Source organism: Oncorhynchus mykiss, chromosome 6, assembly GCF_057628025.1.
Source record: "Oncorhynchus mykiss isolate SJ-2025 chromosome 6, ASM5762802v1, whole genome shotgun sequence".
NCBI lineage: Eukaryota > Metazoa > Chordata > Actinopteri > Salmoniformes > Salmonidae > Oncorhynchus > Oncorhynchus mykiss.
Window position 1 is genome coordinate 76,474,642 of NC_143027.1, and position 288,358 is coordinate 76,762,999.

At 44.2% G+C, this 288,358-nt stretch overlaps 4 protein-coding genes across 26 annotated transcripts in view; 1 reads left to right on the forward strand and 3 right to left on the reverse strand.

The window, feature by feature from the left end:
* Positions 1–6,090: 6,090 nt before the first annotated feature.
* On the reverse strand, positions 6,091–27,292 carry LOC110526606 (retinoblastoma-like protein 2). Of its 4 annotated transcripts, none has more exons than XM_021607712.3 (15): positions 27,055–27,292; positions 16,295–16,421; positions 15,863–15,975; positions 15,686–15,789; positions 15,235–15,372; positions 14,798–14,968; positions 14,296–14,593; positions 13,977–14,131; positions 13,689–13,865; positions 13,437–13,508; positions 13,259–13,337; positions 12,964–13,154; positions 12,545–12,709; positions 10,138–12,351; positions 6,091–9,823 (listed from the first exon to the last, which is right to left on the reverse strand). In XM_021607712.3, the coding sequence occupies exons 2-14, from the start codon at positions 16,342–16,344 to the stop codon at positions 12,097–12,099; spliced, it is 1,968 nt and encodes a 655-aa protein (XP_021463387.3). In that variant the 5' UTR covers positions 16,345–16,421; positions 27,055–27,292; the 3' UTR covers positions 6,091–9,823; positions 10,138–12,096. The 4 variants fall into 4 exon arrangements, with proteins under 4 accessions (XP_021463387.3, XP_021463388.3, XP_090095030.1 ...); XM_021607713.3 differs by having other exon boundaries at positions 12,964–13,094; positions 27,055–27,265; XM_090238904.1 differs by having other exon boundaries at positions 14,319–14,593; positions 27,055–27,211.
* A 335-nt stretch (positions 27,293–27,627) lies between these two features.
* chd9 (chromodomain helicase DNA binding protein 9) lies at positions 27,628–168,258 on the reverse strand. Of its 14 annotated transcripts, none has more exons than XM_090238895.1 (40): positions 168,144–168,258; positions 149,972–151,749; positions 119,734–120,182; positions 82,465–82,576; positions 79,689–79,838; positions 79,144–79,212; positions 78,411–78,466; positions 77,855–77,972; positions 77,477–77,563; positions 73,810–73,944; positions 73,587–73,708; positions 70,500–70,743; positions 69,178–69,354; positions 68,704–68,847; positions 67,494–67,592; positions 67,207–67,363; positions 64,737–64,947; positions 63,116–63,311; positions 62,592–62,765; positions 60,284–60,469; positions 59,936–60,046; positions 59,597–59,793; positions 58,496–58,695; positions 58,143–58,302; positions 48,984–49,073; positions 45,953–46,056; positions 45,478–45,595; positions 45,060–45,117; positions 44,830–44,878; positions 42,066–42,324; positions 41,688–41,893; positions 40,495–41,403; positions 40,167–40,333; positions 39,734–39,952; positions 38,633–38,816; positions 38,031–38,179; positions 37,480–37,713; positions 37,061–37,210; positions 36,865–36,969; positions 27,628–33,367 (listed from the first exon to the last, which is right to left on the reverse strand). In XM_090238895.1, the coding sequence occupies exons 2-40, from the start codon at positions 151,610–151,612 to the stop codon at positions 32,366–32,368; spliced, it is 9,198 nt and encodes a 3,065-aa protein (XP_090095021.1). In that variant the 5' UTR covers positions 151,613–151,749; positions 168,144–168,258; the 3' UTR covers positions 27,628–32,365. The 14 variants fall into 14 exon arrangements, with proteins under 14 accessions (XP_090095021.1, XP_090095018.1, XP_090095016.1 ...); XM_090238892.1 differs by having other exon boundaries at positions 38,633–38,819; XM_090238890.1 differs by having other exon boundaries at positions 38,633–38,819; positions 39,683–39,952.
* Positions 168,259–169,628: 1,370 nt separating this feature from the next.
* Positions 169,629–178,174, reverse strand: aktip (akt interacting protein). 4 transcript variants are annotated; one of them, XM_021607717.3, is made up of 11 exons: positions 177,935–178,149; positions 176,935–177,032; positions 175,364–175,575; positions 174,973–175,037; positions 174,553–174,653; positions 172,889–172,977; positions 172,501–172,548; positions 172,071–172,169; positions 171,260–171,367; positions 171,016–171,076; positions 169,629–170,781 (listed from the first exon to the last, which is right to left on the reverse strand). In XM_021607717.3, the coding sequence occupies exons 2-11, from the start codon at positions 176,980–176,982 to the stop codon at positions 170,674–170,676; spliced, it is 939 nt and encodes a 312-aa protein (XP_021463392.1). In that variant the 5' UTR covers positions 176,983–177,032; positions 177,935–178,149; the 3' UTR covers positions 169,629–170,673. The 4 variants fall into 4 exon arrangements, with proteins under 4 accessions (XP_021463392.1, XP_021463389.1, XP_021463393.1 ...); XM_021607714.3 differs by having other exon boundaries at positions 176,806–177,032; XM_021607718.3 differs by lacking the exon at positions 172,501–172,548 and having other exon boundaries at positions 177,935–178,174.
* Positions 178,175–268,465: 90,291 nt separating this feature from the next.
* Positions 268,466–288,358, forward strand: part of LOC110526968 (alpha-ketoglutarate-dependent dioxygenase FTO) — a 203,666-nt gene continuing 183,773 nt past the window's right edge. For 2 of the 4 annotated variants that reach the window (XM_090238906.1, XM_090238907.1), the window contains exon 1: positions 268,466–268,643. In XM_090238906.1, the coding sequence (XP_090095032.1) occupies positions 268,557–268,643 (87 nt within the window). In that variant the 5' untranslated portion in view covers positions 268,466–268,556. The remainder of the gene's footprint in view (positions 268,644–288,358) is intronic. The other 2 variants (XM_036980992.2, XM_036980993.2) reach the window with 2 other exon arrangements.

Here is a 288,358-nt window from a genome sequence, read left to right on the forward strand (position 1 = left end):
CTAAAGGCTGGGCAGCACCTCCTACTGGATGATTGATCTATATATCCCTTTGGTCTCCCATCCAGAGTTTCAACCAAGCCCAGCCCTGATTAGCTCTGATATTTGTCTCGGACTATTACCCCGTCCCATCGTGAGGATGTGTGTTGAGAGATCTCCACTAAATAGATTCACTGTTGCTGTAAAGTCATTCCAAAGGGAAGGTTTAATTAATAGAGCAACTGAAATGCGACCATACTTTACCACTCATACATGTATATCATCAATGATGCTTATAGGACTATATAGCATTTTCAAAATAATCAACAGCTATTGTTTCAATTCAAGGATTCATCAACAAAAATGTACAATTAACAAAATAAACAAGGCCTAGGGTTTCAAGCTTTGTTTGAGGGCAAATTGAATGTAGAATTTAAGAATGTATATGTTAGATTCACGTCTCAACCAAAAATCTAAGTTAAAGAAGATCAACTTAAACGTTATTTAAAGTGGATTTAAGTTTGATTTATTCTTTAACTTAGATTTTAGGTTGAGATGGAGACATCAATCTAACATATCAATTATGAATTATTATAGACAAATTGGAATTACAGCCCGACTAAGTTGGAACTGTCCAAGCAGAAGATACATCTCCTTCAAATGTTGATATTTGGTTGCGTTGGCAACCAACCACGATTCAATATCGCTTTTACAATATAGTAAATAGCCTATTAACTTTGACAAGTTAACAAATGATATGTTGGATACAGAGGTAAAAATAAAGATTCAAAATAAAAAATAGAAATAATGACATGAATAATAAATACACAGTGAATAACAATAACGAGTCAAAAATAACATGGCTACAAATGCCTTCAGAGAGTATTCACACCCCTTGACTTTCTCCCCAAAATAGTTTTTTACAAATTGGAATAAAATAAAAATGTGTCTACACAAAACACTCTGTAATGTCAAAATACAAGAAAAATTCTAAAAAGTTTTAAAAGAGAAATGCAATATAAAACACTAATGTGACGTCATTAGATAAGTATTCAACCGCCTGAGTCAGTGCATGTTAGAATCACCTTTGGCAGCGATTACAGCTGTGAGTCTTTTTCAAATTTCTCCAAGCTCTGTCAGATTGGTTGTTGATCATTGATAGACAACCATTTTCATGTCTTGCCATAGATTTTCAAGAAGATTTATGTCAAAACTGTAACTCAGCCACTCTGCAACATTCACTGTCTTCTTACAGTGTAGATTTGGCCTTGAGTTTTAGGTTATTGTCCTGCTGAAAAGGGAATTTGTCTCCCAGTGTCTTTTGGAAAGCAGGTTTGCTCAAAGGGATATTCAGTGTCTTTTTTATTTTATTTTTACCCATCTACCAATAGGTGCTCTTCTTTGCGAGGCATTGGAAAACCTCCCTGGTCTTTGTGGCTGAAACTGTGCTTGAAATTCACTACTCGACTGAGGGACCTTAAAGATAATTGTATGTGTGGGGTACAAAGATGGGGTAATCATGCGCATGTTATGTGTGTATATGTATGTGTTGGGTTGTCAGTGTAAGTATGTGTGAGTGTGTGGGTGAGTCCAGTGTTTGTGCATAGAGTCAGTGCAAGAGAGTCAGTGCAAAAACGGGTCAATGTACCCGCCCACAAGAGCGGAGATTCAAATGAAAGACGATGCCTCTAGCTTACCGATGATGTTGCACAACAATTTAAAGGGCATCTCCACCATATTTTCATTATCTCCAGCACAAAAACGGCACATTTCTACGTTTTGTAGAAAAATATATATTTAAAAGTTTTACCCTATGACATCATCTAATGTTTAAACATTTTAAAAACTGTGATTTACTAATTATATGAGATTCGTGGGGATGTGGGGGGCAAGAAAATACCCTCCTTGGGGCTAGAAAGTCATTGCAGGTTTTGATAATCACAGTTTTTTTTACTTTTAATCCAACCCTGTGATGTCACAGGGAAGCATTTTTTTTAGGACGTTTCTTTTTATCTTTTGAACCACAGATAGAATTAGAAATGCACTGTTTTACATGTAGACACTGGTTTGGTGCTGGAGATGATGAATAGAAGGTTGAACAGTAGTGGTTGAAAAGTGGATCATTTGTAAAGTCTCACTTATTTCAGAGCTAGTTTGTATTTAGAAATATATACAGTACCCGTCAAATGTTTGGACACAACTACTCATTCAAGGGTTTTCTTTATTTTTACTATTTTCTACATCGTAGAATAATAGTGAGGACATCAAAACTATGAAATAACACATATGGAATCATGTAGTAGCCAAATATAGTGCACTACTTTTGACAAGAGCCCTATGGGCCCTGTATTGACCTATGAAGGGAATAGGGTGCCATTTGGGACGTGAACCACGCCCCCTAAGGAACCTACAGCTTGTAGAAAATCTCTCAGGCCCTTCACATGCGATCAGATCCATGCCCCTCTTATGAATAATCTCACTGTATTTGTAGTTATCGGTTGACGGGCCACAGGCTTGGTTTGTATTTAGCGCTCCCATTAATATTATTTTCCTGAAGAGGAGACATACATATTGAGGAGGACTAATAGTTGTAGAACAGTGGCTTCTCTGTGTTTAGGGTTTCAGCTGGGAGTGGGGCATTCAGAACACACACACACACACACACACACACACACACACACACACACACACACACACACACACACACACACACACACACACACAGAAGCAGCTCTAATTATTTTCACTGAGATGAGGTCAGACCCAGCAGCCAGCGCCCAGTCATGAAGAGAAGCCCAGGCTTGTTATCTTGAATCTGCAGACAAACAAACAAACATGCACTCTAATATACAGCCAGCTCCCTTCAGCCTTCCAGCTCTAGTCATAATTCTATCAAACTAAACACAAATCTAAACATGTTAATATACAAGCACAAAGACCTAACCATGAATAGGAGTTATACAAACACGATGATGACTGCAATCCTATTGCAGTGTATTAAGGCATCGTAGTTTATTTTCCTTCCACAGACCATGCGGTGCTGTTTCTATGGCATGATGACACATGAAGCAGTAAAGCTGTTATTAGGTTGTTTTCCCTCCTCTTGGATGTCTACAAGGAAACCATTATCTAAATGCCTCAGTAATGTTCCCTGATGGTTGGCCCAGTTGTCATGGTGAAAGCTATGAATGTTGACTCCGTGATATGGATGGTTACATATGGGTAGGTTGTTTTTCAGTGAATAGACAAAATACATGGCATATTCTAATACAAATCAATGTATGTACATGTAGATCCTTCAAGGACTGGCTTCATAATGTGATAAAAGGAAGTCCAAATCATCGTATCACATAATCAAACTCTATCATAACTAATATTGCAGGGCATACAGTGAGATGACAGCACTCTCTCAAGGCACATCGAACACAACAACCCTTTGACATACGTAGTCATTTATGATGTAGGGTGATATGCAGTATGCTCCTGTAGCAGTAATGTATGTCCTAACACTTGGGGAAACAATGTTCGCCTTTTTTCTGCCTCCTGTTGTTTTGTAAATGTGTACAAATTGTCCTTCTAGTTGTGCAAATAAACATAGTAAAACATTCAGATGGTCATGACCAGAGAACAGAACAGACTGTTCAACCATAGAGAGGGTCCAGAACCAGTTCACCTCCCCATATCAGCCATATTCTGCTCACCATCACAAGGCTCCATCACGTGGACTCCCTTTCTTATCAAATTTGATATTTTGCAGAATCCACTTGTCCGCATTTACAAAAGGGAGAGATGATTCTCTTTAAGGTCACCTCAGCACTGGTGCTGAATGAATGACATTTAGACTACATTTTCCTATTTTTCTCCATTTGCTTTGAAAGGACTTTCTCTCTCTCTCTACCCCTGCACACTGCACCAATCAAAACAAATGTGGAAAGATGAATAGCTACACCTGCCACTGTAGCTTTTGTATTGTACTTCACTGGGTCTCCCATAATTACACAGCAGCTGCCTGCCTCGGCCTCAGCCCCTCACTCACAATCCAACCCTCACCTTAAAGAACGTCAGGCTCAACAACATGCTTCTTAGAAACAGAAACAGCTAGAACACAACACAACGTGATTCACAATGCCCACTCTGTTCTCATAATATAGTAAACAACTGTGTAAAGAGTGTAAGTAGGGCCTAGTAAATGTAAACCTCAAATGAGCCCACAGACGCCTTGCTATAATCATGAGCCAATGGGTAAAACAAATGGATTAGAATTATCCCAGTGAACACAATACTGCTTTTCACATCATGTACTCATAGGGGTGTATGTGTTGTGCAAAAATGGATGCTATGTAGGTAGAATTTCTATAGCACATACTAGTCTTTACCACAGACAACATTGATAACAGCGTACCTACAGTGAACCATATCAACATGGTACCTTGAAATACTGATTTGCCCTGTAACAAAAACAACATATCTTCTTGTGTTTCCTATCCAGAATAATCCAGTTATCTTAGTCCATATGTCCAAGCCTTCCTCCAGCTACCTGACCTTTTTCTCAGGCTAAATCTTATCCGCCTTCAGGATTTCTACTCACTCATAATCTATTTGCGATGTCCTACAGATGTTTCATTGGCATGACATTTAACGAAAACCTAATGGTAAGATCAGCAATATGATTCATTTTAAGGTTGACTTTGACTGGATACTGTAGGATATAGTAGGTTATACCTCTGACGATATACATGTGAAGTGAATAAGTTCACTCACTCAGGGTCTCAGGCCCCATTTCTCTGTGGGCTAAAGAAATGACCTTCTGGACACAAGCTCCATTAAACAGCACTGACTGACTATGGCTTCTTCTCAAAAAAACATAAATATGTTCTGTGCAAAATAAACTTAGTTTAGTTCCCCATTGTTCATTGTCCACTAAAAGCCGTGTCTAATGGACTGCATTAAAGCTGATGAATCACCAGCTAGCTTCAAGTGTTGTCTCTAGCAGGGATTTTCTTTGTCATCTCCATGGTGACCTTTCCTTTTCTACCATTACTTGACAGAGAGAGAGAGAGAGAGAGAGAGAGAGAGAGAGAGAGAGAAGGAAAATTAAGTGCTGTGGATTCAAAGGGGCTAAACACCATTATCAGGTAGAGCATGCACTGCAGTATGTGAGGGATTCATAGTATGACACAACCACTTAGAAGCATTAGCTTCTGTTAACAGTTGTTTACTTATTCGTTGGTAGAAATTCCACGTACAATGAGTCAGAGTTTGTTCTGAATACCATCCTTACACCGTGCAGACCAAATAAAGATCAGACTCAGAAAAACAAAAATATATCTGTAAGGCAGAAACCTAACGCTTACATCTGTCTCCAACTCCTAGATAATACACGACAGCATTTGGGGTGTATACATACGCTTCCAGAATCACAAATAAGGGGGAAAACGCTGTATCTGACTTTACTTCAAATGAAAGTTGACCTCTCTTGACACACATCTGTTTTTTTTTGCGTTCAATCAACTGGCGATGTGAACAGGCCACTCCAAAGGAACCACTGTGACACTTCAGAACAGATGGCTTTGACAAGCAATTATGAATATCTGGGTGATTTCATAGTGAAATAAAGTCCCCATAAACAATCAGTAGATGTGATCCACACACACACACACACACACACACAGACACACAGACACACACACACACACACACACACACACACACACACACACACACACACACACACACACACACACACAGACACACAGACACACAGACACACACACACACACACACACACACACACACACACACACACACACACACACACACAGACACACAGACACACACACACACACAGACACACACACACACACACACACACACACACAATGTGGATTTGATCAGCCCTGCTCCCTGCAGTTACAAGGAGATCAGTGACATTCTTCAAGGCCAGAGAAAGATTAAAGATGCTCTCTGTCTGTCAGGGTTCTGATCATATATTCACAAACGAGGCCTGTGAAGAACACATCTTTAAAGAGTGGCTTGCAGGAAATAACATGAATACTTATTCTAATGACAGACCATTATACTAATCATAAACTCAGTAAAAAAAAGTATTCTCACTGTCAACTGTGTTTATTTTCAGCAAATTTAACATATAAATATAAACATTTATATTTATTTGTAAATATTTGTATGAACATAAGATTCAACAACTGAGACATAAACTGAACAAGTTCCACAGACATGTAACTAACATAAATAGAATAATGTGTCCCTGAACAAAGTGGGGGTCAAAATCAAAAGTACCAGTCAGTATCTGGTGTGGCCACCAGCTGCATTAAGTACTGCAATGCATCTCCTCCTCATGGACTGCACCAGATTTGCCTGTTCTTGCTGTGAGATGTTACCCCACTCTTCCACCAAGGTACCCGGACATTTCTGGGGGGAATGGCCCTAGCCCTCACCCTCCGATCCAACAAGTCCCAGACGTGCTCAATGGGATTGAGATCCGGGCTTTTCGCTGGCCATGGCAGAACGCTGACATTCCTGTCTTGCAGGAAATCACACACAGAACGAGCAATATGGCTGGTGGCATTGTCATGCTGGAGGGTCATGTCAGGATGAGCCTGCAGGATGGGTACCACATGAGGGAGGAGGATGTCTTCTCTGTAACTCACAGCGTTGAGATTGCTTGCAATGACAACAAGCTCAGTCCGATGATGCTGTGACACACCGCCCCAGACCATGAGAGACCCTCCCTCTCCAAATCAATCCCGCTCCAGAGTACAGGCCACGGTGTAACACTAATTCCTTCGACGATAAACGCGAATCCGACCATCACCCCTGGTGAGAAACAACTGCGACTCGTCAGTGAAGAGCACTTTTTGCCAGTCCTGTCTGGTCCAGCGACGGTGGGTTTGTGCCCATAGGCGACATTGTTGCCGGTGATGTCTGGTGAGGACCTGCCTTACAACAGGCCTAGAAGCCCTCAGTCCAGCCTCTCTCAGCCGATTGCAGACAGTCTGAGCACTGATGGAGGGATTGTGCGTTCCTGGTGAAACTCGGGTAGTTGTTGTTGCCATCCTGTACCTGTCCCGCGGGTGTGATCCTGTGCAGGTGTTGTTACACATGGTCTGCCACTGCGAGGATGATCAGCTGTCCGTCCTGTCTCCCTGTAGCTCTGTCTTAGGCGTCTCACAGTACGGACATTCCAATTTATTGCCCTGGCCACATCTGCAGTCCTCATGCCTTCTTGCAGCTTGCCTAAGGCACGTTCATGCAGATGAGCAGGGACATCTTTCCTTTGGTGTTTTTCAGAATCAGTAGCAAGGCCTCTTCAGTGTCCTAAGTTTTCATAACTGTGACCTCAATTGCCTACCGTCTGTAAGCTGTTCGTATCTTAACGACCCTTCCACAGGTGCATGTTCATTAATTGTTTATGGTTCATTGAACAAGCATGGGAAACAGTGTTTAAACCCTTTACAATGAAGATCTGTGAAGTTATTTGGATTTTTCCGAATTATCTTTGAAAGACAGGGTCCTGAAAAAGGGACGTTTCTTTTTTTGCTGAGTTTATAAATGGCCAATTACAAGAGGAGCAGATTACACCCAAGAGTAGTGTTCAAATGCCCTTTTTTTTTCATTTTAGACTGCCGGGCTAGCCTTTATTGGATGGCACATCTGTTTGAAAATGATGTTTGTAAACCTAATATTCACAATATTCCCTTATCAACAGCTAGACTTCTGAACCACTATGGTTTAGTGACATAATCATCCTCTATAATGTCTGTTTTAGTCATGAAGCATGTAGTATCTCTTTCTAATATACTACAATCATACGATCAACCATAACAACATCCACTGCTATGTGAAATTTGGCTCAAACCATAAAGATAAAAAAGCTAATGACATTGTGCAATGTGCATAATACAGAACACATGCCGAGGGCCATTTGTGCACAACTGCAAAGATATCCAGTCAGACTAGTTTCTATAGGACTTCATATTTCACTGGAAATACAATATGCACTTATGGCAGTGGAACATTGAAGATCAGGACATAAATTAATTTGACTTTCACCCAGGTTTTGCTTCAACGGGTGAGGCCTTGGATTCTCTAATAGCCAAACCCTGGCAGAGTGAGGAATTTAATATCTTATTCCCTTATGTATGTCTTTCAAGTAAAACATTTCCCTATCACTCTTCAATACATCTCTTTCTTAGGTATACACAGTGCACCATATCGCTTGTTTTGTAAAGCTACAGTACCATAGAATAGCTGCTAACTTAAAAACAGCCAATCAAATAAGAGTTGCTGTGTTTATAGATACACCTCCCAGAGGGGAATGGTGATGTCATATTGAATATGATGTAAAGAATTTGTTTTTCCTTTTTATTTTATTTTCATTTAATTTTCTTTTACAACAATTAAAGACAATGTCAGTCATGTGTCTTATTTCTCCTTAAAGCAACAGAGAGAGAAGTCATCCAAGGCCATTACAACATCAATGTCTCAATTCTGCTAAATGGCAGAGGAAAGATAATAGACATGTGTGCATGCATATTAATTAACTGATAATGAGAAGATAAGAACCCTTCTCTCTGCAGGTGTGGAACCACTAATCAATTGCCAGTGAAAATGGAGTAGAAATGTGTTTTGTTTTATCCCACATCTGAAATTAAAAAGCTATTTAGCACCACATTTTCTAACAAAGTGCTTTCCATTTATCTTCTCAAACACATTATTCAATCACAATTTCCATTTGTATAATGGTAATATTTTCATGTAATTTCCCGCTTCCTCTGTGATGGGTATTTGTGATATGGGCTTTGTGAAAAGGCTATTCCCTTCCAGCTCTATTCACTCGCTGGTAATACATTTACAACATATATTTCAGATTAAATGTCTTGAGTAAATGGACCAGGGCCTTGGATAGCCCACCAAATACGGATGGATCGCTTCTGCACCCTGGTGGTGACAAAACGAACTGCAGCTGCGTTTACATGCCACCTGGTGGCAAAAAAAGGCATTGCAGTATATAGTATTTGTATCTATGGGAACCATTTCCTTTATGGGTAATAACAAGCAGGCTGCTGTCTACCCAAACACAGAGCTGTAACAGCTTCCTGATGCAGTGTTATGTAGTGACGGAGCCTAGGACTGCTGGAGTGATCAGTAATATGCTGTACAGCTGCAACAAAAACTGCCTTCAAAGCCAACTGATTTGGCTGCTGTTTGGTTTAGCCTGTGGCAGGGCTGGAAGCTTTTAACTGCCACCTTAGAACAGACGTGTGTGATAGAGAGTGAGATAGAGATGGAGGTAAGAACAATAAATGACATTAAAAACAATAAAGGACATTAGTCAGATTGAATCTATACATTTACTACCATGTCTCATTGTTGTTACAATGACCATACTGGCACATTAACATGATATAAACATGGCACTGTGGACACTGAAGGTCCAGTTGAGAGATTGAGAGAGAGAGAGTGTTCTGGACCAGCAACAGTAGACAGAGTAAGGAACCTGTGGCTGGTAGGTCTACATCACAGAGCAGAGTGTTTGGCTCTACATCACAGAATGGAGCGGGGCGTGTGGCTGGTAGGTTACATCACAGAGTGGAGCGGAGCGTGTGGCTGGTAGGTTACATCACAGAGTGGAGCGGGATGTGTGGCTGGTCTGGTCCCAGATGACACAGGGGTTGATGGACAGTTGTGCAGCATTGCCTTCCTCTGCAGGCAGGTCCTCCACCTGCAGACAGGCCAATCTGTACACACACACACACACACGCACACACACAGAGAGAGAGAGAGACAGAGAGAGACCATCTCCTTCACCTGCAGACAGGCCAATCTGTACATACACACACACGCATGCAGAGATAGAGAGAGAGAGCGAGACCATCTCACTAGCTATACATCACATCTGGTCATGTCAAATAGCCACAGACAGACAGAGAAGTAATAGAGGTGATTGTATAATAGTGCTACCCAATGGGATAGTCATCATTTGTTCAACTTGTTTATAGCTTAATCATTAGAATAGCTAACTTCCATTTGATAGAATAAAGAAAGTAACCCAAAACATAATACAGATAATTGTATTTGCCCATATTTGGGTGATGAGATAGCATAAAAGTGTAACTGGCAGAATTACAGATATCTTACTTTGAGGAGTTTGGGTTAAGAAAGATGGAGGTCAGTCGCAGCTTGATATGCCTTCTGTTTCATCTTTCTCTTTCTCTGTAGTTTCTTTAGTCTCCTCAGCGGTGGCCTTACTGGTCGAGCTGGCCGACGCTGGTCTGGTCTCTGGCTTTTTAGAAGGGTCTACCACGACAGCATCCCTGCTGGTGTTACACCCCATGGTTCAGTCCAGTGGGAGACTGATTAAAACAGACGTCCTGTTGAGGTTGTTGGTTGTTGATGAAGTCTGAAAAGCATCTGAAGTTATTACCAAGCTGACCTTTACCTTAAAACCTCCAGGACTGTTGTGGAAGCAGGTCCCCCTGGTTTCCTGTGTAACCATAGAAATATAATCCCTAGAATGAACATTCCGATTCAAGTTAATGGGTCTGAGGGCCTTCCCCATTCTAGGGATTCTATTTTCTATAATGGCCTCTCAGGGGTTTAGTTGACAGGCCTTTGCTGATTGGTTCTTAGAGGATTATTGTGATTTGCTTGCCAAGCAACATCAGTTAAGAATGAACTTCCCATAGCGTGTCAGGACATAGTTACTGATAAACAGTATGGGTATTGTTACTCAATCACTAGGCCGTCATGGAAACCAATTTTCCCCACTATGAAAGTTAATGGCCATTTGTTCAGGTGTTTTTCAAAATATGCCAGTATGAAAATTAACAAAATAACAATTTTACAATATCAACATGAGACTAATATACCAAGACTGATATGTCACATGCTGTTTATGACCTTGTTTCTCTGAGTGCAAAAATATCCAACATGGAGCTATATTTATTTTCCACAGTGGCACTCACTATGTTGTGGTAATGTTGATGGTTGGGTAAGGAGATGTTTGAGTTTATTTTATTTTTACGGGGGCAGTACACATTCATCTATGTTTCAGTAAAAGTGACGGTTTTAGCCAGCCGGCTAATTTTCAACCGCAGTCCCTGGGCAGGTTATTAAAAACAATTACAATACAGACAATCAATGAGCAGTGAGCACACACAGAGCAACATAGGACAAGCAAGACATAGCCTACAGACAGAGCAACATAGGACAAGCAAGACATAGCCTACAGACAGAGCAACATATGACAAGCAAGACATAGCCTACAGACAGAGCAACATAGAACAAGCAAGACATAGCCTACAGACAGAGCAACATAGAACAAAAAGCAACAAGACAAATGTAAAAACAGAGTTGTGTTTATCCAACATCACAATACAAATAAGTAAATTATTGGTACCACAGATCAGTACAAATTCAACACTGGTAGAGAAAAAAACGTGCCAATTAAACAGAATATTATCTAACATATGGTCCTAACAGATACATTACGCTGTGTAATAATTAAAAATGATTATCTAACATACGGTCCTAACAGATACATGTATAATAATTTTAAAAGGCTCACCTATATGTCATATCTGTGTTTAATTTGTTTTAAATTAGTTATGATTTTTTTATTTTGAATACTGCACTGTTGGGTAGGGCTTGCAATTTAAGCATTTCACTGTACTTGTGAGGTGACAAATTAAACTTGAAAATTGAAACTAATAACATACAGTATGTTCCAGAGAACATTGTCTCCTCCCTCTCACCAAACACAAACTGTACACAATGCTCAGTACCAACACAAATCCTTTACTGCTTCCTTTGGATGAATATATGCTGTATACGATATGATATTTGATACAGAGCACTAGTTACCCTCAGATTATTACATTACCCTCATTATTATTATAACAAATCAGCTTTTCTAATCATGAACATTGCTTGCTAAGAGAACTTCGCTGAGTGATAATGATGCCAATTCTTTCGAACATTGTAGATCCACAGCATCCATTCTCCCATCATCAGTGCCTGTTGTCCATGTTCTTCCAATGAGTGTAGACCTGCAAGAAGTATGAAGCATGACGGTAAGTCAAAAAAAGTGAGATGTCATCAATGCGTCCCATTGTGTGCTGTTGCTTGGTGCTGTGCCTTGGCCCCGGTCTGGGCTTGTTGCTGGTTCTGGGCCCTCATCAGTGCCTGGTCGAAGTCCCTGAGCTTTCTCTGCAAGTTTGACGGTCTATCCTGACAGGGTCTCTTCGCAAGCGGCCCACTCTCCTCCTCACCGTCCTCCTGCAGCTGGGCTGCACAGCACTTCCTGGTGCGTGACTGAAATGTCTTCATCATGTCGCTGATCTCTCTCAGACTCTGTGGGATACAACGATTAGCAACACACATGACTAGATGTGTACGGTGTATTTACGATGACCAGGCCTTTTGCTTTTCACAGTTACTGAAGTTAAAATATGTGTAATGTTAGTTAGGCTTCAGACAGGAAGTATAGAAGAGGGTTAGTTAGGTAACCGTTAGCAGGGTTAGAGAGGTATGTCCAACCTCTGACCTTTGAGGGGCTTCTGCTGAAGATGTAGAGGACCCCAGTGCGGGGGGAGGGGTGTGTGCTGGGCTTGAGGGGGGAGATGTAGAGGGAATGGTGGTTGGAGGGGCGGAGTCTGCGCAAGGATCCAATACGCTGGCAGGGGTATGGCGAAAGGGGAGGGGTTTCAACCTGTGCATGGAAAAATAATCCGAATATGGTCAGAATCTCTGTTGGACAGTGATGATAGCGCTGGGCCTAGGAACAATGCACTGCATCTGTTCTAGGACTTCTCTTACTTATATTACAGGATCAGATGACCTGTAAGTACCCATGATGTTATATACCAGTTTGGACATATCTGAGACCCCTGGTAAAGTGTTTCCTATGTATTGTGTATGACGACTACTGACTCCATTAGGTAGTATATGAAAATGTCCCCTCACCCCGTCTATGGTCAGAGAGCTGGAGGTGTAGCGCAGGGCAAAGTCCTTCATCTGTTTGACATAGACGGTGTTGTAGAAATAGATGAGGTGTCCTCTCTCCTCCTGGTCCTGTCTACAGGGAGCTCTGCGTCCTGTACGATGGGTGGGAGGGCTCTGGTAAGTAAGCAAGCTACTGCTGGGGTCTACATCAACTGGAAAACAGAGCAGCATCAACATCAAAAATTATTTGTTAATTCATGCATATTATGATGCAAACATATCCATGTGAATGTATATATTTTTCTATTTGTCTAACTGTTTTCTCTGTTGGATCCTCCAGGAGAGTTTTGTGAGGTCTTGGTGTTTCTCCCTGAGATCAGAACACTTCTGAATACCTGACAGAAGGACAATACAGACTTCATGAACTACACAATAACAAACGAGTTGGATTTAACTCACACACACAAAAGCAAGCAAAACATTGATCTCCTTACACAGTTGCTTGCTTGAGGCTGAGTCTTGTAGCACTGCATGATGAGCTTGAAGGGCATATCCACTTTGGTTACCTGCATGAGCAACACACAGCATAAACATGGAAATGAGGTAATATATCACATTATAATCATCAATACACAGCTGAAGAGGTATAGAAGGCTGAATGCCTTGCTGTCGATCACCCAAGTCATAAAACCATCTGCGTTAAGGAAGTATAGCAAAAAGTTTAGAGGAAAAGCAAATAGTGCTACCTTGGCCATGACATAGATGGCACACATGAGTATTTGGTCCAGGTGTCGGTCTAGAATGAGGTCAGTGCAGTGGACCAAGGAGTGTTCAACGCAGGTCCAGATCTTCAGCCGCAGCGCCTCACAGATGTCCAGTTTAACACAGATGTCCCTCAGACGCATGCTCACCAGGTGGTAGACCTGAGACAGAGGGAAGGAGTATGGCCTTTGTCTTGTGGATCTTGTAACTAAATATCTAGGCTCATAGCATTCAGGCCAGCTCAGGTATGTAGAAATCTGAGTAAAGCCTACCTTGCGGAGGAACAGTGAGATGGAGCCCTTACTCTGGGTAGAGGGTAGAGGGTTCTGGGGCTGCTGGGTAGAGGTGCTGGAGACTTGCTGTGGAGGAATGGGCTGACCTACAACACTGAGGGTAAATGTGATGGCTCCCCGGTCGTTGGCAATTCCTGGGTGTGGAAGAGGTTTAATTGAACAAATAGCACTGGTTGTTGTGATATGTAAACAAGGTATATAACATGTTTATTATAAGAAGTATTACATTATGTCAGTATTCTATTAGGGTTGTCATTTCTATGGCCATATTGGGTTTCATCTGAGGGATAGTCTTTACTTCGAACTGGTATGGTGACTGACTGGCCATTGTTGGTGGTGACAGTGGCTGATGCCATGGTGACTGCAGTCTGTCCAGTAACAATGACAGAGGAGGACTGGGATGGGCTGACTGGTGTGGTAGGGCAAGCAGCCGTCTTTGAGCCAGCAGGGGGTGAGCTGTAGTGTTCATGGTGGGTAATTGGGGAGTTCAGGTCATTTCCATGGATCCCATTCACAAGGCTTGGGGTCAAGTGTGAAGGGTTGGGAGGGATCTTGGCCATCTTGTCTGTGTCCTCTGAGTATTGGGGGAGCATCACCTTGAACACACATAGAACCATCTGTTACCTTAAGTTTGGGATCATTTTGTTTCCTCTATTGAATAGAACGACAGCCGCCATGCTGCCATATTAGACCAACTTGTTTTGAGTGCGCCAGCGGTGTTGCTCTATATATTTTGAGAGGGTACACTGTATATTTTGCCCAGTTCACAAATAGGTGAATTTGAATCTTTGCTCACTGACCTGATGGTATGCAGGCAGCTGTCCCTGACCCTTAGCAGCTCTGATCTGGTCCCAGAGTGGTGAGTCTCTCCTCCAGGCCAGACTCTCCAGGACCTGCTCCTCTATATGGGTCAGATGCCTGACCACACCCAGCAGCAAGCCCTCCTCAGCCCGCAGCACCAGCTCTATCACCTGGCACACACCACACACAGTAGAGGGTTAAACAGCACCTAAATAGATCACTAAGATTACAGTACACGTGTTTGAACCCAGGACGTCTGTATGAACCAAAACTGTGTAAGCCCTCTGAGCCCAAGCCTAGGCATTAGCTTGAGGAGCTAACACAATGCTTCAGTTTTCAGGTAAGGTTACTTATCACGTGAAACCTCTTCCTTTACACAAAACCTATGCTACATTACAGTATGACATGTACTGCGGGTGTTTTGTGTAGATGTTACCTTGTAGAAGTCGTATGGCGCCAGGCTAAAGATGTCAATGACCAGGGGGAAGCTGCCTGGTGGCTGATGGGAGAAGATTACCATCTCCAGACAACAGGCCACTAGAGAGCGCTGGAACAGATCATGCTCCAGAATGCCCTGCCAAGAAACAAGTCATCAAGGACAACCTCTATACTATACATGTCTGTATAACATTTTGTCCTATATTTATATTGTATTTATTTATTTTAATCCCAGGCCTCTGTCCCAGCAGGAGGCCTTTTGCCTTTTGGTAGGCTGTCATTGTAAATAAGAATTTGTTCTTAACTGACTTGCTTAGGTTAAATAAAGGTTAAATAAATAATACATAAATAAAATACAACAGTGCCCCCAGAGGGAATGATAAAGTGAATGCTTAATGACACTAAACAGTGCAGTTCCATTCGTCCAGAGCAGAGGGCAGAGGACTCACTAAAATGTCTTTGGCTCCCAGCCTCTTCCTCTCCTGATTGATGACAGCCTCTAGAACCCTGTAGTACAAAGCCTCTGTCTGGCTGGAGAACTTCACTCCTCGCTCTACAAACAACAGGAAGTTACTGAAATGTCAATATATCAACACATGCATATACACAGACACAAACACACACACCTCTGTCTAGGCTGCAGTTCTCTTCCCATGGTTCCTGGTAGTGCTGGATGAAGGTGTGGTTCATGTCTCTCAGTCTAGTGGAGATGACCTCACTAGGGTTTCTGGCACAGGACCTAAACAAAATACACCTTAAAGAACCATACAGGCACTTTCCCACCCCCATAGACTACTGATAGATATTGCCCACCCATAGGTATAGATCTAGGATAAGTTTATCTTCCTCCAAATCATAACCAACTCCATAATGGGAAGAATGTGTAACATAGTAAAACAGCATGTGTTTTCTTACTCTTCTACAAACTCAACACTGACCATAGATCACAGTGTATTCTACCATAGGCTACAGGCCCAAATACATTTCCCCTGCGGCACATTACAGTCTACTACAGTTACGTATGAGGCCCACACAGACACATGCCCACCAGAGCTGACCTGAATGTTCTAGCCAGACTGTCACTGGGTACATGTCTCTGGGTTGCCATGACGACCTCCCGCCGCTCACAGCACCTCCGCTGGTAGAGTATAGCTCTGTGTCAGTCAGTGGAGTAGCAGTGGACACCTGTACATAATGCATACACCAGGCAGAGGTTTGAAAACCCTTTAGCGCGGTACATGAGACCGTATAAATAGGATCATCATTATACTTCCTTGCATGAGAAACATGTGAAACAATGGTTTAAATTTACAACACAAACCACACAGTAATGATATTAAGTCATCTCAGGGATAATTGGGCCCTAGTTAATGTGTGTGTGGGGAGGGAGCTAGTTATGAGATGACAACGATGATGAACTGCCAAAATACAAATATTTCCTGTTGAAGAGAAATATTCCGATTTATGAATCTGTTTCTCTGTTTGTCAAGCAGTTCTACAGTTCTACTGTGGAAGGATTCAGAGAGAGAGAGAGAGAGACCATATCCCATCCTGGAATATACAAGGTCTGAAGTCATCTGCCTTTGGGCTATAGAGCAGGAACCCAGACTTCACCACTATTAAATAAATCAAAACAGGAACATTTTACATCTGGTTAGAAATAAATAAAGAAATAACCTCAACAGATAAAAATGTTGTCCTATGTGCTACATACACTCTTAGAAAAAAATGTGCTATAGAACCTTAAAGGGTTTTTCGGCTGTCCCCATATGAGAACCCTTTTTGGTCCAGGTAAAACCTTTTTGGTTCAAGGTAGAAACATTTTAGATTCCATGTAGGACCCTTTCCAGAGAGGGCTCTACATAGAACCCAAAAGGGTTCTATGTGGAACCAAAAAGGGTTCCCCTACGGGAACAGCCGAAGAACCGTTTTGGAATGTACAGTACTGTATATCCCCGCACTAGAATCCCCCATACTTTAATAAAGACAGCTTCTCCATTCTAAAGGGGGAGCTCAATCATTTCCAGACCAAGGGACTTGTCCTAGTCTGTGGAAGCCTAAACACCAGAACTGGTCAAAACCTGACACACTCAGAACACAGAGGACAAAAACCTACCTGGAGGTGGCAGCATTCCCTCCCTAATATGCCCAACAACTACGACAAAACAACCAACAAAAACGGGTCCCACAATTCCTGCAGTTCTGTCGCACGCTGGGTCTGTACATAGTCAATGGTAGGCTTCGAGGGGACTCCTACGGTAGGTACACCTACAGCTCATGTCTTGGCAGCAGTACTGTAAACTACTTTATCACCGACCTCAACCCAGAGTCTCTCAGAGCGTTCACAGTCAGCCCACTGACACCCCTATCAGATCACAGCAAAATCACAGCCTACTTGAACAGAACAAAATTAAATAATGAGGCATCAAAGCCAAGTAAACTGCATACTATTAAAAGGAAAGTAGTGCAGAAACCTACCAGAAAACAATTAGCCAACAACAAATTCAATTCCTTTTAGACAATTTCCTGGACACAACGTTTCACTGCAAAGGGGAAGTTGTAAACGTAGCAGTAGAAAGCCTAAACACTAAACAAACAACAACATGAAGAGCTATCTATCCAAAATGGACATGCATGGATAAATTATTTCTCCAATCTGTTCTGGCACTATTACAAACAGCAAAAACAAATAATACAGTGCCTTCGGAAAGTATTCAGAACCCTTGACTTTTTCCACATTTCGTTAAGTTACAAAAATTAATCTAAAATTGATTTTTTTTAAAAGTATTATCCTCAGCAATCTACACACAATACCCCATAAGGACAAGGCAAAAACAGGTTTTTAGAAATGTTGGCAAATTTAGAAAATAAAAAAAAACAGAAATACCTTATTTAAATAAGTATTCAGACCCTTTGCAATGAGACTTGAAATTGAACTCAGGTGCATCCCGTTTCCATTGATCATCCTTGAGATGTTTCTATAACTTGATTGGAGTCCACCTTTGGGAAATTCAATTGATTGGACATGATTTGGAAAGGCACGCACCTGTCTATATAAGGTCCCACAGTTGACAGTGCATGTCAGAGCAAAAACCAAGCCATGAGGTCGAAGGAATTGCCCGTAGAGCTCCGAAACAGGATTGTGTCGAGGCACAGATCTGGGGAAGGGTACCAAAACATTTCAGCAGCATTGAAGGTCCCCAAGAACACAGTGGCCTCCATCATTCTCAAACGGAAAAAGTTTGTAACCACCAAGACTCTCCCTACAGCTGAGTCTAAGCACACAGCCAAGACAACGCAGAAGTGGCTTCGGGGAAAGTCTCTGAATGTCCTTGAGTGGCCCTGCCAGAGCCCGTACTTGAACCCGATCGAACATCTCTGGAGAGACCTGAAAACAGCTGTACAGCGACGCTCCCCATCCAACCTAATAGAGCTTGAGAGGATCTGCGGAGAAAAATAACCTCCCAAATACAGGTACATTTGATATTTAATTTGTATATAAAACAGTTTTTGCTTTGTTATTATGTGGTATTGTGTGTAGATTAATGGGGGGTGTAAAAAGTAATTGGGTCAGAATACTTTCCGAAGGCACTGTACATGATCATTAAAAAATCTTAGAGTGAGCTATTAAAGAGAACCAGAACCCACTGGATTCTCCAATTACACCGAATGAACAAAATACAAACCTCTCAACCTAAAAAGGCTTGTGGTGTTGATGGTATCCTAAATAAAATAATAAAATATACAGACCACAAATTCCAATTGTCTATATTTAATCTCTTTAACATCCTCCTCAGCTCTGGCGTTTTCCCTAATATTTGGAACCAATGACTAATCACCCAAATCCACAGAAGTGGAGACAAATTTGACACCAAGAACTACATTTTCTCAGTGAAAACAGTCCTGAGCAAATGTCAAATTAGCTTTTTACCAAATTACCGTACGACAGACCACGTATTCACCCTGCACACCCATTGGGACAAACAAACAAACAAAACAAAAGCAAAGTCTTCTCATGCTTTGTTGATTGCTTTTGACTCAATTTGGCATGAGGGTCTGCTATACAAATTGATCTAAAGCGGTGTTGGGGGGAAAAACATTAAATCCATGTGCACAAACAATGTGTACAAGTACAGTGGAAGTCGGAAGTTTCCAAACACTTAGGTTGGAGTCATTAAAACTTGTTTTTCCAACCACTCCACAAATGTCTTGTTAACAAACTATAGTTTTGGCAAGTCGGTTAGCACATCTACTTTGTGCATGACACAAGTAATTTTTCCAACAGTTGTTTACAGACAGATTATTTCACTTATAATTCACTGTATCACAACTCCAGTGGGTCAGAAGTTTACATACACAAAGTTGACTGTGCCTTTAAACAGCTTGGAAAATTCCAGAAAAGGATGTAATGGCTTTAGAAGCTTCTGATAGGCTAATTGACATCATTTGATGTATTTCAAGGCATACCTTCAAACTCAGTGCCTCTTTGCTTGACATCATGGGAAAATCAAAAGAAATCAGCCAAGACCTCAGAAAACAAATTGTAGACCTCCACAAGTCTGGTTCATTCTTGGGAGCAATTTCCAAATGCCTGAAGGTACCACGTTCATCTATACAAACAACGGTACGCAAGTATAAACACCATAGGACCACGCAGCTGTCATTCCGCTCAGGAAGGAGATGCATTCTGTCTCCTAGATATGAACGTACTTTGGTGCGAAAAGTGCAAATCAATCCCAGAACAACAACAAAGGACCTTGTGAAGATGCTGGAAACAGGAAACGGGTACAAAAGTATCTCTATCTACAGTAAAACGAGTCCTATATCAAGATAACCTTAAAGGCTGCACAGCAAGGAAGAAGCCACTGCTCCAAAACCACCATAAACAAGCCAGACTATGGTTTGCAACTGCACATGGGGACAAAGATCGTACTTTTTGGAGAAATGTCCTCTGGTCTGATGAAACAAAAATATAACTTTTTGGCCATAATGACCATAGTTATGTTTGGAGAAATAAGGGGGGTGCTTGCAAGCTGAAGAACACCATCCCAACCGTGTAGCACTGGGGTGGCAGCATCATGTTGTGGGGGTGCTTTGCTGCAGGAGGGACTGGTGTACTTCACAAAATAGATGGCATCATGAGAAAGGAAAATGATGTGGCTATATTGAAGCAACATCTCAAGACATCAGTTAAAGCTTGGTTGCAAGTGGGTCTTCCAAATGAACAATGACCCCAAGCATACTTCCAAAGTTGTGGCAAAATGGCTTAAGAACAACAAAGTCAAGGTATTGGAGTGGCCATCACAAAGCCCTGACCTCAATCCCATAGAAAATTTGTGGGCAGAACAGAAAAAGCGTGTGCGAGCAAAGAGGCCTACAAACCTGACTCAGTTACACCAGCTCTGTCTGGAGGAATGGGCCAAAATTCACCCAACTTATTATTATTCTGACATTTTACATTCTTAAAATAAAGTGGTGATCCTAACTGACCTTAGACAGGGAATATTTACCAGGATTAAATGTCAGGACTTGTGAGAAACTAAGGTTAAGGTGTATGTAAACTTCTGACTTCAACTGTATGCATCTAAAATTGGTAACAATTTGTTTTTGCCCCACCCTCTTCAACATTTATACCAACAAATTGGTGAGGGCTCAGTCGGCAGGTAGCCTAGTGGTTATTGCATTGGACTAGTAACCGAAAGGTAAGATAATTATAATAATTAAGCAGCACCTAGATCTTCTGCAGATTCTGTCAGACTTGGGCCCTGATAGTTCATCTCAGTAAGGCAAAAATAATGGTGTTCCAAAAAAGGTCCAGTTTCCAGCACTACAAATACAAATTCCACCTAGACACTGTTGCCCTAGATCACACAAAACAATATACCTACCTTGGCCTACACACCAGCACCACAGAAGCCCTCTATGGTTGTGAGGTCTTGGGTCCTCTCACAAACAAATAATTCACTAACCCCAAATTGAGAATCCAAGCAGAATTATGAAAAAATGTGTACAATGTAAAACTGCAAATAATGCATTCAGAGCAGAATTGGGACCATTCCTGCTAATTAGAGCAATTAACTTCCACAAACAACCACCTAAAAGGAAGTGATTCTCAAACCTTCCATTACAATGCCCTCACCTACAGAGAGATGAACCTGGAGAAGAGTCCCTTCAGCCAGCTGGTACTGGGACTCTGTTCACAACAGGACAGCAACACAATTAGACCCAACCAAATCATGAGAAAACGAAAATATAATTACTTGACACATTGGAAAGAATCAACAAAAAACTGAGCAAACAGTAGCAGAATACCTGACCACTGTGACTGACCCAACATTAAGAAAAGCTCTGACTATGTACAGACTCAGTGAGCATGGCTTTGCTATCGAGAGGTCACCATCGGCACACATGGCTCTCAAGAAAAGACAGGCTATGTGCACTGTCATTACGTTGGCCTGGGGGTAGGTTTATGAAAGTCATAAATACCTCTACCCCCCTTTTTCCTCTCTCTACCCTACTGATGTTACATTTGCAAAACCCTTGGTTAACATAGAGATTCTGGGAACATCAGAAGGTGGGGGGAAATGAACTATATTCTGGTAATCCGACCAATTGAACATATGCGGTGGTACTTAATGAATATGATGTCAGTTCGGTTATCATCTGAGACATTCTCATCAATGATAAGATGACATAAACTCTACAGTGGAAAGTCTACACATCAGAGTTATCGGATTCACATGGAATTGTTGTTCAATTTAAATGTTTGAATATGAAATTATTCGTGATGGGATGAAATGTGATTTTAGCTTCTAAAATGTGAGATTTGGGTTTGCTCAATCAGTGGCCCGCCCCTGTGAAGGGACATGGGCTATAAAACTTTTCAAACACGCCCTCCTCTCCCTTCCTATATAAAGCCTTGACGACAATATAACCTCCTGTTCCGAGGACGTGAGGACGACGGTCCGATGTCAGAATGGTTCAGATAATAACTACAGAACGAAGCCAACATCAGCGTGAGCTTTGGTTGCGAATGGTATGAACTTTGAACTCTTATTCACTACAGAAGTGATACCTCCTAGCCGTTGAGTTAGCAACAGCCGCTGCAAACAAGGGTTAGGAAGGAACAGACAGAGTATCCCTTCTGTCACACAACAACGTCACTACAAGGTATCCAGTTGACATTCTTCAAAGGACAAAGGACTCGGTTGGGCAACACGGCCTTCCATCTACCACCACCCTACCGAAGCGCAGCTCAGAGTAAATATTTATTGCATTTTCCTTTTCCAAATGGGCGGTCATTTAGAATGCATAAAATACTGTATTTACGATAGCACAGCTTCGCCCTTTGTTCCTCAGTCTTCCCGCTCTTTCACTCAAACCCAGCCCTTTTCTTGTGTGTAACAAGCTGTCATATCTGTTCCGCCCGCTAGGGACGTTGTCCTTTATGACGTAATTTTTCATCAAGTTATGATTTAATTATGTGTATGTGTAATTCTGTGTGATTAGTTAGGTATTTAGTAAATAAATAATTAAACCCAATTTTGTATTGCTGATTCAACTTGTTAGCCGGGGGTTCGTGCAGATAAACAAGAATTTACAACTTTCAGATGAGACTGAATTAAGATGACGATTACTATTGATTGCTATTGATGTAAAATATTACTAGGTCTTTAAGAGTTTATTCGGAAGATAACAGCTCTATAAATATTATTTTGTGATGCCCTGACTCTCTAGTTAATTACATTTACATGATTAGCTAATCAGGTAATATTAATTACGGAGAAATGATTTTATAGAATAGCATGTCATATCACTTAATCCGGCATAGCCAAAGACACGACAGCACACTGCCCACAAAATGAGATGGAAACCAAGCTGCACTTCCTAACCTCCTGCCAAATGTATGACCATATTGGAGATACATACAGAGCATTCAGAAAGTATTCATACCCCTTGACCTATTCCACATGATGTGTTACAACCGGAAATGTTTGATGTGTTGCAACCTGAATTCATGGATTAAATTGATTTACACACAATACCCCATAATGAAAACATGTTTTTAGAAACGTTTGCTAATTTATTGAAAATTAAATACAAAAATATCTCAATTACATAAGTATTCACACACCTGAGTCAATGCATGTTAGAATCACCTTTGGCAGCGATTACGAGCTGTGAGTCTTTCTGGGAAATTTTCCACATGTGGATTGTACAATATTTGCACATTATTATAAAAAAAAATATTCAAGCTCTGTCAAGTTGGTTGATCATGGCTAGACCGCCATCTTCAAGTCTTGCCATAGATCTTCACAGGCCACATTTAATGTTGTCTTGGTAAGCAACTCCAGTGTATATTTGGCCTTGTGTTTTAGGTTATTTTCCTGCTGAGAGGTGAATTTGTCTCCCTTTGTCTGGTGGAAAGTAGACTGAACCAGGTTTTCCTCTAGGATTTTGCCTGTGCTTAACTTTATTCCATTCCATTTTACTCTACAAAACTCCCCAGTCCTTGCCGATGACAAGCATACCCATAACATGATGCACCCACCACCATGCTTGAAAATATGAAGGTGGTACTCAGTGATGTGTTGTGCTGGATTTGCCCCAAACATAATATTCAGAACATAAAGTGAATTTCTTTGCCACGTTTTGCAGTTTTACTTTAGTGCCTTGCTGCAAACTGGATGTATGTTTTGGAATATTTTTTTTTCTATACAGGCTTCCTTCTTATCACTCTGTCCTTTAGGTTAATATTATAAAGTAACTACAATGTTGTTGATCCATCCTCAGTTTTCTCCTATCACAGCCATTAAACTCTAACGGTTTTAAAGTCACCATTGGCCTCATGGTTAAATCCCTGAGCGGTGTCCTTCCTCTCCTGCAACTGAGCTAGGAGGGATGCCTGTATCTTTGTCGTGACTGGGTGTATTGATAAAAAGTGTAATTAATAACCATGCTCAAAGAGATATTTAATTTCTGCTTTTTTTATTTGACCCATTTACCAATAGGTGCCCTTCTTTGCATTGGAAAACCTCCCTGTTCTTTGTGGTTCAATCAGTGTTTGAAATTCACTGCTTGACTGAGGGACCTTACAGATAATTGTACAGTATGGTTCGGTTACAGAGATGAGGTAGTCATTCAGAAGGTAGTCGTTCATGTTAAACACTATTATTGCACACGGAGTCTGTGTAACTTATTATGTGACTTGTTAAGCACATGTTTGCTCCTGAACTTATTTAGGCTTGCCATAACAAAGGGGTTGAACACTTACTGACTAAAGACATTTCAGCTTTTCATTTTTAATTAATTTGCAAACATTTCTAAAAACATAATTCCACTTTGACATTATAGGGTATTGTGCGTTGGCCAGTGAAACAAAATCTAAATTTATTCCAAATACAAATGCAGGCTGTCACGCAACAAAGTGCGGAAAGGTCAAGGGGTGTGAATATTTTCTGAAGGCACTATATTTCCCTCAGATTACAGCCCCACAAGGGGTGTGAATATTTTCTGAAGGCACTATATTTCCCTCAGATTACAGCCCCACAAGGGGTGTGAATATTTTCTGAAGGCACTATATTTCCCTCAGATTACAGCCCCACAAGGGGTGTGAATATTTTCTGAAGGCACTATATTTCCCTCAGATTGCAGCCCCACAAGGGGTGTGAATATTTTCTGAAGGCACTATATTTCCCTCAGATTACAGCCCCACAAAGATTTTGAAAACCAATCCAATCTCCCATATCCATTAGGTGAAATACAACAGTATGCCAACACAACAGCAAGATTTGTGATCTGGAGCACAAACACCATTGTAAATACAACTGATATTTATCTGCTTATTTATATTACCTTTCATACCTCAACTATTTGCATTGTTACATAGCACTGTACATAGCCAGCAATATAACATTTGAAATGTCTATATTCTTTTAAAACTTTTGTGGGCATAATGTTTATTATTAATTTCTGATTGTTTATTTCCCTTTCCATTTTGTTTGTCTATTTCACTTGCTTAGGCAATGTAAACATATTTCCCATGCCAATAATCACCTTTGAATTTATTTTAAATTGAGGGAGTAAAATAGAGATTGTGCTGATTCAATGGTAACTCAGTCTCCTCTCCACAGCGATAATCATTTGCACGTGTTCTCCATTTCTTTACAATGCCAAGTTACTATCACAGACTGTGTGAGTGTGTGGTGCACAGATGCTGCCTGGGGTAGAGGATCTGTCTCTCTGAGTGTGTGAAAATGAAGAAGTTAAACTGTGGTTTTGAATATAAACCAGATAAGTCAGTGAGTGGGGAGGTGGATGCTGATTCCAAACATGTTGTGTACTATATCTGAGGAATCATTCAAGTTATAAGTCCACGCTGGGTGTGGTTATCAGGAAGGTATTTGAGGATGATGCTAGCAATGACTGTCGTTATGGGTTGCAGGTGATAATCAGTTTTACTTTGTCCACACTAAGGAGTATCACTTTGGGTAGAGACCAACACAGGGAGAGAGACAGAGAGGGAGCGAGGGAGAGCAACAGAGAGGTAGAGAGAGAAAGAGCAACACAGAGAGAAATAGAGGGCTACAATATAAGATGTAAGGTTATACCAGGTGAAGTTCTCGATATTCTGACGTGATTCATAACTGTACACCTGTAAATTACAGCCAGAGCCAGGCTGAGGCTGGACAGGCCAATGTTGAACCACATCAATTCCTGTGTTCTGTCAGAGTCAAACCTGTACACTGTGTTCCTGGGCACTGTCACACAGTACACCGCTGTCACACAGTACACCGCTGTCATTGAATCTAATAATACCTTCCATTCATTCCCTACGAGCAACCGTACTGTTCCAACCCCAGACACTGGCCAACAGGCCTGGGTTCAAATACTATTTGAAATCTTTCAAACACTTTAGCTGGGCTTGATTGAGCTTGCTTTGCGCAACTGAACCAATAGAATAGTCGTATAAGTGCAAACCCTGCTCACATGGCATTACAGGCTTCTTCTAAAGCAAACGCTAAAAGTATTTGAAAGATTTCAGATAGCATTTGAATCCAGATTTGCTGGCCAACCTATCCCTCTCTCACTCTGCAGTATTGGGACGAAGCCTTGGTTGGCTTGGCTCTACTCCATCCACTACCAGGAAAATGGATTTAGCTCACCTCCCACTGAGTCAATTCAACCTTCCTATCTGTTCTGTGGAAGTTGATGGTTATAGTAAGGCTTTAACTCTGTCACTGTAACATCCCTCCTGAGAGCAAGCTACAGTCATACGGGAGAGGTAGCTACTATGAGCCATGTGCTGGGTACTAATATTACTATGCATATGCTCTCACCCATGTGGGCTACACACCGGATGTGGGCTAGTGGCCCACCAACTGACAACATGCGTCACCAGCTGCCAACTCCTTCAGAATCAGTTTGTCATCTTACCCACCACCACCACGCCTCTCTCTGTTCCCATGTTGGCTCTCTGTCACACTGCAATATCTTTAGAACTGACTAACTGCAGCGTCAGTGACAACCTCCAGAATACTTTTACTTTCTACAGGGGAACACACATCGTTCAAAATACATATACAACTAAAGTGCTTTGCATCCATTTCAGAGAAATGGAACAGAACAATGTTGCATTTTATCTTGGCAATCTAACAACCCCTACCAGCCACAAATCATACATGATCATCATCCATCATAACATCAGTTAGACACACATCAACCCAGGACAAACAACATCCTGTGACATGTTATTTCTTGTAGTGTTACAGAGACAAAGAGAGACAAAAGAGCTGCAGTGATGCAACAAGCTACTTACAGAGGCTCGTGAGAAGGATCTGATTCTGTTTTGTAGAGGCTTGGAGACACACTGCCTCTCTGCTTCTCTTTCTGTGGGACTAGCCAGGCTGAACAGCTGTGGGTGTGTGGGTGAGCATCAGAGCAGCACAGAGCAGCGAGCGCTACTATAAGTCTACAGGCAGGCAGCAGCAGGCTGCAGTGCACTGAGACAGAGAGGAAGCTGAAGCTCTGGCTCAGCCCATTGGCTCACAGCTCACAACAGACAAGCCCCAACTTGTCATCTGCAATGGGTTGCTATGATTAGAGGCCTGAGGGCTGAGACTCACAGAACAACAAGCGCCCCCTGGGGTGGAGTAGGAACATAATAGGGCATAAAGGAAGCAGAAGAAAAGCAGTATATTAATCAGTAATGCTTTACAACAATATATACTATATCAGTTTTGAAAATGACTTTTTAGCCACACTATTAACTGAGACATTATCATCCTATATTTATATCACCAGTGAACAATAAACAACATTGTAATTCTGGATACCTTGAAGTGCCTGTAACTGGGTCAATGTGAAAGAATACAGAAAGACAGGCTTCATGGATAGTCAGAATATGTTTAATAAAAATAATTAAACTTCAATTTCCTCTATATAACTTCATAGAAAGTAATCCAATAAATTACACATGACTTTTTAAGATGCTTGTCCTCCCCACTACACAACACATTATTCCACTACACAGACCACAACTTGTCCTCCCCACTTCATAACGTATTATTCCACTACACAGACCACAACTTGCAAATATTGCAACTGTCCAAAAAACAACCAAACAAAAACAAGAAGAGACTTGATGACTTTAGGATATTATCAAGCTTGAAACAAAAAATACAATGCCAATAATCTATTTGTCATTTCAGCAACTACTTTACCCAAAATGAAAATTCTAATTAACGTGTAGTAGTGTGTGCTTTATTCGTCTCTGTCTGTTGCATATTGGTAATTTCATTGTGCCAGTGAGGCGAGTCTATGACTGATCTAATCAGTCAGTTCAGCACTGTAGATGTATGTGACATAGGGAGACCTATAACAAACTACAAGAAAAATCTAATCAAAATACATAATAAAAGCAAATATATTGTTCCATCTTTAGTCAAATCCAGCTCTCCCCTCAGTGCTAACATTTCAACTTAAACAGAGCTATGGGTCTGTCTATAGCAAATTAAGCAGGCTTCTTGTCACACTAGTAGGAATGAATCCATGCCTGTTGTCTGCATGTTGGGTCTGAAAATAAAGCCTGCTAAAACAATCATATTTGGGTGAATATTATAACCTGGAAGCAGCAACGGCTGGGATTCTGCCTAAGGGCACTGGTACATTTAGGGATAGACTAGGTATGAAGTGGAACAAAATGACAGTTGAAGCTTGTTCTATTGAATTCACTAGGAGACCTAGTGGTCGGAACCAGCCCAAACTAAAGTGGCAAACTGACAATGTTAAATCTATTTAGGTTGACTTTCAGGAAGAGTAACAACCTGGCTGCCTCTCAGTTTACACACAGAAACCATGGTAAAGGACATCATAGGTGAATGGGGTAAACAAAACATCTTTAAAGTAAATGTTATTTCAGAGAGTGGAGGTTCTTCATCAGTCTTGGTTTAGACAACAGGGCAGGGCTATCTGTCTGGTGGGCTTGTATACGTTGATGAATGGGTTCAATATAGGCTCAGTGAACAGCTAAATGAAGGCTGAAAGAGACTAAATGAATGTCTCTACCACAGATGTAACCTGTTGTGACGTTTCATTGTCACCATGTAAAATAAAACGTCCCATTCCTCTTCAAGATCATTTCCAAATGTGTGCCTGCCTAGCAGTCCAAGGTGTACCGACAGTTCTCCTACACGGTGCTGTATCAATCCGGAAAGCACTGTTCCACTAAACATAATTACAACAGGTACTTAGGGTATACTGAATTCCAGTCTCAGTGTCTCCCTTGGTTACCACGAGGATGAGCACAGATGAGCCATGTCATATGGTAATGAAACAATACACCACCATTGAGCCGTAGAAAATAAGGAACATAAAACATCTTATCTGTTAAATCACATCAGATACTGACTGGAAGTTGAGTGAGAAAGTGAGGGTGTGAAATACATAGAGGTACAGCGAGCGTAAGGACACTTCTACATCTATCAGTCTGTCTGCAGATCCAGTCATCAGTGGATTGATCAGTAAGACATATGGAGAAATGACCTAGCCTGGTGAAATCAGACTGAACAATGTGTTTAGTGATGAAACAGCATATCAGTTTGGATTCCAGGCTAGAAATTAACACTTAAAAGCCTCCAATTCCCATGAATCAGAGAGATCATAGTCAGCAAAGCAGCTCAGTTCGAAGGAAGGTCTGGATATTCAGTCTTACTCAAGCCTAAACTTAACCTACCATAGCCAACCCAATACTATTCAGAATCACTGCAGTCATTGTATAAACTATGCTTTTAAACAGTCAATTATGAAAATAATTTTGATGACTCAATAATCTAGTTATATCAGAGACAATACAAACCCCTCTGGTCCCTCAATACACATACGGTGTAGCTACTTCATTACTAGTTTATGATAGCAAGGTAATTCAACACAACAGGGACACACTGTGTTCAGAATGGAAGACTACAGACATCACCCACAGTCAGAGCTCATTGGAGATTCTTCAGCTCACTCGATAGCAGAAGGCGGCACTACGAGTGGAACACAGATACTGATGGGCTTTTAAAGTATTAAAGATGACTCAGGGGGTGTTGAGTATACTATGTCGACTATACCAGCAGTCACTGGTTATGTGACTTCACTTTTGGTTGTAGAACCCAATGCTCTAGCCTCCCCAATACACACCACCATACACAATGGCCCGGTTGATGCTGCACCGCATGGGACACAATCAGTACATGGCCTGAAGAACACACTGACTCAGCCAAAATGGAAAGAAATGCCCACGCAAACAAACACACACAGCCAGAACACAGTGAGTGGTAGTCTCGCAGACTCAAGGCACTGGAAGAGACTAAGTGAGTGGAAGCTCTCAAGAGTATGACATGAAGAACACAGATCCCAGCGGGGACGAGTGAGCCAGCCTTGCCAATACACACACAACAGGATGTATTTGCAGTGAACTCAATCCCTTCTATACTCTGCTGAGGTAACGATGCAGTCAAAAACACTGGGGTGGAATTGTCTTTTCTGTCCCAGCGAGAGCAGCATTTGGGGAGTAGACCCAACTGGTTATGTGCTAGCGAGTGTAATATGGGAAACTAAAGTGCACCTCAGTGTCAAAAGAACCATGTGTGTTGGTTGTGCGAGACAGGCAGGGGAGACTACATTCCAAAATGCACACTAGCATACTACTTAGAATGAATGTCCAATACATTTCTTAATTTGAATAACTGTCTTAGTGTGGACATTGGAACAGAGACTGAACACCTCTCCCTTGTGTGAGAAGCATGGCTGATGAAGGATCTACAGCTTCAGTCACATTCATTAGCTGCCCGAGTTATTGCTGACTTTTCCAAACGTATGATCCGCAAAGTATACTGTGAGTGTCAAGAAGAAAACCTGTAAAAGTATTTACAAAGGAAAGCTAAATATTCAAGGTCTTTTCCTCCCACTACAAAATATATGAACAGTACAGCTCAGCAGAGAGCACATATTTATTTCCTCTTTTTTAATAAAATTAAATCCCAACATGATAATTACAATAATGCCATTTTGATTTCTTTTTCCCATATTGTTGCAATTGTACATCAATGTGTGTAGGCCTAATACAAGTTCACAAAGTTCAGAAATCTACTAAAGTTTGACATGCAAAATGTCTCTCAAAACAAGATTGTACCTTTTTGAACAAACACTGAAAGTTCATTTCAGTTTCTCCTAGGTCATGGTTCTTCTTTTCTCACTTTTGTAGTCTTTATTACACAACATTTTAGTTAGTTTTCTGTATTTACATGAAAAGAAATCACAATGTAAGTGCAGGGAAATCCATATATATGTGTAATATTTACAGTACCAGTCAACATTTTGGACACACCTATTCCTTCCAGGGTTTTCTTTATTTTTACTATTTTCTACATTGCAGAATAATAGTGAAGACATCAAAACTATGAAATAACACATATGGAATCATGTAGTAACCAAAAAAATGGTTAAACAAATCAAAATATATGAAGGTCAGTCAATCCGGAAATTTTCAAGAACTTTGAAAGTTTCTTTAAGTGCAGTCGCAAAAACCATCAAGCGCTATGATGAAGCTGGCTCTCATGAGGACCGCCACAGGAATGGAAGACGCAGAGTTACCTCAGCTGCAGAGGATAAGTTCATTAGAGTTACCAGCCTCAGAAAGAGTTCAAGTAACAGACACATCTCAACATCAACTGTTCAGAGGAGACTGCATCAGGCCTTCATGGTCGAATTGCTGAAAAAAACAACACTTCTAAAGTACACCAATAATAAGAAGAGACTTGCTTGGGCCAAGAAACACGAGCAATGGACATTAGACCGGTGGAAATCTGTCCTTTGGTCTGATGAGTTCAAATGTAAGATTTTTGGTTCTAACCGACATGTCTTTGTGAGACGCAGAGTAGGTGAACGGATAATCTCTACATGTGTGGTTCCCACAGTGAAGCATGGAGGAGGAGGTGTGATGGTAAACTTTCAAAGTTCTTGCTTTGATGGTGACACTGTTTGTGATTTATATAGAATTCAAGGCACACTTAACCAGCATGGCTACCACAGCATTCTGCAGCGATACGCCATCCCATCTGGTTTGCATTTGGTAGACCTATTAGGACCATGACCCAAAATACACCTCCTGGCTGTGTAAGGCCTATTTGACCAAGGAGAGTCACGGAATGCTGCATCAGATGACCTGGCCTCCACAATCACCCCACCTCAACCCAATTGATATGGTTTGGGATGAGTTGGACCGCTGAGTGAAGGAAGAGCAGCCAACAAGTGATCAGCATATGTGGGAACTCCTTCAAGACTATTGGAAAAGCATTCCAGGAGAAGCTGGTTGAGAGAGTGTGCAAAGCTGTCATCAAGGCAAAGTGTAGCTACTTTGAAGAATATAAAATATATTTTAATATGTTGAACAATTGTTTGTTTACGACATGATTCCATATGTGTTATTTCATAGTTTTGATGTCTTCACTATTATTCTACAATGCAGAAAATAGTCAAAATAAAGAAAAACCCTTGAATGAGTAGGTGTGTCCAAACTTTTGACTGGTACTGTATGTGTGTACATTTCTAATAGATCCATAAATAGATTTATATTTTCATTAGGCTCAGTCTTCATCGCTGGAGTCTGATGACCCATCAGATGATGAAGAAGAGCTCCCAGACTCTGATGAAGAAGATGACTCCGCCTTCCCCGAGCCTTCTGGACCACTGTTCTCCTCCTTGTGTTCCCCTGACTCCTCCCTCTTGTCACCAAGACCCTCCTCTTCCTGACACTCTGGTGTTCTCCTTGGCGACAGAGGTTTTGAGGGGGCGGTCTTAAAGGTCTTAGTGGGCTTGTGGGGTTTGTGGTCACTGTTTGAGTCACTGTGTGGTGGCTGTGTGGTGGACACAGGAAGGTTAAGGCCTGGAGTGAGAAGCATCCCTGGGTAAAGCATACTGGAGATTAACAAGGGGTTAAGAGACAGAGGGTGACTGGAGGCTGCCTGGGCAGCAGAAGCACTTAGTGGGGTGGTTGTGGAGGTGGTGGCAGAGGAACTAGAGGGGGAATGGACACTGGGGATGCGGCCATCTCCGTCCCTGCTTTGACCTTCTGTCCTTTCACCTTTGGTGTCCGAGGTGTGGGAGGGGCCGTGGGAGTGGGAGGAGGGGGCTTTGGAGGAGGCAGACGAGGGCTCCCCTACTCCTCCTTCTCTGCTTCCCTTCTTCCTCTTCCTCTGCTCAGCTCCCCCCGTGGCATCATGTGGGGGCTTCCCCAGCAGACCCCCCATGCTCAGGAGGTTGGGAAGCCCAGCCATGCCAGAGAGCATCATGGGAAACATGGCGGCCAGGTTGTTAGCATCGGTGGGCAGGCCCATGAGGCCGGCAGTGAGCTGCAGTGACTGGAGACTTTGGAGGTTCTGCTGGAAGGCCTGTAGACTAGATAGATCTATGCCAGAGAGGAGGCCGTTGGCCAGCAGGGGGTTGAGGCCCAGGGATGGGGCCCCCTGGTTGGCTGTAGCTGCAGCCTTGGCCAGGGCGCTCTTGGGCCTCCGTCCACGCCGACTCACCTCCTCTGGTACGATGGGTCCTGTCAGGATCCGGTCAAACATGCTCTCTGGAAGGTAGCCCTGAAGCACAGACAGAGAAACACAGGGTTAGCACTCTAATCAACAACCATTACATAACTACAGTTAGAAACTGGGTAGTTCCAGCCCTGAATGCTGATTGGCAGATATCCGTGGTATATCAGACCGTATACCACGGGTATGACAAAACATGTATTTTTACTGCTCTAATTACGTTGGTATCCAGTTTATAATAGCAATAAGGCACCTCAGGGGTTTGTGGTATATGGCAAACCATATTGCGTTGTGCATAAGAACAGCCCTTAGCCCTGGGTAAAGCGTTCTTTGCTTCACGGAAACATGGCTCACTTGAGAGACGCTTAACAAAGTCGGTACAGCCAGCTGGTTTCTTCAAGCATCGCGCCGACAGAAACAAGTGTCTTTCTGGTAAGAAGAGGGGCGGGGGGGTATGCCTTATAATTGACGAGATGTGGTGTGATCATAACAACATACAGGAACTCAAGTCCTTCTGTTCACCTGACTTAGAATTCCTAACAATCAAATGTCGACAGCATTATCTACCAAGGGAATTGTCTTCGATTATAATCACGCCGTATATATTCCCCCCCAAGCAGACACATCGATGGCCCTGAACGAACTTTATTTGACTCTATGTAAACTGGAAACCACATATCCTAAGGCTGCATTCATTGTAGCTGGGTATTTTAACAAGGCTAATCTGAAAACAAGACTCCCTAAATTCTATCAGCATATCGATTGCGCAACCAGGGCTGGTAAAACTCTGGATCATTGTTATTCTAACTTCCGCAACGCATATAAGGCCCTCCCCCACCCTCCTTTCAGAAAAGCTGACCACGACTCCATTTTGATGCTTCCAGCCTACGGACAGAAACTAAAACAAGAAGCTCCCGCGCTCAGATCTGTTCAACGCTGGTCCGACCAATCTGATTCCATTCTTCAAGACTGCTTCGATCACGTGGATTGGGATATGTTCTGCATTGCGTCACACAACAACAATGACGAATACGCTGATTTGGTGAGCGAGTTCATTAGAAAGTGCATCGGCGATGTTATACCCACAGCAACGATTACAACATTCCCAAACCAGCAGCATTCGCGCGAAACTGAAAGCGCAAACCACTGCTTTTAACCAGGGCAAGGTGACCGGAAACATGACCGAATACAAACAGTGTAGCTATTCCCTCCGCGAGGCAATCAAACAAGCTAAGCATCAATATAGAGACAAAGTAGAGTTGCAATTCAACGGCTCAGACACAAGAGGTATGTGGCAGGGTCTACAGTAAATCAAAGATTACAAAAAGAAAACCAACCCCGTCACGGACCAGGATGTCTTGCTCCCAGACAGACTAAATAACTTATTTGCTCGCTTTGAGGACAATACAGTGTCACTGACACGGCCTGCTACCAAAACCTGCGGACTCTCCTTCACTGCAGCCGACGTGAGTAAAACATTTAAACGTGTTAACCCTCGCAAGGCTGCAGGCCCAGATGGCATCCCCAGCCGCGTCCTCAGAGAATGTGCAGACCAGCAGGCTGGTGTGTTTACGGACATATTCAATCAATCCTTATCCCAGTCTGCTGTTCCCACACGCTTCAAGAGGGCCACTTGACTCTATGTAAACTGGAAACCACATATCCTGAGTCCTGTTCCCAAGAAAGCTAAGGTAACTAAGCTAAATGACTACCGCCCCGTAGCACTAACTTCCATCATCATGAAGTGCTTTGAGAGACTAGTCAAGGACCATATCACCTCCACCCTACCTAACACCCTAGACCCACTTCAATTTGCTTACCGCCCCAATAGGTCCACAGACGACGCAACCACACTGCACACTGCACTAACACATCTGGACAAGAGGAATACCTATGTGAGAATGCTGTTCATCGACTACAGCTCAGCATTTAACACCATAGTACCAGCCAAACTCGTCATCAAGCTTGAGACCCTGGGTTCTAGACTTCCTGACAGGCCGCCCCCAGGTGGTGAGGGTAGGTAACAAAATCTCCACCCCGCTGATCCTCAACACTGGGGCCCCACAAGGGTGCGTTCTGAGCCCTCTCCTGTACTCCCTGTTCACCCATGACTGTGTGGCCATGCACGCCTCCAACTCAATCATCAACTTTGTGGACGACACTACAGTGGTAGGCTTGATTTCCAACAACAACGAGACGGCCTACAGGGAGGAGGTGAGGGCCCTCGGGGTGTGATGTCAGGAAAATAACCTCACACTCAACGTCAACAAAACAAAGGAGATGATTGTGGACTTCAGGAAACAGCAGAGGGAGCAGCCCCCTATCCACATCGACGGGACAGTAGTGGAGAGGTTAGTAAGTTAAGTTCCTCGGCGTACACATCACGGACAAACTGAAATGGTCCACCCACACAGACAGCATTGTAAAGAAGGCGCAGCAGCGCCTCTTCAACCTCAGGAGGCTGAAGAAATTCGGCTTGTCACCAAAAGCACTCACAAACTTCTACAGATGCACAATCGAGAGCATCCTGTCGGGCTGTATCACCGCCTGGTACGGCAACTGCTCTGCCCACAACCGTAAGGCTCTCCAGAGGGTAGTGAGGTCTGCACAATGCATCACCAGGGGCAAACTACCTGCCCTCCAGGACACCTACACCACCCGATGTCACAGGAAGGCCAAAAAGATCATCAAGGACAACAACCACCCGAGCCACTGCCTGTTCACCCCGCTATCATCCAGAAGGCGAAGTCAGTACAGGTGCATCAAAGTAGGGACCAAGACTGAAAAACAGCTTCTATCACAAGGCCATCAGACTGTTAAACAGCCACCACTAACATTGAGTGGCTGCTGCCAACATACTGACTCAACTCCAGCCACTCCAGCCACATAAATGGGAATTGATGGAAATTGATGTAAAAAAAAAGTATCACTAGCCACTTTAAACAATGCCACTTGATATAATGTTTACATACCCTACATTACTCATCTCATATGTATATACTGTACTCTATATCATCTACTGCATCTTTATGTAATACATGTATCTCTAGCCACTTTAAACTATGCCACTTTTATGTTTACATACCCTACATTACTCATCTCATATGTATATACTGTACTCGATACCATCTACTGCATCTTGCCTATGCCGTTCTGTACCATCACTCATTCATATATTTGTATGTACATATTCTTTATCCCTTTACACTTGTGTGTATAAGGTAGTAGTTGTGGAATTGTTAGGTTAGATTACTTGTTGGTTATTACTGCATTGTCGGAACTAGAAGCACAAGCATTTTGCTACACTCGCATTAACATCTGCTAACCATGTGTATGTGACAAATAAGATTTGATTTGATTAGCCGTGGTATATCGGCCATATACCACAGCCCCTCGGGGCTTATTGCTTAACTATACCACAGTCACTGCACTGACAACTAGTCAAGCTAGATACATGTAGTTCTATTATTCCTCTTGTATACACGTGAAGTAGACCTGTGGGGTGTTCTACAGCATATGAAGGAGGTAAAGGCTGTCAGACTTACCGACTGCTTGACGACGTCGGCCCACTCTGGTGGAACCCCGTACTCTGGGTTCTCCTGAAGGAACCGACACAGGTCCTTTAGAGGGGGGGCGAAGGCCCCACCAACCTGGGGAGAGGACGGGAGGACAACATGAGACAAAGTAGAAGTTGTACAGCACGCACGCACGCACACACACACACACCTACTGCTGCCTCACCTTGCGTGCATTTCTCCTGTTGATGATCTGGACCCTCTCCTCTCCTGTCAGACTGTTGACATCGATCTTGTTGGGGTTCCTGCAGCGATGCCTCTTCTGCTTGGGTCTACCATCCTGCTGGAACTGCTCCAGCTGCCTCTTATTCACTCCCTGAGGTGGAGAAGAGAGGGTCAGGGATACAGAGGTTCAACTACAGGACTACATCCAAAACAATATCTTCTGTCAATGAAAATTTGATTCACATTGCAAATGGAATTTCTGTTTATGTGATGAATTGACTGAATGGAAATGGAATTGACCATAACCCTGACGGATGTCTATTGTAGTTGTACAGTATATTCACAGCCCTTAATAAACCCTGGGTTAGGGATAGAGGAATGGAGAATCAGAGGGTGAGGAAGAGGAAGGGAGGGACTCACAGGGATGAAGGCCCCTGTGTCAGCCACAAAGCCTGGGTGTTCTTTGAGCCACAGTTCCAGCTCCCTCCTCCTGGGGGCATCGTCTCCGGCCAGACGGGTCCCATCTTTCAGGTTGATGACAGAGACTCTGCTCTCTGTGTCCATAGGGCCCTGGGCCCCTAGGGGGTTAACCTGCCCTGAGGCAATAGACAGCCCAGTGCCAGCCTGACTCATACCACCCCACGCCGGGGGCACCTGGAGATGCAGGGTAGACATCATCCCATCAGTGAATATCTAGTGGCTAGTATTTGTATAGGCATGCTAGCACAGCCCTCATACGGCCTCCTATACTTCAGTATACACAATAAATCCTATATTATATTTTCAATTGCTAGGTAAACACATTTAAGCATACTCTTCAAACTTTAAATATCTCTTACAACCATGCAATCACATGTAGCTTTCCAGTAGCCAGTGTTGAAGGACCTAAGATAGCAAGATCTGAGTGAGAGGATTGACATGGAAGACGTAGAGCCCCAAAGAGAAGAGAGAAAAGTAAATTAAGATCTTACGCTTTCAGGCACGGCTGGTCCTCTTTTCCTGTTCATAAAGAGCAGGTCCATCCCCTCCACATTCTTCCTCCTTCCTCTCCTCCTCTTCACCACCGGCTGGCCATCCATACCTCCGTTCAGCTTCATCTGACCTGCCAGACCTGTAGATGCTGGAAACAACATGTCCCAGATTAAAACAGAAGACTAAAGCAGTACACACCATCACCATCATGAATGTACAACATATGGGAAAATGTATCTTTGCTGTCATCTAGTGGTAGCAAATAAAAAACACAGTTTAGCTTTGAGATTTCTCATGAAGGGTATTCTTTACCAGACAGGTATTTAAATTGTTTTTACCTTTATTTAACTAGGCAAGTCAGTTAAGAACAAATTCTCATTTTCAATGACGGCCTAGGAACAGTGGGTTAACTGCCTTGTTCAGGAGCAGAACGACAGACTTTTACCTTGTCAGCTCGGGGATTAGATCTTGCAACCTTCCGGTTACTAGTCCAACGATCTAACCACTAGGCTACCTGCCTAGTATGTACTATCAATTGTATAAACTAACAATACATTTCTGTAAAAACAGGACTTTGTGGTCAGCCCTAGTCTGTATGTACCCTGTGGGAAGCTGGCAGCCTGGGGCTTGGTGAAGTCAGCCAGACTGGTGTCTGAGGCACTCTGGAGCTCATGGAGCCTTGTAAGGTACTGCTGCTGGCTCAGGGGCCCCTCCTCAGGCTCCAGGGGCCTCTTCAGGGGCTGGCCGGGCCCCTGCTTCTGGAAGGTCAGCTTCAGACCCCCCTCCTGCTGCAGAGAGGGGCAGTCAGTCAATTACACAGAAACACAAGGTCACACTGTCTGATGGCATTGGAGCCCCTTCTACAGAACCCCCCCCAAAAAAAGAACAGAAAAAGGGAGGGGGTCTAAGTGCTTGTTTTCACTGCATTGGCACAATACTTTGTTGGCTTGTCATACAGAGCATTCTGTATGCTTGGAAGTTGGGATAGTTATGGGTAGGGAAACAGCATATACTGTAGCATATAGGGTAAGTTGACTATGCAATGTCAGGAGTTTACTGAAGGACTATGTCACAGGGAAAGCTGCAGCTTTCAGCATTTTCCTTATTAAGGTCAAAATTCCAGCCAAATTGGTCAGGAAAGCCCCAGCAACACTGTAGCAGCAAGTCAGTGGCCATTTTATAGAATATTTGACACAAATGCTCCTCCCTCTGTTGATATGGCAATGTAGGCTCATAGCTAGCTACTGTAGTATCAAAGCAAGCAGGAAGCAGGCCTGCATGGTTAATAGCCCAGCTGCTATCAGCCCCATTAGAGACAGAACACCCACAGTACTAGAGCCCCATCACAATCCCCCACAATAGCGAGCCAGCCCCATCTCAATCAGATGAACCCTCTCAAACCCCAGTGTCTCCCCACACTAAGCTTCTCATTAGCTTCCCATCCATGAACGACTGTAATTACAGCCCCAGATCCCAATCCACATGGAGTGGGTAGAAATTAAAGAGGATATTACTATTAAACAAATCAGTGTTGTAGGCAGCAGCCAAAACAACAAAATCAAAATCCCCAACAAAACATGCTGAAACACCAGAATTAGGCTTTGGAGTAGTGTGGGGTCCTACGAGAGGGGAGTAACGGAAATCAACATACTTCATTCATTTTCACTGAGAACTCCTTTTCTCCTGCAACATGCTTCTTCACCTTTGAACCCTGAGGGGAGGCAGAGGGGTCCTCTGAGGCCAAGGCGGAAGCTGAGCAGAGGTTGCTGCTGTTGTTGGCCGCAGCTGCATTGTCCAGCAGCTTGGTGGTGTAGAAGGAGGCTACAGCCCCTCCTGCCTCGTACGACCGCCGGGCCCCCGGCCACTTCCCCTTCAGCACTGCTTGGCAGATACTGTCCAGACGGTTGATCATCACACGGTCCTACAGGGGGACAGGGGACATTATAAAACAAGTTGTTTGGATCCTGGATGCTGATTGGCTTTTGCCCGGACTATATCGTCTGGTGGAAGGATGAAATAAAACTGGATTAACGTGAACAGCACTCTCCTAAGGGCTGTTTCAACATGGTTGGGATTCTCAGGAAACTAACTCAGGCTAGAACTGAAACACTAAGAGGTTTGGTGTGTGTGTTTACCTTGGGCCAGTAGGATGCAGCCAGCATGTATCCTCCCTGGAAGGGGTGGTGGTGTGAGTTGTTGCTGCCGTTCTCTGTCACGTGACTGTCCTGCATCTCATCCTGAGTGGTGCTGAGAGACGCCACACTGTCTTCGTCAAATCCCTTCACGATGGCCACTGTCGGAACTGGAAGAACATGCAATATAACTCTACTTCAGAAAACCTCAAAATATACAACACAACTTCAGACAGCCTAACAACTTTGTCAAAATCACAACATTAATTGCCTCAATGGCACTGTAAAAGTCTTTCACTGCAAGAACCAAAATAATAATAACAGCACTCACCCTTGATCTTTCCTTCCTCTCCCTCACTCTCACTGCCAACAGAGGAAGATGAAGATGAGGAAGAGGAAGATGAGGAGCCTGATGAGCAGGATGAAGACGAAGAGGAGCTGGATCCGGAGCGTGAGGAGGAAGAGGACGACGATGACGATGATGAAGAAGATCGTGATGAAGAGCTGGAGGAGGAGTCGTCCGAGTCGGAGTCTGATGCTGCGGAGGCGGCTCGTCTGGCCTCTCTTCGACTTCTTTTATTGGCTTTCTTCTCTTTCCTGGCGGCTGAGTTGGGTGTGAGTGGCTTGGTCCGTGCCGCCACCATGTGGCTCTCGTTCTCTCCTTTCACCACCCCCAGGTCAGGCTTCTCCTCTATCCCTGTAGGGGTGAGAGGGGCAGGCTGGGGACTCCACCTCTCCCCCTCCACCTGGCCCCCTCTCTCCATGCGCTCCTCCCCCTCCGAGAGAGGTTCTTCTTTGGGCACTGCCCCCGGGATGTCCTCCCTTTCCATCTGGGCTGGGGTTGGCACTGGGGACTCTGCCAAGGCTGGGTCTCTACTAGCCTGGTACTGGGGATTCAAGAGCGGAGTAGGGGTCTGGGATGGCTGTTGGACTCCTTTATTCTGGCTGTAGTTGCGCTGGGCAGCCATGAAGCAGAGCTCTGGATCTCGGAGGATGTGGTAGTCTGTGCGGCTGACGCCGTGCTTGGTGGCCCCGATTAGGAGGTCTCGGTCGTGGGTACCGGTCTCCCACCACACGGGCAGGTCCGAGCCCAGCTGGCACAGGGGCAGGCGCTCATAGAGCAAGGGGTGGCGCAGGACCTGTTCCCTGACCTGGCGCAGCAGCTCTACTCTGTAGAGGGTACGAGATGCACGCTCCTCTGTGATGGGCTGAATGGACAGAGAGGGGTCCACTGCTGTGTCTAGAGAGAGGGAGAGAGAGAATAAGGCTGTCCTGCATAATTCATACATCTGTGTTTGCATTTTGTGTGGACTCATTCCACTCGCTGTTTAACTTTCCATTGATCGTTAACCTTATCACTTGCTTGTTTCCCCAGCATTTCCTGAAATCATTAACCTTGACATACTGTAGCACATTATAATCAGGTATTGGTAAGCACACAACACAGTATTCAGCTTATAAGTATATTGACTTCCACACCCTTTCTACAGGTGGCACAGCACAGATGAACAGTATCTCTCTCACCTCCTTCTCTGGGTGGCAGGCGACACACTCTCCTGCACATGGCAGTGAAGGCCCACAGGTACTTCTGCAGACTCTCGTCTGTCTTCTTGTGCAGCCGAGCCATGGCTCTGAACTTGGTCCAGTCGAAACGGCCCAGGTCTGGGTCAAACACCACACCAAAGGTAGACACCACACGGTAAAAATCAGCTTCCTCTCGCCTCGTCCATCTGGGGAGAGAGGGAGGGAGAGAGAAACAGAGAGAAAGAAAAACAGGGGTAGAGATAGAGATATACACAGAGAGAGGGAGGACAGAAAGAGGAAGAGAGAATGAGACAGTGGTATAAGTTATAGACCGTGGCTAACTTTACGTTTCTGTCTAGGCCTTGCAGCTTCACTCACCTCTGCTGGCGTTCTATCTTGGCGGCCATCTTGGGGTTGATAGTGTCGTTGAGGGTGGGTGGCAGGGGACACAGTGAGGGCGTGACCTGGGTGGTGTGCTGGGTCTGGTGGATGTGGAGGATCTGTCTGGACTTGGTGTAGCGCTGAGAGGCTGTGATCAGACGTCTCAGTCTGGCTGTTAGCACTGAGGAGGAGGGCCAGTAGGCTGCGTCTCCTCCTCCTCCACCACCTAACCCCTCCATCATCACTGGAGCACCCTCTGGAGAGCACACATACACAACACACACATTGTTTAACCAGGGAGAACAGCTTTTAAGTTGTTTTATAGTAGTGGAAGAAGTTGTAGTTCCAGCAGTAGAAGCACTACTAGTAGTGACTGTTTGTAATAGAAGTGACTGTTGGTAATAAAATATATAGTACTTGTTGTTGTTGTAATAGTAGTGACTGGTAGTAGTAGTAGTAGTGACTGATAGTTGTAGTAGTGGTGGTGACTGGTAGTAGTAGCAGTAGTATTAACTAGCTGTAGTAGTAGTAGTAGTAGTAGTAGTAGTATTAGTCGTGACTGGTAGTAGTAGTAGTAGTGGTGGTGACTGGTAGTAGTAGTAGTATTAACTGGTAGTAGTAGTAGTATTAACTAGTTGTAGTAGTAGCGAGTAGTAATAGTAGTATTAGTGGTGACTGGTAGTAGTAGTAGTAGCTGGTAGTAGTAGTAGTAAACTCAGCAACAACAAAAAACGTCCTCTCACTGTCAACTGTTTATTTTCAGCAAGCCTAACATGTGTATATATTTGTATGTGTACATATTTGTATGAACATATCAAGATTCAACAACTGAGACATAAACTGAACAAGACATGTGACTAACAGAAATTGAATAATGTGTCCCTAAACAAAGGGGGGTCAAAATCAAAAGTAACAGTCAGTATCTGGTGTGGCCACCAGCTGCATTAAGTATTGCAGTGCATCTCCTCCTCATGGACTGCACCAGATTTGCCAGTTCTTGCTGTGAGATGTTACCCCATTCTTCCACCAAGGCATCTGCAAGTTCCCGGACATTTCTGGGGGGAATGGCCCTAGCCCTCACCCTCCGATCCAACAAGTCCCAGATGTGCTCAATGGGATTGCAAGCCGTGCTCTTTGCTGGCCATGGCAGAACACTGACATTCCTGTCTTGCAGGAAATCACGCACAGAACGAGCAGTATGGCTGGTGGCATTGTCATGCTGGAGGGTCATGTCAGGATGAGCCTGCAGGAAGCGTACCACATGAGGGAGGAGGATGTCTTCCCTGTAACACACAGCGTTGAGATTTCCTTGCAATGACAACAAGCTCAGTCCGATGATGCTGTGACACACCGCCCCAGACCATGACGAACCCTCCACCTCCAAATTGATGCCGCTCCAGAGTACAGGCCTCAGTGTAACGCTCATTCCTTCGACGATAAACGCGAATCCGACCATCACCCCTGGTGAGACAAAACCGCGACTCGTCAGTGAAGAGTACTTTTTGCCAGTCCTGTCTGATCCAGTGACGGTGTGTTTGTGCCCATAGGCAACGTTGTTGCTGGTGATGTCTGGTGAGGACCAGCCTTTACAACAGGCCTACAAGCCCTCAGTCCAGCCTCTCTCAGCTGATTGCGGACAGTCTGAGCACTGATGGAGGGATTGTGTGTTCCTGGTGTAACTCGGGCAGTTGTTGTTGCCATCCTGTACCTGTCCCGCAGGTGTGATGTTCGGATGTACCGATCCTGTGCAGGTGTTGTTACACGTGGTCTGCCACTGCGAGGACGACCAGCTGTCCGTCCTGTCTCCCTGTAGCTCTGTCTTAGGCGTCTCGCAGTACGGGCATTGCAATTTATTGCCCTGGCCACATCTGCAGTCCTCATGCCTCCTTGCAGCTTGCCTAAGGCATGTTTACGCAGATGAGCAGGGACCTTGGGTATCTTTCTTTTGGTGTTTTTGAGAGTCAGTAGAAAGGCCTCTTTAGTGTCCTAAGTTTTCATAACTGTGACCTTAATTGCCTACCGTCTGTAAGCTGTTGTTTCTTAACGACAGTTCCACAGGTGCATGTTCATTAATTATTGATGGTTCATTGAACAAGCATGGGAAAAAGTGTTAAAGTAAACCCTTTACAATGAAGATTTGTGAAGTTATTTGGATTTTTACAAATTATCTTTGAAAGACAGGGTCCTGAAAATAGGACGTTTCTTTTTTTGCTGAGTTTAGTAGTAGTAGTAGTGACTGGTAGTAGTAGTGACTGGCAGTATTAGTAGTGACTGGTAGCAGTAGTAGTAGTAGTGACTGGTAGTATTAGTAGTGACTTGTATTAGTAGTAGTAGTAGTTACGGGTAGTAATAGTGACTGGTAGTATTAGTAGTGACTTGTAGTAGTAGTATTAGTGACTGGTAGTAGTAGAATTAGTGACTTGTAGTAGCAGTATTAGTAGTAGTAGTAGTGACTGGTAGTAGTAGTAGTGACTTGTAGTAGCAGTATTAGTAGTAGTGACTGGTAGTAGTAGTGACTGGTAGTAGTGGTAGTGACTTGTAGTAGCAGTATTAGTAGTAGTAGTAGTAGTAGTAGTAATAGTAGTAGTAGTAGTGACTGGTAGTAGCAGTATTAGTAGTAGTGACTAGTAGTAGTAGTGACTGGTAGTAGTAGTGACTGGTAGTAGTAGTGACTGGTAGTAGATATTGTGATATGATGTGTATTGGTTGTGATAGTACAAAAGCTGAGTAGAAAGAGACTGAATAGAAAGATGTAACTGACCTCCAGGGTTGTCTGAGACAACCAGATCGCCAGGAGAGGAGGCGTCATCCTATGGAGGAGAGAAGTGTGTGTTAAAACACTGGACACAGAACTGGACACAATAACACTCAAAACAACCTGTATTATCTAGTCTCTACAGGGGCAGAGAATACACATGCCAGTCAGTGTGTACAGCAGCCTTATCTGTTGCTGTGCTGGCTCTGTTCTGCCCCCGTTCACTGTGGCCTCACCTCCATATCGTCCTTCAGCAAGGCTGGGGCAGGCTTGTATTCTGGGTCATCCACGTCCCTGCAAACACAGATAACAACCGTCAGCCAGCCAGCCAGCCAGCCAGTAAGTCAGCCAGTTATTCAGTCAGTCAGCAAGGGCCACACAAGGTAACAGACAGGGGAACTTGCAGGCAGCTCCTAACAGCTCTGAACTAAACACGGACTCAGATTCACTTCAGAAAAGGTTTTTACAATAATATCAGTTTCTGGTTTCTTCCTTTTCTATCATAGTTTAATGACTGGTTATAAAAAGTGTTACAACAACTGAAACGTTTTAAGTGTGTCATTGTGTGTTTAAGCCCTGTCTGAGTCAGTGGAGGAGACCGACAAGCTAACTACCTGACTCAGTCAGTCAGTCATGATGTGTAATGTTACCTACCCATCCATGAAGTCATTGGCTCTCTGTTCAGCAGCGATGGCCTTCTCGTCTGGCCGGCCCACCCGCTCTAGGAAGCAGAGGGCAGGGTCTGCACGCACTGTGTTATACTTCTCATAACCTGTATAGTGGACCACAGTGGAGAGGTAAGCAAACAGAGGTTAGAACTTGGAAACATGAAGAGATAAAAAACAAGCATACAGCTGACCACTTTCCCCTAAAGGTGAGTGTGACAGCTGTCATCCAGTGTTAACTACATCCCTGTGGAAGAACATGAAACACCTACAGTACATTTTCCACATGACACTAACTCAGAATTGTACATACTACACCGTATCTGATGAATTCCCCCTGATCCTTTTTCAATCTCTACATTTGTCTAGGCTCAGTTCCTATATCCATTCTAGTAAACCCACAATCGTAGCCCTAGTATCACACATTCTAGATGTCTCAGGCCTGGTCCCTGTTGTTGACTCACCGTGCTTGTAGACCCCCAACAGCAGACACTTGTCAGAGATGTTGTCCCACCACAGGGCTGGTAGCTCAGAGCTGTCGGGCTCAGGAACCCAGATCTTGATCTCACTGATGAGAAGGAGGGGGTGTGGACAGAAAACATCATGACAGGAGGAACAGGGACTTATGGGTACAACAGCATGGGAGACTCATGGGTACTATGACAGCTGGGTTTCCATCCCAACATTGATTCTCAGATAAGCAACAGCATGGTACACCCAAAACCATGAGCTTTCAGCATCAAGGCTGAAAATGTGTCTGGAGGCTAGAAATAGTCAACGTTTTTCCTCACCCACTTCTGAATACCCTCCTTAATAGTATTGGTTCTGAGAAGCTGCTGATCCATCTTTAACCAGCAGGTGGAGTGACTACTGACTTTCCTCTGAGTCTGACCAGCTGTGCCCTCTGTTATACATGGACCTTCCTTCCCTGAGTCTGACTAGCTGTGCCCTCCTTCAAACATGGACCTTCCTTCCCCGAGTCTGACTAGCTGTGCCCTCCTTCAGACATGGACCTTCCTTCCCTGAGTCTGACTAGCTGTGCCCTCCGTTATACATGGACCTTCCTTCCCTGAGTCTGACTAGCTGTGCCCTCTGTTATACATGGACCTTCCTTCCCTGAGTCTGACCAGCTGTGCCCTCTGTTATGCATGGACCCTCCTTCCCTGAGTCTGACCAGCTGTGCCCTCTGTTATACATGGACCTTCCTTCCCTGAGTCTGACTAGCTGTGCCCTCCTTCAGACATGGACCTTCCTTCCCTGAGTCTGACTAGCTGTGCCCTCCGTTATACATGGACCTTCCTTCCCTGAGTCTGACCAGCTGTGCCCTCCTTCAAACATGGACCTTCCTTCCCTGAGTCTGACTAGCTGTGCCCTCCGTTATACATGGACCTTCCTTCCCTGAGTCTGACTAGCTGTGCCCTCTGTTATACATGGACCTTCCTTCCCTGAGTCTGACCAGCTGTGCCCTCTGTTATACATGGACCTTACTTCCCTGAGTCTGACTAGCTGTGCCCTCTGTTATACATGGACCTTCCTTCCCTGAGTCTGACTAGCTGTGCCCTCTGTTATACATGGACCTTCCTTCCCTGAGTCTGACTAGCTGTGCCCTCTGTTATACATGGACCTTCCTTCCCTGAGTCTGACCAGCTGTGCCCTCTGTTATACATGGACCTTCCTTCCCTGAGTCTGACTAACTGTGCCCTCCTTCAGACATGGACCTTCCTTCCCTGAGTCTGACTAGCTGTGCCCTCTGTTATACATGGACCTTCCTTCCCTGAGTCTGACTAGCTGTGCCCTCTGTTATACATGGACTTTCCTTCCCTGAGTCTGACTAGCTGTGCCCTCCGTTATACATGGACCTTCCTTCCCTGAGTCTGACTAGCTGTGCCCTCCGTTATACATGGACCTTCCTTGCCTGAGTCTGAATAGCTGTGCCCTCCGTTATACATGGACCTTCCTTGCCTGAGTCTGAATAGCTGTGTCCTCCGTTATACATGGACCTTCCTTCCCTGAGTCTGACTAGCTGTGCCCTCCGTTATACATGGACCTTCCTTCCCTGAGTCTGAATAGCTGTGTCCTCCGTTATACATGGACCTTCCTTCCCTGAGTCTGACTAGCTGTGTCCTCCGTTATACATGGACCTTCCTTCCCTGAGTCTGACTAGCTGTGCCCTCCTTCATACATGGACCTTCCTTCCCTGAGTCTGACTAGCTGTGCCCTCCGTTATACATGGACCTTCCTTCCCTGAGTCTGACTAGCTGTGCCCTCCTTCATACATGGACCTTCCTTCCCTGAGTCTGACTAGCTGTGCCCTCCGTTATACATGGACCTTCCTTCCCTGAGTCTGACTAGCTGTGCCCTCCGTTATACATGGACCTTCCTTCCCTGAGTCTGACTAGCTGTGCCCTCCTTCAGACATGGACCTTCCTTCCCTGAGTCTGACTAGCTGTGCCCTCTGTTATACATGGACCTTCCTTCCCTGAGTCTGACTAGCTGTGCCCTCCGTTATACATGGACCTTCCTTCCCTGAGTCTGACTAGCTGTGCCCTCCGTTATACATGGACCTTCCTTCCCTGAGTCTGACTAGCTGTGCCCTCCGTTATACATGGACCTTCCTTCCCTGAGTCTGACTAGCTGTGCCCTCCGTTATACATGGACCTTCCTTCCCTGAGTCTGACTAGCTGTGCCCTCCGTTATACATGGACCTTCCTTCCCTGAGTCTGACTAGCTGTGCCCTCCGTTATACATGGACCTTCCTTCCCCGAGTCTGACTAGCTGTGCCCTCCTTCAGACATGGACCTTCCTTCCCTGAGTCTGACCAGCTGTGCCCTCCTTCAGACATGGACCTTCCTTCCCTGAGTCTGACTAGCTGTGCCCTCCGTTATACATGGACCTTCCTTCCCTGAGTCTGACTAGCTGTGCCCTCCGTTATACATGGACCTTCCTTCCCTGAGTCTGACTAGCTGTGCCCTCCGTTATACATGGACCTTCCTTCCCTGAGTCTGACTAGCTGTGCCCTCCTTCAGACATGGTGATAGATAGAGACAGCTACAGTATGTATGGGAACAACCTGTCATGTATGGTCTATGTCCTTACCATGGAAAACATGAACAACATGGGCCTATGAATGAACAGGTTTTTATATAAAAAGTGAATGTAAACGGAACCTTCTAAAACGATGTGTCAGCTGAATTTGCATGCCAGCAGCTTACCAGAAATCCCAAACTTAAACAAATACTGGCATAGTGCTGGCAGCCTGGCTGAACTGTTTGGCATAACATTCAGTCTAGCCTGAATAGCCCCCGATCAATCCGACCATCTCAAAATAATGGAGTAAATAGTGTAATCCTCTTCAAATAATCTAATAACTGAAATGACCAATTAGAGGATAGACAGAGAGAGTGTCTGTGAGCTTCGGAAATGTTGTGTGCTCTACTCTAAGGGTATCGATGTTCAGAGCTGTTTGGTTGTAAAACAGGTGAAAGTTCAGCTCACCTGGAGTCCACGCCGTCCAGTATCTTCTGTGACTGGCTTCCCATCACCTCTTGTTTCAGGTAGTAGAGCATTCTAACCCGCAGCAACACCCTGCACACAGACACAGCCCCGCCCACGGTCACCACAAAGCCTCAGCACGCACAAACGCTGAGAGAGCAGAACAGCTTTCACACGCACTCACGTCCGTAAACACACACACACACACAAACTCATGCATATACACAATAAAAATATCACACTCTCTCTCACACACATTCTCAATTTCCTCCTGGATGACTGAAATGCTGTGCCTTGCTCGTCACGGTAGATGACTGAAATGCTGTGCCTAGCTCGTCACGGCGGATGACTGAAATGCTGTGCCTAGCTCGTCACGGCAGATGACTGAAATGCTGTGCCTAGCTCGTCACGGTAGATGACTGAAATGCTGTGCCTAGCTCGTCACGGTAGATGACTGAAATGCTGTCCCTGGCTCGTCACGGCGGATGACTGAAATGCTGTGCCTGGCTCGTCACGGCGGATGACTGAAATGCTGTGCCTTGCTCGTCACGGCGGATGACTGAAATGCTGTGCCTTGCTCGTCACGGCAGATGACTGAAATACTGTGCCTAGCTTGTCACGGCAGATGACTGAAATACTGTGCCTAGCTCGTCACGGCAGATGACTGAAATACTGTGCCTAGCTCGTCACGGCGGATGACTAAAACGCTGTGCCTAGCTCGTCACGGTAGATGACTGAAACGCTGTGCCTAGCTCGTCACTGTCTGTGCCATAGAGAGCGAGACAGTGTCTGTGCCATAGAGAGCGAGACAGTGTCTGTGCCATAGAGAGCGAGACAGTGTCTGTGCCATAGAGAGCGAGACAGTGTCTGTGCCATAGAGAGCGAGACAGTGTCTGTGCCATAGAGAGCGAGACAGTGTCTGTGCCATAGAGAGCGAGACAGTGTCTGTGCCATAGAGAGCGAGACAGTGTCTGTGCCATAGAGAGCGAGACAGTGTCTGTGCCATAGAGCGCGAGACAGTGTCTGTGCCATAGAGAGCGAGACAGTGTCTGTGCCATAGAGAGCGAGACAGTGTCTGTGCCATAGAGAGCGAGACAGTGTCTGTGCCATAGAGAGCGAGACAGTGTCTGTGCCATAGAGAGCGAGACAGTGTCTGTGCCATAAAGAGCGAGACAGTGTCTGTGCCATGAAGAGCGAGACAGTGTCTGTGCCATAAAGAGCGAGACAGTGTCTGTGCCATAAAGAGCGAGACAGTGTCTGTGCCATAGAGAGCGAGACAGTGTCCGTGCCATAGAGAGCGAGACAGTGTCCGTGCCATAGAGAGCGAGACAGTGTCCGTGCCATAGAGAGCGAGACAGTGTCCGTGCCATAGAGAGCGAGACAGTGTCCGTGCCATAGAGAGCGAGACAGTGTCCGTGCCATAGAGCGCGAGACAGTGTCCGTGCCATAGAGAGCGAGACAGTGTCCGTGCCATAGAGCGCGAGACAGTGTCTGTGCCATAGAGAGCGAGACAGTGTCTGTGCCATAGAGAGCGAGACAGTGTCTGTGCCATAGAGAGTGAGACAGTGTCTGTGCCATAGAGAGCGAGACAGTGTCTGTGCCATAGAGAGCGAGACAGTGTCTGTGCCATAGAGAGCGAGACAGTGTCTGTGCCATAGAGAGCGAGACAGTGTCTGTGCCATAGAGAGCGAGACAGTGTCTGTGCCATAGAGAGCGAGACAGTGTCTGTGCCATAGAGAGCGAGACAGTGTCTGTGCCATAGAGAGCGAGACAGTGTCTGTGCCACATAGAGCGAGACAGTGTCTGTGCCATAGAGAGCGAGACAGTGTCCGTGCCATAGAGAGCGAGACAGTGTCCGTGCCATAGAGAGCGAGACAGTGTCCGTGCCATAGAGAGCGAGACAGTGTCCGTGCCATAGAGAGCGAGACAGTGTCCGTGCCATAGAGAGCGAGACAGTGTCCGTGCCATAGAGAGCGAGACAGTGTCTGTGCCATAGAGAGCGAGACAGTGTCCGTGCCATAGAGCGCGAGACAGTGTCTGTGCCATAGAGAGCGAGACAGTGTCTGTGCCATAGAGAGCGAGACAGTGTCTGTGCCATAGAGAGTGAGACAGTGTCTGTGCCATAGAGAGTGAGACAGTGTCTGTGCCATAGAGAGCGAGACAGTGTCTGTGCCATAGAGAGCGAGACAGTGTCTGTGCCATAGAGAGCGAGACAGTGTCTGTGCCATAGAGAGCGAGACAGTGTCTGTGCCATAGAGAGCGAGACAGTGTCTGTGCCATAGAGAGCGAGACAGTGTCTGTGCCATAGAGAGCGAGACAGTGTCTGTGCCATAGAGAGCGAGACAGTGTCTGTGCCACATAGAGCGAGACAGTGTCTGTGCCATAGAGAGCGAGACAGTGTCTGTGGCATAGAGACTGAGACAGTGTCTATGCCACAGAGACTGAGCCAGTGTCTGTGCCATAGAGAGCGAGACAGTGTCTGTGCCACAGAGAGCGAGACAGTGTCTGTGCCACAGAGAGCGAGACAGTGTCTGTGCCACAGAGAGCGAGACAGTGTCTGTGCCATAGAGACTGAGACAGTGTCTGTGCCATAGAGACTGAGACAGTGTCTGTGCCATAGAGACTGAGACAGTGTCTGTGCCATAGAGGTCCAGGCCTCTCCCCTCCCTCCCTGCCTCTGAGGGGCTGTGCCCTGGGTCTCCCTGCAGCAGCTGCTGTTTCCTGTGGCTGTCAGCAAGGCCCTACATCACGCATTCCCTCTCTCTCTTACACTCAGACAGACAGCCTGGAGTGTGGGAGGTATCTGTCGGAGAAGGGAACCTCTCTGCCCCAGACATACATGCACATGAGTGTGAGTACTCACACACACACACACACTACAAACAGTCCACATGATACAAACAGTCAGATACATAAAGGTAAACACACACCCACAATCATATGCAGATCATATATATGACATGTACTAGCACAAGTCATACTGAGAATGTTACACATATCCCAACAGAACACAGGCCTCGTCAGTCTTAACCTTACATTCCTAACAGGCCAGTACTAGTAGCTACACAGTATTGAACACACATCTTCTAAATGTCATAGGACAGGGTGCTGGATCTCTGTGTGGGACAGGGACAGTAGGGGACCATGCTTGTGCATGCCCCATCCCCACGCCAGTCCACATTCCTCCCTGAGGGGAAAACGCGGAGGTCAGCAAAGCCACAGAGTGTGTCCCCGTTTGACCAGAGAGCCTCCCATCATACGATCCCTGGCTTCAGCACTACTGCTCTGGGAACAATGGGGAACTTTCTGTGGAAGCCCTGCATGACTCTGTTTAAAGCAGGATGGCAGGAGACAAACCCCCAAACAACCCCCTTTAGAAAGACCGCAACCTAAATCTATTTACTGTAGTTTAACACATTTCACCACCATCTAGTTGGATAAGTTTTATATCTCAACAACCACCATCTAGTTGGATAAGTTTTATATCTCAACAACCAGGATCTAGTTGGATAAGTTTTATATCTCAACAACCACCATCTAGTTGGATAAGTTTTATATCTCAACAACCAGGATCTAGTTGGATAAGTTTTATATCTCAACAACCAGGATCTAGTTGGATAAGTTTTATATCTCAACAACCATCATCTAGTTGGATAAGTTTTATATCTCAACAACCATCATCTAGTTGGATAAGTTTTATATCTCAACAACCATCATCTAGTTGGCTGTTTTATATCTCAACAACCATCATCTAGTTGGATAAGTTTTATATCTCAACAACCATCATCTATTTGGCTGTTTTATATCTCAACAACCATCATCTATTTGGATAAGTTTTATATATCAACAACCATCATCTAGTTGGATAAGTTTTATATCTCAACAACCATCATCTATTTGGCTGTTTTATATCTCAACAACCATCATCTATTTGGCTGTTTTATATCTCAACAACCATCATCTAGTTGGATAAGTTTTATATCTCAACAACCATCATCTATTTGGCTGTTTTATATCTCAACAACCATCATCTAGTTGGATAAGTTTTATATATCAACAACCAGGATCTAGTTGGATACGTTTTATATCTCAACAACCATCATCTATTTGGCTGTTTTATATCTCAACAACCATCATCTAGTTGGATAAGTTTTATATATCAACAACCATCATCTATTTGGCTGTTTTATATCTCAACAACCATCATCTATTTGGCTGTTTTATATCTCAACAACCATCATCTAGTTGGATAAGTTTTATATCTCAACAACCATCATCTAGTTGGATAAGTTTTATATCTCAACAACCATCATCTATTTGGCTGTTTTATATCTCAACAACCATCATCTATTTGGATAAGTTTTATATCTCAACAACCAGGATCTAGTTGGATAAGTTTTATATCTCAACAACCATCATCTAGTTGGATAAGTTTTATATCTCAACAACCATCATCTAGTTGGATAAGTTTTATATCTCAACAACCAGGATCTAGTTGGATAAGTTTTATATCTCAACAACCAGGATCTAGTTGGATAAGTTTTATATCTCAACAACCATCATCTAGTTGGATAAGTTTTATATCTCAACAACCATCATCTAGTTGGATAAGTTTTATATCTCAACAACCAGGATCTAGTTGGATAAGTTTTATATCTCAACAACCAGGATCCAGTTGGATAAGTTTTATATCTCAACAACCATCATCTATTTGGATAAGTTTTATATATCAACAACCATCATCTAGTTGGATAAGTTTTATATCTCAACAACCATCATCTAGTTGGATAAGTTTTATATCTCAACAACCATCATCTAGTTGGATAAGTTTTATATCTCAACAACCATCATCTATTTGGATAAGTTTTATATCTCAACAACCAGGATCTAGTTGGATAAGTTTTATATCTCAACAACCATCATCTAGTTGGATAAGTTTTATATATCAACAACCATCATCTAGTTGGATAAGTTTTATATCTCAACAACCATCATCTAGTTGGATAAGTTTTATATCTCAACAACCAGGATCTAGTTGGATAAGTTTTATATCTCAACAACCATCATCTAGTTGGATAAGTTTTATATCTCAACAACCATCATCTAGTTAGATAAGTTTTATATCTCAACAACCAGGATCTAGTTGGATAAGTTTTATATCTCAACAACCATCATCTAGTTGGATAAGTTTTATATATCAACAACCATCATCTAGTTGGATAAGTTTTATATATCAACAACCATCATCTAGTTGGATAAGTTTTATATATCAACAACCATCATCTAGTTGGATAAGTTTTATATCTCAACAACCATCATCTATTTGGCTGTTTTATATCTCAACAACCATCATCTAGTTGGATAAGTTTTATATCTCAACAACCATCATCTAGTTGGATAAGTTTTATATATCAACAACCATCATCTAGTTGGATAAGTTTTATATCTCAACAACCATCATCTAGTTGGATAAGTTTTATATATCAACAACCATCATCTAGTTGGATAAGTTTTATATCTCAACAACCATCATCTAGTTGGATAAGTTTTATATCTCAACAACCATCATCTAGTTGGATAAGTTTTATATCTCAACAACCATCATCTAGTTGGATAAGTTTTATATCTCAACAACCATCATCTAGTTGGATAAGTTTTATATCTCAACAACCAGGATCTAGTTGGATAAGTTTTATATCTCAACAACCATCATCTAGTTGGATAAGTTTTATATCTCAACAACCAGGATCTAGTTGGATAAGTTTTATATATCAACAACCATCATCTAGTTGGATACGTTTTATATCTCAACAACCATCATCTAGTTGGATAAGTTTTATATATCAACAACCATCATCTAGTTGGATAAGTTTTATATATCAACAACCATCATCTAGTTGGATAAGTTTTATATCTCAACAACCATCATCTAGTTGGATAAGTTTTATATCTCAACAACCATCATCTATTTGGATAAGTTTTATATATCAACAGCCATCATCTAGTTGGATAAGTTTTATATCTCAACAACCATCATCTATTTGGCTGTTTTATATCTCAACAACCATCATCTAGTTGGATAAGTTTTATATCTCAACAACCATCATCTAGTTGGATAAGTTTTATATATCAACAACCATCATCTAGTTGGATAAGTTTTATATCTCAACAATCATCATCTAGTTGGATAAGTTTTATATCTCAACAACCATTATCTAGTTGGATAAGTTTTATATCTCAACAACCATCATCTAGTTGGATAAGTTTTATATATCAACAACCAGGATCTAGTTGGATAAGTTTTATATCTCAACAACCATCATCTATTTGGCTGTTTTATATCTCAACAACCATCATCTAGTTGGATAAGTTTTATATCTCAACAACCATCATCTAGTTGGATAAGTTTTATATATCAACAACCATCATCTAGTTGGATAAGTTTTATATCTCAACAATCATCATCTAGTTGGATAAGTTTTATATCTCAACAACCATTATCTAGTTGGATAAGTTTTATATCTCAACAACCATCATCTAGTTGGATAAGTTTTATATATCAACAACCAGGATCTAGTTGGATAAGTTTTATATCTCAACAACCATCATCTAGTTGGATAAGTTTTATATCTCAACAACCATCATCTAGTTGGATAAGTTTTATATATCAACAACCAGGATCTAGTTGGATACGTTTTATATCTCAACAACCATCATCTATTTGGCTGTTTTATATCTCAACAACCATCATCTAGTTGGATAAGTTTTATATATCAACAACCATCATCTATTTGGCTGTTTTATATCTCAACAACCATCATCTATTTGGCTGTTTTATATCTCAACAACCATCATCTAGTTGGATAAGTTTTATATATCAACAACCAGGATCTAGTTGGATAAGTTTTATATCTCAACAACCATCATCTAGTTGGATAAGTTTTATATATCAACAACCATCATCTAGTTGGATAAGTTTTATATATCAACAACCATCATCTAGTTGGATAAGTTTTATATCTCAACAACCATCATCTATTTGGCTGTTTTATATCTCAACAACCATCATCTAGTTGGATAAGTTTTATATCTCAACAACCATCATGTAGTTGGATAAGTTTTATATCTCAACAACCATCATCTAGTTGGATAAGTTTTATATATCAACAACCATCATCTAGTTGGATAAGTTTTATATCTCAACAACCATCATCTAGTTGGATAAGTTTTATATCTCAACAACCATCATCTAGTTGGATAAGTTTTATATCTCAACAACCATCATCTATTTGGATAAGTTTTATATCTCAACAACCATCATCTAGTTGGATAAGTTTTATATCTCAACAACCATCATCTATTTGGATAAGTTTTATATCTCAACAACCATCATCTAGTTGGATAAGTTTTATATCTCAACAACCATCATCTAGTTGGATAAGTTTTATATCTCAACAACCATCATCTAGTTGGATAAGTTTTATATCTCAACAACCATCATCTAGTTGGATAAGTTTTATATCTCAACAACCATCATCTATTTGGATAAGTTTTATATCTCAACAACCATCATCTAGTTGGATAAGTTTTATATCTCAACAACCATCATCTATTTGGATAAGTTTTATATCTCAACAACCATCATCTAGTTGGATAAGTTTTATATCTCAACAACCATCATCTAGTTGGATAAGTTTTATATCTCAACAACCATCATCTAGTTGGATAAGTTTTATATCTCAACAACCATCATCTAGTTGGATAAGTTTTATATCTCAACAACCATCATCTAGTTGGATAAGTTTTATATCTCAACAACCATCATCTAGTTGGATAAGTTTTATATCTCAACAACCATCATCTAGTTGGCTGTTTTATATCTCAACAACCATCATCTATTTGGATAAGTTTTATATCTCAACAACCAGGATCTAGTTGGATAAGTTTTATATCTCAACAACCATCATCTAGTTGGCTGTTTTATATCTCAACAACCATCATCTATTTGGATAAGTTTTATATCTCAACAACCATCATCTAGTTGGATAAGTTTTATATCTCAACAACCATCATCTATTTGGATAAGTTTTATATCTCAACAACCATCATCTAGTTGGATAAGTTTTATATCTCAACAACCATCATCTAGTTGGATAAGTTTTATATCTCAACAACCATCATCTAGTTGGATAAGTTTTATATCTCAACAACCATCATCTAGTTGGATAAGTTTTATATCTCAACAACCATCATCTAGTTGGATAAGTTTTATATCTCAACAACCATCATCTAGTTGGATAAGTTTTATATCTCAACAACCATCATCTAGTTGGCTGTTTTATATCTCAACAACCATCATCTATTTGGATAAGTTTTATATCTCAACAACCAGGATCTAGTTGGATAAGTTTTATATCTCAACAACCATCATCTAGTTGGCTGTTTTATATCTCAACAACCATCATCTATTTGGATAAGTTTTATATCTCAACAACCATCATCTAGTTGGATAAGTTTTATATCTCAACAACCATTATCTGCTAACTTATAGGTTCATATTTCAAACCATTTCATTGGAAGTAAGAGTTGTTTTCTTCTCCCCATCATCATCATCATCATCTATGTATACAGTATAACATATAATAAATCCCTGGCTGTAGTGTAATCAGTTTATTCTATCTGTCAATAAAAGATCAATGACAGCTATTAGTTTGTGTTAAAATCCCATTCAGATGATTATCATTCAGCAGTGTAATCTATAATCTGATTCACGGTCATTAATAGAGGAAAGCCACAGATGGAGAAGATGGCTGCTTCAATTTGTCTTAATTACAGACAGTGGTGTTGATGTGCAGGAGTCAAAACCCTGCTATTGACAAAAACATAATTATGTTTTCACACAGGCTAGCTTCAACACACTGAAGCAAACTGAGGGAAATACAAAATATGAGACGTTTCAAAAATGTTCTCAACTCTATATACGTCAGAGACAATAACCTATGTTTATTTCCAACATCAATAAAAACCAAGCCTAGACACATTGGAACAAACAACTTGTCTTTGTTAATGTAACTATTAGACAACAATACCATAAAAAAAATCTAAAAGTGTACTGAATATATTTAATACTATAGGCCTATAGTACCAAGAGTAGCTTCTTACTTGTTGCAGTGGTGTTTGAGGTGCTTCTTGTATCCCTCGTCCTGCAGCATGTGTTCTGGGTTGTGCTTCCTGATCCACTCAGCCTTCTGGATGTCAAATGTGCTGGATTGAGTCTTCATCTTCTTCCCTTTCCTGCCTCTGGGGACTGGGGTCGACAGACCTGAGGGAGTAACACAGATACAATTTGTGGTTATGGACACCGGTTTATAAACCCACATTAAAAACATTAACAGTAAACCAATAGCACAGTGGTAAGGGGAAATGCCCTTTAAAGGAAGAATTCCTTGAGAGGAACCAGATTCTAATTTGTGGTTGGACCCCTGGGCTTTGGTCATTGTGAGGTTGTAACGTACCCAGGTGGTTCTGTAGTTCCTTGGTCTGTCCGTCCTCGGAGGGGGCGATCAGGTCCCACATGAAGCTCTTGATCTTGTCGTCACCGCGGTAGTGAACCAGACAGTAGGCCAGAAGGGCTCTGCAGATAGACTCTACATCACGCTCTGTCAGCTGCTTCTTAAAACGACCATGGAGCAGGATATCCTTCCAACGACCCCACCTGGACGACACAGGAGAGGAGAGAGTCAATACTGGAGACAAATACTGTACATTATAGATGGACAACACAGGAGAGCCTCAGTACAGACACAATACTGTACAATATAGATGGCCAACACAGGAGAGCCTCAATACAGACAACACTGTACAATATAGAAGGACAACACAGGAGAGCCTCAGTACAGACAACACTGTACAATATAGATGGACAACACAGGAGAGCCTCAGTACAGACACAATACTGTACAATATAGATGGACAACACAGGAGAGCCTCAGTACAGACACAATACTGTACAATATAGAAGGACAACACAGGAGAGCCTCAGTACAGACACAATACTGTACAATATAGAAGGACAACACAGGAGAGCCTCAGCACAGACACAATACTGTACAATATAGATGGACAACACAGGAGAGCCTCAGTACAGACACAATACTGTACAATATAGATGGACAACACAGGAGAGCCTCAGTACAGACACAATACTGTACAATATAGAAGGACAACACAGGAGAGCCTCAGCACAGACACAATACTGTACAATATAGATGGACAACACAGGAGAGCCTCAGTACAGACACAATACTGTACAATATAGATGGACAACACAGGAGAGCCTCAGTACAGACACAATACTGTACAATATAGACGGACAACACAGGAGAGCCTCAATACAGACAACACTGTACAATATAGATGGATAACACAGGAGAGCCACAGTACAGACACAATACTGTACAGCAGTACAGTAAGAACAAGATGTGGTTGGTCTGGGCTGAAACTCAAGTCTGCACATCCTGTGGGTCCCCAAGATAAGTATTAAAGAACATTGTTATTTAGTATCAATGTTGGTTTGTATATTATCTAGCATAAGTGGTCCAGTCACTGTCACTGACCCGTATACTAGTAGGTTCTTCTCCACTCTGAAGCACTCTGTCCTGCCGTAGCTGTTGAGGCGGTCGTGGGGCCGGCGGAGCTTGGGCTTGTCCTCATTGTCACTCTCCCCCTCTGACAGCTCTGCCAGCTCGTCCTTAGTGGCACTGAAGGGTCGGGTCTGCTTCCTCACCCTCGGAGTGTCAATTACCAGGCTGTTCTGTTGTGGAATAGGAACACACACAGATACTCAGATACTATTGTAGCAAATTCACACATGGCATTGATCTTATCTCCTATATAACATATCTCATCATGGCCAGAAAGAGCAGGTTCAGTGTTTAAACTAAAGCATTACTTACTCTGCCATTGGCAGTGTCCATGTCAATCTCAGCCTTCTTGGCCCACTTGTCCCAGAAGTTGGGGTCGTCCAGAGAAATATCTGTGCGGTTTCCGGATGCCACAAAACTGGCCTGAGAGAGAAGGAGACATTATATCACATTAAACCTTGATAATGAGATTCACTGTTCCTTCCTGAGTCTCCTTCAATGATAAGTCTGAGTCTCCTAACAGAGCTGAGAGTCTGTGATGAAGAGTGACATGAGAGTAGACAGGAGACACTGGTTACTACTGCTAGTCATGCAGAAAGGAAAAAGATAGCAACATTCAAACAATGACCACTGTGTGGTGCTCTTTCAGTCACTGGGTACCTTGGCAAAGGTCGATCCCCGTCCCTCAGACTCGATGGTGATGGTCTTGGTCCTGCGTTGAAGGATCTGGTCGATGTCCTCCTCACAGAACTTGGCCCCCTCATCCTCATCGTCCATCAGAGCTCCATACGCCCCTTTCCTCAGCAGGTCCTCGATCTCCTTTTTAGACAGCTGCTGCTGGGTCGGCTGGAGAGAGGGGAGGGGGAGAAGGAGAAACAGAGAGGGTGTTAGGGGAACTGATGATGGACTACAGTAGATCACAGACTGGACTATTTACACATTACATCCTTGTACACACAAACATGTGCACAACACATGCACACGCATTAACACCACACAAAAACAGACAGACACTCTAGTGTGAGAAACGCAGAGGAGCGAGACAGTTAGTTGAACTGAAGCTGAACTGGATCACATGCCAGACCTTTTTAAATCTTTAAGAGTAGCAGCAACCCCCAGCTGACCCATGGTGTGTTAGTATGCAGCTGGTGGTGATAATGTCTGCTCAACACTTTCTTCCTGATAGTCCAGCTAATCCAGAGAGAGAAACAGCTAAGCTCCTTCTACACACTGATGATGCACTAAGAGGATATCTCAAAGCTGTGTTTATTATATTGACCAGTCCACTTTCTACACTCTCATTTTGTAGAATGGACTTAACATTTTGTGCCTTCGGAATATATTCTGTCCCCTTGACTTTTTACACATTTTGTTACATTACAGCCTTATTCTAAAATGGATGAAATCATTTTTTCCCCTCATCAATCTACACACAATACCCCATAATGACAAAGCAAAAATCATATATATATATATTTTGCTTTGCAAATGTATATATTTTTTAAAAAATAAGAAAAATGACATTTACATAAGTATTCAGGCCCTTTACTCAGTACTTTGTTGAAGCACCTTTGGCAGCGATTACATAATTTACTCTTCTTGGGTATGACGCTACAAGCTTGGCACACCTGTATTTAGGGAGTTTCTCCCATTCTTCTCTGCAGATCCTCTCAAGCTCTGTCAGGTTGGATGGGGAGTGTCGCTGCACAGCTACTTTCAGGTCTCTCCAGAGAAGTTTGATCGGGTTCAAGTCCGGGCTCTGGCTGGGCCACTCAAGGACATTCAGAGACTTGTCCCGAAGCCACTCCTGTGTTGTCTTGGCTGTGTGCATAGCGTTGTTGTCCTGTTGGAAGGTGAACCTCTGCCCCAGTCTGAGGTCCTGAGCACTCTGGAGCAGGTTTTAATCAAGGATCTCTCTGTACCTTGCTCCATTCATCTTTGCATCAATCTTGACTGGTCTCCCAGTCCCTGCCACTGAAAAACATTACCACAGCATGATGCTGCCACCACCATGCTACACCGTAGGGATGGTGCCAGGTTGTCTCCAGATGTGACGCTTGGCATTCAGACCAAAGAGTTCAAACTTGGTTTCATTAGACCAGATAATCTTGTTTCTCATGATCTGAGAGTTTTAGGTGCCTTTTGGCAAACTCCAAGCGTGCTGTCATGTGGCTTTCACTCTACCATAAAGGCCTGATTGGTGGAGTGCTGTAGAGATGGTTGTCATTCTGGAAGGTTCTCCCATCTCCACAGAGGAACTCTAGAGCTCTGTCAGTGACCATCGGGTTCTTGGTCACCTCTTTGACGATTGCTCAGTTTGGCCGGGCGGCCAGCTCTAGGGAGAGTCTTGGTGGTTCCAAACTTCTTTCATTTAAGAATGATGGAGGCCACTGTGTTCTTGCGGACCTTCAATGCTGTAGAAATGTTTTGGTACCCTTCCCCAGATCTGTGCCTCGACACAATTCTGTCTCGGAGCTCTACGGGCAATTCCTTCGACATCATTGCTTGATTTTTGCTCTGATACGCACTGTCAACTGTGGGACCTTATATAGACAGGTGTGTGCTTTTCCAAATCATGTCCAATCAATTGAATTTACCACAGGTGGACTCCAATTAGGTTGTAGAAACATCTCAAGGATGATCAATGGAAACAGGATGCACCTGAGCTCAATTTCGAGTCTCATAGCAAATGGTCTGAATACTTATGTAAATAAGGTATCTGTTTTTTATTTGTAATACATTTGCAAAAAACTCTGAAAACCTGTTTTTGCTTTGTTATTATGGGTTATTGTGTGTAGATTGCTGAGAAAAAAAAAATATTTAATCAATTTTAGAATAAGGCTGTAACATAACAAAATGTGGAAAAAGTCAAGGGGTCAGAATACTTTCCGAATGCATAGAGCATGATACAGGTGCTGCAGTGTGTGTGTGTGTGTGTGTATGTGTATGACGAACACAGCAGACTCACCCCTCCTCCCGGCACGCTGTTCTCTCTGCCACTCATGCTCTGCAGCACAGCCTTGTCCAGGCCCAGTTTGAGGCTGGCCCGGTCAAACATCTCCCGCTCGTAAGAGTTCCTGGTGATCAGACGGTACACCTTCACCGCCTTGTTCTGACCAATCCTATGGCAGCGAGCCTGGGCCTGAGAATAATAGAAAATAACTTGGTTATGACCAGCCCAATACATTTTATATTTGTCCAATAAAAATTACTTCAGGATCAAGATCGTTGCTCTGCTATAATAATATAATATAATATATGCCATTTAGCAGACGCTTTTATCCAAAACGACTTAGTCATAAATACATACATTTCACTATCCAAGCTGTGTCAATGAAAAAGTTAAACTATTATAATAGGATATAAAAGACACTTCTCAATTCAAGGACTTCCTGAATTGACTGAATTGAAATAGAAAGTGACCACACCTTCGTTGCTAATTGTATTACAGTGGAGGCTGAAGTCACTTTTAATGTCTGTGTGTGTCTTTACCTGCAGGTCGTTCTGTGGGTTCCAGTCTGAGTCAAAGATAATACAGGTGTCAGCAGCAGTCAAGTTGATGCCCAGACCTCCAGCCCGGGTACACAGCAGGAACACAAAGCGGTCCGAGTCGGGTTTGCTGAAACGGTCTATAGCTGCCTGACGCAGGTTACCTCTCACTCTGCCATCGATACGCTCATACAGGTACCTGAGGAACACAGGACCATGCAGGGTTGGAGTAGGATCTTCTAGTACACATAATTACACATGTTCTTGCGTCACATCCAAGTATCATGAAGGGCAACATTTACATACAGTACGACACTGAGCTTTACAGTAGCTGATTCAACACCAACCATCACACACTAAGAGGCCTCCAATTGCCACACAATATTTCCAGGAATTTGTTTTTGTCACCCACTGTAAAACAACATTCACTAGTTCTCTCCTTCTTTCCTCCATTCCTGTCTCTCTTTTCCCCTCTCTCTCTATTCTGCTCTCGCTCCCTACTTTCATCCTTCCTCCCCCTTTCTCTGGCAGAGAACAAGGTGGTTTAGCACGCTGATCAAGAGCAGCCTCTTTCCCAGGAGCCCTGGCTTCGCCTCACCCCACATCCTACCCCTCATCTTCTTCACCTTACACACCTCACCTCTACAGTGACCCACTTCTCTCCACCCACCCACATACTCCTCTCTCCCTCTGTCTGATGTGGGAGTTCCCCGAGGGAGTCTGTGACCTGCCGCTGATCCCCTGCTAAGCCTTGCATTGCCACTGAGCGGAGCACCTCGCCTTGTGTGTTTACACTGGTTTGGTTCGGGGTTTGAGTGCCAGAAAGAAGCAGGGAGGGGAGAAGAACACAGGGCCAGGCACAGGATAGTGAGAGAGACAAGAGGAGAGGATAGAGAGAGGGAGAAGAAGAGAGAGGACAGAGATATCAGGAGGGAAAGGGAGGAAGATATAGAGAGACCACACAGACCAGGCCAGTCGCCCGCTTTCCTCAGCTTAGACGGGCTGCAGGGATAATATCCTTTTCATTTAGCGTGCAAACAGGAAGCTCATTAAGCCAGGAGATTAAGACCTTGAATGAAAGGGTCTTGGTACATTTTTCTGCTTCTGTTACGCAGTCTTTATCATCTCCCTGCTCTGGGTAGCATTATGGAGTGATGAGCACTGGGGGCTTTAAAAGGCTCTTTCTCAGACAGTCACTGAAGAGCGAGGCTAATGCTTAGTTATTCAACATTTCTCTTCAACTACATTCAATTTAATAAGGGAAAGTACTGGAGTGATTCAGCTTTTGTTGCACTGCAAACTGCTAGCTAGCTAACACCAGATAATAAACCATAAATACTTCACTTTGAAAATGGAGCTGAAAAATGGAAATGACAAAGTCTATTACCCTTTCAAGCATGATTCCTGTCTTTTTCCGCATCAGCCTAGCTGAAACTGCAGAGGGCATTTAAAATTCTACATGCACTGACACAAAGTAATAAACATTATATATCTCATCTCAAACTACCTCATCTCACAATATGAAATATCTGAGGAAAGAGAACCTTGATTTCCAGGCTTCTATTGGAGTGGAGTACTTGGGAGCATAGTAATACAAGGCGAGAAGAGAGGCAGGCAGCAGTACCTTCTCTGGATGAGGTAGTCCTCCAGGATATCCAGACAGCGGACCATCTGGGAGAAGATGAGGACCTTGTGTCCCCCGGCCTTCATCTTGGGCAGCAGCTTGTCTATGAGGACCAGTTTACCAGCCGACTGCACCATGGCCTGCAAGTGGAAATCAAAGGCAACAGGGCTGTACACCTCTCGGAAGTCCTCCAAGATCTTCTCCTCAGCACCTGGGAGAAATGGAAAGACAAATAAAGTCAGTGATGGTATCAGTGTTGCTGCTACAATTGTACAAGCAGGGCGGGCCCCCGTCTAACGCTGTTGCCAATAGAGTTTGGCTTCTATTGGGAAAAGACTGGATGAAACTTAATCTGGTACCAAGCTACCATTTTGACCTAATCTGTATGCAGTTCATATACAGTACCTACTTTAAGACAGACAGGAATAGCAACTCTGTCATGGAATCGATTTTGTACAATATGGTACTGGAAAAAATAGGGTGGACCTGAGTGAGGTGGCGGTACAAGGAACTCTCTCTCTGGTCACTGGCTAGAAGGATAATGACCAAGCAACTGAATGACCAAAGAGACAACTCACACACACAGCTCACTGCCTTGAACTCACAAACCAGCATTGATGAAGAAAGGTACCATAACTACACTAATCTGTATGCAGGTCAAAGACAGTATGAGAATTAGGACTTCTATAATGCTTAACAAGTCTAACAACCCATATTTTGATTTGACATACTAAAAACTACTGGGTGGTTTGAGTCCTGAATGCTGATTGGCTGACAGCCGTGGTATATCAGACCGTATAACACGGGTATGACAAAACATTTATTTTTACTGCTCTAATTACTTGGTAATGTCACGACTCCCGCCGAAGTTGGCTCCCCTGCCTGTTCGGGCGGTGCTCGGCGGTCGTCGTCACCGGCCTACTAGCCGCTACCGATCCCTTTTCCCTTTTCTGTTAGTTTAGTCTTATGAGTTGCACCTGTTCCTATTTGTGTTTTCTTGATTTGCTTACCTATTTAAGCTTGTGAAGCCCACCCTTGTTTGTGCGGGATTATATTTTGTTCACGTGTATTGTATCGGAGGTGTTATTGTGCATTTAAAGTGCATTTCTCCGCGAACCCTCTGCGCCTGATTCCCACCTTCCCCTCCTAGTCATCCGTGACAGGTAACCAGTTTATAATAGCAATAAGGCATCTCGGGTTTGTGGTATATGTCCAATATACCATGGCTAAGGTCGTGCCTAAGAACAGCCCTTAGCCGTGGTATATTGTCCATATACCACAAACCCCTGAAGTGCCTTATTGCTATTATAAACTGGTTACCAACGTTTTATTTTATTTATTTAACCTTTATTTAACTAGGTAAGTCAATTAAGAACAAATTCTTACTTACAATGACGGCCTACACTGGTCAAACCCGGACGACGCTGGGCCAATTGTGTGCTGCCCTATGGGATTCCCAATCACAGCCGGTTGTGATACAGCCTGGATACGAACCAGGGTGTCTGTAGTGATGCCTCTAGCATTGAGATGCAGTGTCCCAATCAGGCAGTGTCCCAATCAGGAGCCCATATACCAAGTTTATCAACTCTAAAGCTGATCCTTTAGTTGTCCTAGCCCTCATTAAAACTGACACACACACACACACACACACACACACACACACACACACACACACACGTACAAACAGAAGCAGCTGTCAAACCACAGGCCAAAGGTTCACTAGGCTGGCCTTGTATGAGAGCACTGTGTCAAACCAGATTAACCAGAGCAAAAGTACACCAGTGACATAAATATATTACAGCTAGGAGGGCAGGGAAGAGGGAGAGGAAGAGGAATGGACCAACACGGCAGCTTTTGGATGTGGGATGAATGGAGGGAGATGTGAAGTTAGTCCATTATCTGTTCCAGAGCCTCAATCTCCTGGCCTGCTTTCTCTGTTCTAGGAGTTCTGACACAGCTAGGAGAAAGATGGAGGGAGGAGGGTGGGTGAGAGAAACAGACAGCGCCATAGGGAAAGATAGTGAGGAATGAGGAAGTCTCTGACTCAGAGGTTTTCATTCTGCCCCGGGGCTGCTATAGAGCTCTTTACTAAAGGTATGGGCGGGAATTACCCAAATCAGCCTACCCCACACGGCATACAATGTCCTTCCATATATCAAGAGGCTACATACAGCGTTCCACAACCTGGATTGTAGCAATATCACTGTTAGTACCTTTGATGAGGTAATGCTGGTTACAGCAGCTTCTCAGCTCCATCATGGTGTTGACCAGGTTGAGTTTACAGTCAGGCTTGGGGCAATTCCAGTCAATTAAGGAAGTAAACTGAAATTCCAATTCCAATTCTCTTCAATGGGGAATTGGAATTTGGTTTACCTTCTGAATTGACTGGAATTTCAATGGAATTGACCCCAACCCTGGTTACAGTTAGGGTTAGGTAGGGATTAGGGTCAGGTAGTGGTGTGTTCAGTACCTTTGATGAGGTAGGGGTGGTTACAACACTTCCTCAGCTCCATCATGGTGTTGACCAGGTTGGGGACGTTGGCCTGGCCGACTCCTTTAGACAGGAAGGAGAAGTTCTTCTCTAGGATGGCTCTGTAGTACTTCTTCTGGATGTTGGTCAGCTCCACCTGACCACATTATATAGAAACATTCAATTATATAGGACAATACACAGAAACCACATCAGTCAGCAAAACTAAGACAAAAAAACACAAAAACTCAATCTCAAGCACACATTGCAAACAAGCACATACCCACCTCAATGATGGTTTCCTCCTTAGGAGCCAGCTTCTTCTCCACGTCCTCCTTGAGACGACGCAACATCATGGGCTTCAGGATGGCCTGCAACTTCTGGACCTGAGAGAGACAGAGATATGCATGTTCAGATATGGACGCATGCATACGCACACATACACACAGACACAGTTTACAGTAATATGTGAAGCTTTTTGACCTGAGACACATAGAGACAGAGACAGAGAGATGGAAGATACAGGTTAACATGTGGAGAGTCTGGAACGGGAACGCACGCACACACGCACATACACACACATGATTTTAACAAGAGGTGCTGAAAGATTAGCAGGATTAAGAGGGGTTGACCATGGGGCGGTCAGTGGTATGATTGTCAAACCAGTACAATACACTGAGTGTACAAAACATTAGGTACACCTTAGAAATCCTTCTTTAACATGTCTCCTCTCCTTCATCTACACCTGCTTTCTATGACATAGACTGACCAGGTGAATCCAGGTGAAACCTATGATCCCTTATTAAATCCACTTCAATCAGTGTAGATGAAAGGGAGGAGACAGGTTAAAGAAGGATTTTTAAGACTTGAGACAATTGAGACATTGTGTATGTGCCATTCAGAGGGTGAATGGGCAAGACAAAATATTTAAGTGCCTTTGAACAGGGTATGGTTGTAGGTACCAGGAACACCGGTTTGAGTGTGTCAATAACTGCAACGCTGCTGGGTTTTTCACACTTAATAGACTGATGAAGTCCATGAGGTTGATAATAGGGGTTCTAATAACTGTAATTACATCAGCATAATGCTAAAAGGCCTTTAACATAACATAACTTTCCAAAACAGCTCTGTCTGTCTGTCTGTCTGTCTGAGCTCTATTCTCCTTCAGAGTTCCATCTGTACCAACAGGATCATTATCTCCACACACTGACACACTGTTCAAACACCAGGTGGGGTGAGTGGGGAAAACACACTCATGTCCCTTGATACCATATGAAAACAAATTAGCTTCTGTATTAATAATCATATTCATTATGATCAGTGATGGTAAAGGACACACTCACACACAGGCAAACAGGCAGAGACTAAACTATAACACACAGTATTTCTCACATACACACTTTGTTGATAGGAACCCAACAACATAATACTCACACACTCACAGCGACACACTTGATACGAACCCAACAACCACATGATAGAATCACACAGCCTCACCTGCTCCTCAGTCTTGAGGTCTCCAAACTCCAGCATGAAGGTATTCTCTGAGGGGAAGCTTTGAGGCTCAAGGAAGTGCAGCAGACTGAACAGCTCCTCTACTGTGTTCTGGAGGGGGGTCCCTGTCAGGAGAGCTTTGTGTTCCTGGAGAGAGAGGAGAGGGAAGAGAGAGATGTGAGTTAGAAACAATACAAGACACACAGCATAGGAACTCCAACCTACAAGCTGTGCCTCCACTGAACACAACTACAGAGAGAGGGGAGACCTCAATCACAAACTATCTTAAGATCCAACCAGATTGGTGTACAGTGATGGTTACCATTAGGGCACGTTTCACTGCTTCTCTCCACACACCAACAAGGTACTGATTGGAGACACACTAGGCCTAGGATCTCAAATATTCAAGCTGTAATGGCTGCATTTCTGCCCTTTGCTCAGTTCTGCCCTACATTATGCTCAGTGACTTGGACATACCAGATTCATGAGCTTGAAGCCCTCTAGCAGCTTGCAGTTCTTGTTCTTGAGGCGGTGGGCCTCGTCTATGATGACGCAGCGCCACTCGATGGCGTTGAGCTCTGGACAGCCGCCCAGGATCATCTCAAAGGTGGTGATGAGGGCGTGGAACTTGTAGGCTCCACGCACCACACGACCCTGGAGGGAAACCAGGAAGAAACACACAGGGAGTCAATACAACTCTTCCATTCATTCAGCTTTTCTCATTCTCAATGGTTGAGTGTATAATGCCTTGTAAAGAAATATCAGTGATATCAATCATTGGAGAAAGATGGTCCTACCATTCTCATATCTAGTGAGACATCCTGCGGAGTGTGTGATTCCCTGTGTGTTAAGGTGATTTCCTGTGTGTTAAGGGGTGAGCCGTGCTGTAAGAATAAGCTCTTTGGCGCCACAGTGACAGAGTCTTCCAGTGAGACAGCCTGGTGGCAGCTCCTCTTTCCTCTCCTCCCTCATCCGTTCTTCCCCTCCTCCCTTGTTATATTTGCATGCTAAGATCTCCTAACCACTGTCTGTCATTCCACATTACTCTGCCAACAACTGCAGGGCTACTGCCTGACATGTGCCACCCTTCAAACCCTTCTCATATGCCTTTAAATTGAGTCCTGCTTTCAAGTTTTAATGTCACATGCTCAAGTACAGTGACATGTCTTTTCTTCCAAGCTCTGACTCCAACAATGCTTTAATCAATAACAATGTAATAGTAAAAATAACAAGGTAGAACAAAGACACACGAGATATGAAATAAGAAGAACAGGATAAAGTCAGTAAGCATACTATATACAGGGTCGGTTCCAGTAGCATATTTACAATGTGAAGGGACACTGGATCATTAGGGGTAGATATGTATAGGGGTAAGGTGACTAGGCATGCTGGAACATGACAGTCATGCTACTCAATCTCAGTATCTCTCTCATTATGTGGCCTGCAAGCTCTCCTTTTACAAATCTCATTGTCCGACTGAGTATCTCTGATATCATGTCACTATTCCCTGATATAAATACTGTCATTACTTGAATGGAACAGAGAGACACCTGAGATTCACTTCATCTTTCACAGCTAATGATGTGCATCACATTATCTCCTGTTCTTAGTCCCCATTATGAGATGCTGGCTGCCAGCGGGTTTCAAGGCCCTTTTGCTGTTGTTTTTGACAACCACCACCTCCCCTCATCAGAGAACAACTTTTTGAAACGTCAAGGACCCATCTGTTGTTGACATTGTTGTTCATCTGTGGGACCCTAACTGTACATCTTGTGTTGTTTATTTATGTTGTTGTTTACCTGTGTGTCTCTGGAGTACATCTCGTACTGCTGCAGCATCTGCCTGCTGACCATGGAGCCGTGGTAGACAATAACGTTGAGGTGGGTCCACGTTCTGAACTCCCTCTCCCAGTTGGCGATGGTGGAGAGGGGGGCGATGATGAGGAAGGGGCCCCTGATGCCCACACGCCAGATCTCCTCCAGAAACGTGATGGACTGGATGGTCTTCCCCAGACCCATCTCATCTGCCAGGATACAGTTCCGTCTGTCAGGGAGGAAGAGAGGGAGAGAGAGGGGTGGGGGGCAGGGAGGGAGTAAGAAAGGAGTGAGAGGAAGCGAGAGGGGGGTTGGAGGAAGAAAGAGAGAGAGAGACATTACAGTCACAAAAAATTTATAGAGTAGTTGTGGTCCTGTCTGATATTGATATTAAGTGATGAGACTGGGCTGAACAGAATCCTTCCTCTAGTATTCAGGCAGAACATTAATCTGGTTGTCCAGAGGGTGGGGGTGTTACAGTGAATCTTGACATTAATTGCAAAGAGCAGATACTCCCACTTGCTTCCTATACTTTTTTCCCTTAATCTTAAAGGCTTGGTGCAGTCAAAAACAGGATTTTCCTGTGTTTTATAAATATTTCCACAATATGATGGAATAATACTCTGAAATTGTGAAAATTATGATAATGCCCTTTTAGTGTAAGAGCTGATTGAAAATACCAGCTGAAATTTCAGCCTGTTTTGGTGGGATGTTGTTTTGGCCTGCCTGGTGACATCACAGTAAATTAGTTGATAGATCAATAAAGAGAGTTCTGAACCTTTCTGCCAATAACAGTTAGTTTTCAGTTTTCCCCTCCCCACTCAGACCACTCCCAGGCAGTCCTAGCAAAATTCTTGCTTGAGAAATTGCTCTTTGCTAAGAAGCTATTTTTGTTTCTTTCTGACCGTTTTAATTGACAACAATCACAATCAAGGTACTTGATTGTTACCGAGAAATAATTTGATAGAGATTTTTTTTTAAAAAAGTGCTGCATTGGACCTTTAAGAACTTCACAGCACTCTGAAACACAGTCCCAGTAGCAACACTACAGCCTGGCTACAAACAGATGATTTGGGATGTGTTCCACACTCACTCGCTTTCTCCCTTGATCTCTCTCCATCTTTCTCTCTCCCTTGATCTGTCTCTCCATATCTCTGTCTCCCTTGATCTGTCTCTCCATATCTCTGTCTCCCTTTGTCACTATCCATCTTTCTCTCTCCCTTGATCTCTCTCCATATCTCTGTCTCCCTCTGTCGCTCTCCATCTTTCTCTCTCTGTCTTCCTCCTCTTCCCTTTCCCCACCAGCAGCAAGGGAAGGGAAGAGGAGGAAGACAGAGAGAGAAAGATGGAGAGCGACACCCTCTCCCCACCAGCAGCAAGGGAAAGGAAGAGGAGGAAAACAGAGAGAGAATGATGGAGAACGACACCCTCTCCCCACCAGCAGCAAGGGAAGGGAAGAGGAGGAAGACAGAGAGAGAAAGATGGAGAGCGACACCCTCTCCCCACCAGCAGCAAGGGAAGGGAAGAGGAGGAAGACAGAGAGAGAAAGATGGAGAGCGACATCCTCTCCCCACCAGCAGCAAGGGAAGGGAAGAGGAGGAAGACAAGAGAGAGAAAGATGGAGAGCGACACCCTCTCCCCACCAGCAGCAAGAGGCACACAGGCTAATAATGTTAACTCAGCCAAATCACAGCATGCTCTAAACACAACACAGGAAAACCATTTAGAATGTAACATCCACACTACCTCTGTGCAGTGACAAAGTCTCTAAACCAAACAAGCTAAACTGAAAGATAAGTGAATGAAAATATCCTCATGAAAAACATTTTTAAGATTAAGACACAAATCAAAACAGACAACCAAGAAAACCTTCAGTCAATGAAAGCATCCTCTTTTCAAAGATACTGTAAAATGCAAGACAGACAACCTTTCGATCTTTTCATATAGCCTATGTGGCGTAGTGCAGTGTTTTCCTGTACTGTTTTGCATGTTTATGCTGTTGTGTTCTTTCCTTTAAAGAAATATTATTAACCACTAGGGTTGGGCAATATTTTCATACCTTCATACCGTTCCTGTACCATACCAGGGTATATGGTATTACTGGCAGTGCACAAAATGGGCGCAATTTATTTCCAAAAGTAAAATATATATATATACATACATACATACATACACACATGGTGCCACGCTGAAAGTCACTGAGCTCTTCAGTACGGGCTATTCTACTGCCAATGTATACTCAATTTTATAAACCTGTCACCAACGGGTGTGGTTGAAATAGCCGAATCCACTCATTTGAAGGGGTGTCCACATAATTTTGGTCATGTAGTGTGCGTGTGTGTATATATATATATATATATATATATTATTATTTATTTTTTATTATTACACACAAAGAAAGTTCAAGCAGAAGGGATCTTGATCCAGGAGGGGATTGATTGTCTCTGCTGTAACCAAGGAGCGTGATCTTGCAAGCTAGCCACATTGCGAGCAAGTTAGCAAACCAAATGCAAAGCTGGCGCCCTGAGCAGGAGATAATTTATTTGGCACATCTTAGATAGTTAACTGATAGTTATAAGCAGTGGTGTAGCACGCACCCCTCTGAGCTTTAGGGCGCCCCAAACCCCACCAAAAAAAAAATCTAAACTAAAATCATACTGTTGGTATTTCAAAATACCCCGGTGTATGGTATATACGACATACCGTCCAAACCTATTAACCACATTCTTCACAGGTTTTGCATACTAAACCAAGCTAGAAGTCAGCAGGCTCTGAGCAAGTGTCTCCCTGTCTCGGTACAGACATGCTGTCAGCTCACTGCTTCACTGGCTTCTCTTCTGCACTACTTAGCAATCTGACAGTCCAGCCCTTGTCTCTCTGGCTGGATGCAGTATGCTACAACCACAGAGCTGAAACCTAGGATTTGAAGTCTGGAACAAACCTGTGATTCTGACTGTCAGAATCTGTTCAGGGCAGTAGAACACTGTGCGTTGCTGTTTGTTTGCACAAGCATACAGATGTGTGTGTGTGTGTGTGTGTGTGTGTGTGTAGCCTTAGGGGGGCCCTACTGACCTGTTGTACCAGTTGAAGAGGAGCCAGTTAACTCCCTCCAGCTGGTAGTCCCTGAGGACGTTACTGTTCCTGTACTCCCTCGACTGATCCCTCTTCTTCCACAGGCTGGCTGGGGGACGCTCCTGTGGGGTAGAGAATGTTAGTGGATGAGAAGATGAAAAGAGAGATGAGAAAAGAAGAGAGAGGAAGAGAAGAGAAAGGAGGTTGAATAAAGGGGGCTTACCATCCTGCGGGAGTCTGGCCTTGCTGCCTGCAGCAGCTCAAACTCCTCTATTTTACTCTGGTCCACATCCCCCTTCAGTTCCCATGTACTGTCTTCATAGGGCAGAGAGCACCACTTCACCAGGTAGTACACCACCTGCTGGGGGAAGAGGGACGGAGAGAGGGGGAGGAGGGAGGGGGAAAGAGAGAGAGATGTTGTGAGTTAACACAAAAAAAACATAGAAACTTCACCTTTTAGTAGCTACTAGTGTTGTCACTAGCGTCCTGTTCGCCCAGCCCCCCGTTTTCTAAACCTCCTGCGCATGAGCTACGCAAAAACCTGCCACTGAAATTCACACTTTTACTCAATACGACACATAATGAATTTAACTTCACACTGTTCAGTTTTTAATAGAATACTGCATAGAATGGCTGATTTCCTCATATTTGCAAAGGCCTAGCTGTGATTTGGCTGGAGGAATGGGGGGAAGGAACACACATGCATAATGATCTGCATGTCATTGTGTCAGTAAGGAGAAAACACTGCATGAAACCTTCTTTACTCTTCAGTTAAAATAGACACACAAACTCTCCATCCCTTCCTCACATTCAATCTCGCTCCCTCTCGTAAAAACACACACAAACACACACTGCTCTCAACTTTTGAAACGCTGGACACCAAACAGAATTTAAGGAGCACCAGAAAGAAATGGATTTCTGAACCGTTCAGTCTAGGGACAAGTAGGGCCGTGGTGGTCATGAAATTTCCTCAGCAGGTGATTGTCAAGCAAATAACTGCCGGTCTCACGGTAATTGACCGTTAATTAATATAATCACATGTAGCATCTCCTGGCTTCCACACATAGCCTACAAGCCACTGATGCTGACCTTTGGAAAATATACATTTGAAAAAGTCTAATAAATCCATGTAATACAGCCTACACCTTCACAATAAATCCATTATTTATTTTAGACAGGTCTAAAGAAACATGATATTTAGAAAATGTAGTCTATTTCAGAAGAACAGAATAGCATACTCTGAGTTGTCCTTATGTTAGGTGCTGATCTGGCTATGCCATGTGGCTGTGGGCTACATTAGTTCATTTAGCAGACAAGATTTGCTTAGAATTCTGTATGAAGAATACAATTGAACATAGCTGAATAAAATAGGAAGGATATTTTCTCTATTCTGTGTTGAGCGGTTACAAAGAAAAAAGGTACTCCTATATGCTTAATTTAGAGTTATTAATGTAACTTTAGTTGTGATACAAATGTTGGGCTATATGTTATGATTTTAATACATTGTAAGGCTGCATGATGCGATTTGAAAAAAGTCACATGAAAGGCATGATCTCTGCTTTGTTTTTTTGCGCAGGCTGAACACACTTCATCAGTCTCTCACTCAAGTAGTTAATAATGCCTCAAATTTCCCGGCTGCATCCCCTTTGTGTGGCCGTAATGCCCCCTAAAAAAATCCATGCCGTTTGCATGGATTAATTATAAATCCCTTCTCCCGGCTGTGTGCTGAAGCACCTCTCACTCACATGGCTCTCCGTCATATGATCGGGTCTTTCTCACAGGCTTCAAGTGAAGACAGACACATCAAGTGAAGACAGACACATCAAGTGAAGACAGACACGCAACTGCGTGCATCCTTATCCAATACCAAGGCGCATATTGAAGATATTGGAAGAACTGTCCACATTTACTTTCGTCAGCCAACAAGATGAGTAGGCCTAGCGAACAGCAAAAGCATTAGCATATGTCAATCTACTATTCCCCATAGTACAGATTTCGACCTACTCTATTCTGTGCGAGAAATAAATATTCCAAACATAGTCTTGGACAGTTGTGGGATGCGATAGATCCCAAAATAATATAACCACTAGCATCAAAAAATCTGTTTTAAGCAATAAGCCTGACGCAACAGATGAGAATGTTTAGCTTAAAATGTTGATAAACTATTAGGCTATTTCTTCACATTATAAGCGCAGCAATACGCACACTAGGCTATAAGTGTGAATGTTCCATTAGCAGGGAAACACAAAAGTAATCCAAATGCAATTATGCATGTATTGCTTTTATTATAAAGGTGCATTTTTATGGTGAAAATGATCTTCCCCAAACTTGATCTCACGCGCTGCGTATGTATGTCATTTAGAAGTGGATGAATGTGCTTCATTTTAAGAAGTTATTTGGCCACTTTAATTATGATACAAATGTTATCAAAACATATAGGTCTATGGGCTAGGCTATATGAGGTGTGCGAATATGATTTGAAAAAGTCGCAAAAAAAACAATGCGCTGTTTGCCTGAAGCTGGGAATCATTCACAAGTGATAGGCTAGTATTGTCTCCCAGCAGACTATTCTTGATTTAATCTTGTCTTTACATATACTAAATAATATATGTTTGAAATTTGTCTTGATTTAGAATGGACCATTATCATGCACCTGTATCAAAACAGGGGCAGCTATGCACTTAAATAGAGAATGGAGGACGCTTTTCCCGTGGTTCATTTTCATGCCAGCCAGATAGGCTATACTCCTGTTGTAAAGAGAAGCAATGTGCTTGATATTAGGAACGTTGAGAAATAAATATAGTAGGCCTAGCCTATAGAAAGCTGATGGGATCTTCCTCTTTTTAATACAGGCCATCACTCTGTTCTCACGCAATTGCATAGCTTATTGAAATGTTGTGCAACATGAGCTCCTCTCATGAAGTGTTTGATTAGATTTTCAACTACATTTGTATTGATGTCAGAGTGATTCGAGGGAAAATAGAGTGCGGAGTACCAGGCAGTTAGCAAGTTTGGTAGGCAATTAATGACCATCAGCAGTATCAGAGCTTGGAGAAGCATAATTACCGTGATTAAACGGTCATGTGGAATTTGACTGTCGTCATGTCTCGCGACTGCAGCAGGTGTGGCGGTAATATGGTCAACGTAACATCCCTAGGGACAAGCCATTTTCTTTGCTGTAAAGTTGTAGGCATGCCTGTCGTGAAGCACTGCTCTATTTTCCCTCTCTGACACTCAGAGGCTGCATGACAGTGAACTTGCAAAGTCAGATCAAACTGGCCTGTGCTCTTGGTTATAACAGGTGATGGAATTATATAATGTACAAACTTTTCTGCTCGCTCTGCGTGCTGCTCCAATGTAACAAACGTAACAACAGAGGACTCATCAGGATCGACATCACGAGCTGATATGGAGGAATAGATGAGCATGAAGAGGGGCCGGAGAGAAGCAGGACAGTGGGGGCTGGTAGGGGGTGAGGCTGGCTGATTACAGCTGCCACGTGATATGTTGATGAAAGTGAAGTGGACAGCAGGTTCTATAGATCAAACGGTACTATGGTATTGTAAAATGTTGGTATCATAAGTATCATGAGGTTTTGGTACCGTGGTTTTACTGTGGCGTTACCGTGGTACCGGTACACCAAGCAACACTAGTAGCTACACAGCTAAAGTAGCTGAGACAACAACCATAATACACATGTATGGAATGACCCCATGCTTTACAATAGTATCTTCTACAAATGAGAAGATGAGACACACTCAAGGACATACACACACACACAATGTACAGACATACACACTCTGTCTCTCTCTCTTTCCAACAAAAGGCAGGCTAATCATCTCTCCATTGGAGGTCATTTGTTGTGAATGAAAGAGCCCCCCCACTCGTACCTCTCCTGTGTCCTTGTCTTCACAATAGGACACCTCCAGTACTCTGTCTACCTCCACATAGTCAGGGTTAAAGGGATCCTCCTCCATCTAAAACACACAGGAAGACATAGTCAGGGTTAAAGGGATCCTCCTCCATCTAAAACACACAGGAAGACATAGTCAGGGTTAAAGGGATCCTCCTCCATCTAAAACACACAGGAAGACAGTAAACCACCATCTGGAGTCTGGGGGGAAAAACACACTGTATGACTGTATGGGTGGGTGGGATGAACATAAAGCACACTACAGAGATGCATGCAAACATGCCTGCGCAAAACAGGCAAACACACACACACTGACGCGCACACACACACACACACTGGTGTGAAAAGGTCTTACATCTGCAAAGAAGTGGGCTCTCTGTGCCTGTTTAATCTTGAAACGTTTGATCTTCTGCTGAATCCTCTTGTCTTTCTCCAGCTGCTGCTCTACGGCCCACTCACAGTGGAGGTAGGAGCTGAGAGAGACCGAGGGACAACACACAGAGTCAGGAACGCACGAGAACACACACGTATAGTACAAACTTCAAATAAAACTTTAATGTCTTTTATGACGTCGTACATCTTTCAAATGGATATATGTTAACTTTATGTTTAAATGTGCCATTTGTGTGCCATTTTGTACATTTTACATTTGTATAGGATTTACAATCTACTACACACCAAATTAGTCTTCATTTCAGACTGGCCTGGATTTTGTTCTACTGAAACTACAATGAGGTCACATGTGAGTTCAGTCAAAAGCATCTCAAAGTGGTAGTGCAAGAACTAGTAATGACAAGCTGTGTCTTACATCGCTCTGTTTAACATACTGTATTTGGCTTTTTCGGTTGAATACAAAACATTTAAAAATGTGAATGCAATTATCTTAGCTGGAATGAAAAAGAATGCCTTACTAGTTTTTGTATTTTACAAAGAACTCCTCCACTTCTACGATAACTCCTGGAGCGACCTAGAAGAGGAACCAATATTATAGAACAGGATACAGACTAAAAGCTCTTCATACACTGAGTGTACAAAACATTAAGAACACCTGCTCTTTCCATGACATAGACTGACCAGGTGAATCCAGGTGAAAGATATGATCCCTTATTGATGCCACTTGTTAAATCCACTCCAATCAGTGTAGATGAAGGGGAGGAGACAGGTTAATTAAGTAAGAATTTTTAAGCCTTGAGACATGGATTGTCTACGTGTGCCATTCAGAGAGTGAATGGGCAGACAAAATATTGAATTTCCTTTGAACGGGGTGTGGTAATACGTGCCAGGAGCACCGGTTTGTGTCAAGAACTGCAACGCTGCTGGGTTTTTCATGCTCAACAGCCAACTGTGGGAAGCATTGGAGTCAACATGGGCCAGCATTCCTGTGGAATGCTTTTGACACCTTGTAGAGTCCATGCTCCAATGAATTGAGGCTGTTCTGAGGGCAAAAGGGGGATGCAATATTAGGAAGGTGTTCTTAATGTTTTGTACACTCGGTGTATGGTAGGAAAAGACAGAGGGTTGAATTCAATCAAACCCACATTGCAGATGGTAAGCAGATGTACGACTAACTAAACTAAAATACTATAGTACTACAAAGAGTGGTATGAGTGAGTGTGGCATTAAAGATAATGATTGTAATCCTACCTCGTTCTTGACTATTCGAGATGACATGATCTTGTCAACAACCGCAGCATCCTCCTCACTGGGGTTTTCCTGCAGCATTGACAAGATGGAAACAAACCACTTTAACAGCTCCATGTACAACCTTCATACTCCACACACCAGTTGCATGTATGTTCAATGTATATCAGAATGAAGTATGGCCTTGAGATGCATTGTACTCTTATAACACACATATTAGACTAGATAGGGCTATGCTAGAGCAATGAAGAATGTAATCTTGAGATGTTTTGAAACTGTAGAACCTATCAGTCTTACAGTGTTTCCCAACTCCAGTCCTCCAGTACCCCCAACAGTACACATTGTTGTTGTGGCCCCAGACAAACTCACTCATTGAGGGATTGATGATTAGCTTACAAATTGAAATAGATGTTTTTGTCCGGGGCTACAGCAAAAATTTGTACTTTTGGGGGTACTGGAGGACTGGAGTTGGAAACAACTGGTCTAGAACAACTGAATGTTATTGAGAGTTATTGATTGCTGCCTGGGCGAGGCCAGTATCTCCTCACCACAAACAGCTGCTGTGCTGGCTCTTTGCGTGCTGCAGCAGTGCTGGTCTTCTTGGTTTTAACCATGACCTTCACCTCCTCATCAGACACCCTGGCCTCTCCCTCCTCTGCATACTTCTTCCTCTTCACCTGGCGGTTCGACCGACGCGTCTACGGGGGGGGGGGGGGTAAGGGAAAGACGTTTAGTATTACGGAGGTTCTGTATTGTACAAATCAGCACAGCCAAAATATCAGTATAACTCTTTTCCTATGTTTTACTGGGTTAATATGTAGGCAGCCATCGAAGGCAGTCCTGTCTATTCTTAATAGTGTGTGTCTGTGTGTTGTATGCACTCCGCAGCAATATGTGTGACATTCAAGAATGCCTAGTGCTTATCATTAGGAAAACACATCAGAGAGACCCTGCTAATGACAGCCACAGTTTAATGAGATACTAAATACCATTCAGTTGAAACTAATAACGTGTCTGTGGATGAGAATAACCCAGGCTGACCATAAAAGACTCAGGCCTGCTAGGCTGAGTGGTCCCTCCTTCCCTGCCTGTCAGGCTGCCTCCCAGGCTGAGTGGTCCCTCCTTCCCTGCCTGTCAGGCTGCCTCCCAGGCTGAGTGGTCCCTCCTTCCCTGCCTGTCAGGCTGCCTCCCAGGCTGAGTGGTCCCTCCTTCCCTGCCTGTCAGGTTACCTCCCAGGCTGAGTGGTCCCTCCTTCCCTGCCTGTCAGGCTGCCTCCCAGGCTGAGTGGTCCCTCCTTCCCTGCCTGTCAGGCTGCCTCCCAGGCTGAGTGGTCCCTCCTTCCCTGCCTGTCAGGTTACCTCCCAGGCTGAGTGGTCCCTCCTTCCCTGCCTGTCAGGTTACCTCCCAGGCTGAGTGGTCCCTCCTTCCCTGTCTGTCAGGCTGCCTCCCAGGCTGAGTGGTCCCTCCTTCCCTGCCTGTCAGGTTACCTCCCAGGCTGAGGGGTCCCCTGTGGTGATGATGCTGTAGCTGTTCTCAGAGCTGTCTGTCTACTAACTCCACCACTTATAGTGCAACAGACAGGACTGGAGGATCACTCTAAATGACATCTTCAAACAGCTCTAATTAAGACTGGGTGGGGGGGATAATGAGGATAATTATACATACACATGGGCGGGGGGGGTAAATCCCCAGTCGCTCCATACTATGACACAGTCAGGGGGAGAGTAGTCATTCATCCCCACACACTGAATACTCCGTCAACTGGAACAGAGCAGATCGTCCCTCTCACTCAACACCAGTGTCTATGGATAAGGACTGTCCTCAAGGTATAGAATAGGCCTACCCCTACAGAATCCTCAGCTCTACCAACAACAGTAAATTACACTGGAGCTATTCATTCTTGAGTTGGTTAGGCCCTGAACTAACTCTGAACCACCCGGTGTACTTTGACTCCATACCACAGCTGTGACTCCTGTATTCCACTCAGCATCAGCATGGCCAACAAGAGAGCCCAAGGACAGGGACTCTCCATGGCTTTAACTATCACAACAACACTGTCATAAGAACCAGTCTATATGACATGAATCTTTAAACATAAAGGCCTGCGTTCTGCAGACTGAGGAAATGGCCTCTCCATGTCTTTTAATAATAATACTACAATAGATAAATAAATATATTTGCCTACCCCTGCCTTAAACATCACAAAAACACTATCATAAGAACTGGTCTATATGACATGAATCTTTAAACACAAAGGCCTGCGTTCTGCAGACTGAGGAAATGCATACTGTAGCCTTGGAGACACGGGGAGGGACTCCATGCCTTTAATAATCACAATAACACCGTCATAAGAGTTCTGCAGCCATAAAGAGCCTGCATACTGTAGCCTTGGAGACACGGGGAGGGACTCCATGCCTTTAATAATCACAATAACACCGTCATAAGAGTTCTGCAGCCATAAAGAGCCTGCATACTGTAGCCTTGGAGACACAGGGAGGGACTCCATGCCTTTAATAATCACAATAACACCGTCATAAGAGTTCTCCAGCCATAAAGAGCCTGCATACTGTAGCCTTGGAGACACGGGGAGGGACTCCATGCCTTTAATAATCACAATAACACCGTCATAAGAGTTCTGCAGCCATAAAGAGCCTGCATACTGTAGCCTTGGAGACACGGGGAGGGACTCCATGCCTTTAATAATCACAATAACACCGTCATAAGAGTTCTGCAGCCATAAAGAGCCTGCATACTGTAGCCTTGGAGACACGGGGAGGGACTCCATGCCTTTAATAATCACAATAACACCGTCATAAGAGTTCTGCAGCCATAAAGAGCCTGCATACTGTAGCCTTGGAGACACGGGGAGGGACTCCATGCCTTTAATAATCACAATAACACCGTCATAAGAGTTCTGCAGCCATAAAGAGCCTGCATACTGTAGCCTTGGAGACACGGGGAGGGACTCCATGCCTTTAATAATCACAATAACACCGTCATAAGAGTTCTCCAGCCATAAAGAGCCTGCATACTGTAGCCTTGGAGACACGGGGAGGGACTCCATGCCTTTAATAATCACAATAACACCGTCATAAGAGTTCTGCAGCCATAAAGAGCCTGCATACTGTAGCCTTGGAGACACGGGGAGGGACTCCATGCCTTTAATAATCACAATAACACCGTCATAAGAGTTCTGCAGCCATAAAGAGCCTGCATACTGTAGCCTTGGAGACACGGGGAGGGACTCCATGCCTTTAATAATCACAATAACACCGTCATAAGGCTTTTGTGTGCTGCAGCTTGGAGACTGGGGGAGGGACTCACCGAATCATCGTCTTTAAAGGATCTTCGAGGCGGACGTTCTTCATCAGACCCCTCCTCTGAAGACTCTGTCTCCCTCTTCTTCTTCATCCCTCCAAATTTAATGACGATTTTCCTGAAATAAAGATAACAGGACAAACATTAAGGATCAACGTCTATTAAACGAGAGACAAAATAGGAAAACTGGACTCTATGTTCTCCTCTTTCCCTCTGCTATGTTTCATGGAAACTGTCTCTGAATAATTGATGAACGATAATATAAAGATTGTCCTCGCTGTGCTAAATAAATGACCTCAGGAGTGTGTGCACTGCCGTGTGGTGTGGTGTGGTGCAGTATATGCCGTGTTCCTAACTGCATCTTTTAAAGGCATCATTTAGTAAGAATAGTTATTTTGTTTCACTGTTATTACCAGTCCAGCTCTGTTTATTTTACTTAAAATGATTTAATTGTTTCCATGGTTGCTTAATGCCTTATTAAATGCACTTTCATAACCTAGAGACAAATAGTGACTGAATCAAGTAGGCTGCACTACATTTAAATTATAGTAGATCAATACATACATTTTCATGGGAAGTAACCATGCAGTTAGCTACAGTATTAACACATTTTAAATACTTTAGCATGACCTAATGGCCTCAAAAGGGATTATCACATTTAACAAATCTCCATTAATATAATCATGTCCCTCTTGGTTATTGTGTGAGAAATAGAGGTTGACCGATTAATAGGAATAGCTGATTAATTTGGGCCGATTTCAAGTTTTCATAACAATCGGAAATTGGTATTTTTGGGCGCCGATTTTGCCAATTTTTTTTTTTACACCTTTATGTAACTAGGCAAGTCAGTTAAGAACACATTCTTATTTTCAATGACGGCCTAGGAACGTTCTGCCTCGTTCAGGGACAGATTTTTACCTTGTCAGCTCGGGGGATCTAATCTTGCAACCTTACAGTTAACTAGTTCAACTCTCTAACTACCCGATTACATTGCACTCCACGAGGAGACTGCCTGTTAGGCGAATACAGTAAGCCAAGCTAAGTTACTAGCTAGCATTAAACTTATCTTAGAAAAAACAATCAATCAACAACTGTCATTGCTCCAATGTGTACTTAACCATAAACATCAATGCCTTTCTTAAAATCAATACACACAAGTATATATTTTTAAACCTGCATATTTAGCTAAATGAAATCCAGGTTAGCAGGCAATATTAACCAGGTGAAATTGTGTCACCTCTTGCGTTCATTGCGCACAGAGTCCGTGTATATGCAACAGCTTGGGCTGCCTGGCTCTTTGTGAACTAATTTGTCAGAATTTTACATAATTATGACACAACATTGAAGGTTGTGCAATGTAACAGGCATATTTAGACTCATGGATGCCACCCGTTAGATAAAATACAGAACTGAATAAAGGCTCGTATTTCTGTGTGTTTATTATAGTTAAGTCTATGATTTGATAGAGCAGTCTGACTGAGGGGTGGTAGGCAGCAGCAGGCTCATAATAGTCAAAGGTATATGGTTCAGAGAGAAATAGTTGACACGTTATAATTCCTGTAATAACTTGCGGCTGAACTTGAAAGGGGTTCCTTCGTTATTTTACAGTTCATGTCTTCCATAGAGAATGTCTTGATCTACTTTAGGTTTAAACCACCTCTGTTCATGTCTTCCATAGAGAATGTCTTGATCTACCTCAAATAAGGTCTGTGTTTCGTGCAGGCTTAAACTGCCTCTGTTCATGTCTTCCATACAGAATGTCTTGATCTACCTCAAATAAGGTCTGTGTTTCGTGCAGGCTTAAACTGCCTCTGTTCATGTCTTCCATAGAGAATGTCTTGATCTACCTCAAATAAGGTCTGTGTTTTGTGCCGGTTAGGGTTCAGGCTTAAACTGCCTCTGCGTTTTGATACTCGTGTAAATCTCACTAGGATAAGGTAACGTGTGTCAACATATTTTCATAAATCCATTCTACAAAAAAAAATGATCTTCGCTTATATTTAGCCAATATTGATCATATATTAATATAATAATAATTAATAATATTGACCTTGTCCTATGGATATCTACACCGTTATAAAATTGTCAAGGTGGTGTAAGCCTACACGAAACAGACCTTATTTTAAGTTAATCTAAACATATCCTATGGAATAAATGAATGAAGGAACCGCTTTTCAGATTTTGCTAGAAGGTGTCATGGGAATTATGACTCGCACTTTGGTAGTTAATTCTTACCATGTCCATTATTAAAATAGGATTTCCTGCATATAGAAATGACAGTTTTTGTTTTCAACATTCATCACAGGCAACTTAAACTCTATTTTTATTCAAACAGTTGAGAGTATTTGTCTCCTAAGCAGACTCTTCAGTATCATTGTCACTTCAGAGCTGTGTGTTTTACAGATGGCAGAGAAAAGCAGAGCACCAGTGTGGGACTATTACATGGAATTGGCACCAGGGAAAGCAAGGTGTCTTATTTGTGATAAAGATGTAAGCATGGAGTCAGCAACGGCTAAATCAAAAAATACAACCAACCTGTGGAATCACCTTAAGAACACCCATCCAAAAGCCCATAATATGTATTATATTAAGTTAAAATAAAAGTGTTCATTGTTCATTCAGTATTGTTGCAATTGTCATTATTACAAAAATGTGTATATGTGTGTGTATATATATATATATATATATATATATATATATATATATATATATACACACAGTGCCTTGCGAAAGTATTCGGCCCCCTTGAACTTTGCGACCTTTTGCCACATTTCAGGCTTCAAACATAAAGATATAAAACTGTATTTTTTTGTGAAAAACCCCTCTCCCACCTCAGCTGTAGATCTCTGCAGTTCATCCAGAGTGATCATGGGCCTCTTGGCTGCATCTCTGATCAGTCTTCTCCTTGTATGAGCTGAAAGTTTAGAGGGACGGCCAGGTCTTGGTAGATTTGCAGTGGTCTGATACTCATTCCATTTCAATATTATCGCTTGCATAGTGCTCCTTGGGATGTTTAAAGCTTGGGAAATCTTTTTGTATCCAAATCCGGCTTTAAACTTCTTCACAACAGTATCTCGGACCTGCCTGGTGTGTTCCTTGTTCTTCATGATGCTCTCTGCGCTTTTAACGGACCTCTGAGACTATCACAGTGCAGGTGCATTTATACGGAGACTTGATTACACACAGGTGGATTGTATTTATCATCATTAGTCATTTAGGTCAACATTGGATCATTCAGAGATCCTCACTGAACTTCTGGAGAGAGTTTGCTGCACTGAAAGTAAAGGGGCTGAATAATTTTGCACGCCCAATTTTTCAGTTTTTGATTTGTTAAAAAAGTTTGAAATATCCAATAAATGTCATTCCACTTCATGATTGTGTCCCACTTGTTGTTGGTTCTTCACAAAAAAATACAGTTTTATATCTTTATGTTTGAAGCCTGAAATGTGGCAAAAGGTCGCAAAGTTCAAGGGGGCCGAATACATTCGCAAGGCACTGTATATATATATATATATATATATATAAATACTTTTCTTTCTTTTTTCTTTCTTTCTTTTTTTCTTTTCTTTTTAAATTCGGCCGATTAATCGGAATCTGCTTTTTTTGTCCTCCAATAATCGGTATCGGCGTTGAAAAATCATAATCGGTTGACCTCTAGTGAGAATCAGCTTCTAATATGTCCATGACTGTGGTGACTCAATATCTCATCACGTGCAGAATGCAGAGATATTTTTCAGGGAGAAAATATGTAGTGTGTGTGTGTGCGTGTGTGTCAGAGTGTCTGCAGACAGGGAAGATATGAACCAGTAGACTGATACAATAGATCTCTGCTATGTACAGTTTGAGAGAGAGACACAAATATAGTCTCTCTCTCGCTCTCTCTCTTGTGTCCGCCTGCCTGCCTATCTGTCTGTCCGCCCCAGCCTGCTGTGTTCTTATCAACATGTAAGTGTCACGCCCTGACCTTGGAGCTCCTTATTATTCTCTATGTTTGGTTAGGTCAGGGTAGGAAAATCTGTTTTCTATTTCTTTGTGTTTTTGGCTGAGTATGGTTCCCAATATGAGGCAGCTGTCTATCGTTGTCTCTGATTGGGGATCATATATAAGTTGTCATTTTCCTTTTGGGTTTTGTGGGATCTTGTTTTCTGTATAGTTTATTTTGCCAGACAGAACTGTGCGCTTTCGTTTTTGTCATTGTTATTTTGCTTTTGGTGTCATCAATAAAAATAACGACGTACGCCTACCACGCTGCTCATTCCACAAACGAGAGCCGTAACAGTAAGACTGGACTTCCACAGCTCCATTTGTCAAGCTCTTTATTGGATCAAAACAGAGAGATATAGTGACTGAGCCTCCTCCCTTTTCCGTCTCTAGCTCTCTGTCTTGCAATAGATTATCCATTATATTGACCAGATACTCAAGTGGTCGATCTAACAATGAAAATAAATGTCTTCAAAAATGGAAGGCAGTCGGGAGGAGGCAAGATCAGGTGGGACCATTCAAGCCAATGTTGTGTGAACAACAGACAAAACTCAGATAAAGTGTTTTTCCTCAAAGATGCCGAGATGTCACATGTTCTACTAATATCATTAAACTGGTAAGAACCTAAGCATTACCAAACTTATATCAGATCAAATATGCCACATCTAATACATTTTTATTTAACTTTGATTGAACTAGGCAAGTCAGTTAAAAACAAATTCTTATTTACAATAACAGAAAGTAAATAAGCCATTACATTTTTAGTTAACTAAATTCGACACTCATTGACCTCCATACAATTTTTTTTTTTTAAATGTACAGAAATACCTTCTATACATAAGTATTCAGACCCTTTACTATGAGACTCGTAATTGAGCTCAGGTGCATCCTGTTTCCATTGATTATCCTTGAGATGTTTCTATAACTTGATTGGAGTCCACCTGTGGTCAATTCAATTGATTGGACATGCTTTGGAAAGGCACACACGTCTATATAAGGTCCCACAGTTGACAGTGCATGTCAGAGCAAAAATCAAGCCATGAGGTCGAAGGAATTGTCCATAAAGCTTAGAGACAGGATTGTGTCGAGGCACAGATCTGGGGAAGGGTACCAAAACATTTCGACAGCATTGAAGGTCCGCAAGAACACAGTAGCCTCCATCATTCTTAAATGGAAGACATTTGGAACCACAAAGACTCTTCTTAAAGCTGTCCGCCCGGACAAACTAAACAATCGAGGAATAAGGGCCTTGGTCAGGGAGGTGACCAAGAACCCGATGGTCATCGACAAAGCTCTAGAGTTCCTCTGTGGAGATGGGAGAACCTTCCAGAAGCACTCCACCAATCAGGCCTTTATAGTAGAGTGGCCAGACAGAACCCATGCCTCAGTAAAAGGCACATGGCAGAACGCTTTGATTTTGCCAAAAGGCACCTAAAAACTCTCAGGCCATGAGAAACAAGATTCTCTGGTCTGAAGAAACCAAGATTGAACTCTTTGGCCTGAATGCCAAGCGTCACGTCTGGAGGAAACCTGGCACCATCCCTACAGTGAAGCTTGGTGATGGCAGCATCATGCTGTGGGGATGTTTTCCAGCAGCAGGGACTGTGAGACCAGTCAAGATTGATGCAAAGATGAATGGAGCAAAGTACAGAGAGATCCTTGATGAAAATCTGCTCCAGAGCGTTCAGGACCTCAGACTGGGACGAAGGTTCACCTTCCAACAGGACAACAACCCTAAGCACACAGCCAAGACAACACAGAAGTGGCTTTGGGACAAGTCTCTGAATGTCCTTGAGTGGCCCAGCCAGAGCCCGGACTTGAACCCGATCGAACATCTCTGGATAGACATGATGCTCCCCATCCAACTTGGCAGAGCTTGAGAGGATCTGCAGAGAGGAATGGGAGAAACTCCCCAAATATAGGTGTGCCAAGTTTGTAGCGTCATACCCAGGAGGACTCAAGGCTGTAGCTGCTACCAAAGGTGCTTCAACAAAGTACTGAGTAAAGTACTGAGTAAAGGTGATATCATTTTTTTATACATTTTCAAAAACGTGTTTTTGCTTTGTCATTATGAGGTATTGTGTGTTGATTGAAATATTGAATACATTTTAGAATAAAGCTGTAACGTAACAAAATATGGAAAAAGTCAAGGGGTCTGAGAACTTTCCGAATGCACTGTATAAGTCAAATCAAATCAAATGTAATTATATAGTCCTTCTTACATCAGCTGATATCTCAAAGTGCTGTACAGAAACCCAGCCTAAAACCCCAAACAGCAAGCAATGCAGGTGTAGAAGCACGGTGGCTAGGAAAAACTCCCTAGAAAGGCCAAAACCTAGGAAGAAACCTAGCGAGGAACCAGGCTATGAGGGGTGGCCAGTCCTCATCTGGTTGTGCCGGGTGGAGATTATAACAGAATATGGCCAACATGTTCAAATGTTCATAAATGACCAGCATGGTCAAATAACAATAATCACAGTAGTTGTCAAGGGTGCAACAGGTCAGGAGTAAATGTCAGTTGGCTTTTCATAGCCGATCATTGAGAGTATCTCTACCGCTCCTGCTGTCTCTAGAGAGTTGAAAACAGCAGGTGAACGGGTCAGGGTTCCATAGCCGCAGGCAGAACCGTTGAAACTGGAATAGCAGCACGGCCAGATGGACTGGGGACAGCAAGGAGTCATCATGCCAGGTAGTCCTGAGGCATGGTCCTAGGGATATAAGTCTATGCTAATACTCCTGTGTCTCTTCCCTCGTCCGAACTTCGTTACTTAACTATAAAAAAGGAAAACACAGTGGCACATCCATCTAATTGAACTGTGAAATAGAGTCCTTCACGATATGCATAAATACATTTTTTATATAGAGACCCCTTCCAAAGGGACCTGAGGACAACTAGACCCGTTCCATATAGACCCGGTCAGACCCAGCCATGGTCCTATTCGATCCAAGTGAAGGAAGCAGCAGAAAAGTATATTTTTAAGCTACTTTACTGGAGCTGATAAAGCGCGAGGGAGAGGATGTAAAGAGAGGTGAAGCTCGAGCAGGGGCTGTGCTGTGTGTGTAGGCTACTGAGAGTGTGAGCGAGTGACACAGGAACAGGGAGGTGGGAGGAAGAGACAGCAACCAACCAAGCAGACTCGCGCTATAGTAGACTAATAGCTGCCATAGATAGGTTATTTATCATCCAATATGATTATGTAGCCTGTCTTGACTGCATCAAACTGCTAGGCTAAATGAGAATGCATGTGCTTTCTCATCTTGCACAGTTAAACAACAACAACTCCATTCAGAATATAAAGTGGCAGCTTACCTGTTGGCGCTTGGTCGTTGTAGCCTATCATTCTCCTTTCATTTTTAATTCCATAATTCCATCTTCCATTGATTAAATATCTCCTAACACGGAGGCTCTATGGCTGTAGCCTATTGCCGCTTTGATGACTTCTGATTGGCCAACAACAACAGCAAGCTATACGTGCCACTCTCATTAAAAGTCCTCAGCCGAGACATACCGACATACGTACTGTATATGTTTTATTTATTTATTTAACCAGGTAGGCTAGTTGAGAAAAAGTTCTCATTTACAACTGCGACCTGGCCAAGATGAAGCAAACAACAACACAGAGTGACACATAGAATAAACAAACGTACAGTCAATAACACAATAGAACAATAGAAATGTATATATACAGTGTGTGCAAACGAGGTAAGATTAGGGAGGTAAGGCAATAGTAAATACAAATACATATACAAAGTAAAAACAATTTCGTGGGGCGGCAGGGTAGCCTAGTGGTTAGAGCGTTGGACTAGTAACCGGAAGGTTGCAAGTTCAAACCCCCGAGTTGACAAGGTACAAAATCTGTCGTTCTGCCCCTGAACAGGCACTTTACTGCCACTGAAAATAAGAATGCTGCTCTGACAGCTGATGCTTAAAAGTTAGTGAGTGGGATTTTTGCAATTGGCAGCAGAAAAGGCAGCCAAAGGAGGAATTGGCTTTGGGGGTGACCAGTGAAATATACCTGCTGGAGCGCGTGCAATGGGTGGGTGCTGCTATGGTGAGCTGAGATAAGGCGGGGCTTTACCTAGCAAAGAGCTAGATGACCTGGAGCCAGTGGGTTTGGCAATGAATATGAAGCGAGGGCCATGTCTGTACTGTATGTCTGTTCTCTTGTATCTGAAGAGGGAGATAGAGGAGACAGAGGAATCCTCCATCAGATCAAGTTCAGAGGTTTGGTGTAAAGTGCTCTAAATACCATACATAGCCTGAGGTTTTCTCTCTGTGTGTGCTCCTGATCAGTCCTCCCTCATTCCCTCTGTCATACACATTATCTCTCACCTTGTCTTCCTCCACCCCTCTCCCCTCCCTGTACTCCCTCACACAGCAACAGGAACAGAAGCTCTCTAGCTCTATCTTATTCGCTCCAAAACACGGCAACGCTCACACGAGCAGACACGCAGTAAGTCGATTCCTTCTCACACAACACCAACTACTCTGAAAGAGGTACTCACACATACACACGCACACAGAGCTAACTATAGTGCCCTCCGTAATTATTGGGACAGGGAAGAATTTTTTACAATTTTGGTTCTATACTGCAACAGTTTGGATTTGTAATCAAACAATGACTATGAGGTGAAAGCGCAGACTGTCAGCTTTAATTTAAGGGTATTTTCATCCATATCAGGCAAACAGTTTAGAAATTACAACAACAAAAAATGTTTACCCCCTTTTCTCCCCAATTTCGTGGTATCCAATTGTTAGTAGTTACTATCTTGTCTCATCGCTACAACTCCCGTACGGACTCAGGAGAGACGAAGGTCGAAAGCCATGCGTCCTCCGAAACACAACCCAACCAAGCCGCACTGCTTCTTAACACAGTGCGCATCCAACCCGGAAGCCAGCCACACCAATGTGTCGGAGGAAACACTGTGCACCTGGCGACCTGGTTAGCGCGCACTGCGCACGCCCCGCCACAGAAGTCACTAGTGCGCGATGAGACAGGGATATCCCTCCCGGCCAAACCCTCCCTAACCCGGACGACGCTAGGCCAATTGTGCGTCGCCCCATGGACCTCCCGGTCGCGGCCGGCTGCAACAGAGCCTGGGCTCAAACCCAGAGTCTCTGGTGGCACAGCTAGCACTGCAGACCACCCGGGAGGCCCCAGAAATGACAGCATTTTTGTACATAGTCCCCCCATTTTAGGGGACTTAAAGTATTGGTAAAAATTAACATATGTGTATTAAAGTTAAGTATTTGGTCCCCTATTCATAGCACGCAATAACTACATCAAGCTTGTGACTCTAGACACTTGTTGGATGCATTTGGTGTTTGTTTTGGTTGTGTTTCTGATTATCTTGTGCCCATTAGAAATTAATGGTAAATAAGGTATTGTGTCATTTTGGAGTCACTTTAATTGTAATTAAGAATAGAATATGTTTCTAAATACTTCTAAATTAATGTGGCTGCTACCATGATTATGGATAATCCTGAATGAATCGTGAATAATGACGAGTGGGGAAGTTACAGAAAAATGCTAACCTCCCGTTATTATAATGGTGAGAGGTTCTTATGTTGGGGGTATGATATTCGTGCGTCTAACTTTCTCACTTTAATACACATAAGTGAATTTGTCTCAATACTTTTGGTCCTCTAAAATGGGGGGACTATGTACAAAAAGTGCTGTAATTTCTAAACGTTCCACCTGATATGGATGAAAATACCCTCAAATTAAAGCTGACAGTCTGCACTTCAACCTCGTTGTCATTGTTCGATTTCAAATCCAAACTGGAGTATAGAGCCAAAGAAGAAATGCTTCACTGTCCTAATAATTACAGAGGGTACTGTATGTGCTGTGACAGTGCTAGCCTGTCTCTAGTTAAGCGATTGAAGACTCCTTCTGGGCCCATGCTCCAATACAGTATAGTGGAACCAGGAAAACCAGCCAGCAAGTCAGTCCTCGAGCCAGTCATTCAACCAGCCAGGCAGGCATTCATCCTGCCTAGTGCTTACAGCCATTACCACAGCCTAGCCTGTCTCAGTCACACTAAGCTGGCCTCGGCCTCACACTGGTTCTCGGCCACACGTCAGGCTAGGTCTAGGATAGGACACACACTATGCTAGGTCTAGGATAGGACACACTATGCTAGGTCTAGGATAGGACACACACTATGCTAGGTCTAGGATACACTATCCCCTCTGGACATTTCCCACTAAATCAGGACTGATATTGGCTGTGATGGTTTAGATGGAGACAAAGGGAGAGAGAGGGTGCTAGAGAGAAGGCACGAAACATACACACAACCACACAGCACACACAGTTATCTATACAAATAACCATGCATTTATGTGTACACACACACACACACACACACACACACACACACACACACACACACACACACACACACACACACACACACACACAGGTTTGTAGGAGGCTGAACGTTTCTCCCACTGTCTGCCAATACTAGAGCTTTCATGGTCTCCTTGAACATGTTGTGTTGTTGTAGGGACTAAAGCTATCTTTCTCACTTTACTCCTCCGGATGATATTACACTTCCATAATCCTATCCACAATGACACTTTGGGGTTGCCTGGCAACGTGCCCCAGGGAGTATAGTTGGCAGCGTGGGCGGTTGATGTGACATCACTTCCTATGAGTGGCAATGGAGCAAATGCTCTACTCTGCTACGCAATGAGCAGCTGAGGAGAACATGAAACGGCAACAAGACCGCTCTAATATTAACCAGTCCATGAAATATGGAAACAACAGAATGTTCTCCCACACACAGGCAGGACTGAAATAGAGAAATCCAGCAGTTTCATCTCCTATCATCAAACAGTAGTCCATACTATATTCTCTCCTATAGACATGTTGGTTGTTTAGCAACAAAACCAACGCGTGCGCGACTATGGGGCAAAACAGACAGGGTTGGCTTAGATTGTTGACAACACGTAACTACATTTCATTTCCAATGTTTATTGAAAACATAAATAAATTTGCACAAAGAGCACGTGTTGTCTCTCAAATACATTGTTACTGATGTGAGTTAGCTAGCTAGCTAGCTAATTTTAGCAGCGATATAAAATCAGTCCAAACAAGACATGGTATCAAGAACAAGATGAAACTAGCTGAAACGAGTCATCAACGATTCCCCACATGGCAGTTTCTTTTCATTGTTGCTAGCTATCTAGCCTAGAGGTCGACCGATTAATCGGAATGGATTAATCGATTAATTCGGGCCGACTTCAAGTTTACATAACAATCGGAAATCGGTATTTTTGGACACCAATTAGGCCGATTTTTTATTTAATTATTCCCCCCCCCCTTATTTAATCTTTATTTAACTAGGCAAGTCAATTAAGAACCCATTCTTATTTTCAATGATGGCCTAGGAATGGTGGGTTAACTGCCTTGTCAGCTCGGGGGTCAGCTCGGGGAGATTTTTACCTTGTCAGCTCGGAGAGTCAATCTTGCAACCTTAGAGTTAACTCGTCCAACGCTCTAACCACCTGATTACATTGCCTGCCTGTTACGCGAATGCAGTAAGCCAAGGTAAGTTACTAGCTAGCATTAAACTTATCTTATAAAAAACAATCAATCAATCAATTATAGTCACTAGTTAACTACATTTGGTTGATGATATTACTAGTTTATCTAGCGTGCCCTAGTTGCATACAATCGATGCGGTGCGTATTCGCGAAAAAGGACTGTCGTTGCTCCAATGTGTACCTAACCATAAACATCAATGCCTTTCTTAAAATCAATACACAGAAGTATATATTTTTAAACATGCATATTTTGCTAAAAGAAATCCAGGTTAGCAGGCAATATTAACCAGGTGAAATTGTGTCACTTCTCTTGCGTTCATTGCACACAGAGTCCGTGTATATGCAACAGTTTGGGCCGCCTAATTTGCCAGAATTTTATGTAATTATGACATAACATTGAAGGTTGTGCAATGTAAAAGGAATATTTAGACTTATGGATGCCACCCGTTAGATAAAATACGGAACGGTTCCGTATTTCACTGAAAGAATAAACGTCTTGTTTTCGAGATGATAGTTTCCGTATTCGACCATATTAATGACCTAAGACTCGTATTTCTGTGTGTTATTATGTCATAACTAAGTCTATGATTTGATAGCAGTCTGACTGAGCGGTGGTAGGCACCAGCAGGCTCGTAAGCATTCATTCAAACAGCACTTTCGTGCGTTTGACAGCAGCTCTTCCCTGTGCTTCAAGCATTGCGCTGTTTATGACTTGTGTGAAAGTTAGCGGGGTGCGCGCTAATAGCGTTTCAAACGTCACTCGCTCTGAGACTTGGAGTGGTTGTTCCCCTTGATCTGCATGGGTAACGTTGCTTCGAGGGTGGCTGTTGTCGATGTGTTCCTGGTTCGAGCCCAGGTAGGAGCGAGGAGAGGGACGGAAGCTATACTGTTACACTGGCAATACTAAAGTGCCTATAAGAACATCCAATAGTCAAAGGTATATGAAATACAAATGGTATAGAGAGAAATAGTCCTATAATTCCTATAATAACTACAACCTAAAACTTCTTATCTGGGAATTTTGAAGACTCATGTTAAAAGGAACCACCAGCTTTCATATGTTCTCATGTTCTGAGCAAGGAACTTAAACGTTAGCTTTCTTACATGGCACATATGGCACTTTTACTTTCTTCTCCATCACTTTGTTTTTGCATTATTTAACTTCTTGACGCACCCATCCCGTTAGCGGGATCATTTTCATCAACACCCGCTGAATTGCAGCCGCCAAATTCAAATTAAATTACTAAAAATATTTAATTTTCATGAAATCACAAGTGCAATATAGCAAAACAAAGCTTAGCTTGTTGTTAATCCACCTGGCGTGTCAGATTTCAATACAGCTTTTCGGCGAAAGCATAACAAGCGTTTATGTAAGAACACCTCTCTCAGTAGACAAAATATTACAAACACCTAGCAGCCAAGTAGATTGGTCACGAAAGTCAGAAAAGCAATAGATTAAATCGCTTACCTTTGATGATCTTCGGATGTTTGCACTCACGAGACTCCCAGTTACACAATAAATGTTCCTTTTATTCCAAAAATATTATTTTTATATCCAAAATACCTCCATTTGTTTGGCGCTAACGTAACGTTCAGAAATCCACAGGCTCGAGCAGTCACGACATTGCAGAAGAAAATTCCAAATAGTATCCGTAATGTCCACAGAAACATGTCAAACGTTTTTTTTTATAATCAATCCTCAGGTTGTTTTTAAAATATATAATCGATAATATATCAACCGGGACTGTCGCTTTTTCAATAGGAGAGGGAGAGACAATGGCTGCCCCACTCTGTTGCGCAAGCAAAACTCTGCGAACGCCCAGCTATCCACTGACGCAATGTTATCTTTCTCGCTCATTTTTCAAAATCAAAGCCTGAAACTATGTCTAAAGACTGTTGACACCTTCAGGAAGCCATATGCAAAGGAATCAGGTTGATATCCCTTTAAATGGAGGCAAGGCATCCAATGGAACAGAGAGCTTTCAGGAAAAACAGCACTTCCTGGTTTGATTTTCCTCCGGTTTTCGCCTGCAATATCAGTTCTGTTTTACTCACAGACAATATTTTGACAGTTTTGGAAACGTTAGAGTGTTTTCTATCCTAATCTGACAATTATATGCATATTCTAGTTTCTGGGCCTGAGAAATAGGCAGTTTCAAATGGGTAATTTTTGTTTTGCCAAAATGAAAATCCAAATTGAACGTTTCATTATTTATTTGAGGCTAAATTGATTTTACTAATGTATTATATTAAGTTAAAATAAGTGTTCATTCAGTATTGTTGTAATTGTCATATTACAAATAAATAAAATGAATAAAAAAAATGTGGGCAGATTAATCGGTATCAGCTTTTTTTTGGTCTTCCAATAATTGGTATCGGCGTTGAAAAATCATAAAATCGGTCGACCTCTAATCTGGCCATCCAGAATCACAACACAAGGCCTTCTGCCCCATTGAAGCGTGCACATGGTTTTCGTGATGTTGTGAGCTAACCCATCCTTAGCAAGACGCACTTGCTTTATCTTAACCTAACGAGGCTATTACATACTGGTGACTGTCAAGAGCGTACTGGACTATAGCAAAACAACAGGATTACTAAACTGTGAAATTAGTGACACTTCTTCAGTTTACTTTACTGTGAAATCGTTGATTTGAGAGAGGGGGAGGAAGTAGGGCTGGAAACGATTTGGCCAAAATATTATTTCACGGTATTTAAAACAAATTGGACGGTATGACAGTATTTTTTGTTTTTTAATAATAAAAGTTGCTTTATGAGTAGTGAGTGAGCCTAGGGTGGCAACACACATTCTATGTGATTTCAATGAGTCTTTCTCCATTCTGATTGTTTTATACTGTTCAATTCAACTTCAACCAAAACAAATTTCAGCACTTTTATCATTTCTGCATTTCCTGCACTCAATTGCAGTGGTGGAAAAAGTACACAATTGTCATACTTGAGTAAAAGTAAAGATACGTTAATAGAAAATGTAAGTAAAAGCGAAAGTCACCCAGTAAAATACTACTTGAGTAAAAGTCTAAAAGTATTTGGTTTTAAATGTACTCAAGTATCAATAGTAAATGTTACTGATAAAATGTACTTAAGTATCAAAAGTAAAAGTGAATAATTTCATAAAGCTTAAATTAAGCAAACCAGATGCCACCATTTTCTTTTTTCTTTATGGATAGCAAGGGGCACACTCCACACATAATTTACAAACAAAGCATTTGTGTTTAGTGAGTCCTCCAGATCAGAGGCAATAGATGACCAGGGATGTTCTCTTGACAAGTGCGTGAATTGGACCATTTTACTGTCCTGCTAAGCATTCATAATGAAACGAGTACTTTTAGCTGTCAGCGAAAATGTTTAGAGTAAAAAGTACAGTATTTTCTTTAGGAATGTAGTGAAGTAAAAGTAAAAGTAGTCAAAAATAAAAAAAATAAGTACAGATACCAAAACAAAACTACTTAAGTAAAAATACTTTTAGTACTACTTAAGTACTTTACACCACTGCTCAATTAAGATAATTCCCGCAAATAATCTAGGACTTCTTTTTAACCAAATGTTGCAATTGCGATTTGATTCATGGGAATATAATGACTATTCTAATTCTATAGTTAGAATAAAATAGTGGGAACTTTGAATACAGTGTTGTTTGATATGACAACAAATTAAAATGCCAGGGAGGAGTTACTGTGACAGAGTAGGAACTAAAGTGTTGATATGTGTTTCCTAGGGGACCCTATAAGCTTTGGCTACATTGCGTGTTCTCTCTTACGCTACTTCATGTAGCTAACATATTCTTGCATTGCATATCCCTCTGATTTAATGACTTCCGGCGCCAAAAGAGATGGCCGCCTCGCGTCGCGTTCCAAGGAAACTATGCAGTATTCTGTTTTTTTACGTGTTATTTCTTACATTGGTACCCCCGGTAATCTTAGGTTTTATTACATACGGTCGGGAGGAACTATTGGAAATAAGAGCAACGTAAACTCACCATCATTACGACGAGGAATATGACTTTTCCGAAGTGGATACTCTGTTTTGCCCACCACTCAGGACAATGGATCGGATCCCAAAACAACGACGTCGTAAAAGAGGGAGACGAAGCGGTCTTCTGGTCATGCTCCAGAGACGGGCACATTGTACTTGGCTCACCAGCATACTACTCACCAATGTCCAGTCTCTTGACAACAAGGTAGATGAAATCCGAGCAAGGGTAGCATTCCAGAGAGACATAAGAGACTAACGATTTTTTGCTTCAGGGAAACATGTCTAACTCGAGACACGCTATCGGAGTCAGTACAGCCAGCTGTATTCTTCACGCATCGCACCGACAGAAACAAGCATCTTTCTGGTAAGAAGAAGGGCAGGGGGTATGCCTTATGATTAACGAGACGTGGTGTGATCATAACAACATACAGGAACTCAAGTCCTTTGGTTCACCTGACTGAATTCCTCACAATCAAATGTCGACCCCATTATCTACCAAGAGAATTCTCTTTGATTATAATCACAGCCACATATGGAGAGACACATCGTTGGCCCTGAACGAACTTCATTTGACTCTATGTAAACTGGAAACCACATATCCTGAGGCTGCATTCATTGTACCTGGGGATTTTTACAAAGCCAATCTGAAAACAACACTCCCTAAATTCTATCAGCATATCGATTGTGCAACCAGGGCTGGTAAAACCCTGGATCATTGTTATTCTAACTTCCGCAATGGATATAAGGTCCTCCCCCGCCCTCCCTTCAGAAAAGCTGATCACGACTCAATTTTGTTGCCTATAGACAGAGACTAAAACAGGAAACTCCCGCGCTCAGGTCTGTTCAACGCTGGTCCGACCAATCTGATTCCACCCTTCAAGATTGCTTCGATCACGTGGACTGGGATATGTTAAGCATTGTGTCAAACAACAACATTGACGAATACGCTGATTCGGTGAGCGAGTTTATTAGCAAGTGCATCGGCGATGTCGTACCCACAGTAACTATTAAAACATTCCCAAACCAGAAACCGTGGATTGATGGCAGCATTCACGCGACAGCGCAAACCACTGCTTTTAATCAGGGCAAGGTGACCGGAAACATAACCGTATACAAACAGTGTAGCTATTCCCTCCGCAAGGCAATCAAACAAGCTAAGCGTCAGTATAGAGACAAAGTAGAGTCGCAATTCAACGGCTCAGACACAAGAGGTATGTGGCAGGATCTACAGTCAATCACGGAATACAAAAAGAAAACCAGCCCCGACACGGACCAGGATGTCTTGCTCCCAGACAGACTAAACAACTTCTTTGCCCGCTTTGAGGACAATACAGTGCCACTGACACGGCCCACTACGAAAACCTGCGGACTCTCCTTCACTGCGGCCAACGTGAGTAAAACATTTAAACGTGTTAACCCTCACAAGGCTGCAGGCTCAGACGGTATCCCCAGCCGCGTCCTCAGAGCATGCGCAGACCAGCCTCCTGGTGTGTTTACGGACATATTCAATCAATCCTTATCCCAGTCTGCTGTCCCCACATGCTTCAAGAGGGCCACCATTGTTCCTGTTCCCAAGAAAGCTAAGGTAACTGAGCTAAACGACTACCGCCCCGTAGCACTCACTTCCGTCATCATGAAGTGCTTTGAGAGACTAGTCAAGGACCATATCACCTCCACCCTACCTGACACCCTAGACCCACTACAATTTGCTTACCGCCCCAATAGGTCCACAGACGACACAATCACAACCACACTGCACACTGCCCTAACCCATCTGGACAAGAGGAATACCTATGTGAGAATGCTGTTCATCTCATATGTATATACTGTACTCGATACCATCTACTGCATCTTGCCTATGCCGTTCTGTACCATCACTCATTCATATATTTTTATGTACATATTCTTCATTCCTTGACACTTGTGTGTATAATGTAGTTGTTGTGAAATTGTTAGGTTAGATTACTCGTTGGTTATTACTGCATTGTCGGAACTAGAAGCACAAGCAATTCGCTACACTCACATTAACATCTGCTAACCATGTGTATGTGACAAATAAAATTTGATTTGATTTAGAAGACACTGTTGCACAAAAAACATGCTGATTTAGCTCTACACCATCACTGGTATTATTAGGCTGTATTAGCTAGCTACGTTTGCGCTTACTCAGTACGTTTATTAGCTAGCTAGCTATTAGCATTAATGTCTAACAATTAGCATCTCACAAGATTTAGGGCAACTTGCTAAGAAAAGACAAACTAGCTGTTTGCTTATGTAAGAAACACAAACTAATAGTGTCATTATAGATCGCTGGTGGATTTATATTAAGAAGCAAAGTGAAACATCATTGTTGTCATCAACATTGTTGCATGTGCTGCATTGACCATGCCGAAGGAACGCAAGTGTCTCGTAGTTGAGGAACATCAAATGCGCTCCTTGAGTGACAGGGGGCGTGGCTAGGTCTGTGTGGAAAGTGCCACAGTGAGAAAGAGCGGAGAGAGATGACTCAAGTAGCAAAGTAAACTATAAAAATTGACATTACACATGGCGTATCACATTTAACAAACCAACTATTCAAATAGCGGTAAAAAGGTCAAGTAAAAACCCAAACCGGTCCCTGCATCAATACCGGTATATCATAAAATACGGTATTCCGCCCAGCCCTAGGAGGAAGCATCCTACGGGTTGGCAGCTGTGATGTGCGTCATTGTTGTTGGAATGTGTAACGGAGGTTTAGCAAGCCCTTAGAGGGAAAAACAGAGAGCATGATGGGAGGACGAGGAGGAACGGAGGAGGCGTGACGCAGATACACATGTGGAGCACATCCAACATCACACAGGCTTTACAGCCTCAGAACCCAACCAAGACCACAGACTGGCTTTATACATTCCCACCCACAGTTTACTACTAATACCACCACTACAGACGTTTCATAGGTATTGCAGTTGATACATACACAGGGACGCACCAACACATGCACATAGAGTAAATAACAGACCAATAGCACTATTACTGAAACCACACAAGCACCAATCAGGCACCCAATACTTAACTACAGCGGTGCCATCTCTCATCTTCTTTCTCTCTACATGTCCTTCTCCTTTCAAGTCCAGCTGTCCCCTCTATGGTAGGTGAGTTTGGCCTTCACTCCAGCAGATAGGCTAGATAGTCTGATGGAGTGTTACAGTGATTCCCAGAGAGAGCTGTACTTCTAGTTCTGGCAGTGGCCCCGTTTGGCTCCCATGAGCAGATCCTCATCCTGCCTGATGCCTAATAACCCAGCATTCTCCTCTCCATGCTCAGCCCCCCAGCACTGCCCTGTCCTAGTTGGCACACCACCCACCATTCTGTGTGTTTGGAGGGAGAACAGTGTGACAGTATTTTGTAGGCCGAGGGCACACTGACGTGTTCCAGGGTCCCCCATGAGGAATGAGAACTTGGGACAGACCAGCCTACACAAGGTGCCAGTGTTACCCCCAAGTTCACTGTAGCCAGGGCAGTACCTACATAACAAGACACAGAGGTCCTCAACATGTAAAGTGTTGGTCCCATGTATCATTGAGCTGAAATAAAAGATCACAGAAAAGGTTCCATACGCACAAAAAGCTTATTTCTCTCAAATGTTTACATCCCTGTTAGTGAGCATTTCTCTTTGCCAAGATAATCCATCCACCTGACAGGTGTGGCATATCAAGAAGCTGATTAAAAGGCACGATCATTATACAGGTGCACCTTGTGCTGGTGACAATAAAAGGCCACTCTAAAATGTGCAGTTTTGTCACACAACACAATGCCATCTAGTAGGAATGTCCACGAGAGCTATTGTCAGAGAATTTAATGTTAATTTCTCTACCATAAATCGCCTTCAACATTGTTTTAGAGAAGTTGGCGGTACGTCCAACCAGCCTCACAACCGCAGACCACGTGTAACCCCACCACCCCAGGACCTCCACATCCAGCTTCTTCACCTGCAGGATCGTCTTGAGGCCCATTGTTGTGCCATTCATCTGCTGCCATCACCTCAAAGATCACAATGATTATATTCTTGATCTGACTGAGTTCTAATCGCGCCTGCCTCTTTGCGAACGAGTGGAATCATGAACAGTGGTTTGTTTGTTATGTTCCCCTCCTCCTGATTTTCCTCCCTGGTTTGCCTTTTGAACAGCATTATTCACCACTTTCTCAAACGGCTAACTCCACCCTCTCTCGGCACAGGCCCGACGGCGTGAGATGTGAAACAAACTACCCCAGCTCAGAGTCGGCTCAAATGGGCAACGAGAGACACTGCTGACAGTGTGTTTGCGAGATGCAAAAACAGACTCTGGGAGAATGAGTGCCCGACTGATAAATAGTCGCTCAGTCAGTCAGGTGGCTAGATGCCAGCAGAGACTTCTATTGCAGTAACGTTGAAGGGCTCTGGATAGTGTTACTTACCCAGCTAGAAGGATGAAGTAAGAAGCGAACGTTAAAAGGAGCCTACCTAAATAGGCTACTAAGTTCTCATATTAACTTTGCTGTACAGAGAGTAGGCTACTTAGACAGACAGTGATGTGGTACTCAGAGGAGAGGCTGAGGCAGCCTGAAATGCATGCAGGAGGAAGCAGATGAGAGAGAGAGAGAGAGGAAGCAAGCAGAGCGAGAGATTACTATGGTGGTTCCCAAACTTGGGGTCGGGGCCCCACTTGGGGTCGGGGCCCCACGTAGGGTACCCTGAGAAAATCTATACTCATTAGGGGTGTAACGATTCATCGATACACATCGTACTTGATTCAAATGTTTAAGATAGGACATCATTGGTCGGTGTAGCCCAAACCGATCCACATATAACACGCATCAGTCAGAAAATCAATTCAAACATTACGAATCACCGATTCACTTACATTTTTTGCTCATATTACTTCCTTTCTACCTTGCAAAAACACCTAATATTTTGTGACAACTGATGCGTCGTCTCCTTCAGTGTGGAACTAAGCATGCAACTGTGGTGACAGTTATTAATCTACAAGTCATTTTGCATTCCAAACAACCCTAGGGAATGTCAGTAGCCTAGTCAAACTGCGCACTGCAAGTTAGGCGGCATGTTCCTGTTCTTGCACATCTGCCCGGCACCTTCAGTATTCAAATGCTAAAATGTCTTGCGTGATATTAGGCTTTATTAGTTGAGTGACAACCTATGTAATTTGCTACCTATGCGCTGTTGAAAACTGTGTTTTACTGGAATAAAAGTAAGCTACTGGAAACAACACTCATCTGGCTATACCGGCTGACAATTGATTTTATTTGTATTGTTCAGGTTCACCATCAGCAATAGTTTTGGTAGTTTTGCTTTAAACAGTCAGTGTATTTTATATACAGAATAAAGTTGACAATTTCATAACGAGGAATCACTTTTGTGAGGCGCACTGCATGCCAAAGCGGGAGGAGAAAAGAAGCAAACTAAAAACTTTCAAATGGTCCAAAACATTCAAATTTGAGATGGGGTGAAATCCAAAGTTGTGCTATATATTCATTAGCAATGTCATTGCTAATTTGTAAACAATGAATATTGATAGATTACTAGCTCAAACACTTAATCTGCATAAATTACAAGTTAATTAGTGGGTTATGGTGATTTCAGAACCAAAGGGTGGACAAAAAACATAGGCTCCATTTCTCCTCTAATCTGATAGTGGGGTGGTAGATGCCTAGTCTCCATTATGGCTCAGATCAGGTCCCTTCATATACAGCCCTCAAACTCAACTCTGGATGTCGAAGCCAGTTCCACTGCATTTTTTTCATTGTTCCCTTCTAAACAGGGACTGATGTAGACCTGGGACACCAAGTGTGTGCAATTCATTATCAGGTAGAACAGAAAACCATCAGGCTCCGGACTTCGTAGGGTAAGAGTTGAGTACCCCTGGTATACACCATAAACATACATTATTCACACACACACACACACACTTTCATATGTTCTCATGTTCTGAGCAAGGAACTGAAACATTAGCTTTCTTACATAGCACATATTGCACTTTTACTTTCTTCTCCAACACTTTGTTTTTGCATTATTTCAACCAAATTGAACATGTTTCATTATTTACTTAAGGCTAAATTGATTTTATTGATGTCTTATATTAAGTTAAAATAAGTGTTCATTCAGGGGCGGCAGTGTAGCCTAGTGGTTAGTGTTGGACTAGTAACCGAAAGGTTGCAAGTTCAAATCCCCGAGCTGACAAGGTACAAATCTGTCGTTCTGCCCCTGAACAGGCAGTTAACCGTCATTGAAAATAAGAATTTGTTCTTAACTGACTTGCCTGGTTAAATAAAGGTAAAAAAAAATTGTTGTAATTGTCATTATAACAAATAGAATAAATAAAAATTGGACGATTAATCGGTATCGGCTTTTTTAGTCTTCCAATAATCGGTATCGGTGTTGAAAAATCATAATCGGTCGACCTCTAGTAAAGAGTTGATGATTTTATGTCATTGGTCATTAGAACTGACTGAACAGTCACTGATGCTACGTGTCAGTGTGAATCAGTTCTCATATTCCCCCTTTCAGGGTACAACATTACAACTGTATAGCTAAAAGGCTACGTGTTTGTAGATGGACTGAGATGAATGAACCTCCGGCAGCGGATGGAGTGTGTAGAATGTGTGTTGTGTGTGTGTGTGTGCGTGTAACACAGTGGAACCTATCCTGAGGGGATTACAGTGACAGTGGTGCTGCAGGCCCTGTGCTGCCTGGGCTCCGTGAGAAAATCCCCCTCCTTATGAATGGCCGTGTAATCTTCCCCCTCTCCAACACTCACACACACACACAGCTTGGTGATGGAAAATATCAGCAGAGTGCAGGAACCTGCACAACGGATTTATGCTTTGTTCTGCATGCAGTCGACATATGAGCTCACACACACACTAACATATTGACAAAACACGCACACACATACACACGCACGCATACACACAAGAAAAAGCATTCACACACACACACAACATTAGCATGCCCACACACACACGCACGCACACACGCATGCACACACACAAAGGATTATAAAAAACACTTAATTAAGAAAACAGCTTTGGGATTTTTTAATCAGAGTGTGAGTGAAGAGGATTAGATAGGAAGACTATGCTGCGTGGCAGGCAGGCATGGAGATATGAACCCAACCCGCTCTACACTGACTCTACTGTAGTCTATAGGCCTACTCTAAACCCCCATTTTATATTGTAATTGATCTCACTTGCACCATTTTGTTAGATGTTTCACAGTAGACAACAGTGTAGTATCAGCACATTCAGATCACGCCTGCTGCCCTGCACACATGCACACACACACACACACACACACGGAGGAAGCTTTCTGCTAACAGCCCCCAGCATGTTAGGAAGAAACCAAAACTGGGGAGGAATATTTAGAAAAATGTACTAGGGAGAGAGGGAGGGAGGAGGAGAGGAGAATAGGAATAAAGAGGAAGGTGCTTTACAATAATGGTTTCATCTCCTGATGAGCTTGTTTTTCACCAGGTAGGTAGCTATAAAAACACCATGCAATTTCAGAAACTAGTGTGTGATCAGGCAACCCTGACTTCTAGCTGTAACCCACTCAGGACATTTGATTTGAGGCTTTCCCCTCCATCCCCTCCCTACCCTCCATCCCCTCCCTATCCCTCCATCCCCTCCCTATCCCTCCATCCCCTCTAGCCTCCTTCCTATCCCCTCCCTATCACTCCATCACCTTACTACCCTCCATCCCCTAACTACCCTCCATCACCTACCTACCTACCCTCCCTACCATCCATCCCCTCCCTACCTACCCTCCATATCCTCCCTACCCTCCATCCCTTCCCTACCTACCCTCCATCCCCTTCGTACCCTCCATCCCCTCCCTACCTACCTACCTACCCACCCTCCATCCCCTCCCTACCTACCCTCCATCCCCTCCCTGCACCCCCCTCCCCACCCCCACCCCCATTTTACTGACCCTTGTGTAACACTGCACATGGAGACTGACTGGGGGGGGGGGGGGGGTTCAGTCAGTCCCCTCCCTCACCGTGTCCTCTAGTCCCATACCCCTCCCTCACCCTGTCCTCTAGTCCCATACCCCTCCCCACCCTGTCCTCTGGTCCCATACCCCTCCCTCACCTTGTTCTCTGGTCCCATACCCCTCCCTCACCCTGTCCTTTGGTCCCATACCCCTCCCCACCCTGTCCTCTGGTCCCATACCCCTCCCTCACCTTGTCCTCTGGTCCCATACCCCTCCCTCACCCTGTCCTCTGGTCCCATACCCCTCCCTCACCTTGTTCTCTGGTCCCATACCCCTCCCTCACCCTGTCCTTTGGTCCCATACCCCTCCCCTGTCCTCTGGTCCCATACCCCTCCCTCACCTTGTCCTCTGGTCCCATACCCCTCCCTCACCTTGTCCTCTAGTCCTATCCCCCTCCCTCACCTTGTTCTCTGGTCCCATACCCCTCCCTCACCCTGTCCTCTGGTTCCATAACCCTCCCTCACCCTGTCCTTGGGTCCCATACCCCTCGCTCACCCTGTCCTCTGGTCCCATACCCCTCCCTCACCCTGTCCTCGGGTCCCATACCGCTCCCTCACCCTGTCCTTTGGTCCCATACCCCTCCCTCACCTTGTCCTCTAGTTCCATACCCCTCCCTTACCCTGTCCTCTAGGGGGGGGGGGGGGGGGGGGGTTCAGTCAGTCCCCTCCCTCACCGTGTCCTCTAGTCCCATACCCCTCCCTCACCCTGTCCTCTAGTCCCATACCCCTCCCCACCCTGTCCTCTGGTCCCATACCCCTCCCTCACCTTGTTCTCTGGTCCCATACCCCTCCCTCACCCTGTCCTTTGGTCCCATACCCCTCCCCACCCTGTCCTCTGGTCCCATACCCCTCCCTCACCTTGTCCTCTGGTCCCATACCCCTCCCTCACCCTGTCCTCTGGTCCCATACCCCTCCCTCACCTTGTTCTCTGGTCCCATACCCCTCCCTCACCCTGTCCTTTGGTCCCATACCCCTCCCCTGTCCTCTGGTCCCATACCCCTCCCTCACCTTGTCCTCTGGTCCCATACCCCTCCCTCACCTTGTCCTCTAGTCCTATCCCCCTCCCTCACCTTGTTCTCTGGTCCCATACCCCTCCCTCACCCTGTCCTCTGGTTCCATAACCCTCCCTCACCCTGTCCTTGGGTCCCATACCCCTCGCTCACCCTGTCCTCTGGTCCCATACCCCTCCCCACCCTGTCCTCTGGTCCCATACCCCTCCCTCACCTTGTCCTCTGGTCCCATACCCCTCCCTCACCCTGTCCTCTGGTCCCATACCCCTCCCTCACCTTGTTCTCTGGTCCCATACCCCTCCCTCACCCTGTCCTTTGGTCCCATACCCCTCCCCACCCTGTCCTCTGGTCCCATACCCCTCCCTCACCTTGTCCTCTGGTCCCATACCCCTCCCTCACCCTGTCCTCTGGTCCCATACCCCTCCCTCACCTTGTTCTCTGGTCCCATACCCCTCCCTCACCCTGTCCTTTGGTCCCATACCCCTCCCCTGTCCTCTGGTCCCATACCCCTCCCTCACCTTGTCCTCTGGTCCCATACCCCTCCCTCACCTTGTCCTCTAGTCCTATCCCCCTCCCTCACCTTGTTCTCTGGTCCCATACCCCTCCCTCACCCTGTCCTCTGGTTCCATAACCCTCCCTCACCCTGTCCTTGGGTCCCATACCCCTCGCTCACCCTGTCCTCTGGTCCCATACCCCTCCCTCACCCTGTCCTCGGGTCCCATACCGCTCCCTCACCCTGTCCTTTGGTCCCATACCCCTCCCTCACCTTGTCCTCTAGTTCCATACCCCTCCCTTACCCTGTCCTCTGGTCCCATACCCCTCCCCCACCTTGTTCTCTGGTCCCATACCCCTCCCTCACCCTGTCCTCGGGTCCCATACCCCTCCCCCACCTTGTCCTCTGGTCCCAAACCCCTCCTTCACCTTGTCCTCTGGTCCCAAACCCATGTCTAAAGGCGTCCGCATGCTTCCCATCCGAAACAGTTCGGAACAGTTTGTGCATATATTACGACAACATTTTGTGATGTTTATGTTTGTTTTTCAAATCAAATCACATTTTATTTGTCACATACACATGGTTAGCAGATGTTAATGCGAGTGTAGCGAAATGCTTGTGCTTCTAGTTCCGACAATGCAGTAATAACCAACAAGTAATCTAACTAACAATTCCAAAACTACTGTCTTATACACAGTGTAAGGGGATAAAGAATATGTACATAAGGATATATGAATGAATGATGGTACAGAGCAGCATAGGCAGGATACAGTAGATGGTATCGAGTACAGTATATACATGAAGTGAGTATGTAAACAAAGTGGCATAGTTAAAGTGGCTAGTGATACATGTATTACATAAGGATGCAGTCGATGATATAGAGTACAGTATATACAGTGCCTTGCGAAAGTATTCGGCCCCCTTGAACTTTGCGACCTTTTGCCACATTTCAGGCTTCAAACATAAAGATATAAAACTGTATTTTTTTGTGAAGAATCAACAACAAGTGGGACACAATCATGAAGTGGAACGACATTTATTGGATATTTCAAACTTTTTTAACAAATCAAAAACTGAAAAATTGGGTGTGCAAAATTATTCAGCCCCTTTACTTTCAGTGCAGCAAACTCTCTCCAGAAGTTCAGTGAGGATCTCTGAATGATCCAATGTTGACCTAAATGACTAATGATGATAAATACAATCCACCTGTGAGTAATCAAGTCTCCGTAAAAATGCACCTGCACTGTGATAGTCTCAGAGGTCCGTCAAAAGTGCAGAGAGCATCATGAAGAACAAGGAACACACCAGGCAGGTCCGAGATACTGTTGTGAAGAAGTTTAAAGCCGGATTTGGATCAAAAAGATTTCCCAAGCTTTAAACATCCCAAGGAGCACTGTGCAAGCGATAATATTGAAATGGAAGGAGTATCAGACCACTGCAAATCTACCAAGACCTGGCCGTCCCTCTAAACGTTCAGCTCATACAAGGAGAAGACTGATCAGAGATGCAGCCAAGAGGCCCATGATCACTCTGGATGAACTGCAGAGATCTACAGCTGAGGTGGGAGACTCTGTCCATAGGACAACAATCAGTCGTATATTGCACAAATCTGGCCTTTATGGAAGAGTGGCAAGAAGAAAGCCATTTCTTAAAGATATCCATAAAAAGTGTCGTTTAAAGTTTGCCACAAGCCACCTGGGAGACACACCAAACATGTGGAAGAAGGTGCTCTGGTCAGATGAAACCAAAATTGAACTTTTTGGCAACAATGCAAAACGTTATGTTTGGCGTAAAAGCAACACAGCTGACCACACCATCCCCACTGTCAAACATGGTGGTGGCAGCATCATGGTTTGGGCCTGCTTTTCTTCAACAGGGACAGGGAAGATGGTTAAAATTGATGGGAAGATGGGTGGAGCCAAATACAGGACCATTCTGGAAGAAAACCTGATGGAGTCTGCAAAAGACCTGAGACTGGGACGGAGATTTGTCTTCCAACAAGACAATGATCCAAAACATAAAGCAAAATCTACAATGGAATGGTTCAAAAATAAACATATCCAGGTGTTAGAATGGCCAAGTCAAAGTCCAGACCTGAATCCAATCGAGAATCTGTGGAAAGAACTGAAAACTGCTGTTCACAAATGCTCTCCATCCAACCTCACTGAGCTCGAGCTGTTTTGCAAGGAGGAATGGGAAAACATTTCAGTCTCTCGATGTGCAAAACTGATAGAGACATACCCCAAGCGACTTACAGCTGTAATCGCAGCAAAAGGTGGCGCTACAAAGTATTAACTTAAAGGGGCTGAATAATTTTGCACACCCAATTTTTCAGATTTTGATTTGTTAAAAAAGTTTGAAATATCCAATAAATGTCGTTCCACTTCATGATTGTGTCCCACTTGTTGATTCTTCACAAAAAAATACAGTTTTATATGTTTATGTTTGAAACCTGAAATGTGGCAAAAGGTCGCAAAGTTCAAGGGGGCCGAATATTTTCGCAAGGCACTGTACGTATGCATATGAGATGAATAATGTAGGGTAAGTAACATTATATAAGGTAGCATTGTTTAAAGTGGCTAGTGATATATTTACATCATTTCCCATCAATTCCCATTATTAAAGTGGCTGGGGTTGAGTCAGTGTCAGTGTCAGTGTGTTGGCAGCAGCCACTCAATGTTAGTGGTGGCTGTTTAACAGTCTGATGGCCTTGAGATAGAAGCTGTTTTTCAGTCTCTCGGTCCCAGCTTTGATGCACCTGTACTGACCTCGCCTTCTGGATGATAGCGGGGTGAACAGGCAGTGGCTCGGGTGGTTGATGTCCTTGATGATCTTTATGGCCTTCCTGTAACATCGGGTGGTGTAGGTGTCCTGGAGGGCAGGTAGTTTTCCCCCGGTGATGCGTTGTGCAGACCTCACTACCCTCTGGAGAGCCTTACGGTTGTGGGCGGAGCAGTTGCCGTACCAGGCGATGATACAGCCCGCCAGGATGCTCTCGATTGTGCATCTGTAGAAGTTTGTGAGTGCTTTTGGTGACAAGCCGAATTTCTTCAGCCTCCTGAGGTTGAAGAGGCGCTGCTGCGCCTTCTTCACGATGCTGTCTGTGTGAGTGGACCAATTCAGTTTGTCTGTGATGTGTATGCCGAGGAACTTAAAACTTGCTACCCTCTCCACTACTGTTCCATCGATGTGGATAGGGGGGTGTTCCCTCTGCTGTTTCCTGAAGTCCACAATCATCTCCTTAGTTTTGTTGACGTTGAGTGTGAGGTTATTTTCCTGATTTTCCTGTTGGTAATCAAGCCTACCACTGTTGTGTCGTCCGCAAACTTGATGATTGAGTTGGAGGCGTGCGTGGCCACGCAGTCGTGGGTGAACAGGGAGTACAGGAGAGGGCTCAGAACGCACCCTTGTGGGGCCCCAGTGTTGAGGATCAGCGGGGTGGAGATGTTGTTGCCTACCCTCACCACCTGGGGGCGGCCCGTGAGCAAGTCCAGTACCCAGTTGCACAGGGCGGGGTCGAGACCCAGGGTCTCGAGCTTGATGACGAGCTTGGAGGGTACTATGGTGTTTGGTGTTGAATGCCGAGCTGTAGTCGATGAACAGCATTCTCACATAGGTATTCCTCTTGTCCAGATGGGTTAGGGCAGTGTGCAGTGTGGTTGAGATTGCATCGTCTGTGGACCTATTTGGGCGGTAAGCAAATTGGAGTGGGTCTAGGGTGTCGGGTAGGGTGGAGGTGATATGGTCCTTGACTAGTCTCTCAAAGCACTTCATGATGACGGAAGTGAGTGCTACGGGGCGGTAGTCGTTTAGCTCAGTTACCTTAGCTTTCTTGGGAACAGGAACAATGGTGGCCCTCTTGAAGCATGTGGGAACAGCAGACTTGTATAGGGATTTATCGAATATGTCTGTAAACACACCGGCCAGCTGGTCTGCGCATGCTCTGAGGGCGCGGCTGGGGATGCCGTCTGGGCCTGCAGCCTTGCGAGGGTTAACACGTTTAAATGTCCTACTCACCTCGGCTGCAGTGAAGGAGAGTCCGCATGTTTTCATTGCAGGCCGTGTCAGTGGCACTGTATTGTCCTCAAAGCGGGCAAAAAAGTTATTTAGTCTGCCTGGGAGCAGGACATCCTGGTCCGTGACTGGGCTGGATTTCTTCTTGTAGTCCGTGATTGACTGTAGACCCTGCCACATGCCTCTTGTGTCTGAGCCGTTGAATTGAGATTCTACTTTGTCTCTGTACTGACGCTTAGCTTGTTTGATAGCCTTGCGGAGGGAATAGCTGCACTGTTTGTATTCGGTCATGTTACCAGTCACCTTGCCCTGATTAAAAGCAGTGGTTCGCGCTTTCAGTTTCACGCGAATGCTGCCATCAATCCACGGTTTCTGGTTAGGGAATGTTTTAATCGTTGCTATGGGAACGACATCTTCAACGCACGTTCTAATGAACTCGCACACCGAATCAGCGTATTCGTCAATATTGTTATCTGACACAATACGAAACATGTCCCAGTCCACGTGATGGAAGCAGTCTTGGAGTGTGGAGTCAGCTTGGTCGGACCAGCGTTGGACAGACCTCAGCGTGGGAGCCTCTTGTTTTAGTTTCTGTCTGTAGGCAGGGATCAACAAAATGGAGTCGTGGTCAGCTTTTCCGAAAGGAGGGCGGGGCAGGGCCTTATATGCGTCGCGGAAGTTAGAGTAACAATGATCCAAGGTTTTTCTACCCCTGGTTGCGCAATCGATATGCTGATAAAATTTAGGGAGTCTTGTTTTCAGATTAGCTTTGTTAAAATCCCCAGCTACAATGAATGCAGCCTCCGGATAAATGGATTCCAGTTTGCAAAGAGTCAAATAAAGTTCGTTCAGAGCCATCGATGTGTCTGCTTGGGGGGGGATATATACGGCTGTGATTATAATCAAAGAGAATTCTCTTGGTAGATAATGCGGTCTACATTTGATTGTGAGGAATTCTAAATCAGGTGAACAGAAGGATTTGAGTTCCTGTATGTTTCTTTCATCACACCATGTCTCGTTAGCCATAAGGCATACGCCCCCGCCCCTCTTCTTACCAGAAAGATGTTTGTTTCTGTCGGCGCGATGCGTGGAGAAACCCGCTGGCAGCACCGCCTCCGATAGCGTCTCTCCAGTGAGCCATGTTTCCGTGAAGCAAAGAACGTTACAGTCTCTGATGTCCCTCTGGAATGCTACCCTTGCTCGGATTTCATCAACCTTGTTGTCAAGAGACTGGACATTGGCGAGAAGAATGCTAGGGAGTGGTGCACGATGTGCCCGTCTCCGGAGTCTGACCAGAAGACCGCCTCGTTTCCCTCTTTTTCGGAGTCGTTTTTTTGGGTCGCTGCATGGGATTCATTCCGTTGTCCTGGGTGAAAGGCAGAACACAGGATCCGCGTCGCGAAAAACATATTATTGGTCGTACTGATGGTGAGTTGACGCTGATCTTATATTCAGTAGTTCTTCTCGACTGTATGTAATGAAACCTAAGATGACCTGGTGTACTAATGTAAGAAATAACACGTAAAAAAACAAAACACTGCATAGTTTCCTAGGAACGCGAAGCGAGGCGGCCATCTCTGTCGGCGCCGGAAGTCTTCGGCAAGGGTTTTTCGGCTGTTTATGCACATTACATTTTTTCTTGAGGCAAGCTGAAGTCGGTGGCTGAAATCTATGCCCCTTCGTCAATGATTGGTCAACAGTAGACTCTTCAATTAAGAGACAACTTGTTTACATACCAAAAAAAATACTGGAGAAATACTGCACCAAGCATCTTAGTTAGATGTCAAATTACTGGAGAAATACTGCACCAAACATCTTAGTTAGATGTCAAATTACTGGAGAAATACTGCACCAAACATATTAGTTAGATGTCAAATTACTGGAGAAATACTGCACCAAACATCTTAGTTGGATGTCAAATTACTGGAGAAATACTGCACCAAACATCTTAGTTAGATGTCAAATTACTGGAGAAATACTGCACCAAACATCGTAGTTAGATGTCAAATTACTGGAGAAATACTGCACCAAACATCTTAGTTAGATGTAAAATTACTGGAGAATTACTGCACCAAACATCTTAGTTAGATGTCAAATTACTGGAGAAATACTGCAACAAACATCTTAGTTAGATGTAAAATTACTGGAGAAATACTGCACCAAACATCTTAGTTAGACTGTGTGACTAAGATCTATCTCCTCTGCAAAAACGTCTAAATTAATGACAGATGTCATGAGTTATCTTAGTTTAATACTATTTTCAGGAAGTGTATACTGGCTACGGCATCTCAAAATGGACAAACAGTACTATTGCGTTTTTTTCTTGTTTTTCAACCGAAGGTCTTTTAAGGGAGTATGTGAGCACACTCGTTCTGTTCAGCTAGCCGAGTTCAGCTAGAAGCCAGCCTTGCTGAAGCATGCTGACACCTTAACAATCATTGTGCTGGGGTGGTCTTACAGACACAGGCTACTCCCCCCTGCAGGCTCCTACAGCCAGCCAGATAATACTATTAGCTCAGTCCCAACCCCCCACTCAGACAAGCATGCTATTCACATGGCAGAGAAACATGTAGCCACATATGCATGCACACAGACACACACACGCATATGTTGTGGATTATACTCACACACACACACGGTCCCACACAATCACGTACATACACCCTTATATTATACTGTATAACTACCATTTAAACACACACATTCAAGAACACATCTAGAAACAATTACGCGCACACACACACACACATCACACACACCACACACACACACACACACACACACACACACACACAGCAGAGGCACTGTTGTGGAAGGTAAGTGCCTCTGCAGCGGTGCGGGTGCTGACAGGGAGAAGGCTGAGCGTTAATATTACATGAGAAGACCCTGGGAGGGCAGAACACACACACTGTGGTTCCTCTGTCTGCATGAAACCTCCCCAGAGCACCATGTACTCCTGCTGTCTTCATTACCCTGCACGAAGATGATCCCTCACACTGTACTGCACCGCACCTCACACACACACACTGCACTGGCACACACATGTACACTAGCCACATTGGCATACAGCGACAACAGAAAGCACAAACACAAACTCACCACATAACATATAGGCCTACAGGTACGTAGCAACGACGACAGAACAGAGGACACAAACATACAAACACATGCTATGCTACTGTGCCAACCCACTCAAAGCAACGAAAACATCCTTTCATATAGACCACACTGTAGAACAACAGTCTTCAACACACACACACACACACACACACATATAAACAAAGGCAAAAGCCTTGCGAGAGGGGTCGGTCATAGTAAAACATCCTCTTCACACCTCTGCATTGAGACAACATCCCTACAGTGACCATCCCTCCCGATAGCGGACAGAGTCCATGCCTGGTTTTCTAGTGTATGGCCTGGCACTGGGGTGTCAGCCCCTCTCTGCTCTCCCTGCTCTGGACAGATCTCCACAGACACTACTGTAAATCAGACACTTGGGGAGGAAGGCTTTGGGACTGTCTGATAGCATCACTAGCACAATCCTACAAGTCAGAGTGGAGACTGAGGAACTCTGGGATGGATCAACCTGTACTGAAGGAAGTTCATTCTTTAGATGCAGGACAGGACTAAATGTGTTTTTCATTTAGCAACATTATGTACAGGCCAAAACACTTAACTATAATGAATTTAGACTAAGGTATGTAAGAGATGACGCTACATGTTAAAAGAAAGAGTAAGGAGCTTTGATATACTTGGATATTTCAAAATGGTTGGAATGTATGACGTAACAAGCTTCATGAAAGAAGCATTGAAACAATAGTGGAAAGGCTAGGTTTAATTCTGTGTTTAGCCTAGTTTCACAAATCAGACCTTTGCTTTACAAGTTCTACATTGTGTAAAAATAGGTTAGGTTATATCATATAAAATAAGGCTAGGGCATATTACTAACTTAGTGATGTTAGTAATAATCTCAAACATGACAAATAAATAACACCTTTCAATATGAGAATAGGGAAAAGTTCAAATAAATAGGCCTAAGTCAGCTTCCAGCGATACAACAAATATTGTGGGTTTAAATGCTAATACTGTAGCTTCACTTCCTTGGTACATTTTGAAAATGTATGCTCAGTTTGTCGGGGTACAGCTAGCAAGCAGCATTTTAGCCAGACTGTTATACTAGCTGTCTAGTCTGTGTTTTATATATGTGCAATAAGCATAAAACACAATTATATATAGCACTGTCAACTCAATCTCATTCTGAGAATTAAGGTAGACCACTTGATTTCAACATCTGAATAAAGTGGACAGCCTAACATGCTGTTTAAACAGTTGGAGACAGAAGGGTGTGCTCATAACAATTCACTAACAATTCACTAACACGTGGACTTGAGAGATTGTTGATGAGACCTGTGTTAATTATCTATAGCCTAAAGCCTGCTACAAGAAGTTAGTCGTTATTAGTGAATGTGCATTAGTCATGGTTAAACTTGTAACAAAAAAATTGCCTTTTCATAGACGGACTTGAAAGCCAGATCATTGATTATTGCAACAAAAAAAAGCAGGTTAAACTATTTTGATAAAATAATTAAATTATTATTGGGTCTTATGGTTGTGGAAGGCTTACATTTAGCCTAAGTATAACTTCACAATCCCTGAATTAGATTATTGCTGACTGTTTGAAATGCAGTGTCAAATTGTACAACAACGCTTATTCAGAGAAAGCATGAGGGTAGGCAACAACACATCCGCCATGCTGACCCTCAACACGGGGACCCTCAGGGGTGCGTGCTTAGTTCCCTTCTGTTCACACGACTGTGTGGCCACACACGACTCCAACACCATCATTAAATTTGCCGATGACACAACTGCTGGCCTGATCACCAATGACGATGAGACAGCCTATATTTAGGAGGTCAGAGACCTGGCAGTGTGGTGCCAGGACAACAACCTCTCCCTCAATGCGGGTAAGACAAAGGAGCTTATTGTGGACTACAGAAAACTGAAGGCCGAACACTCCCATTCACATCAACGGGGCTGTAGTGGAGTGGGTCGAGAGCTTGAAGTTCCTTTGTGTCAACATCTCTAAGGACCCACACCAACACTGTCATGAAGAAGGCAAGACAACGCCTCTTCCCTCAGGACGCTGAAAAGAGTTGGCATGGGCCATCAGATCCTCAAAACGTTCTACAGCTGTACAATTGAGAGCATCTCGACAAGCTGCATCACCTCTTGCTATGGCAACTGCTTGGCATACGACCGCAAAGCACTACATAGGGTAGTGCTAACGGCCCAGTACATCACTAGGGTCGAACTCCCTGCCACCCAGGACCTCTATACCAGGTGGTGTCAGAGGAAGGCCCAAGAAATTGTCAAAGACCCAGCCACCCCAGTTCTGTTCCCTCTGCTACCGCACGGCAAACGGTAGTGGAGTGCTAAGTCTGGGACCAAAACATTCCTGAACAGCTTCTACCCCCAAGCCATTAGAGTGCTAAATAGTTACCCAGACTATCTACATTGACCCTCTTTGCACTAACTCTTTTTGACTCTGTACACACACACTGGACTCTACCCACACATTCACACTGACACTCCAACACATACACATGAACACACACACTTACTCACACAACACGTATACATACACAGGCACATTGTCGCCACACAAACACTTACACACTCATCACAGTCCCTGCTGCTACTGTCTGTTATCTATCCTGTTGCATAGTCACTTTAACCCTACCTATATGTACATATTTACCTCAATTTCCTCATACACCTGCACAGACTCGGTACTGGTACCCCATGTATATAGCCAAGCTATAATTGGTCATTGTGTATTTATTAAATATTATATTTATTTTTTTATCCTGCATTGTTAGGAAGAGCCCGTAAGTAAGCATTTCACTGTTAGTCTACACCTGTTGTTTAAAATGTGATTTCATTTTGATTTGATTTGTTGTTTATGTTGGCCAATCAAAGCGGCATATAGGCTCAATGTGTAGCAAGTGGAGTGAGTTCACTAATGCAATGCAAGATGGAATACAAATGACAGAATTAAAATTTAGCAAATGGGAAGTAGTAGGCTACAAGGAGCAACCAACAGATATGTAGGCTGTTGTTTGATCTGAATGGGGTTGGAGAGAAAGCACAGCATGTGGCCTCAATTAGCCCAGCTAGCTAGCTTCTCTAGGCTACTCCAGTCAAGACCGGCACTGTTATATGGGATGATAAATATCATTGTGGCTGCTACAAGTTAGCTAGTCTTGGCTGTAACTTAGTTGGCGCCTTGACGTCTCTTTCTTTCAGTCCGTCTGCTCACTCCCATTTCACAAACACCGCCCCCTCTGCAGCTGCAGCTATAGAGCACCAGCCTCTCTCCCTCGCGCAGCAGTACTCAGGTTAAAAACTTTAAAAAATATATATATATAATAATAATAATGAATATCTGACAAACATTCATGATACTATTCTAATAGTGAAATTATTTCAAACCTCCATCTCTAGTGTTCAACATCAGGCCCATTGGGTTTCCTGAGTATGAATCATACAGACCCGGTTCAGCCCAACCCTCCTGACAGATGTCTATTCTCCCTCATTAACATCTGCAACACGCTATCTCTCACAAACAGAGCAAAATCCATTATCTGTTACTGCCATTTCCACATGCAGCAACCGAGCTCATATAATCATTAATCATGAAGCAAGGAAGCAGGCAGGGAGACAATATAGTCGGCCATTATGTTGTTCTCAGCCCTGCTCGCTTAATGAGAATATGAAACTAGTGTCTCTCTCTATCCCTGGTTGGTTCATTTCACAGCTTCCATAACCGCCCTGGTGATGACCTGAGTGACAATATACACATTCCTCCTCCCTGCCTCCCAGCTTGCCTGCATGTCTCCCTGCCTCCCAGCTTGCCTGCATGTCTCCCTGCCTCCCAGCTTGCCTGCATGTCTCCCTGCCTCCCAGCTTGCCTGCATGTCTCCCTGCCTCCCAACTTGCCTGCATGTCTCCCTGCCTCCCAGCTTGCCTGCATGTCTCCCTGCCTCCCAGCTTGCCTGCATGTCTTCCTGCCTCCCAGCTTGCCTTCCTGCCTCCCAGCTTGCCTGTATGTCTTCCTGCCTCCCAGCTTGCCTGCATGTCTTCCTGCCTCCCAGCTTGCCTGCATGTCTCCCTGCCTCCCAGCTTGCCTGCATGTCTCCCTGCCTCCCAGCTTGCCTGCATGTCTTCCTGCCTCCCAGCCTCCCAGCTTGCCTGCATGTCTTCCTGCCTCCCAGCTTGCCTGTATGTCTTTCTGCCTCCCAGCTTGCCTGCATGTCTTCCTGCCTCCCAGCTTGCCTGCATGTCTTTCTGCCTCCCAGCCAGTCAGCTTGCCAGTCTTCCTGACTCCCACCCTGCCTGCACGTCTTCCTGTCTCCAAGCCTGGCTGCACGTCTCCCTGCCTCCCAGCTTGCCTGCACGTCTCCCTGCCTCCCAGCTTGCCTGCACGTCTCCCTGCCTCCCAGCTTGCCTGCATGTCTCCCTGCCTCCCAGCTTGCCTGCATGTCTTCCTGCCTCTCAGCTTGCCTGTACGTCTTTCTGCCTCTCAGCTTGCCAGTCTTCCTGACTCCCAGCCTGCCTGCACGTCTTCCTGTCTCCAAGCCTGGCTGCCTGTCTTTCTCCGCCTCAGATATTACATGACCTCACACTGGGTGTGGCTTACAGTATAACAACACAGTTTCATTGTACAGGGGGAAGGGAACTGCATACAGTATATACTAAATCCCTATACCCACAAGTATCTGTCATAACCTAGCTGTCCTATTTTCAACAAGCTAGCCGAAATGCTAACAGGAGCAGTTGTTGCTCCTTCCTGTCTGTATGTGTCATGAATTTTAAAATGAACTTTGAGCTGCCATCTTGGCAGCTACTATTTTACGAGCAGCTATATCTGTCAAGCTGGCAGCTGCTAGCAGATAGTCAACTAGCTATTCTATTGTGCTCCAGAAATGAATGGGCACTAAGGAAGCCAAGCCGTAAAGGAGAATTGACAGTGTGACACAACTTACTTTAGACAGGATGCAGAGCAAAAACAAAATGGTAGATTTAATGTGGAAGGCCACTGAAACTACTTTTCAAAACAAATACAACACCGTGGTCCTATGTCATGCCATACAGGTAGTGGTGTTATAAAGGCATAGTGAGGCATATGAGAACAAGGTCAGTGAGACACCTACCCGATCTTGGCCTTTTGTTTGGGCTTGGACGAGGGCACAATGCGGGCTTTCTTGGAGGCCTTGGTCCTGGTCTTGTTGCCACGGTCCCTCTCCCTGTCTCTGTCTCTGTCCCTCTCCCTCTCTCTCCTGTGGGCCGAGGAGCTCCCAGAGGGGAAGCTCTCTGGACTCATAACCCTGGGGATGTTCTTCTCTCCTCTCTCCCGGGCCTTAGCAATGGCCTCATGGATGATCCTGTTAGCCTTCTGCTGCTTGTCCTCCCCAGCCTCCTCCATCAGTTGCTGCTGCTGCTGCTCCCTCTGCTCCTTCACCAGCCTCCGCTGGGCCCGCTTCTCCAACGACGAGCTGTAGGAGGACGAAGACGAGGAGGATGAGCTGCTCTTCATCGGGGGGCTGAGGACCCGCGCTGCTGTGTGGCTGTTGGGACCATTAGCATTCTTGTTCTTGGGAGGCTGGAGAGAAGAGGAGAGAGAGGAGGGGGGATATTAATCAGACTGAGGGAACATATATACCAACAGGATGATGTCATTATAACATACATACATCTGCATTAATAGCAAGACTGGAAAGAGCTGTGTATTACAAAGGACTGTCGCCCTGATCTTAATGTAATTTCCTGCGAAGTGGATGATCTTGTGGTCGTTAACACACACACACACACACTAATCCCCCCCACTATGCTCATGTTCTCATGTTGCCAAACCAAACCTACATTCCTGAATCTCAGACTGAATAGTTAGATCATTTAGCTCCTAGTTCTCACATTCCCCTTCAGTTAACCCCCCACAGCCTCTCTCACACATCATCTTCCCCTTCAGTTAACCCTCCACAGCCTCTCTCACACATCATCTTCCCCTTCAGTTAACCCTCCACCGCCTCTCTCACACATCATCTTCCCCTTCAGTTAACCCTCCACAGCCTCTCTCACACATCATCTTCCCCCTCAGTTAACCCTCCACGGCCTCTCTCACACATCATCTTCCCCCTGAGTTAACCCTCCACAGCCTCTCTCACACATCATCTTCCCCCTCAGGAACAGAAGTGTGAAATGTACCATATCAGCTTTGCTGCCTGGAATGAGAGTCAAGTCACCCAGTCAGGCTCAATAAGGAAATGTTGTAAACACAAAGGAATGGGATTACAAAAGTGAATCAGTGAAGCTCTGAAAAACCCCATGTGCATAACAATCAAGCTGTATACTTACACTGCTGCTTAGTGACGTGGGGAGAGAGAGAGACATTGACAGAGAAAGACTAGAAATGATGAAGCAACATGCTATGAGCTATGTGTAGTTTGTAGTCGTAGCCTTTAGCAGTAGCTGACAGAGGAGAGACATACTCAGAAATCAGCCTTCTCAGGAAGTTTAACTCATAATTTCCAAGAAATGGCAGATGAGGAAAAGTACACATTTTCATTGCACTCTAAAGGCCGTATGATATCAATGTGATTGTTGAAAGGGAAGTTACACTGATCGATCTAGAAAACAGAACACTGAAAACAACAGCCAGCTGGTCTAGAAAACACACACAGCAGAAGTCACAACAACACTGTTAGCTAGTTGTCTGTACCTCTCTTATTAGACCCTCTAAGCCTTGATAATGATATAGCCTTGACATATGCTTGATAATGATATAGCCTTGACATAGGCATGATAATGATATAGCCTTGACATAGGCTTGATAATGATATAGCCTTGACATAGGCTTGATAATGATATAGCCTTGCCATAGGCTTGATACTGATATATCCTTGACATAGGGCTTGATAATGATATAGCCTTGACATAGGCTTGATAATGATATAGTCTTGACATAGGCTTGATAATGATATAGCCTTAACATAGGCTTGATAATGGTATAGCCTTGACATAGGCTTGATAATGATATAGTCTTGACATAGGCTTGATAATGATATAGTCTTGACATAGGCTTGATAATGATATAGCCTTGACATAGGCTTGATAATGATATAGCCTTGACATAGGATTGATAATGATATAGCCTTGACATAGGATTGATAGCCTTTTAAAGACAAACAACCAGTCACCAGAATATCCCATTCTGCTGCTGTGTCTCTACCCCACTACCTCACAGACATACTGAAAGTGTTGCTCTCTGAACTTTCTGCTAGCCACACATTTCCCCCCCTAGTCACATAGATTGCAGCAGCACAAACTTTCATTAAGACAGGAAGAAAGAAACAAGAGACAGGCAGGACCGGCACATGGGCTGAGGTTTATTCCCTTCGGGTGGGCCCAGAGCCTATAAATGGAGGAGCTAATCTCAACGTGTTGCAGTCAGAGTGGATGGCTACATGACCCGAGGCCGAGCCACAGCACGGCACAGCCAGTTGCTTTCCTGACTGCTAAATAAAGAGAATTATCTTGAACTGCCACAAACAAAGCAGGGGGAGGGGAGATATAAATGACAGTTCATTTGGAAGATAAACAAGAGCTGTAGCTACAGAATTATATGTTTAACGTGTGCTGTGATGCCCAGGCTATTATTGGAAATCATTGCCCAGAACTGAAATATTCTCATTATTCAAGTTCAAGGTAAAAAAAAAGAGGGTGAGGAAAGAGAAAGTCATGGTAAAGAACAGGGAAAAGAGGGAAGGAGCAAAGGCAGAGGGCGGGAATGAGAGCAGGAATGAGAGTTTGTATAAAAAGTGAGTGAGAAAGGGAGAGAGAAGAAAAATGCACCAAAACCAAGTGCTCTGCAGCTGTGTAATACGACTATAAATAACTGAAATTACAGGCTGCCAGCACTGCAGTGACTTCAATCTCTCTCTCTGCCACCACAAGCTCCCATGAAAACACTCTGCACTGTTACAGTAAGGAAAGACTACAGAGAGATAGAGCTAGCCAGGACATTTGGGACAGTTAGTCCGCTCACTCACTCACTAACCCCTTACTTCCCTCAGTTCCTCATGCAGAACGCTGTGTGACTGATGTACTCATCTTATGTGACACACACACACACACACACACACAAACACATCGCCTTTTGCATCGAACCAGAGATGGGGAGGAATCTATGGAGATGAGAAAACGAGGGATAAAGTGAAAGGAGGGGGATAGTGAAGGGAGAGCGTAGCTAGCACAGCTAAGCAAATTAGTATGGGAAAGAGCAGCAACAAGGAGTTCAAGATGGCGACAGTGGAGCTGCATCTGGCAGGCAGCATGAGCCAGTAGCAGAGGAGGTTGTTCAGTTCCTGTCGTCCGGCCCCTCCTCTCTCTCTGTGCAGCTCACTTACCCTTCCTCTTGGCCTCTTCACTGTAGACATGTTTTTTTCTATTTTTTTGTTCTTCCTCCCCCTCTCTCTCCAACCACCTAACAAAAGCCTTGCCCTTTTGCCGGGTTTTTTCTCTCTCTTTCTCGCTCGCTCACTCTCTCTTTCGTTCGATGGTCTGTCTTGCTTGAGCTGCGTGTCCACCCCCTCCCCCCTCCACAGGCAGCGTACAGGCGGGCGGTGGAGCCTCCTCTCCTTCACCTCCTCTCCACTCCTCTCCTCCCCTAGCGGGCAGGACTCAGGCTCAGTAGGAGTGCATGGGGCTGGGCTGTTAGATCACTGGGAGAACTGGGAGCAGGGCTGGTTGCGCCAGAAGAGGTGCGAGGCAGTGGCAGTCCAGGAAGCTCGTCTCATTCTGCTGCTACTGCGTGCGGTTTGTGGTGTGAGTGTCTCTCGCTCTACCCTCCTCTCTTCCCTCCCTTCTCATTGATTCCCCTCCGCCAGCAATCCCGTGCTCTCTCCGTCCGCTCGCTCTACTCGTTCCTTTTTCTTTCCCTTCGTTCGTGCCTCTTTCTCTTACATCCCAGGGTAAGGTAGGCTACTCCTTTGTACACAAAAAGGGTTTTGAGCTAGCTAGCGGGCTTGGTTGTTTTCCTTTTTCCACTAGTTTTCCTCTCCTCTTCCCTCTCTGCCCTCCCTCTCCCGTGTTGGGGTGTGTATGGCGAGGAGCTGGAGTCTCCAGCAGCAGAGCGGTGGAAAATGAAAGCAGCACAAAGCAGCAAAATGCATCAGCATGAATATTAGAGATGTCGTTAAAATCCAGACTCGTTCTCTCTCTCTCTCTCTCTCACTCTCTCTCTCTTTGTGAGGAAGTAGGCCAGCAGATGGTGCTAGCAGTTATTACATTAACTTTCACAACTTAACCCCAAAAGCACTGAATTTCTACACAAGCACAGAGATTAACATAAATGGATTAACATAAATGGAATGCAGGCTCGCATGTGTTGCAAATTGCTCTATACATAAAAAACAGTATACACAAGAAACTGAATGACATCATTTTATGTTGTACAGAATCATAACATGAAAATCCACTATGAGATAAAACTAAACAATACAATATTAAAAGTCCAAACAGCAAACAACCAACGTGTGCAAAACCCTGAAAACATGAGGCTAAAAAGCCAGAGCACTGTCCCTAGTACAGCACACTAACACTCCCAGAGACGGTCAGTAAAGCAGTGATCTCAGACACACTCTGGTGGGGAAAGAGAGACGCAGATAGATGCTGGCCACCCAGCCACACAGGAAGAGAATCGCTCTCGAAAGAGGTGACAGGATAGCCCCCCACACACACAAATGTATGCGAGATGTGAAAGGATAGGCCGTGACGAGCCTTCTCTCCCTTCCATGACTGACAGTCACTGGAGGGGCAATGGAAGAGAGGGAGGGGGCTCCCTGGAACATGATGCAAGGGCCATGTGCTCCAGCAGGCACATGGTGCTGGGAGGGGAACACACGGACATGCCTGGCTGGCCTGGAGCCTGCCTGGCACAGGGTTAGGTCCCAGAGTGGAGACACACACATCACCAGACAGACACGCACGCATGCACGCGCTCACACACACACAAACTTAAAGAGCCATTCACCTTGCTCTAAAGCACATGACTGTGTTTTCACAGTGAACTCTCGTTTGAAACCTTGTGCACAACATATAAGCCCCTTCTCAGGTTACACAAAGGGCTACATAGCCTGGGGGTTGACTGTTAGCTCCCTGCTAGTCAGAAGTAACCCGGAACAGGTTGGTAAGCTACAGGCTATGGCTAGCCTCAATGGCTATGTGGCTAGGGGGAGGCCAAGTACCTGGAGATGGATAGTTAGCTCCCTGCTAGTTAGAAATAACAGTAACAGGTCTGAAGCTACAGACTAGTAAGCTACAGGCTAAAGGCTACATGGCTATGTGGCTAGGGGGAGGCCAAGTACCTGGAGATGGATAGTTAGCTCCCTGCTAGTTAGAAATAACAGTAACAGGTCTGAAGCTACAGACTAGTAAGCTACAGGCTAAAGGCTACATGGCTATGTGGCTAGGGGGAGGCCAAGTACCTGGAGATGGATAGTTAGCTCCCTGCTAGTTAGAAATAACAGTAACAGGTCTGAAGCTACAGACTAGTAAGCCACAGGCTAAAGGCTACATGGCTATGTGGCTAGGGGGAGGCCAAGTACCTGGAGATGGATAGTTAGCTCCCTGCTAGTTAGAAATAACAGTAACAGGTCTGAAGCTACAGACTAGTAAGCTACAGGCTAAAGGCTACATGGCTATGTGGCTAGGGGGAGGCCAAGTACCTGGAGATGGATAGTTAGCTCCCTGCTAGTTAGAAATAACAGTAACAGGTCTGAAGCTACAGACTAGTAAGCTACAGGCTAAAGGCTACATGGCTATGTGGCTAGGGGGAGGCCAAGTACCTGGAGATGGATAGTTAGCTCCCTGCTAGTTAGAAATAACAGTAACAGGTCTGAAGCTACAGACTAGTAAGCTACAGGCTAAAGGCTACATGGCTATGTGGCTATGTGACATTTGCAGCAGAGCCTCAGCTCTCTCCCTGGCTGAAATGTAACACTGTTTAATGATATTAGAGCAGAATTATCTCACATGGATAATAGCTGAAATAATAGCTGAAAGGGGCACTGAGCTCTTAAGGACAAAGGCCTAGTTCACTTAGCTGATCTGTGTTGCTTTATCGGTTTAATAAGTAGACTAGTATGATTAGTAGGCCTTAAGTAAGTCAGAATCTATGTCAATATTCCTAGCTTTCCGTTAGGCGTTGGGGAAATTACAGAGAAAGAGAAGGGGAGAGAGAGGTAGGAAATAAAGAGAGACTGACTGATGTATTTAACCTCTCATCAGTCGTGGCAAACAAAGGTGAAAGATAAAAGGAAAGCCCTCCTTCCTGACTGGTTAAATATACAACAGCTTAGCTGCAATATCATTTGGCTCTGCTATCTCCAGCCGATGTCTGAGCACAACTCTCTTAAAAAAACCTGCCAGACACCTAACTCTGTGGAAGAACATTGGAACTACAAACACGACAAAACATTGAACTGTACAACTGTAGGAATAACATAAGACTGGTTAAAGTCCAACGTAGAGTATGTGTGGGAGGTCACAATGTACACAGTCGGTTGTGTTAACTCATGTGTTTGTCCCCATGCCCATCTCTAGATAAATAAGCCTGTGCTGTGCCGCGCGTGTGTGTGCGTGCGCGCGCGTGTGTGTGTGCGCATTCATGTGTCCGTGTATGCCTCGGGAGTTTGGACTGCTGTTCTAGGAGAGACGGAACGAAGGGAATTAAATGACACAACATGTCAATTACCGTCCCTGCAGTGGAGCAAGAACATGTCACATGCCAGAGGGGAGCATCCCATACAACAGGAATAAACTTTAGCATAGTGGCAGTGGGCCTCACTCTCACAGAAACAGAGCCTCACTCTCACAGAGACAGAACCTCACTCTCACAGAGACAGAGCCTCACTCACAGAGACAGAGCCTCACTCTCACAGAGACAGAGCCTCATTCTCACAGAGACAGAGCCTCACTCTCACAGAGACAGAGCCTCACTCTCACAGAGACAGAGCCTCACTCTCACAGAAACAGAGCCCCACTCTCACAGAGACAGAGCCTCACTCTCACAGAGACAGAGCCTCACTCTCACAGAGACAGAACCTCACTCTCACAGAGACAGAGCCTCATTCTCACAGAGACAGAGCCTCATTCTCACAGAGACAGAGCCTCACTCTCACAGAGACAGAGCCTCACTCTCACAGAGACAGAGCCTCACTCTCACAGAAACAGAGCCCCACTCTCACAGAGACAGAGCCTCACTCTCACAGAGACAGAGCCTCACTCTCACAGAGACAGAGCCTCACTCTCACAGAGACAGAGCCTCACTCTCACAGAGACAGAACTTCACTCTCACAGAGACAGAACCTCACTCTCACAGAGACAGAGCCTCACTCTCACAGAGACAGAGCCTCACTCTCACAGAGACAGAGACTCACTCTCACAGAGACAGAGCCTCACTCTCACAGAGACAGAGCCTCACTCTCACAGAGACAGAGCCTCACCCTCACAGAGACAGAGCCTCACTCTCACAGAGACAGAGCCTCACTCTCACAGAAACAGAGCCTCACTCTCACAGAGACAGAGCCTCACTCTCACAGAGACAGAGCCTCACTCTCACAGAGACAGAGCCTCACTCTCACAGAGCCCCTGAAAACGATCAATGCACAGCTGTAGAACACTGTCAAGAACACAGGTAAAAAAAATACTGTATGTATAGTGTAATTCAGGGAGCTATTTTAACAACAGTTCTTTCAGAGACTTGGCCTAAACAGTATGCAGCGATGTTATGTACTGCATGTTGAGCATGAACATTTGAACACCTGATCACCTGATATGGAGTACAGTGCGCTGATGTATAGTACACTGAGGGGTTCACTGGGACGGACAGACAGTATCCTTTAAGTCTGGGACGACATCATAATGCAAAAGACTACATAACAGGCTGTTCAATGAGAGAGAGAGAGAGAGAGAGAGAGAGAGAGAGAGAGAGAGAGAGATAACACCCATGTATACGTAGATTCATACACAGGAAGGCTTTTAGCTGCCAGCGACTGGCTCTGCACAGGGTGTATTGTCTCTCTAGGCTGAGGATGTGTTGGTGAAAACAAGGAAGAAATAGGAGGCAGCCAGGCACACATGCTTAAATGGTCACATGGCTTGGTGGAGCTGTGGCGCTTTGGCAACCCAACGGTTAACATGCAAATAGGCCTCCCGGCAGAGAAATTAGTGTGCTGGGGGGGCTTCCCTCTAAAGTGTGTGTGAGTGAGTGAGTGAGTGAGTGAGTGAGTGAGTGAGTGAGAGAGAGAAAGAGATACTGAGGGAGTCAGAGGCACAGGTGTGAGTCTAAACAGTCCATTATAACATCATCACAGACTCAGAGCCTGTATTAGTGTGCCTGCCACTCTTACTTCTGCCTCCCCCTGAGGGCCTTTGAGTAGGACTCCACTAAAACGCTGTTAGAGAAATTGACATTTATCATCCTAGGACAGGATGGAACCCGCACTATAACTGTGCACACACATAGCCAATCATAGAGCCCACAAAACTAACCATATCAACAGTTAGCCTATATTTTCACCCACTAGGTAGTGCTGTAATGCTGGATGTATAAGCTAGTAGGAGAGTGCATCTGTTGTAACAGAGAGAGCTGAGCAAGTGAACAGTGTTCCTTCAGAGCAAATATAGGAGACAGTGTGTGGTACTGGTCCCTAGAACTTTAATCAATGACAGCCTACTTTTCTTTTGATGACTAATAAAGTGCATAGTACAGGAATAATAGAGATGATCCACTGCTTCTCTCTCACTTCAGCCTTTGCCTAAACGTTTTCCTTTTAAAAATATCTGAAGTCTACCTAGAAGTCAACCTTTGACGTCGACTCTTCCTTAAAATCACTCCTCACAGCAAAGTGTGTCGTATCTTTGTGCGTAACGTCCCTAAAAACTGTTATTGGCCTTGTGTTGTGAGAGGGATAATACCAGCAGTATACAACACTACTCACCTTCCCAGTTCCCAACCATAGCCTAACCAGAGACCAAACCTACTGCCGGGTTAATGGAATATAGATTAGTCTGTCAGGAGGTGGGGAAGAGATTAGGCCTGTTAATTAGGCCTATGGCTGTGGACCAATTTAAAGTCATGCATGGAGAGTGAGGAAAGAGACAGAGAGGAGAGAGAGGAGAGAGATGGAGTGTGTGTATGAGAGAAAGAGATAGAGAGGGGGAGGTAGAGAGGTGTAGTTGATAAATGAAAGGGGGCACACTGCACGGTGATGCTTCCTGAACCAATTAAAAAGAGCATCAGGCCTTAATGATCCTTCACAGGGTAGGAGAGGGAAGGTAAGGTGTGCTGGCGCCAACCTCTTGTCCCGGGGAGAGGCTAATAACAGAAGTGACACTCAGTGGGCTAACAGGGCTTACAGGTCCTCCTTCCTCACTCTCAGACCTGGTCCACTTTGACCTGTGCTGTCACAGCCTGGCTGGCACACAGCTCTAGCAGGTCACATGGCAGCAGGGCCTTAGGCAGAGCTGCAGTAGTACAATATGTGGCATTTAACTGGGCTGTATTCACATAGGGTTGACCCAAACCATACTGTCTGGCTCTGATAGAATAAGAAAATAGTGGTATGTTGGATGTGTAACCAGGCAAATGGCCAGCCCAGTACAGCTCAGATTAGTTTGGCTCAGTGTGAAAAGGGTACTGCTTGCCTGTATCTGGATGGAGGAGCGGAGGTGGAGAAATGTGGGTGGCAGAAGGACGGACATATTACAGAGTTAAGTCTAATACCATAGCCTAATTAGGCTAATGTTCTGCAGCCCATGTGTGGTAGGCTAGGCCTACAGATTAGGAAGGGGGAAACTACAGGGAATTATCCATTCTGTATAGAAACACTATCAATAAAGTTGTATTGAATTAAAAAAATCTAGTGTTCTTATTCCTTATGTGAGGGATAATCGAGGGGCTATGCGTTCTATGGAAAATAATGGATGACGTGGAAGGTGTGTTCCAAAATGCGCTAGCGAAGTGAAACTGACCTTCAAAAGAGTTGCATTATTTTCCTGAGAACGCATAGCCCCTCTTCGATTATCTCTTTTATACCACGGCTATAATTTAACACATTTGCCGCTCAAAGAAACTTGTTAGTTTAGCTAACCAAACCATCAGTCCTAGCTTGCCATTATGAAAATCTGATTCAACAATGCCAGTAAAGTTTTCAATTCAAGTTTTGATTTAAAAAGCAGCTCAAACATAGAACATGTAAGAATGAACTATAGCCATTGAGTTCTACCGCGCTAATATAAGGAATTATACAACGGGTGGGTCTAATCCTGAATGCTGATTGGTTAAAACCGCATTCCATTTGGTGTCTATTCCACAAGTTACCACCGGTTAAATCTATGAAGTTAAAATGCCTAATTACTCTGTTCCATCTGACTGCGCAATTCACTGTCTCGTCAACCCAGCCAAGCAATTTATAAACTTAATCTCCACTATGAAAAGCATCTAGACATTCTCACATTTATTTTAGACTAACATTTAGTTTTCAACAGTGGAGATTTGTATAAACCTTGCTGTCTGTCTCTCCGACATTTGCAACATTGCTTCAATATTCAAATTCAATCTCCAGCTGTCCCATAGTAATGAACGTGTCGGGAGTCGGGACGAGACAGACAGACAGGCAGCGTTTTTCAGCCAGTCGAAATCATGAGGAAGCTGGCATAATTTTATGGATATATACAAAGAAAAGTAAATTGAAAAAATGTAAAAAGTGAAGCTAGTTTGCAGTCTTTCCAGATTCAATTTGAGGTGATTGTGTTAGCTGTGTTGTTGGCTTGCTCCTCTGAACAACAGTGTCCTGACGAGTGAGCACATTTTCTATGCCAGGAAAAATCCCGCCTCATTAGCTCATTGTTATGGATGTGTTCAAATAAATGTCACTAGAAAACTGTGTAAACAAATGCAAATGCAGCTACTTTGCTGTTATTCTGGCTGCACTTTTTGACGTGACTGTAAGTTAGCCGTAGTTGGCTAACTAGCAAGCAAGAGATAAGAACTTTACCAGCCATTATGGCAATGGAACATTTAGAACGAACGACTGGGTCGCGTCCATACTGTAGATACAGAACAAAAAGACAGAACGACTGAGTCGCGTCTCTGGCAACCGAACCGATAGAACAAACGACCAGCCGGCATGGGTAGCAACCCTAGATTTGTGTCGGGACTATATCTTGTGGAAGGATGAAATAGTATGAATAAATTCATGAAAATGTTTTTAATGAAAATTTGTCAATCATTATTTGAATATGTTGGTAACTGGTTGTATAAAAGTGATAATGCCCAAGAAGCCGGTGTTTAGAGGATATATTGGCTTGGTCTCGGGCCTGACAACACCAGCGCCAATTTTTCCTCCAAACACCGGCTTCTCGGCATTATCACTAAAATAACTCACACTCTAGAATGCCCTTCAAGCCAATCAGAAACAAGTATTCAACAATGCCATGGTATAAACATGAATAACATTATGTTCCCAGTCCAAAGTTACATATTATACTGTATAAGTCTAGGCCTCATTTCCTAAGAAATGCACTTACACTACTAGGTGGTATAATGGTATTAAACACTGTAGATCTATACACAGGAGAACTATAGCTTCAACCAAGTACACACTCCTAGTACGCTAGGCTGTGTGTGTGGGCCTCCCTCTCTGTTCTGTTGGAGATATTTATAGTTATTACCCAGAAAGCTCTAAGGCCCAGGCCAAGACACACACACACGCAGGCACTTGCACACACACACACAGGCACACACACACAGCTTGGCATGTAATTCCTTGCAAATGCAGCGATTAGCAATTCACATAGGTTATGATATCATTAGCCGTACCTGCCATGGCAGAGAGAGAGGGCTGCACCATCACACCCATTACACATCCTCAAATAGCTCCCAATGAAGAAGCTTTACTAACAGCCACCTATTAGCTTGCCATTAGTCATTCAGTTAACTGACTCCTTCATTTCATTAAGAGAGGGATGCGATGGCCATTTGCATCTCTGATAGGAGTAGTTCATGGATGGACTGGGACTGGGCAGGGTAAGGTAAGGTAGTTTGGGCCTGGTCGTTAGGGATTCTATAGGATAGCAGAGGGGTGACAGAGGGAAGAGGGCAGTCTGGGGTCATTGAAGATGATGCTGTATCTCTCATTAGCACAGTATGAGCAGCCTACTTACCGGGGAGGGGATTCTAACAACAGTGATTCCCTTAGGGCTTAGACCAGCGATTCTCAACTAATTTGGGTTGTGGGAGGTTTTGAATGGGTCTCGCGCAGGATGTCTGAGCAAAAAATGAAATATAAATGAAAAAGATTGTCCAGTCTGAACTTAACCAATTTAAACCCGGTAGAAAGTGTGTAGAAATTATAATGAATTTACATTTTAAAATAATCTCTGAACAAATTGTCTTCAATCACAGCATTTTCAATATAGAGCTATTAGCAGCGGTATTTGGGTCTCAAACCAGTGAGTTTATTAACATTCTTCAACATTCTGTTTTCAACATATTTATTAACATTCTGTCCATGTAATTATTGACAATGAAAGAGGTGGGAATGTTGTTTCCTTTTCATATAATTGATACATGTACCGTAATTTCTGGACTATTAAACTCACCTGAATATAAGCCACACCCACTGAATAAAAAAAAAAAACGTATTTTGTACATAAATAAGCCGCACATGTCTATAAGTCGCAGGTGCCTACCGGTATTTTGAAACAAATGAACTTTAAACGAAACACAGCTTGTAACAAAAATAAATAGGCTTTTAAACTAAACACAGCTTGTAACAAAAATAAATAGGCTTTTAAACGAAACACGGCTTGTAACAAAAATAAATAGGCTTTTAAACGAAACACGGCTTGTAACAAAAATAAATAGGCTTTTAAACGAAACACGGCTTGTAACAAAAATAAATAGGCTTTTAAACGAAACACGGCTTGTAACAAAAATAAATAGGCTTTTAAACGAAACACGGCTTGTAACAAAAATAAATAGGCTTTTAAACGAAACACGGCTTGTAACAAAAATAAATAGGCTTTTAAACGAAACACGGCTTGTAACAAAAATAAATAGGCTTTTAAACGAAACACGGCTTGTAACAAAAATAAATTGGCTTTTAAACGAAACACGGCTTGTAACAAAAATTTAAAAAATAGCAGTAAACAGTAGCCTACCAAGAAAGTCATTGGTCACTATCTTCCTCCTCCTGTGCTCTGAAACCACTGAAGTCATCTCCTTCGGTGTCGGATTTGACTAGCCTCAGAATTGCTTCATCCGATGTTGGATCGTTTTCATTGTTGCTCTCGTCACTTTCATCCGGAGGCAAATTCCCCGCGGAGCTCATGCTGCCCTCTTCAACACGCAGCAGTCCAGCCTTTCGAAACCCGTTGATGATAGTGGATTTTTTGACAATGCTCCACGCTGTCAGGACCCACTGGCAGACTTGACCATAAGTTGCTCTTCGCATGCGGCCCGTTTTAGTGAAGGATTTCTCCCCACTTGTCATCCAAGCCTCCCACTGAACACGTCAGTTCCTCATGTTGCTGTTTCCAACGTCTTATCGACTCATTAAGGCCAAGCTCCCGTGCAGCAGCTCTATTTCCTTTTCCAACAGCTAGATCGATCGCCTTCAACTTAAAAGCTGCATCATATGCATTTCTCCGTTTCTCCAAAATGACTACCGTAATCAGAATGATGGGAAGTTTGAGCGTGCTTGATTTACGTCACATTATGTGACGGTGCTCAGTTTTTTGGGGTCATGAATCTTGTGAAAGTGGGAAAAATCCATAAATTAGCCGCGTCATTGTATAAACCGCAAGGTTCAAAGCGTGGGAATAAAGTAGCGGCTTATAGTCCGGAAATTACGGTACTATCAATAGAGCATTCAAAATTGTTTCCCATATTATAATTTGGATATTCTTTTTCACGATGCGAATATTGGCTCCTAACTGAGACAACCTGGTTCAATTTGGGTCCCGAGGCAAAACCAACTGTGACCAACTCATCTTTACTGCTTGTTCAGAGAGAGAGAGAGAGAGAGCGGTGCAGTCAAGCAAATTTAAGAGGGCATTTTAAGGCTGGCATAGGCAGGTCTGTGTGTGTGTGTGTGTGTGTGTGTGTGTATATGTATGTGTGTGTGTGTGTGTGTGTGTGTGAGAAAAATGAGAGAGAAACTGAGAGCCAATTCATCTAGAGGATTTCTCCTCCACAATCACTAGATGTAACAGTGTAACCACAGCCCCATCATCTGTCAGCCTGACCGACAGGTTCATTTCAGCATAGCTCCCAGCAGACTGCATGGCCCTCTATGATGGACTGAGCTGATTCAGGAGAACATAAGAATGAAAACATCTATCAATGGGTGTTCCCCCACAATTGTCAAATATATGGTCATAGGCACCCACAGGCGATGTTGGGCACCCCCAAGACTCAATGTATAATTGGAACTATGAGCTTCAGAGCGCAGAGCCAGGGTGGAGGTCCCTATGGGTCTGCAACGTTAGGCACAGGTGGTTGGTGGCACCATAAATGGGGAGTACGGACTTGTAGTTCCATAGGAACCATTGGCTCCATTCCAGCCATTATTATGAGCCGTCCTCCCCTCAGCAGCCTCCACTGGCGTTTGGCTATGACGGAGTAGAGAGGTGTAGGTGGGGGAAACGGCAGGGGGCTCACATCACTGTTAGACCTTTATAGTTCCTTCATTATTGAAGCTCTGGAAAGAAGGAGTATAGCTGCTGGCTAGGAGATACACACACGCACACAGGCACACACACACAAGTGCATACTGAGACAGCTGTGCATGCATACACATGTGTTGTGCACGCACACACAGATCATAAGCAAATTTACACACAAAAGCACAAACACACACAGACACAAACACACACGTCACAAACAGTGAGAGAGAGAGAAAGGCTGGGTTTAACTTCCTCCTCCAGAGCAGGACAGAGCAGAGGGAGACAGGGGCCTGTGCGAAGGAATGGCTGTGGGGGGCGAGGAAGAGACAGGGAGGATGAAAACCATCCCAGAAACACAGGCAGGGACACGAGAGGGAAAGGATTTTCAAATTGCCTCTATCACATAATTTAGACAAAAGGGATTTTCATACATTTCTAAACATAGGCCTATTCCTTGCTTGAGAACTGAGAAATTAACCAGCATTGCCTGGAGGTAATATACAAAATAGTATCATTTATGCATGCAAATTAGCAATTGGTGGGTTCATTGCCATGCTATAGTTCTCCATAATATGAAGTTAAATCAGGAGAAGGCAGGTTGCTAGCAGTAAAAAAAGCAGACATCAGTGCTGCAACTGAGAAATTGCACCCCAACGTCGGCAGAAAATATTTTTGCTATCTCAGATTGTTCTGGCAATTCTCACATACAAATGGGGCAAAAAAGGATTTAGACAGCCACCAACTGTGCAAGTTCTTCCACTTAAAAAGATGAGAGAGGCCTGAAATTTTCAACATAGGTACACTTCAACTATGACAGACAAAATGAGAAAAAAAAAATCCTGAAAATCACATTGTAGGATTTTTTATGAATTTATTTGCAAATTATGGTGAAAAATAAGTATTTGGTCAATAACAAAAGTTTCTCAATACTTTGTTATATACCCTTTGTTGGCAATGACAGAGGTCAAACGTTTTCTGTAAGTCTTCACAAGGTTTTCACACACTGTTGCTGGTATTTTGGCCCATTCCTCCATGCAGATCTCCTCTAGAGCAGTGATGTTTTGGGGCTGTTGCTGGGCAACACGGATTTTCAACTCCCTCCAAAGATTTATGGGGTTGAGATCTGGAGACTGGCTAGGCCACTCCAGGACCTTGAAATGCTTCTTACGAAGCCACTCCTTCGTTGCCCGGGCGGTGTGTTTGGGATCATTGACATGCTGAAAGACCCAGCCACGTTTCATCTTCAATGCCCTTGCTGATGGAAGGAGGTTTTCACTCAAAATCTCACGATACATGGCCCCATTCATTCTTTCCTTTACACAGATCAGTCGTCCTGGTCCCTTTGCAGAAAAACTGTTTCCACCCCCATGCTTCACAGTAGGTATGGTGTTCTTTGGATGCAACTCAGCATTCTTTGTCCTCCAAACACGACGAGTTGAGTTTTTACCAAAAAGTTATATTTTGGTTTCATCTGACCATATGACATTCTCCCAATCTTCTTCTGGATCATCCAAATGCTCTCTAGCAAACTTCAGACGGGCCTGGACATGTACTGGCTTAAGCAGGGGGACACGTCTGGCACTGCAGGATTTGAGTCCCTGGCGGCGTAGTGTGTTACTGATGGTAGGCTTTGTTACTTTGGTCCCAGCTCTCTGCAGGTCATTCACTAGGTCCCCCCGTGTGGTTCTGCGATTTTTGCTCACCGTTCTTGTGATCATTTTGACCCCACGGGGTGAGATCTTGCGTGGAGCCTCAGATCGAGGGAGATTATCAGTGGTCTTGTATGTCTTCCATTTCCTAATAATTGCTCCCACAGTTGATTTCTTCAAACCAAGCTGCTTACCCATTGCAGATTCAGTCTTCCCAGCCTGGTGCAGGTCTACAATTTTGTTTCTGGTGTCCTTTGACAGCTCTTTGGTCTTGGCCATAGTGGAGTTTGGAGTGTGACTGTTTGAGGTTGTGGACAGGTGTCTTTTATACTGATAAGTTCAAACAAGTGCCATTAATACAGGTAACGAGTGGAGGACAGAGGAGCCTCTTAAAGAAGAAGTTACAGGTATGTGAGATCCAGAAATCTTGCTTGTTTGTAGGTGACCAAATACTTATTTTCCACCATAATTTGCAAATACAGTGCCTTGCGAAAGTATTCGGCACCCTTGAACTTTGCGATCTTTTGCCACATTTCAGGCTTCAAACATAAAGATATAAAACTGTATTTTTTTGTGAAGAATCAACAACAAGTGGGACACAATCATGAAGTGGAATGACATTTATTGGATATTTCAAACTTTTTTAACAAATCAAAAACTGAAAAATTGGGCGTGCAAAATTATTCAGCCCCCTTAAGTTAATACTTTGTAGCGCCACCTTTTGCTGCGATTACAGCTGTAAGTCGCTTGGGGTATGTCGCTATCAGTTTTGCACATCGAGATACTGAATTTTTTTCCCATTCCTCCTTGCAAAACAGCTCGAGCTCAGTGAGGTTGGATGGAGAGCATTTGTGAACAGCAGTTGTCAGTTCTTTCCACAGATTCTCGATTGGATTCAGGTCTGGACTTTGACTTGGCCATTCTAACACCTGGATATGTTTATTTTTGAACCATTCCATTGTAGATTTTGCTTTATGTTTTGGATCATTTTCTTGTTGGAAGAAAAATCTCTCAGGTCTTTTGCAGACTCCATCAGGTTTTCTTCCAGAATGGTCCTGTATTTGGCTCCATCCATCTTCCCATAAATTTTAACCATCTTCCCTGTCCCTGCTGAAGAAAAGCAGGCCCAAACCATGATGCTGCCACCACCATGTTTGACAGTGGGGATGGTGTGTTCAGCTGTGTTGCTTTTACGCCAAACATAACGTTTTGCATTGTAGCCAAAAAGTTCAATTTTGGTTTCATCTGACCAGAGCACCTTCTTCCACATGTTTGGTGTGTCTCCCAAGTGGCTTGTGGCAAACAAACCAACACTTTTTATGGATATCTTTAAGAAATGGCTTTCTTCTAGCCACTCTTCCATAAAGGCCAGATTTGTGCAATATACGACTGATTGTTGTCCTATGGACAGAGTCTCCCACCTCAGCTGTAGATCTCTGCAGTTCATCCAGAGTGATCATGGCCCTCTTGGCTGCATCTCTGATCAGTCTTCTCCTTGTATGAGCTGAAAGTTTAGAGGGACGGCCAGGTCTTGGTAGATTTGCAGTGGTCTGATACTCCTTCCATTTCAATATTATCGCTTGCACAGTGCTCCTTGGGATGTTTAAAGCTTGGGAAATCTTTTTGTATCCAAATCCGGCTTTAAACTTCTTCACAACAGTATCTCGGACCTGCCTGGTGTGTTCCTTGGTCTTGATGATGCTCTCTGCGCTTTTAACGTACCTCTGAGACTATCACAGTGCAGGTGCATTTATACGGAGACTTGATTACACACAGGTGGATTGTATTTATCCTCATTAGTCATTTAGGTCAACATTGGATCATTCAGAGATCCTCACTGAACTTCTGGAGAGAGTTTGCTGCACTGAAAGTAAAGGGGCTGAATAATTTTGCACGCCCAATTTTTCAGTTTTTGATTTGTTAAAAAAGTTTGAAATATCCAATAAATGTCGTTCCACTTCATGATTGTGTCCCACTTGTTGTTGATTCTTCACAAAAAAATACAGTTTTATATCTTTATGTTTGAAGCCTGAAATATGGCAAAAGGTCGCAAAGTTCAAGGGGGCCGAATACTTTCGCAAGGCACTGTAAATTCATAAAAAATCCTACAATGTGATTTTCTGGATTTTTTTTCTAATTTTGTCTGTCATAGTTGAAGTGTACCTATGATGAAAATTACAGGCCTCTCTCATATTTTTAAGTGGGAGAACTTGCACAATTGGTGGCTGACTAAATACTTTTTTGCCCCACTGTATGAACTTTATTGGGAGGAAGGATGTTTGACATGCTTTTTACATTTAAATCATGATGAAAGTGGACATTTTAGGACCCCTTTTTAGACCTATACATGCCTCCTGTAAAACCTTATGATCCTTGAACCGTACATGATACAGACAACAAATTGGTTCATTATACTCCTTATAGAGACTCTAACAAATGGAGAATGTCTAGATTCTGAAATACACATTTTCACATTAATTCATTCAATATAAAAAACATGCATATGAATATCTCAAAAGTACCCTGACATACATGACATTTCCAGTGGGTTCTCTGCTAATTCTGAAGTTGTGATATATTTTATGAGCACCGCCAACACGGTGAATGGGAAAATGGATTGAAAGGGCTGTGATTGGTTAATGACCTATAATGTACATTTCTACGTATAAAATTGATCATATCTACAAAAGTACCAGAGAGCTCTCTCTGGAAATTTGACATTTTTGACAAGTACATTGTTCTAAACAATATTTTTTTTAAAACAAGCAAAATCAAAAAGGGTACTTTTGAGATATTTATATTTTATGTTGAATAAATGAATGTGTTTTTTTTTTTTCAGAATCTAGGGGCGGCATGTAACCTAGTGGTTAGAGCGATGGGACAGTTACCGAAAGGTTGCAGGTTCGAATCCCCAAGCTGATAAGGTACAAATCTCTCCTTCTGCCCCAGAACGAGGCAGTTCCCCGGTAGGCCGTCCTTGTAAATAAGAATTTGTTCTTAACTGACTTGTCTAGTTAAATAAAGGTTACACACATACTCCACATTTGAGATAACACTATAAAAAGTATAATGACAGCAAGATGTTGTCTGTATCATGTACAGATCACAAGGTCTTACAGGAGGCATGTATAGGTCTAAAAAAGGGCCTAAAATTGCCAATTTTCTAGAAAAGGGTTTGTGGTACAAATGTTAAAAGCATGTCCTGCATCCTTCCTCCCAATTAAGTTTCTAATGTGAGAATTGACAGAACAATCAGATCGTTGGGAAAAAAATTCCGCCTAAGCTGGCTTGGAATCTCCCAACTATGGCCACACACATTCAACTGAGGACAACAGACAGACGTGTAGTTCTGTTCTGAGCAGGAATGTTAAGAAAGTCTATAAATAAAATGAATGATCCACGCCACAACACTAAGCATTTCATACTGACAACTCAGCAGACAGGACAGTCTTGAGGTGAAGGCATACAAAATAACAGCAGCTTTGTGGCAGTATAGTGAAAACAACCATGTGATTCAACATTCCACAGAGATTGATTTAATGTATATGAAGGCCAAATGCCACAGACCAATAGGCCAGTGAAAACATTGAAACCTGCAGCCTAGTAATTGCACTGAGCAGCAGAGGATTGAGTTAAATAGGAAGGAATTCACAGGATTCTTCCAACATATTCACCTTGGTCATCCAAGTAGGACGTATGCCTACAACATTCTGAGAGAAAAGAGCAACACTCCATTTTGTACTTTGAAATGTTAAAACATTAACTTAATGGTGGCAGCAGTCTCTGTAAACATGAGTCATAGTGTGCATGGTTAGTGACAGTAGGCCAACTGCATGTGTTGTAGACTAGAGGTATAAAACTAAACTTTATCCAAGGCAGACAGAGGATAGTGTTAGCCTACATTTTGTCCCTTTCCACAGAGTCAGTGTAATGTTGTGAAATAAAGTGTTTCTCTGTGTAAACAAACCCTTGACTCAGGGCCCAGCGCCATGGAAACCAGTGAACATAACCGGCTAGGAACCAGCAGCTACCTGACAAACCTGTCTGATCGCTTTGAGACTCCTGTGTGAAAAATCACAAACTAACTAACTATCACACACACACATAAAGCAACTCTCCATGGAATAGCTAAGCTAACACAAACACAAACCAACAAGTGTTCCTTAGACATAAAGGCAAAAGAGGCACACTGTGTGAAGTATAGCCGCCACATAAACCACAATTAGCCAGAAGATCCGACCTGCTTACTTATAGCTGCACTAGGGTCGGACAGCACAACCGTGTAGATCAGGACACAGTGGAGCCGGCTTGGAAAATGTACTTCAATCCAGGGGTGAGAAACGAGTTGTATTCCTAGTTGTGCTATTATCCCAACTGTTACAAGATTGAATAACTGCTACTTTTCCAGAACGCTTCCCTTTCCTCCTCATGCTACGTAGCAGAAGCCACGTGTGTTGAACCACAAAGGATAGTCAGCCTACGTCGTCGCGCTGTTATAATATCAAAATAAAAGTTGTGTGGGGAATGGCTTTGTATATGTCAAACTCTACCAAAACTATGGCTGTACCATAATATAATTAATTGGTAATAATTTATTGATAATTGGCTATGTCAATGTTGTCAAGAGTGCATTAACAAAGGCAAAATTGTTGGAACAAAGAAATAAATTATTGAAAGACAAACACAACAACTTTCTAGTGTGTGGCTGTTTATTGCCTTTGTTAATCCACCCTTGACAGCAATGACATGGATTACCAATTCATTATTGTACTTCAGAAAATTATCCATAGTTTTGGTAAAGTTTGACCTATGGTCCTTTCAAAACAACTTGGAACTCTAGAAAGATGCCCGAGTTTCCGACTTGGAATTCCAGTTGGATGACCACTCAAAAAACATTTCTGAGTTCCCAGTTGTCTTGAACGCAGTGAATTCTGAAATGTCAGAATTTCCAGTGTTTTTGAATGTGGCAATATAATAAACCATTCCCCAACCGCAACTTTACATTTTTTGTTTGTTATTTATTTATTTATTTATTTAAATTTTACCCCAATTTCGTGGTATCCAGTTGTTAGTAGTTACTATCTTTTCTCATCGCTACAACTCCCGTATGGGCTTGGGAGAGACGACGGTCGAAAGCGATGCGTCCCCCGAAACGCAACCCAACCAAGCCGCAATGCTTCTTAACACAGCGCGCATCCAACCCGGAAGCCAGACGCACCAATGTGTCAGAGGAAACACTGTGCACCTGGTGACCTGGTTAGCGCGCACTGCGCCTGGCCCGACACAGGAATTGCTGGTGCGCGATGAGACATGGATATCCCAACCCGGCCAAACCCTCCGTAACCCGGAACGCTAGGCCAATTGTACGTCGCTCCATGGACCTCCCGGTCGCGGCCGGCTGCGACAGAGCCTGGGCACGAACCCAGAGTCTCTGGTGGCACAGCTAGCACTGAGATGCAGTGCCCTAGACCACTGCGCCACCCAGGAGGCCCTCCGCAACTTTTATTTTGACATTTCCACAGCTCGATGACGTAGTTTGCACGGAGCCCGATTGGCTGACAATCGTTTGATGATCAACTTACATTCTAGCGCTATTTCAAAATGGCTAATGTGGCTTCTGCTACCTAGCATGGGGACGAAAAGGGCAGCTTTCCAGAAAAACTAGCAGTCGTTCAAACTTCCCGGTATAACAGTTGGGTTAATGGGACAATTTTGAGTGCACTGCATTTCTCATCCCTATATTGAGGTAGGTTTTCTGAGCCATATCTCACGCTAACTCCCCAGTGTCTTGATCTACACAGTCATGCTGTCCGACCCTAGCACAGCTGTAAGCAAGCGGGCCGGTTCTGCTGGCTAAAAGCATAATGGCATGATCCACAGTCCAAATGCCTTTCCCCTATTCCCCCTGCCCTATTTAGTGCTGGGTTCCCTATTTAGTGCTAAACTAAGTCTAACTGAATGAGAGCCACTGAAAGTCTCATTAGAGTCCCTGTAGAGCAGACTGTGTAAATCTGTTCTCCACTTTCTCTCCCCAGAGACAGACTATGCTAGGCAGGCTAGCGTTCAGCGGGCTGCCTGGTGATTGAGCTGAGTTCATTCCTGTCAGCCAGTGAAAGGTTAACCTGACTGCAGCTCAAGGAAGAGGTTATGTTGGGTTGTGTCACCCCTCACATTCCTCTCACACAAAACCTCATGTTAGCACTGAACCCGCTGGCTATCGCACGCTCCTCTCCAAACCCCTAGCCAGCCAACATAGTCAAAGCTATTTAATCCCCTGTGAGCGGGGGAGAGAGAGAAAAAATGCAGAATAAAAGAGAATGGGTTTTTATTCAGACCTACTGTGCAGTTTGGGGCTGGCAAGGCTCCCACATGTTCCTCACAGTCTAGGCTAAATCCAAGTACAACTCTCTCACCCCTCCCTCTACAAACTAGCCACCCATTTCCTCCTCCCCTACTGTCCCCCCACAGCCCGCCCCTTCCGTCCACAGCCAAGACCTCCCCACTTTAAATAGAGTTGACTTCCTGTTCACCTTTGACCCCCCCACTAGATCCCACCCACTCCTGGCAGGCCTCCACTACCAGCAGGCCGATGAGGCTGGATGAGAGAGACAGTCATAAAGAGAGAGATAGGCAGTCAGAAAGAGAGAGAGGCAGTCAGAAAGAGCTAGAGAGAGAAAGCGAGAGAGGCTATGTGCACACTGCCCACAAAATGAGGTAGAAACTGAGCTGCACTTCCTAACCTCCTGCCAAATGTATGACCATATTAGAGACACATTACACAGACCTAAAAATAATTTGAAAACAAATACATTTTGGTAAACTCCCATATCTATTGGGTGAAATACCACAGTTTACAATCACAGCGGCAAGATTTGTGACCTGTTGCCACAAGAAAAGGGCAACCAGTGAAGAATAAACACTATTGTAAATACAACCTAGATTTATGTTTATTTCTTTTCCCTTTTGTACTTTAACTATTGGCACATTATTACAACACTGTATATTGAGATAATATAACATTTAAAATGTATTTTTTCTTTTGGAACTTTTGGAGTTTACTGTCAATTTGTTATTGTTCATTTCACTTTTGATTATTATCTATTTCACTTGCTTCAGCAATGTAAACATATGTTTCCCATGCCAATAAAGCCCCTTAAATTGAACATTGAATTGAGAGATCAAGAGAGACTGATAGACCTACAGACCAGAGAGAGAACCAGCAGCAGCCAGAGAAACAGCCAATCATATCTCAGCCTCATGGAGGGCAGGTTTCCCATGGCAGGAACCCCTCCCCCTTCGGAGAGTAGAGCAGTGACTTGGTGTCAGGTTTCAAGGCTGACTGCGGCACTCTCTGCCTGGCTGGCTGGGAGTTACATAAACTTCACCCAGGAAGGTCAGGAATCAACAAAGACAGCAATTCAGTGGGGGCCCACAGCCATAGACACCCTCAGCTGAGTCGGCCTCACACACGCCCCCCCCCCCCCACCACCACCACCACCACCACCACTCCCACTCTAGTTTCAATGCCCCCAGAGGCCAGAGGAGGGGGTGAGGGGAGAGGGAGAGTCACAGAATAAACCTAAACCACTGATGCACTGAGTCAGACAGGAGGCACCTGCTGTACTGCACAGCAGCTCATCATCATGTTTTGCTTTTTCCCCTCACACCTCACAGCTGATTCAAATAATCAAAGCTTGATGATGACTTGGTTATTTGAATCAGCGGTGTAGTGCTAGGGCAAAAACCAAAACATGATGATGACTTGGTTATTTGAATCAGCGGTGTAGTGCTAGGGCAAAAACCAAAACATGATGATGACTTGGTTATTTGAATCAGCGGTGTAGTGCTAGGGCAAAAACCAAAACATGATGATGACTTGGTTATTTGAATCAGCGGTGTAGTGCTAGAGCAAAAACCAAAACATGCACCCAGGCAGTGCCCAGGACCGAGTTTGTGAAACCCTGGTCTATAAAATTGTCTCTATTTAGAAAAATACTGAATCAGGTTATTACTACTCTAAAGGGTTGTGCCTGTCCCATCGATAACCCTATGGCAGTGTGCTGTACATAGGCACACTGAGTACATCTTCGAACAGACCAAGCAAAGACTAATTCAAATTGCCTTGGTATGACCATATCCAACCAGGCCCTTTCATATCCAGCTCCAACACCCTTTATCATACTGCTGTCTTCACAATGACTGGGAACAAAGGCCCTCTGTCTAGAAGTCACTCTCTGTGTGACTAACAGTGAACAGAACCAGCCCATGTCACAGCCAAGCACTAGCTCCCAAGGTCTAGGCCTACAACTGTCTGGAGACTAGGGATGGGTGGTATACCATATTTTATTATATACCGGTATTGATGCACGGACCGGTTTGGGTTTTTACTTTACCTTGTAAAGCTATATATTATTGTTTGGTTTGTTAAATGTGTTACGCCACTCAGCCGCGTGTAATAATGGCAGTTTAATCCGTTTGCTACTTGAGTCATCTCTCTCCCTCTCTCCTTCCACACACACCAAGCCCCACATCTTGTCACTCAAGCAGAACAGTTTTTGCGCTACCACGAGTCACAACAACCACTTGCAGTGACAGTCTGCATATATCTTACTGTCTGCAAACAGCTAGTTTGTCTTTTCTTAGCAAGTTGTGGCTAAAATAAATTATGTTAGCTACTAATACTAATTGCTAGTTAGTTGGCTAGTTAGCCAGCAAACGTAGGTAGAAAGCTAGCTAATACAGCCTGATACCAGTGCTGGTGTAGGCCTACATCAGCACGTTGTTTGTGCAACGGTATATTCTAAAATCAGAGAAGAATTGGTAAAGCATGAACATTTTAGCTATATCAAAGCTACAGTAAGAGAAAACATTTAATGTAACATTAATTAGGGTCCACTAGGAAACACTGACCAACACTTTGGTTCCTCCCATGTGTCACAATAACCCCTCCCTGGCTTTTTCATTTGTTGTTATGTCAAACAACACTGTTTTCAAAAGTGCCCACTACATTCCAACATTCAAAAACCTCAAATATCGTCAAAAATGTGAAACATATTGTGAAATGATATTTTGGCCATATCGCCCAGCCCTACTTTATAGTACTGGGGTGAAAAAACATATTATTCATTAGTAGTGATAATGTGCAATGCAAAACATTTGCTTGCTATCTCGGCAAGAGGACCAGAGCAGCATTGATCATGGCTGGGCCTCAAGAACAAGACAGAATCCATCCAGGTCTCCATCATTAAAGACAGACGGAAATCCTAATTAGCCACATGCAGTGCAGGCTAGGTACAGACACAGTGCTTCATTTGTCAATTGGGAGGTGCCGGAACAAAATGTGAGCGCGAGAGGGTGGTGATCTAGGGACCTCTGAGGTACCAGAACACATTACAGAAAGAAGAAAATCCCTTATAGTAAAGCATTGCATGCATATCACCACATTTGTGTAATGGTATAGATCAGTAGAGTAGAGGCACTTACAGAAGAAGTTGCACACATGGATAACATTTTTAGTGGCCTAGGATCTGGGAATAAAATGTACTTTTATAAATGCATTTCATGCAATTCTACATCATTTTACGTGACTGGAGATTTTGGCAGAATCTTTTTAATGCCGCATTCAAAACATGGGAACTCGGGAATGGGAAATCTCTGACTTCCGACTTCAGTGTGTTCAAGACAACTGGGAACTCGGGGAAAAAAACAAGCTCCGAATGGGAAAATTTGATTTGAAAGGTCATCCAACTCGGAATTCCAAGTTGGGAACTCGGGCCTCTTTCTAGAGCTCCGACTTTCCGACCTGAAAAAGTCATGATTTGACTTAGTTTTTTCCCCAGAGTTCCCAGTTGTCATGAAAGCACCATAATACCACCCAAATGACAGAAGTGACAGGCTACTTTGACACTGACAAACTGAAATCAATAAAAATGACCCTGTCTTGAATCCATCAATAGTCCAGGCCTAGGTGTGTGGAGACACATATTGTAGGTTACAATGTGAGAAAGAAATTATAGTCCTAAAAATGCTTTCCTGTTTCACTGATTCACCCAATGATGTGCAGCTCACTGGCTGGTGATGGCCGATGCACTCGTGCCAAAAGCCTCTCTCTCGTTTTATTTTGTAAACAATAGGTCTATTTGGAGTCTTCTCTTTTCAGCAGTAGCCATTTGCTTTCCAATCTGTGTTTTCCAGCGATTCTATTTGAAGTATTGCAAAAGGCATTTTTTGTCTGCATGCTGTTTATTAACTGACCGATTTCCCGCACGTTCAAACTGTAGGCTATGCCTTGTTATTGGGCTACATATCAGTTAGGCACATTTTTTTTAAAGACGCTGATGATGTTCCTCTGTGGCTAAATGATATGCTTTCTCATGGTGTACTAGGCTATTCTGAATTATTTCATTTCTTTCTGAACAGACAGCAGTAACTCTATAACTTTGGCAAATGTATTTAAATGTATCAGGGGTGCTGCAGCTCCTCCAGAACCCTTCGCACGGCTATGATTCTATAAGGAAATAAATGATGAAGTGCAACACTGGAGAGATCAGCGTTGCAGGCTCATTCATGTCTATCAGAGCAGAGAGGGAGAGAGATCATAGAAAGTGAATCTCGCTCCAGTTCTGTGAGAGACACAGGCGCGCATCTCACACAGGCACAGCCACGCGTTGGTCTCAAACATGGGTTACAATTTTGCACAAACCATAAGCCCAACCCAAATCAGGCCCGGGCTGGGGGGTAGGATAACTAACGAAGAGACAACTTGAATGAACTTTGATCGCTTTTATTCAAATTTTTACATTGCAAAAAGTGAAAACAATTTTTCATCCCATGAGAGGTACCGGATCCGGACAAATATGTCCCGGAACGAAACATCCGGCACCTCTCCTTTTTGGACTGTTTCTTTGGATTATGGTTTGCATATTAATCGCTGGACAAACACAGGGCCATGGGGTGAGACAGGGCCAGACACAGGACCAGGGAGTGAGATAGGGCCAGAGACAGGGAGTGAGACAGGGACAGACACAGGATCAGGGAGTGAGACAGGGCCAGAGACAGGGAGTGAGACAGGGCCAGACACAGGACCAGTAGTGAGACAGGGCCAGACACAGGGAGTTAGACAGGGCCAGAGACAGGACCAGGGAGTGAGACAGGGCCAGACACAGGGAGTGAGACAGGGCCAGAGATGGGACCAGGGAGTGAGACAGGGCCAGACACGGGACCAGGGAGTGAGACAGGGCCAGACACGGGACCAGGGAGTGAGACAGGGCCAGACACGGGACCAGGGAGTGAGACAGGGCCAGACACAGGACCAGGGAGTGAGACAGGGCCAGAGACGGGACCAGGGAGTGAGACACGACCAGAGACAGGCAGTGAGACTAGGACAGGGGGGTGGGCACCACTCTATCCCCTGATGCCTTGCCTGTTCAGCAAACACACTATCTGTTGGCTCTTCACACACAAGTGGATATGAATAGAGCAGTCTACCCATAAGCATCAACACAAGGGTGGATGTTGACACAGACTGTAGGGAAGCTGGGCCTGTTCGCTGGTGTTCCATGTCCCATTTCAATTAGCGGATGGACAAATTGGCTGCTGGGTCAAAACACCAGTCTGTGCTTGAGTATTTCTACTTGCACATCGTCATCTATCACTCCAGTGTTAATGCTAAATTGTAATAATTTCGCCTCTATGGCCTATTTATTGCCTTACTTCCCTAATCGTACTAAATTTGCACACTGTTCATAGATTTTTCTATTTTTTTTCTATTGGGTTTGTACGTTTGTTTATTGGCCAGGTCGCAGTTGTAAATGAGAACTTGTTCTCAACTGGCCTACCTGGTTAAATAAAGGTCAAATAAAATAAAAATTCAGCCTACCTGTAAGTCTAAGTGGTAGAGTTGAGAGAAGCAGAGCTATGCTGTAGAGACGGGGTAAAGACCTAGCGACTTGTGAATCACCACTCACCACAGAGTAGCTGTGTGTGTGTGTGTGTGCGTGCACTTGTTTACAGTTTACAGAGCCATTCAGAGAGAGTTCTGATGAGTGCTGAGCTGCATGTGCCAGCACCAGGGCCATGGAAGGGAACTGACACACTTGTGCTGCTGGTGATCAGATGTGGGTTCAAACACCATTTGAAGTCTTTAGCCTGCCTGGAGTTCCAGATGGGTGGGGTTAGTAGTTTTGGGACTATTCTATTGGTTCCATTAATCAAGAAAAGTTTAAGTATTTAACATAATATCAAATAGTATTTGAACCCAGGTCTGACATACAGTACAGACTGCTGCTGACGGTCCTCTTTGCCTGGCTGTCTGCGTCACTGTGGAGCCAGGCTAAGAGAGGTGTGTGGATGGATGTTGCTATGCTACTGGCCAGCTCTGCCCCAGGATCCGCCTTGTGCCTGTCAGAGCCAGAGCAGCACACTAATGCACTCTCTACCTCTCTCTGTGTCTGTCATTAGCCTCCCTCCTTCTCTCTCGCTCTCTCCTTCCCAAGCTGTCCCTCACTCACTCGCTCTGTCCATCTCTATCCCCTCTCCCTCCCCCTCCTCTGCCTCACTACTCTCTCTGTCCATCTCTATCCCCTCTCCCTCCCCCTCCTCTCTCTCTCACTCACTCACTCCCTCCATCCATCCATCTCTATCCCCTCTCCCTCCCCCTCCTCTGCCTCACTACTCTCTCTGTCCATGTCTATCCTCTCTCCCCTCTCCTCTCCCTCTCTCTCACTCAAAGACACACACACAGAGAAAACCACAACAGCAACCACCCCCACACTCTATCTAGCCATGTAGTGAGTGCAGTGCGCAGCAGCAAGACAGACAGAGTCAGGCAGTGTCTCTAGCCTCTAGCCTGCCCTGACCCACATCTATAGCCTTGAGTACGCTTAGTTACTGTAAGTCCTGGAGACACTGCTGTCACTATTAATCAGGCCCTGGGACACAGCTAGGCTACTGTAATTACCTGTTGTCTGCCTATGTCCCAAAATGGCACCCTATTCTCTATTTAGTGCACTACTTTTGACCAGGGCTTTGGTCAAATATAGGGAAAAGGGTGTCATTTGGGACACAATACTGGAAGGATAGCTAGAATAGGCTGTATTATTATAATTTAAAGGAGGGCTGAGCCTCCTTCCCCTCCCTCACTCCCTCCCTCCACCTCCCCCTGATTGCAGGTGCACCAAATATGCTCATGCTCTTCCAGGGCTAGTTAAACATTACATGGGTAGGTGGCTGGCTGGCGTCTGGCTGCTGAGAGGAGTGAAAGCATGGCAAGGCTCTCTCTATTCTCTCTATTCTCTCCGTCTGTGCAAGAGATTTATCCATTAACGTAGCTGTCACAAATACATGTCTCACTGTCAATTCTTACCATTCATTTCCAACATAGTTGGAACTGAATAGATAAAACAACCTGGATAAGATGCAGATCTAGATTTAAATGGGAATGAAATGAGAAATAATTTCACCTCCTGCCCATGTGGTCAAGGGGAAGGCCAAATATTAGCACCAACAACCACAACTGTTCTATACATTCGCAATGTGTATTTCTTCCCCTGTAGTAATACATTAAAGCTGCAAAATGTAACTTTTTGAATGACCTGACCAAATTCACACAGAACTGTGACATAGATCTTCTCAATGAAAGCAAGAAGTCGTAGATCTGTTCTATGTGGGCTATTTCTACATTTCATTTCTGCGTCTTTTACTTACGTTTTTGTACACCAGCTTCAAACAGCTGAAAATACAATATTTTGGGTTATGGGAAATATATTTCACAGTGGTTTAGATGGTACAGTGACTATGTTTGCTTGTTTTGTCACAAACTGAAATTAGAATTGTAGCAACCAGGAAATGGTGGAGCGATTTCTGCATAGTGCGTCTTTAAATAGATGAATGAAGGAGAACTCTGCAGAATCTGGATAACTAGGCATTTCATCCATATCATCCTTTCTGTCAGCATATGTCAGCCTAGCCAGCCTCAGACTAAAAGCAAGTGTTAATGGCCCAATGGGTTTACCTGTATCTTGTAGTCCATGGATATGGAGATCCTTTCTTCCTCCTTCATCTCTTCTTCTTCCTCTCCCTTTCCATTCCTCTCTCCATCCCCACCATTGGTCCAGGAACAGTTGGAGTCATGGTGATCGTGCTGACTGAGGGCAGCCTCCAGCTGAGGCAGCAGCTCATCAGCCAGCAGGTCCGGAGCCTCCAGGCCCTCAAAGCCCCCTCCTTGGGCCTCCACCTCCCCTTGCAGCCCTGCCAGGCTTACCTCTAGAGACACGTAGCCGTTAGTGGTAGTGGTGCTGGCCGGAGGTCTGGTAACTTCCAAGTTAGATCCACAGTTCTGGGGCTGGTGCTGGTCTGGAATGAGCTGGCTGACTGCACTGGGGTAGCAGCTCATGGCCTGGCCAAACATCTCAGATGAGTCGTAGTTCCCTAAGGTCTGCCTGGAGCAGCGCAGAGCCCGGAAGGGACATTCGTCCTCAGCCTGGCTGACTGGGACCTGTTTGGGCTGATGATGCCGAGTCATCCCTGGAGCAGACGAAAACGCACATCCAGCTCCCACGAGAGAGAGTTCAGGCACTGAGGAGGGCAGGGGAGTGGTGGTGGTGATCATGGACACTGGGGCTAAAGAGAGAGGCTGGCTCAGGCTGGAGATGCCAGGCTGTCCCTGGCCAGGGAAGGAGTACTGGGAGGGAGGGTAGGTGGTGGTGGAGCTCACTGAGCAGGAGGACAGGGTGTGAGCCATGGGGGAGCAGGTCTGCATGGAGAAGGACATGCTAGAGTCTTCTGGCCCTACCCCAGGAAAGGCCCCCTGCACCAGCTGGTAGCCACCCTGCTGTGGTGGGGTTCCAGCCAGCGAGGCATTGGGAGTTTCCACATTAGCTGTGGCCAGAGCCCCTGAGTTAGGCACAGCCCTGGAGTGGAACTGGGTCCCCCCGGTGGTAAGCTGCTGGTTGTGGGAAGCTGGCTGTTGGTTAGCCTGGTGGAAGGGGAAGCTGTGGTGCTGCTGGGGCAGAGACTGAGGGTTCACTACCTGTTGATGAAGGTGCTGCTGCTGCCGCTGGTTCAGAAGCTGGTGTTGCTGCTGTAACTGCTGCACTTGTTGTTGCTGAAGTTGTTGTTGACAAGAGTGGTGCTGCTGCTGTGGCTGTTGCTGTCGGAGGTGATGCTGTTGGTTGTGGAGTTGCTGCTGCTGTTGTTGATGTAGTTGTTGTTGTTGCTGGGGCACTGAGTGGTAGAGGTTCCCGTTCTGGTCCTGGTTGCCCCACATGGGGCTGCTGTTGGAAAACAACGCGTTGGATTGGGGTGCCTGACCAATTGAGCGTCCATGGAAGTGGGTATGCTGTGCTGCTATCATCCCTCCACCACCCACACCCTCAGAGCTAGCGAAGGGCTGTCCCATGGAGTTCTGGGCCTTCATGCCTGGAAAACTCCCCATCTGCTGCCCATAAGCCATGCTCTGTTGGGTGGAGGTGGGTATCATCCCGGGGTGTTTCCCTGCCCCCATTGGCTCCACCTGTAGAGGCTCAAAGCCTGCGCTGAGGTTGAGCTCATCCACCAGCGAGGGTCCAGGGGGGAAGCCCTCCTCAGCCAACCCGTCCAGCCCTCCCACAAACAGGTTGGGGTCGTCAAAGAAGTCCATGATGGGATCTGTCATGGCCCAGGGGCCAGGGTCAGTCTTCCGGAGACCAGTCCCCCACGTTGGACCTCTGCTGGGTTCTAGCTGGTGCTGAGGAGCGCCACGTGTTACTGAGCTACAGTATGTCCATCACAGACTGGCTCTGGAGAGAAAAACTAAGACAAAACCTCAAGTCAGATTTAACAGAGAGAAGAAAAACATGCATCTTTAAACATGTCTCGTTCATACTGAGCTGTGTGTGGGCTGCACAATAAAGAGATTTTCAGTTGTCAAATAGATTTTACGGAATTTAGCCTGTCTCTTTGATGTTCATCCTGTGTTTTTCAAATCAATACACTTCTAGTTGTTTTCAATATCTCCATACACCTCTACCTCATATACACTACAATAAGCAATTTATTACCATAACAGACACTCTCAGCCACGTAAACGTCATCAGTGAAAACAGCGGCTACCAAAAAGCCAAGTAATGGCTAGGTCAGACAGGCCTGGGATAAATTTGGCACTGTCAATTATCTCTGGTTGGCAGCAGGTAGTTGTGTGGTAACACATCTGATCTGATCTAAACTGAATCAACTGCCAGACAGACCAACAGCCAGGTGCCTCTAGTCTTCCTCGGTTTAAAGCCCCCTGATGCAATCAGCCTCAGCCCTGTGACTGTGCTGTGGCTGCTATCTACCGAGCCGTCTGTCTGCTAGTAGCTACTGAATGTGTGGGAGGAAGGTGCAGACAGACAGATAGACAGCTGATGCTGTTTGTGTCAACAGCCAAGGAGGTTAGCTCAGGATGCATCTAGCCACAGACCAATGACCAATAGAAGATGAAGGAACACTTGTGTTAGTCAAGACCTGCTGACTCATACTCACCACACACACTCAACTCACTACAAACACTTTGACATGCCTTCCTGAATGTACAGTCATGGCTCTCACAAGTCTTCTGATACAGAGGGGGGGCATACAACTGAGATCCAATGCTTCAACCACAACTCGTGAACCTCTGCTAAGGTTAAGTGGGGTAGTGAGTAGGCTTGGGCAGTATACCGTATATACAGTATACCGGGGTATTTGGAAATAGCCACGGGATGGGTTTTCAATTCTATTAACAATTTGTTTCAAATTTTTCAATATAATTTAATATTTGTAGCTACTTTGTAAGTAAATACTTTCAGTCAACTTGGGCAATATGTTAGAAGATAAAGAGTTCTTCATTTCACTTGTCACATTATTTAACATTATGAAGCTCACCGTAGTTCCCCAGAACAGTTGAGCCGTCACGTGTTTGTTTGTAAATGCCACAAAGCGGGAGCAGGTGAGTCCAGCTGTGTATTGACAGGGGCTGAGTTTTATATTGAAAGGCAAGTGTTTTTTTGCTTCAATAGAGTGCAACTATAGTTTTCCTTCACAGAAAATGCATTACTGCAACACATTCGGCAGAATATAGCTTCATTTTCATCAGATGACAACAGAAGAGCAACGCTATTTGGCTAGCAGTCACACAAGTAGGCTAAATGAGCTTACAATGAACATGCAAGGTATTTTTTTGCAAAAATAATGCATGGCCATCATATTTCTGTTTATTATAGAAAGAATGTGGCTAGCTACATTTCCTAATGTTTTTCTTAAAGTTAATCTGGAGAAAAGTAGGCTGGCTACACTGAGAAAAGCACCACAGAAAAATAGCTACATCAGAACGCCGTCTGCTGATTGAACGCTCTTAGTGAATTCTCTTCCAGGTGGAGAAGTGCAACTGAAGCACAAAATGACTCTGATGCCATGTAGAAATAATGGAGCATTTTAGATTTGCGTTTACAAAATGCAGCAATATATTTCTTATGCGTTGTATCTTTTCTTCCTGCATGGAAAAGCGAAGAATTCTTTATTAACGTGACTCAAGTTTAACTTGATGGTTATCTAAGTAAGTGGCAAAATGAATAAGGTGACATGGCATCCATCATGTTGTGTTGGCTTTCTGCCATGTTTGAAAAGTCAAAGCCCTTTGGATGAGTTATCTGTACAGCTGCCACTGCTGTCTTTTGATTTCCTTGTGTTTTTTTCTCCTCTCCGTTCTCAGCCTGTCTTCTTCCTCTAAGCAGAGCAAGCAGGCCTGTTGCCCTAGAGACTCCAGACTCCAGACAGATACAGCACGTACACATGCCGCTCCAGAGCCAGTACTGTTTATTGCACAATGTCTCTCGGTCACATTTGTTTGTAAATGTCCAAACTCACAAAAAATTACATTCAGTAGCTCTTACGTATAGATGTATAACTTTATAGCTGCCTGTCTTTGCAATATAATTTTTTTCCATTTGCGCTTGTTAGCATATTTAGCTAGCAGCCTCCATGGTAAAACCGTACATCTCAGGATGAGAGAAGGATGATATGAAGATATGAAAATCTGCATACTGCCCAGCCCTAGTAGTGGGGCTGTCCTTGGCTATGATGAAACCTTACTTTTTACTCATTGTTACAAAGGCCCAGTATGACACAAGCACACAACCAAGACAATACACAAGATTCATACAGGAAGCATCAAGACTTAACCCTAACATGGTTACTGTGAATCATTAATGTAGCCTTACTCATTTTCATAAATGACAGTTGTGCTGGACCTCCATTCCATAACAACATGGACAGCTATAGCAGTTAGAACTGTGTTTAACAGGAACACCAGATAGCAGGGGCCAGATCATATCCCATGCCCAGCTCTTGGCTATACTAGAGCTCTGTTCTCATGTGACTAGCAGCCAGCCCAGGAGTAGGAGAGTATTCTTTTCTCTTGCAACACAGACCTACAGCTGAGGGCAGGCTAGGCATGAAAAGAGAACTCCCATCGCTCTGTCACTTAGCAGGGCTCCATTGTAACTGACAATGAGCAGAATGGCCAGGCCTAATTCTCCCAAACAGACAGGAAAATCTGATCACTCAATTAGAGGTAACATCAGACCAGAATCCTACCCGGGCCGCTCAACAAACTGAATGAGTAATCAGGGGTAGGTTAGGTAGCTTATCTGAGCCGCATAGAGTTTTTCCTGCTGCTGATTCTTCGTCTTGTATTAGTTGGGACCAATGATGAACTGTAGAACCTAAGCTATATGATGTACAATACAACCGGTTATAGGCTGTCTATGGTTGAGACTAGGGCTGTCCCACACTAAATAATAGCTTGGTAGACCGAAAGTTGTAATTTTTAAATGTGTATTTTTCCATATATAGACACACCCAATGTATTTTAATACAATCAACTATATATGCATTGAGCTTGTCTGATGCTTTAAGATAAGTTTTTGATTAAATAAGACACAAATGACCCAAGAGGGAGCCAGAGATGAAGATAATCAGAAGAAGAAAAACTTAACCTGACCATCCTCCTCCCGCTCCTACTGGCTTTTGCAGATTCTGCAGCTACTCTCCTGAAGTTGCCGGTAATAGGCTACACGAGTCTGTAATCTTTCTGAAGTGAAATGTCATTTTATCTTACAATTTCTACTGACCTGCATGCCAGTTATGTTTTTTTGATTACAAGATGGTGCCGAGGGAGATGGCCGCCGTTTTACTGTCTCCTAACAAACTGTGCTATTATGTGGGGGGTTTTCATGATATTTGTAAATTATTTTGTACATAATGTTTCTGCAACCGTATTTTACGGCAGAAAAGAGCTTCTGGATATCAGGACAGCGATCACTCACCTCGGATTAGATTAGATTTATTCAACACCAGCACAGGGCAGACATCCCAATTATTCTCAAAAGGAAGCGACGCAGAGGACAAAGAGCCGGATGCCTCGCCTGGACCCGCAGAAGGCGAGTAGGAAAGCTGCCATTACCGTCAATATTACTCGCCAACGTGCAATCATTGGACAATAAACTAGACGAGGTACTATCACGAATATCCTACCAACGGGACATCAAAAACTGCAATATCCTATGTTTCACAGAATCGTGGCTGAATGAAGACATGGATATTCAGCTAGCGGGATACATGCTGCACCGGCAGGATATAACAACGAGACGAGGGGGGGGTCTGTGCATATTTGTAAACAACAGCTGGTGCACAAAATCTAAGGAAGATTTTGCTCGCCTGAAGATAGTATATTGTGATAAATTGCAGGCCTACTTGCCTAGAGAGTTCTCATTCTCAGCTAAACTTTTCGTGGCTGTTTATTTACCACCACAAACAGATGATGGCACTAAGACCGCACTCAGTCAGCTGTATAAGGAAATAAGCAAACAGGAAACCACTCACCCAGAGGCGGCGCTCCTAGTGGCCGGAGACTTTAACTTCTTGAGTGCAGGGGGCAGGATTTTCGTTTTTGGCTAAAAAACATTTGAAACTGCCTATTTCTCAGGTCCAGAAACTAGAATATGCATATAATTGTCAGATTAGGATAGAAAACACTCTAACGTTTCCAAAACTGTCAAAATATTATCTGTGAGTATAACAGAACTGATATTGCAGTCAAAAACCTGAGGAAAATCCAACAAGGAAGTGCTGTTTTTCCTGAAAACTCTCTGTTCCATTGGATGCCTTGCCTCCATTTAAATGGATATCAACCAGATTCCTTTTCCTGTGTTTTCCTCAAGGTGTCAACAGTCTTTAGACATAGTTTCAGGCTTTGATTTTGAAAAATTAGCGAGAAAGATCACTATCAGTGGATAACTGGGTGTTCGCAGAGTTTTGCTTGCTCAACAGAGTGGGGCAGCCATTGTCTCTCCCTCTCCTATTGAAAAGCTACAGTCCCAGTTGATATTTTATTGATTATATATTTTAAAAACAACCTGAGGGTTGATTATAAAAAACATTTTTACATGTTTCTGTGGACATTATGGATACTATTTGGAATTTTCGTCTGCGATGTAGTGACTGCTCGAGCCTGTGGATTTCTGAATATAACGCGCCAAACAAATGGAGGTATTTTGGATATAAAAATAATATTCTTGGAACAAAATAAACATTTATTGTGTAACTGGGAGTCTCGTGAATGCAAACATCTGAAGATCGTCAAAGGTAAGAGATTTAATTTAATGCTTTTCTAACTTTCGTGACCAATCTACTTGGCTGCTAGCTGTTTGTAATATTTTGTCTACTGAGAGAGATGTTCTTACATAAACGCTTGTTATGCTTTCGTCGAAAAGCTGTATTGAAATCTGACACCCCAGGTGGATTAACAACAAGCTAAGCTGTGTTTTGCTATATTGCACTTCTGATTTCATGAGAATTAAATATTTTTAGTAATTTAATTTGAATTTGGCGCGCTGCAATTCAGCGGGTGTTGATGAAAATGATCCAATTCAGCGGGTGTTGATGTAGGGAAACTTAAATCAATTCAACCAAATCTCTATCAACATGTTAAATGTGCAACCAGAGGGAAAAAAATTCTAGATCACCCGTACTCCACACACAGAGACGCGAACAAAGCTCTCCCTCGCCCTCCATTTGGTAAATCCGACCACAACTCTATCCTCCTGATTCCTGCTTACAAGCAAATATTAAAACAGGAAGCACCAGTGACTCGGTCTATAAAAAAATGGTCAGATGAAGCAGATGCTAAACTACAGGACTGTTTTGCTATCACAGACTGGAACATGTTCCGGGATTCTTCCGATAACATTGAGGAATACACCACATCAGTCAATGGCTTTATTAATAAGTGCATTGAGGACGTCGTCCCCACAGTGACTGTGCGTACATACCCCAAACAGAAGCCATGGATGACAGGCAACATTCGCACTGAGCTAAAGGGTAGAGCTGCGGCTTTCAAGGTGCGGGACTCTAACCCGGAACCTTACAAGAAATCCCACTATGCCCTGCGATGAACCATCAAACAGGCAAAGCGTCAATACAGGGCTAAAATTGAATCATACTACACCGGCCCCAACGCTCGTCGGATGTGGAAGGGCTTGCAAACTATTACAGACTATAAAGGGAAGCACAGCCGCGAGCTGCCCAGTGACACGAGCCTACCAGACGATCTAAATCACTTATATCCTCGCTTCGAGGCAAGCAACACTGAGGCATGCTTGAGAGTATTAGCTGTTCCGGACGACTGTGTGATTACTCTCTCTGTAGCTGATGCGAGTAAGACCTTTAAACAGGTCAACATACACAAGGCTGAGGGGCTAGACAGATTTCCAGGACGTGTGCTCCGGGCATGTGATGACCAACTGGCAGGTGTCTTCACTGACATTTTCAACATGTCCCTGATTGAGTCTGTAATACCAACATAATTCAAGCAGACTACCATAGTCCCTGTGCCCAAGAACAAAAAGGCAACCTACCTAAATGACTACAGACCCGTAGCACTCATGTCCATAGCCATGAAGTGCTTTGAAAGGCTGGTAATGGCTCACATCAACACCATTATTCCAGAAACCCTAGACCCACTCCAATTTGCATACCGCCCAAACAGATCCACAGATGATGCAATCTCTATTGCACTCCACACTGCCCTTTCCCACCTGGACAAAAGGAACACTATGTGAGAATGCTATTCATTGACTACAGTTCAGCGTTCAACATCATAGTATCCTCAGAGCTCATCACTAAGCTAAGGAACCTGGGACTAAACACCTCCCTCTGCAACTGGATCCTGGACTTCCTGACGGGCCGCCCCCAGGTGGTGAGGGTAGGTAGCAACACATCTGCCACGCTGATCCTCAACACTGGAGCTCCCCAGGGGTGCGTGCTCAGTCCTCTCCTGTACTCCCTGTTCACCCACGACTGCATGGCCAGGCACGACTCCAACACCATCATTAAGTTTGCAGACGACAACAGTGGTAGGCCTAATCACCAACAATGACGAGACAGCCTATAGGGAGGTGGTCAGAGACATGGCCGGGTGGTGCCAGAATAACAACCTATCCCTCAACGTAACCAAGACTAAGGAGATGATTGTGAACTACAGGAAAAGGATCACCGAGCACGTCCCCATTCTCATCGACGGGGCTGTAGTGGAGCAGGTTGAGAGCTTCAAATTCCTTGGTGTCCACATCAACGACAAACTAGAATGGTCAAAACACACCAAGACAGTCGTGAAGAGGGCACAACAAAGCCTATTCCCCCTCAGGAAACTAAAATGATTTGGCATGGGTCCTGAGATCCTCAAAAGGTTCTCCAGCTGCAACATCGAGAGCATCCTAACCGGTTGCATCACTGCCTGGTACGGCAATTGCTCGGCCTCTGACCGCAAGGCACTTCAGAGGCTAGTGCGTATGGCCCAGTACATCACTGGGGCAAAGCTGCCTGCCATCCTGGACCTCTACACCATTCGGTGTCAGAGGAAGGCCCTAACAATTGTCAAAGACCCCAGCCACCCCAGTCATAGACTGTTCTCTCTAATACCGCATGGCAAGCGGTACCAGAGTGCCAAGTCCAGGTCAAAATGGCTTCTCAACAGTTTTTACCCCCAAGCCATAAGACTCCTGAACAGGTAACCGAATGGTTACCTGGATATTTGCATTGTGTGCCACCCCCCCAACCCCTCTTTTACGCTGCCACTACTCTCTGTTTATCTTATATGGATAGTCACTTTAACTATTCATTCAAGTACATACTACCTCAATTGGCCCGACCAACCAGTGCTCCCGCACATTGGCTATAGGGGCTATCTGCATTGTGTCCCTCCACCCGCCAACCCCTCTTTTTACGCTACTGCTACTCTCTGTTCATCATATATGCATAGTCACTTTAACGATACCTACATGTACATACTACCTCAATAAGCCTGACTAACCGGTGTCTGTATATAGCCTTGCTACTCTTATTTTCAAATGTATTTTTTTTTACTGTTGTTTTATTTCTTTACTTACCTACACACACACACACCTTTTTTTGCACTATTGGTTAGATCCTGTAAGTAAGCATTTCTTCCCACCAAGATGGCGTAGCAGTGAAGACATGTTTGTTTGTCCTCTCGTGTACTTTTGTATTTTTTGTATTTTTTGTATATATAATTCAATTTATTTTCAATCTCTTTTCGATTTTTATTTCAATTATACCTTCCGGTAACCTGCCTCACCCAATGTGATACGGAATCGATATTATTTAAAATTTTAGAACACATTCAAGAACCTCCAGAAGCTAACCAGCTAATTAGCTACAAGCTATTTAAGTCATTGTTAGCCACTGCTAGCGGCTTTTACCTTTTGCACAGATACCAGCCCTGTTTTTAGTCTGGATAATACTCGCTAGTCTACCAGTATCAGACTGTCTCTCCACAACAACGCCGGATTCCTACCGTAATCCCTGGACCACTACTTCTGATCTTCACAGTTAGCTTGCAGCTAGCTAGCTCACAGCTTGCAGCTAGCTAGCGCATAGTACCCAGTACCGAAGCTATCCCTGAGGCACACCTCCCGGCCTACTCAGCTGTTCACCCGAACTCCACTCATACACAGCTAGAGCCCAATACTCCACCGAATCCTTGCTGTAAACTCTGGACCTTGGCACCGGATCACCGCTGCTACTGATTGGATATAGTGGCTAATGCCACTGCCACGAAGCTAGCACCAGTTAGCCGTGAGCCAGGCACATCTCCCGGCTAGCAAACTAAATTCCCCCTGGACACTATGATCACTTGGCTACATAGCTGATGCCTGCTGGACTGTCCATTAATCACGGTAATCCATTCTGTTTTGTTTTTTTTAATCTGTCGGCCCCAGCCGCGAACTCAGGCTCTGTGTGTAATTAATCCGACCCTCTCTGCCTAGTCATCGCCATTTTACCTGCTGTTGTTGTGTTAGCTGATTAGCTGTTGTTGTCTCACCTGTTGTTTTAGCTAGCTCTCCCAATCAACACCTGCGATTACTTTGCCTCGCTGTATGTCTCTCTCAAATGTCAATATGCCTTGTATACTGTTGTTCAGATTAGTTATCATTGTTTTAGTTTACAATGGAGCCCCTAGTTCCACTCTTCATACCTCTGATACCTCCTTTGTCCCACCTCCCACACATGCGGTGACCTCACCCATTACAACCAGCATGTCCAGAGATACAACCTCTCATATCATCACCCAGTGCCTGGCCTTACCTCCGCTGTCCCCATACCCCTGTCTGCGCATTATGCCCTGAATATACTTTACCACACCCAGAAATCTGCTCCTTTTATTCTTTGTCCCCAACGCTCTAGGCGACCAGTTTTGATAGCCTTTAGCCGCACCCTCATACTACTCCTCCTCTGTTCCGCGGGTGATGTGGAGGTAAACCCAGGCCCTGCATGTCCCCAGGCACCCTCATTTGTTGACTTCTGTGATTGAAAAAGCCTTGGTTTCATGCATGTCAACATCAGAAGCCTCCTCCCTAAGTTTCTTTTACTCACTACTTTAGCACACTCTGCCAACCCTGATGTCCTTGCTGTGTCTGAATCCTGGCTTAGGAAGGCCACCAAAAATTCTCAGATTTCCATACCCAACTATAACATTTTCTGTCAAGATAGAACTGCCAAAGGGGGAGGAGTTGCAGTCTACTGCAGAGATAGCCTGCAAAGTAATGTCATACTTTCCAGGTCCAGGTCCAGGCCAGCTTTTTCAAGCAGAAATTTGCATCCTGTAGCTCGTACTCCAAAAAGTTCTGGGACAATGTAAAGTCCATGGAAAACAAGGGCACCTCCTCCCAGCTGCCCACTGCACTGAGGCTAAGTAACACGGTCACCACCGATAAATCCATGATAATCGAAAACTTCAACAAGCATTTCTCAACGGCTGGCCATGCCTTCCTCCTGGCTACTCCAACCTCGGCCAACAGCTCCGCCCCCCCCTCCCCCCGCAGCTACTCGCCCCCAGCCTCCCCAGCTTCTCCTTTACCCAAATTACAGATCTATATCCATCCTGCCCTGCCTATATCTAAGGTCTTCGAAAGCCAAGTCAACAAACAGATCACTGACCATCTCGAATCCCACCGTACCTTCTCCGCTGTGCAATCTGGTTTCCGAGCCGGTCACGGGTGCACCTCAGCCACGCTCAAGGTACTAAACGATATCATAACCACCATCAAAAAAAGACAGTACTGTGCAGCCGTCTTCATCGACCTGGCCAAGGCTTTCGACTCTGTCAATCACCATATTCTTATCGGCAGACTCAGTAGCCTCGGTTTTTCGAATGACAGCCTTGCCTGGTTCACCAACTACTTTGCAGACAGAGTTCAGTGTGTCAAATCGGAGGGCATGTTGTCCGGTCCTCTGGCAGTCTCTATGGGGGTGCCACAGGGTTCAATTCTCGGGCCGACTCTTTTCTCTGTGTATATCAATGATGTTGCTCTTGCTGCGGGCGATTCCCTGATCCACCTCTACGCAGACAACACCATTCTGTATACTTCTGGCCCTTCCTTGGACTGTGATATCTAACCTCCAAACGAGCTTCAATGCCATACAGCACTCCTTCCGTGGCCTCCAACTGCTCTTAAACGCTAGTAAAACCAAATGCATGCTTTTCAACTGTTCGCTGCCTGCACCCGCACGCCCGACAAGCATCACCACCCTGGATGGTTCCGACCTAGAATAGGTGGACATCTATAAGTACCTAGGTGTCTGGCTAGACCGTAAACTCTCCTTCCAGACTCATATCAAACATCTCCAATCCAAAATAAAATCTAAAATCGGCTTTCTATTTCGCAACAAAGCCTCCTTCACTCACGCCGCCAAACTTACCCTAGCAAAACTGACTATCCTACCGATCCTCGACTTTGGCGATGTCATCTACAAAATAGCTTCCAATACTCTACTCAGCAAACTGGATGCAGTTTATCACAGTGCCATCCGTTTTGTTACTAAAGCACCTTATACCGCCCACCACTGTGACCTGTATGCTCTAGTCGGCTGGCCCTCGCTACATATTCGTCGCCAGACCCACTGGCACCAGGTCATCTACAAGTCCATGCTAGGTAAAGCTCCGCCTTATCTCAGTTCACTGGTCACGATGGCAACACCCACCCGTAGCACGTGCTCCAGCAGGTGTATCTCACTGATCATCCCTAAAGCCAACACCTCATTCGGCCGCCATTCCTTCCAGTTCTCTGCTGCCTGTGACTGGAACGAATTGCAAAAATCGTTGAAGTTGGAGACTTTTATCTCCCTCACCAACTTTAAACATCTGCTATCTGAGCAGCTAACCGATCACTGCAGCTGTACATAGTCCATCGCAAATAGCCCACCCAATTTACCTACCTCATCCCCATACTGTTTTTATTTATTTACTTTTCTGCTCTTTTGCACACCAGTATCTCTACCTACACATGACCATCTGATCATTTATAACTCCAGTGTTAATCTGCTAAATTGTAATTATTTGCCTACCTCCTCATGCCTTTTGCACAGAATGTATATAGACAATTTTTTTCTACTGTGTAATTGACTTGTTTACTCCATGTTTACTCTGTGTTGTTGTCTGTTCACACTGCTATGCTTTATCTTGGCCAGGTCGCAGTTGTAAATGAGAACTTGTTCTCAACTAGCCTACCTGGTTAAATAAAGGTGAAATAATTTTTTTTTTTTTTTTAATTCACTGTAAAGTTGTATTCAGCGCATGTGACAAATACACTTTGATTTGATCAAATACAAGTAACAATGGAGGTCAAGGCATGGTTGGATACTGTAGGCTAAATGCTTTAGGCATAAAGAGAGACAACAGGTTAGAGAATAAATGTAGCTGTCAGTCAGACCTGTCTGCCTGCTCAAGCGAATTAGATAACTTGTGACAATGTACAACGCTAACAGATGAAGCTAGCAGGCTGCTTATAACTTTAGTTTTGGGCAACAGGGTTTGGTAGCTGGCCAGCTACTTATTTCAATAGGAGAACAACAAGGATTCCTTAATCATTGTTAAGAATATTGAAAATGACTGCAGTTTCTACTGGTCATTGTTTTCAGGCTGGTTAGATTGGTGCTAGCTAGGTACCAAGCTAAAGCTAGCTAGCTAACCCAGAAGTTGCTAATAACTTCTGTATCTAAGAAACAGTTGAAGTCTAAAGTTTACAAACGCCTTAGCCAAATACATTTAAACTCAGTTTTTCACATTTCCAGCCATTTAATCCATGTACAAATTACCTGTCTACGGTCAGTTAGGATCACCACTTTATTTTAAGAATTTGAAATGTCAGAATAATAGTAGAGAAATATTTATTTCAGCTTTTATTTCTTTCATCACATTCCCAATGGGTCAGAAGTTTACATACACTTAATTAGTATTTGGTAGCATTGCCTTTAAAATGTTTAACTTGGGTCAAACGTTTTGGGTAGCCTTCCACAAACTTCCCACAATAAGTTGGGTGAATTTTGGTCCATTCCTCCTGACAGAGCTGGTGTAACTGACTTCAATATATCCACAATTTTCCTACCTCATGATGCCATCTATTTTGTGAAGTGCACCAGTCCCTCCTGCAGCAAAGCATCCCCACAACAAGACACTGCCACCCTCGTGATTCATGGTTGGGATGGTGTTCTTCGCCTTGCAAGCATCCCCCTTTTTCCTCCATACATAACGATGGTCATTATGGCCAAACAGTTCTATTTTTTTTCATCAGATCCCAGAGGACATTTCTCCAAAAAGTACGATCTTTGTCCCCATGTGCACTTGCGAACCATAGTCTGGCTTGTTTATGGCGGTTTTGGAGCAGTGGCTTCTTCCTTGCTGAGTGGCCTCTCAGGTTATGTCGATATAGGACTCGTTTTACTGTGGATATAGATACTTTTGTACCCGTTTCCTCCAGCATCTTCACATGGTCCTTTGCTGTTGTTCTGGGATTGATTTGCACTTTTCGCACCAAATACGTTCATCTCTAGGAGACAGAGCGGTATGGCGGCAGCGTGGTCCCATGGTGTTTATACTTGAGTACTGTTGTTTGTACAGATGAACGTGGTACCTTCAGGCGTTTGGAAATTGCTCCCAAGGATGAACCGAGACTTGTGGAGTTCTACAATTTTTCTTCTGAGGTTTTGGCCGATTTCTTTTGATTTTCCCATGATGTCAAGCAAAGAGGCACTGAGTTTGAAGGTAGGCCTTGAAATACATCCACAGGTACACCTCCAATTGACTGAAATTATGTCAATTAGCCTATCAGAAGCTTCTAAAGCCATGACATAATTTTCTGGAATTTTCCAAGCTGTTTAAAGGCACAGTCAACTTAGTGTAAGTAAACTTCTGACCCACTAGAATTGTGATACAGTGAATTAATCTGTCTGTAAACAATTGTTGGAAAAATTACTTGTGTCATTCACGAAGTAGATGTCCTCACCGACTTGCCAAAACTATAGTTTGTTAACAAGAAATTTGTGGAGTGGTTGAAAAACTAGTTTTAATGACTCCAAACTAAGTGTATGTAAACTTCCGACTTCCACTGTATTTGCAAACATTTTTGATCCTGCTCGTTTGATTCTGATCTAATTTCAAATGCTCACACAGATATTTTCTCATTCGGTCAAACAAATAATGCCTTATTACCAATGCAGTATTGTACAGCTTTGACAGTAATGGTGGCGCTTGGCTTGCACGTGCAAATTCAGCACACACAACATTCTATAATAGAATTGTTTTATTTGACGTGTCAAATTAAAATCTTATGACGCAAAAACCCAAACGGCGATCCATAATTTATTCACATTGCTTTACAAAATTGTTTTGCTTATTGTGTATATTACATGTTTTATTTGATGACTTTTTTATTTTACTCCAAATCATCATCTCATCTCTATAGAGCTGCAACCTATGCTGTCTGACAAAATCACTATTTTGTAGTTTTTCAAAGTAAATAAGACATACTTTATGACTGCTGAACACCAACTATCAATCATTTTGATCATGTATTTTCAGGTAGAGATACTGCACAAAGCAACAGCTGCTCTCTATATCACCTCACGATTGTGCATTCTTCTGTCTACAGTAGCTGGCGTGAAAGAAACACAGACCGGACTAGTAGATGCACAATGGATTATGGTCACTGTAGTTAATTACCACATTTTATGCACTAAACTATGTAGAATATTGGCCTGTTGGAAACAACAACTCCCTACTACATTGAACAGTTCAGGCTAGAACTGATTTATCTCTAGAGAAACTGCAATGTGCGCATTAATCTCACCGAATAATATTTTTTTTTTAAATGCAATGAACCAACGTCTGTCAATCAGTTATTTTGCTTAATCGCTCAGCACTACCATTAGGTGTAGCTTTAGCAGAGATGCCAACAACCGTAAATTCCGGTTTTCAGGGGAAATGGAAGAGAGAGTCTGTGACACGACTTCCCTTCAATTAACAAGGAGACAATCGATCTTAACTCTTCCTCCATATTTACTAGATTGATTGAACAGTGCAGAAGGGAACATCGAGACATTTATTTTATTTTTATTCTCATCAAGACCAGAATCTTCAGGATCTAGTTTGATTTTTTTTTTTTTTATTGCATGTAGTAGGTAGGCTATGACTTTGCTTATAAATGCTAGGTTTGTGAAGCATCTCTGTAGTTCTTATGAAGACTTTATGCTGTCTAGAAAGTCTTTATAAATTGACGTTGAACCCAGATCTGCAGTGAAACCAGCTCTAGTTAATCTCTGGAGTTAAGTTTTAGCTACAGTGAAACCCACTTTAAAATGTAAAACATAATTCATAGCCAAATCGAATGTCGACTATTTGTTTGGCTGGTTTATCTGTAGGCTCTACCCTCAAAGTATTGGGTAATAACCGGTTCACCAATAACAAAAGACCCCCACCTGAATCAACTTTTCTTTTGTTAAAAAAGCATAATTGGACAATGGAGATTAATTAACTCTCCAAGAAAACTGATCAAGGCCATTCCTCTAAGTTTCTTCCTAAATGTTGGCCTTTCTATGGAGTTTTGCATAGCCACTGTGCTTCTACACCTGCATTGCTTGCCGTTTGGGGTTTTAGGCTGGGTTTCTGTACAGCACTTTGAGATATCAGCTGATGTAAGAAGGGCTATATAAATACATTTGATTTGATTCCAGAGCACATTCAACAGGTTCTATCACAGTCAGTGCAATATAAATGCATTTGTGTTTGTGCTGCGCTTCCTGCTTACATTTAGTCTCCAGCTGGTCACACATTGGTTGAATCAACGTTGTTTACACGTCATTTCAATTAAATTACGTTGAACCAACGTGGAATAGACGTTGAATTGAAGTCTGTGCCCAGTGGGCTAGCTACCTCTGCAAGCTGCTTGCTTCTTTCTTTGTTTACCATGAGTCTATGCCTCTTTGCCTCAAGTAGCATGATATCGCCAACCCACTATACACAACAAACAAATAGGCGTTGTCAATTTCAGAGTCCTGGTGACTTATCTAAGCACCCTAAACAAAAAAATACAGATAACAAGTGCAGCCACAACAACAACGAAATAGAGACAGAAACAATGTAGCATCAAACTGTCCAAACTCACAAACCCGTCGTCTGTCGACGATCCAACTCCATGGATTCAGGAATCAAAATATTATTTGCACAACACTACATCTACGTGCAACGGACATCCATGATGATCATCAATCGGCTTTAATCAACTGTCTGCTGATTACACTAGTTTGTAATGACGCGAAATAGGAATAATCCCAAGAATTTCGGTATTATTACGAAGTAAGAAAGGTTAATAAGTATCGTATTGCATTGTTGAATTTTACTTTAGAATAGGTTCTAGAATCCCTCAATTAACCACACCTGGTTTGTGTGGCACAGCGAGAATCTGTAACAATGAACCCATGGTAGAAAGAAGCCAGTCTGTAATGGCCACTAACCTCAGCATCCTCTGAGTGCAGCTATGGCTCGTGGCTATCTGAGCATCGAATCTTCACAATAGCCTTGCTGCACCTCCTAGTAAAAGGCTGCTTGGCACTCGATGTGTTTCCCTGTCACAACAGGTAGCTAGCTACCTAGTTAGAGAAATTAGCTGAATCTTAACTTTCTGAATCTGAAAGACAGGTGCCAAGCCTTAGGGATTTTTCCCACCATCTGTTCTTCTCGAGACTCGAATCGTACACGTGTCTTTCATCCACTTGTCTTTCATCCAAGCCCCTCTCCTCTCGACTTCAGTGGTGTCGTGACGCCTCTGATGAGTAGGAGAGGAGGGATGGGGGTCGACAGTCATTCATTAGGAACAATACAATAGATTGACCACAGACAATCAAACCAGCTGTTGATGGACCCGATCGAGTTTCGTTGAGACTCCCGATTTATATCACTTTACCTTCTACCACATTCATGGTTAACGATGCTGAGCTGGCTCGAGGCTCGTACCCTCACACCGGGTCGCTGTCAGTTCAGGACCACCATAACGAAGCGCCGTCAATAACTTTAGTAACACGAGCGCAATATTTCGAACTCTGAGAAACCACTATGGAAATGGTATAACTTACAACGTTCCGCGAGCCATTTGATTGATATTGTAGCTAGTTGGGCGCTTTTCAGACCGGGATTCCCACTGCTAAGGTAACGTTAGTGACACAGCTGAGCGTCACTGTCTCTCAGTCATTAGAATTACAGTTTGCTCCCAGAGTTAAAAGCTCTGTGTGGAGCCAATACTTTCTATTTATGACGAGAAAATTATTTTATTACTTACCGAAGTGAAGCAAAATCCGTTGACTGAAAATTATAAGAGCGAAGTTAACTAGTTGACCACAGGCGGTTCTACTGCTGCTGGCGTGACGAATCGATGATGACATAATTTGCATATCAGTTACTTGCTCTCTGATTGGACAGTTGAGGACTCGTTCAATTTTTATAATCTCAGATTACATTTGGAGCCGGTTCCACATGGACAAAATGTCATATTCAAATTTGTCACAATAACTCATCATATGTAAAATAAAATAAGAAATATTAGACTAAATTGGTTATAAAGGCATGACACACAAGATGGCCGCGGTAGGGTTGAAGCCAATCCGCGGAGGTTTTACTTTGATTACACAAACCTGTAGCCTCCCGGATAGTAATGTTGACTCTGAAGGGCGAGATAGTGAGAAAAAAAACATGGCAACCTGTCGTTAGTGTGTGGTGACCCCCAATGGCTCTTGACGGTACTGCTAAACCAAGTCACTATGGTCTTGACGTGGAACCGTAAATCTATGCATGACAGCATGAGACCAGAAATAGTGAAAAGGTTTTCTAAAATCTATGAGATCCAACCAGATTTTTCACACATGCGCTCCTTTTTATTAATCTGAAAGTAAAATCAAAGCACATGCATTAATTCTGAAAGAATTACTGGGGAAAGTTAATCAACTTTTTTGGCCTCTGCGTGCCTCTGTTGGCCTCGAATTGCGTCACCCTCCAAACACATTTTTAGATGAAGCATAAATTGTGTCTTAGCAAACGTGTCAGTTCATTTTTCAACACTAACATCGTTAGTATGTTCACCCCTGGTTATCAACCTCTCCAGTTAATTTACTTAGAGCAAACGTATGCTTGATCTGAAAATGTGGTTGAAGGCGCTGGTGTGGATGGTGTGACGCATTTGCGGAGCTCTGTACCACATTGCCCTGCGGCTCAAATGTAACAATGAAGTGGGCTCCATATAGTACCGCATTGACATGATCGGTTGACCGTATTAAATACAACTCGCTTCCTTGACATCAGCTCTGGATGTATGAATGCCCTGGCTTCTGAAGAGGCATATCACCATAAATGCTACATGACCAATGCAGACATCAGATTGACCATTCAGTGCCTTTAAGAGTTGAATACCCCTGGTCTATAAGTAACCCATCTACCGTTTAAATCACTCAGTGAGGAAATCCAACATGACCCACACCCTTATGTGATTAATAAAGGTTACTTAGATCGCCACAGCTAGTCCAATGAAAACAGTGCTTAGCTCAAACCTAAATCACAACATACATGTACATCGCAGCAGTCTAAGGCACTACATCTGTGCTTGAGGCGTCACTAGACACCCTGGTTCGATTCCAGGTTGTACCATAGGACAGCGTACAATTGGCCCAGCGTCGTCCCAGGTTTGGCCATCATAGTTAAGAACCAATTCTTATTTACAGACTTGCCTAGTTAAAGGGTTAAATAAAAAAAAATATATATATATACACAGTCATTGGTATGCATTGTCGTGTTTATTTCCTTTCAAAGAAAAGCGTTCGAAACTCATTACCTATACAGCACAAACTGTTGACTGAGGTTTGTGTTCCATATAAGAAAGGCAAAATGAGAAGTATAGTACACATTGTTTTGCCAAATTCAACAGTCCAGACGGCAGCATGTGTTTACATAATTTCACAGCTATATAAATTGTGCCAAGTATCCAACAGCTTTGAGCAAAACAATGTTCTCTGTGGAGGGCTGCCATTCCCATAGACATTTTTTATATTTACACAAACCTTTAAATCAGCTCAATAAGGGTAAATAGAACATTCAAAATGAATTAAAAGCAACGTAAAGATGGATATGATTATTTAACTTAGCATATTAATTAAAACCACACTTGCCTGCTGCTCAGTCTGCAATATATATTATCCATCTTACCTATAGTTTACACAGTAAAGAGAAATATAAGACACTAACCCGTAATCCAAAAGAACGCACATTTCCCTCGCCCCAAAAATGTAGTGTTGCTCTAATTTGATTTCAGTCAAATATGTTTGGGGGAAAAAGAACACCCAAGGTCAGAGTCCATTGTCAGTCCCAATAATAAACAATAACTGTCCTGAGCCCACCTTAATAAGCAGTCGAATCCATAGTCCACCCATACAGTATACCTATAATTAATGCTGATTTTTATTCTCACCTTTCAACCAGCTTTGAGTGGTTATCTTCATAGACCAAACCCAAGCATGTGCAAAGAGCAGAGAGGAAAATAAAGGGAAAAGCTCTGATTGCATTGTCGTCTGTGTTACTAAGACAACCAGTTATCATTGTTGATTTACTTACATAATATACACTTTTAGTTCTATAGCTGTTTGAGCACAAGATGCCTATAATGCTTTTAAAGCTGAGCGCAAGTGTTGCAACGTAAAATTAAGTCCATTCAACTTGTTCAGTTCCTATTCACACGACTGAACGGCTGCTGAAGCTAGTCTGTGGCATGGCATTCTGCTCTGCATCTTCCTCTAGTGGCTGCTGACTAGGACTGCAGGTTCAGCTCAGCTCTGGGGAGGGTTGTCATCTTTGCTGAAGGGTTGTGTGGATCCGGGCTTCACCCAAGACAGTCCTGACACCTGCAGCCCCTTCTGGTGATCCTCAGGCCGTCTCTAGAATAACAGACACGCATTACCACACTGGTCAGCTAGCACCATGGAAACAAATGGCAGCTCACACAGCTTCACCAATCACAGCCCTGCTGGTTCTCATTGGGGTAAAACAAGCCTCTTTTGGGAGAGTGAGCTCAGAGGGAACCTGACTCCTTGGGCCATAGCAGACAGACTCAGAGCTGTGTCCTTTTACATTAGTCTGAAAAGCACACTGCCGGAGTTTAGAAAACTCACTTTGTGTGAGAACATCCGTTCCTTCGCCTCGTCGTGGATTGCTGGGTTCCATGAAGAGAAACTGGAAAATTAAGCACAAAAACCCCCAAAAGGAAACAAAATTCTCAACCATTTATTGCATCTCCTTTCATATACTGCAGGTTTGTTTAAAAAAAATAATTAAAGACTGAATGTTCAGATTGTTCGTGAGCTATGAGAATGAGTAATGGAATTCCAGGAATGAGGAGCATTTCCTACTACCAACCTTATTGCATAAGGATCGTCCATCTTGGGCTGGTCGAAGAGGTGACTGTTGCATAGTTTGACGCTGTCTATCACCTTGCTTTTAAACAACTGCACATCCTTGTCGTACCTGAAAAAAACAGTATGATTACACAAACAATTCGCCAGTAAATACAGTGTGGAGTGATCATTGCCCCCACCTGGCCAATCTAATTAATTAGCGCAGGGAATTAATATTTTTTTTTACTCCTAACAGAATACCTCAACATTTCAATTAAACAGAGAGTCTCAAACAGCCGCCTGTCCCTTTTAGTAGCTGGGCATCGGCACACATTTCAGCAAATAAACAATGGGTCTAAATTCATTGTTTACGAAGTTACCATGGACATAGCTCTGATAATCCCAGTCATGTGCATTAAAAACATTGCTCGCCATCAAAAATAAACGTCAAATTCAAGCTCTCCATGGTGCCGAAGTGCCAAATCGGGAGGTGCATGATCTGCGATAGATTTGTTATGTTTATACTGGTCACAATTAATTGTGGTAGTCGTCAACATTTTGTGCAAAAGCTGTGTGCATTAAAGAAATACACACCTGGCTCAAATAAACAGAAGCCCGTCTCTAATAAGCACTGGTTGGGTTCAGTGATTAAAGCAAATACATGTGTGGGCTATTAATTTAAGTTTTACAGTACACAATAGGAACACAACTAGCTTGCTTGTTGACCTATATAAAACAGACCCAAGTCACATACGTATGCGTGGCCCAGTTTCCATGTACAGAAGGAAGAGAAGGAAGGCTGTGAGGATAAAGTGAACCAGTAACAGACTTACAGCACAGCAGCTTCTGGGTTGAGTGGTTCCATAGTGTTGATCTTGTAGAACACTGTGCGTGCATACATCAGGACTTGCCAGATGTGGTTGTGATTACGCCTTCATATCCACAGGGAGACAGGAGACATTTATGATTCTCTCAACATAATGGCAAACCAAATACAACTCCAGTCACAGTAAATACACAAGTATCATAAAGGCATTCCATGGTGCATAGGTTCATCTCAGACTAGTGAAATACCCAACAGTAGCACTGCTCAAACACCAGTAGTGCACAGCCAAAGTGTGACATATACACCATAATGACAAACAGGTTTCCAGTGAGAATGTCATGGACAACTTTCCCCATTCATTAAAAGGTATAGTGCCGAGCTCCTATAAATCCGCCTTCAGCTGATAGAGACTGAGGTTTAAGAGGAGAAGACCTTACAAGGCTGTGTCACTGTCCAGCTGAAGAAACAGGCCATGAGGAACAGAGCTGGAACAGCAGAGTAAACACGGGGCCTTGATGTAACGCATGTCAGTTCTAACCAAGGCACACTACAGACAGCCCCACACAGTTCAACTCTCAGGGACAGCACTGTATCACACATATCAATCACAACATGATGCAGTAACATCATAGATCAAAAAGGTAGTAACTGCATTTAGCCTATCATGGGATGTGTAAGGCTGTGTAGTAGTGGCTAGTACATGGTGGAGCAGACAGTACACTAACGGGAAAAATATCAAGCCACATGTACCAGACAAACACCCATTTCCAAATCGCCCCCATTAATTTGGATGTAATGATCTGGGCATAGAAGCCATGTACCGACCTCCACTTGGTGAAGGCTCTCCTGACATCAAGCTCTCCTGAAACAGGGTCCACTAGTGGGTGGAAGACTGGGATATCAAACACCACTCTCTAAATGGTGGTACAGGAGAGAACATGGTATTTATGCAATATTCTAACAGTACTAAAACACCACATTTCAATGTACCACCATACAGTGCATTCAGAAATAATTCAAATCCCTTAACTTTTCACATTTTGTTACGTTAGCCTTAATCTAAACTTGATTAAATAACTACACACAATACCTCAATGAAAAAGCGAAAACAGGCTTAGAAAAATAAAACAGAAATACCTTTACAGACCCTTTGCTATGACACTCGAAATTGAGCTTTCCACAACCGCATTGGAGTCCACCTGTAGTAAATTAAATTGATTGAACATGATTTCGAAAGGCACACACCAGTCTATACAAGGTCCCACAGTTGACGTCAGAGCAAAAACCAAGCCATGGGGGGGGGGGTCGAAGGAATTGTCCGTAGAGCTCAGAGAAAGGATTGTTTCGACGCATAGATCTGGGGAAGGGTAGCAAAAAATGTCTGCAGCATTGAAGGTCCCCAAGAACAGTGACCTCCATTCTTAAAATGGAAGTTTGGTGGGTGGTTCCAAGACTCTTCCTGGAGATGGCCGCCCAGCCAAACAGGAAATCGGGGAGAATGGCCTTGGTCAGGGAGGTTACCAAGAACCCGATGGTCAAGCTGACAGAGCTCCTCTGGAGATGGTTTTCCTTCTGGAAGGTTCTCCCATCTCTGCAGCGCTCCATCAATTAGTTTTTCTGGTCTGCTGAAATCAAGATTGAACTTTTTGGCCTGAATGTCAAGCATCATGTCTGGAGGAAACCAGGCACCGTTCTTCACTTGGCCAATACCATCCCTACATTGAAGCATGGTGGTGGCAGACATGCTGTGGGGATGTTTTTCCAGAGGCAGGGACTGGGAAACTAGTCAGGATCGAGGGAAAGATGAACAGAGCAAAGTACAGAGGTCCTTGATGAAAGCCTGCTCCAGAGCGCTCAGGACCTCAGATTGGGACAAAGGTTCACCTTCCAACAGGACAATGACACAGCCAAGACAACACAGGAGTGGCTTCGGGACAAGTCTCTGTCCTTGTGTGGCCCAGCCAGAGCATCTCTGGAGAGACCTGAAAATATTTGTGCAGTGACACTCCATCAAACCTGACAAAGCTTGAGAGGATCTGCAGAGAATTGGAGAAACTCCCCAAATACAGGTGTACGAAGCTTGTAGCATCACACCCAGGAAGAACTGAGGCTGTAATCGCTGCCAAAGGTACTTCAACAAAATATTGAGAAAAGGGTCTGATTACTTATGTCAATGTGATAGTTTTATTTTTGAATCAATTTGCACACAAAAAAAATGTAAACCTGTTTTGTATTGATGAGGGAAAAAAACGATTTTTTTTTTTTTATATTTTAGAATGAGGCTGTAGCGCAACAATGTGGAAAAAGTCAAGGGGTCTGAATACTTTCCAAATGCAATGTATGACAGTCACAAACCAATCAGTGTCAGCCTTTGCCACCAAAGCAGGAAATGCCGAACACAATAACCTTTGAAATGTGCCAACGATATTGCTTTATTTTGTGTAAACAGCTGTGTTGTAGTGTTACAGCAGGTCCACAAAAGTACTCACAGGACATTCACCATCAGGATAGTTATCTGGAATATACACAGTGAACTTGAAGACTCCATCCTGGTACAAGCCATGTCTGATGAAAATGACCCCGAACCACACTGGACAGAAGAGAAAATCATTAATTTTGTAAAGGTTATGTATAGATTATGCAGTCAAACAGGATGACAGATTTGGGCTCCCGAGTGGCACAGCGGTCAAAGGCACTGCATCTCAGTGCAAGAGGTGTCACTGCAGTCTCTGGTTCGAATCCAAACTGCATCACATCCGGCCGTATTTGGAAGTCCCACAAGTGCACAACTGGCCCCAGCGTCGCCCGGAGTTTGGCCGTCATTGTAAATAAGAATTTGCTCTTAACTGACTTGTCTAGTTAAATAAAGGTTAAATAAAAAAAATAAAAAATAAAAATTAGGCTCTTACTCAATGCTGATTTGTAGGATGGCTGCACATAGATTCCAGGCAGTTTTTGCTTGATCACTAGAGTGCTGTGGGTCACAAGGTAACATGGAATTAAATCAATGCAGCAGAAAATAGACATGGAAATTGTGTGGTTTTGTCAACAGCTTCTCTAAATTAATTACATAAGTGGTTCAAATATATCAAAGATGCATGCTTCCTTTCCTTCAGGTAGGTCTGACATGGTTGGACTGGTGAAAACAAATCTTACCTTCACTTATCCAGTCACAAAGATCAGTGATTACCGTTAGCAAAGGAGGGAGGAATGACGCATTTTAAAAGCTATTCAAACAGAGCCAGTGTGTCTACTACATCCACCACCCAAAATAAAGTCTGATCTGGGGCCAGTACTTACAACTCAGCCAGCAGCGAGTACTCCAGGTAGAATGGACCGTAGGAGGCATGTGTTCCGTTGGCCAACTGGGCCGTGGCGGCAGGAGAGGCAGGCTTGGTGATGGGGACTGCATTCTTGGGGATGGAGGGAAGCTGCTTCTTCCCAAAGCTAGGACGGGCTGGACTGGCTCTTTGTTGCTGCTGCTCTCCACTCTGTTCCTCACCATCAGATCTCTGCTCATCAGAAGAGTGAACAAAGGCATTTAACAACTCAATATATATGTCAAGGAAATACAAACTGGTAGCATTGATTATTACAAGGAGGGGAGTATGTTTAGCTTGAAACCCCTTTGCCAAACTTTATTCATCATGTTGCAGAATCACAAGAGACAAGGCAGACTAGTAATTTCAAGCAAGTCTGTTAGTTACATCTATCTGCATAGAGAGAGGAAAGCTCTGTTGTCAAACTACAAAACAACAGACAGCAGTGAGAGCACATATTGAGCCCTGGGCAATAAGTAGGCATGAGGTGATGACCTCTCAGGTTTCATAGAGTTGACTGGCATCAAACTCCTCGTTCCACAGGAGGTGAGAGAGAGCATCCCTAAATACAGCCTGTATCATATCCTGCCAATGCTAGCTCAGTGGGAAGCACAGGGGAGGATAGGCTAGTTCACAGCAGGAGGGATGCCTGTAAGCAAAAGAACACCTCAGCAACAAACCCTCAAGGCAACTACAGAAAGAATTCAGGTTCACACAGTGTGCCATTAAACAAACCACGTTGTAGAAGTATTAATGTTTTGAGGCACAGAGCAATGAGTGAACCATTCATCTGACAAGGCAAGACAGAGAGTAGTCACACCTATGTTACTAGGGGCAGAGCTACTTCTCCAATGTGACGCCTGTATGCTAAACTAGAAGTTGGTGCCTCCCTTTCTCGCCGAAGTCATTGAGGTACATAGGCAACAGAATGGCAATAACAAACAGTAGATGCATGGCAAACAGCTTTTCACCCAACTGAATCTTAGCAATTAGCAAACAAAACTAAATGCACTGCACAGTTGAGAAGTTCACCATTGCTCTGGTCAATATTTTACATACAGCAGCTTAAAGGACCAAAGAGTTCGGTCGGCTTTGTGTCTTCATTTTTTAAATATTGCGATAATGGTATCGTCACAGCACTACAGAGCATCAGGTAGTAAAAGGCGACCCTGAAACAGTCCTCTTTCGGGATGAGATTGCAAAGGAGTGTCCCTGGCAAGGAGTTTGCGAAAAGGCATGAGTAGGCCTAATGGGTTATTAGAGGATACCACAAGTTAAACATTCCCATGCCACAATTCCAGTCCTCCAAGATTACTCTCAAACTAAAGACAGATGGTAACAGGTGTAAAATGCACAAAGCTTCAAGGAAGCCATGCTGTCTTTGTGGGAAAATATTAGGGAGACAGACCACACTAGGCTTACTTTCAATGTGTGGGGGTCTCTTTGGGAACTTCTGAAGATCCTGTTTTTTTGTCTTTCAGCTCGCTTGTGTGTTGGGTGAACTTGACAGAAGTTGGCTTTCAGTGCAGAAGAGGAAGAGCGCTCCCTTACCTTACGACCAGTATTGGTAGACATGCTCCAGAATGGGTTCAGGTTCATTAAATTGTCCGTCCCACAACAAGTGTTGCCTGTGCCATTCGCTAGCGTCACTGGGGGTAGAATTGACAGAACAAACGTCACATTTTGATTCATTTAGGGCCATTTTTGTACTGGTCTCCCATGACAAATGGAACCCACAACCCAGGCGTTGAAAGCACCATGCTCTACCAACTGAGCCACATGAGAACAAATGACTGATGAGGCCCTCTGTTCAGCACACACACAATGGGGCAACCTGAACTCAATGACAGCTGCTGACTCTCTGATCTACGGACCATGCTGCTGCTCAGACAGACGTGCCGCATTCATGTCATGACGTCAAACAGGCCTAACTGTTACGTCTCTGCCAGGCCAAGCACTTTAAACCTCACCGGGAAATAATCCAAACTGGTGTTAATGGTTGTTGAATGTTAGCCTAGTTAGATTCATTATTTTATTCACATATTACCAAAGCGCATTGTTATTGCGGTTGGCTACAGCAGTTGACAAGTTAGTAAACTAAGATCTTTGCTTAGCTAACTACTATGCCAACTAGCAATGTTGACATTGTATCCGTGTTGGTTCACGTGTTTCTACGCAGGCAACTCATGATGCAAAATGACTTTGAACACACAGCTAGTTAATTAAGCTATATATAGTTACAGAAGCTAGCTAGATCGTTAACAAGATACGTCCAGTGTGTTATCTGAACGCCAGGTTTGCAATAACAAATCAAGTATACATATTCATTTGCGATGGGATCTAGCATTGTTGCATATTTTCCATCATGAAAAAGGCATACTTTACGACTCGATAAACGAATGAAAGGAACGTTATTCACAACAAACTTAGCAAACTAACCAGTTATACCACCTTGCAAACGAACCAGTTATACTACCTTGCAAACTAACCAGCTAACGTTACATAGCTTGAAAGCTAACGGTAGCTAGCTAGTATCCAGTTGCCAGCTTACCTTTCCTGGACGAAAATTCCAACAAGTTCCTGTTCAAAACTTGCCCATTTATGTGAACAAATTCAAAATGTGCGTTTTAAAGGACGTTGTTACAATCACCACTGGTCAAAACAAAAAAAAAAGGTGCACCGCAATTATTTGTGTAACTGGCTAGCTAGGCAATCTCACAGACACCGGAAATCAATCTAAGAGCTCTTGATGGGCGTTTCCTATTCACCAGGGATATTTCTATTGGCTTTTAACAAAGCGTGGATAAAGTGTCTGAAATATGATTCGCTGACGTTCTATCACTTTTTAAGTCATGCTGTTATGCCGCATTCAGGTACTAGTCGAAACTAGGCGCTCTATTCAGTTCAATTCAAGGGGCTATATTGGCATGGGAAACATGTGTTAACATTGCCAAAGCAAGTGAGGTAGATAATATACAAAAGTGAAATAAACAATAAAAATGAACAGTAAACATTACACATACAGAAGTTTCAAAACAATAAAGACATTACAAATGTCATATTATATATATATATATATACAGTGTTGTAACTGGTACAAATGGTTAATGTACAAATGGTTCATCTTTATACATTGACTGTAAAATAAGCAAGGAGATAGACCAGATGCTTTTCAACTTTCTTTGGAGAAACTGTACCCATTACATTAGGAAAACTGTTGTAATGAACACTTACGAGAATGGTGGACTGAATTTTCTGGACTTTACTACTTTAAATAATACTTTTAAGATCAATTGGATAAAACAATTCCTAAGACCCACTTCTATCTGGAATTTTACTCCTCATCATGTCTTCTCTACTTTTGGTGGCCTTAACTTAATGTTGTTTTGCAATTATAATATTGACAAAATTCCAGTGAAACTTTCTGCTTTTCATTGACAGGTTTTCTTGTCATGGTCCTTAATTTATAAACACAATTTTTCTCCACACAGATATTATATATGGAATAATCGGGATATATTGTATAAAAATACTTCTTTGTTTTTAGAATATTGGTTCCCGAAATAATATCCTATTGGTGAGCCAACTGGTAAATGCAGAGGGTCTTTTTACTCAGTTATAAAGAATTCTTATCACTTTACAAGGTCCCTGTAACACCTAAAGATTTTGCAATTGTTTTAGACGCCATTCGCTCAGGTGTTGCTCTGTTATTCAGGAACGTGTCAAGACCTGACCCTCAGAGCCTACCTTCTATTGACCCTGTTGACTCAGAAGGAAAGATTTGTTTATCTTTTGGTCCATTCAACAACAGAGCGATGTGAACCTTGTTTCAGCAGGATGTTGTATCTATCTACTATACCTTATGTCATGCCTTATTGGAATGAATTTATTGATAATATCTTTTGGGAAAAAGTTTGGATGTTGCCACACTCATACCTAATTGTTAACAAAATTAAGGAAATTTCCTTTAAAATTATTCATAAATATTATCCTGCCAACCACTATATGAATAAGTTTAAGGAAAACATCAACTCAAATTGCTCCTTTTGTAATGACCACCCAGAAACAGTGTTGCATCTTTTTTGGCATCGTATTCATGTAAGAAAATTGTGGCAAGACATCAGTAGATTTATAATTGAACACATTTATGAAGATTTTACACTATTGTGGAGAGATGTACTGCTTGAATTCTTTACATACGATAGAAATAAGCTGAAACATTTTTATGCAATTAATTTCATTATTCTTTTGGCCAAATTTCATATACCCAAATGTAAATTTACAAACAAAAAAACAAATTTTCTTACCCTTCAAAAATAAATGTAACTGTATTTTTAGACAGTTCAATACTCTACTAACAAAAAAGCTGTTATAATTGTAAGTATGTCCCTTAAGGTCCTTGTGTAATTGTGTAATGTGATATTGTACCCCCTAGCTCGATTGTCCATTGTTTATAATATATATATATATATACTTGTGTTCCCTCATGTACTTTCTGTCTTGGTTTGTTGTTAATAAAAATACAATTAAAAAAAAACTAGTCGGAAATAGGAAACTCAGAAATGTACAAGTTGCGCAGAACACAGAATGTGTATAGATGGGTTGGTTTGTTTAGAATGCGCAACTATGGGGAAAAACAGACGGGGTTGGCTTTGATTGTTGACAACATGTAAACTATATTTTGTCTCCAATGCTTATTAAAAACATAAATGTGGTCAATAAGCGCTTGTTGTCTCTCAAATACAAATCGGTCACATACACATGTTTAGCAGATGTTATTGCAGGTGTAGCGAAATGATTGTGTTTCTAGCTCCAATAGTGCAGTAATATCTAACAAGTAATGTCTAACACACACAAATGTAAAGAAAAGGAATGGATTATATAAATATTAAGATGAGCAATGTCGGCACGGTATAGACTAAAATACAGTAGAATAGAATACAGTATATACTGTACATATGAGATGAGTAGCACAAAATATGTAAACATTAAAGTGACTAGTGTTCCAATTATTAAAGTGGTCAGTGATTTCAAGTCTATGTATATAGGGCAACAGCCTCTAAGGTGCTAGTGACGGCTATTTAACAGTCTGATGGCCTTGAGGTAGAAGCTGTTTCCCAGTCTCTCGGTCCCAGCTTTGATGCACCTGTACTGACTGACCTTACCTCCTGGATTATAGCGGGGTGAACAGGCAGTGGCTCGGGTGGATGTTGTCCTTGATTATCTTTTTGGCCTTCCTGTGACATTGGGTGCTGTAGATGTCCTGGATGGCAGGTAGTTTGCCCCCAGTGATGTGTTGGTCAGACCGCACCACCCTCTGGAGAGTACTGTGGTTGCGGGCGGTGCAGTTGCCATACCAGGCGGTGATACAGCCGGACAGGATTCTCTCAATTGTGCATCTGTCAAAGTTTGTGAGGGTTTTAGGTGCCAATACAAATTTCTTCAGCCTCCTGACGTTGAAGAGACGCTGTTGCGCTTTCATCACCACCCAGTCTGTGTGAGGTGTATGCCGAGGAACTTGAAGCTTAACATCTTTTCCACTGCGGTCTCGTCAATGTGGATAGGGGCATGCTCCCTCTGCTGTTTCCTGAAGTCCGCGATCAGCTACTTTGTTTTGTTGATGTTGAGTGAGAGGTTATTTTCCCTCACCTCCTCCCTGTAGACTGCCTCATCATTGTTGGTAATCAGGCCTACTACTTTTGTGTCATCTGCAAACTTGATGATTGAGTTGGAGGCGTGCATGGCCATGCAATCATGGGTGAACAGGGAGTACAGGAGGGGGCTGAGCACACACACTTATGGGGCCCCTGTGTTGAGGATCAGCAAAGTGGAGTTGTTGTTTCCTACCTTCACCACCTGTGGGTGGTCCGTCAGGAAGTCCAGGAACCAGTTGCACAGTATGGGTCCCTGGGCCAGAATCTTAATCATGAGCTTGGAGTGTACAATGGTGTTGAATGCTGAGCTATAGTCAATGAACAGCATTCTTACATAGGTATTCCTCTTGTCCAGATGGGATAAGGCAGTGTGCAGTGCGATAGGGATTGCATCGTCTGTGGATCTATTGGGGCAGTAAGCAAATTGAAGTGGGTCTAGGGTGTCAGGTAAGGTAGATGTGATATGATCCTTGACTAGTCTCTCAAAGCACTTAATGATGACCGAAGTGAGTGCTACAGGGCAATAGTCGTGTAGTTCAGTTAACTTTGCTTTCTTGGGTACAGGAACAATGGTGGACATTTTGAAGCATGTGGGGACAGCGGACTGGAATAGGGAGAGATTGAATATGTCCATAAACACTCCAGCCAGCTGGTCTGCGCATGCTCTGAGGACGTGACTAGGGGCGACTAGGGATGCCATCTGGGCCGGAAGCCTTGCAAGGGTAACAATGGTTAAATACGTTGTACAGTTGTTGGTTAGTTAGTGAATTTTTGCCATATTAGCATAGAAGTGACACATCAGTCAAAACACCTCAAAACAAGACATGGTATCAAGAAGAAGATAAAACTAGTTGAAACGGCACTAGTAACAGACCAGAGATATCAACCCAGTGAAACCCTTTGGCTATCATCACAAAGAAAAGCAAAGGTAAAGGTATCCAACAATTATTTATTTCTGAGGTATAACCATAGACATTAAAAACAGTATATCGTGATAATGACGTCATCCATAATTCCTACGTAAAATTCCCGATTGCGTGATATTGCTGAGTGGCACCAAAGATTATGGATATACTGACATTGGGAGTCGTTGACCACAAAGTGGCACAGCGGGCTGTCTCGCGCCCGCCTATCCTTTCTTTGGATTAGATTGCTGGATACATCAGATTGTTGAATGTATTTTGAATATTCGATGAGGGTTGTTGACACCACCCACTTGTATTCAATGGCAAGAGATGATATGCTACTAGTCTCAAGTAATTTAATTGTTTTATTTAACTAGGAAAGTCAGTTAAGAACAAATTCTTATTTACAATGACGGCCTAACCCGGACGACGCTGGGCCAATTGTGTGCCACCCTATGGCACTCTCAATCATGGCCGGTTACGATACAGTCTGGAATCGATCTGTAGTGATGCCTCTAGCACTGAGATGCAGTGCCTTAGACCGCTGCGCCACTTGGGAACACTGAATATGCATAGCCAAAGTAGCCTGGATCTCACGTGTCCTACTTAAATCAGTACACTTGTAACACCTTAAGCATTATGACACTTCTATTCGATCAAATAAACGTCACGTTGCAAATAAGCAATTATTTTTTTGGTTGACCAAATTCGACACTCATTGACCTCCAAACAAAAACTCCTTGCTTGGGGGGGCGAAAAAGCGCAACAACAAAAAACACCTACAACAGGGAGACAGATTTTCCGCTGACTCAGCTTCTCTATTCCACCTCCTCTACGACTGCATCAAAACAACGCTATGGATCATGGTGAAAGTGGCCGTAACTAGCAAAGGTTCATGGTCAATGTAGTCGTTTTCATCCAGCATTAAAGAGTCAACCGGGAGCCTCGTCATAGCCTGTAGGCTGGTGTCAGCACGTGGTGCTATGTGACGACAAATGCTGTCGTCAGAATGGATCGCTACTTATTTAAATATTTAGATTTGTAGTTAACTTTAAAATAATTTACATTTGAGATCAAACTTGATCTTTATAAACCCATTTTAGAGCCCAAACATCCACAAAAAATGTTTTGGGGGCCATTCAGGCGATCTTAATTTAAGTAGGACAGACCTGTGTTTTTTTAAGGCATGCATATTCACGTTTTATTTTTTATTGCAGAAAAACCAGTATACATACAAGCAGACCTGTTTTTTTGCACTACTAGGTCGCTACCAATGACGTAATAGACCCTGGATTGCATATGCTATGTTTTGGCCAAATAGAGGTTTTGAAGCCACCTGTGGACCATGTTGGCAATCATCAGAAAAGCAGTCTTCCACAGGAATGAATGGAATTTTCAGTATTTCCTTTAATAGTTTCAAGGACAAAATATTAAGTGTTTTAGTGGGGACAGTAGGATTAGTACTTTCTAAAAATTATACTGTAAGGATTTCAAAATATATATATATTATTTTTATGTTTAGCTCACAAAATCATTTAAAATTATGCATTAAGGCTAAAACAAATGAATGCATTAGTACATGCATTTCTATAGCTTCCAAAATATGTTTTACAGTTGTGGGGGAGTGCCAAGATGGTGCGTTTGCTTCAAAACAGCAGCCTCTGTCTGTTAGCTAATGTATATATAAACCAGTGGTTGCTATGCAGTAGGCCACACTGGTCTTAGAGCATTTCATATTATTATGTATGTGATTCCGAGAAACTACATTTAGTATAATATGTTACGTTTAACCAACCTTCTTTAGTTATTGCCTTAAGTAATGACTTGTTTTTTGTAACCATACAAACTTAACATATCATACGAATTTGACTGTCCCCGATATACATCTACTATGTTACTTTCAGTTTATGAGACCAGGCTGGGTTTATAGAGCAAAAACTATTTTAGGTGCAGCAGTACCATTATTGTAGGGAATACCCAGTAGGTTTTGTAGAGTACAGTGCCTTGCGAAAGTATTCGGCCCCCTTGAACTTTGCGACCTTTTGCCACATTTCAGGCTTCAAACATAAAGATATAAAACTGTATTTTTTTGTGAAGAATCAACAACAAGTGGGACACAATCATGAAGTGGAACGACATTTATTGGATATTTCAAACTTTTCAAACTTTTTTAACAAATCAAAAACTGAAAAATTGGGCGTGCAAAATTATTCAGCCCCCTTAAGTTAATACTTTGTAGCGCCACCTTTTGCTGCGATTACAGCTGTAAGTCGCTTGGGGTATGTCTCTATCAGTTTTGCACATCGAGAGACTGACATTTTTTCCCATTCCTCCTTGCAAAACAGCTCGAGCTCAGTGAGGTTGGATGGAGAGCATTTGTGAACAGCAGTTTTCAGTTCTTTCCACAGATTCTCGATTGGATTCAGGTCTGGACTTTGACTTGGCCATTCTAACACCTGGATATGTTTATTTTTGAACCATTCCATTGTAGATTTTGCTTTATGTTTTGGATCATTGTCTTGTTGGAAGACAAATCTCCGTCCCAGTCTCAGGTCTTTTGCAGACTCCATCAGGTTTTCTTCCAGAATGGTCCTGTATTTGGCTCCATCCATCTTCCCATCAATTTTAACCATCTTCCCTGTCCCTGCTGAAGAAAAGCAGGCCCAAACCATGATGCTGCCACCACCATGTTTGACAGTGGTGATGGTGTGTTCAGGGTGATGAGCTGTGTTGCTTTTACGCCAAACATAACGTTTTGCATTGTTGCCAAAAAGTTCAATTTTGGTTTCATCTGACCAGAGCACCTTCTTCCACATGTTTGGTGTGTCTCCCAGGTGGCTTGTGGCAAACTTTAACCGACACTTTTTATGGATATCTTTAAGAAATGGCTTTCTTCTTGCCACTCTTCCATAAAGGCCAGATTTGTGCAATATACGACTGATTGTTGTCCTATGGACAGAGTCTCCCACCTCAGCTGTAGATCTCTGCAGTTCATCCAGAGTGATCATGGGCCTCTTGGCTGCATCTCTGATCAGTCTTCTCCTTGTATGAGCTGAAAGTTTAGAGGGACGGCCAGGTCTTGGTAGATTTGCAGTGGTCTGATACTCCTTCCATTTCAATATTATCGCTTGCACAGTGCTCCTTGGAATGTTTAAAGTTTGGAAAATCTTTTTGTATCCAAATCCGGCTTTAAACTTCTTCACAACAGTATCTCGGACCTGCCTGGTGTGTTCCTTGTTCTTCATGATGCTCTCTGCGCTTTTAACGGACCTCTGAGACTATCACAGTGCAGGTGCATTTATACGGAGACTTGATTACACACAGGTGGATTGTATTTATCATCATTAGTCATTTAGGTCAACATTGGATCATTCAGAGATCCTCACTGAACTTCTGGAGAGAGTTTGCTGCACTGAAAGTAAAGGGGCTGAATAATTTTGCACGCCCAATTTTTCAGTTTTTGATTTGTTAAAAAAGTTTGAAATATCCAATAAATGTCGTTCCACTTCATGATTGTGTCCCACTTGTTGTTGATTCTTCACAAAAAAATACAGTTTTATATCTTTATGTTTGAAGCCTGAAATGTGGCAAAAGGTCGCAAAGTTCAAGGGGGCCGAATACTTTTGCAAGGCACTGTATATACAGTGCCTTCTGAAACTATTTTGTTAGGTTACAGCTGTCATGACGCTGGCCTTTTTGCCCATCCCCCTCACCCTGCCTCCCCGTTTCCTCCTTCAACTAGGCTGCTGTGGTCAGAGGTCGTAAATTCCCGAGAAGACCTCATGGACACACAGTTATAGAGAGTAGTTTTTAAAGGAGACAAAGGAAATCCTTCCACCTCACAGAACTTGAGGTACGAACAAATTTCATGTTCCGGAGAAAGTGTAAAAGATCGGTGAAGAATCCAGCTACGAACTGGTCCGTTTGTCACAACTTGGGAAGCTCATGGGAGACGGTGTGGCCACATTACCATAACGCTGTTTATATAATAGCCCCAGATATAAGGTTTACATCTAATTGTTGTATAAGATGAATGAGTGAGTATGATACAGTTAACACAATTTTACAATGTGATTTTGGACTGTTTAATGAAGGAAAACTCAAAAAGGGAATTGGATTTGAACTAAATCAGAGGACCGCCCCTGAGCCCAGTTAGGGTCAGACATCCTGGGACAGCTCTTTTCTGCCATTCCGAATAAAATCACCAGACCATGTTTTTCTCCATTAGGAGGGGGACAAAGGTTGTAGACCATTGCTGAATCTTTTAACATACCACGTGGTTAAACTCTTAGACTATCGATACCGACAGAATGAGAACAAGTCTTTAATATTAATTACTAGTCTGCAGCTAGGAATTCGGTATCATTGAACGCGAAGAACGACAACCGCCGAAACATCCATTCTATAACGAATGTCACTTTGAACTATCGCCTCTATCCAAGACAGAGAGAGAGAGGGAGAGAGACGGACAATTCTACGAAAGACACACACATTTCACCAGCGATCAAGACGACACACTGAGCGTAAAAATATATATGGATTGCAATTGTTCCCGAATGAGTGAGTGTTCATGTGTAAAGGATTAGCATTTTAATTGTTATAATTAACTTTGTAGTGACTTCTTAGTCGACCCCCCCATTTCCCCTTTGTCTAACAAGCCACCATGCCGGTTCAGCCCACTAGGGCACATCCTCCTATCATTACATTTACCTTTGTTTGTTTATGCATTTCTGTGAATTACTTAGTTAGTAATAAATAAATGACTTAAGATAATTGATGTATGGATGACTCATAGTGAAGACTGGGTTTGTGCAGATAACCAACAATTTACGATGTTTGGAATGAGACTAACGTGAGGAAAAGTAAATAATTCATTAATTCGAAGACTAATTGATCAGATAAAATATCTGAAAAGTTATTTTAGGAAATTATAACTTTGTAATCTGAATATTTTTCATTGGTGCCCCGATTTCCTAGTGAATTAGTTACGTGATTAATCAGTTGATCGCATAGTAACTAATTACAGAGAATCTTTGATAAAAACTATCAGTCTTCAGTTAATAATCGTAAAGACATGAGACAGCCTTATTCTAAAATTGATTAAATCGTTTTTTCCCCTCATCAATCTACACACAATATTCCATAATGACAAAGCTAAAATATTTTTGGACATTTTTGCTAATTTATTAAAAATGTAAATCTGAAATATCACATTAACATGAGTACAGTGCCTTGCGAAAGTATTCGGCCCCCTTGAACTTTGTGACCTTTTGCCACATTTCAGGCTTCAAACATAAAGATATAAAACTGTATTTTTTTGTGAAGAATCAACAACAAGTGGGACACAATCATGAAGTGGAACGACATTTATTGGATATTTCAAACTTTTTTAACAAATCAAAAACTGAAAAATTGGTCGTGCGAAATTATTCAGCCCCCTTAAGTTAATACTTTGTAGCGCCACCTTTTGCTGCGATTACAGCTGTAAGTCGCTTGGGGTATGTCTCTATCAGTTTTGCACATCGAGAGACTGACATTTTTTCCCATTCCTCCTTGCAAAACAGCTCGAGCTCAGTGAGGTTGGATGGAGAGCATTTGTGAACAGCAGTTTTCAGTTCTTTCCACAGATTCTCGATTGGATTCAGGTCTGGACTTTGACTTGGCCATTCTAACACCTGGATATGTTTATTTTTGAACCATTCCATTGTAGATTTTGCTTTATGTTTTGGATCATTGTCTTGTTGGAAGACAAATCTCCGTCCCAGTCTCAGGTCTTTTGCAGACTCCATCAGGTTTTCTTCCAGAATGGTCTTGTATTTGGCTCCATCCATCTTCCCATCAATTTTAACCATCTTCCCTGTCCCTGCTGAAGAAAAGCAGGCCCAAACCATGATGCTGCCACCACCATGTTTGACAGTGGTGATGGTGTGTTCAGGGTGATGAGCTGTGTTGCTTTTACACCAAACATAACGTTTTGCATTGTTGCCAAAAAGTTCAATTTTGGTTTCATCTGACCAGAGCACCTTCTTCCACATGTTTGGTGTGTCTCCCAGGTGGCTTGTGGCAAACTTTAACCGACACTTTTTATGGATATCTTTAAGAAATGGCTTTCTTCTTGCCACTCTTCCATAAAGGCCAGATTTGTGCAATATACGACTGATTGTTGTCCTATGGACAGAGTCTCCCACCTCAGCTGTAGATCTCTGCAGTTCATCCAGAGTGATCATGGGCCTCTTGGCTGCATCTCTGATCAGTCTTCTCCTTGTATGAGCTGAAAGTTTAGAGGGACGGCCAGGTCTTGGTAGATTTGCAGTGGTCTGATACTCCTTCCATTTCAATATTATCGCTTGCACAGTGCTCCTTGGGATGTTTAAAGCTTGGGAAATCTTTTTGTATCCAAATCCGGCTTTAAACTTACAACAATCAGTCGTATATTGCACAAATCTGGCCTTTATGGAAGAGAGGCAAGAAGAAAGCAATTTCTTAAAGATATCAATAAAAAGTGTCGTTTAAAGTTTGCCACAAGCCACCTGGGAGACACACCAAACATGTGGAAGAAGGTGCTCTGGTCAGATGAAACCAAAATTGAACTTTTTGGCAACAATGCAAAACGTTATGTTTGGCGTAAAAGCAACACAGCTCATCACCCTGAACACACCATCACCACTGTCAAACATGGTGGTGGCAGCATCATGGTTTGGGCCTGCTTTTCTTCAGCAGGGACAGGGAAGATGGTTAAAATTGATGGGAAGATGGATGGAGCCAAATACAGGACCATTCTGGAAGAAAACCTGATGGAGTCTGCAAAAGACCTGAGACTGGGACGGAGATTTGTCTTCCAACAAGACAATGATCCAAAACATAAAGCAAAATCTACAATGGAATGGTTCAAAAATAAACATATCCAGGTGTTAGAATGGCCAAGTCAAAGTCCAGACCTGAATCCAATCGAGAATCTGTGGAAAGAACTGAAAACTGCTGTTCACAAATGCTCTCCATCCAACCTCACTGAGCTCGAGCTGTTTTGCAAGGAGGAATGGGAAAAAATGTCAGTCTCTCGATGTGCAAAACTGATAGAGACATACCCCAAGCGACTTACAGCTGTAATCGCAGCAAAAGGTGGCGCTACAAAGTATTAACTTAAGGGGGCTGAATAATTTCGCACGACCAATTTTTCAGTTTTTGATTTGTTAAAAAAGTTTGAAATATCCAATAAATGTCGTTCCACTTCATGATTGTGTCCCACTTGTTGTTGATTCTTCACAAAAAAATACAGTTTTATATCTTTATGTTTGAAGCCTGAAATGTGGCAAAAGGTCGCAAAGTTCAAGGGGGCCGAATACCTTCGCAAGGCACTGTATCTTTTGAAAAACTGGGCCTTGAGGATCACGTTATCCAACTTTCTAAAATAATGGTGGACAACAGTGTGGCAGCAGTTAGGCAGTGTAAGTAGTAACCAACCAAAGTATTATTGCACTACTTCACTAGCTCAATAAAAAAACAGATATTTAGAAACAACAAAGGAATTGAACATGTATTAATGTCAACCAGTTTGTTTAGTCAGAGAGTATAGAGTATAATATTTGATTTACCTGAATGTTAGAAGCTAGCAAACTAGCTAACCTAATGTTAGTTAGCAAACGTTGAGGGAGGCCATAGCTAGCTAAATTATAAGCAATGTAATGCAAAAAATATAAATGTGGATAGTGCACGTAATCTCAAATGAATCTGTTGATAAGTGAGAGAACTCTGCACAGAACACGAGGACAGCTCATTTTGCATTTTGATTTGTTTGACAAGGTAGAGGAGCAGACATTGTTGTTTAGCTAGCTAGCTTGTTTATGACCATACGGCCAAGTCTCCTGTGATGAGGAACCTTGACTGTAGTCCTACTATCTTTGCCAACATGACTCCAACAGTCCATTGCCCCCGAGAATGGATCTTTCTGTATCATTGACCTTTTGATGGACTACAGGATAATTGAATGTGTGTTTTACAGGTCAGCCATAGTAGTACGGCACTCCTGGAGCAAATTAGTGCCTTGCTCAAGTGCCCATCAAAAGATGTTTCACCGTCGGCTCAGGTAATCAAACCAGATACCTTTCTGTTACTGGCCCAACACTCTGCTGCCCAAATTTCACTTAATTTAATTTCATATTTCACTTTTGGAGCACATTTCACTGCACCTATCCGGTACTCAGTATGTGACTTCTTATCCTGTTAAATCCTTTAATGAAGTCACAGTGATTGACAACTGACATTGAGTGTGGAGTTGGACAGGGACAAATTCATGTTTCCAGAAATGAAACAAACAAATGAAATAAAGTCCATAGGAGAAAGTATTTTGTCCTAGTGTGATGCACAGACTTGGTCCAGAGAGGTTGACACATCCAAGCCTCTTGCTTGTAATCACATTGTTTTATTTTTAGTCCACGCTTCAGTAGCCATTGCTGCATGATGATGATGATTGATTGATTTGCTGACAATTAAGCTTAATTATGATTCAGAAGAGAAAAACTAATTTAATGCATCACCGATTGAATTAATTAGAGGAAATGACATTGTCCAAGTTTGAAACTAAAAACGAATTATTGACTTCATTATTGCTATATTATCTGATTCCATTTTGTCCTCAAGTTCACTTCAGTGCCAAAGGTAATTAGCGTCCAGTTTCTTTATTGGGGCAGTCAACAACACGAGCTCACTGACTCCTTTGACTCATACAAATCAAAGACCAGAGCAACTACATAAATAACTTGATGTCTGTTTTGCCTTCCCCCAACATTGAGATAATCTCAGACATGGAGAAAGTCACACAACATCCTAATGACTTTTTTGTCTTTGGCATTGATTCTTTTTTTATAATCAACTATTGTGACCTTTGCATGGTTAGACAAACACATTAAAACAATCAGAGAATAAAGATTGGGCTTAATCATTTCCTGAAATGTCCCTTAAAAGTATGATAACATCTCCCCGACTGATGATAATGTGATGGTAATAGTCATTGCATAATTATCTCAAACCGACCCTCACTACCAGGTCGATGGTTATTCTCCAGAACTGTTGCCCTTCATTAGTAAGGACATGAAAGACTGGAGAGTGCTGCTATGGGCAGTGTTATTTATATGACATTTGATAGAATGAAAATGGTTACACAATGATTAGTCCTTTGACCTGTCTACTACTTTGATATCAAATTCATTTTGACAACAGATATAGATTTCAACATCACTTTAACACATTATTTGCCTTTCAGTCTTATGTAAGAAACGATTACAGCAACAAAACAATTAATCTAAAGTTAGTCTGTAGAGCTAATGTTATCCTTTCACATTAGTGATTCATTAATCAAGTACCATGAAATCCCCCTGTCTACTATGGCAACCATGAGTAGCCTATTCTGATCCCCTTTTCACAGTGGTTTAAAGTGCAGCTGTGAGTTAGGCTACAGACACACAGTGCAAAGACATGCATCAGATCTGACGACCCAACATCACAGAACCATTTAAATCAGACTATTCAATGCAGCTGTTTGAGACAGGTCCATTGGCAAGTGTCAGTAACTATTTGTCAAATTTGACAAACCTATTTAGTTCTATTGAGAAATCTATTAATTGTGTTTTTATAAAACATTTAGTGTTAACATGGTCATGGTCAGTCTATATACATAAACTTCCAATAAGAGGAGGAACAGTATAATAAGTAAGCCCCTGAATTTGAACCGAGGTGAAATATGTCCTGTAGTTATGCCTCCTGTCAGTCCATTCCTTCAGAGAGTTTGAGACCTGCCAATTCAGATCTGCAATTTGGTTTAAATGACAGTTAAAAATTGCAATAGTCAGCCCCCGGTGAAATTTGCCTTGACAGCACAGACATAAAAAAAAGTGAGAACGGATGACTCCACGTCCAGATAATAAGTAATAACAATGTTAGTTTCAATAAGAAAAGCCAGAGCTGGATTCAAATGCAATATTCATTTTAGGAAGGTGAGCGGAAAAGGCACACACACACAAAAAAATCTACCAGATCCTTCATATAGCAATAGTCTTGTCTTATCCCTCAGGCTAGGGCCAGGCTAACATCTCAATGCAGCAATTATCTGCTGTAATGACTGCAGTTCAAATAAGCCTGGAGATTTGATTAAACCAAATGAGAGAATCATCTGTGTATTATCACCTTGTGATTGACAGTGACAAGTGTTGGGCAGACACGGATGTGAGCATGATGAAGAAGCTCCCAGCAAAGCTCTCGATAATGTTACCCCTGATAAAGTTGCCCAGGCAGCAAGAGCCTCAGCCAGCAAACGAAGGAGAAGGATCTCCATGCATATTAATTCCAATTGTCAGATCCTGCCGTGACAGTGGGGGAGAGATGGGGGAAGGGGGTTAGTGTAATCTGCTGGGTCAACCCCTGATACCTAACACTCACTGACGGGCATTTTACACAACTAATGAAAAAGAAATCCATTGTGCTGATCATGTGCATAGATTACACTATATAATAATGAAAATAAATATTCATAATAAAGGTAAAGGTCACTTTGTGAAACTGCTAAGCTTCCTAAGCTGCAACCTTTACATGAGCAGTTGTCTGATTCCTCTGGTAAAATGGGAGGGGGAGAAGCATGTCAATGCTTTAACCCTGAAGGGGCAAAGAGGAGAGCCAACATTCTACAGTCCTTCTTTCTTTGCTCCGAGGGGGGTATATGTCTCACCTTAGCAAGCAGTAGGCCTACTGATGTTCAGTTGATGCCACTCAGTACAGAACAGAGGCACATAGTGACATTTTTATTGTCCTGAAATAAATGAATGATCCACTATTTTTCCAAATGCCAATACAACAGGTCTCAAAGGTCAGCAGACATATATTGAAAAGGAGAGGATCAAAGCCACTGTCTTCTCTCTGGGTGTAAAAACCATGTCCAGAGCCATATCCAGCCAAATCAATATGGGATATAGACTGGTCAGGTCACCTGGGCTTCCTCAGACCTATAGGAGAGGGGGACGGAGGGGTGGAGGGAGACATCAGCCCAGCACGATCACTCTGAAGGACACTCTGAGTATTATTGCCTGCTGTGACTCAAGCGAGTGAGACCCTTCTGCATATGCATCACAGCTAGGCTGGCATTTATTAGTGCCATGCACTAAGTACAGGCCGTGTTATTGGATTTGAATATCAGCTCCCAGCCACATTCCTCGGCCCTAGAAATATATTAAGATGAAGCAATCTCATTTAATAACACCCAAACTAATAAAAGGAGAGCGGATTGGAAATTAAATTTATGAATATTGCTCGGCAGCAGGAGTGATCCAAAAAGCCCAGCTTCAGTGGTCTGTCATCTCCAATGCAGACAGTTCTTGCGCTGTCATAAGCCCAGGCACTAAAAATATTTGAGTTTGAGTGTCTGTTGAGATTCAGAAAAAAGTGATGTCTGAGATTCTCCGAAATCATACATTTACTCTAATATGAGGTTTATAAAGGAAAGCCATACATGTGGACTAGCTGTTTTCATGTCATAAACAATGTAGATCTGTCTGGACAGAACTTTTCACTACAGGCCAAGTCACAAGAATATGCAACCAAAGAAAAAGTGCAATACGGCATGTTCTAAACACATTTGTCAATGTAGAATAATGGTCTATAGTCCAAGATCACTGTTATTCTTACTGTCATTAGGCTATGGTCTTTTCATATCCAATCCTGGAAGACAGCTGGGTGAACAGGAGATGAACATGACATTTCCACAATACTTTTTTATCAATCAGATCATACCTTTGACCTGAGATTATCAGTCTATTCCAGTGGCATGAAACCTGCTTCTCCTCGCTGTGTTGGATGGACATTCTGTCAATGTATTTCCTTGCTTGTGTGTCATGGGGAAATTGAGTGACATCTGTTTGTGATGTTGCGCACACTATGCATTCAAATGCCAAGAAGTCTGCTAGTCTGTGTGGGTAATAGTTGTGTCCCGGTGGAGTGGTGACTGTCACTCATTATACGGGCAGTCGAACTGCCAGGCATCGATATACACGTATATCTTACTCTGCACTTCCACAAACTTTCATCAACAGATGCAGCCACTACGATTGATTAGTTAGCAGCAGCAGGCAAGTCATTGAGCTATTCTCTTTGGAAACATTTATTTATGTGTGTATGTCGATAACTTAGAAGTCCATTATTGTGATTACCTTTGAGGGTTGGCTGAACAGCAGATGTTCAAGGACAACTCATTCCATTTTACTCAGTTAAGAGTGAGTAGTGACTGGTGCCAATATAGAGAACACTGGAGAAAGAGAGAGAGAGAGAGAGAGAGAGACTCAAATAAAATATGTTATAATAACACACAGATTATCAAGATATAGTTTGGTAAATCAACCGGTGCCTAGTGGTGGACAGTTTCCATTTTGATTATCAAGCTATTTTATGAAATGTAGCTATATCCAATATCACTGGAGGGCGCCCTAAGACAACGATATGCAAAGCTGCAGTTATGATGGGATCGGCGTTTCCATAAATACCCAGTTGTACAATCAGCTATAGTGAACAGAGGATAGTAGAGAGTGGACGATGGCCTCTAAATGAGTAATAAATATATAAAGTAGGCCCATATTCTCACATCTCTGTTTTTAGGCCTAATTTACAAATGGCCGTGTATTACAATGTAATTTACTAAAATGAAAATACTACAAACTGGCCTTTTTAATTGGGCTATTTAATTCAAAATGAAATGTGTTTCTTTCATACATGTTTTTTTATTGTTATATGCATGCACTTGTCTAAATCGATGTTAAGAGAAGGATGAGTTTGGACAATACATTTTATGTGAGAAAATTCATGCGTAAATAAAATACATTATTGAAATATCCGTTTGATAAGGTTATTTCTATAGTTGAAATAATATCAATTCAGCACAAACTGTATTATTATTTTTACTGAGGAGATCATAACACTGTTCTTTATTTTTTAATTAGCTAATTGTCTCTCTTGAATCAATATATCACAAGTACATGCCTGTTGCGGATACAGACAGTCTGCCCATTAACTTCACGCCTCATGCTTCTTATCTAAAAACTATTTTATTAAAATTAAGTCAGAACACAAAATGGTATTTAAAAAGTTTAAGTGAAACAATTTGCATTGGGAGTGGGTGAAATGCTAATTCATTCTCTCACTAAGCCCCACAATCATTCTCATCCATTTTGGTGGCTGATTGTTTTCCACATGGTTGCCTTCATTCATTAAAGCACATTTATAAACATAAAGAATATCTCAGTATTAATATTTCTGCTTTTTGTAAAAGCTCAATCAACCATAATGTCCTAATTTTTTCTATGTGAACCTCATTTCACATGATCTCACTACTCAAGAAATGAGTGTCCCATAAGGGATTTATTTCATCTAGGCCTATTGGGATTATTGAATTAAATTAAACCAGACACTTACCGCAGGCGGAACAGGGCTACACTATCCACTTAAAGGTAGGCCTACTCTTGAGTATGATTTAGGCAAACACATTAGGCAGCAAATGCTTTTCATTTGTAGAGGCTACTCCATAATTCATTCATTAACAAAGAGCCTATAGGTAAACAGAAAGGTCATGTGTTGAAGGGAACTTTAGTAATTACTTTACAACCATGTTGACACGCAGACGACATGGCCAATGTGTTGTTTGTGTATGAGGCTATATAGCATTTTTAAATAGAAAATGAGGCCAATGTCTTATAAACAACTGGAACATAACAATGTAATTACACTGCCTGAGGGGTAACAGTGGTTGACTGACTTAAATCAACATAACATATAAATTGTGATTTTAGAATACAATACTGTCAGAGCAAAGTCATTTCTTTCAAACAGAATAGGAAATAACCTACTCTCAGTGGGTACATCAACATTATCTATAGCATACAGTAACTATTTTACATAGGTCTATAATAGACTACTAGACAATAATTGCCTTTTCCATGCAACAGATACACAATATTATAATATCTATAATGAACTATAATATAACAATGCACTGAAATGTGCTAATGGTGATAATTATCAAGTCAACAAATGCCTCTCCTGATAATCCTCTCGATCACCAGTAGGTGGCAGGCTTTCTCCACGGTTGGATGCTACTTCAGTCTGAGCTGAACTCCTGTGCCCGTGGTGCTGTGATGTTGGTTTCCTGAAACCTTGCTGCGCTCGCCTGTGAAATGCATGCCCATTAAAAGGCCTTTTAAAAGCCAACACCAGTGCTATAACGATCATCTCCCTTTTTCCCAAGCCTGGGAATGCAGGCAGGCAGTACAGTGCCACACAGGCAGACATGTGGTGACTGCCACAAACAAAGGCATGGCACTCTCCTCTCCCCTAACCCATGTTACAGGCCTGCCAGAGGCAATTACACCCACAGCCCAGTGTGAGGTCTGAGAGACCCCAATCACCACTAACAAGATCAAGGGTAACACTCACCCTCATTTTCTCCTCTCCTCTCCTCTCCTCTCCTCTCTTCTCCTCTCCTCTCCTCTCCTCTCCTCTCCTCTCCTCTCCTCTCCTCTCCTCTCCTCTCCTCTCCTCTCCTCTCCTCTCCTCTCCTCTCCTCTCCTCTCCTCTCCTCTCCTCTCCTCTCCTCCAACACCTCTCTCTCTCTCTCTCTCTTTCGTTCTCTCTCTCTTTCGTTCTCTCTCTCTCTCTTTCTCACTCACTCTCTCTCTCTTTCTCACTCACTCTCTCTCTCTTTCTCACTCACTCTCTCTCTCTCTCTCTCTATCTCTCTCTCTCTCTCTCTCTCTCTCTCTCTCTCTCTCTCATGGGAACATTGAAATTATGACACCTTTTGGGTGGCTGTGAAAAATCTACCGCTTGGTTCAAGTCACTGAGTGCTGCAGAAATAACATCCTTGACGGGTGACTATTATACTTCTCTAGAAATGCCATCGGATTTCACCCTTTTGTCACTTGATGAAGTTCTAAGCAATGATTACTACATCGACAGCAGAAACGGACTAAAAGGATGTGTTATTACTAGTCAACACACACGATGTTGGTCTGTCTTACTCCACCTGTTTACCTCACAAATTAGTCTGGTGTTTAGAAACATAGTGACCTAATGAACCTAATGGAAAACACCGACATGCAGCTTTTCCACCTCTTAAAAGTAACGGGTAACCAGTAAAAGTCACACTACTATCTGAACTCAGTGGCAAAGGCTATAAGGTCAGCATCCCTCACAGAGCAGGTCTTTCGAGGTCTCAGCTTCAGTTGCATCTGGATTCTGGTTTCTAAAAACACTAATTTTGTCACTGATGCTAACAAACAAGCTGTTCAATTATACCCTACTCAACTCATCTAATTTGGTGTGTGTGTCTGGACATTGGCCAGGGAGGGAAACCATACCCTTGTGCACTGATCTGATCCTGCCATGAATACACTCTCTTTGTCACGCAGCAGCTCAGTGTGTGTGTGTGTGTGTGTGTGTGTGTGTATGTATGTGTCTGCTTGCCTGTGTGTGTCTGTCTTAAGCAGGGCTCACATGCCTCCTCTGATACCTCAGTCAGTGGGAACGGATGCTTCATGCCCTCACACCAAACGCCGATCTGGCAGCTCGCTAAATAATTTGTGCTTCTTTACTGGGGTCATTGGATAGAGAAGGCAACGCTGTGAATAATTAATCCATAGACACAATCTGAGCAGCCTGCTCCTGTTTCCTTTCCTCCAGGTTTTAGCAGGATTGTCTGGCTGCACTGTTCTGTTCTGTATTGTCTGGCTGCACTGTTCTGTTCTGTTCCCTTCATTCATACGCCTTGTGTCTAATTCATTTGGATGGGAGTAATTACAATAAAAAGACAGGGAAGGCTGGTGGTGGTGGTGGTGATGTGTCCTGAGCATGACCCACAGAGGAACCAGAAAAAGAACACAGACAGAAACGCTGCTCAGCCACAAAATGTATTTTCATTTCAAGTTACAAAAATAAAACAAAGGCCCATTACCGTGGGGCTTGTATAGCTACATAATTACCTTTCATTATTCAGTACACAGTTGATACCCACCACAGTGTAGGTTGAAAGAAGTACAGTTGTTCGTGTTAAGGTTTAAATGAGGTATTTTATTGATATTGCTGTGTCGTCTCAGATCTGACGCTCACAAACACTGAGTGCTGGAACCGAGCCTGATGGTCTGTCTGTCTCAAAGAATACTAATGTCATTTTGCGTGCTGTTATAGAGGGAGTTGTAGACAGTCTTACACAGAGCAGGGTAAATGGTTAGATGGCTGGAACACAAGTAGAACCATGCCCTGCAGGGCTAACTACATTGTTTTGGCAGCCCAAAGTCTAATTTTTGCTTTCCCATCATCATAAACCCCAACTCACATTTGGCTGTCCACTAGCTCACGGATATGATTCCACATGTACTTAATGTGTCACATTGACTTATACTCTTATTTTGTCATTCCACAGTAGTGACTAGGAGCAGTGTTATTTAACAGGGGCCAGGACCTGATAAGCCCCTAGCATGGCTGTCACAACATCCAGGAAATAAGTGGAGAAAATCACACAACCCTGAGTCCACTCGTGGAAGTTCATGGATGACCTACTGTATGCTACCCAGAGAGAGAGTCAGGTAAGCCATGGCTTTCAGAGTGTATGACCCTTTAGGATAGAGAGTAGTAGGGGCTAGGTGTAAAGGACACTAAGATATTATTGAGTCATTTATAGAAGTAGGCCTATGATGCCAAGGCATGAGGGACACCATTCAGCCCTTAATCATCTTCATGTCAACTGGGAGTTCTGACACTTGTGTATACTGCAGATAATGGTCTTTTCCCCAACATATATCTATGACGTAAAGCTCTGTAACAAATGTGACATTATGTGACATTATGTTGCTAGATGGTGGTGTCATGGCACATCATATACTGACAGCAATCATGGCTTCTACTTGATATGGATAGAGAGCTTTATGATCAAACTCTCTCACTGGTAGTTGGCGTATAGCACATCTTTGGCATTAACACCATGCAATACAGTCTACTAAGTAAGAAAGTCAGAGAGGAGACGTAGGCGTTTGTGGACATCTTGGACCATATGAAAATGAGTCTTGGACTGTAAACATTTGTTAATAATGTTGAATGGCCTCAATATCAGGATCACCTCATTCATTGCCTCCATCACACTATCTACACATGGCAGCAGTAATACACCAAATGTCCGTTTGCTCACTGCTATTAAACCAGAAAAAAACAAGACCACTATTCATGTTTCTGAAGAGAAATCAGAGGCAAAGAACAACAGGTATGAAAATGTTTCTGTGGGATATGTCTTTGACTGGTTAGGATCTCTAGCAGGCTGTCCAAGCCAGTTGAATAGTACAATCAGAGAGAGAGAGAGAAACAGAGGAGTGAGAGAGAGAGAGAAAATATCCTTCCCGACCGTCAGATAACCACACCAGCTTGGATCTGTCCAATCGCATCAGCCGTTACCCATTATCCTCCCTGAGGAGACCCGGCCCTCGCCACATCCTCCGCTGGTTTAGGGGACTTCCTGTTTGTTGGAAAACAGCACAGACAAATTACATAATTATAAATGGCTGCCCCAGAACAACATGAGAGGGTGCTGTCCCTGCCGCTCCCCGGACCTCAAAACTCTGAAGCTGCTAATTTTGTTTCAACCCAAAACAAGCTGAACAACATGACAATGACCAGGCTTTGTCTGTCTCCACACTAAATGGTCTCAGGGGTTTGGCTCATTCTGAGAGACTGCAGATTTATACTTATCCACTTTATGTTCCGTTAATGTCGAGCAGTTATGAGAACAAACTGGATGTAATATAAGAATGTAGTTATGAGAATAAACTGGATGTAATATAAGAATGCAGTTATGAGAATAAACTGGATGTAATATAAGAATGTAGTTATGAGAATAAACTGGATGTAATATAAGAATGTAGTTATGAGAATAAACTGGATGTAATATAAGAATGTAGTTATGAGAATAAACTGGATGTAATATAAGAATGTAGTTATGAGAATAAACTGGATGTAATATAAGAATGTAGTTATGAGAATAAACTGGATGTAATATAAGAATGTAGTTATGAGAATAAACTGGATGTAATATAAGAATGTAGTTATGAGAATAAACTGGATGTAATATAAGAATGTAGTTATGAGAATAAACTGGATGTAATTTAAGAATGTAGTTATAAGAATAAACTGGATGTAATATAAGAATGTAGTTATGAGAATAAACTGGATGTAATATAAGAATGTAGTTATGAGAATAAACTGGATGTAATATAAGAATGTAGTTATGAGAATAAACTGGATGTAATTTAAGAATGTAGTTATAAGAATAAACTGGATGTAATATAAGAATGTAGTTATGAGAATAAACTGGAAGTAACATGTCCATGAATGTGCATTTATTTGGAGCAACTTTGTCCTCTTTTGTACCTTACATGTTGGGATGCAGGCAGCAGGATGGCGCTAGGTTTGACTTTTGACAGCCTTTATCCTGACTTCCTCAGTCTAGGGTCTAGCTTAAGGACATCTAATGAGGAAAAGGCCAGTCAGATAGAGAAAGCTGGGCTTGGCCACACTTTAGAGGGCTGGGATGGGATATGCCAGTTCTATCCAACTGTATCAAACAAGATATTGTTCACTGGATTTACCATGGACAAGTTTGCCAGTGTACTGTTCTGACATTTGGGTTGCCATCATCTTGGGCTGCTGTGGTAGTAGGAATGTCATATAATTTACCATGGACAAGGTCTCCAGTGTACTGATGCTGCAACAGGGTTGTTGGTGTGAATCTAAAGGTGCTAGGGTTGTAGGATTGTCATAGCACTAACACTGATGTTATTCTGTAGGTTCACCTAGTGCATACCTAGTTTAAAAAGATACAAATTAGAAAAGTGCCAACAGTCACCTTGGTAGATTGTTGCCTAGACACTATCCTTCTCCCTCCCAGTACATCAACACATCAATATTGGATGGAGATGATGGAGACCTCCAGAGCCCTCATATGTGTGGAGGCTGTTACACAGATGGCACTCTGACCATGCACACATATTTGGGTGCTCAGTTTTGCCAGTGAACTGTAATGAATTGTCTGGTGATCTATTCAGTCTCCTGACCATTAGCAGCCTGTGAACACTCACTAATACGAGACGCAGGCTTCATTTTCCAGGCCTCTGATCTCACAAAGCAGCGGGCGCCTAATTCACTACAATGAAATGGGCCATGATTACTGAGGCAGAGATTTAATATATCATGGAAAATTAGGTTGATTTTAATAAATGACCCATCCCGTTGAATAGCCCACATATGCTTACCATGGAGGAGGAGATGTGCCAATGGGGAGGGCGGGCTATTTTAACATGCGTGTTAGAAGATAGGGTTGAGGAGGGTATAGTGGGACAACAGTCAGCAAACCCCCCAGGAAACAACCTGATAGAAGTCAGCACTGCCTGATATGCTTCTGTTTGGTGCCGGGTGTGTCTTCATAAGCAATGGAGGTACAATTTAAGCAATGGGGTTTGCTTCAGTCTTCTCAATGGCTTGTATGGACTATTACTTTTAGCAGTTTATCTGGTTAAAATTCCGTATATAACCCCTGCCCTACCAAACCCACCATACCCACCCACCCCCCCTCTAAGTTGGAACACTCATGTCAAAATAGCACACAGTAAGTAAAAGATGGTTTGGTGCATTTGCTTATGATGGAGGGTGAGGTAGAGAGAAGTAGAAATGCCTTCATAAATCATTCTTCATGGTCCAACTCAAAATAGTGCTCACATGATAAACGCTCCCAGTTTACTGGAACCTAGTTGAACTGTGAACAATGATCCTGTGTGTGTGTCTGTGAGTGTGTATGTGTTTGTGTGTGTGTGTACTGTGTGTGTGTGTGTGTGTGACAAATCTGGAAGCAGTTTATGGCCAGCCACACCGCACTCTGTGATTTGACAAACCGTGTCAATCCTAGTTTTTAAAGGACTGCACAACATGGAGGGCATCCGAGAGTCATGGTTCCGATGTTCTATTGTTCCATCTGTGAGTTCCATTGTTCCAATTGTGGACAGTAACATTCCACAGCAACCATCACACCATTCACTTCTCTCCAAGTACTTATTCTTTCTCTCCCTGCTGCCTGCTATAGTCAGACACATGAGAGGTCTGGTTAATTTGTGACTGTGGCGGTACACATTATCAATATCTGTGACTTACTGTACTGGCGCTAACCCCAGACAAACACAATCACCTGGAAATGGATGATTTAAATGACAGGAAGATATCTCTAAATCACATATTTCCTCTTTAATGTTTGACTGGCAATGTGACTGTGGTGAATTATAAAATGTAGACTATGTCAAGAATTGTTATTTTCTTTGAGAAATAGAATCAAAGAATAAAGTGAATTTGATATTGTGATGTTGATATGATGTACAGTATATTTATTAATAACAGCTCTGCTGCAGAACTTTAGTCAAATGTATTAGCTGTGATATTGCATAGCACTGTGCATACAATAAAGACAAATCCTGTGTTTGTAAAACCATAAAACTTCATTGAAATCCATTTGTCAAATACATGACATTTAAAATGAAACCTGGTGGTATACTGCTGTAGTCAACATCAAAATGAATTTACCAACATACAGTACAGTTCTCACATACAAAGAGGAAGTTGATCAATCATATAAAACATTAGTCTTTGTTGTACTATATTTACTGATACATTATGTTCAGTGTTTGTGTTTCAACTGAGCAAAGCAGAAATCCCAAAACAGAGTGTAATAAATCACAGCATTACTCAGTCATATTCCACACGACCCATTCTAAACATCCCCCCTCTGTTCTCTATACTTCCATTCCAGATAAATATGAAACCATCCAAATGGAGAAATTCATGCTTGAAGCAAAGGAACTAATCTCCTTCTGCCTGTTTCACTCCTCTGTATTTAATTGATAGAAATTGCACGCATCAAAGAAAACGCACACTGAGATTTAATGGGCATAAAATGGACATTAGCATTTTAAAGAGTTGGATTAACACATTAATCCAGGCAATTTTCATCCAGCTCCTTCCAATGAGATGGTCACAGCCACACAGGCCCCTAATGGGGTTTAACTGGCGTTCTCATTTAGCTCCGCTTACAGGGATAACGCCAAACTTTTAGTTTTTAGGAAGGGGAACGAAGGGCTTAATTCCTCCTCTGACTCTTTGAAAAGCAAGGTTTTATTAGAAATGAACAGACGTTCACATGACACATTACACAAGTGGTACAGGAGTGAGTGATGTGGGACATGCTGAAGGTTCGTAGCTGTAGCTGTGGCTGAGACGTGAAGGCACCAGATTCAGATGGTCTATCTGCTGCTTAGGGAAACTGAGATGTGGTCGCTGTAACAGAAGAACACTCTGGAGTAGGTTTGCCATACTGTACATGCTGCTAACATCTGTGGTTGGTGTGTTGGTCTTGTGGAAAGGCTCAGTGCATTGTTGAGTACAGAAGCGAGTACGTGAAGACTGGTAGGCCTACATGAAGTACAGTAGGGCTGTCCAAGAGCAGCAACGTATTCTTACTCTGCTCACCACGAGACACACAGATGAGGCTCATTTTCATTGATTTGCTGCGGATGTCGTTGTAGAGATGGGACAGCAGCAGTAGATCAGTGCTCTTCAATGCTCTACCAGTGAGACATGCTCATGTGTTTGTGGTGTTGAGGAGAGGATCGAGCAGAAAGTGACGGCTGGGAGGTCCCTGAGGGGTGCGGGATGTGTTTCATGTGCGAGGGACAGAGTCATCACTATCACGCACGCAGCAGCAGCATACCACCCATGCTACGATCCAACTTCAATAACATGAAGTCCCTCCGTGGTGGTGTTTAGACGACACGCAGCGTCTCATAATGCAACATGTCCCCCACAATGGTACACGCTTTAATTTCCCTTCCCAACACAGACGCTCTTCCCTTTTGTTCTAGTCATTTACACCACATTTTATGCACACACAACATGTAAGCCTTGGTGTACCTCCATGCTAAGAGAATGTAATATGTAGGTCATCAAACAGAGAGACTCGACTGGGAAGAGGAGGGAGATGTTGTTTGTGAGAAGGGAGGAAGCCTCCGGAGAGGAGGACTGGAGGGGGGGACAAGAGAACGAACAAACAAGAGCTCCTTCTTTCGACAAACTGTTAAAACGTACTTACAGTGAGTGGGCTGTTGTCACCAGGTAGAAGTACAGAAATACCCCCCATCTTCCTCTCCGGTGAATACTTTATGTTATACCTCCCATTCACCTCCTCGATCCTCCCTGTGCCATTATCGCTCCTACATGAGATTGCACTCAAGACAATGTCAGGAATTCTTTATTACATGGATTGTGAAAATTAAACACGGTTTCTGAATGAATAAACAAGTCTGGAGCTTTTTAGAGTGAATCCCCCTTTTTGGGGCACACATTATTAGAACAGTATTATTACTATTTAATCTTGAGGAGTCGTCACTGACATCCCTGATCACACACAGAATATAGACCAACACTAAGGACAGAGAGCTCTCAACTCCTCCTGACTGGTCCTGGGCTGAGTGCTTCTTTTTTAGAAGGATGTTGTGACGTAAATTACCTTTGGAAGGCAACACGAATGACATGTGAACAGACAGGGAACACGTCCTGAGTGATTTTAAACATTACCTCTGCATAACTCTGTCTGGAAGTGTGGAAGTCAGCACTTTACCCTCGAGGGACGGGTTCACCACAGCATGCCATTGTGGTGTATTCATATCTTACATATCTTAAAGTATTTTATTAGGATGGTCATGAAAATAGACCCAGTGGCTGGACATGAGCACTTTTAGTTCTCATTCGTGCTAGGACCAGTTTTTCCTTTTAAACCATAATGAATAAGAAGGGGGGCCTGATCCTAGATCAGCACTGCTACTCCGAGACGCTTTGTGAATACAGGCCCTGATCAACATGATGGCCGTCTTGTCCCTAAATGCTCCCACTCTGCTGACAGTGACAAACACCTCAGTCGTCTATCTACAGTACATACCATTCACACACATGTTATACAGACAATGGGCTTAAGAGGAACAGGAGAGACCCTAGACCTCCACCATGAGGGATGGGTGTTCACATTCTAATGCTAATCACTCTGTCACAGTCAGCACTTTGACTGCAGCCAGAAAAACACCTTAGCTTGGCTCAACCCCCATCCAAAACGTCAAAAACAAATCGACAACACCACCCACCACTACCATTCCATGCTCAATGAATAAATCACAAATGCTTAGCCATGATCCAATATTTTTCATCCCCTCTCTCCCTTGTTAAACCTACAACTGAAATAAAAAAGCTGGTACAAATTTACTAAAAGAAGAGAAATAGTGATAAAGGAAAATGTTCACCCAGGGGGCAAACAATGGGCTGGATATTTCAAACCTTATCCAAGCTCTGTTTTCCTTTCCGGCGTTTTGTGTCACAGCTATCTACTCTGTCTGATGTGCATTAGCAGCTTGAGCAATAGCCAAGGCACTTGAACAGACTAAAGGACCAAAAATGTACTGCAAAGTGCTCGTCTTTTGACATGCCTTGGCCGGGGTTCCAACAGCGTGGAAACGTGGGTAAGCTCAGTCAGACACTAGGCTAAGTGGAATCGAGTTGTACATAACAGCCCTCAAAGAACTCTCTCTTCCAGTAATTGAATATATACAACTATTAAAGCCCTGTGCTTGTAAAGTTAATGGAAATAAATCAAATAAAATCATATTTGTCATTAGTACTGACAAAAAACATCTCAAATGATGCTGTTACACTGTTTTATAGCATTGATGTGTCTTTTTAATCAGGATCATAGTCAAGATAGATAGGTTTCCTTCCAGCAGAAATCACAAGGCTGTGAACAGGTCTGAATGGTGGAAACAGATTAGTAATATCCTGTTTAATATAACTAAGCATGGTGTGTGTGTGTATATGTGCATGCGTGGAAAAGATCCATCCAGCCAGCCCAGGTCTGATGTGGCTCGCCGGCAGCAGTTGACTCGACAGCCCTGCCAACCGTTGTCATTTCCTGGCAGCTAGATTACTCTTGGGGTGGCATTTTCACAGTTGTCAAGTAAGGATTTAATGGCCAATTATCCTCAGATAAATATATCTCTGCAGAAATGAGGGAACCATCAGACGATTGGGAGAATATGGGTTCTTCTAATTGTTGGGCTAAATAAAGAGGAGAAAATAGGGACAACATGTCTGGTCAGAGCCCCAGGAGACTGGCTCCCCTTCCTACTACCCATCAACCACCACTTCATCAGACCCGAGACAGAGACGGCTGTGGAACTAGCCTGTAATAAACATCAATGTCTGTACTGTAAATCATGTGTTACACTCCTACAGTACAAAGTTACATGGCTTCATTAAAAAGGGTGTCACCACCGTTCTCAGAGAGAGAAAGAGACGCCGCTGGTCTTTTATTTCCTCTGGCAGCGTCTGTGACAGGGAGGGAAAGAAACTGCTCACTCAGAGGTGACAGAGGTGACAGAGGTGACATTCAGGCCAGTATGACTGTACCGCAGGAGCCATTTAGAAAGTCACTGAGTTCACGAGCAGGCCAGTGTAGGGTTACAGAAATGACATACAACAAAAGCCCCAACAATTTCCCTCTCGATGCCCAACTTCACCACCTTACTCGCCCCCTCCCAAATCCTACCACTCTGAGCCTGCTAGTATAGCCAGGGAAACACGAAGGCTAGCTAGCCTAGAGGTGACAGAAAAAGGCTGGTTTAAGATCCATGTAGGTGGACGTCTATGTCGCTAGCAGGTTTGCAGTGTATTGCTGTCTGTCAGTGGGGATCTGGGGTGGCGGGCTGAGTGGCCTGCAGAAATGTCAGCTCAGGTTAATGACAGTGGCAGTCTCAATCGCTGTGGCAGGGGAGGGTGTATGTGTGCAGGGTGGTGCAGGGGATTTAATGCCTTTGGCACCAGGAGGCTCTGATAATGATGCTGGGTGGCAGGGAGCACGTGTCCTCTGACTGCAGTGATGATTTAACCCCCTGCTACAAACACAAACACACACAAACTCCTGCCACAGTGAGCCACTGTACCACTGACATGTGTTACACATGACGAGCCAACATGGGCAGTGGGGCTTATCTGTGTCACTGTGTCATCTCCTCCCAGTATAGCTGGTATGACTCTGAGCTTACTGTAACACTGTACCTTATGCTCAAGGGTTGAACATCACTGACAATGGCTATGTCTGTCCCTCCACAGGTTCAAACTTAATAAGGAAGCTCACTGTCCCTCTACAGGATTAATGAGTGTGATGTTAGTGCTGTGTGTTATGAACAACACAAATGTGATGTTACACACCCAACACTACTGATGCAAGGATGACAAATTGCATCAATGGAGAAAGAGAACAGTCATCAAAATCTCTGTGACTGATTCATAGATTTTATCAGAGCTGGCATATGCAAATAGCAACCTTCCAAAAAATACATTTATATTATGTTGCAAAAAATCTGAGTACAGAGTTTCAGCTGAGACATGACAATAAGCGATGGATTTAGCAGAATGATTAAGTCTTCTCATCGGAGCCTTCTCATCGGCTCTATCATCATCTTTGTTGTGTACAGTCACAGCTTAACCCTGCCTCTCTATTAGTTATACCGCAGGCCGCCCTTCAGGTAAATCAAATTTTTATTAAAGATAATATTCTGCTATTCAACCTGAATCATACCACCAAGACATGACTGATTTTACCCTCCTGACACGCAGAGGAAACCACCAAAAGATAGCGAGAGAGAGATAGATAGAGAGAGGGAGAAAGAGAGAGAGAGAAAGAGAGAGAGTGAGAAAGAGAGAGAGTGAGAAAGAGAAAGAGAGATCGAGAGAGAGAGTAAGAAAGAGAGAGAGAGTAAGACAGAGAGAGAGTAAGAAAGAGAGAGAGACTAAGACAGAGAGAGATACTGTCACGTTCTGACCTTAGTTTATTTTTATGTCTTTGTGTTAGGTTGGTCAGGGCGTGAGTTGGGGTTGGTAGTCTATGTTCTTTTTTCTATGTTATATTTCTGTCTTGGCCTGGTATGGTTCTCAATCAGGGACAGCTGTCTATTGTGGTCTCTGATTGAGAACCATACTTAGGTACCCTTTTCCCCCACCTGTTTTGTGGGAAGTTAACTTTGTCTTTGTTCAGGGCACATAGCCCAAAGCTTCACGGTTTGGTTTTTGTTTTTCGTTTTGTCGGCATCATTTTTGAATAAAGAGAACATGTACGCTAACCATGCTGCACCTTGGTCCAGTCCTTCAGCCAGTCTGTCTGACAAGACTTCCCAACACCAACGGTCCAAGCAGCATGGTAAGGTGGACTCCTGGACATGGGAGGACGTTCTGGACGGTAAGGGAGTCTACACATGGGAGGAGATCCTGGCGGGAAGGGATCGCCTTCCATGGGAACAGGTGGAGGCAGCTAGGAGAGCAGAGGCAGCCGGAGAGAGGAATCTGCGGTATGTGGGAACACGGCTGGCAAGGAAGCCCGAGAGGCAACCCCAAATTTATTTTGGGGGGTCACACGGGGAGTGTGGCAGAGTCAGGAAGCAGACCTGAGCCAACTCCCCATGCTTACCGTGGCCCCGTGCTATGGGGTGATGCGCACGGTACCGAGGCTGAGTATTCACAGGCCGGTATGCTCAGTGCCAGCGTCCCGCATTTGCCGGGGGGAAGCTGGCATCCAGCCAGAACGGGTGGGGCCAGCTCTGCGCTCGAGAACGCCAGTGCGCATCCACGGCCCAGTGTATCCTGTGCCTCCTCTCCGCACTCGCCCTGAGGTGCGTGTCCCCAGCCCGGTGCCACCAGTGCAGGCACCACGCACGAGGCCTACAACGCGCCTCGGCAGGCCAGAGCCACCCGTGTGTCCTGAGCTGCCAGAGCCACCCGTGTGTCCTGAGCTGCCAGAGCCGCCCATCTGTCCTGAGCTGCCAGAGCCGCCCGTCTGTCAGGCTCTGCCAGAGCCGCCCGTCAGTCAGGAGCTGCCAGAGCTGCCCGTCTGTCCTGAGCTGCCAGAGCCGCCCGTCTGTCCTGAGCTGCCAGATCCGCCCGTCAGTCAGGAGCTGCCAGAGCCGCCCGTCAGTCAGGATCTGCCAGAGCCGCCCGTCAGTCAGGATCTGCCAGAGCCGCCCGTCAGTCAGGAGCTGCCAGAGCCGCCTGTCAGTCAGGAGCCGCCTTTCACTCCGGCGCTGCCGGAGTCTCCCGCCTGTCTGGTGCTGCCGGAATCTCCCGTCCATTCGGGCCCACTGCAAGGGTCCCCAGTCTGAGTTCGGCGGCGAGGGTCGCTGAGACTATGGTGGAGTGGGGTCCACGTCCCGCGCCAGAGCCGCCACCGCGAACAAACGCCCACTCAGACCCTCCCCTATAGGTTCAGGTTTTGCTTTGTGGACTTCACAGTCAAGCAAGTTAATGTTGCCAAACTTTTCAGACTAGTTAACAACTATTGATTTAGAACCACGGAGAGTTAGGCTACCACAAGTCACACAAAAAACAGGAGATGTCTCCACTACTACAGTTACATATTGAACTTCCATCCTCTCAGACCAGGGGCACAATGTATGAATTAATGGTTGGATCAGAATAGACATTATAATCATTGGCCAGTAGGCCTATGGAGAATTAAGTAAAACCACACATCCAAATAACTATCTCCATCTATGGCTAATTTAGGAAACAGACCATTTTAGCTAGCTAGCCACCGGAGGACAACTACACAACGAGATGCAACAATTCAATGTTCTTCTGTCAATGACATTTAGCTTTGATGTGATTAGTGTGAAGCCAAATCCAAGCTGACTTCCCCTATTACTTTTCTTAGGTGCACCAGGGCCATTCACAGTTGAGCTCACTCAGTTTAGCGCAACGCTGATTTTGTATTATTTTTTTTAAATCAAAGGAGGCCAAATGCTCGCTGCTTCAATGCTATGGATGGCAACAATATAATTGTCTTTTTGACCAGACAGCATCAGATAGATGGACTACACATGCAGAGACAGAGGGGCGCTGTTTCTCTCGCTCAGATGCTTTCTCTGGTGAGATACATTCAGCCACTTTATTTTATGTTTTCTTCTTGGTACTTTTTTTGGGGAAGCCTGGCATCCCTTGGCAGCCATGAATACACATCACTGTCCTCCCCAGTCTCCACCATCACACTTGTCCTATTTACATGATCACCATTGACATTGTAATGATTTTTCCCATTATGCATGCAGAGTTGGACTGAACAGGTCTGAACAGCCAACAGCCGTGTTGACACAATCCTGACAGCCTGGCACGCTCGGTCACATCCCTCCCAGCCTGTCTCAGGTGGGATCTCTGGTTCCCTGGTTCTGCATAGCCCTTCATTTACATTGGATTACGGTAATGTGCAGCCTTATGGGTGTCACTTCCTCTCCTCTTCACAATTTGGGGAGCTAGTGCAGCCGAGCCAGGGTGTACAGGCCTAATTGTGGTGCTGCTGCTACCTGGGCTGGCTGCTCACTGAGCCCTGCTGGCAAATCAAGTGGGGCAGGCAGAGGCTACATCCCAAATGGCACCCTACTCCCTATATAGTGCACTACTTTTGATCAGAGCCCTGTGTGCCCTGGGTCAAAAGTAGTGTACTATGTAGGGAATAGGGTGCCATTTGGAACACAGACAGAGAGTGGTACTGAGCATGGCTGGCGGTTGGTGTCTGGTGGCTGCCTCCCATCCTGTCTCACCACCTTCCCCAGGCTCATTGTTTGCCTCCAGTTGTCAAGCGTGAATATCACTGTGTGCAAATTACCTGCCTGCGCCTTCAAGGAGACCCCTCCTCCACACCCACCCTGCTCAACTGACGCCTGTTATGTCCAATTAGACTCCCAGCAGCTCTGATCAGCTTCCTCCAACTAGGACTGCCTGCACTACAACTCTCTCTCTCTCTCTCTCTCTCTCTCGCTCTCAAAATCAAATCAAATCAAATGTATTTATATAGCCCTTCGTACATCAGCTGATATCTCAAAGTGCTGTACAGAAACCCAGCCTAAAACCCCAAACAGCAAGCAATGCAGGTGTTGAAGCACGTTGGCTAGGAAAAACTCCCTAGGAAGAAACCTAGAGAGGAATCAGGCTATGAGGGGTGGCCAGTCCTCTTCTGGCTGTGCCGGGTGGAGATTATAACAGAACATGGCCAAGATGCAAACAAGTTCTCTCTCTCTCGCTCTCGCTCTCGCTCTCTCTCTCTCTCTCTGCTGATAGGGCCCTCTTACCTACACTCTAAAAATTAGGGTTTCAACAAGGGTTCTTCTAAGATTCTCAAGGTTCTTCGAAGTACCTTAGGGTTCTTGGCACTGAAAATTGCCCCCCAAAAGGTTCTTCCAAGAACCCCATAGTAGGTGGATTTCATCGAGGAACCTCCTTAGTTGGTGTTTTTTTTTTGTAGGAACCTAACTGCCCAACTGAAACATTTGGATTTGAATTTGAAAGGACAGCAGGAGCAGGCTCTTACTGTAACTGAAACATTTAAAGATCTCCTCAATTTAAGGTAAGGTTTCTCCCTTGTATGATCTAAATGGATATTGTTTTATGGTGATACCATCTATCTTTTCATACTTGTGCAAATCTTTCTAAAACAGAAAATGGACACAGTTCAATTGATATCAATCAACAAAGAGGTAAAAATATGTACTGTAGGCTAGACGAATATGTTGAAGGTTAGCTGTATTCAGATGACTGAACTGCTCACTTTTGTGTCTGTAGGTATCTGAACGAAATCTGAACAAAATCCAAGGTATGAATACTGTCATGTGCACGTTTTGTTAATCAACTGTATAATATATATTCTTGTATTCACAGATTTCACCCTCCCTATACCACTGATAAATATAACAGGAAACCTGTTTGATCACCATGCACTGCAAAATCATTGTGGCTATGGATACAGAGAACATCATCATTAACATCAACATGCCAGGGGATATACCCATTGGACTTGGGGCTCTGCTGGGAGTTTGCCTCATATTTAGATTTTTTTATTCTGCTTTGACATTTAAATCATAATAAACACATAATAAACACTCAAATATAGTGTTATTGTTGTTATTGTTATGCATATTATCATGAATCATAATATGGGAGGGGGGGGGGAATAAAAAATGAACCCCAAAAGGTTCTTCAAAAGGTTATTTGTATTTGAGGATCCATTAAAAGGGGTTCTTTGAAGAACCCGTTTAAAGGTCTATTGGAAGAACTTATAGGGGTTCCCCCACAGTTTCAATTTGAAGAACCCCTAAAGGATACTCCAGGAACCTTTCCTTTTTAGAGAGTAGACTCTGCTGGGTTTCTGCCGGGATAAGTTACTCAGTGATAGGATCTCGAGAAGAGAGAGGGACAGACACTATTTTAGAGCCAATGCATCCCTAAGCACACACTGTACATTAACTTTTTGATCCTGACTCTGAGTGCATACGTTTGTGATCATACACACTGATATGACAAGTGCCACTGATACAGTATGTCCACTGTTCTCAGAGTAAAGACAGAACTCTACAGTCAAGACACTCTCTGTTACGGTGCGTGAATGAGGACCCAAAAGCGAATCAACTTAAACAGAGCTTCTTTAATTACCAAACATAGGTAGGCTCAGATGGACCGGCAGATTCTGACAGGTCAGGACAAGGTTACAGCAAACATGATGACAGTCTGGTTCAGGCATGAATGACACAAACAAACAAGAATCCGACAAGGACAGGAGCAGAAACAGAGAGAGATATAGGGACCTAATCAGAGGGAAAAAGGGAACAGGTGGGGAACGGGGTGAATGGGTAGTTAGAGGAGACAAGGGACAGCTGGGGGAAAGCGGGGGAGAAAAGGTAACCTAACACGACCAGCAGAGGGAGACAGGGTGAAGGGAAAGGACAGAGACAAGACAACATGACAGTACATGACAGTACCCCCCCACTCACCGAGCGCCTCCTGGCGCACTCGAGGAGGAAACCTGGCGGCAACGGAGGAAATCATCAATCAGCGCACGGTCCAGCACGTCCCGAGAGGGAACCCAACTCCTCTCCTCAGGACCGTACCCCTCCCAGTCAACTAGGTACTGATGACCACGGCCCCGAGGACGCATGTCCAAGATTTTACGGACCCTGTAGATAGGTGCGCCCTCGACAAGGATGGGGGGGGGGGGGGGAAGACGAGCGGGGGCGCGAAGAACGGGCTTAACACAGGAGACATGGAAGACCGGGTGGACGCGACGAAGATATCGCGGGAGAAGAAGTCGCACTGCGACAGGATTAATGACCTGAGAGATACGGAATGGACCAATGAACCGCAGGGTCAACTTGCGAGAAGCCGTCTTAAGGGGAAGGTTCTGAGTGGAGAGCCAAACTCTCTGACCGCGACAATATCTAGGGCTCTTCGTTCTACGCTTATTAGCAGCTCTCACAGTCTGCGCCCTATAACGGCAAAGTGCAGACCTGACCCTCTTCCAGGTGCGCTCGCAACGTTGGACAAAAGCCTGAGCGGAGGGGACGCTGGACTCGGCGAACTGAGATGAGAACAACGGAGGCTGGTACCCGAGGCTACTCTGAAAAGGAGATAGCCCGGTCGCAGACGAAGGAAGCGAGTTGTGGGCGTATTCTGCCCAGGGGAGCTGTTCTGACCAAGACGCAGGGTTGCGAAAAGAAAGACTGCGTAAGATGCGACCAATAGTCTGATTGGCCCGTTCTGCTTGACCGTTAGACTGGGGGTGAAAGCCGGAAGAGAGACTGACGGAAGCCCCAATCAAACGGCAAAACTCCCTCCAAAATTGAGACGTGAATTGCGGACCTCTGTCCGAAACGACGTCTGACGGAAGGCCATGAATTCTGAAAACATTCTCGATGATGATTTGTGCCGTCTCTTTAGCAGAAGGAAGCTTAGCAAGGGGAATGAAATGAGCCGCCTTAGAGAACCTATCGACAACCGTAAGAATAACAGTCTTCCCCGCTGACGAAGGCAGTCCGGTGACAAAATCTAAGGCGATGTGAGACCACGGTCGAGAGGGAATAGGAAGCGGCCTGAGACGGCCGGCAGGAGGAGAGTTACCGGACTTAGTCTGCGCGCAGACCGAACAAGCAGCCACGAAACGACGCGTGTCATGCTCCCGGGTGGGCCACCAGAAACGCTGGCGAATGGAAGCAAGCGTACCCCGAACGCCAGGGTGGCCGGCTAACTTGGCAGAGTGAGCCCACTGAAGAACGGCCAGACGAGTAGGAACGGGAACGAAAAGAAGGTTCCTAGGACAAGCGCGCGGCGACGGAGTTTGAGAGAGTGCTTGCTTTACCTGCCTCTCAATTCCCCAGACAGTCAACCCGACAACACGCCCCTCAGGGAGAATCCCCTCGGGGTCAGTGGAGGCTACTGAAGAACTGAAGAGACGAGACAAAGCATCAGGCTTGGTGTTCTTAGAGCCCGGACGATAAGAAATCACGAACTCGAAACGAGCGAAAAACAGCGCCCAACGCGCCTGACGCGCATTAAGTCGTTTGGCAGAACGGATGTACTCAAGGTTCCTATGGTCAGTCCAAACGACAAAAGGAACGGTCGCCCCCTCCAACCACTGTCGCCATTCGCCTAGGGCTAACCGGATGGCGAGCAGTTCGCGGTTACCCACATCATAGTTACGTTCCGACGGCGACAGGCGATGAGAAAAATACGCGCATGGGTGGACCTTGTCGTCAGAGAGGGAGCGCTGAGAAAGGATGGCTCCCACTCCCACCTCTGACGCGTCAACCTCGACAACGAACTGTCTAGAGACGTCAGGTGTAACAAGGATAGGAGCGGATGTAAAACGATTCTTGAGGAGATCAAAAGCTCCCTGGGCGGAAACGGACCACTTAAAGCACGTCTTGACAGAAGTAAGGGCTGTGAGAGGAGCTGCCACCTGACCGAAATTACGGATGAAACGACGATAGAAGTTCGCGAAGCCGAGAAAGCGCTGCAGCTCGACGCGTGACTTAGGGACGGGCCAATCAATGACAGCTTGGACCTTAGCGGGATCCATCTTAATGCCTTCAGCGGAAATAACAGAACCGAGAAATGTGACGGAGGAGGCATGAAACGTGCACTTCTCAGCCTTCACAAAAAGACAATTCTCTAAAAGGCGCTGGAGGACACGTCGAACGTGCTGAACATGAATCTGGAGTGACGGTGAAAAAATCAGGATATCGTCAAGGTAAACGAAAACAAAGATGTTCAGCATGTCTCTCAGGACATCATTGACTAATGCCTGAAAGACAGCTGGAGCGTTAGCGAGGCCGAAAGGAAGAACCCGGTATTCAAAGTGCCCTAACGGAGTGTTAAACGCCGTCTTCCACTCGTCCCCCTCCCTGATGCGCACGAGATGGTAAGCGTTACGAAGGTCCAACTTAGTGAAAAACCTGGCTCCCTGCAGGATCTCGAAGGCTGAAGACATAAGAGGAAGCGGATAACGATTCTTCACTGTTATGTCATTCAGCCCTCGATAATCTATGCAGGGGCGCAGAGACCCGTCCTTCTTCTTGACAAAAAAAAACCCCGCTCCGGCGGGAGAGGAGGAGGGGACTATGGTACCGGCGTCAAGAGCTACAGACAAATAATCTTCGAGAGCCTTACGTTCGGGAGCCGACAGAGAGTATAGTCTACCCCGGGGGGGGGTGGTTCCCGGAAGGAGATCAATACTACAATCATACGACCGGTGTGGAGGAAGAGAGGTGGCCCTGGACCGACTGAACACCGTGCGCAGATCGTGATATTCCTCCGGCACCCCTGTCAAATCACCAGGCTCCTCCTGTGAAGAAGAGACAGAGGAAACAGGAGGGATAGCAGACATTAAACATTTCACATGACAAGAGACGTTCCAGGAGAGGATAGAATTACTAGACCAATTAATGGAAGGATTATGACAAACTAGCCAGGGATGGCCCAAAACAACAGGTGTAAAAGGTGAACGAAAAATTAAAAAAGAAATGGTTTCACTATGATTACCAGAAACAGTGAGGGTTAAAGGTAGCGTCTCACGCTGAATCCTGGGGAGAGGACTACCATCCAGGGCGAACAAGGCCGTGGGCTCCTTTAACTGTCTGAAAGGAATGTCATGTTCCCGAGCCCAGGTCTCGTCCATAAAACAGCCCTCCGCCCCAGAGTCTATTAAGGCACTGCAGGAAGCTGACGAACCGGTCCAGCGTAGATGGACCGACAAGGTAGTGCAGGATCTTGAAGGAGAGACAGGAGTAGTAGCGCTCACCAGTAGCCCTCCGCTTACTGACGAGCTCTGGCCTTTTACTGGACATGAAGTGACAAAATGACCAGCGGAACCGCAATAGAGACAGAGGCGGTTGGTGATTCTCCGTTCCCTCTCCTTAGTCGAGATGCGGATACCTCCCAGCTGCATGGGCTCAGCACCCGAGCCGGCAGAGGAAGATGGTAGTGATGCGGAGAGGGAGGCGACGGAGAGCGCGAGCTCCTTTCCACGAGCTCGGTGACGAAGATCAACCCGTCGCTCAATGCGAATAGCGAGTTCAATCAAGGAATCCACGCTGGAAGGAACCTCCCGGGAGAGAATCTCATCCTTTACCTCTGCGCGGAAACCCTCCAGAAGACGAGCGAGCAAGGCCGGCTCGTTCCAGCCACTGGAGACAGCAAGAGTGCGAAACTCAATAGAGTAGTCTGTTATGGATCGATTGCCTTGACATAGGGAAGACAGGGCCCTGGAAGCCTCCTCCCCAAAAACAGATCGATCAAAAACCCGTATCATCTCCTCCTTAAAGTCTTGATACTGGTTAATACACTCAGCCCTTGCCTCCCAGATTGCCGTGCCCCACTCACGAGCCCGTCCAATAAGGAGAGATATGACGTAGGCGACACGAGCAGTGCTCCTGGAGTAAGTGTTGGGCTGGAGAGAAAACACAATATCACACTGGGTGAGGAACGAGCGGCATTCAGTGGGCTCCCCAGAGTAACACGGCGGGTTATTGATTCTGGGCTCCGGAGATTCGAAAGCCCTGGAAGTGGCCGGTGGATCGAGGCGGAGATGGTGAACCTGTTCTGTGAGGTTGGAGACTTGGGTGGCCAGGGTCTCAACGGCATGTCGAGCAGCAGACAATTCCTGCTTGTGTCTGCCTAGCATCGCTCCCTGGATCTCGACGGCTGAGTGGAGAGGATCCGAAGTCGCTGGGTCCATTCTTGGTCGGATTCTTCTGTTACGGTGCGTGAATGAGGACCCAAAAGCGAATCAACTTAAACAGAGCTTCTTTAATTACCAAACATAGGTAGGCTCAGATGGACCGGCAGATTCTGACAGGACAGGACAAGGTTACAGCAAACATGATGACAGTCTGGTTCAGGCATGAATGACACAAACAAACAAGAATCCGACAAGGACAGGAGCAGAAACAGAGAGAGATATAGGGACCTAATCAGAGGGAAAAAGGGAACAGGTGGGGAACGGGGTGAATGGGTAGTTAGAGGAGACAAGGGACAGCTGGGGGAAAGCGGGGGAGAAAAGGTAACCTAACACGACCAGCAGAGGGAGACAGGGTGAAGGGAAAGGACAGAGACAAGACAACATGACAGTACATGACACTCTCTATCACAGGTTTAACAATGCCTCTGGTATTTACTGTATCATGTTTATAGTGTATTGGTGTATTGTATAAAGACTATGGTGGGTCATTACCTGGGACTGAGTACACTGGCTGGATTGGGTTTACTGTTTTACTGTTGCTGTTGTTTCAGTCTTTGGATAGTTGTGGTTCTTGACAATTGTAGAGGCAGCATTACTCAGACTGTGGCCACGTGTGATACCCACATTACGATGAGCAGCAGCTCTCTGCTCGGACCACCCCTGGCCTTTAGCTGTACCAAACAAAGGGAGGCAGAGATACTTTCAAAGATGGTTTTGTTATGTGTGCTGTCATGGTGGCCCAGGCTGGATTCTTTCATCTTATCTCTCAACGATGCCTCTCTGCCCAGAAGGATGATGTCACAGTGGGGTCAAGCATGGATATGAAAGAGAAGGCAAGATGGCTGCCAAGAGGCTTGTGGGAAGAAACACATTTACCTCAGCTATGCCCTGAGAGTGCAAGCAGCTAGACACCATGTGGCACACACAGGCTGACACGCCCACAGAGCCTGAACATAGGCCTTCAGTAGGCCCTGTGGAGTGGCCATAGGCCTGAGTACAGAGCACTGTCTCTCATCAATAACAAGCGTTATAATTCTAGATTTCCAGTTTGTGAATAGAATGGATGCAGTCAAGGAACATGAGAACATTTAAAAAATATATATACAGTACAATCATACAGGTATTGACAGTACAGACTTTTGAAGGAAAAAGGAAAAAGACAGGCGTGCTCAGTATGGTGTTAGGTGTCTAGCTGTTGGATGCCAAACATGGCCGTAAATGTCAGTGTTGAGCTGAGTGGCGTGTCGAGGAAAGGATAAAACTGCTGAAACTAGATTCCCATTTCTTTTGATTTCTTAAGCCACTTGTGTCACAATGTTTCAGACATGTGTCTTTCATCGCTTGTACTTTTGCCTCCACATCACATTAAAACACAACACATGCAATCATGCCAACTAGCTACTCCTTGTGAGACATTCGTTCTGCCTGGGTAGCTAGCATGCCCTTTGTTTTAAAGAATCCCCATTGTTTTCTACCCACACCCACTTTAGAGAGGAGCGCAGAGGAAAACCCAGGTACTCAGTCTGGCGCTAGGCTCCATGTGTGAGTGTGTTGTGATTGCTGTCTACACTATCTCCCTGTTCCTTTCTTCTGGAAACTGTACATGTACGTAAATCTCATGTTTTAAAGATTCTTTTAATGGGAATCAAAGTCTAAATATTTCAATAAGGCTGTTGTATTATTCAGTAGAGTCATCTGACAGAGGTAGAAATCCATGCGTCACACTCCACTGCCATGCAGGTACATGGCTTCAGCCCGCAATATTACAAGGATTAGCATGGCATATAAAATATTTAGTGGATTTCTCTCCCTTCTAAAAACCTAATAAATCAAATGACTGCCAAATGTCATTAAAGTGATGGTCCTTTGACTGCGTAAGAAAATAAGGCTTTTCATATTCAAATGTGAGGAGAAAGAAATGAAAAGGAGGAAAGGTTACTTGGTTTAGCTGACAACCCCCAGTGCCCTACATTGGCGGGTAAGGGGTAGAGGAGCGATAGGAGGAGAGGGGGGTGGTGATGGAGAAGGTATTGTCTGACGTGCCACGTCTTGCTGGCACGTCGTCCCCCCTCTCTCCCAGCGCGGTGCAGGGAGGGCGTCTGGCTTGTTGTTTTGATTAGTCAAGCACTCCTTTAGTGAGGTGTCACCGCCCGGAGCGGCGGGCCAATCACATGTGGGACTAGTGGGACGACCAGCTGTCCCTCTGGGTGTGTCTCAAATTACACCCTATTCCTTATATAGTGCACTACTTTTGACCAGGACCCATAGAGCTCTGGTCAAACATAGTGTGCACTATGTAGGAAATAGGATGCCATTTGGGAGACAGCCTCTGTCACCCCCTGTCACCGCCATTGTCTGCTCTCCTCCGCTGGATGAACAGATGATGGACAGATGAATGGCATGTCCCTTTCTTTCTCTCCTCCAGCTCTCTCGCTCCGCCAATACAGAGGATTCATCGATATTCAGCCCGTCACCCACTCCACCCGTCCCCCAACCTTCCCTTATGTGTTCTCTGTCATTATGATTCATTCATATGTAAACACAGAGATAAAACATATGGGACTCATTTCCAACAAATCATCGGTGACCCAGGCAAACTTCACTCAACGATATCCATTGTGAAGGATGCGAGACACTTGGCATCTGTCTGCGCTTCAACTATTATTGCCTTATTCATTACCAAAGTGTGTCACAGAACAATAACCAACAAATGAAAATGGATGTTTCTTTGTAATCCTTGTGTCATAATACTCATCAAGGAAAGTAAGTGATTTCCGCTATGAAGATGAGGTTATGATTATGCCCCTGGTCCAGGTCTCTTGAGACAATGGGGGGAGATGATCTGATTACAGGAACATTAGACAGTGTTTGTTATAGGAGGTGTACAGGGAAAGAGGCTTCACCTTTCACTACATCTGAGCACCTTGACTGACACCTGTCTAGTTAAGAACATCGTCAACAATGACATGAATTTAAAAATAATGCACTGAACCAACACCAACGTATATACTGTACCTTTGCATATACATGATAAGACTCCCAAGGTATGAAAATCAAAGTGATAATCAGAAGAAAACACATCTGGATGGAGGAGAAAATAAAAGCCTAGCTAGCTCCAGGACAAAACAAATGTCCATTTTTGATGTCATGAAACAGGAACTAGGGGAGCTCTTTCTTAATCAATGCATTATACATCAAATTACTAATGTTAACTCCAGATAACTTGAATATGTAAAATATTCATGCAGAGCTGTCCAAAGTTTTTTTCTTTCTTCTCTTCTTCATGTTAACTTGACTTTTTTTCTCCATTAATTATCATGCCCAGGAGGTTTTCAGGGAGAGCAGGGAGAGGAGAGGAGCAGCCATCAGCCTGAATCATCTTGACAAGGCAGCATGGCCCAATTACACCAGAGCTCCATCCAGCTTTGATGTGGCGGAAAAGCAGAGAGATAGGGGCAAATCGCACAGCCATATTATGGTAATGATGCGATTTAATCCTGCCACTAAACTTTATGTAGCTTGTTTAAAGAAATATGCTTACACTAATTACAGAGACTGGGAGAGAGAGGGGTTGGGTGAGATTGGGTGGGTCGGAGGGTAGAGGTGCTGGTGATGGGGGGTGGGGGGGGGGTGTTTCGACTCTAAAAAGTACAGCTCATAAATGTTGTAAACGAAAATGAGACAAAGTGAGCTTATCTCAGTTTAATTATACATCCAACATCAGTGAAAAGGTGGGGGGGGGGGGGGGGTGGGGTGGAGGAGGAGTACATATGCAGACTCAGAACCTATTGGGTGATCATCTTTAATTAACTCATCACAGGTAGAGAGGGAGTAGTAGAAGATAGAGAGATACAAAGAGAAAGGGAAAGAGGGATCCAGAGAGAGAGGGAGAGAGAGAGTGGGGAATGAGAGAGAGAGACTGTGGGAAAAAGAGAAAACGGAAGAGTGGGTAAACGAGGGGGAGATCCAGAGAGATATGAGAGAGTGGGAAAAGAGGGGGAGATCCAGAGAGATATGAGAGAGTGGGAAAAGAGGGGGAGATCCAGAGAGATATGAGAGAGTGGGAAAAGAGGGGGAAAGGGGGAGAAGGGGGGCTACAATGAAAGCATGATAATAATCAGGCTGTAATTAACTTGTCACTTCAATTACAGCTCTTCAGATTGGAATTGTCTTGGGTTGCGGCACAGAGCCCTGTCTATACGCCTGGTTAATTAGTCCAGCGAGTGGCCGTGCTCGCTGCCGCTGCATCTCTCCCCACGCCTCCGTCACGCCTGCAGCACATTCGTTTATTGTTACAGGTGATTGGTCATTGGCTAGCATGGAGCCGCCATACACACACACATCAAATACATTATGAAGCTGTGTGCTGATCGCTCATCAGAGAGAAGCCATCAGAATCACCTAGACATCCTCCAAGAGAAACTAACTGAGACGTCAGTCTTGATAGGTTAGAATATAGACACTGAAGATGATGACTGAAATCCACTGAATTATGAATAAATACATCAGAGAATATCCACACAGCTACAAGTGCAAGAGGAGGAGTTGAGAAATCAACCCTAATTGGCTAAGCTAGCAATGAACACACCTGGCTGGCACATCTGATATTTATTCTGGTCATCATAGGTCAACACTGAGAAGAGCAATGAGAACCGTGAACTCCAGACCATCTCCACAGGTATCTGTACACAGCAGCGGGGTGGCCACCATTACAGCTAAAGTTACAGAGACCAAATGACCTGAATATGGAAGCCATGTTACATCAACATGACACCAAACACATGTGTCTTTGATCTCAAAACATTGACCAAATTTGAACATATCTTTTACTTTGGTAGTAATGTTCCCTTGTCCTTTATCCCAGGGCTTGATGTCCTCATTTATGACCATTCCACCTGGTTGGTCAATCAATCTCCAAAGCAGCAGGCCTCAACCCTTATGTTCAAAAGGTGACAAGGTACATCACATGGAATCCCAGACGGTGTCAGCATTCAGACTCTCTCATCTAAAGTAGCAACAATGGGAGTTAGGGTTTAAAAGCCCATATGAATATCACTAAAAACAGTACTAACACAACGCAGAATAGACATCTATCTGTGTGCTTTCTAGGGATACAAGTGTGCCTTTAGTAGTATCTGCTGTATATTCATGTATTACAATGGTAAACATCAACTGGTATCAAGAGGTACAAAAGGCAACATCAGGAACTGTTTTGCATCTTTCTTAGAAGTGCAACAAAGAGATGAAGAATTCTAAGAAATACTTAACTACATGAAAGTGCAGTGATAAAAATACATTTAGACAAATAGTACAATCTCTAGAACATTCTGTCCTCTGTGTTACCTCCCTTTCTCTCTTTCGTTGTAGAGAGACGTTTCTCCAGGGACTGAATAATTCTTCTCACTTTGTTAGGATTCCTATCCAACAGAGCACATTGTTATGACTGCATGTACAGTTGAAGTCTGAAGTTTTACATACACTTAGGTTTGAGTCATTAAAACTATTTTTTGACACAAGTAAAATTTCCAACAATTGTTTACAGGCTTATTATTTCACTTATAATTCACTGTATCACAATTCCAGTGGGCCCGAAGTTTATATACACTAAGTTGACTGTGTCTTTGAACTGCTTGGAAAATTCCAGAAAATGATGTCATGGCTTTATAGGCTTCTGATAGGCTAATTGACATAATTTGAGCCAATTGGAGCTGTACCTGTGGATGTATTTCAAGGCCTATCATCAAACTCGGTACCTCTTTGCTTGACATCTTGAGAAAATCTAAAGAAATCAGCCAGGACCAAGAAAACAATTGTAGATGTCCACAAGTCTGGTTCATCAATTTCCAAATGCCTGAAGGCACCACGTTCATCTGTACAAACAATAGTACGCAAGTATAAACACCATGGGACCACGCAGCCATCATACAACTCAGGAAGGAGACGCGTTCTGTCTCCTAGAGATGAATGTACTTTGGTGCGAAAAGTGCAAATCAATCCCAGAACAACCGCAAAGGACCTTGTGAAGATGCTGGAGGAAACAGGTACAAAAGTATTTATAGCCACAGTAAAACGAGTCCTGTATCGACATAACCTCAAAGGCCGCTCAGCAAGGAAGAAGCCACTGCTCCAAAACCGCCATAAACAAGCCAGACTACGGTTTGCAACTGCACATGGGGACAAAGATCATACTTTTTTGGAGAAATGTCCTCTGGTCTGATTAAACAAAAATAGAACTGTTTAGCCATAATGACCATCGTTATGTTTGGAGGAAAAAGGGGGAGGTTTGCAAGCCAAAGTACACCATCCCAACCGTGAAGCATGAGGGTGGCAGCATCATGTTGTGGGGGTGCTTTGCTGCAGCCCCACAAGGGACTGGTGCACTTCACAAAATAAATGGTTTCATGAGGTAGGAAAATTATGTTGATATATTGAAGCAACATCTCAAGACATCAGTCAGGAAGTTAAAGCTTGGTCGCAAATTAGTCTTCCAAATGGACAATGACCCCAAGCATACTTCCAAAGTTGTGGCAAAATGGCTTAAGTACAACAAAGTCAAGGTATTGGAGTTGCCATCACAAAGCCCTGACCTCAATCCTATAGAACATTTGTGGACAGAACTGAAAAAGCGTGTGCGAGCAAGGAGGCCTAAAAACCTGACTCAGTTACACCAGCTTGTGGAAGGCTACCTGAAACGTTTGACCCAAGTTATAAAATTTAACGGCAATGCTACCAAATACTAATTGAGTGTATGTAAACTTCTGACCCACTAGGAATGTGATGAAAGAAATAAAAGCTGAACTAAATAATTCTCTCTACTTTTATTCTGACGTTTCACATTCTTAAAATAAAGTGGTGATCCTAACTGACAGGGAATTTTTACAAGGATTAAATGTCAGGAATTGTGAAAAACTTAGTTAAAATGTATTTGGCTAAGGTGTATGTAAACGTCCGTATTATCACATCATCACTGTATTATCACAGCTCTCTGTGAATGTCCCCAGGTAGGCTAAACAGAACTTCCACTACTGTTATACATTATTTATAGTGTGTTAAGCTTTCTGGGCAAGGTAATGCACGCAATGGGGCTCATTATACTTTATTAATGTATCTGTCTACATTCAGGCACAAGCACAAACAAGTCGATATAAACAAGGAGTTGTGCTTCCACTTAACCCCAAAATAGTTTCACGTTTTATGTTGTCTGAAGCAATATGCTCTTAAAACATTTGTTGGTTCATCCACCCCAAACTACTGCGGTAACCCACCTGGCATGGGGCAGCCCAATGTGAATGGGCCAGTGTTGGCAGATGGAGAGTATTGATTTATCCAGCTCAGTTGTTGCCAGAGCATCTTCACCATCAGAGGAAGAATCCTGAACCAGCCTGCTATTTCCTGTCTTTTTGATCCATTAGCTGCTGCCTGGGAACACCGCTGCAGGCACATGAGAGATGTGTGTTACAGCCGAGCTTGAAAGCAGACAGCTTATATGAGGCTGGCCAACGTAAGCTCTGGCGATTGTTGTCCTGAGCTAAACAGTCGACTTCAGAAACGGACAGTAACTATTTACCATGGGAAAGTTATGGAGACAGGGGATTTCTGAAACCAGGGCTCAGACAATAAAGTTCATAGCCAACGTGGCAGAACTTTGTAAAAATCAAGCTGAACAATAGATTTGATCAACATAGCAATGTATTATTACAGTCAGTATTGATCAAGCTGGTGTCGGAGTAAAGGTTAGCTTCATTAACACAATGATTGATGGTTTAGAGGGAGTCCTAGGGGAATGGTAGGTCTCTGGTTAGAAGTTACACCCTTGTACGAAAACATTGTTCCACTGTGAATGTCTGCCATTAGAAATATGTCATCCACTTGAGGTCATGCTGTCTTGGTCACTGGAGAGGACTGGAGAGGACTTGGCTATGAGCTGCTGGTTGGTGGTTTGAGAGGAACTTGATGACACAAACAAATGGCTGCTGGACTCTCTGAAGTTGTGCTCAAATGGTGTCCCAAATGGCACCCTATTCTCTGCATAGTGCCCTATGGATCCTGGTCAAAAGGACCCTGACCCTGCCCTATGGACCCTGGTCACTGCATATGGAATAGGGTGCCATTTGGGACACAGCCTGTGAGTCGAGCCGATTCTTATTCACAGTGGACATCTGTCTGACAGTGGTTGCGCTCCGACCTCAAGCCTAGCTAGGCTTCTGAAGTGGTATTGTCTGATATTGTCATTGCTGGACAACATGCAAATCTAGTGGTGATCTGTTTATAGTTAGCGGTTTAAAGTCTTGAGTATTCGCCCAAAACAGCACACCTTCCCCTTTCTTTAGTGGGCCTCTGGTGCGTTTCAGATACTGGGAGAGGCAAGTGATAATTTCTAGAGCAATCTGTTTTTGATATTGTTATAATCATCCATGTGAAAGACACCTAGGACCAGGGATGACAACAAAGAAGGGAAATGCATACCTCATGTATAACCTGGCATGAAAAACCTGATGGGAGTCGAGAAGAGAGAGAAGATTCAAATTAACCCTCATCATATTAGCTCTTCCACGGTGACTAGCCAAAAGAGTTGGGTTCAAAAAATATGTGAAATCATTCAAATACTGTTAGCGTTTGCTCTAGCATGCCTGGACTGCCAGATGGGCGGGTTTACAGTTTGGGTCTATTCTGTTGATAAATGTAGCCAGGGAAGTTCAATCAAGAACAGATAAAGTACTTAAAAATATATTTTAAGTGTTTGAACCCAGGTCTGCTAGCCAATGGGTGGACTGCTAACCTGGACCTGACCCAACCCTACAGTAGTTGGAGGCTCTCTGCTGAGTCTCAGATCTTTTGGACAATTTTAGCCAATAGCAACATATCATACTGCACTAGGTTCGAATAGTCCCCACGATATGCAACTTTTAAGGGAAGTCAGGAACCAATACACACAGTCAGTTAGGAAAGCAAAGGCTAGCTTTTTCAAACAGAAATTTGCATCCTGCAGCTCTAACTCCAAAAGTTAATGGAGAATAAGAGCACCAAGTTAACAAACAGATCACCGACCATTTAGAATACCACCGTACCTTCTCCACTATTCAATCTGGTTTCCGAGCTGGTCATGGGTGCACCTCAGCCACGCTCGGTCCTAAACATTATCATAACCGCCACCGATAAAAGACAGTTCTGTGCAGCCATCTTCATCGACCTGCTAAGGCTTTCGACTCTGTCAATCACTGCATTCTTATCGGCAGACTCAATAGCCTTGATTTCTCAAATGACTGCCTCGCCTGGTTCACCAACTACTTCTCAGATAGAGTTCAGTGTGTCAAAATCGGAGGGCTGTTGTCTGGACCTCTGGCAGTCTCTATGGGGGTACCGCAGGGTTCAATTCTCGGGCTGACTATTTTCTCTGTATGTATCAATGATGTCGCTCTTGCTGCGGGTGATTCCTTGATCCACCTCTATGCAGACGACACCATTCTGTATACATCTGGCCCTTCTTTGGACACTGTGTTAACAAACCTCCAAACGAGCTTCAATGTTATACAACACCCCTTCCGTGGCCTCCAACTGCTCTTAAACGCTAGTAAAACTAAATGCATGCTCTTTAACTGATCGCTGCCCGCACCCGCCCGCTCGACTAGCATCACTACTCTGGACGGTTCTGACATATACAAATACATAGGTGTCTTCCAGACTCATATTAAGCATCTCCAATTCAAAATTAAATCTAGAATCGGCTTCCTATTTCGCAACAAAGCCTCCTTCACTTACGCTGCCAAACATACCCTCGTAAAACGGACTATCCTACCGATCCTCGACTTCGGCGATGTCATTTACAAAATAGCCTTCAACACTCTACTCAGCAAACTGGATGCAGTCTATCACAGTGCCATCCGTTTTGTCACCAAGCCCCACATACCACCCATCACTGCGACCTGTATGCTCTCGTTGGCTGGTCCTCGCTACATATTCATCGCCAAACCCACTGCCTCCAGGTCATCTATAAGTCTTTGCTAGGTAAAGCTATGCCTTATCTCAGCTCACTGGTCACCATAACAACACCAACCCGTAGCCCGCGCTCAAGCAGGTATAGCTCACTGGTCATCCCCAAAGCCAACACCTCCTTTGGCCGCCTTTCCTTCCAGTTCTTTGCTGCCAATGACTGGAACGAATTAAAAAAATCGCTGAAGTTGGAGACTTATATCTCCCTCACTAACTTTAAGCATAAGCTATGTGAGCAGCTCACCGATTGCTGCAGCTGTACACAGCCCATGTGTAAATAGCCCATCCAACTAACTACCTCATCCTCATATTTTTTTTATTTACTTTTTTTGCTCTTTTGCACACTAGTATTTCTACTTGCACATCATCATCTGCACATCTATCACGCCAGTATTAATTTGCTAAATTGTAATTACTTTTCTACTATGGCCTATTTATTGCCATACCGCCTTACTCCATTTGCACACACTGTATATAGATTTTTATATTGTTATTGATTGTATGTTTGTTTATTCCATGTGTAACTCTGTGTTGTTGTTTTTTGTCGCACTGCTTTGCTTTATCTTGGCCAGGTCGCAGTTGTAAATGAGAACTTGTTCTCAACTGGCCTACCTGGTTAAATAAAGGTGAAATAAAAAAATAAATCATCAATCTAGCTCACTATTGCCACATGAAGTTGTAACCCTACTTACAAGTCATTATGGTCATTAAGGAGGATCCACCTAGCTAACTCTTCATAGCTGTCAGTCTGTGTCATCATTGATGGGGGTTGTTTTGGCCTACTAGCTACACAGGGGACATCACATTAACAAGGAAAACTTTGGAAATCGGTCATTTACCAGGGTTTGGTTTTGGGTTAAAGACACAAGAATAAAGTCTGACAATAACTTGGTGATAGCAGCTGTTATGTTGAGCCACATCGAATCAAAGCATTCCATGTGTTACTATCTGGGAGGGTAAGATATGGCAGAAGCACAGCCAACATGTTTTAAAGTTGCCATAAAAACAAGACTCTCTCCTCACACAGTCATTACGTGGGAGGGGGAGAGTTCAGAACCCTCACAGAAACACATTGTTAAAAGCTGGAGCAATAAATGCTGAAAACTGCAAACAACAACAGAATACACAGCCATGTTGGAGAGGAGAGATACAGGAATGTGAGAGTTGACTGTTCCCAGATTGATTTATGAGATAATGCTGATGATCTCCCACCGCTTAACACATCTCTACATGTACCCAAACACATACACAAGTGCAGGCACACGCATGCGCACACACACACAACAAGAAACAATGACACAAACACACAAGTAGTATTTCCACATAATCAGCATCACAATCAATTAAACTACATTGAATTTATAGAGCACATCTCAAACCAGGCCTAAAAATGACATGAGAGACAGATGATGTAGAGGGACCACTCCCTATCTACCTCACCAAGTACATTCCACATGACAGTTGGTGCATCTGAGCTCATCTTGTGTGATTTGTGGTCTGGCACATAACAAGTATGGCAAGGAAGTGCTACAATCATGGATACAGATGCTCTCATACCTAGCTTGGAAATAAGGCATCAGATAGATCAGATACACCGAACATAACGATCAAGCAAAAAATGTCCACGTTCAACATCCTTCAATCTGTCATTGCAGTAGTTTGTGAAAGTCAAAAGGTGATGCTAAAGAAAGTAAAATACAACCATAAAGTTATCACAGTCCTCAGATGGCGTTGAGTTTAGTTTACGAGAATGACGCCATACCAATACCAGATCTGTGTGTTATTAGAAGTGACATTGTCATTCTACACTGACACAGCATCCCTGCTCCAGTGAGGCATAAAAATGTCCTACTAAAACGGCAACATAAACACGCTGATAAATTACATTTATATGCCATCAAGCTGCGACATTGGCTGACACTAGAATGTTTCTTTCTGGGCTCTGAGCTCTGCTGAGGAGAGGAGGCCATGGTTCTCATTATCCACTCCGGGAGAACGAGCGCTGCAGAGATGCTAATGAAATATACACAGACAGCGACCTTTGTACAGCAAATTAGAGACTAAACCAACTCTAGTCAGGAAGAGGCTGGAGAAGAGAGGAAGTGATGAGAGGAAGCGAGTGATAAAGCTCTACTGGTGTATACCTCGCTGAGGTTTCACTGTAAAGAGATGGGATGGTAGCGGGTCAGTTGTGATTGTTCCCTTGATCTGTTTGATATCAACATTTTCAAATTGTATACCGTGATCTAAAAAAAAATGTTTACTGAAAGAACTCAACCTGTTATCAAGGTGATATGGACTCTGGGTCAAGCACTGTCTGACATGCAAGCTAGCCGTCTGCATTGGAAGCTGATGGGGGTAAACAGTTCACAAAGGTCACTCACTCCTGTCTCTCTTCCTGTCAAGCCCTGACCATAGAGAGCCCTTGTTTCTCTATGGTGTAGTAGGTCAGGACGTGACTGGGGGTATTCTAGTTTATTTTTTCTATGTTGGTGATTTGTATGATTCCCAATTAGAGGCAGCTGGTAATCGTTGTCTCTAATTGGGGATCATATTTAGGTAGCATTTTTCCCATCTGTGTTTGTGGGATATTATTTTGTGTTTTGTGCATGTGCACCACGTAGTCACGTTTCGTTGTTAGTTTATTGATTTATTGTTTTGTTCTTGCTAAGTTTCACTTTATAATAGATATGTGGAACTCAACATCCGCTGCGCCTTGGTCCGTCTCTCCTCACGTACGTGACAGAATATCCCACCAACCAAGGACCAAGCAGCGTGCTACGATGGGGAAAATAAGTTGGACCTGGGAGGAAATAATGGAAGGACAGGAGATCCTTCCTTGGCAGGGGTCACAGAGGACGCAAGGTGAGAAGGGAGGACAGCGACGACGCCGGGGTTCGCGGCCACAGAGAAAGCCCAAAAAACAGGCTGAAAATATTTTGGGGGGGGACACAAGGGGTGGTCAGCAGAGCCGAGGAGTGAACCAGAGCCAGTATGGGAGAAGAGGGAGATCTCTTCCAAAGATCTCAGAAAGAAAGCGGTCTGTAATGTAATTGAACAAACCCTTGGGGCCTGAGCAGTGAGCACAGATGCACTGACCTGGGAGTTGGAACAACACAAAAGACAAGGGCTTGAATCCACGGGAGTGTTGGAGGAATTTCTATAATGGCTAATGTCTTAATTAGGCCATAAGAAATAATACAACACAGAGCATGACCACATGACGCCAAAAGATGAGAAAATGGCCAAATAACCGTTTGGATTCCTGAAAAATAAGCAACTCATTAACCATTGAGGTAATAGGCTAATTTCCTATTTTGCAGACTTAGGTTTATGGGACAAATTTCAAACATACGTTTTTATTAAAAATAGGTGTGTCCAGCAGACAGTGCCATAAAAATGATATTTGGTTTCCTTTAATGTATCACCAGAATAAGCTTGTATTCTTGTGGTATTATTCTACAACTGTAAAGGCACATTCAACAACAATTATAGAAATGGTCCAGATTTATTGCCAAGACCAATTCATTTCTGTTTGACCTCCGGGTTCACTCAAGCAGTCATTTTCATAAATCCATGCTTGAACTGATTTATTGAAAAACCATAAGGAGGGTTCTCCAGACGATCTGTGAATTTGCTGACTGAGTTGGTGATGGCTCTATGTGTTTTAGACCATGGTATATTACGGTTCTTTGAAGCTTAACTGGTCATTGGCAATGGAAGGGTCAGAATATGAAACTCTGACGGTTATGACTTTCACAAGGGCCTGTAGCCCTTAATAGTAGTAGTATGATTATAATAGCCTCTAGTCTATAGTCATCTAAAATCAGTCAGAAAATAAAATATCCAGAGGTGGTAATGGGAAAGTTACCTCAAAGTCTTTGAGGAATAATTTCGGCACTTTGTTCAGCGTCTTTTTGCCTATGGCAGGTGCCCTTTCTCACGCTCTCACTGTGAGCATATGGGCCTGTCCAGGAGAGGCCCTAGTTGAAGCCAGAACCCACCGCAAGCTGCCAAAGCACTGTCACACCTGAGTACAGAAGATCAAAGAGACTAACAGTGCCTACAACCGCACAGCTGCTGCACGGGCCAAGCTTTCATCACTACTGCTGCTCCCTGCACCTTCACACATGTGTTTCCAAGGTCGGCCACTAACACTGCTGTTTACCTGTTATAGCTGGATCTGGGGAACCAGTGACTGAAGGACGGAAGGACGGACAGACAGATTAACTGACTGACGGACGGTCATGGGAACTTTCACCCATGTCTCCATGCTGTTATATGGGGTTTCAGATTTCAGACCTCTGGTTTGTGTAAGTTTTTGTTTGTTTGTTTTCTTGTTTAATCGTGGAAAGCCACAAGCAGAGGGGAGAATGCCAGGGGAGAGCTTCTGCCATCTTGCTCAGCCAAACCAACCCAGTGGGGTTTAATTGCAGTGGGGTTTCCACTTGTAAAACAACAGCTTTGGCTGGCAATAGAGAGAGAGACAGTCAGCTTTTCCAGCAGCGAGCGGAGGAGCAAGGCGGAGGAGGAGTAGAGAGTTGTCGGCTCGGCACCGAGCTCGGCGGTGCTCCACATTGGGACCTACGTTAAGAGAATTCCGCAGGGACTTCTGGGGGATTAAATACTGAGTTAAACCAGGCAGCAACTTCTCTCCACACCACAAAACATCCCCGAAAAAACTGTGAATTCATCTGAGCAACAACTAACGAACAAACAAACAAACAAATAAACAAAGAAGTTGACAGATATTGATAATGGTTTTGGCGAGAACAGTGTTTTGGAAATGTGTGTGTCATTATGGTTCTGTAAGATATTTGGGGTCGTGGAGGTTGGAGGGAGAAAGACAGGTCTGTATAGGTCTGCTGCAACGCAATCCCCATTTAACAAACATAATTTAGGTAATGTTATTGACTTCTCAATCTAACTAAACCTTTTTAGCCTGGATTGATCTGGAAAAAATCACCAAGAGTTCTCGTAATGCTATAAGCCCTTTCGTTTCCTGAGGGGAATTTATCTTAGTTCCTCTACAGAGAACAGACAGTGAAATGTGGGGCTCTGTTCTTTACACGGTGTACTTTTCTTTTGCTTTAACCAAACCCACCTCTTAGAGAGAAAGAACATGTTGAAAGACACGCAGAGACAGTCTTCTTTTGTGACTGTCAACTTGTAACAGTGCATTGGCCTTTTAGCCATATTGCTTGAATGTTACTGTGGCCCTTTGGCCATGTTGCTTTGGCCATGTTACTTTGGCCATGTTGCTTTGGCCATGTTACTGTGGCCCTTTGACCATGTTGCTTTGGCTATGTTACTGTGGCCCTTTGGCCATGTTGCTTTGGCCATGTTGCTTTGGCCATGTTACTGTGGCCCTTTGACCATGTTGCTTTGGCCATGTTACTGTGGCCCTTTGGCCATGTTGCTTTGGCCATATTGCTTTGGCCATGTTGCTTTGGCCATGTTGCTTTGGCCATGTTACTGTGGCCCTTTGGCCATGTTGCTTTGGCCATGTTGCTTTGGCCATGTTGCTTTGGCCAAAATGTAGTTTGGCCTTCAGATCAATACCAAGAATCCAACTTGCTCCATACTATTATGGGTCTGAAGACAATATCAATTAGGGACATTCGATTATTACAATGATAATACTAATCAGTACATAGTACAACATGGAAACTGTGAATGAGCTCACCCAGTCTGCACCCAATACACCACACTACAGTACAATATGCTTTTGATCTTCTCCCTCATATTCCTCAGACAAATGGCTTGATTGCATTACTGATATTCAAAGTATCATTACTGAGGAGTGGGGAGCAAGGCCACTCTTTTATGATGCAGATGTTTATCAAAAATGAGTCACTCTACTTGAGTTAGATCTCAAAGAGAAGCAGCCATGATGTAACAGCATCTCGGTTGAAGAACTGTGACTGCCAGATGCACCAGTTTCAACTAAATGTTTTTATGACAGCAATAAAACTCCAGTACAGGCCCAGAGGATTAGTGTTTGCCCCTGGTCATATCTAGACATGGTCTTTTAATGGAAATATTGATTCCAGGAAGATTACAATATCTAAAACTGTGTTAAGGTTATGACTTGTGACTGTACAGACTTATAACCGTAAATGTCCATTATATCTACCTACAGTACTACATTTGAGACGCCCTGCAAATGCCAACATCACTATTACCCATTCGGTCTATTGACCAGAACCATGGGCTAAAAATCCAAAATAGCCCTGGTCTGAAATTCCCCCTGGTGTGAATTCTCTCCAGATACCAGTTGTATTCCTACAGCCATTTAGCCTTTTCAAATAATAAACTAATGGAAAGTTAATGGTCTCAACAAAAAAGTGAAAGTGTTTGATGGCAATGAGCAGAATGTGAGGAGCCGGGGTTTATGAGGGATTATACTTTTCTATAAACAGTCTGTCCCCCCTACATGGCAATGTCCAGGACCACAAACTGTTCTGGAAGGACTGGGTACAGTTTTCTGTGGTGAGGGAGCTAATTAAATGCCCACTATTCCCTATATAATGCACTACTTTTGACTAGGGCCTGGTCAAAGTAGTGCACTGTGTAGGGAATAGGGAGAATGTTGTTCCCCCAGGAAGACCTACAACATGTAAATGTTAACACTACAACTTCTGCAAGGTAAGGAGAATGACAAACACATATCCCAGGAACAGGAATGTGCCTGTGGGAGTATTAGGAAAATACTTATTCTTTCCATCTACTGTAATATACTGTAACATTAGGGAATGTAGATTCAATGTATATATGGCGACCCAGAGAGATATGGAGTATAATACTGTTCTATTTAATTATATTGGGCAGCCACTCTGTGATACTGTGTATGGAAGGGATGTTGTTCCAATGAGAAACATGCTTCTAAGTCGTTATACGGGTCAGTTGGGAAGTAGTGACAATATGCCACTCACTAAGTCACCTCTAGTCTGTGTGCTGTAAAAAATGAACTGTTTCTTTTATCCCTACCACAGCGGATTTGAGAGTGGCTGTGCAACATGGTCATGTGATGTCCAATTCAGAATTCAATAAGGATCCATTTCGCTCCAGTGAGTTGAACTGGCGACTAGGAAGAGATTTCTTTCTTACTGTGAGAAGAAAGAAGAAATTAAGTGTAAATGTTGAACCTCTCCAAAAGATTTCGATTTTGGGTTGTCAGGCCCTCCGTGTTAGTCGAGGGCTGAAAGAAAGCGTTTGGTCTAACTCCTAATGTGTTCGTGTTGGCGCGCGTCCGTTTCTATGGGAATGGGCGCCAGATGTCTTTTGTGGGCCGAGGACACAGGCAGAAAGCGGTGGGTGACTTACAGGGCCCTCACACCGTTCCAAAACCACTGTGTACACGCAAACGGGCACCATTTAATGAGTCACACACAGTCTCTTCAAAGCCAAATTACACCCATTTAAACCTGTCTTACACGTCACCCAAAAGTAGAGGGAAAAAAGAGTGTCTACCTTCAATTTATAGCTGAATGAAAACCACAAAGACAAAAGCAAGACATGTGCTAGTTATTATGGATATGGGCCTTTTTCATTGATGAGAGCAGCATGTATAAACTAGAGGAGTACATCATCCCTCCCTTTGTCTATTTATGATACCAGACTTCCAAATGGGAAAATCAAAGGAAAGCCTTTTCTAACAAAATGTTCAGCTTTCTCTCTGTCCTTTGTTTCTCATTTCTTACTTCATGTTCTGATTCTTAGAACATAAATTACCTTTTCAACTGGTGGTGATTTGGCCCTTCAAAGACTCCTTTGCATTATTACAATATTATAGTCCTGAGCCATGTTGGAGTGAGGAGAACCAGCAGGTAGTGACTGGGAGAGAGAGATAGGTAGTGACTGATAGAAAGAGTTAGGTAGTGACTGGGAGAGAGAGTTGGGTAGTGACTGAGAGAAAGAGTTAGGTAGTGACTGGGACAGAGAGTTGGGTAGTGACTGATAGAAATAGTTAGGTAGTGACTGGGAGAGAGAGATAGGTAGTGACTGGGAGAGAGAGTTGGATAGTGACTGAGCGAAAGAGTTAGGTAGTGACTGAGAGAGAGAGTTGGGTAGTGACTGATAGAAAGAGTTAGGTAGTGACTGGGAGAGAGAGTTGGGTAGTGACTGATAGAAAGAGTTAGGTAGTGACTGGGAGAGAGAGTTGGGTAGTGACTGATAGAAAGAGTTAGGTAGTGACTGGGAGAGAGAGATAGGTAGTGACTGGGAGAGAGAGATAGGTAATGACTGGGAGAGAGAGATAGGTAGTGACTGGGAGAGAGAGATAGGTAGTGACTGGGAGAGAGAGATAGGTAGTGACTGGGAGAGAGAGATAGGTAATGACTGGGAGAGAGAGTTAGGTAGTGACTGGGAGAGAGAGAGTTAGGTAGTGACTGGGAGAGAGAGTAAGGTTGTGACTGGGAGAGAGATTTAGGTAGTGACTGGGAGAGTTTTGTAGTGACTGGGAGAGAGAGTTAGGTATTGACCGGGAGAGAGAGTTGGGTCGTGACTTGTAGAGAGAGTTAGTTAGTGACTGGGAGCGAGAGTTAGGTAGTGACTGGGAAAGAGAGTTAGGTAGTGACTGGGAGAGAGAGTTAGGTAGTGACTGGGAGAGAGAGAGTTAGGTAGTGACTGGGAGAGAGCGTTAGGTAGTGACTGGGAGAGAGAGTTAGTTAGTGAGTGGGTGAGAGAGTTAGGTAGTGACTGGGAGAGAGAGTTGTGTAGTAGTGACTGGGAGAGAGATTCAGGTATTGACCGGGAGAGTTTTGTAGTGACTGGGAGAGAGAGTTAGGTATTGAGTGGGAGAGAGAGTTAGGTAGTGAGTGGGTGAGCTAATGACAGGGGAACAGAGAGGGCAGAATGTTTTGGCATGTTCAGCCATGATTCACAGATATGTGAATTGGACTATGAAGCCTTTATAGTACAGTGCTGAAGGGATATGGAAAAAGCAGGAGTGTGACATTAAATGTCCCAGGAGGGGTGGTATGAGTGGTATGGGTGGTATGGGCGGTATGGGCGGTATGGTCGGGTGGGGTTGGTGGGGTGGGTGGGGGTGGTATGAGTGGTATGGGTGGTATGGGGGGGGTTGAGAGGGGGGGTTGTATGAGTGGTATGGGTGGGTTTGTGGTGCAGGTGGGGGGTATGAGTGGTATGAGTGGTATTGCTGGTGTGAGTGGTATGGGTGGGTGGGTGGTTGGTTGGAATAGGTGTGGGGGTGGTGTGAGTGGTATGGGTGGTTTGGATGGTATGGGTGGTGTGGGTGGGTGGAATAGGTGTGGGGTGGTATGAGTGGTATTGGTGGTATGGGTGGGTGGTGTAGGTGGGGGGGTATTTGTGGTATGGGTGGTAGGGTGGGTGGAATATGTGTGGGGGTGGTATGAGTGGTATGGGTGGTATGAGTGGTATGGGTGATGTGGGTGGGTGGAATAGGTGTGGGGTGGTATGAGTGGTATGGGTGGTATGAGTGGTATGGGTGATGTGGGGGGGGGGGGTGGAATAGGTGTGGGGGGGGTATGCGTGGTATGGGTGGTATAGGTGGTGTAGGTGGGGGGGTATGCGTGGAATGGGGTGGTATAGGTGGTGTAGTGGGGGGGGGGTATGCGTGGAATGGGTAGAATAGGTGGTGTAGGTGGGGGGGGGATGCGTGGTATGGGTGGTGTAGGTGTTGTAGGTGGGGGAGTATGTGTGGTATGGGTGGTATAGGTGGAGTAGGTGGGGGGGTATGCGTGGTATGGGTGGTATAGGTGGAGTAGGTGGGGGGGTATGCTTGGTATGGGTGGTATAGGTGGTGTAGGTGGGGGGGGGGGGTTATGTGTGGTATGGGTGGTATAGGTGGTGTAGGTGTGGGGGGTGGGGTGCGTGGTATGGGTGGTATAGGCGGTGTAGGTAGGGGGGGTTATGCGTGGTATGGGTGGTATAGGTGGTTAGGTGGTGTAGGTGGGGGGGGTATGCGTGGTATGGGTGGTATGGGTGGTTAGGTGGTGTAGGTGGGGGGGGTATGCATGGTATGGGTGGTATAGGTGGTGTAGGTGGGGGGGTATGCGTGGTATGGGTGGTATGGGTGGTTAGGTGGTGTAGGTGGGGGGGGGTATGCGTGGTATGGGTGGTATGGGTGGTTAGGTGGTGTAGGTGGGGGGGGGGTATGCATGGTATGGGTGGTATAGGTGGTGTAGGTGGGGGGGTATGTGTGGTATGGGTGGTATAGTTGGTGTAGGAGGGGGGGTTATGCGTGGTATGGGTGGTATAGGTGGTGTAGGTGGGGGGGGGTATGCGTGGTATGGGTGGTATGGGTGGTATAGGTGGTGTAGGTGGGGGGGGGGTATGCGTGGTATAGGTGGTATAAGTGGTGTAGGTGGGGGGGGGGGGTATGCGTGGTATGGGTGGTATGGGTGGCTGCACCCTTCTCACCCCCACAGCATGGATAACAGAATTATGTTACATTGTTTGATTTATTTCTACCATGTTGCAAGGAGCCAAAACACAATATTTGACAGGAATCTGTGGGACATCAGTAAACTGAATACCCAACATGCCTGTGTGTTGTGTTGTGTGTCGTGTCTTGTAACCAGTAACCAGTGTCAGAGATACTTCCCAGGAGCACACAACAACACAATGCGTACATTTTATTATTCGTTTCAGAAGAGCTGGCATGTGAGAACTGACTGGCACAAGGGAGCTAATAAAAGGATTTATAAAAACCATACAGCCAATGAAAGTGACATGAAACAACTATATAGGTGACAGTAAAGGAGCAGTACCATCACTATCATAACCATCAGCGTTTTTTGGTACTTATGGATTTAAATACTCACACTTTGAAATAAACAACTGCTTTCATGTTCTCTACAGGGCCGACTACTTTTCTTTTTTGTGTGGAGGTGAATAGCCATAATAAATGTGTTGCTATGCTTTTCATATACCTTCCAGTTTCCTGAAGTTTTGCCGTGTTGCGCTCTCATGTCCACCACCTGGGCGAATCGGTCAAGTTTCAGCCGGCACCCCGGCCTGTGTGTGTGTGTGTGTGTGTGTGTGTGTGTGTGTGTGTGTGTGTGTGTGTGTGTGTGTGTGTGTGTGTGTGTGTGTGTGTGTGTGTGTGTGTGCGTGCGTGCGTGCGTGCGTGTGTGTGTGTGTGGAAAGGCAGGGTGAAATCAGGTAATATGTCAACCACAAATCATTACAACTCTTCCCACAAGTTCCACAGACATCCTGACTATGTCCCCATATTCATGTGGCTGTCCCCATAAACATATCATCATCCACACGACTCACACACATACACACACACTTTGGTCAACATATGCTCTGCAACACATAGGACACAACGCTGGCCAAGTGTTTGATCATGACACGTTGCGATTATGAGATGGCATGACCCTCTGTAGCTGGACATGTTGGAGTGACTTCACATGCAGCCTGCGGCCCCTCTTCCTCTCCTCTTCCTATCCATCTCCCTCTTCCTCTCTCCTTATCCCTCTCCCTCTTCCGCTCTCTCTCCTCCTGTCCTCTTCCTCTCTCTCTCCCTATCCCTCTCCCTCTTCCCCTCTCCCTATCCCTCTTCCTCTCCCTATCCCTCTCCCTCTCCCTCTTCCTCTTCCTCTCTCTCTCCCTATCCCTCTCTCTCTTCCTATCCCTATCCATCTCTCTCTCCCTATCTCTCTCCCTCTTCATCACTCTCTCCCTATCCTTCTTCCTCTTCCTCTCTCGCTCCCTATCCCTCTCCCTCTTCATCACTCTCTCCCTATCCTTCTTCCTCTTCCTCTCTCTCTCCCTATCCCTCTCCCTTTCCTCCTGTCCTCTTCCTCTCTCTCTCCTCCTGTCCTCTTCCTCTCTCTCCCTCTCTCTCTCTCCCTATCCCTATCCCTCTCTCTCTCCCTCTCTCTCTCCTTCTTCCTCTCTCTCTCCTCCTGTCCTCTTCCTCTCTCTCTCCCTATCCCTCCTCCCTCTTCCTCTCTCTCTCCCTCTTCCTCTTCATCACTCTCTCCCTATCCTTCTTCCTCTTCCTCTCTCTCTCCCTATCCCTCTCCCTCTCCTCCTGTCCTCTTCCTCTCTCTCTCCCTGTCCCTCTCCCTCTTCTTCTCTCCCTCTCCCTCTCCCTCGCCCTCTCCCTCTCTCTCTCCTCCCGTCCTCCCTCTCCCTCTCTCTCTCCTCCCGTCTCTCTCTCCCTATCCCTCTCTATCTCCTCCTGTCCTCTTCCTATCCCTCTCCCTATCCCTCTTCCTCTCCCTATCCCTCTATCTCCCTATCCCTATCCCTCTCTCTCTCCCTCTCTCTCTCCCTCTTCCTCTCTCTCTCCTCCTGTCCTATTCCTCTCTGTCTCCCTATCCCTCTCCCTCTTCCTCTCTCTCTCCCTATCCTTCTTCCTCTTCCTCTCTCTCTCCCTATCCCTCTCCCTCTCCTCCTGTCCTCTTCCTCTCTCTCTCCTCCTGTCCTCTTCTCTCTCTCTCCCTGTCCCTCTCCCTCTTCTTCTTCTCTCTCTCTCTCTCCTCCATCCTCTCTCTCCCTATCCCTCTCTCTCTCCTCCTATCCTCTTCCTCTTCCCTCTCCCTATCCTTCTTCCTCTCCCTATCCCTCTCCCTCTCCCTCTTCCTCTTCCTCTTCCTCTTCCTCTTCCTCTTCCTCTTCCTCTTCCTCTCTCTCTCCCTATCCCTATCCCTCTCTCTCGCCCACTCGCTCTCCCTCTTCCTCTCTCTCTCCTCCTGTCCTCTTCATCTCTCTCTCCCTATCCCTCTCCCTCTTCCTCTCTCTCTCCCTATCCTCTCCCTATCCTTCTTCCTCTTCTTCTCTATCTCCCTATCCCTCTCCTCCTGTCCTCTTCCTCTCTCCCTCTCCCTCTCCCTCTCCCTCTCTCTCTCCTCCCGTCCTCCCTCTCCCTCTCTCTCTCCTCCCGTCCTCTCTCTCCCTATCCCTCTCTATCTCCTCCTGTCCTCTTCCTATCCCTCTCCCTATCCCTCTCCCTCTTCCTCTTCCTCTTCCTCTCTCTCCCTCTATCTCCCTATCCCTATCCCTATCCCTCTCTCTCTCCCTCTTCCTCTCTCTCTCCTCCTGTCCTCTTCCTCTCTGTCTCCCTATCCCTCTCCCTCTTCCTCTATCTCTCCCTATCCTTCTTCCTCTTCCTCTCTAACTCCCTATCCCTCTCCCTCTCCTCCTGTCCTCTTCCTCTCTCTCTCCTCCTTTCCTCTTCCTCTCTCTCTCCCTGTCCCTCTCCCTCTTCTTCTTCTCTCTCTCTCTCTCCTCCCGTCCTCTCTCTCCCTATCCCTCTCTCTCTCCTCCTGTCCTCTTCCTCTTCCCTCTCCCTATCCCTCTTCCTCTCCCTATCCCTCTCCCTCTTCCTCTTCCTCTTCCTCTTCCTCTTCCTATTCCTCTTCCTCTCTCTCTCCCTATCCCTATCCCTCTCTCTCGCCCACTCTCTCTCCCTCTTCCTCTCTCTCTCCTCCTGTCCTCTTCATCTCTCTCTCCCTATCCCTCTCCCTCTTCCTCTCTCTCCCTATCCTCTCCCTATCCTTCTTCCTCTTCTTCTCTATCTCCCTATCCCTCTCTTCCTGTCCTCTTCCTCTCTCTCTCTCCCTGTCCCTCTCCCTCTCCTCCTGTCCTCTTCCTCTCTCTCCCTATCCCTCTCCCTCTTCCTCTCTCTCTCCTCCTGTCCTCTTCCCCTCTCTCTCTCTCTATCCCTCTCCCTCTTCCTCTCTCTCCATATCCTTCTTCCTCTTCCTCTCTCTCTCCCTATCCCTCTCCCTCTCCTCCTGTCTTCTCCCTCTCTCTCTCCTCCTGTCCTCTTCCTCTCCCTATCCCTCTTCCTCTCCCTATCCCTCTCCCTCTTCCTCTTCCTCTTCCTCTTCCTCTCTGTCTCCCTATCCCTCTCCCTCTTCCTCTCTCTCTCCCTATCCTTCTTCCTCTTCCTCTCTCTCTCCCTCGTCCTCTCTCTCTCCTCCTGTCCTCTTCCCCTCTCTCTCTCTATCCCTCTCCCTCTTCCTCTCTCTCCGTATAATTCTTCCTCTTCCTCTCTCTCTCCCTATTCCTCTCCCTCTCCTCCTGTCCTCTTCCTCTCTCTCTCCCTATCCCTCTCCCTTTCCTACTGTCCTCTTCCTCTCTCTCTCCCTGTCCCTCTCCCTCTCCTCCTGTCCTCTTCCTCTCTCTCCCTATCCCTCTCCCTATCCCTCTCCCTCTCCTCCTGTCCTCTTCCTCTCTCTCTCCCTATCCCTCTCTCTCTCCCTATAATTCTTCCTCTTCCCCTCTCTCTCCCTATCCCTCTCCCTCTCCTGTCCTCTCCCTCTCTCTCTCCCTATCCCTCTCCCTCTTCCTCTCTCTCTCCCCCTGTCCTCTTCCTCTCTCTCTCCCTATCCCTCTCCCTCTTCCTCTCTCTCTCCTTAACCCTCTCCCTCTCCTCATGTCCTTTTCCTCTCTCTCCCTATCCCTCTCCCTCTCCCCCTGTCCTCTTCCTCTCTCTCTCTCCCTATCTATCTCCTCTCCTCTTGCCCTCTCCCTCTCCCCCTCCCTCTCCCTCTCCCTCTCCCTCTCCTCCTGTCCTCTTTCTCTCTCCCTCCCTAACCCTCTCCCTCTCCTCCTGTCCTCTTCCTCTCTCTCTCCCTCTCCTCTCCCTATCCCTCTCCCTCTCCTCCTGTCCTCTCCCTCTCCTCTCCCTAGTCCCTCCCTCTCCCATTGTGATAAAGTAGAACCACGTAGGGCCGTGGCCCCATTCTCACATCACATCTGGATCAGAGCAGAGAGAGAGCCATGGCGCTGGCTGCAGCAAAGGGCCACAGTTGTTCCTCAGCCTTCTCCTCCCTCTCTTCCACCAGCCCATTATAAATCCCATCTAGCTGTGTCCATGAATATACTGTAATTATTCCACTCTTATGGGCTTACGCAACAGTGCAGTAGCCAAGCCAAATGACAAACAGACCAGAACCATAAATTAAGAGTTTTGTTTTAATGGTTTTCACTCTCATAATGTTTGCCACTTATTTTTCTGCTGCAAACTGTGATGCATTTGATTTTCTCCCACCCCCCCACCCCCCCACCCCCCTCAAAACACTTTGTCTCTTTTTAACAATAAGTATCCAAGCAACAAAACAAATATGGCATAGGCTGGGATGGTGTTGTGAAAAGCATTTTTCTTTCTGCTTATAACATTGAATGTAATGGGACTAAATGCTGCAGTGATTTTTAAAGGTGTTTAAAATATGTAAGTTCCATCTGACAAAGTAATTAGATCTGAAAGGCTTTCATTCATACACATCTGGATTAACTAAGAGGAACAGAGCTCAATCAAGACCATTGTTTAAGTAGACTTCACATTCAGGAAACTTTGAAATCATATTAATAACCATCCTTTGAGCCACACTAAAGTCCCTACAGTATACTGTGCTTCGAGTATTCTTTTTAGATATCCTCAATATTTTTAGTTCTGTAATGAATGGAGATATTTCTAATTATAGATGTGTAGATATTCTCCATTTATCTATATCTAGGCTCTCACATCAAACAGAGACCAATGACTGGATCAGGGACTAAAAGACTCTGCTGCCCCTTCAGAAGATGCAACCACCTGCTTCCAATCTGTCCTGGTTTACCTCTTTAAACGGGCAGACATGGGCCTGACATCCTAGAGGGCCCACTGAACACTAGTGAGAGAGAAAGATTCTCCTCGCTTCTCTTCCCCATCCCAGCAGCCCAGGGCTTGTCAGTCAGTGAGCCGTACCCAACACTCACTTAATCAAGCAGGCATGTGGCATAGTGTGGCAACTGCCTGGGCACATAAGTACATGTCTGGTGGTCTAAGCTGGTTTAAGACAGGACGGATGTGGCACCAGTGGCAGATTCTCTCAAGTTGTTCTTGGTATGTTTGTTTTGACAGTCGGGCTAAGACCCCGGAGGGCAGGCACTGGCACTAGCATCGGGCTGATCCAATAAACATTTGGTTTACAGAAACTACAAATAGAAGCTACTTTATCCCTTAAATATGGAAAACTGTTTTCCAAATACAGTTGAAGTCGGAAGTTTACATACACCTTAGCCAAATATATTTAAACAGTTTTTCACAATTCCTGACATTTAATGCAAGTACAAATTCCCTGTCTTAGGTCAGTTAGGATCACCACTTTATTTTAAGAATGTGAAATGTCTGAATAATAGTAGAGAGAATGATTCATTTCAGCTTTTATTTCTTTCATCACATTCCTAGAAGTTTACATACACTCAATTAGTATTTGGTAGCATTGCCGTTTAACTTGGGCAAACGTTTTGGGTAGCCTTCTACAAGCTTCCCACAATAAGTTGGGTAAATTATGGCCCATTCCTCCTGACAGAGCTGGTGTAACTGAGTCAGGTTGGTAGGCCTCCTTGCTCGCACACGCTTTTTCCGTTCTGCCCACAAATTTTCTATAGAATTCAGGTCAGGGCTTTGTGATGGCAACTCCAATATCTTGACTTTGTTGTCGTTAAGTCATTTTGCCACAACTGGAAGTATGGCTGGGGTCATCGTCCATTTGGAAGACCCATTTGTAACCAAGCTTTAACTGATGTCTTGAGATGTTGCTTCAATATATCCACAATGTTTCTTCCTCATGAAACCATCTATTTTGTGAAGTGCACCAGTCCCTCCTGCAGCAAAGCACCCCCACAACATGATGCTGCCACCCCCGTGCTTCACGGTTGGGATGGTGTTCTTCGGCTTGCAAGCCTCCCTTTTTTCCTCCAAACATAATGATGGTCATTATGGCCAAACAGTTATATTTTTGTTTCATCAGACCCCAGAGGACATTTCTCCAAAAAGTACAATCTTTATCCCCATGTGCAGTTGCAAACCGTAGTCTGACTTTTTTATGGCGGTTTTGGAGCAGTGGCTTCTTCCTTGCTGAGCGGCCTTTCAGGTTATGTCAATATAGGACTCGATTTACTGTGGCTATAAATACTTTTGTACCTGTTTCCTCCAGCATCTTCACAAGGTCCTTTGCTGTTGTTCTGGGATTGATTTGCACTTTTTGCACCAAAGTACGTTCATCTCTAGGAGACAGAACGCATCTCCTCCCTGAGGGGTATGACGGCTGCGTGGTCCCATGGTGTTTATACTTGCGTACTATTGTTTGTACAGATGAACGTGGTACCTTCAGGCATTTGGAAATTGCTCCCAAGGATGAACCAGACTTGTGGACGTCTACAATTTTTTCTTCTGAGGTCTTAGCTGATTTATTTGGATTTTCCCATGACGTCAAGCAAAGAGGCACTGAGTTTGAAGGTAGGTCTTGAAGTACATCCACAGGTACACCTCCAATTGACTCAAATAATGTAAATTAGCCTATCAGAAGCTTCTAAAGCCATGACATAACTTTCTGGAATTTTCCAAGCTGGTTAAAGGCACAGTCAACTTTGTGTATGTAAACTTCTGACCCACTGGAGTTGTGATAAAGTGAATTATAAGTGAAATAATCTGTAAACAATTGTCATACACAAAGTAGATGTCCTAACCGACTTGCCAAAACTATAGTTTGTTAACAAGAAATGTGTGGAGTGGTTGAAAAGCAAGTTTTAATTACTCCAACCTAGGTGTACGTTAACTTCCAACTTCAACTGTACATTTAGAAGACACAACGCAACAATTAAATTAAAAAACACAATGCAACAATTTCAATTAGATTTTTTTGCCTTCATTTTTGCCTTCTGGCTTTATAAAATAAAACAGAGATAGTCAACAGCTCAGAACAACGCAGTCTGATTGGATTCAGTCTAGCCAGATGTAGAAGGCGAAGCGAGCGTTCATCAAACATTCCCGGGCCTACCCTTTAGTTCCCAATTCACAACATAACAAATGTTCCTCTGAGCGAGAAGGCAGTACATCTTAGGAGAGCGCCAATAAAACACTTTGAAATGTACACCAATGACAACATTCTGCTACACAATAAAAAAGTCCTTTGAAACCGCTCCCATCAGATCGCCGTGCTGAAAAGACGCCTGACCGGCAGGGTATTTCAAAGATGTCCGTTCATTCTCGTTTTCCTGAGTTTAGTTTTCCATATGTAAATCTAGTCTCCCTCAGGGTTCCATTCTAAGAGAGGTATCTATATATGGCTCTACTTTATTAACGGACAAATCCTCTTTAATGTTCTTGTCAGTAAAGTAACAGCTGGAGAGGGGATAAAATGACGAACCAATCTGCTCCAGCTGTTGAAGTATTAATACAGAAACTAACTACTGTGTGTTAGTTAATTGCTTTCTGCTTAATGTGCTTTCAAAAGAGCTTGATTCCTATTTTCTGTTACACAATCTCCAGTGCTGTGGGATATCTGTGAAAGAGCTCTGTGAAATTAAAGATTCCATAAAAAAAACGCTTCCCCCGTCTTCTCACGGCTCAGCGACTATAATGGACTCTAGTGTTGAATAACCTGAATGATGACATTAGCCACCTGCTACTGGGTGTTATGCTGAGCTCCCTGTTAGAAAGAAACACTGATATGATAGGTGGATATGAAATTCTGATTACAAGAACTAGAACTAGAACAATCCAGTCAAGGCCAGTGTCACCCAGTCAGTCAAATGCTCTTTGTGTGTACAGTCACAGTCCTACAAATTAGACTGCTGTACAGTAAGCTCACCATGCTACCCATGTCTGTCTCTCTCCAGCCTCATACACACGTCTGCCTCCACACTGATTGAGTGATGACTGTAGATTTCAAACAGCACGGCGGGTATGTTTTCCCCAACTGCCATTCGTTTCATTTGTGTTATTATCCGCTGCCACCTCGCTTGCACCACAGAGCCACACTGAACAATGACACATGGAAGCAGTCATAGGACTATGTGAATGACATGTTAAGAAAGATAGAATGGTCCCATGAGCAGCTACAGCTCTCTCTCTCTAGCACATTTAATTCAATGCCGTAAAACATTAATCAGAGCCAGATGAAGTGGGGAGAATGCTATGGCATCCCATTTGAGGATATTTACACAGGAGAAATGAGGCTGTAACAAGGGCCAGTTATCTCTGCTGAGGAGTGAGGACACTGAGTACAGGACAGACACCCCACTCTATTTACACTACTCCAGAGTACTAATCCCTACTGAGACTGTCAACTTGAAAAGTCAGATCTCAGAACACTGTATTTTAGTATTGTCTGTGGTCAGATTGGAAAAAATGATATTGGGGAGACTTAGCCAAATGTCACTGAACTAACCACATCATGAATCTTAGATAGAAACAAGCTGACAACTGGTAGGCAAACACACATGCCCTCACATCTCTGGAGCTCATGGGAGAGTATTGGTGAATTATACCAGAACATGTTCTATTGTTGTCTATTAGATGGCTTACTTGCACAACAAACACTGCTTTCTACGATGGGTTTGGGGTGAAGTTCAAGATGAGGCCTTGGCCTACATATTCCAGAGAAACACTGCTGCTGGATGGGAGCAATATGTGGCATATGAGAGGTCAGAGAGAGGGCTGACACCATAGAGACAGAGCTACAGACAATAGGGGGCAAGCCAACATCGCACAGATCGCACGCAAACGTACACACGAACGCACAAACAGAGACACAGAAACTGCACTGTATGCGCACACGGAACCACTGCGACCTCCACAAATAATCATAACATGTGCTCCTCTAATATTTTCTTCTGTGAAGGCACAGCTTAAGATAACCTGATACACATATATTTCCCCATGATATGTTCGCAGCGTACGTCGTGATGAGAGGTGGATAAATACTAGGACAGGTTAGCTGTACCCTGTTGTCTGAAGTGGGATTGGATGTCATGACAATCAGCTGAGGGTGTCAGCCACCTCAGGTCACTCCTGTCTGATTAAAAAGACATACGTCTTAGGTCAGGTTATGATCCAGGGAGACCAGACTGCTTGAATTGCCGTATTACTTATTGCCTTATTACAGCAGAACTTTCTTGAGAGAGAGAAAAGCCTCCTCTCCTTCCTTCCATGCTTTGATATCATACATGGTATGTTCACTCTTAGAAAAACAGGTGCTATCGAGAACCTAAAAAGGTTATTCCGCTGCCCTCATAGAAGAGCCCTTTGAAGAACACTTTTTGGTTCCAGGTATAACCTTTTTGGTTCCAGGTATAACCCTTTTGGTTCCAAATAGAAACCTTTTGGGGTTTTACACAGAGGGCTCTACATGGAACCCAAAAGGGTTCTACCTGGAACCAAAAAGGGTTGTAGCTACAGCAGAACCAAAAAAGGGTTTTCCTATAGGGACAGCCGAATAACCCTTTTATGTAAGTGTTGGTTAGGGGTAGAACAGCGTTATAGCAGCCCCACCTCCAGCTGTCATTACAGACCCTGTTCTCAGGTGGAGAAATGAATTCTGGGACTGAGAGAGACGAGAGAGGTTCTACAATGATAACATGGATTTGCTCTAAAACACACTTCTGCTTTTCTCAGAACATCATGAATAAGTCATCTTTGTACGAAACCTTTAGCATTTTCAGTATCTTTCCTAATGCTTCTGCTTTTAAGATGCATATCGCTGCATGCATAAAACATTTCTTTCTCTCCAACCGCCACAATGAATGATTGAAGGAACAGAGAAATTCGTACACACAAAAACCTCATCCTCTGTGAAACCCCCCCCAGATCAACAAATAAACAAGTAACTCTAGATGTGTCCTTAGCGCAGTGTAACACCAATCCAAGGCCTGTTATTAAATCTCTCGTCTCTCGTCTTCTTCCATTTTGTGCCGAGCATCATCACATCGTCTGACTCACATTGGCATTGCTGTAGATTACTTTGGTTGAATGAACTCCATGTGATATTTTAATCCATCCGATTGTCGCTGTTGCTCCGGAAAACAGGGCTGTAATTTTTGACATCGGCATTGACAAAGTTTTTCACTTAGCCTCTGAGAGGATTAAATCAATGATGTTGATTCTGTATTTACTGCTTGTGTGCCCACAGTCCTTTGTAATTAGCTTATTGCTTTTGATCTGATGTAATGTGATGAAAAGCCCTGAGTGGTCCAGGACTCCGGGAGTGCTTGGCTAGGTCGGGTGGAAGGCGGGAGGGCGATAGCCAACCAGGGCGGGCACCTCTCCAAGGCCCCACTTGAGCCTATCCAATTGTCCCTGGCTGGAGAAGAGGGAGGGGACGTGGACGCAAGGCGTTTCGCGTGAGCACACACAGACAGAGAGGTAGGGGGATCAGTGTCAGAGAGAAGGGGAGGACCACCCGCAGAGATGGCGGCATCCTCCAAACCTCATTACCCTTAGAGCCTCCCCTCACATGCATGCGTCATTACCCTCCTACCCCCCAGGCCTGCCCAGCGTCCAGACCCCCACAACACCTGATACCCACAGGTAGAGCAGCCCAGTGGGGACACTCCACCGACCAGACCCCTTGGGCCCTGGCCTTTTGGCCCCTTTCAGACTGACCGGCCGCCTTTCAACTCTGGCCACCCATAAACTGTAAAAAGTAACTACTCAAACATCTCCAATGGTCAGTAGAACTCAAATCATAAAAGTGGTACTAACTCAGATGTCAATAAGATTTCTTATCACTTAATGTTTTTGAGTACTGTTAACAAATATTAGATTATTAATTAAATATAACTGAATTTACTTGTGTTCGGCTAATCTAAAGTTATTGAGTTTTTGCAAGTTATGATGATTTAATATTTTAAAGCCAATCTAACCCTTAATAAATAAGTTGTTCTTACTTGATTCTATTATGTTTCACATCTTTACTTGAAATAATAAAGTAGTAGTCAGACATACTGCTCTTTGAGTAAAAAACACTTCACTTATCTGTGATGTGCTGATATTGGGGTGGCAAGTAGCCAAGTGGTTAGAGCGTTGGACTAGTAACCAGAAGGTTGCAAGATCGAATCCCCAAGCTGACAAGGTAAAAATCTGTCTTTCTGCCCCTGAACTAGGCAGTTAACCCACTGTTCCTTGGCCATCATTGAAAATAAGAATTTGTTCTTATCTGACTTCCCTAGTTAGATAAAAAATAATAGGATTATTAAATTTTTGCAAGTTATGAATACTTAATAGTGCCACGTGGCTCTGTTTTTAGAGGATTGTGGGTAATTCGACATTTTAGAACTTTATTATTTATTATTCTTTTACACAATGTTGTATGAATGTTTGAAGAAAGAAAAGTATATTTCTAAAATAATATTAAGCAATTTGTTGTGCTATAAGGTGTAATGGATCACGATGAACGGATATCAAAACCTAGGGGTAAAGTGACCTTCAAAAATGAGACAAGCCATTCCCACCATGAACAAAGTTATGCACTCCACTCTTAATGACAGAGGCTAATGCAGCATCCTGCAATGCTTACAGCTCTACCTCCCTTTACTGCTAGAGGAATGGGCACTGTGCTCAACAATGCCTGGTTACAGCTCTACCTCCCTTTACTGCTAGAGGAATGGGCACTGTGCTCAACAATGCCTGGTTACAGCTCTACCTCGCTTTACTGCTAGAGGAATGGGCACTGTGCTCAACAATGCCTGGTTACAGCTCTACCTCCCTTTACTGCTAGAGGAATGGGCACTGTGCTCAACAATGCCTGGTTACAGCTCTACCTCGCTTTACTGCTAGAGGAATGGGCACTGTGCTCAACAATGCCTGGTTACAGCTCTACCTCCCTTTACTGCTAGAGGAATGATCACTGTGCTCAACAATGCCTGGTTACAGCTCTACCTGCCTTTACTGTTAGAGGAATGAGCACCGTGCTCAACAATGACTGGTTACAGCCCTGCCTCCCTTTACTGCTAGAGAAATGAGCACTGTGCTCAACAATGACTGGTTACAGCTCTGTCTCCCTTTACTGCTAGAGGAATGATCACTGTGCTCAACAATGCCTGGTTACAGCTCTGCCTCCCTTTACTCCTAGAGGAATGAGCACTGTGCTCAGCAATAACTGGTTACAACTCTACCTCCCTTTACTGCTAGAGGAATGAACACTGTGCTCAACAATGCCTGGTTACAGCTCTACCTCTCTTTACTGCTAGAGGAATTAGCACTGTGCTCAACAATGCCTGGTTACAGCTCTACCTCCCTTTACTGCTAGAGGAATGATCACTGTGCTCAACAATGCCTGGTTACAACTCTGCCTCCCTTTACTGCTAGAGGAATGAGCACTGTGCTCAACAATGCCTGGTTACAGCTCTACCTCCCTTTACTGCTAAAGAAATGAGCACTGTGCTCAACAATGCCTGGTTACAGCTCTACCTCCCTTTACTGCTAGAGGAATGAGCACTGTGCTCAACAATGCATGCCAAGGTGGGTTAAAATGACAAATCGTCAAATACATAGAACAATGTTAAACATTAAGACATGACCATTGAAAATGACTAATCAGAACTACATAGACTTGAAAAAAGTTGTAATGAAGGTTAATAATTTTAGTAGAAGGAACCCTACATTTTTATGTTCCCTAGAATAAATATTAATGTTCAAGTAACTTCAATTGTTCTAGTTCAGAATACATCATGCAATTTAGTGTCAAAAGTTCATAAAACACAAAACAGTTAAGTATTAACAACTTAAAAAGATAACCATATGGGTAATGATGTCTCTTTATTACTTTAAGTATTGAACACTGAAATACTTTGATTTGGGTTACTCAAAAGGTTCTAGGCAACGGGTTTACAATTATTATATTGTTTTGCAGAACAAATGACTTTCTACAGTACATGAATGAAGGACTCGCCAGACAACGAGGAGGCATCTCAAATTCATTTTGTGGGCCATTTAATAAAACCATTTAAAACCATTTAATCATACACAACCTAATGTTAGTTAAACACCGTTATAGTCTTTGACCTGACAGGAGAGGTTATGAGAATTGATAAGATTGAAATTGCAACAGTCATAGTTTAGTTTTGGATGATGCCTGGTGGACGGGAACAGCCCTTTAAAGTTAATTCTAGCAATCTTCTGGTGAACATAAGGATGAGGTCTCTGGCTCTTCTGATAAAAATGAGTCTTGTGTCTCAGTCAAAATGCAGCAAGAGTTTCAACTCAAGAGCTGCCCACCTCTCCACAAAGAGAAAGTGCTACAGCATAGCACACACACACGCACACACACAAACCCCCAGCCCTCCTGTCAGACTGGTGAAGTGGACCTATGGTGTGCAGGCTGCAGCAGACAGACAGTTGTGTTTATGGAATGGGTCAGTGTTCTGCATATGGCCAACGTGTTAAAATACACACGGCTCCTGCCACAGCTTCTAAAAATGTATTGCGGCTGTCTGTACATCCAGGAATAAAATAAACTCTGAATGTTTCAGCAAGCAGCACTGAGGATTTAATGATTGAGTATTTGAAACTATGGTCAGATTTGTACATGAAAAAACAAGAAAGAACACGCCTTTAAAAGTCCAAAGATATTGGGTTGGACGTCAGTAATATACAGAGAGCTGTTTGAGTTGGCAGAGCGGGACGAGCAGATTTGCCTTGGATAAGTGTGTGTCACACGCCATCTCAGAGACTAGCAGGGGTGCAATATAAGCCATAGGAACTGGTGGTGAAACTAAACACATGCAATGACAGCCACAGGCAGTCCACGCCAGCCAAATAATCTATAATTCCCAAACACCAGCCTGAAGGGGGAGAGCTACAGGGCTTCTGATACCTGGAATAAAGCAGCAGAGATATAGCAATACCTTCCCCTTCAAAGCAAACCATGATGTACCACTAAATTCAGATTATTTTCTATGTACTCTGTTGCTTATTTCTCTTGGCTGAATAGTATCTCTACTCTGACTCCACCAAGCTTACTGACTGAGCCGTTCTGCCTAGCTAGCTAATAGGTAGGTTGCCGACTGACTGACCTTGGGGTTTATATTATAAGGCTCACTAGATTGTGGACACACAATGAACAACGTCGACCAGAGAAGACTACTTAACTCTGGCTGCTGTGGTCTTCACACTATACACACCAGCCAAAGACAAATGTGCATCCCAAATTGAACCCTATTCACTATGGTGCTTCCCTATATGGTGCACTATTTTTGATCAGAGCCCTATGAGCACTAGTCAAAAGTAGTGCACTATAAAGGGAATAGGGTGCAATTTGGGACATAGACAAAGCCTTTACCAGGATACTGTACAGTCTTGTAGGAAGCGGTAGTCAAGTGTGAACTAGAGGTCATATACTGTAGGCATCATGGCGTGATGTTTTGGGTACGGTTCCTCTGACTGACACCCTGTCTGTACCATCAGGGGTAGTTATGGGTAATATAGTGGGACCTGCGGTAGGAAGGCTAACCGTGTCCACCTCTCAGCAGACTGAGCCTGTCCAGCACCCTGCAGTGGCCTGTGGGTAATATCCAACCATAATTCCATCTCCCGTTGGCCAACGAAAAGCCTCCCCCACTGGGCTCTGTTTTTTCCACTCCCCTTGTCCTGGGTCATGGGGCTAGGCATTGTGGGTATGTTGAGGGAGGGTGGGGGATGTGGAGTTGTGGGGTAAGAGTGGGGTCGGCATATAAAAACATATGTAATGAGAAAACGTGGCGTCGAGTGACTATTGGAAGTCATCAACAACAGAAAATAATAATTAAAGGGTAAAAAAAAACAAAAAAACAACTGAAGCCATCTTTTCGTGGCTGGGAGACCACTGTCATCATGTCTCAGGAATTAGGCAAACATATGCTGGTCTGCTGCTGTTGAAACCGAGGCGCCTCGCTCAGGCTGTGGTTTGGGAACATGAAAGGGTTTGTGGGATGAGCAGGAGGTCTGGCCCTAATTCAGGGCCTTTTTGCCAGGGAATCTGGCAACATACTCCGATTGTGGGACCGGGAGAAGGAATTTGGTTACATATTCCAGCAGGGACCACAAGCTCCAAACAAACCTAAGCAACAGGCTGCTGACAAAACCATTCTGTCCACATAGAAAACCCCCCTCCTCCCTCTGGGGCCGGGGAGGGGACGCTTCCCCACCTGACCCACCCCCTGGGGAGGCTGTGGAACAGGGGGACATGGAGAGGGGTGGAGGGGAGCTGGATGGGGGAGACAAGGGGAGGAGAAGAGAAGAGGAGTAAGGCTCCCAGAGCTGGAGCCCCCTCTCCTCCCTGCCTGTGGGGAGCGTAGCCCAGAGTCACAGCAAGCACAGCCCACAATGCTGGCTGATCTGGCAGCATTCTCTCTTATTTGGCCGGGGTGTCTGAAAAACAAAGCAGGGCTTTGTTTTGTTTTATAGCAGCCAATGAAACTGTTAAATTTGATATCTATCATCAAGATGTTACACAGAGGTCAGATCCATGATGTGCTGGGAGGAAAAAGGAGTATAGGAGGACAATTAACAGGTCACTATAATCCCCTGTATAGAGCTTTACAGAGCATGGTTTCATTGAAACTTGAGCCACTCTGCAAATTAGATGAAACCGGTCTGTGCTTCTATACATAATTGGGCAGTTAGCTAGTGCAATGTATATCCAGACTCCACATAGACACAAACCCATCTTGATCACTTTCCAAAACATAGGCATTTATTGTGTTTTCTGGCAGGGGGATTTCCATTAATCGTGTCTCAGTTTAGGCTACATATGATTATGGTCTGCTGTTTACAAGAGATGTCTCTGTGGTAGTGTTTGCTTGTGTCCCAAATAGCACCCTATTCCCTTGACAAAAGTAGTGCACTATATAGGGAATATGGTGCGATTTGGGACGCACCCTCTCATAGCTGGAGATGGTGGCGGTGGTGGTGGAGCCCATAACTGAACACCCACTTATTGAAAGGTTTGTCATCGCCTATGACTAGGGACACATCGACCAGAGCAAATGAGTGAAAAAATATTCACATCCAAAGTCCTTGTAATTGTATATCTTCCAGGTTTCTCTGTATTGAGTGTCAAAGGAGTCTCCGTTGTTGTTGAAGAGCATCCGGGGAAACTAGTCAAAGATGTTCCACTGGGTTGTAAGTTTTACAACCCAATACACACGTCTAGTAATATCACACCCAACCAGTGGGAGGCAGCATAGACTGGCAGATAATGTGGTTTGAAAAAGGACACACACACACACACACACACACACACACACACACACACACACACACACACACACACACACACACACACACACACACACACACACACACACACACACACACACACACACACTCCCTTCCTTTCTTCCTCCCAAACACATGTACATAAAAACATGCACACACATACACCAACACACACACTTCCACACACAGTGCCAGCTAAGCAGCGGTTGAGGAGGGTGACTAAAGAGAAGAACAGGACACATCTGGACTCCAGATTAGCGCAGATCACATGGCCAGTGGCATAGAGGAGGAGCAGCAGGCAGGCTGAGACCAGTGGACTAGTGACCAGTGACCAGGCTGAGAGGAGGAGGAGCATGCAGTCTGAGACCAGTGGAGATGTGACCAGGCTGAGACCAGTGGACATGTGACCAGGCTGAGACCAGTGGATCAGTGACCAGGCTAAGAGGAGGAGGAGCATGCAGGCTGAGACCAGTGGACATGTGACCAGGCTGAGACCAGTAGATCAGTGATCAGGCAGAGAGGAGGAGGAGCATGCAGGCTGAGACCAGTGGATCAGTGACCAGGCAGAGACCAGTGGCTCAGTGACCAGGCTGAGCCAGTGGATCAGTGACCAGGCTGAGACCAGTGGCTCAGTGACCAGGCTGAGACCAGTGGACCAGTGACCAGGCTGAGACCAGTGGATCAGTGATCAGGCAGAGAGGAGGAGGGGCATGCAGGCTGAGACCAGTGGATCAGTGACCAGGCTGAGACCAGTGGACCAGTGACCAGGCTGAGGCCAGTGGCTCAGTGACCAGGCTGAGACCAGTGGCTCAGTGACCAGGCTGATACCAGTGGATCAGTGACCAGGCTGAGACCAGTGGCTCAGTGACCAGGCTGAGACCAGTGGATCAGTGACCAGGCAGAGACCAGTGGATCAGTGACCAGGCTGAGCCAGTGGATCAGTGACCAGGCTGAGCCAGTGGATCAGTGACCAGGCTGAGACCAGTGGCTCAGTGACCAGGCTGAGACCAGTGGATCAGTGACCAGGCTGAGACCAGTGGACATGTGACCAGGCTGAGACCAGTGGATCAGTGATCAGGCAGAGAGGAGGAGGGGCATGCAGGCTGAGACCAGTGGATCAGTGACCAGGCTGAGACCAGTGGACCAGTGACCAGGCTGAGACCAGTGGATCAGTGACCAGGCAGAGAGGAGGAGGAGCATGCAGGCTGAGACCAGTGGATCAGTGACTAGGCTAAGACCAGTGGACATGTGACCAGGCTGAGACCAGTGGCTCAGTGACCAGGCTGAGACCAGTGGATCAGTGACCAGGCTGAGACCAGTGGACATGTGACCAGGCTGAGACCAGTAGATCAGTGATCAGGCAGAGAGGAGGAGGAGCATGCAGGCTGAGACCAGTGGCTCAGTGACCAGGCTGAGACCAGTGGATCAGTGACCAGGCTGAGACCAGTGGATCAGTGACCAGGCTGAGACCAGTGGATCAGTGACCAGGCTGAGCCAGTGGATCAGTGACCAGGCTGAGACCAGTGGCTCAGTGACCAGGCTGAGACCAGTGGATCAGTGACCAGGCTGAGACCAGTGGATCAGTGATCAGGCAGAGAGGAGGAGGGGCATGCAGGCTGAGACCAGTGGATCAGTGACCAGGCTGAGACCAGTGGACCAGTGACCAGGCTGAGACCAGTGGATCAGTGACCAGGCAGAGAGGAGGAGGAGCATGCAGGCTGAGACCAGTGGATCAGTGACTAGGCTAAGACCAGTGGATCAGTGACCAGGCTGAGACCAGTGGCTCAGTGACCAGGCAGAGACCAGTGGATCAGTGACCAGGCTGAGACCAGTGGATCAGTGACCAGGCTGAGACCAGTGGATCAGTGACCAGGCTGAGACCAGTGGCTCAGTGACCAGGCTGAGACCAGTGGATCAGTGACCAGGCTGAGACCAGCGGATCAGTGACCAGGCTGAGACCAGTGGATCAGTGACCAGGCAGAAAGCAGTGACATGTGGCAGGCAGAGACAAAGGTTATGTTCCAAACGGTACCCTATTCCCTAAATAGTGTGCCATTTGGGATGCATTAAATGACAGGGCAGTCAGAGGGGGAATGCACAGAGAGCACATTCCCATTCTGATATACTGTATGTAATCCTCAGAGTGCCTCAGTACAGAGAAACAGTTTGGTTCTGGTTAGAGCCCATCACCCTTGGCTCTGTGTTCTCATCCCATTCTAATTACAACATAGCTGAGGCTCAGAGACCAGCAGGCAGGCAGGCAGGCACTAACTACTCTGTTGTTGTTGCTGTTTGTTGACATTACGTAGCCTGTCCCCACAACAGGGCTGGTTAGTTGTCACACACACCCTCTAAACCACACACACCCTCTACACCACACACACATACAGCTGTCCACAGAATCATCAGCACAGGCCCTGGAGCTACCACCAGGCGAGCAGGAACAGAAATCCTGTCGTCTGTTTGGTGCCACTGAATGATGAGCACCACCACCATAACGTCCAAACAGACAAACAAATCACCATAATTTACAAACAGGGAAGAAAAACTGATGCAGAGTCGTTTTGGATGGGAGTTGAGTGATAAAATGTCACCCTTCATGATTACGATGGAGACTTTGGGCCAGTTATGCAGAGAAGCAATCCAATGACAAATCAATGGATTCAAATTGGAATTGATACAGCTATTTGTCAGATGTTGTTCAGACATACCAACTGCCCTTCTGTGATCCCATTTAGTATAGAAAAAATATGAATTAGACAAAAGGATTTGATTGGAAATCATAAGCAGGGTCTTATTTCACATCTGTCAGTGAGGCCTTTGTCTAAACAGGATAAATCAAACATTCTCATGGGTGTTGTGCTGAAGAAACCTGTTCGCTGAATCATTGTTTCACTGAATGGAAATTGAGAGTCAGCTATTTCACAAGGTTTCTGTACTAACGTGAAGCAATAAGAAATATTACTGAACAACTGATTGGCAAGAACTCATCAGTGATCAGCTAAAAATGTATATCAATCAAAATGAATTGTGCCCGTATTAAATCAGCAGCTGTCACAATGTGCTTTTATGGTAATCCGGTCTTGACCCCAAAGAGCAAGAACAGCCCAGAGTAGAGACCTCGATAATAGCAACACATGTGTAGCTATATCAGAACTAAAAATACAACTGTGAGCGTCTGTCTCTACCTAAATACATAAGCGCCACCATTTTCGCTCTGTAATTTCATGTGAGCAATTAAAAACTTCTGTGCTGTCTTTCTCAGAGAGGTAATTTACTGAAACAACGCCTTAAATCAAGTGTTTCCTTCCCTGACAGACTCCTGTCTCCCTGAGGAATCTGGGATTCAAAACCACAGTCTGCAATCTATGTGTTATTTTCTCATCCCCAATCACATTTTATGTTCTATCTGTGACTAATTACTAGCAGCTAAAGGCGTTGGGATTCCCCTCAAATCACTGTCTGATGCTCTTGTGGTTCTATGTTCGGAATAACTGCTTCTCTTGCTCTTTTAATGACTTGTTGATTTAAAATAGAGAATGTAGAAACTTGGGTCAGATGCCAGAAAAGGGTCACGGTGGGTGTGCTCTTTTTAAAACTGCAGATCTATAATAAACATAACCATATGTTTACCATAGAATGTTGGTCAGGAGATTATTATGTCTACAGTTGCAACATATAGAAAGATATGACTCCATACCATGACATACATGACCTACTTTACCAAGATACACCCAGTGGTCAGTTTATTAGGTACAGCCATCTAGTACCGGGCAGGACCCACCATTTTCCTCCAGAACAGTCTGAATTCTTCAGGGCATGGATTCTACAATATGTGGTGTTCAAACATTGTTCAATTGGCATCAAGGGACCTAACATGTGCCAGGAAAACATTCCCCACACCATTACACCACCCCCAACAGCCTGTACTGTTGACACCAGGCAGGATGGGGTCATGGACTCATGCTGCTTACACCAAATCCTGACTCTGCCATCAGCATGACGCAACAGGAACCGGTATTTGTCGGACCAGGCAATGTTTTTCCAGTCCTCAATTGTCCAATATTGGTGATGGCGTGCCCGCTGGAGCTGCTTCTTCTTGTTTTTAGCTGATAGGAGTTGAACCCGGTGTGGTCGTCTGCTGCAATAGCCCATCCGTGACAAGGACCGATGAGTTGTGCGTTCTGAGATGTCTTTCTGCACACCACTGTTGGTACCCCCCCCCTCTTTTTGGTGGAGAGAAAATGTTGCCGTTTTAAAGCTAATTTTCTTGCAATTCAACACATTTTGCCATGTCTAATGTGTATTCATGTGATATTTTAGTGACTAAAACACTACAACAAAATCTATAGGCTAAAGAACCTAGCTAAAAATATGTTTGGCGAGTTATAAATAGCTCTCTAAGGTATGCAATGTATCAAAATTGCACCTTGTGCATTCTACTATTATAACTTTCAAGAGTTAGTTGAAGCCCCCCCCCCCCCCCCCCCCCCCCCAGTGGGCATGCCACCCAGTTTGTGAACCACTGTTCTAGAGTACAGTATGTTCCTATTTCATAATGTTTCCAAGTCCTTGTTGATGTGGGTGTGAAACACCTGAGGAGACTGATGCACGTAACATTATTGTCTGGTGAGACTTGTATGATTCCTAAGTGAAAAGCAGTTGACTAATACCTCTGTTCACAGTGAAGCAGTGAATTATCAAGACAGGGCGTGTCATCTTATTGGCTGGTCCTTTCATCATGGCTTTTCCCCTCAACTTTCAGAGGAAATCTTATAGCAGGCCATCATCCTACTGTACCAGAGAACATCTCACAGTGGTGATTCTACCTAAGAATCTACTCTTGTGTCTCAAATGACGCCCTATTCTTTTGACCACGCCCTGGTCAAAAGTAGTGCACTATAAATGCAATGCAATAATTTGGGATTCAGCCTATGGCCCACTTCAGAAGACATTAGTACTGGGCTTGTGGGTACAGTGGGTACAGTGGAAATAAACAGCTGTCCTCTTTACCCTCTGGGAAATGTCTAATCAGAAGGTGTTTAGGGCTCGCTGCAATCAAGTGAGACTGGCTGTGTGGGGTACTCCTGGCACCTCCCTGCTCCCCCCTGGCCCTGCTTATGAAGTTATCACCTCTCTCACACAGCTGTTTCCTTACTCTGTCCTCGATGTCTGACCGACCAAGGTCACACGCAGACACACACACACACACGCACACACGCACACACACACACACACACACACACACACACACACACACACACTTCATTATACAAAAACAACTTAAAAGAAATGGATCCGCTGCCACCACTTCATCATTAGCTGTCATTCCTCCCTCTGGTAAATTGGCTGTTTTAATATTTTCTGGTGAGACTGGAACAATAAACTGTATTTCTGGAAACATTTGCTGAAAGAAAGCGGTTGGCCATAATTGAAACTCTATTTAAAACACCTAACTCCAAACATTCAGAAAAAGTCAAAAATATGAAAAACACAACTATTTTTTTAAAGTCCTCGGCAAAACCCCAAGTCGTAAACTACAGTTAAAATTAAAAGTTCTGTTATTTTATGATAAGAGCAGCATTATATGTGGCCACCAAGCTCCCCAATTCACTTCTGATCAGCGGGCGGGCGGTGTTATTTTCCCCTCACACATGCCACACACACATGCACGCACACTGACACATGACACACACACACGGCGCTTTATTTATTAGGAATAGAAAAAAAAGGATCACTAATCTGTGCTCGGTTCAGACAGCGGACTCCCTCGGCACACACATCTGTGTACCAGCTGAGAGGAGAACAGCCCTTCACATATCTAAGGCCCTGGGGTGCTTTGGCACCGCTCGGATAGTTGTCCTTTTTTACAAAAGACAAATAAGCAAAAACCCTTGGATGCTGCCCAAGAGCCCGTCTTTGACACAATGTTGAAATGGGGAGACTTGGCTCCCTGACTTGTTATCTACATGTGTGTGTGTGCACGTGTGTGTGTGTGTGTGTGTGTGTGTGTGTGTGTGTGTGTGTGTGTGTGTGTGTGTGTGTGTGTGTGTGTGTGTGTGTTGTGTGTGTGTGTGTGTGTGTGTGTGTGTGTGTGTGTGTGTGTGTGTGTGTGTGTGTGTGTGTGTGTGTGTGTGTGTGTGTGTGTGTGTGTGTGTGTGTGTGTGTGTGTGAGTGTGTGTGCGTGTCTAAAACTGTTGCTGTTTACAGACGGCAGGCAGGCCGTGTTGTCGAGACGCTTGTTTTCAGTAACACTAATGCAGTCACACACTCTTTAATTAATCTGCTTCGGCACTTCGGCACAAACCAACATAATTTCCAAAACCACTTGATGGCTTCAAACCATATGACCGGCTGGAGTCTGGCTGCTTTGTATCAGAAAAAGAACAGAAAGAAAGTGTGTGTGTGTGTACGGAGTGTTAGCTCAAGGTGTGTGGCAGGCTTCCGATTGGTTGCACAGCACATTTCCAGCGGTCACACTATTTGTTTGACATGGTGAGGTCATCACAAATAGCTATAATTACTGAGAGTGTTCAGTCAAACATACGCCTGATAATGTTTATATGTCTTGTCCCTTCTCTTTCACTGAACTGCCTCAAGCAGACCAGGCTAATTATGAACAAACTGCCTTGTGTTAACATCTGGGAGAAGGCTGTTATACTGTATGGGAGATAATGTGTCAGTTACTGTCAGTCTTTACTTATCCTATAAGATCATCAATAAGCCAGGATCACCATATAAGGGCATAGATGATGTAAACAATGACATTGAAGTTCATAGTGATGAGTGAGAGGTGGTGGTGACCGGGATGATGATGATGCTGAAGACAATGACTGTATATATGAATGGACAAAGCCATTGATCATGTGACACCATTCATTCCTATGTGAAGACTCAACAGCACATTGAAGCCAAATGAAGCCGGTTAAGATGGCGTCTCATGGAGACATAACATGCGCAGTTTGAGCTATTCCAAGAAGTGACATTGCAAGCTAGCTCAGTGCTGCCCCCTCGCATTGGTTAGCTCAAGTTAAAGGCCGACTGGGGTACTGCAGGCTGCCATTAGTAACTAAATGATACTTATAACTTCTTCTATGTGCGATTTTAAAATAATCGGTTCAAGGACATACATCTGATGTATTAGAAGCAATTATTGGTATCATGATTGTCTTCGAAAACTGTTTTTTATGTACACGAAGATTGGCCACAAAGATTGACCTTTTTCCATCCACTTTAATGGGCGATGCGATTTTCTGCTAACAATGCCTGCAGTACCGCGGTCGGCCTTGAACATCTGTGGCTTCTAAGAGAGGCGGCAGTTGTTCTCCTCTGGCTGAAGACAATGACAAAGGCATCTTTATCCTTTAAGATAAACCTTAAGAACTTGTATCATTTTATTAATGAACACTTGAATACTTGGTAAGAAATGTATTCCTTTTACAATTTCCTCTCTATTGATGAGATGTATTTGAGATATATTTGTTTTCATGTTATAATCTTGCGTATATTTAGTTTTCATGTATTTTCAAGAGGACCACAATGGGAATGCGTTTTAAAACTTTTTTGTAGCATCCTCAATCATTTTAATGTCATTGTACTGTATCAATATGTGTGGTTGTATTTTGTTGAAAATCTCAGCTAATGAGGCAGCACACACACAAATCACAAGGTTCTTAGTGTTTCGAATCCGTCTGCAACAACAACAACACACGAATGGAACACAAGTTAAATTGGAACAAGGTGTATTTGGGATCCTACATCAAAGTCTATTAATGGACTTAGGATACCTAGAAGCTGCTGCCTTTCTTAAGCCAATCCAAACAGACAACTAAAAAGATGCTGTGGAAGGTCTGAGAAGTGTTCTCTATATGTTTCATACACAGCGCAAAGAGACCAGGCCACTCCACCCAACTAACAAATTATTATATTTACTGTTAGACCAAGTTACGGGTTAAAATGAGGGGGAACAGGGTGGAACAGGACTCATCACCTTAGTATGAGAGCCAGCATATGGTATTGGACCGATCTTTGACATTTTTAGGGTACAGCTCATCTGTCCACCAACTCCTAATTCAACCCCTGACTTCGGGCAGAGGTGACAGTTATTGGATATGTATAAACACAGTTGGATATGATTGAAAGTGAAGGAGGGGTCACAGTTGGATATGATTGAAAGTGAAGGAGGGGTCACAGTTGGATTTGATTGAAAGTGAAGGAGGGGTCACAGTTGGATATGATTGAAAGTGAAGGAGGGGTCACAGTTGGATTTGATTGAAAGTGAAGGAGGGGTCACAGTTGGATATGATTAAAAGTGAAGGAGGGGTCACAGTTGGGAATAATTGAAAGTGAAGGAGGGGTCACAGTTGGATATGATTGAAAGTGAAGGAGGGGCCACAGTTGGATATGATTGAAAGTGAAGGAGGGGTCACAGTTGGATATGACTGATTGTGAAGGAGGGGTCACAGTTGGATCTGATTGAAAGTGAAGGAGGGGTCACAGTTGGATATGACTGAACGTGAAGGAGGGGCCACAGTTGGATATGATTGAAAGTGAAGGAGGGGCCACAGTTGGATATGACTGAACGTGAAGGAGGGGTCACAGTTGGATCTGATTGAAAGTGAAGGAGGGGTCACAGTTGGATATGACTGAACGTGAAGGAGGGGTCACAGTTGGATCTGATTGAAAGTGAAGGAGGGGTCACAGTTGGATATGATTGAAAGTGAAGGAGGGGCCACAGTTGGATATGATTGAAAGTGAAGGAGGGGCCACAGTTGGATATGACTGAACGTGAAGGAGGGGTCACAGTTGGATCTGATTGAAAGTGAAGGAGGGGCCACAGTTGGATATGACTGAAAGTGAAGGAGGGGTCACAGTTGGATCTGATTGAAAGTGAAGGAGGGGTCACAGTTGGATATGACTGAACGTGAAGGAGGGGTCACAGTTGGATCTGATTGAAAGTGATGGAGGGGTCACAGTTGGATATGATTGAAAGTGAAGGAGGGTCACAGTTGGATCTGATTGAAAGTGAACGAGGGGTCACACAGAGTTGGATATGATTGAAAGTGAAGGAGGGGTCACAGTTGGATATGACTGAACGTGAAGGAGGGGTCACAGTTGGATATGACTGAACGTGAAGGAGGGGTCACAGTTGGATCTGATTGAAAATGAAGTGGTCACTACGTAGATGTAGGAAGCTCTGTATTCAGTGTAAAATATACCTTTCACCCCAAGAACACTCCGCAAATGACAATGTCTGAAAGATTAAAAATACATGAATAAATAAAGTTCACTGTAAATGATTTCAGTATGCAATGGGTGTGTTAGTCAGATTCCAAGTCAACTCACAAAAATGCCAGTCTCACACCCACTGTTCACTATCTATGGATTTACAGAGCATATGGAATACAGATGTAGGATCTTAATTTGAGCCAGTTTACTACAGCAGGAAAATAATCCTGCAGAAACAGGATGTGGATTATAATTAATTACAATTTTTGTAGGGGTTGATACATTTTTCGTAAGGGAAAATCAAGTCTATCATTTCAAAGTGGAAATTACAAACCTCAAAAGCCTTTTAAACCTCAAATATACACTACAAGTTGTAAATGCCCTGCAATGCAGGAAAGTTCTCCTACAACAGGGTGGCCAAACTAAGATCCTACATCTGTGACATAATCTACAATTCACAGCATTAGAAGACGTCTTGCTACAAGTCAACCTTGTTGTGGGCCTATGCTATGACTGATCTATAAGCATACCAAGACACTCTGAGCAGCATGTCCTAAAATAGAGAACCACCAATAAGACCCAAACCTGGTCCCAGTGACTGCCTGACTCAGGGGGAAAACATGCACATTAAAGACTAGAAAAGCGCTAATAAAAATCCCCTAATGTTAAACAGTCCCCTTCAAAGGGATCACTCCCAATATCTGTTGAACTTTTACATATCATATTAATATGCAATTTCAGCCATTGTTCACTTATGGTCTGTTTGATCTGCGCGGAGGCTATAACTCTATGGGTAATGCGAGTGATGATGAGGAAGGTTAGGGGTCACGTCAGGGCATTGTGTCCACCTCATTGGACCTAATTTGGTTTTAATGAAATTCTTATATTTTCAATATCCTATGTATTATAATTAGCATATTTTACACAGACATCCTTATTAGAGTGAAGCACAATCTCATATAGTGATTTGTGTCAGACTGAACAAACGCAGGATTAGGCCTAGGTACCAGGTTGGCTGTGAGTGATAAAGTAGGCCTACACATATCCCTCCAAAAAAGGAGTCGTCTTCTGTCCCCCACAAAAGATTTCCTCCCAAGATGAGAGAGCACAAGACAAGGACACACACACACACACACAGAGGATGTATCTAGCTATGCTTCCGTATATAACCATTTTATAATGTATTTCAGCCTGACATTGTGCGTGAGATTTAAACAGGGGCTCTTTTGTATGTCAAACCTCACTTTTTAATGGGTTTCCTATAAAACTGTTCCGTGATCATGGTATTCAAATCACAGCAATAGCAGAGTGCTTCCCTTCCTCTGTACGGGTGTCTGGAAATGATCCCGGCCAGGGAAGTGTACCACATCTTAGACTAGGGCTGCACGCTCTCTCTGTTCACTAACCAATGGCGTTTTTTTCCTGCGGGCACTATGTGATCATTTATAGAGGCTTAATCCACATGTATTGAATGGTGTATGTACTTTGTGAATCATTTTTATAGGGCCCTGCCTTCACTTTAAGCCCTGGCCAAGAGGTTAGCGATGGTTTTAACACCATACCAGCTAACGGAGGGCCACCGAAGCATTCAAAGAGAAAAGCTTTAGATATAACCTCTCCAAGCTCCCTTTAGGGGTTCAAGCATCATTCTCATTTATATGACGATGAAGAAAAGAGGGTAGATAAATGCCAACTACTGGCATGGACTTAATGATGCCATTTCCCTTTCAATATGCATAAGAAATAGAAGCTGTGGTATTATTGGTAGAGCAAAGTAAAATAGTGGACGAGGTATACGTAGGCCCAGAGCCATGTATTAAAATGTATGCATTCATTTCTCTAAACACATGGCTCTGTGTAGACCTATTCTTACATGACTGTCCTAATATGAAGCAGAAATATGAGAATTTTCCTACATGTCCTGGATTGGTCAACACAGGTCAACTGTGTGCTGAAGGTGATGGAGTCAACATGGATAAACTCATGAATTATATTAAGGAAAAGGCCTGAAGATTTTTCCTCCACTCTATACCATATCTCCATCTTCCTTCACGTTATCTACACTAGCTACCGACCATTCAAATTTAGAGCGCAATACCACATGCCCTTTTTAATGTATGCCGCAGGCGCTGTATTGTTCATGTACACACGTGACCCAACTAATAGGCCACCCTGTCGGAGCCAGCCAGGTACCCTAGTGCTACAAAGGGATTGTCTAGGGGTGATGTGGGGTTGCTTCAAAGAGGGGAGAAAAGCAATAGAAAAGGGCGGAATGTAAAAAGTCAGCAAGAAAAGAAAATCTCTTTTGAAAGGGGACGTAATCTTTTGGAGGACTCCCGCGCGGAACCTAAATAATACATCTCAGGTTTTGATATAACTATTACTGCCTGTGAAGAGTCCTTTGATGTTAATTGAAACCACTGGGCAGCAATCTGCTTTATAGCACTGACAAATAGCAGTTTCCTAAGGCTTATCATTGACAGGGAAGGCACATACTTGCTCCATATGCTCATTCAATACAAATACAAATCAAAAAACACTCTCTTCTTTATGGATACTGGATGCACCACAATATGCTTAAGGATAGTTACTGGCAGGAGGTTGTGGTGGGGAAATATGCCGTTTGCAATGCCTAAATGTACCTTGAGTGAAGTTCACGTATGGTACTGGAGTCTGGACAACTCAGGACGCATATTGTTTGCAGTTTTTCCAGTCGTTTTTTGTTCCTGCCTTTCTTCTAGAAACCAAGGACAATTTGATAATGCAATAATAACGTGTAGGTGGCCCAATATAAACCTCCACAGAGGAAACATATCATTATTCACAAAGGAGCCTGTCTCTACTGAAGTATATTTGTGATTTTTCATACCAAATGATAGTTTGAGGCATGGGGAGACATAGGGAGAGCTGAGGGTTGGTAGTTCTGGTTTTAATACAAACAGCACACAATGGTCTTTGTTTTCCTTTAATATGCTCAACTAACATTTCTGCAACAGCACTTTCCTCACCTTTGATTTCTACCCAGATTTTTTATACATTCATTATATCACTAAAAATAAGCCTTGTCAAAGGGGTCATCCAGAGCTGATGCAATGTGCAATAACAGAAAACATCCCCCATCCATCGTGAGCATATCGGCCAGAGCATAGAAAGAAAAGAGGGATATACAGTATGATGAGGTACAGGAGTTCAAAGTTAGTTTTCAGTTTTTTCTACCACAGCTGAGAGTGTACAGTGATGCCCTTCCCATGTGCTGAACCCTGTGAGATGGACATCAGAGGAGAGGTTGGGAGTAAATATCCTGATTGGCTACATGACAAATCACTGTTATTGTTGGGAGGTTGTAAATTGTCTGTTTTACCATGAAGGGCCCGAGCATTAGGATCAGTTCCAATGCCCCCGATGTGCTGTTCCAGACAATCTGACAAAGAAATATGTGACACACACACACACACACACACACACACACACACACACACACACACACACACACACACACACACACACACACACACACACACACACACACACACACACACACACACACTCTGACGTGGAGTCAGAGATCCCTTCTGCTTGTCTTTGAAATGTTTTTCATCCAGAGATATGATTGACAGGGGTAGTATGTGAAAGGTAGTTTAACAGACATGAGGAACATAATGATGGATTGGGTTGATGGTGGAAAGACAGGGGTTTGGGACATTACAGTTAAAAGGGATATTTATTACATATATAACAAATGTTCTCTCTATTAGCTCTGTCCTAAACCCTCCTATATGCCCCCATATGTTTATGTTCTAATATGCATGTGGATCCAGTTTTGTCAAAGTGTTTCCAAATATATTTTTCATACAGATTTTCTCCTGAAGAGAACGGGGATAAAGAGGAAATGTAGGTTATAAATAGGAATCAAAAGAACCATTTTCTGTTTATTGCCAAAGGATGCCAGAGACACCAACACATTTGAAAGCAGGACAGCTTTTGAGCTTTTTACAAGACAGGTGAATGGAACATGTGTTAAATCATTGTGCCCGGTTCACTTAGTTCAGCTCTACCATAAAAGGAAAGAGATTACAAAGGAAACTAATGAAGACACTGATCAAAGTCTGTAATGGTAATACAAAGCAGGTGTTTCCAACCTTGCCCCCCCCCCCGTGTGTGTGTGTGTGTGTGAAGCAGCGCATGTCTTTCACATATGCGCTGTCTTTGATAAGAATAACAGACAGAGCACATTTCAACACTATTCACAGTATGTTACAAGGTATTTGGTTGAACCCAAGGTAAAGGGCATTTTGTCTGCATGTGAAACCATACATAAATGCTCCCATACTGTATACAGCATGTTTATGGTTTGCTTTCACAATTGGTGGTGAGTAGAAAGTGATGTGTGTCTGTCTATGTTGAGGCAGCCAATACATTTTCACAGTAAAGCACCTGGATTTGAGATACAAGAGTTGAAAGAGTCTTGGCAGTGTTGGAGTCTTGGAGTCTTGGAGCATGTTCAAAGTATGATTGCTATTTTTACACAAGTTACAAAATGCTGCTTTTGATTTAGGCTACACAAGAAAAAACCCAAGCAGCAAAAAAAAAGAAGTTCAAACTTCCCAAATCTTTTGCTATTTCTTCTAAAATCTCATTGTAATGTTTTGGCTAGGCCTATTCAAAAATACAAAAGTGACAATGTTTCATCAATGTCTCAATTTCATTGAGGTTGACCTTATTATTATTTCTGCTACTTTATTAGTTTTTATTTGATCCACGTGCTGTATTATTTTGTGTTTTAAACCATTGTTTTGCCATGTTGAATTGCTGAAGTACCTGTGTGCATTTTATACTGAACGCGCTCATCGACATCAAAAGAGCAGCTGCAAGATTTACCAAATGTATACAATTATCTGACTGTTATTGTGAGGATGGTACGGCTTACATTTGATTTGAAGATCTAGTATTATTGTAGCTGCTGTGCGCACTACGCAGCAAGAATCCCCATCCGGTTGAGTCAAATTACGCTTGAACGTATTTCCTCTTTTCCGTGCTTCGGGATATGACGTTTTCCATTTTCATTCGAAGCAAATTAATAATAGATTGTGATCACAAATGTATTCTTTCATAACCCGTATTTGTAGCTAGGTTGTTAATACAGGCACCCGTTCATTTAATATGGCCTGTTTATTTAATAGCGCTATAAGTTTTGTTGTAATTCTTCTGTTGGAACTACAACTACCAAGATGCGCTGCAGTGAACGCGGGTGTGTAAACACAACTCTAGGAAACATGAAACGATCGGGTGGCAGTGAGAGCGAGAAGAGAAGAAAGGTATTCATAGCGTTATTCTCCCTTAGCTCTGGCAAATACACAGTGGACTCGTTCTCTCAGAACTTTATGTTCCAAATGCGGTGATGCTTGGGTCATTTTGAAGGCTGGAAAGCTGCAGTTGTCTATGTAGCTACACATCAGCCTGCATGATTTCTGGCTTTATTGTGGTTTCCTCTTCATTCACCTACAATGGAGCATCGCTGTTATTAACAGTTTTATCGTTACAGATAGGCCTACACTGTTTTTGCTTTCCGTATTACAGTTTAGACATGGGTGTAGACTGTGCTACAATAAACTGATTGGATCGCCGTGAAGACTTGAATATTGATTTAGACACGTTGCATGTTAAAAGTCCCTTATATTTTAGATTTTCAATGTTTTCAAGTCAGACTCCCTCAAAATCAGAATAATCTTGCTCTATAATTGTATGGGGGGGCGTGAGTGACTGCAGTGTGTTCTATCCTGTGAGTTGGAGGAGAGCAGCTTCTGGCTGTGCGAGTGGTACAATTCTATTGCAGGTAATAATTATAGGCTCATCTCTCAAACGCAAAGGACTATGATGGCTGCTGGATTGTCCTGGGATGCTGTTCAAAACAATGAATAGTAACGACATTGACTGGCGTTTGTGTAAAAATCTGATTGAGAATGAAATAGTTGATCAAAGTAAAGGTGTGACATTTTGGGCATACCCAGGCTTTATAGTAGGTAGCAGACCCCACTGCCAAAGAGGCCTGCTGTGTTTAGGGGTGGTGTGTTCTGGTCTGGATGTGCTGTGTTTGTGGATTGTGTAACTAGATGGAGAGAAATAGAGAAAAAGTAAAGGCTGTTCTGTTCTCCAGACCTCCCTAGCTACCCCTACTGCTAGGCCCATGCAGACTGCTCTGCTCAGGTTCATCCAGACCTCCTTAGCTACCCCTACTGCTGGATCCATGCAGACTGCTCTGCTCAGGTTCATCCAGACCTCCTTAGCTACCCCTACTGCTAGGCCCATGCAGACTGCTCTGCTCAGGTTCATCCAGACCTCCTTAGCTACCCCTACTGCTGGGTCCATGCAGACTGCTCTGCTCAGGTTCATCCAGACCTCCTTAGCTACCCCTACTGCTGGGTCCATGCAGACTGCTCTGCTCAGGCTCATCCAGACCTCCTTAGCTACCCCTACTGCTGGGCCCATGCAGACTGCTCTGCTCAGGCGCATCCAGACCTCCTTAGCTACCCCTACTGCTGGGTCCATGCAAACTGCTCTGCTCAGGCTCATCCAGACCTCCTTAGCTACCCCTACTGCTGGGCCCATGCAGACTGCTCTGCTCAGGCTCATCCAGACCTCCCTAGCTACCCCTACTGCTGGGCCCATGCAGACTGCTCTGCTCAGGCGCATCCAGACCTCCTTAGCTACCCCTACTGCTGGGCCCATGCAGACTGCTCTGCTCAGGCTCATCCAGACCTCCTTAGCTACCCCTACTGCTGGGCCCATGCAGACTGCTCTGCTCAGGCTCATCTACACCTCCTTAGCTACCCCTACTGCTAGGCCCATGCAGACTGCTCTGCTCAGGCTCATCCAGACCTCCCTAGCTACCCCTACTGCTGGGCCCATGCAGACTGCTCTGCTCAGGCGCATCCAGACCTCCTTAGCTACCCCTACTGCTGGGCCCATGCAGACTGCTCTGCTCAGGCTCATCCAGACCTCCTTAGCTACCCCTACTGCTGGGCCCATGCAGACTGCTCTGCTCAGGCTCATCCAGACCTCCTTAGCTACCCCTACTGCTGGGCCCATGCAGACTGCTCTGCTCAGGCGCATCCAGACCTCCTTAGCTACCCCTACTGCTGGGCCCATGCAGACTGCTCTGCTCAGGCTCATCCAGACCTCCTTAGCTACCCCTACTGCTGGGCCCATGCAGACTGCTCTGCTCAGGCTCATCCAGACCTCCTTAGCTACCCCTACTGCTGGGCCCATGCAGACTGCTCTGCTCAGGCTCATCCAGACCTCCTTAGCTACCCCTACTGCTGGGCCCATGTAGACTGCTCTGCTCAGGCTCATCCAGACCTCCTTAGCTACCCCTACTGCTGGGCCCATGTAGACTGCTTTGCTCAGGCTCATCCAGACCTCCTTAGCTACCTCTACTGCTGGGCCCATGTAGACTGCTCTGCTCAGGCTCATCCAGACCTCCTTAGCTACCCCTACTGCTGGGCCCATGTAGACTGCTCTGCTCAAGTTCATCCGGACCTGCGTTCAAATACTATTCAAATGGTTTCAAACACTTTATCTGTGATTGAGCTTGACTGGCTTACAGGACCAATATAATAGTCCTAACACTGCAAGCCCCACCCATCTGGCACACTAGGCAAGCTAGAGCAATCACTCAAAGTTTTTGAACGATTTCAAATAGTATTTGAACCCCGGTCTGCTCTCTCCAAGTCAGTCAATCCCAGCAGCACCCAGCCTTTGCCGCGCCACAGTCTGCCATGGCACATGTGTTTGGATCATGTCTGACAGCACAGAAACTATGTAGGACGTGGTTCCTCCTGTTTATGAAGAGCTGAGAGAGCGGCCATGGTGACCAGATGAGAGCCAGAACGCTTTCCAGCTGGCCCCCAGGTGGGTGTAGGCAGCATAGAGCAGACACACACAGACACAGAGAGAGCAGACTCAGACCTAGCTAATGGTTCTGCTTCCTCTTTTAGACAAATAATAAAAGGATGATTGAGGAATGAGGACGGGGTATTGTAATGGTAAAATGGCTGGAAAACCACAGAACAGACCCAAATTAGAAGAGCTGCATTAATCCCAGTGGCTTGTTATAGGGCAGGAACACAGTGCAGTGGTTCAGTTTATCATGATATGTAATAACTGGGGATGTGGGGATGTGACTGTAGTCTCATAAGTGAGTGTGTTTGCAGTTAGACTCAATCAGTGAGTTGTTTCCCCCTGTCATTTTGCTAGTTTAGTGAAGGCAAGCTATTTATCATGAAGGCCTACTGAACATAACTCCCAACCTGTTTTAAAAAGGCAGACTCTCAATTTAACCACATCCAATACAATGTGCAGGACAATAATGGATTACCCATGATTCTGAGAGCAGCACTGCCTCATGTTTGTCTGTCTCATCAACTAAAAAGCCGTAACTAATAGGCCTACTTGTAATATACTGTGATCAATAACATATTTATTCACTAATGCCAGCAGGTTATTGTAAAGGAAATTCATGGATTGAAACTCGTCTATTATTTTAGTAATAAAGGTATATTAATTTTTATATACACGTCCTGCGTTAACTGAATATAAATGGAATTGACCCTCAACCTACTTCCTTGACGTTGTCTTTGACGATAGCTGCTGTCTATGTGATGACGTGTATAAAGTGTTAATGGAAAATAGAAAAGAGAAAAAGTGGAAATATATTTCAGGGGAATGTCAGGCTAAGTAATGACCACATAGGGTCACCAGATGTGCTGAGGTCCTGGCTGAGCCCAGGACATCGCTCAGATCAGCCTCATTGGTTTCCTCTGGTTGTGGCAGCTAGTGCAAGCTCTTTAGGGTATTTCATTCCTCAACACTCATTAAAATGTTTTGTGTTTCCCTTGGAAATTCTGTTAAATGAACAACTAGAGAGGTAAAAGCTGATTATGTGTCCACACATCCAGACATAGTTAATCAACCCCCCCCCCACCCACAAAATGTTACCCTGTGAATTAGTGTTAAGGTAACGATTTATGGCGACTAATGCCGGGTGTGCTGTCATGTCAGCTCTGGTTGTTTTAGCAAGAGGGGGTGTCACATTCAGCACATTCAGCACCTTTCCCCTGCCCCGGCGGGCCCCCCCCCCCCCCCCCCCTCTTACCCACCGCTAACACACTGCTAGTTCTATTAATGAGCCAATAATGGAGAAATAGTGTTGGGAGCTGACATAAAACACACTTAGGAATACATAAGAGCCGGGCAGATGGAGAGATAGATTTACATCCGGGCCTGGGGAAGGAGGACGAGAGAGAGAGAGAGAGGATATTTCTCCACTCCTCACTGCATGGCTCTCCCTCTCTGACTCAGACCCCCTCCAGCACGACCCGGTCCGTCCGGCTGAAAAAAGGTTCCCTGGTAAAATAGGTATTTTGCTGTGGCTGATAATAGTACCATTACACTAATGGAGAGATCTGATGAAGGAACAGCCAGACATAAGGCCTGCTTTATTACCAGAGGGGGCCATTTCCTCCCTGCATTCCTAATGGCCTGAGTGTATCACCCTGTATTGATCAGGCCATCATGCTGCTAATCCAACACAGAATTACTTATCGCTGTTGAGGTGTCGATCCGGCTCCTGACTCGGCCCCCTGGAGCCCCCCGGCCCTCGGCCTCTTGTGACTGCATGGGGACCGGCACTAACCCACCGTGGAGGCTGTTTATCCAGCTGTTGATTTAGGGCCGAGCAGGGATGATGACCGGGAGGTCTTCATTGGTTGGAGGGCTGGCCAGCTCAATCTGGGTGGGGGCTGCTTTGTTGAGTGAGATGGTGAGAAAGAGGAGGGTCTGCTTACGGAGAGGAGGGAAATGAAGTCAACAGCTTTGCTCTCATTTAATTAAGGAGCAGGGAATGAACTGGTTCCTCCCTCTTTATGGCCCTGTTGGTCACTGTAGAGCTTTGGAGGGAAAGCTGAGTGATGAGCCTGCTTGGTGTTGTCCTGGGTAATTGAGCTGTGCTGTAAATAAGAGCAGGCAGCTCCATCCAGATCCTCTATCTAGTGTCATCAGCACCACTGTCTCTTCACCATGAGGGAGACAGAGAGCTGGAGCCCAGTACTGCTGCTCCTGATGATGATGATGATGGTCTGGCCTGATTACAGTCTCATGTCACCTCTTTCATAAGTCTTAACCACTGACAGCTAGGGCCTTCGTGCTTGAGGTGGCTGGAGATGAAATGCAGAGGATTTGTTTCAACAGTATCCTCTCCAGCCCAGTGATACAGTCAAAACAGAGCTAGGCTACATGTAGAATTGAAACAATATGTGTGTTATTGACTATGAGTATGATTGAGAATGCTGCTGATCTATGCTATTACCATTACAAATGGAAAGGAGGTCAGGTAGCACAGAACGACCTGCTCAAGGCTTGTGACCTGTCATATCCTTGTTGCCCCCTCAGTGACTTAGCCCCTCTTAACCAGTAGACTCCTCAGGCAATGGAAGGTATGGCATTTCCATGTCAGCATATCGCCTCTGCCCTCCCCAACCGGGCGTCACCTCTGGCCTCAGCTAATCAAAGAGTTTACCTTCAGGGGAGCATTTATCCACTCTTCATTAGGGACCATTCCTGTAGCCATAAAGATGTATTTATGTATCTGCTGTCGCACAGGGCCGGCTAGGGAAACTAGGTATCGATCGGGATATTTAGTCATTTATTTCTGCTTGGGCCATCAATATTGTGCAAACATCTGTCCATGCAAGTGGGCTTGACCTCAGCCCCAGACTCTGTTTTTAGTCCCATTGGAGTTCAATGATATACTATTCTGAAAAGTAAATCAATGAATGAATATGAAGTTTTGTGTGTAATGTAGTGCCTGTGCGGTGGGGTGGCAGTGGGCCCAGGGCCCCGGGTAGTTCATTGATCCGATATGAGAACGACGAGGAGGGTTGATTAGTCTGTGGCTATAAGCCCCCCCCCCCCCCTTCTTTACCTCTTTATACCTTGTCTTAGTTATTGGAGCTTAGCCTGGATATATCTGGACTGTTTTTGTGTTGTTTACAGATCAGCTTGGTAAACCCAACCCAACACTACAGCCTTTAAGCCACATGCCTGGCAGTGGCAATGTGTCAGTGATGGAAGAGGGACTTGGGTTGCTATTGTTTTTTCCATTGTTTTTGCCAGCTACAGGGTTTCTTTGATCTCTTGGCAACAAAGAGCAAATTTATAGCACATTTTTATTTGCAGTAATGGCACTGACATGAAACCAGCTATCGTACCCTTTTCTGGGAGTTAGATACACTACTAACTGTTTATATCTGAAATATGGGTTCTCAGTAAGTAGTCCTACATCCCTGTCAACAGCTACACAGTGGTGCAGTATATAATATGGCTCTTCATGTGTAGTGATCTCGATGTGTGTCGGCATACAGATCTCTTCTCTTATCCTGACCCCCTTTTATAGTGGTCTGCTTTAAATGTAGGACAATTTAAAGGTTCATGATGTCTACATTTGGTTTGCATCTGGGAGGATATCAACTTTTACAGCCCGGCCTGGCTGCTCTCTCTGTGGTGTCTCAGGTCCCATGTCTACAGCCGCCCCTAGCTGCCAGGGCCCACGGACATGTATGTGTTTAAGAGCATCTGTGATCCTACTAAACATCTAGAGGGAAAAACCAGCTATCCATTTATAAAAAATATTAAAAACCATTCATCCCAAATGCCACCCTGTTCCCTATATAGTGCACTACGATTGACCAGGGCCCTGATATCAAGTAATGTGCAATGTACAGAATAGGGTGCCATTTTGGATGCACACTGGGATATAGCCGAGGTTCCTCTCCTGATGTTAGCCATCACAGCAGCCATACGATAGATGACACTTTACACAGCATGTCCATCCACACGGTTTGGCTAAAGGGATTGGGGTTTTAGTGTATGTTGAAAACACTAAGGATGAACATATAACAGGGGATGCTATGTTCAACTCATCCGGCAGATGAACAAAGATTTAGTGTCTTCTACATAGTAACTTTATTCATACTTTATTACTATTGACAAATGGTACATTTATTCAGGATTTTCTTTGAAGTAATACCTAACTGGATTGTCAGCAGAAATCAGCCTAGTTGCTCAGTTTCAGAAGTCAAATTTACCACCAGTCCCAGGTTTTGTTCTGAGCAGGCTGTTAGCTTGTTAGCTGTGGGCGACCCTCTCCGTTGACAGATCCCATGTCATCGTCAGCTCTACCTAGCAGTTCATATTAGCAGTGGCATATTATTGCTGATGTCTTCGTATTTTCCCAAACGAGCTGCTGTGACAATGGATCATCTCAGCTGTCAGAGTCAATGAGTTTACATTCAGTGTGACCCAGAGTTCATCAGTCACACAGAGCCCTATCACCGGTGATATACATGGAATAATCAATCTGATCAATAGGTGGTGTGTGTGTGGCTGTGGTGGGGCCGTACTAAATAAACATGGGAATGACTCGCTCACCTCAGACAGAGGGGACTCAGGGCAGTTCATTAGCCACTCAAGGCTTCAATCTAGGGAGGTCATTATTTTCATTTGAATCTGTACGTATGTGTGTGGGGGGGGGGGCACACACACTGTGGAGAGAGACAGAGACTAACGATGAGAGAGGGAGAGGACGAGAAGACTGTTGCAGCAGTCTAATTTAATCTACTTTTCCTAATGCCATCTGTCACAAGGACAGTGACTAGACAACACTTGAGGTGCAGTCTCTTCTTTCAAGGCTGTCTTTGGCGTTCATCATGTAGGTTAACTTTCTTTTGCTCTTGGTCCTATAGCAGTAAACCTAGCCTACCTATTGTAGCTCTCAGACGGCCTGCTCTCCCTATGAATCCACCTGCTCCATTTATATTACAGGGCTGGTGGTGTGGCTGTTTATTTGTGAATTTATTTTCCTTTGTAATGACTCACCTTTCCAATAAAGCTGAGCTACCTAGCAGTTAGCTAACGTTAGACTTGGCCAACATCTGCTTCTGATGACTGCTTCAATTCACAAAAACTGCAGGAGGCCACTTTCATAAGGCCCTGTAAATTGTAACTGTTAATTTGTACATCATAAGATATTTTCCATAAACGTGTGTAATGAAAGTACCTGGCATGTAGTACTGTAGTACACTGCCCAGGGGAGACTGAGGAGGGAGTCTGAGGAGGGAGTCTGAGGAGGGAGTCTGAGGAGGGAGTCTGAGGAGGGAGTCTGAGGAGGGAGTCTGAGGAGGGAGTCTGAGGAGGGAGACTGAGGAGGGAGTCTGAGGAGGGAGTCTGAGGAGGGAGTCTGAGGAGGGAGTCTGAGGAGGGAGACTGAGGAGGGAGACTGAGGAGGGAGTCTGAGGAGGGAGTCTGAGGAGGGAGACTGAGGAGGGAGACTGAGGAGGGAGTCTGAGGAGGGAGTCTGAGGAGGGAGACTGAGGAGGGAGACTGAGGAGGGAGACTGAGGAGGGAGTCTGAGGAGGGAGACTGAGGAGGGAGTCTGAGGAGGGAGTCTGAGGAGGGAGACTGAGGAGGGAGACAGAGGAGGGAGAGGGATGGTAGTGCCCTTCTGCCCCTATCACTGGAGCCTAGTGTAACCTAGCCAGCTGGAGTGCCTTGCCTCTACCTTGCCTTACCCACCAACCACCATTCATAAAATACCTTTCTCTACTTGACGTCAGATATTACGGGCTTATTTCATTTTAAAATAAGCCAAGACCATTTGATGGATAATTTCTTTGGATATTCCATGATACCTGTTGATGCCAGCCAGGTAGCCTCTTCATCTTTCAGTGATTCTCTCTCAGCCTGTGTTTTTGTTCATGAGCCCAACTAACTTTAGTCATGCGTATGCTATGTTAGAGAAGGGGTGAACAGTTTGATTGGCATGCTGTCAGGCAGGCGTTGCCTTCTGTGGTGTAGTGCCGCCACTCTGTTTTAGAGGGGCTGAGTTATGTGTGTGTACTGTGTGTGTACTGTGTGTGTACTGTGTGTGTTCTGTGTGGGGTGATGGTAATAGGGGTGTGGAGGAGGGGTGTTGTCAAGACTCGGAGAGCATTCCTTCTTTGCATGTTCTCCATGAGACAGGTGCTCCTCAGCGTGCGCTGGTGCATGACAGTTGCCTTTCATTGCTGTCTTCTCTGCGCTTAACCTTTGACCAGAATCCCCTCAATCCTCTCTCCGCCCCCCACGCTCACTCTAACGTGCAGCGTTCTTGGCCCATTCTGAGTGACAGACTTTGATGCGAGCGGATGGCGAGGAGGTGCCGTGTGTGTGTGTGCGTGGTGGTACTTGTCATAAGTCCACCACTGTCAGGCCCCAACACTGCCTAGCTGCCTGCCTGCCTCTCCATCCAGGTACCATCACATCACCAACCAGCCAGACCTCAACCTTTTGTTCAACAGTCCATAATTCTTCCCACCGGTGCTGTCAACCACATGATCATACGTGCATAAAGAAGAGAGCCCCCTGACGGCATCTCACCCCCCTCTACTCTCTTCTTCTCCTCTCTTCCCATCATAATATAGGCAGATTTCCTTTCCTCTCCTGTTCCTGTCTCTGTGTATTCAGATGAGGCTGACTGGGGGGCAGCAGGTCAGATCCACTTGCCTGGGTAAGGGCCTGAAGTCAGGGTTGTCTCCTGTGAGATGGAGAGAGAGGGAGGTGGGAGGAGAGGGAGGTGGAGGGAGAGAGGTTGTGTCAGTGCTGTTTTGGACTGTGTGTGTGTTTATCAAGGCAGCTAGGGGTGTGTTGTGTCTGTTCAGTTGTCAGCCCTAGTGTCATGCGTGCCCTGGCCCTGTAATGTCGAGGGCAGCCACTGTCATTTGTCTCAGGACTGCTGAAGTGGAGGAGTCACACAGGCGTACAGCCTGAACACTGAGGCTCAGCAGTGGCTGAGATGCCATCTATTAGCCTTGTATTCTGCCACAATAGTCTTACCATTTTATTTGTGGTTTGATCAGTATCGTTGCTGTTTGTTTTTGATAATCTGTGGAGTTTTTGGTTAGATTAGTCCTCTTCTGTAGCTCATCAGTTTAGTCTAGGTGTTCTCTTTGTGTTCTGCCCATATGCTCTCAAAGCAAGCTTCAGCAAAATAACTCCTATTCCTATCACAATAAACAACTGTTTCTACAAGTTTACATGCTTGAGTGTGCGTGTGTGCGTGTGCGTGTGCGTGTGCGTGTGTGTGTGTGTGTGTGTGTGTGTGTGTGTTTGGCCTACTTGTGTGAGTGACAGTGGCACCCATTCCGTATGTAAAAATTGTGATACAGAGCTTTGCAAAGTTGTTGTTTCCAGGATCACCAGTAAAGCACATCATATGACTGGGAGTGTTATCCACCAACACACAGAGAGAGAGAGGCTCTTTGTGATGTGAGTGGACCTTCTTAAATACATTGTCATATAGAACGGTAGGGATGGACTGGGATGTAAATGCAGTGACAGTCTAGTGTCATGCCTGACTGACGCCGCGTGTGGATTGTATTAATCTAAGTGACTGATTCTCCAGCATGCGACCGCTACCCTGTCCCTAACTCCTCAGGAACAGACAGCCTCTGTCGAGTTATCGCTATTTGTAAGTCCTTCCACTGCACTGGGATGACAATAGGGATTAGTGCCAAGGTTCTTTAAACTGTTTTTTGGGGGGGAGAGGGGGAAAGCTTTCTTATCAGCGGCTACAGGATGCTGCTGCAACCACTTTTCCTTGACTGTCAATTAAAGAAGGGATCATTCACTTCAAGGGTATAAATGTTCTAACACTGGTATTAGGATGGGAAGCTAAGTCTCTGACAGATGTTCTAACTTTAATTCTCTGCTTGTTTTTGTGTCCTTTAATTAATTTATGTATCGTTCTATTCAGAGGTTTTAGATTTTTTTTCTATTTGTGGTAATCTCCGTTGCCATGGTAGTTGCAAAGACGGATTCCGGCTTGTCACTCTGCAGTGTTCTTAGGAGGTTCAATCGGCTAATGTATTCAATATCAACATAAATAAAAGGTAAGCAGTATCTAATGGAGCGTGTGTTCCTATACCAACTCCACTGCCTGCTGTCTTCTCCCTTCTCTCATTCTGGAGGGGAGGAGGGGAGGTGTCTGTCTCTGATTTGGTGCTTTTAAAGAGACCCACTATTTAAAGTGTTTGCAGAAACCAAAAAGGGGTGCAGCTTGTAGGCTTATCTCAGTTTTTTGGGTAAACAACAGAAACTAGTTTACTACTTGAGTGTTTAGCTGGAGTAGTTGTTCTAGTGATCAGCTGTGTTAGTGTGTATAGTGCTGACGGTGGTGAAGAGAAGTGAAGTCCCTGTGTTGTATAGCAGAGACCTGGAGCTGTCTGTCACCAGGGGATTCCTCACTATGGGCAGCCGGAGAGAGATGGAGAATGCTGCTAATGGGCAAACTCTCCTCCGTCTCCCCCCTCTCTCTCCCTCTGACAGCTCCTTCCTTTTGTTCTCCCCGCTCCTTCCCTCTGTCCCCCCCCCCCCCCTCCTCTCTACCCCCTCCTCCCCCCTCCTCTCTCTCTCTGCCGGGGATTTCTGACAAGTTTTAGCAGACTGATCAAACGCGGCGGTGACACCTGATTAGGATATAGAGCATGTTTACAGTAGCGCGTGCCGAGCAAGGACCCCCAGACAACAAGGGAGACTGACTTCAACCCTAACTAATTAAATCTCCACCTGGGATCCCATCTGTGACAGCCAGCGATGTAGCCATGCCTCCACTGACTGACTGGAGACTCATGGTTGTTGTATTTATTCATGTCATTCCATACTTCACTGTGACATTTATGGAGACGGACTGCACTGAATTTTATGGTGTGTGTGTGTGTGTGTGAGATGTTGTGCTGGTTTATTTCACCATCATAGTGGTGTTGGTGATGACTCTAGCAGTTTCTCCTACATCTCTAGGTGGCAGTGTTGGGCAGTGGTTAGAGAGGTGGACGTCTGTCTGACCTCACACTAGATAGAACAAAACTCTGGTTGTGTCCCAAATGGCACCCTATAGCGCACTACTTTTGACCAGGGCCCATAGAGCTCTGGTCTACTACTTAGGAAGTCGAGGGTTCCGTTTGGTGTGTTGTTTTGGTTGGTTAGAGTGAATATATTGGACTCCGTTCCCTGGCTGTTTCACTTTAGTGATTAGTGGTTGGAATGGGTGTTATCTTTAGTAAGTTGTTGTAGTCAGACCCTGTTTAGGGATTGCTGAGTATATTGTGACCACATTGCAAAAAAAGTAAATGTTGTGTGTGTGCCTTGGCTCACCTGACCTGTGTGTGTGTGTGTGTGTGTGTCTGTCTAAATCAGTGTTAGTGTAAAGGCCATATCCAGATGGTGAGTGGTACATCAGTCACCTAGTAGCAGCAGAGACGGGCCTGTAATTTGTGGCTTTCTCTCCCCCTTCCCCCTCTCTCCCCTCTGCCCCAACCTCTCTCCCCCACCCCTCTCTCTCCCCCACCCACTTGGACCTGACTGGACTGCTGGTCATGCTGTATTACATAGGTTAAGATTAAGTAATTATTTCTAGGCCAGTGACTACAAGCCAGATTAATAGTTTTTGAAGCGGCCATAATGGAGGTCTGACCCTGGGGGACATCAGCATTATTTCAGGCTCACCTCCACTCTCATCTCTCTCACCTCTGGGCACAGGGAGGGCTGTGATTTACTAGCTCCACTAATGATGGGAGGGGATGGCCCATAGCTACTAAACACAGTCATAGACACACATCTGTTTCTCCATCACAACAAACACAGCGTAGCAGCCAGGACCAACAGCAGGGCTAGAAACAATGACCAACCATACTACTGGAGATTGAAATAACTTGTAATCTTTGGATAACCTAAAATCATAACAGTTGCAAATTGACTTGCACATTCTTGCAAAGTAGGTTAGTGGTATTGGGTCCCTAGTCAAATTTTTGGCATTGGTGGCAATAGATCTTTCTTAGCATTGACCGTGTTGGACTGTGCCATAGGTAGCTAGGCCTGTGACTGAGCTGTCTCAGTCCAGATGGGTCCTCCTGTCTGGGCTGTTTTCTGGGGCAGACCCCCTCTCCTCTGGATCCTGGAGGACCGTCACTTGACTGGACGAGCCACATGGTTTTCACTAGGTGGCACTTGGACATCACCATATGGGATGCTCGCTCGTCGCCAGACCTCCCTCCCTCCTTCCCTCCCCTCTGTGCTAAGTACACTTCAGATGTGAAGAGTGTTTTATTTGGATTACAGGAGACCAGTGTATAATGTATTCCCCTCCATCTCTGCCAGATGTTAAATGCCCCAGAACATGATCTCCTCAGGCTCCGCCCTGTTAACCTCTCTGATTGGCTCTAATAATTAGCAGGAGTGTGAACAGTAACCACGGCAATATCCCCCTCTTCCCTCAGACCAGTGTGGGTGGAGGTGATGGGGGAAGTTGGGAACAGCCAACATCTTCTCGTACGTGACTGAGTCCCATTTTACTTTCTGTCTCAGGCTAGGCTAAATGAGTTGGGTCTGACCCACACTGGCACGAACTCATCAGCACCATTAACCTGGAGCTCATCAGTACCAACCATTCACCTGGAGCTCATCAGTACCAACCATTCACCTGGAGCTCATCAGTACCAAACATTAACCTGGAACTCATCAGTACCAACCATTCCCCTGGAGCTCATCAGTACCAACCATTCACCTGGAGCTCATCAGTACCAACCATTCACCTGGAGCTCATCACTACCAACCATTCACCTGGAGCTCATCAGTACCAACCATTCACCTGGAGCTCATCAGTACCAACCATTCACCTGGAGCTCATCAGTACCATCCATTCACCTGGAGCTCATCAGTACCAACCATTCACCTGGAACTCATCAGTACCAACCATTCCCCTGGAGCTCATCAGTACCAACCATTCACCTGGAGCTCATCAGTACCAACCATTCACCTGGAGCTCATCACTACCAACCATTCACCTGGAGCTCATCAGTACCAACCATTCACCTGGAGCTCATCAGTACCAACCATTCACCTGGAGCTCATCAGTACCATCCATTCACCTGGAGCTCATCAGTACCATCCATTCACCTGGAGCTCATCAGTACCAACCATTCACCTGGAGCTCATCAGTACCAACCATTCACCTGGAACTCATCAGTACCAACCATTCACCTGGAGCCCATCAGTACCATTCACCTGGAGCTCATCAGTACCAACCATTCACCTGGAGCTCATCAGTACCAACCATTCACCTGGAGCTCATCAGTACCAACCATTCACCTGGAGCTCATCAGTACCATCCATTCACCTGGAGCTCATCAGCACCATTCACCTGGAGCTCATCAGTACCAACCATTCACCTGGAGCCCATCAGCACCATTCACCTGGAGCTCATCAGTACCAACCATTCACCTGGAGCTCATCAGTACCAACCATTCACCTGGAGCTCATCAGTACCAACCATTCACCTGGAACTCATCCGTACCAACCATTCACCTGGAGCCCATCAGTACCATTCACCTGGAGCTCATCAGTACCAACCATTCACCTGGAGCTCATCAGTACCAACCATTCACCTGGAGCTCATCAGTACCAACCATTCACCTGGAGCTCATCAGTACCATCCATTCACCTGGAGCTCATCAGCACCATTCACCTGGAGCTCATCAGTACCAACCATTCACCTGGAGCCCATCAGCACCATTCACCTGGAGCTCATCAGTACCAACCATTCACCTGGAGCTCATCAGTACCATCCATTCACCTGGAACTCATCAGTACCAACCATTCACCTGGAGCCCATCAGCACCATTCACCTGGAGCTCATCAGTACCAACCATTCACCTGGAGCTCATCAGTACCATCCATTCACCTGGAGCTCATCAGCACCATTCACCTGGAGCTCATCAGTACCGACCATTCACCTGGAGCCCATCAGTACCATCCATTCCCCTGGAGTTCATCAGTACCAACCATTCACCTGGAGCTCATCAGTACCATTCACCTGGAGCTCATCAGTACCATTCACCTGGAGCTCATCAGTACCATTCACCTGGAGCTCATCAGTACCATTCACCTGGAGCTCATCAGTACCAACCATTCACCTGGAGCTCATCAGTACCGAGCATTCACCTGGAGCTCATCAATACCATCCATTCACTTGGAGCTCATCAGTACCATCCATTCACCTGGAACTCATCAGTACCATCCATTCACCTGGAACTCATCAGTACCAACCATTCACCTGGAGCTCATCAGTACCAACCATTCACCTGGAGCTCATCAGTACCGACCATTCACCTGGAGCTCATCAGTACCGACCATTCACCTGGAGCTCATCAGTACCGACCATTCACCTGGAGCTCATCAGTACCGACCATTCACCTGGAGCTCATCATTACCGACCATTCACCTGGAGCTCATCAGTACCATCCATTCACCTGGAGCTCATCAGTACCATCCATTCACCTGGAGCTCATCAGTACCAACCATTCACCTGGAGCTCATCAGTACCAACCATTCACCTGGAGCTCATCAGTACCGACCATTCACCTGGAGCTCATCAGTACCAACCATTCACCTGGAGCTCATCAGTACCATCCATTCACCTGGAGCTCATCAGCACCATTCACCTGGAGCTCATCAGTACCGACCATTCACCTGGAGCTCATCAGTACCATTCACCTGGAGCTCATCAGTACCAACCATTCACCTGGAGCTCATCAGTACCGACCATTCACCTGGAGCTCATCAGTAATATTCAGTACCACCACCACTGCTTTCTTTTCTACTGGCTTCATATTAACCCTCCAGAACACTTAAAGCCATGCATGCAGTAGGCTGTCCCCCCAGGGTTTGGAAACGTCCGGTCTGTTAATCTGTCACCATCCAGGCTACTAGGAAGAGTGTAAAGAGGATTAAGACGTTCAATTCCTGGTAGAATATTATCCTTGGTTCACAATGAGTGAAGGAAGGAAAATAAATAAACAGTGAATAGGAATGGATGGGATGTCTTGAGAAGAAAAGTACAACACATTCCCAAATAATATCTGTCCGGTAATTCAATAGCAATCTGAGTCTTAATCGTAAAGTTGAGACACATAGGTTAGATTTGTTCTGTTGTAGTGATTCAGTAACAACACTGAATCACTTCCTAAGAAGTGTTCTTGTCTGTCCCTTTAGTCTCAGATATTAGTAACATACTGTTCCAGTACATAGTGGTTAGTAGAGGAAATAGAAAGGAAACATGCTTGTTTTTCACTAAATGGATTCTAGCTAATACAATGCCATTTCAGATGTCACAATCAGCCCTGGTTTACCCTGATTTAGCCCTAGTCTCCATCTGGATTGTAAATCATCTGTATCCCCAGTGAAGCTGCAGACAGGCAGCAGATCATCTAGTCTAGATCCTTAAGGACAGGGAAGGGGACTAGCTGCCATCTGAAGGGGTTGATCAGTTTGTACTGTTAACACTGTGGATGGAACACAGAGCTGGCTCTTTACTCTGTCGTACACTGGATTCTGGATTAGCAACACAAGCCACTTCCACTGTGATCAGTCACTCACACACACAGACACTCGGAATGACTGAAATCCACTCAACATCACCCATATTTTTCACTCACTGTATCAGTATTAGGACAATTATTGACAGCGAGCTAGAATAAGTAGTCTTGCTATTTGCTCTATTATGGTTTAGAGATTGTCCATAATAAAGCTATGAACACATTGTGTTGTCTTAACTGTAGGAGAGTGTTCAGGTAGCTTACTGACCAATTCCCTGAGCAGGCCCATGCCCCGTGGCTGACTTCTGTTGACCTGTGTCCTGTTAAGGAGCTACATTGTGTGACCAGTGGGCCACGCTGCTACCTTCCACAGCAGAGATGTTTCTCTAACTGTTATTGAACTGTTTATTGTCAGAGATCTCCAGTCTCTGTCTCTCAGTCTGAGAACAAAACATCCAATTCAGGTGTGACCAGACCAGGCCGACCGTCCGTCCTCCAGGAGGAGGGAGCAGGAGGCTGAGTCTTGGCTGGCTGGACCCCAGCAGCGGGACACCCTCTGGGGCAGAGTATTTAATGCTCCACCTGCTTATCGATCCTGTCTTCCAGGCCGAGTGATGGGCGAGTGAGCGGACACAGGGGAGGGGACAGAGGGGGGCATGGCAGACCCCAGCCTCAGCCTCCGGTATCCTGGCTCGGGTCTGTCCTTGACACGGCCCGTGGGACAGGCCTGGAGGACACCTTGGCCCCGCTTCTAGCCCTCAGTCTCCCCCGGGCCGCCTGCACTTTACAGAGCCATATTGATTTTGTGGCGGGGCAGAGAAGTGTGGCTGGCTAGCTAGAGAGCGAGAGAAAGAAAGGGAGAGAGACAGAGGGAGGAAAGAGACAGAGAGAGAGAGACATCTCTAAAGCACTGACTTCTCCTTGACTGCACCTCAGGACGCGACAAGGTTGTCAGAACAACTTGATGGCCTCAGCGCACCCTGCTGAAAACTGCTAATCACAGTCTTTCAATCAATGCTCTCCTTCCCCTCCCTTCGTCCCTCATTCCCCCCCCCTCGTTCCCTCACCTCTCCCCCAACAAACTGGCCTGTGTCTGAATCTGAATACCTAGGGAATGTGTGTCAGTGTTAAAATGGTCCATTCTGCCTGGAAAACAGCTGACCTCATGAAACCATGTTGTCATTTGTAGGTGAAAACTAAAAAGCTTTCTCTATCGACATAATCGTAATGGAAGTGTTATGGCCTGCCCACAAAATAACAATTAAAGCCAAAGTGGCGAACACCCTTTACTTTTCTGCTTATGTAAGGTACCTCTTAAATATATGTTCTGGTCTCTCTCCCTCTCCTCTCCTCTCCTCTCCTCTCCTCTCTTCTCTTCTCTTCTCTTCTCTTCTCTTCTCTTCTCTTCTCTTCTCTTCTCTTCTCTTCTCTTCTCTTCTCTTCTCTTCTCTTCTCTTCTCTTCTCTTCTCTTCTCTTCTATCTCTCATTCTCCTCACTCTCTCTCCTCTCCAGATTTGACACCTTGGGTAAAGGTCATGGAAACATATTTTTCTCCTTCTAGGTGTAGATGAGTGTGAAATAGATGTTGACACCATGGACACATTGAAAAGCACTTAAATGGACAGGCCTTGTATGTGCCAAGATGTCAGTCTCTAGGCTTACCCCAGGTGTATGTGTAAATACTTTGGGGTGATTCATCTTTCTCTCTTTCTTTCTCTCTTTTGCTTTCTCCTAACGCCTTACACCTGCTCGTGGCTGTGTCACGGATTGGGTTTAACACTGTGAGAGAGAGACAGAGAGAACACAGAGGGCTAATTGAATGGCTGTTTAATTAAACTACTCAACTGTCTTCCATAAAGTACTTGTCATTGTGGGTGTGTATAAATTTCTGAACATCAACCAGTATGATTGTCTATAGTATGTGCTTAGTGCTTAGTGTGTGTGTGTGTGTGTGTTTCTGTGTGTGCGTGTGTGTGTGTGTGTGGGCCTGTAGTGTGTGTGTGTTTCTGTGTTTGTGTGTGTGTGTGTGGGCCTGTAGTGTGTGTGTGTGTGTTTAAATAATGATCCTTGGTGATCACCCTGCCTGCGGTGCTGGTAATGTTATTAGATCTGTGTTCTAAACAGGATGTGAAAGGTCTACCCGGGCCCAGCTCCATGCAGCATCACACCGGCCCTTTAAATGACCTGGCCACAGTGTGTTCAGATAGATGGATGGACATATTTTAACATGAATGATTCCACCCCCCCTCTGACCTGCCGCTAAGTGAAGTGAATTTGACACCTACTATTTAGTACATGAGCAGTGACCACCTGATCTGATCAGGATGTAACCAGCTAGTCCTCCAACCAGACAGATGAATATGCATCCCCACCTCCTGGTCCAGTGTGTGGGTGTGGGGTTACACATTATTACTGGCCTGTGTGGCCTGGTTCTCAGGTCACTCTACAGATGTTTCAATCAGTTAACCATTTATTACACTGTTCAGTCACTTATCACTTACCTCCCATCCATAACCATTACAGTGACCGCTGACCAGTGTGTGGGATTCTGAGAATGCATTATGCCACGATTTGTCGGAAACAAAATGTCAAAAGGCAGTTAAAGTTTTGCTTTTCTTTGAATGGATAGTGCTTATTATGTCCCGGGGCCTAAATGTCAGTTAAAACAACCATGTAGCCTAGGGGGGAGGGAGGGACAGTGTCAGTGTGCAAGGAAGTGTGTGTGATGGATTGTGTGTGTGATGGTACCTAGGTGCTGTGTGCTCTCACCGTGGTTCGGGGCAGTCAGAGACATGCCCTGTGTATGAGGTAGCTAGCTACGTGCTGTTAGTCACCTAGGCAGGGTGAGGCGGCGGGAGTCCAGGGACCTGCGGGATGGAGGTCCTGGGGGCTGGGGCGTGGAGGGCCTGGGGCGTTGAGGTCCTGGTTGGCTGGGGGGTGGAGGTCCTGGGGGCTGGGGCGTGGAGGGCCTGGGGGGTGGAGGTCCTGGGGGCTGGAGTGTGGAGGTCCTGGGGGCAGGGGGATGGAGGTGCTGGGGACTGGGGCGTGGAGGGCCCTGGGGCTGGCGGGTGGAGGTCCTGGGGGCTGGGGGATGGAGGGGCTGGAGGGTGGAGGTCCTGGGGGCTGGAGGTCCTGGGGGGTGGAGGTCCAGGGGGCTTGGGCATGGAGGACCTGAGGGGTGGAGGTCCGGGGGCTACCCGCTCCTTACTCTTCACAGCAAGCTTGTTGCCTCGTCCGTTTGGTCTCTCTCTTCACCCCTCGCTTCCCCCTGTCCAAAATGGGCACTCCCTGGCCTTCCTGCCATCCTCCTTTCCACTGGCCGCCCCACACCCACTCCCCACATTCTGCGACAGCATGCCAAATGAAAACGGGGCGGTAGCGCATTTGATGTTTTCGCCTGTCTCCCTGTTTTAGGCTGATGTTCTACAGGAGACTGATTCACCGTCACTTTTGCTGGAGGAGACCATTTTCTGAAATCGGTGTCACACAAGTACCAATTGTTTGCTTCCTAAACAAAGCGCTCTATTAGGCAGCTAACTCTCAATGCGTCATCGTGGGGATGAGAGGGGGC

Excerpts from the sequence above, each read along its gene's own strand:
- LOC110526606 (XM_021607712.3), bottom strand. The coding sequence starts at position 16,344 with ATGGCAACCCAGAGACATGTACCCAGTGACAGTCTGGCTAGAACATTC. Across the intron at positions 13,866-13,976 it reads TCTCACTGTTCCTCCGCAAG|GTCTACCACCTGGTGAGCAT; the intron begins GTAGGCTTTACT and ends CCTCTGTCTCAG. Across the intron at positions 12,352-12,544 it reads TCAGCAGAAGCCCCTCAAAG|AGTCTGAGAGAGATCAGCGA; the intron begins GTCAGAGGTTGG and ends TGTATCCCACAG.
- chd9 (XM_090238888.1), bottom strand. The coding sequence starts at position 151,612 with ATGACAGATCCCATCATGGACTTCTTTGACGACCCCAACCTGTTTGTG. Across the intron at positions 63,312-64,736 it reads GACTACCTCATCCAGAGAAG|GTACCTGTATGAGCGTATCG; the intron begins GTACTGCTGCCT and ends TGTGTTCCTCAG. Across the intron at positions 38,820-39,682 it reads TCTCAGTGAAAATGAATGAA|CAGGAGGGGGGTCTGAAGCT; the intron begins GTATGTTGATTT and ends CCCTCTCTGCAG.
- aktip (XM_021607714.3), bottom strand. The coding sequence starts at position 176,982 with ATGAACCTGAACCCATTCTGGAGCATGTCTACCAATACTGGTCGTAAG. Across the intron at positions 172,978-174,552 it reads ATCCTGATGGTGAATGTCCT|AGAGTGGTGTTTGATATCCC; the intron begins GTGAGTACTTTT and ends ACCACCATTTAG. Across the intron at positions 172,170-172,500 it reads CTGGACAGTGACACAGCCTT|GCGTAATCACAACCACATCT; the intron begins GTAAGGTCTTCT and ends GTGGATATGAAG.